This window comes from Diabrotica virgifera, chromosome 1 (genome assembly GCF_917563875.1).
Source record: "Diabrotica virgifera virgifera chromosome 1, PGI_DIABVI_V3a".
Taxonomy (NCBI): Eukaryota; Metazoa; Arthropoda; class Insecta; order Coleoptera; family Chrysomelidae; genus Diabrotica; species Diabrotica virgifera.
The window spans coordinates 315,150,341-315,438,698 of NC_065443.1; the positions used below are offsets into that span (position 1 = coordinate 315,150,341).

General features: G+C 33.1%; 2 protein-coding genes and 2 long non-coding RNA genes across 6 annotated transcripts; 1 reads left to right on the forward strand and 3 right to left on the reverse strand.

Moving 5' to 3' along the window:
• Window positions 1–16,263: 16,263 nt before the first annotated feature.
• On the reverse strand, window positions 16,264–211,134 carry LOC114340514 (vascular endothelial growth factor receptor 1). Of its 3 annotated transcripts, none has more exons than XM_050653312.1 (26): window positions 210,980–211,134; window positions 155,141–155,268; window positions 120,622–120,820; window positions 99,406–99,551; window positions 91,633–91,771; window positions 75,896–76,041; window positions 67,759–67,906; window positions 66,640–66,766; window positions 59,250–59,458; window positions 56,076–56,221; window positions 54,681–54,822; window positions 51,633–51,809; window positions 50,232–50,381; window positions 49,034–49,158; window positions 45,604–45,766; window positions 42,209–42,315; window positions 34,985–35,135; window positions 31,407–31,631; window positions 31,051–31,219; window positions 30,753–30,898; window positions 23,496–23,656; window positions 23,176–23,298; window positions 19,814–20,025; window positions 19,085–19,190; window positions 18,764–18,974; window positions 16,264–16,771 (listed from the first exon to the last, which is right to left on the reverse strand). In XM_050653312.1, the coding sequence occupies exons 1-26, from the start codon at window positions 211,044–211,046 to the stop codon at window positions 16,395–16,397; spliced, it is 4,200 nt and encodes a 1,399-aa protein (XP_050509269.1). In that variant the 5' UTR covers window positions 211,047–211,134; the 3' UTR covers window positions 16,264–16,394. The 3 variants fall into 3 exon arrangements, with proteins under 3 accessions (XP_050509269.1, XP_050509270.1, XP_050509261.1); XM_050653313.1 differs by lacking the exon at window positions 91,633–91,771 and adding an exon at window positions 97,589–97,754 and having other exon boundaries at window positions 30,753–30,838; XM_050653304.1 differs by lacking the exon at window positions 91,633–91,771 and adding an exon at window positions 97,589–97,754.
• A 20,342-nt stretch (window positions 211,135–231,476) lies between these two features.
• Window positions 231,477–274,219, reverse strand: LOC126886400 (adenylate kinase 8). The gene is made up of 6 exons (XM_050653329.1): window positions 273,805–274,219; window positions 269,126–269,307; window positions 264,727–264,916; window positions 260,427–260,712; window positions 233,096–233,350; window positions 231,477–231,740 (listed from the first exon to the last, which is right to left on the reverse strand). Exons 1-6 carry the CDS (start codon window positions 274,151–274,153, stop codon window positions 231,572–231,574), a joined length of 1,431 nt encoding a protein of 476 aa, XP_050509286.1. The 5' UTR covers window positions 274,154–274,219; the 3' UTR covers window positions 231,477–231,571.
• On the forward strand, window positions 238,254–239,872 carry LOC126886402 (uncharacterized). Its single transcript, XR_007698598.1, has 3 exons — window positions 238,254–238,398; window positions 238,484–238,632; window positions 239,602–239,872. It is a non-coding gene; the product is annotated as an uncharacterized LOC126886402 (long non-coding RNA).
• A 9,187-nt stretch (window positions 274,220–283,406) lies between the features above and the next one.
• LOC126886410 (uncharacterized) lies at window positions 283,407–285,150 on the reverse strand. Its single transcript, XR_007698604.1, has 2 exons — window positions 284,991–285,150; window positions 283,407–283,571 (listed from the first exon to the last, which is right to left on the reverse strand). It is a non-coding gene; the product is annotated as an uncharacterized LOC126886410 (long non-coding RNA).
• Window positions 285,151–288,358: the final 3,208 nt, after the last annotated feature.

Sequence of the window (288,358 nt, forward strand, 5' to 3'; positions counted from 1 at the left end):
ATCTTATACTTCATTATACTGTGTTCTACTGCTTACTAGCGAGGCATCTTTCACATTTATGAGGTTTTTTCCAACTTGTGTTCGTTCACATTGCTCGATAGGTTCTTGTTTAATTTCAGTGTAATGATTATAATGTTCCACTGTTAATGTTAATGTTGTTCTGAAGCTATTTCCTTGTGGCATTTTTATGATTAATTATTTATATGGGAAATAAGCCACAATTAAAATGAAAAAAATAATTTTATTAACGTTTCGACGCCCAAATCGGGTGCCGTTGTCAAAATACAAAATATTACTAAAATAAACTAAAGTGTTGTTGCTAAGCAAAAAAAATTCTTCTAATAATTTATTTAATCTCACTCATTTATATTGGCAATTCAGACATATATTATACATTTTAAAGTAGAAGACTTTAAAATGATATTGCCAATATTTATGAGTTGCGTTCCTGGGACGACTTACTGAAAGATAGTTCATTCGATTACATGAAATTAACCCCAACTCAAGAATATCCGTCATAAAAAATTATAGCATGTGATATGTCTTTAAAAAGACAACCAAATGCAACGACAGTAAAATTCTTATATATCTAGTATTATTAATATTATTTATAATTTAAACATGTTACAAGTCAGAATTTGGTATTATTTTTTGAGAGTAAATTAATGTAAGACCAAATACTTACGATGTCGGGATAGTATCACAGGGTTTTTCCTGGTTTTCCCTTGTGATTTACTATGAAGTCTCTAACGCGAGAATTTTACTGTCGTTGCATTTGGTTGTCTTTTTAAAGACATATCACATGCTATAATTTTTTATGACGGATATTCTTGAGTTGGGGTTAATTTCATGTAATCGAATGAACTATCTTTCAGTAAGTCGTCCCAGGAACGCAACTCATAAATATTGGCAATATCATTTTAAAGTCTTCTACTTTAAAATGTATAATATATGTCTGAATTGCCAATATAAATGAGTGAGATTAAATAAATTATTAGAAGAATTTTTTTTGCTTAGCAACAACACTTTAGTTTATTTTAGTAATATTTTGTATTTTGACAACGGCACCCGATTTGGGCGTCGAAACGTTAATAAAATTATTTTTTTCATTTTAATTGTGGCTTATTTCCCATATAAATAATTAAGTTAATGTTAATGTTATGAATGCCATGTATTTTGAGCAACTCTTTGAGGTGCGTGAAATCTTATAATTCACTATATAACATGTTCTACTACTTACTATCGAGACAGTTTTCACATTTATGAGGTTTTTCTCCTGTGTGGGTGTTTGGCCACGTTGGTCAAGAATCGCACCTGCATCTTCCGCACTCCAGGCTTCGTGTGAGCCTTTCGTACTTTTCCTTAGTGATAGGAAGGATAGTTTTTTATGCTTTAGTTATATATTTAGACCTTTATGGAAAAACCTCACGACTAGCGACTTCCTAGGTTTGTACTTTTTGTACTCCTACTGTTTGTAGGAATACTTTTCTCTGCTTGCTTTTGACAGTTTGCTACCCAAGTAACAATTTGTCGACGCGACAACGTTGTCTACCGCGTGGCAACGTTTTGTGACAACGTTGTTATTGCCTAGAAGACGACCCAATTTTGCACTAATTCGGTGGACGATTTTTGAGTTGTCTTGACGTTGCCTAGGCAACCTTAAGCGTTGCATAAGACAACTGAAGCGACTATAAAAAGCACCTGCGTGCAATGGTTGCTCAAAGAGTCGGACTGGTTATGTTTTTTTACCTATACAGTGCTAGTCAAAAGTCCGTACCCCCCCTCGTATCTTTTGAACGGTTATACCTATATTAGTGAAATTCGGAGGAAGGAAATAAACGGACATAAACTTCTTAACTAGTCATGACAGGTGACGTAATAGTGACAGTTGACTTTACAGCGTCACTGTGACAGATAATTTTAAATGGGACCTTATGGCAAGTGATACCTCGTTTGAAAGGTATTGAAAATACCTATTCAGTCATACTAATTTTGTTTGAGTTAAAGCTAATTTTGATGAATAAATAAAATAAATACAAAATTGTAGTTTCGAACTTAATTAATTAAAATTAAAAATCCCACCTATGATTACTTGTCAAAAAGGTTGACGTTGACGTAAAAACTACTAGAGAATTGAAAAACATCAACTTTTTTGACAAAAAAAACCATAGGCGGACATTTGAATTTTTATTAATTAAATGCGAAACTACAATATTATATTTATTTAATTTATTCACCAAAACCAAAATCAACATAAACCCAAAAAAAATAGTATGACTGAATAGGTATTTTGAATACCTTTCAAACAAAGTATCACTTGCCATAGGTCCCATTTAAAATTATCGGTCACAGTGGCTCTGTAACGTCATCTGTCACTATTACGTCACCTGTCATGACTAGTTAAGAAGCTTACGTCCGTTTATTTCATCCCTCCAAATTTCACTATTATAGGTATAACCGTTCAAAAGATAAGAGGGGGGGGGTACGGACTTTTGACTAGCACTGTATAAAAAGTAAACTATTTTGACATCATATTAGATATTTAAATTTATATAAATACATAAATAAGGACTTAAACAAAATTAACTGATGTGAAATTTATAAACGCATCTCAGATTACCGTCAAATATGGATATTCCACCTTTAAAAAACACCGCGCTCATTTTTTATGACCTTTTTAACAAAAAATATGCAAATTAAAAAAAGTCTAATTTTAATATAAAAGCCAGAATTTATACTAAAGATGTTTTGTATAAATTTAATGTGTTGATGGTGCTTTTAAAGGTATTATAAAATGCCTGCATTTTTATATTTTGTGTTTTTATTTTCTTTACATCCCAAAAAAACCAAAATGGTGCATTAAACAATATTACCAATATTACTTAAAATATACCTTATTACCAACCCTAGACGGATGAGGAAACCGAGAAGTCCAATCGCCGACCAAACACGGCCTGGCCGACTATCCCAACCACTTTAGAACGCACCCTCTTATTGGATGACAGAGCAATGAAGTGCATCATTCTCCTTAACAGCGTTGCCACATTTAGTAGATTTCTACTGTTTTGGTATATTTTTGATATTATTTAAAAAATTCTAGTAGGCAATATTTCAACATTTTGTTATCACTAAAATAAAATTTGCTTTTTAATAGTATTTACCCCATTTCTAAATTAATTTTCAGACATTTTGTTACAATTTCCCAATGTCATTACCGAAAATAAGATTCAGGACGTAGATGATGAAAGTAGAGGACAGAGAAATAAAACTGGTAAATACTAGATCTAAATAAGGAAATCTTCATATAGGTATTTGGTTTGGAGAATTTTCAAAATGATTGTAACGCTAGGTTTCATAATCAGTTAAAGTGGATTATAAATTTTAAGTAAGTTGGTACCTACCTTTATCACAATTCATATATGGGTAAATGTCAACTTTAAAGTGAACTTTAGTTAATGTTCACTTTAAGTTGATAATGAAACCGGTCGACAAGTAGCCGATTTTTACAGGTAACCGTTAACACAGGTTTTACTGTATTTACAGGGCCTAAAAAGAATCTACTGATTTCTATTGATTTTTTGAAAGCAAAACTACTATCCGTTGCAAGATAATTCGGATGGAATTCAGACAAAATATGTACAAAAAGTAGGTACATATTTTGTCGGAATTCCAGCCGAATTATCTTGCAACGGATAGTACTGAAAGAGTAAGAACTGGCCTGGCCATCCTGTCTACCACAGCTGAAACAAAGATTTAAGCTTATCAAATCTACTGATAAAACAATGCACAATGGAGAAACCAGCTAATAAAAAACAAATAAACAGGTTGTTAAATAAATCGAAAATTTCCAGCAAAATAAAATATAAAATAATAGGAAAAAAGTTTTGGAGAAGGAAGCTTGCCGAGTACTTAATTAGGTATATTTACTGGGAGACATAATTCATATGCAACGCTTCGTGACGACCATTTTATTAGACTACTTCAACTGTCAATATTGCCAACCTGATTTACATATACTTGGGGATCAGGATAGCTAACATTTCAATACCCCCTCTCAATTTATACAACATTTACATAAATAGTAAATTTGGATGAATTGTCGACTAAACAACAATCTTGACTCTAACCAAGTCTTGACAAAAATTGAACTAAATGAAATCATAAAAACATACTTATACATCCTACATTACTCAGGTTACAACTCATACCTATATAGAAAAATATTCAAAAAATAACTTTCATTAACTCAAAAAATATTAACATGAGAATATGATAAAAAATAAAAAAAGCAAATAGATAATTCACATGAGTTGTGCCTGAAGTATAAAAGTACTAATCTATAAAAACTTTCAACATTCTTGAATTTTGATCAAAGTTCTGAGACGTGAGAATATTTCATTTGAAGGAGCTTTAGTGAAAATATCAGCACAGTTTGATTTTGTATTTATGTACTGTAAAGTAATTACATTGTTTTCAATTAAATTTCGAATGAAATGATATTTTGTGTCTATATGCTTAGACCTTTTACCTTTAAATGAATTTGTTGCAATACATATAGCTCCCTGGTTATCTATATATAATATACTACCAGTTATTTTCTCGTTCAATAATTCTTCTGCTAAGTTTTTTGTGAACAATAACTCACAACATGTAACAGTTGATGAAATATATTCGGCCTCAGTACTGCTCAATGAAACAGTGCTCTGTTTCCTTGAATACCATGAAACTGGATTGTCTAGAAAATATACTATACCTCCTGACATGCTTTTTCTATCATTTACATTTGCTGCCCAATCTGAGTCTGAATATGCAAATATTAAAGGTTTTCTTTTTATATTTTTACTGTATATAAGACAGAAATTAATTGTATTTTTTTTAAATATCTAATAATACGTTTAGCAGCTTTCCATAATATATCATCAGGACAATCGAGAAATTGACTCAAATAAGAGATTGAAAACATTATGTCAGGGCGACTACCCAATGCAATATACATTAAGCTTCCAATTAATTGCCTATAAGGCACATTGACAGAGATTTGATTATTAGCATTAGTTTTGTCAACCTGAAAACCTGTTTCCATTGGTGTTTTGCTAACATTGCAATTCGTCATATTAAATTTCTCAATTATCTTATTGATTAAGGGTTTTTGAGAAATATACATTTTTACATCATTTTTATTTACAGAATATTCAAAATCAATACCCAAAAAGTTGTTTACACAACCAAGATTTTTTGCGTTAAACTCACTTTTTAAACTTTCAATAATTTTTTGAATCGAATCGCTATCTTCACCGCACAATAGGATATCATCGACCCATATACACATACACACATTTTTCTTTGTATAAACGCAACAGTCACTTTCCGCACTTTTAAAACCAATTTTGATTGCCCATTTGTTGAATCGTTGGTTCCAGCATTTGGGTGATTCTTTTAGTCCATATAAAGCCTTTTGTAGTTTGAGAACTTTGCTTTGTCGTTTATAACCCTTAGGACAATGAATATAAACATCATGTTGTAGCACTCCGTTGATGAACGCTGAAGGAATGTCTAATTGGTATACCTTCCAGTCGTTATTGAGAGCCAGTGATAATAAAATTCTTACACTTGCCATCTTAGCTACCGGTGAATATATATCTAAAAACACTTCTTCTTCATAACCCTTGGCGACTAAGCGAGCTTTTTTCGTGCCATCACTTTTTGTTTTAAATACCCATTTTGTATTTATGATTTGTTGATCATGAGGTATTTTTGTGGCTTCACTCCACGTGTTCATTTTTTCAAGACATTCTAGTTCTGTTTCTATTGCCTGCTTCCATTCATCCTCCTCTACTGCTTCTTCATAAGTTACTGGTGTTGATGTAACTAAGCAATATGCATAATAAAGTTCATAGTCTTTGAACTTCGAAGGTTGTTTTATTTCTCTATTGGAGGAAGTAATTTTGGTATTTTGTAAATTTACTGGTTCTTCATCTTGTGAATTAATTTCAGTAGTGTTTCTTAATGTTTGGACTGTACTTTCTTCATAATTTGTTTCAAATGTTTCCAATTCATTTTGGCTTGGTAAAATTTCCTCAACATTTTGATTATTCGACGATATTTCTGGAGAATATTTATACTGTGTTTCATCGAAAACAACATCTCTTGAAATTTTGATTTGCTTGGTCAGTGGATTCCAAATTCTATAACCAGCACCACTGTATCCAACCATTACACCTTTACTTGCTCTTGGTTCTAATTTACTTTGCTTTGGTAGGTTGTAGTACCATACTTTTGAACCAAAAATTCTAAGTTTAGACAAGTCAAGTCTGCCTAAGTATATTTCTGCTGGTACTTGTAATTCAATTGCTCGTGATGGAGTTCGATTAAGCTGATAAACAGCTGTTCTAACTGCTTCTCCCCACAAACTCTTTGGAAGATTTGTTTCTACAAACATTGCTCTTACTTTGTCTAAAATAGTACGATTAAGTCGTTCGGCTATACTATTCTGCTGAGGTGTGTACCCTGCAGTAAATTCTTGTACTATACCATGTTGTATACAATAGTTTTTAAAATATTTAGAAGACATCTCTCCACCTTTATCCATTCTTATTCTAGATACTCTCCTGCCTTCTGCAGCTAATTTTTCAATATGATTAATAAGATGTGATTCGCTTTCGCTTTTTCTTGTCATTAAATATACAACACTAAAATGTGAGAAATCATCAATAATTGATAAGTAATACTTTTCACCAGAAAATGTGGGATCTTTGGATGGTCCCCAAGTATCAACATGTAAAAGTTCCCCAACTCTAGAGGATTTTTTGTATATAACTTCTTTAAAAGGTTGCCTTGTGGCTTTTCCTTGTTGACACGAGTCACATAGTTTATCTGAATAGGGAAGTCCCAACAATTGTAGTCCCCTTCTATTTACGTGTCCTAAACGTAAATGCCATAAGTCTTTATCGCTATGCTTTGCTACTAAACTAGATTGAAAATTATTTAATTGAAAATTTGCAGCAAATAAGTTACTCTTATGTTTATAGCAAATAAGTTTAAAGTTCTTTTTTCTTATTTCAGCCTTATTTTCTTTAAATACTACTGTGAAACCTAAACTGTTTAGTTTACTGACTGATAATAAATTATATTCTAGTTCATTTAAAATGAGAACATCAATGTTAATAGGAGTTTCATTGTAATAAACTTTTAATTTACCTTTTGTATGAGCCGTCATCACTCTTCCATCTGCTATTTTAATGCCAACAGGCTCAATTTCAATAATATTACTTATAAATTGTTTATATTTATTGCTGCACATATTCTGTGATGCTCCAGAATCTATTATAAACGAAATTTGGCTGTCATCATTCTTGAGATTTTCAGCTGGTAGGGCTGTGCTAAAACTTACTTCGTCTTCGGCTACATGTATATTCTGTTTACCTTGTGTATCATTATTGGCTCTTCTGCCACGGGAATAGTTATTTCCTCGAAAAAATCTACCTCGATTATTGTTTTTTCTGAAACAATTGGACACTAGATGGCCTTCAAGTCCACAAAATGAGCATCGGGGTTTTTTATTGTATTGCTTCGTATAAAAAGAGGATTCTTCACTTTCTTGTACATTATTTTTCAGCTTCAATTCTGCATCTAATAATTTTGCTTTAAGGCCGGCCATTGGTAATGTTACAAGTATAGGCGATCCCATCACCTTTATAAAGTACACCACTCATAATCTAGAGCATATATGTATACCGAAAAATGCTTACCCTACTAACAATATATCTCGCTAATTACAGCCATATTTTTGCTACCCTACCTGTTGTGTATTGTTTATAAAAAAATGTGAAAGTTTTGCTTTTTTCTCAATAAATATAAGAGCGTTTATATCTAAATTACTCAAGTATTTAAATGAATTTCATGATAAAAGTCCGTTTAGCACTAGCCTATATGTAACGGAAGGATGTAACGTTAAAAAAATGTGAATTAATAAAGTACTTTTTGCGTGGTGTACTTTTAAAATAAATTTCTGGAATTAATAGAAATTGGCATGTGAAACGTAAATCTTGTACATATAATACACAAAAAGTATAGGAATCTGTAAGAATCTAAGCTCTGTTAATGTAGCAATTATGTATAAGATGGCGCTACGAAAAAAATTAAATAAACATCAAAAATTCAGGAGCGTAATGGCCCGTTTGAAACTTTCCTTAGGAAATTTCGGTACTTGACAAATATGAGTTTATTAGGGGTCCGGACAAATAATCCCCGGACAAATAATCCCGGACAAAAAATCCCCACAAATTATCCCCGGACAAAAATCCAAGGACAAAAAATCCCCACAAATAATCCTCACAAATAATCCCCACAAATAATCCCCGGACAAATAATCCCCACAAAAAATCCCGGACAGATAATCCCCACAATTTTTTTTTGACAAAATATCCCCGCAAAAAATCCCCAAGAAATATTTTTGCCGAATAAAGTTGTCAAATGAATGCTTATAATCCAAGGATGGTACTAAAGATGAGAAATTTAGACTGTCTGTCCGTCGGTACGTCCGACCGCGCATATAACTACTCCGTCATTATGCCAGGTAGAATGACACATGAGGGGTCGAATGAACGGTTATAATCCAACAATGGTACTACAGATGAGCAATTTGGTCCGTCGGTCTGCTTGACCGCGAATATAACTCCTCCATCACTGTACCAGGTAGAATGACAAATGAGGTGTCGAATGAAAGCTTATAATCCAAGGATGGTACTAAATATGAGAAATTAGACCAAGGCTGTCTGTCCATCGGTCCGTCCGACCGCGAATGTAACTACTCCGTCATTATGCCAGGTAGATTGACAAATGGGGTGTCGAATGAACGGTTATATTCCAACGATGGTACTAAAGATGAGCAATTTGGTCCGTCGGTCTGCCTGACCGCGAATATAAGTCTTCCGTCACTGTACCAGGTAGAATGACAAATAAGGTGTCGAATGAAAGCTTATAACCAAGGATGGTACTAAGGTTGAGAAATTTGACCAAGGCTGTCTGTCCATCGGTCCGTCCGACCGCGAATGTAACTACTCCGTCAATATGCCAGGTAGATTGACAAATGGGGTGTCGAATGAACGGTTATAACCCAACGATGGTACTAAAGATGAGCAATTTGGTCCGTCTGTCTGCTTGACCGCGAATATAACTCCCCCGTCACTGTACCAGGTAGAATGACAAATGAGGTGTCGAATGAAAGCTTATAATTCAAAGATGGTACTAAAGATGAGAAATTAGACCAAGGCTGGCTGTCCATCGGTCCGTCCGACCGCGAATGTAACTACTCCGTCATTATGCCAGGTAGATTGACAAAAGGGATGTCGAATGAACGGTTATATCCCAACGAATTTGGTCCGTCTGTCTGCCTGACCGCAAATATAACTCCTCCGTCATTGTACCAGGTAGAATGACCAATAAGGTGTCCAGTGAAAGCTTATAACCAAGGATGGTACTAAAGATGAGAAATTTGACCAAGGCTGTCTGTTCATCTGTACGTCCGACCGCGAATGTAACGACTCCGTCATTATGCCAGGATTAGTGACAAATGGGGTGTCGAATTAACGATTATAATTTAACAATGGTACTAAAGATGAGCAATTTGGTCCGTCGGTCTGCTTGACCGCGGATATAACTCCCCCGTCACTGTACCAGGTAGAATGACAAATGAGGTGTCGAATGAAAGCTTATAATCCAAGGATGGTACTAAAGATGAGAAATTAGACCAAGGCTGTCTGTCCATCGGTCCGTCCGACCGCGAATGTAACTACTCCGTCAATATGCCAGGTAGAATGACTAATGACGTGTCGAATGAATGGTTATAATCCAACGATGGTACTAAAGATGAGAAATTTGATCCGTCGGTGTGCCTGACCGCGAATATAACTCCTCCGTCACTGTACCAGGTAGAATGACAAATGAGGTGTCAAATGAAAGCTTATAATCCAAGGATGGTACTAAAGATGAGAAATTAGACCAAGGCTGTCTGTCCATCGGTCCGTCCGACCGCGAATGTAACTACTCCGTCATTATGCCAGGCAGAATGACAGATGAGGTGACGAGTGTACAGTGAACGGTTATAATCCAACCATGGTACTCAAGATTCACACACGCATTTCTTTTCCGAAAGTTGCACTTTCACGCACGACTTGCGGGAAAGTCAAATACCTTGTAATATTGCATTATAATATATTTTAATACATGCAATAAACTAATATTGAAAGTTTGTTTTTGACAACCTTGTCAAATAATTGATTTGTGTATTTTCACTTCTAAATAAAAATTGATATAACTCTATTTTTTTGTGGCTTTTTCCAAACGTACGGCCCTAGAATAAATATTATTCCTAACTCGTGCGGAAAGTGTGTTCCTCGCACTCGAATGCCTGCCCGAACTCCGCTATCGCGTCGTTCGGGTCAACGACAGTCTCGTGCGTGAAATTATCACTTTCCGCACTAGTTAGGAAAATAACTATTTAATGATGTCGATATTTTCCAAGTTATGGGGGGAAATAGTGACAGTTAGAGGTTAGAGTTAGAGCATAACTATTGAATTGTCTCGTTAATTATGAGTTTTACGACAAAAATGTAGGTACCTATAATACAAAAATAGAACTTAGTAGATAGAATTAACTTTTACATAATTTTGAATTTTGATCTCTTTCATTTTTTTTACGAATATTTAAAATTGTTTCAAATATGATTTCCTACAATTATTTCTTTTTGACAATTTTTTTCGTGCGGTTGATATTTTCCGAGTTAGCGGGAATATATTAAAAAGGGGTGGGGGAGCATAATTATTGAATTGAATCTTGTTTCCGAGCTGCCCCAAATTTTATAATTCTAACCTTTAGGGGAGGTCAATAGTGGTGTAAATTTAAAATTGCGACTGAATTCCGCTGAAGGGTTAGCCGTCATATTGATTTTAAAGGAGAACCGTTGATGCTAAATACCTCCACCATTTTCAACTTTTTTGCTCTACTGCTCATTATTTATAATAGTTCCCAGGTAGCAAGACTGTTTAACGCGCTCTATCTGAATCTGCGTTCCATTAGTGTGCAGATGGGTTATAGGTATAGATAGGGCTATTATAGCAATCGCCATTAAACCGGTTTTTGGTACGAAAATAGTGATTAGCAATTAAATTTAAGCATGAATTGTAATTTCGATTACCAAATATCGAATTCCAATTGTGAGTTCTTTCAAAAATCGTGCATGCAGCACTCTGCTTTGAATAACCCTGTTCAAAACATCCTATTTGTGGTGATAATTGCTTGTCCTGAAAACGATAATCTTGATTGTAATACAAAAAAACCTATTCATTTTTGTAATTTCAAAAGTATTTGCTCATCATCATCATCAATGGCGTTATAACTCTTCGAGACTCTGCCACATTTTTTATTATTTAAAATCAATACAGCTGCCCACGATGTGATATTTGATACCGTTCACGTTATCAACACCAGTAATAAAAATTTAATGTGTTTCTCGGTCGATGATCGAAATGCCACATCAGCGACTTGTTAATTATTGTGTTTTGACTGGAATAAGAATGTGAATTTTAACCGAATTTTTAACGTGCTAACAAATTGCACATACAATTTTTTTTGTTTATGCGTATTTTTTATTATAATAAATATGTTGATTTTCACCCATTCGTGAGCAAAAAATTGGTTGTTTTGACTTCTGAGTAATACCAAAAAGTCAAAAATCGTTATAACTGAAAAAACTCGACAGAGTTATGCTCGATAAACTCATAATACTCATAAAGCTAATAAAATATTTTTGATCTTTTCGTTTCACATGATTCACTGAGCGTTGGCTTATTTTTTAATATTTTTCCTTATTTTTTTTTTAATTCATTGAATTATAGCGTTGATTGAGATATTAGAGGCCGTCCAATATATCAATCAACGATTATAGTGAATATGCTTATTTAATTTAAAAATAAAATAATTCTATCCTCTTCTTCTTGCTGTGCCTGTCCGTGACGAATGTTGGCGATCACCATGGCATGGCAATCTTTATTTTATCTGCAGCAATGCAGGAAAGCTTCACATATGCTGAGTTGAACCAGGTTCTGAGGTTCTTTAACCAGGATGTTCTTCTTCTTCCTGGACCTCGCTTTCCAAATATTTTTCCTTGCAGAATGGCTTGTAGCAGGGCATATCTGGATTAATTTCGCATAATGTGTCCAAAGTATTCCAACTTTTGAGATTTGATGGTGGTTAATACTTCTCGGTTTTTCCCCATTCTTCTGCCTCCTCATTTGTGACCCGATCAGTCCATGGGATTTTAAGAATTCCATTATAAGTTCAAAAAAAATTCAAAAAAATATGCTTGAAATATTTATTTCAAACTCTAAGCTCACCCCACCTTAAGGATAGCTATGACACGAATTTGATAGGCAAGCCATGCAAGTCGTTTTTGTCTATGTATGAAATTTAATAAAAAAATGTCTCATCCGGAAAGCAGATGGGTGCAGGTCGACCTATATTCGGATCTTAGACTATAACGTATATGTATATATGATATTTGAGTGATATAATTTCGTAGAGTTTTGCTATCAGCCGTTGATGATTTGCTGATGAACGCTACTCGTGTTATTTCTTTCCGTTCATGTTCACAAGAGCATGTGTTAACAAGTAATTGGACTTCGTAAGTCCTAGGTTTTCATCCAAAGTAATCGAAAGTAGAACTGGAAGTCGATATTTTAACTCTTCGTGTAACTTTGCGTCGATTCATATACGATTTTACTAATTTTTTATCATATTCATTTACATTAATATCATACTTTGAGTCACTTTAAAACAGATACTTGCGGTTGCAACTCTAAAACTGAAGTCCGATGTTAAATTACTCATCTTGTGTTAAATTACATACCATCCTTGTGTTATAATCTTTTATTCGAAACCTCATTATTTGTCATTATATCTGTATTAATACGGAGGAGTTGTATGTAGGAGGACAGACGGAAAGACACTCATGAAACCGGAAGTATATATATGTTCTCGCCTTGCGAAGGCTCGTCGAATAATATATCACTTTTACTATTCCGGTGACTTTAAAACAGTATTTCCGGTCCCATTTGTAAAACCGGAAGTCCTTTATCAAATTTCTCACCTTTAGTACCATCCTTGGATTATAAGCTTTCATTCGACACCTCATTTGTCATTCAACCTGGTATAGTGACGGAAGAGTTATATTCGCGGTCGGACGGACCGACGGACAGACAGCCTTGGTCAAATTGCTCATCTTTAGTACCATCCTTGGATTATAAGCTTTCATTCGACACCTCATTTGTCATTCTACCTGGTACAGTAACGGAGGAGTTATATTCGCGATCAGGCAGACCGACGGACCAAATTGCTCATCTTTAGTACCATCGTTAGATTATAATCGTTCATTCGAAACCTCATTTGTCATTTTCCCTGGCATAATGACGGAGAGAAGTTACATTTGCGGTCGGACGGACAGATGGACAGACAGCCTTGGTCAAATTTCTCATCTTTAGTACCATCCTTGGTTATAAGCTTTCATTCGACACCTTATTGGTCATTCTACCTGGTACAGTGACGGAGGAGTTATCTTCGCGGTCAGGCAGACCGACGGACCAAATTGCTCAACTTTAGTACCATCGTTGGATTATAATCGTTCATTTAAAACCTCATTTGTCATTTTCCCTGGCATAATGACGGAGAAGTTACATTCGCGGTCGGACGGACAAATGGACCGACAGCCTTGGTCAAATTTTTCATCTTTAGTACCATCCTCGGTTATAAGCTTTCATTCGAAACCTTATTCGTCATTCTACCTGGTACAGTGACGGAGGAGTTATATTCGCGGTCAGGCAGACCGACGGACCAAATTGCTTATCTTTAGTACCATCGTTGGATTATAACCATTCATTCGACACCTCATTTGTCATTCTACCTGGCATAATGACGGAGTAGTTACATTCGCGGTCGGACGGACAGATGGACAGACAGCCTTGGTCAAATTTATCAGCTTTAGTACCATCCTTGGATTATAGGCTTTCATTCGACACCTCATTCGCTATTCTACCTGGTACAGTGACGGAGGAGTTATATTCGCGGTCAGGCAGACCGACGGACCAAATTGCTCATCTTTAGTACCATCCTTGGTTATAAGCTTTCATTAAATGTTCTAAACATTAATTACATTTTCATTCTAAATTAGACAATTAGACAAATTTGAGTGATATAATTGTTCTTCCCTGGTATAATTTTATAATATTGGGACATGAGAAGTAGGTAACAAACTATGATGAACCAATATGCGAAATAGATTTTTCCAATACTTTTGGTTTAGATTTTACCACGAGATACGAGCACAGTATTTATCCGAGTAAAATTTTCAGCGAGACCCCGTCCTTAAACCTCCTAGAAAATGAAAAGTTCGCACCTCATATATAAAACGATTTCGAGTCATCTTAGCGAGACCGCACCTGCATACCTCTCTGTACTGAAACTAAACTATCAGCTGACTATAAAGTCTGGAGTCCGCGGCTTCGCTTAGATATCTATTGCGTTATTTCTCCGATAGAGGCAGCATCTCTCGGGAAAGAATCTTTTCTCTCTGTTGCACTGCGACTTGGGGACCTCTCTTTCATACAACGGCCGGCCTTAACGAAATCAACAGATAGTTTATCATTTGAAGTTTCTAGGACAGTAATAACGGTGTCAAACGTATCTGTCATTGTCAACAAAAGGTGACATACCTTGTCATCTTCTTCGATTGTAGTTCCAGTCGATTCAAGCTCTCGGATTAAAGAATCGAATTCAACGAAAAATTTTTGTAAATCGATACCTTGTTTATATTTCAACGTTAACAACTTTTTCCGCACATATAAACGAGAAAGAATACTTTTTCTTTCAAACACTTTTTCTAAACTTTTTATCATTTCGAATGCTGAGTCACAGTCACGAATATATTCTAAATGTTCATCTGTAATGCATGTGACAATGATCGATCTTGCTGTTGCATCATGCTTTTTATGTTGATTTTGCTCGTCTCTTGATAATTGTGTGAATTGCGTTGCAGTTACTTCAGTGGTAATAAAATCTTTAACACCTTTGGCATCTAGAAGATTGCCTAATCTAAATTTCCATGACGAAAAGTTCGTAGATGTTAATTGCGGATACAAACTCACGGTTGAATTCGCGCCATTTAAACCTTGGACTGCCATTTTTTTGCGGTCACTCACAACACTGCCGGTCGGTATAAACAGCAACACTAAAAAACTTTACTTCTTATTGAATGTACTCTTGGCATGTAAAACTGGGCCCATAACCTTTTGGAGAAGGAAGCTTGCCGAGTACTTAATTAGGTATATTTACTGGGAGACATAATTCATATGCAACGCTTCGTGACGACCATTTTATTAGACTACTTCAACTGTCAATATTGCCAACCTGATTTACATATACTTGGGGATCAGGATAGCTAACATTTCAATAAAAAGTAAGGTTATAAAGTAAATTTTTTCTGCTCCTGAAGTTGCCGCAAACGTGTCACACATCTAGAACTATACCTAGGGTCGTGAGAGACAACTACGTAGTCGGCCAGAAAACCCATGGGCGTAAATTAGTTTAGCATTATAACGTTTTTAAGTCGTTGCGATTGTTGAAAAAATTTAACTGTGATATGTAGTTGTCACAATAGTAATAACTTAGTTGCCCATATAACTAAAGGTATTACTTAACGTTGTAACATCGTAAAGTCAGTCGGGGTAGGGGTCGTTGGCCGAAACAAATGAAAGTCCACTGTGGCAACGTTATATACAGTGCATTTGTTTGTACTGACAACCAATGCGTCGAAAAATTGCTACTTGGGTACTTGCAGGCTCGCTGTCTTTGAGGCACAAATATTGAACTTTTTCTGGTTTTTCTTGTATTTTGTTACCATAGATACAGGTACTGAATCATTTTTTCACAAGTGACCAACATGTTATATATTTAGACCTTTATGGAAAAACCTGACGACTAGCGACTTCCTAGGTTTGTACCGAACGAGGAAGACTGTATTTGCCAACATCATGATAGCAGCACAAATATCTTTAAAATCTTTAAACCCTTTTATCTCACAACTACTAATTTCGAGTTATTAAGTTATAGTATTGAGGCACCGATCTGAGAACAGACCGGATTATTCCGTAAGCATAGCAATTACGTACCTACCCATGTATCTAGTAGGGTGGCGCTTACTGTACACATAACCATTCAACATTCACTTTTGAATTTTTATTCAAATTACAGATCTCTCTTTCGTTTTAATCGACCCAAAGGATCTACTATCGTCTATAGTAAATTAAGTAGGTACATATCTCATCAAATTGTACTATCTTCTTACTTAAACTTTAATACTTGTCCAGTCTTGCAGCCCATCGTTGACATACCGATGGGACTCCTTCTTCTCGTCCATCGCAGGTTTGTTCTCCTGCGCGCTCCTATCTTTGATAAGATTCTTACTCTGAGGCATGCTGACGTAATTATCGGCCGATTTGACGATTTCTGTTTGGCCGTTGGTGCAGTCGTTCAGTATCGTCGGGGGGAGATGGTACATCGGATTCGAGATGCTGTTGGGGTCTGAGGGTCTGGTGGGGCTATTTAGAGGGGTTTCCGTGTCTGCTTCGGAGATCACGTGAAGCATCGGTAGAAGTTCCTGGGCTTTGCCTCCTTCCGAAGTTAGGTTTTTTCTGTTGGATGGCGTGAAGTTGAACACTTCATCTGTAAAAAGAAAAAAGTTAGGTACTATTCCAAAAATATATATACAGGGTGTTTCAAAAAAAAATTAACGCCCTCTCTAGGATAAGTAAAAAACTGAAAAAAAAATTGGGGTTTGCCCAGTAGAATATTTTAGTAATCCTATCCAATGTCAAGATAAAGGAAGTCGAAGAAAAAAAGTTTTACACTTTTTTACGATTTGTCCAAATCTACTGGCAACATTAAAATGAAATTTTATACGAGTATATTCTATTATTTATTTTTCAATGTAGTATTATGATTTTTTTAAATTTAAAAACATGTTAAGCCACATTTTTTAATAAACACCATTTTTCTTGCAAATAATTGTTTTTTTTTTGTAAAATAAAAAATTTTTATGCATTCTGATGATTAACACAATAAAGTAGTAAGAGTTATGGTTTTATGGAATTAAATGAATATTTTTTTAAATTTAAACCTTAACCCACGGGTCTATTTGAACCAAAAAATAATTTATTTATTATTTTACAAATTTTGTAAGTTTGTTAGCTAAGTACTTTGATAGACTATGATAACACCTGTTTGCAATTATTATTCGTCTTTTTATTTCCTCAGATGTGTTATTATTGGGGTTAACCGATGTCCCTAGATATATGAACTCTTTGACCCCTTCGAAGTTTTGGTCATTGATGATTAGATCTGCGTCAACATTTCCAGCTCCTGTATTTGTGTTAGTCGCTATGAATTTTGTTTTATTTCGATTTATATGTAACCCCATTCGTTCTGCTGCTGCTACTAGCTCGGTTCCGATTTCCGCAGTTCTCGCTCTGGTTCTTGTTATAATGTCCATGTCATCTGCATATGCTAGAATTTGAACAGATCTATTAAATATTGTTCCCCTGCTATCTATATTAGCGTCTCGTATGACTTTTCCTAATGCTACATTAAAAAGTTGACACACCAGCGCATCTCCCTCCTTTAACACCCTATGTATTTCAAATGGGGTTGACGAGTCGTTTTGAATTTTTACTGCTGATATCATCTTCGCCATTGTCACTTTTATCATACATATGAGTTTTATGTAATTCCTAACTCATTCATAGCGTTGTAGAGACTTGGTCTTAATACACTGTCATAAGCAGCTTTAAAATCGACAAAAATATGGTACATATCTATGCTAACCTCTTGCGCTTTTTCCAGGATCTGTCGTAGTGTAAAGATCTGGTTAATGGTTGAACGTCGACGCCTGAATCCTGCCTGATATTCTCCTAGAAACGTTTGGGTATAAGGCTTCAATCTCTCGTGCAAAATGTTTGACAATATCTTGTATGCTGTATTTAGGAGAGTTATTCCGCGGTAATTATTGCATTCTAGTTGGTTTCCCTTTTTGTGTAAGGGGCATATTAAGCCTAAACTCCATTCTTTAGGCATTTGCTCCTCAGACCAAATTTTACAAACAATTTCTTGCATCACCTTGGTGAGTTGCTCTCCACCGTGCTTAAATAACTCTGCTGGGATGCCATCGCTGCCTGGGGATTTGTGGTTTCTTAGTTTTTCTATAGATATTTTCACTTCTTCTGCCGAGGGGGTTCCACGAGTTCATCATTTCGGTATTCCAGCTCTATATTGTTAGTAGGTTCCCCTTCCAGTAACTCTCGAAAGTGCTCTACCCATCGTAACAGGATATCTCTTTGTTGGTAAGTACCTTCCTTATCATTACAATATAAATTATGTTGCAGTAAAATCGGAAAAGATATACAATAAAATTATTAACAAAAGCATACACTCAAAGTTGTACACATTGTATATTTTTCCATTTTAGTAAAGCAAATTTGGTTCAGTAGCAATATTTTGGTCCAACTAGACCTATCTTCTTGTATGTCCTAATAGTTATGACTCACCCTGTATAAATAAGATGAAGATAACTGCATGTCGATTTGAATTTGACTGTACTTTAGTTATGAAAACGTAATTTTGATTACCATGATGGTTATAGAAATAATTATTTGAACTTACCCTCTGTGATTCTTGGACTGAAAATTGTGTTGGGCTTCATACTCATATATCCTTCGTCAGGAGCCGGTTGTTGTGTCATTATGTCATTAACGTAATGAGGACTCACAATCACGTCAAAGGTAGGAGGACTTAACATGGAGAGGTAGTCGCTTTGACCCTCCAACATCTTAGTGTTCATGACAAGATATGGGTCATTGAGATCGATGTAATGCTGCAAGAAAATAACTTTATTAGCGAAATCAAAGAAACGAATGCACAGCAAAAAAATTTACTAACTGTTCATATGACAAATCAATCGATACTAATATCTTGGAAATTTACCTTTCTTAACGTTTCTTCAAGCAGTGTTCCAATTCTCTCGGTTAGCTTAGTAAACGAAGGCCTTCCAACCGGTTTAGCTAACCAGCATTCAGTCATTATTTGGTAACTGTAAAGATGTATTTACTTTGTTAATATACGTAAAATGGAAATAAGATCTATGAATAGAGAAAAGAAAGGGAAGGGATTATATATCTCACTTTATGAGAACTAAGAGAAGATCCCCTCCTACTTAGTCGAAAGAGAAAAGAAGAATTGAAGCTTTAAAATTAAGAGCATAAATGATAAAGAAAGAAAACTAATAGTGGAGTTTGGAGCAGAAAAATAAAGTATAATAGCTAGATCAGAGACCAACAACAAAGGTATACCTAACATATAGTGGAGTATCAGAAGACAAAAAGAGAAGCTGCAGATGTAGGTTGTATAATACATTACATACAAGACTGGAAAAGCAGATATACTTCTCGAAAGCATGGTCAGAAGGAATTACTAATATAAATGAATGATAACGGTTGTAGCTATACTAAAACTAGATATTAGTAGATAGTACATGGACCAAACAAAGGTGATAACTAACAAAGCAAAGATGAATTTTGGGGAACGTTAACGTTTGATACAGAAGTCACAAGAGGAGAAATATACATTGCAGGGGATTTCGAAAAGACGAAATCTACTCTAGACATAAAGGACCTCCGCAAAATCAAAAATATAAATAATCTTAAGAATGCTTACACTTCTTTTGGTGAGTATTCCGGACTCTCAAGTCGATATCCATCCAACAACTTATGGTAGAGCCTTTCATCTGCTTCCATACCGGGATAGGGTGTTCTTCCTAACGAGAACAGCTCCCATAATACTATACCGTAGGACCATACGTCCGACTGTGTGGAAAATACTCGATCCCTGATGGATTCAATTGCCATCCATTTTACAGGAAGAGGGGTCTGAAGAAAAAAATTAATTTTGTAATGCTTTCCATATTTTTTATAATTATATTTAATATCCTAAATCAGGACAGTTTCCGAGAGTTGGCTGTATAGTATTTAGTTAAAAAACGCCGAAGCAGTGGCGGATCCAGGGAGGGGCTGGGGGCGATCGCCCCCCCTCTGTCAAACCAAGTGAACTAATTTCTTTTTAATTATATATAAAGATTACACAGGCCTACAGTGTTTTTGGTGTCGAAGTGGTTAGAGCTGATTTTGGGTATATTTGGGGTGCTGATTCCGAATATGGCCTTAGTTTTGCTCTATCAGCTCTAGTTTTCAAGATAACGTAGGTCACGCCAGCTTTTATGCATTAAAATACGAATATGCCGATATGGATATACTAAATTAAAATAAAAACCAAACAATTAAAAAATACGTATATCTTAACTCATTTCATCATCATCCAGGCCTTTGCGTCCACTGCTGGACATAGGCCTCCCTCATTTTTGTCCATTGTGCTTCATTTTGAGCACTTTGCATCAAATTTCTTGACATTTTCTTGAGATCGTCTGTCCAACGAGTAGGTGGTCTTCCTCTACTTCTTTTTTTAATCTCAGCCTCCACTTAAGTAATCTCTTCGTCTACCTCCAATCACTGACTCGGGCGACGTGCCCAGCCCAGTTCCATTTCAGGGTGACAATTCGGGAAATTACATCGGTTACTCATGTTCTTAGTCGAAGTCTTAATTTCCAACTCGGTCACGAAGCGATATACTCAGCATTGACCTTTCCATTTTCCTCTGAGCTATTTGCAGCATTTTAGAAGTTGTAGCTATCAATGTCAAAGTTTCGGCACCATAAGTCACCACAGGCAACACACATTGGTCACATGTTTTACGTTTTAAAGAAATTGGTATATCGCTTTTAAAGATATCTTTGAGTTTTCCATAGGCTGCCCATTCCCCATCTTCCTTGGTAGCGGTCCTCAATGGTTTTTATCTCTTGGTGAAGTCTCTCACCTTGTTCATTACTTGTGTCATCTAAGTTTTCAGCGAAACGGTACAGGTGGCTGTGAAGATAGTTGACTTTGATGCTCATATTCCATCCAAGTGACTGGAAGTTATTCAGCAAACGGTTTACCAGCTCAGCATAGTTTTCACTTTTGTGATTTCCCAGAAAATTTTTCATAATATCCACAAATGAAAGCCGAGCTTTTTTCTCTACCTCATTCATTGACCCCACAAAAGCCGGATCCTCTGTAAGAAGTCTGATCTGTAGTCCATCAAAGATTCCAGCTTTAAGTTTTTCTATACTTATCTGGGGAAGCTTATTTCCTATGTAGGCGAAGCATGGTCCATGGGCTATGAGCCATTATTAGGTGGAGGCTGAATGGTTTTACAAGTGGTAAATGTATCATTTTAAATGTTTACAAATATACTCTCCAAGCTGTTTTATTTCCTTATAAAATAGTAATGTAACGATATTAAAGTATTATTTCTTGCATAAATAAGGCATAATACAGTGAGGACAACAAATATACTGAGGAATAAGTTTAATTAACAATGTACATTCCTTTGAATAGCACATTCTTCATTATATCAAATATTAAAGCTCTAATTTCGCATTTTGTCATATCCATAAAACTAGAGCTGATACAAAAAAACGAAATCCATATTTCGATTTATCGCCCCTAATATAGCACCAAAACAATTTTTTTTTCTGTAGGCCTGTGTTATGAAAACGTTCATTTATTTTTCATAGAAATTTAGCCAATCGGCCCCCTCTTAACGATGCTAGATTTGCCACAGCATCGAAGCAAAAATATGTTGTAATCGGTATAAGTATTTAATTAAAATTTAAATTAAAAATCCAAATGGATTACAATAATTCATCTTCAGTGAATTTGAAGTACTTGCGCTAATAACCGCAAAACCAAACAGCGATTGGGTTTAAATTGATGACCACATACTTAAAAAGTATTAAATTAAACGATATGAAGTTGACGAAAAATGGATAAACTATCCGGGAACTGTTTAAGTCGCTAGTCGATATAGCAAATTACATCTGCATTGAACCGCAATAGCCTATCTTCTTTTTCTTCAGCCTGTTTGCATCCACTCCTGAATAAAAGCCTCTCCATGAGTTATCCACTCTTCTCTCTTTTGTGCTATTTGGTACCAGCTTCGCCCCATTTGATGTCGTCTAGCCATCGTTTTTGTGGTCTTTCTCTACTACGACTGTGCTCGCGTAGTCTCCAATGTACAATGTTTCTCGTCCAACTTTCGGTGTTTTGTCGTACCACGTGTCCTACCCGGTTCCATTTCATTTGCGCAATTCATCCAATTACATCTTTCACCTTAGTCTATCTTCCCACTTCCTCATTTCGGATATGTTCCCTCAGAGATACTCCTAACATAGCTCGTTCTATCGCTCTTAATCTATTGGCTGATACCTCTGTAAGTGTCATGCTCTCCATTCCATAGGCCATAACTGGTAGATTACAACTGTTGAATACCCTTGTCTTCAGATTTATTGGTATCTTTTTGTTTTTAAACACATCACTGAGTCTTTCTACTGCTGCCCAAGTTATTCGGATTCTTCTAGTTATCTCTGCCGTTTGATTGTATTTGCCTAGCTTGATAGTGTGACCTAGGTATATATACTCCTCGACATTTTCGATCTCACTTCCATCTAAGGCAGCGGTTCTCAATCTTTTTGTGTCATGTACCACCAAATACTTTTTATTATTTTTGGTACCACCTAACTGAAATAGATATCTAATTAGGTGATCTAATTAACTATAATAGTGGTGCTGATTTTGGCTGTTTTTGCGTTTTGTGTACCACCTCAAAAAATGAAATGTACCACCAGTGGTACATGTACCACAGATTGAGAACCGCTGATCTAAGGGATTGTAATATCTTGATGTGTCATCACTTTTGTTTTATTTAAATTAATTTTTAAGCCGACTTTTTCAGATTTTTGTTTAAGCTCCTTTAGCATGTAGATTAGATAGATAGCCTATCAACCGTTGCTAAAAGTGGATTTTTCTGATCCTAGTACCTCATCTTCTGCTTTATTAATTGTTCTTGTAAATATATCACATTGCTTTGTGTTTTACTGTAAAGTGTAAGTTTTACTGTAAAAATTATATTAAAAAAATACTTACATCACCACGTTTTTTGTAGTTGTCGTTTTTGTACATGCTTTTCGCAAGACCAAAATCGCATATTTTAACAATATTCTCGTCACTTAATAATATGTTTCTTGCTGCTAAATCTCCATGAAGTACCTGTGGAATCACATCAAAAATGAAAGAAAATCGTCAATTTATCAGAAACAATAATTTGTATTCCCACGAGTATTAAATACTACAGCAGGTGAAGAAAAAAGAAAGCTGGGTTCAAAATGAACAGAAACTTCATATTTAAAGATTTGATTGATATTACAGCATTATCAAATTTACTCGTAAATTCAACGGTGACTTACTTTTCTCGAAGCCAGATATTCCATTCCTCTAGCGACTTGGAAAGCATAAGCAATGAGATCTTTCGTGCTGATGGGATTTATGTTGCCCTTATAGTCGCCCTTATAATTCGAGCGCCATTCTGGTTGGACACTGTTATTGCTAAGTACGACGCCGTCATCCCCTTAAAATGTTTTTAATAATATATTAGATAATAAGTTAATTTAAGAAACAAACAAAAACTTAAAAATAAAAAAAATACACAAAACCTAGTATTCGATAAGATAACGAATTATTACGGTGGACTTGAAACCACGAGGGCAAGATCTGGTGTTAGTACTATAATAGCATTTTATTTTTACCCTCTATAAGGTTTTCATCGACATTTTATAATTTTTAGAAAGAGAAACACTTTAGAATTGCGTCTCAAAATCGTCGAATAGAATAATAAACAGAATCCGATCATTTATTTGAATTAGAAATTGCTGCTAACAAAACCATAAGTGTTTATTTATATTGACAAAAAACTTTTACCGAGAAAAGATCATATGTAGATGCGTAAGGAAGCTCTCATACCAAATGCAACACATAAAATAAAATTCATACGTAAAATGTTGCACAGTTCATAATTAATAGCGTACATCTGTTTACACTCAACAGAGATAACGTCGCATCACACATTTTATATATTATGTAGAATACAGGAGCGTGCCAATTTTGGAACTTCAGTATATGTACTCAGTATATTTGCCAGTATATGTGAGAGAGCAAAATAACAACAAAAATAGCCAGATACATAAAAAAGAAAGGAATAACACCAGCTTTCAGAACTAACAACAACTTAAGCAAACATATTAAAAACAATAGAAGCCGAAAGAGAAAGCAACTACAGAGTGGTGTGTACAAACTAACTTGTGGTGACTGTCCGAAAACTTACATCGGTCAAACTGGCAGAACTTTTGACAAACGGATAGCAGAACACAAAAGGGCTTTCAACAATAGAAAAACAGACACTTCTACATACGCACTTCACCTTCTAGATCATAATCATAATCATTCTTTCAGTGAAGAGTTTCAAATTCTACATATTCAAAATAAAGGCCTTAAGCTATCACTTTTAGAATCAATGGAAATTAATAAATTGAAAAATACAGATATAATTCTGAATGACCAACTCGAGACAAACAGCTCCCCACTCCTCAACCTCTTCAGTTAAAGACTTAAAAAGGCAAACACATTGTAAAATATATCACTTGAGAAAGACACTTTGCCGAAACAGCTGTAGTAATAACATAGTTGTAATAAATTTTGTGGAAGTATAGAAAACAAACGTTTTTCAGTGTTTTATTGTGAGATAAAATGAACTTCCATCAAGTAACGGTCGAATCCATCAATTATTTAAAAGTTGCTTAGAATTAGTTAGTTTATCCATTTTCGGTCTTATTTTGAACGTATATTTTTTCACCCTCGAGAAGGGATGAAACTCACCCCCATGCTACCTATATATGTATATGCCAAATTTCATGTCAATCTAAGCGGATCTTTAAAATTTATAGGTTTTGCATTATTTTACCGTCAGCGAACAAACTATCAATTGTCCATAAACTTTAAAAATATCACTTAATTTGTATAAAAAATTATTTTTTTGTATTATTAGGGAAAGAAATATGAAAATAAACATCGAGAAAACAAAGATAATGGTCATGGGAAATGAGGATAATCGAGTAAATATAGAGATAAATAACCAAAAACTAGAACAAGTAACAACATATACATAAATACCTGGGTGTGAAAATAGAAAATGGAGGAAGATCAGAAGAATAAGTCAACGAAAGGATAACCATGACTTCCAGAATGTACTACAGCTTAAACAGAGCATTCATTGGAAAGAAAGAAGTAAGCAATAGGACGAAGATGGGGGTGTATAAAATGATCTTCAGGCCGATCCCCACCTATGGTAGTGAGAGCTGGGTGCTAACACAATCATCGAAAAATAGAATAAACTCAATGGACATTAAGTACTCATGAAAAGTAAAAGGAATTACAAGACGCGATAGAATAAGAAACAGCATTGTAAGAGAAGAACTACAAGTCGAACCAAAAACACAAATACTAGATAAGAACAAGCTTAAATCTTTTTGGGTTTTGTGTAGAATGAACGACAATAGACAAGTAAAACGCGTATGGGAGGCATCAGTACAAAACAAGTGAGAAAAAGGGAGACCAAAGAAAACCTGGAACGATGAAGTGGTAAGAATTCTGAAGAAAAATACAACTTGGACTGAAGCGAAACGAAGGTCCAAGAATAAGCAAGAGTGGAGACGATTTGTATATGATATAGATGCATGAAATGTATTTTTCAAACACCTTAAGAAAGGTTTAGATATAGATTATATATATAAAATTATTTACTACTTGGACTAAATAAAAAAGGGATTTGGGTACCAATTTAACAAATTTAAATTATACTAGAAAAAAATGATTTGTCAAAAAACTGTAAATATTAATCTGTAAACATTAGATAGATAAGTCAACAAGCATGTTTATTCTTTTAAGACTTTTTTAAGTTTATTATGTAAGTAAACAAATTATTGTAAAAAATTGATTTCAAGAAACCTATTATCTCAAAAATTATAATGCCCTAGGATCCCTCTCGTTCTACGCTTTCAATCCCAAATATGTATACACATCTGGGCATATGCTATGGCACACTCTGCCCTTTTTTTGAGAATCCGACCCCGGACGACGTTTCAAAGAATTCTAGGTAATAGTTTAAGTGCATTGAATACATATATTAACGGCTGATATTTATTAGACCATACTGTATCGTTGCCCCCGTTAGGTAAATTATTCGGATTCGTTTTCTTTGCACAAACTTATTGAAAAAGAGGTTCTTTGGGTCATTATGGGCAAAAAAAGTTTCTTGTAATTTTTCTCTAAAATTGATTGTTTTTGAGTTATACGCGATTTAAAATTTGAAAAACGCTGAATCCTTTTTTCAAAGGGTCTGGATTTTCCATATTCCCTTCTTTAAATTCATTGTATTATGATTGTCAAATAACTATTTTATATATTTTAATTTGAAATATTATTATAAATTGATTGATCGTTCTTAAGATTTGGTCATTAATATTATGTAGACGATTTTATATTGAAATGGGGGTTGGACTTCCTATATTAACAAGTTCCTGATACAGGTCAAATTGATTTATTTTGTAATTGGGCATTCAAGTAACATATGAGTTATACTTCCTATTTGTCAACATTCACAAAAAGGAGTATCACTACAATTAATTTTAAACAAATAATGATCTGGTGTGAGGCATTGACCCGTTCGCATCCTAATAATTGATGATGTCAAGTGCCTTCGATCCACAAATGTGAATTTGTGGAACCAAGGGTTTGTAGAAAAATCACTTTGGTATTGTTGATACCATTTCCCTTCAGTTTTAAACTGTTTTGTCAATTCAACTTTAAACTCAATTATAACTCAAACTACAATTTTGTGTTTAATGAAAGGTAAAAAGTCAAATTTATATATTTCAATGTCTGCAGAAACGTTTAAAGTCTTGCCTATATTTGCCAATTTATCAGCCTCTTATTCCCCTTTACTCCAGTATGGCCTGGAATCCAAGCTAAGATTATATATAACACCAAAATGACCATTTTCAAGGCTTAATAACTCAGTTAAAAATTATTATTATGAAAGACAAAAAGTGACTAAATAAAAGTTAGCCCCCCCCCTACATGATCTTGCAAAAATTTGTGTCATTAATGTATTACTAAGCTGTTATTTTTAATTATTATCAATGAGCGCTAACAGTGTATTGAGGCGGCCGTCAATGTGAGTGCGAAAGAGATGCACCATTCCGGCAACCAATGGTGCATCTTACTCGCACTCACATTGACGGCCGCCTCAATACGCTGTTAGTGCTAACAGTTAAAAACAGTTTAGTAATAAATTAATGACAAAAATTTCTTCAGGATCACGTAGGGGGGCTTTAAACTTTGATTTAGTCACTTTCTGACTTTCATAATAAAAATTTTTAACAGAGTTAAAGCCTTGGGTTTTCAAATTTTAAATCGCGTATAACTCGACAACAATTAATTTTCGAGAAAAATCATAAGAGACCTTTTTTGCTCATGTCCCAAAGAATCTAAAAAAATTGGTACGAAGTGAAAAAACTGATTTTTTAAATTTGTTTAAAAAAATTGTTTAAACAATTATCCGACCGCGGCACCTCCCGGCACCGTGTATTTGTTATTAGAACCTTTTTTTAAGTAAAAACGTTTGTGCAAAAAAGACGGATCGAAATAATTTACCTAACGGAGACGACGATACAGTCTGGACTATATGGGATGTTGCGTGTTACATATATCGATCGGATATCGCTTTTGGTGTGAGAGCTTCCTAAGAACCGGGAATTCAGTCTTGGTTTGACCTTTCGCTACTCCAGTGGTTTCTCCATTTGTTATCTGTTAAAAGAAGCCGCAAAGTCTGCAGTCAATGTGTGTCTAATGAAAAAAAATTACTAAACATTTTATCTGGCTACGGTAAATCCAATTAGTAAGCTGATTTTTTTCATTAGGTGATCTGGTGATCTTTTTTTCACCTGGTGATCATCAGGTCACCTGGTAATCAAAAAGATCGCCAGGTCCTAAGCCAAGGCGCCCATTGAGGTGGAATGGCCGTGGCCCGTGGCGTGGTATTGGCTATTAGAAATGGTTCGGCCAGCTATTTTGATATAGCAGTTGCTTTTTCATTTTTCATTATTCAATGTTTAAAAATTGAATTAGAAAAGCAAAATCATATTTGTTTGTTGGTAGGTATTTAATATGAACATATCAATAATAATTGTTGCTAAAATAATATATGTAAGTACGGACATTTTTTGAAATGATAAAAAAAATATAACAAAATACATGGTGGTTTTCACCCAATTTTGAAAAAATGTGAAAACGTTGAATTATACTCGTCCGTATTTCCGTCCGTCCGTCCGTGAGCTCAACTCCTCCGTCATTATACCAGGTAGAATGACAAAGGAGGTGTCGAATGAAAGCTTATAATCCTACGATGGTACTAAATAAAGGTGAGAAATTTCACCTAGGACTTCCGGTTTTAGAAATGCAACCGGAAGCACTGTTTTAAAGTCACAGGTATAGTACAAGTGATACATTATTGGACGCGCTTTCGTAAGACGAGAACCAATATAATATATTATACTTCCTGTTTCATGACTGTCTGTCCGTCCATCCGCAAAAATAACTCCTCCGTCACTATACCAGGTGGAATGACAAATGAAGTGTCGAATGAATGCTTATAATACAAGGATGGGACTAAAGGTGAGAAATTTGACATAGAACTTCCGCTTTTAGAAATGCAACTGGAGTACTGTTGTAAAGTCGACGGAATAGTATAAGCAATATATTATTCGACGTGCCTTAACAAGATGAGAACAAATGTATACTTTTGGTTTTTATATAATTTCCGGTTAAAAAGTTCTAACCTGAAGTGCCATATTATAACCGCATAAATAGTACATGCGATATATTTCAAATTTGAGCTCGGAGTTCCGGTTTTAGAGTTGCAACAGGAAGTACCGTTGGAAAGTCACCGAAATAGTATATGATTATATTATTATTCGACGTGCCTTAGTAAGATGAGAACAAATATGTGGTTGTAATATTTATATGTAATATTTATATGGTTACTATAGGTACTATAGGTGAAAAATTTGACCTGAGACTTGCGGTTTTCGAATATGAAACCGGAAGTACTGTTTTAAAGTCGCCGGAGTAGTATAAGCGATATATTATTCGACGTGTCTTAGCAAGATGAGAACCAATGTATACTTTCGAGTTTTAGGCCTGCTGCCTTCCTAGCTAGCTGGTCAGCAATGCGGTTCCATGTAACAGGGGTAAGTTTTAAATTTTTCTTTTTATATATTTAATGTAAAAATAAATGGAGAGAAATTAATATTTACCTTTTTATAACGAGGTATTCTAGATGTGTAGTTAAATTTATGATTTATATTGTAATAAATAAGATATAGTCCTGTCGCCAGGGGGGGTACAACGGGCTCCTTTATTCAGATGGACTTACCCAAGTTTTTTTTATGTAGTTTGACCCGTAGAACACGAATTTTTTGGGTAACAGTTGATCCGGATGTCGATAAGATTGTTATAAACAAAGAACTTGAGGAATTACATAACAACGATATCTCGCAAAACAAAACATTTTTTTTGTATTTTTTGGGTCATTCTAAGCAAAAAATGTTCCTACAAGTTTTTTCGTAGGATGCATAGTTTTCAAGATAACCGCTGTTAAAATTTCAAAAAATCGAAAAATTGCAATTTTTGAACACGAATAATTTTTTATTTAAAAATAAAATAGCAATTCTGCTTACCGTATTTGAAAGTTTAAGTCAAATTATGTCGGTTTTGATTATTTGCATTGCTAAAAATTTATTTTTTTATTGTTTAACAAAGCTATAAACACATAGTGTTTTCCGTACCTAATACGTTCGTTTTAATACATCCTACGTAGATATTGCCTCGCTTGCACTTGTACACCTACTCTACCTACTTGTTCGATTTTAAATGAGAAATCATTGAAAACATCACTCACGCACTAGGTGTTTAATACTGTTTATAGCTTTGTTTAGGAATAAAAAAATTAATTTTTAGCAATGCAAATAATCAAAACCAATATAATTGGACTTGAACTTTCAAATGCGGTAAGCAGAATTGCTATTTTATTTTTTAATCAAAAGTTATTCTGGTTCAAAAATTGAAATTTTTCGATTTTTTGGAAGTTCAACCACGCTTATCTCGAAAACTATGCATCCTACGAAAAAACTTGCCAGAACATTTTTTGCTTAGAATGACCCAAAAAAATACAAAAAAAATGTTTTGTTTTGCGAGAAATCGCTGTTATGTAATTCCTCAAGTTCTTTGTCTATAACAATCTTATCGACATCCGGATCAACTATTACTCAAAAAATTCGTATTCTACGGGTCAAAATACATGAAAAAAACTTGGGTAAGTCCATCTGAATAAAGGAGGCCGTTGTACCCCCCCCCTAGCGACAGGACTAATAAGAGAAAGTTGAATACTCGAATAAATGAAATTTATGGAAATAAAAGACATAATATATCGACCACCTAGTTTATTCAATTTTGCCCAAGTATACTTTCGGTCTTAAAAGACTAAATTTTTATTATAGTTATTTTTCAAATCCAATAATTATAGCAATACATATATTCTTTGAAATATTTACCTTGAGTGACAGTGGTCATATCAGTGTTGTCTGATCCAGCGTGAGCTCTATAGTCACCCATCGTATTTGGAGGTGGCAATCCGGCACTGTTGGTAGAATCAGAAAATGCAAGTGTAGCATACCTCATAAGGGGAGACTGAACTTGACTAAAAAACGAGCAAAAAAAAAGAGCTAAAAAGAAATAAAAGCAAAGCATTTGCAAAAATAATCCAAAAATAGAAAATGTAGGACTAAAAGCTATCTTAATAAAAATAAAAATAAAAGGAATAAAAATACATTAAATTCTTGTTATGCATACCTTCTATTGCTGGATATGGAATACGTCCGGTCCAAAAGCTCATGACCAATCATATAATTTACTTTACCCGTGTGGGGATCTATTTGGTTAATAAAATGTTCCCTGTGGCGCAAGAGGTAGTTCTGCAAATTGCCAAACCGACAGTATTCAACAATCACCAAAAGTTCTCCTGAAAAACACAAAAAGATATTTTGTAATGTTTAATTATTAAACAGTTCTCCCAAAAATTATCCACTTTTTCTACAAATCGGTACAATAAAACGTCTAGTTTCTTTTAATTTTATTGTCCATAGAATTAAGGCCACTAATTCCAACCTTTTCAAAATAAAAAAATATGTTAAATTTTTACAACTTACTTTTGGCAACATTTTTGGTACAAGCTCCGAGCAAATTCACGACGTTGAGATGCTTTCCTAGATGTGCCATGATTTTCAACTCTGATGCGAGCGCCTTTATGTACGTGTTGTCTGCATTTTTCTTAACCATCTTCACAGCCACTGTTGTCACTGGTTCTCCTTCCACTATACACTTAGCTTCTCCTTTAAGAACCACACCAAATGCTCCGGAACCTAACTGCTTTCCTAAAAAATATCATCAGAAGATATCTTTGGGGGTTCACGTAATATAAAAATGTTAAAAATATTGTGTATCTTCTAAAAATTAGTTGAAATGAAACAAAACAATTACATATCACGCATACTGACTAAAACAGTTAACATCAGCTTAGTACTGGTCTATTCGAACACCATTGTGATACCCTCTGTAACTTATTACCTATTAGTAAAATTTAATAAAACATTTTTGTCCTGGTAAAAGGTATATTAGTTCAAAAGCCCGTATAGGGCTACACACATAGAAACAAAACGTTTTCGCTCTGTAACAAGAGCATCATCAGTGTTACAGGCACATGGTGAACCACCCAAAAATACTAAGGTTAACACCTTTTACAAATAGACTAAAAGTCTTATATAAATATAAACATCCTAAAATCCAAAGGATGGATAAAATTCCTATAGATGTGGCTTCTATGGATAATTCCTATGGATGTGGCTAAAGCCACATCCATAGGAATTTTATCCATCCTTTGGATTTTAGGATGTTTATATTTATATAAGACTTTTAGTCTATTTGTAAAAGGTTCCAATCTTTGTATATTTGGGAGGCTCACAATGTGCTTTTAACACTGATGATGCTCTTGTTACAGAGCGAAAACGTTTTGTTTCTATGTTTGTAGCCCTATAGGGGCTTTTTAAACTAATACACCATTTACTAGGACAAAATTTGTTTATTAAATTTTACTTGTAATTCATGGTATACAGCCAGCTACAGGAATTTCTTCCTTGTGGATGATTGTTACCTATTGTTAAACTTAAACTTAAAACTTAACCTAGGGCAACTATTTTAACACAGCTTAATTCAATTTTTTAGCTTGTTCAGTTTCTGAAGCGCCTGATGATGGCGTATAAATTTTAAACGCTGAAACCCGTCGCCCGCAAACTGTTATAAATAAAAACCTTTAATAAAATTATGAGCAGTAGGCTCTTGATATCCTAACATTTACACAATGTGCTTATACCACCCTAACAACACAAAACATTCCAGGAATGTACTATCAAAGTTCTATTAATATTTGAATGTACTGGACATTCAAGGAACATTCGGTGAATATCTGATTAAGTTATTCGTGGAATGTTACCACAAGACATTCTATGAACATACTACCAATGTCCTATATTTTAAGAGAGGCCATTTACTATTCATATTCAATTTGCATTCATTTTCAAATTTGCTGCGCGTGTATATGTATTTAGGCAATCCAAACCACGTGACTTCTGGTTCTGGTTGGCATGAGGCTTGTTCCAACTCGACACAAAACCGTTCTTGAACCGTCACGCTCATGCGCAATAACGAACAATTATGCGCAGTAACATATTTTTCGTTACTGCGCGGTTCACGAACCGTTCAAGAACGGTTTTGTGTCGACTTGGAATGGCATACAGGTTACAGAGGTTATGTTTGTAATATCATTTCATTTCATCATTTCACTGTTTATCGTCATATTTTGGATTCATTTGGATTTCGTTTGCTGTATTTTGTGAACTTTATAAACTTTACCACACTGCAAAGTGATTATTTAAGGAAATTATTATTGGAGACACCAGATGTTTGGAGAAAGGTAGGGCAAACAATTTTTATCAATGTTCATTTTTCTCTGATATTTATCAATATTGATGAATTTTGCAAGCAATAACATTATTTCTTTTATTGTTTTAGATATTTATTGAAGCTGAAAATAATTGGGGATTTAGATCCATATACAATTCAGTCAGAATTGGATTTTACCATAAAGTGCATTCCACCAAATTACTATTATAGATATTATAGATGAAAGCATACAAAAGCCTTCAGGCACATAAATATTTTACAGCTGGATTTGTTTTTAAAGTTGCAGTAAAGTTGGAAGTCACAAGCAACAACTTCGTAAGTACCTACAAGAATATTGAGGAAATCCAGCTCCTGGATACTACTGGGCAAACTAGAAGATTGAAGAGGACAAAGCCTTTTGAACTAGTTTGAGTGATAGTGAAAAGCAGAGCATAATGCTTGTGTGCATGTGTATGTTAGAATAGTGCCGTTAGAAAAGCAGAGCATAGTGCTTGTGTGCCTGTTAGATTAGATAAGAGACGCTATGGGTAAGCTCTTCATTTTAAGGAACAGTAGTAATTTAGGTTAAATTAAAATTGCTCATTGGTCAGAGTTATGACCAGATTGTAATTCTAATGAACAATTCAATACAATGAATCGTCATCGTAGTGATGATTATGGAAAAAAATATATGACAAGATTTTATGCAATAAAAATGTTTATATTTATCAAAGATGTATTATTTGGTATGGCTACATATACAGTCGGAAAAATGAAAAAATACCCATGAATGAACATATAAAACACGCTGTATTTTCCTGTCACCGTGTCACAAAGAAAACTGTCCAGTGCAAGTAACAATAATTATTACATATACTTGTGCTGACCAGTTTTTTGTGTGACACGGTGATAGGAAAATACAGCGTGTTTTATATGTTCGTTCATGGGTATTCTTTCATTTTTCCTACTGTACTTTTGGAATATCGTCTGTGATGTGACAATACCTCCTATCTGCTTTTTCATGAATTTTTAGGAGATGAAAAACTTGTTTGGGCCACCTCGTGTTTTCATATATTTTTTGATTTGTTTTGTAGTAAATTCAACTATCTATTTACTACAAAACAAGTCAAAACTTACGTATGAAAACAGGAGGTGACTGTAAAAAATGTTTTTCGTCTCCTGCAAAACTCAGAAAAAACATATAGAAGGTACTGTCACATCACTGACGATATATTTCAGAGAATTTCTAAAAAATATACTTTGAATGTCCTAAGAACATTCATGGAATGTTTCAACAAGACATTCAGACTAAACAATATACTGTGAATGTTCAAAGAACATTCGTAGACATTCATGGAATGTTCCAACAAGACATTCAAGGAATGTTTAAAATGCTGACACAGCACTTTCCTGGGACTTTCCAGGGACGTTCGTGTGCTTTTGGGGACATTCAAGGAATGTTTTCAATGTCCTGTGTGTACCTTCTAGGAACATTCCTGGAATGTTTTGTGTTATTAGGGCAGCAACAAGTTCATCATTTGAAACAAAAAAAATTACTCGTATGATTACTGTAGTAATTAGTATTAATATAGACATCGGCAGCAAAGCATTGTTTTAAATGAACGACTACAGACAGAACGTCTACGTGACAAGCCACGAGTGGCTGATTTTAGTGGCTCATCAATGCTTTGCTGTGCAATTGAACACCGGTGCTGGATACCGGTGTCAGACACCAGCGTCTTAGTGTAAAAGAGTGCTAATAGTTCCTGGTTATTTGTGTTCTACTTACCTAGTTTCAGTTGTTCAATTGGAAACTCCCATTTTCGGTCATAGGGTAAAAGTTCCGCCTGATCGTCAATGCCAAGTTCGGGGTTTATATTCTCAACAGCACCTTTCTCGAAATTGGCTAGACCCAGAAGTTTCATTTCTTGCTTTAGTCTCTACAAAATTTCATTACAATTATTTTAATTTTATTATTTCTTTAATTTATTATTATTTATTGAAGTGAAAACTTCTTTAGGCACGTTGTGCGATTTTTGGATAGGGGAAAAAGCATTGAATTCGCGACCGTCATTGCGACCGTCATCGCGACCGTCATCGCTTATGCTATAGGTATATTATTTGTAGGTATATATAAATTGTATAGAAGTATTAAAATTTAAAATAAATGTAAAACCTATTTTAGGATGGGGAAAAAAGATTTATTTCGCGACCGTCATCTCTTCGACAAAATAAATTTTGTACGTATCTACATTATGTGTATCTATACATAAATTGTATAGAAGTATTTAAATTTAAAATAAATGTAAAACTTATTTTTCGATAGGGAAAAAGGATTTATTTCGCGACCGTCATCGCGACCGTCATCTCTTCGGCGAAATAAATTTTGTACGTATATGTATTGAAGTGAAAACTTCTTTAGGGACGTTGTGCACTTTTTGGATGGAAAAAATATTAAATTGGAGACCGTCATTGCGACCGTCATCGCTTCGAAGAAATAAATTTTTGAAGTGAAAACTTCTTGAGGGTCGTTGTGCACTTTTTGGATGGGGAAAAAGTATTGAATTAGCGAACGTCATCGCGACCGTCATCGCTTCGGCAAAATAAATTTTTAAAGTGAAAACTTCTTTTGAGGACGTTGTGCACTTTTTAGATGGGGAAGAAGTATTGAATTAGCGACCGTCATGGCTTCGGTGAAATAAATTTTTGAAATGAAAACTTCTTTAGGGACGTTGTGCACTTTTTGGATGGGGAAAAATTATTAAATTTGGATTGGGAGAAAGTAATAAATAAGCGACCGTCATCGCTTCGACGAAATAAAAATTTGAAGTAAAAACTTCTTTAGGGACGTTGTGCTGTTTTTGGATGGAAAAAAGTATTAAATTATCGACCGTCATCGCTTCGATGAAATAAATTCGTGAATTGAAAACTTCTTGATAGACGTTGTGCACTTTTTGGATGGGGGAAAAGTATTGAATTATGGACCGTCATCGCTTCGACGAAATAAATATTTGAAGTGAAACTTCTTTAGGCACGTTGTTCACTTTTTCGATGGAAAAAAGCATTAAATTAGCGACAGTCATCGCTTCGATGAAATCAAGTTTTGAAGTGGAAACTTCTTTAGGAACGTTGTGCACTTTTTGGATGGGGGAAAAGTATTGAATTATGGACCGTCATCGCTTCGACGAAATAAATATTTGAAGTGAAACTTCTTTAGGCACGTTGTTCACTTTTTCGATGGAAAAAAGCATTAAATTAGCGACAGTCATCGCTTCGATGAAATCAAGTTTTGAAGTGGAAACTTCTTTAGGAACGTTGTGCACTTTTTGGATGGGGGAAAAGTATTGAATTAGGGACCGTCATCGCTTTGACGGAATAAATATTTGAAGTGAAACTTATTTATGGACGTTGTGCACTTTTTTGACGTAAATAAGTATTAAATTAGCGGCCGTCATCGCTTTGATGAAATCAATTTTTGAAGTGTAAACTTCTTGAGGGACGTTGTGCACTTTTTGAATGGGGAAACTATTATATTAGCGAACCTTTATCGCTTTGACGAAATAAATTTTTGAAGTAAAAACTTCTTGAGGGACTTTGTGCACTTTTTGGACAAGGAAAAATTATTAAGACCGTCATCCCAGATAGCACAAGTACGTTTTATGGACATCCAATGGACGTACATCTGTGTACATTGGAACGTCCAATGGACGTCCCGCTAAGGTACAATGGACATCCGATGGACGTCCAACGAATGTCCAGAGTTCACAAAATTGGACGTCCATAGAACGTCCGCTACAAACGTACATTGTACGTTGTATTGGAGCTTTCAGTGTACACCTTATGTACATTCAATGTACGTCTTATGGACATTTGTAGGGCACTTTTCAGAAAGCAATCTAGTATCCATAATTTTGTGAATACATAGCAAAAAGCCTTTATAGGAAATAGTTCCTTATAATACTAAACTTATACTTAAAAATATTACACAAAAGACCTTTTTTATTTCTCTTTACTATAACTTCATTATAATATATACTTTATTATAGGAACTTCATTAATGCACGACTGCACTTGCACGATAAACAGAAAACACAAATATATCACAGGATGTATTTTCATAAAGACGAGATTCAGATAATGACGCCTTAGGAAGCATGCACATTAAAAGAGGTTTAATCTCTCCCAGGCAACCAAGTGACGTCATATAACGTTGAGGAAACGTCAGTTTTTGGTTGAATATAACACGTATTTGACCATTACGTCATATAGACGTCTTTTGTAGGTGATTTTAAATATGTAAGATTAATGACGTTAAAATTACGTTTAAAAAACGTTTTAATTTCAGACAGCCTAAGTCTGATATCATAAAATTGGGAGGAGCTTGCTTGTTTGTATTGAATCCAAACAATTTCGTTTAGGTATAACGCTAAATATTCATAGGAAATTTCTCATTCATTGTTTACGCGGTTTGTGTCTTGTGTGATAAAATAAGACTTTTCATGGTATTTAGTTGAAGAAACGTGTTAATTAAGAGATTTTTATGCGTTTTTGCTCAGTGAGTTTAGTGAGTTAGTTTAATGCAGTAATTATTCCTGACAACTATTTGGGGTTATGTTGTTTATTTGTTTTTAATTAAGCGTTAAATGAAGATATTAAGACAGCGTGTTAAATTAAGATATTAAGTATGCTGGATAATTTGTTTATAATAATAAATTATTTTTATTAGTTTCATATATATGTTGTTTCAGTTTTGACACAGTAAGTAGGTATATATGACTTGCGAAAATTCTATAATGGGAGGGCACAAGTGGTAGTGTAGTAGGTATATCTTCGACACATGGGAAGTAGGCCTATAGGTTTCATGTTACCTATTTTTATACTATTTTGAAACATCTGAAAGAGGTCACTTTTTGAAAGTATTAAAGACGTGATTTTACCAACGTATAAAGGTCGTCATCTTTTTGACGTTTTAAAATCGTCTCAATTATGACGTCAAATCGATGAGACAAATACACGTGATTTTCAACGTCAGTACTACGTCATAGAAACACGTCAATTGGTCATTTTTATGACGTGTTATCTACGTTATAAAAACGTTGTTTGGTTGCCTGGGCTGTTCTGTTTCTGTTCCAAACTATTTTTAGAGTCAGTACCGTTGTTGTATATTACAAGCAGGTTTGCCATTCTGTGAATTATCATAAATAAACCCTCCTTCAGTATTTCACAACAATTAACAGCGATAATCCCCTAAAAGTACCTGCCTAATACTACCTTTCACGACCGATAGCGCGAAGAGCGACAACGTTGTCAAGAAGATTCTCATTTAGTTTGTATTGGGACTTAATATAATAGTCGCGTTTTGTGTAAAATATCCATGGACCACAAATGGATGTTTAATGTACGTTGAAATCAAACGTCCAATGGACGTCCCGTAATGTACGTACATAGTACGTCCAGTTTTGGTCCATGGACGTTTGGATTTTAAATGTACGTTATATGGACGTACATCGGACGTTGTGTGCTATATGGGATCGCTTCGACGAAATAAATTTTTTAAGTGAAAACTGTTATAAGGACGTTGTGCACTTTTTGTATGAAGGAAAAGTATTAAATTAGGGCCGTAATCGTTCGACGAAATAAATATTTGAAGTGAAACTTATTTAGGGACGTTGTGCACTTTTTCGATATAAAAAATATTAAATTAGCGACCATCATCGCTTCGACGAAATAAATATTTGAAGTGAAAACTTCTTGAGGGACGTTGTGCACTTCTTGAATGGGGAAAAAGTATTGAATTTGCGACCTTCATCACTTCGCTGAAATAAATTTTGTACATATATAAATTATGTGTATGGATACATAAATAGCATAGCGTCGTCGACACAAGAAAACCGCGTAACTCCAATTTTTACTTAAAATGAGATTTTACTGCCATCCATTAGCCAATCACCTATTCTAGCCATCCGACAAATAATACGTCATTTAAATGTAGATTTCTAATTTTAAAATATATAATAGAAAAGCAGGTATCTCCCTTGTCAAAAAATTATGTTAGTAAAACACGCAGCTCCTTCTGCTAAGTCAGTTAAGTGATTATTGCCGTTGATTTGATTTGTTATTTTGGAGTGAAATAAAGGTTTTTAAGTTCTAATTTTACATCTGTAAGGAAGTAAGGTAAAGTAAGTTGATTTGGGTAATAAATGTTTTAGTACGATTTAAAAATATAGGGATTTTTGTTGCTTTAAACTATCGCTGGAGTTACATGGTTTTTCATATTTTATTTTATGAACCCATTTTGGAGTTACATGTTCTTCTAAATTATTGTTTTTTGGCTCTCCTGAAAAATTAAGGAAAATGGAGTTACCAGTTTTTCTTGTGTCGACGACGATAGGGCATACGCATCGCGTATATCGTATATTATGATATAGGTATATCACTTCTTTTAGGATGGGGTAAAAGCATTGAGCTCGTAATTTATATACTATAAGAAGTTTTCACTTCTGTCGATACTCCCACGAGTGCCTTTAATTTTTTTTTAATCGCATAGAATAAATTGCTGGAGTGGGGAATTTTGCCCAGCTTAAGGGGAGGGTATGGTTTGATATCAACATTTCAAGCATATTTTGTGATTTTTTTTAAAGTATGGTACAACTATTTTTTACAGACTCCTCAAAAAAAAATGGATTTTGCGGTGGATATCAGAACCGTCACTGGATCATTTGAAATAAAAAATTCTTTAGTTTCTCGAGATTACGCTGTTAATTTTTTTATTTTTAACGATTTTTGAGTTCTTGGTATTACTCAGAAATCAAAACAGCGAAATGCAGTGCAACAAAAGGGTGAAAATCAATATATTTATTTTTTCTAAACGAAAAATAAGCATAAAAAATATATCTTAACAAAGTTACCTCAAAAGATGTCCAAAGAAAATTTATGCAAAAATTCAGGTCGATCGGCCAACCAGTTTTTGAGTTATAACGTCCACCCCCTTTGAAAGAGAAGTTTTGAGAAAAACGGCTAAATTTTGTCAACTTTTATTTTCAATTTCTTTTTGTCTGTCAAATCGTAAAGTGATGCTTATAGACCAGGGCGCATCTGTAAAAATATTAGTACATTTGGACGTTGAGAGGTGACTCAAATTTTCTTGCAGAAATTGCTTGAAAATAACTCAAGCAATAATATTTGAGTTATCCTCCCTCTCAAAAAGGTCCGGAACATTGTTTAAATAATCAAAATGTCAAAAAATGAAGGAAAAATTCGATTTTTTTCTTCGTTTTTTGATTATAACTATAAAAGTATTCATTTACGAGAAAAGTCGTACTTACTAACATAAAAGTTGTGTAATTATATTTCCTATAATATATAATTGGTTAAAAATTTAAAAAATAGTCACCCTTGTTGCAAAATAGCAATAATTTCAAAAAAAAACCATACAAAAACAAGTATTCTCATTTTACGTTTTTCAACCATTTGTGCTACACTTAGGACCTTCATATTTCACCCAGAAAAACTTTATGATACAGTAAAATAATACTGTAAATTTCATTATGATCGGTTCAATAGATTTTGCAAAATAAATTTTGCAATCCAGCTTTCGCAGAAAAAATTCATTTTTTCAAAATGTTACAGGACTAAAAATAAAGCAGAGAGCAAGTTGAAATTATTTTTGGGTGTAGAAGTGTACTGTACCTTATATTTACAATTTGCAAAATTAAAATCGATTAACTACCACGGCGTCAGGAATTTTTTTAAATAAACATTAATTATTGGTGCTACGCGCAGGACAGCGGATAGTTTGCTCTGATTGGGCATTCCAATGACCTTTGATAATGATTGATACATTTTAATTTTTATTACATTTCGATATAAATAAATAAATTTGTTTATTGCAAAATAAAAACACATACTCTATTATTTGAGATAACACTTTTTTTAGCAAAAACTTTCTTTGTTCATATATTTTAACTTAGAGAATAAAAGTTTATTATTTTTCAACATATGCAATTGTTTAAACACTATTTCATAACCAATAATAAAATTAGTATGATTTTTGTGGAATTAAAATATTAAAATACAACAAAATATAGAGTAAGAAAATAATATGTTAGATAAATATTGGAAGAAATTTTGGTGGAAATCAATTTGTGTGAATCGAACACCGCTGTCTTGCGCGTAGCACCAAAAATTAATGTTTATTTAAAAAATGTCCTGACGCCGTGGTAATTAATCGATTTTAATTTTGCAAAAAGTTTTTCTGGGTAAAATATGAAGGTCCTAAGTGTAGCATAAATGGTTGAAAAACGTAAAATGCGAATACTTGTTTTTGTATGGTTTTTTTTCGCAATTGTTGTTATTTTGCAACAAGGGTGACTATTTTTTAAATTTTTAACCAATTTTACGTTGCAGAAAATTTAATTACGCAACTTTTATGTCAGTACAACTTTTCTCAGAAATGAACAGTTTTAAAGTTATAGTTAAAAAACCAATAAAAAAATCGAATTTTTCCTTCATATTTTGACATTTTGATTATTTAAACAATGTTCCGGACCACTTTGAGTGGGAGGATAACTCAGATATTATTATTTGAGTTATTTTCAAGCAATTTCTGCAAAAAAATTTGAGTCACCTCTCAACGTCCATCTCAAAACAGATGCTCCCTGGACTATTACCGGAATTTATTTTTTGAATCACGGAGTAATCTACAAAAGAGAAGGGGAACAGTTGTTAAACGTTTCTCACTACGCTCAAGCGTGCTGGCGCGAAACCGCGGCAAAGCGAGTCGACGGCGGGATATTCAATATGCTGTATCTCTGGCAATTTTACTCCTATCAATCTGAAATTTTCAGAGAGTATTCTTGTAGTTACGCATTTTCATTTACATTCATAAAAAAATCAAACATTTCAACCATATCCTCCGTCCTTAACGGGGCCATTTATTTTGTTTTTGGTACAAAAATTTAGTTCTGAAAAAATATTAATTCTAATTTTGATCGACTACTCAAAATGAACTTACCCTTTCCTTCCTAACTTTCAAGAAAAGGAAAATTCCTACGCAAATTAAAGCCAAGAAAAGGAACAGTATGATATAAATCAGCCAATCTTGTCTTGGTCCGGGCGCATCTAAAAAGACGTAAATTCATAAGCAATAATTTGCTACTCTAATAACTACATGCAGTTGGAAAATTGAAAGAATACCCATGAACGATCACATCAATCACTTATTTTGTATTTGCTGTCTTTTTCTATAAATAACAAACGTTTGTTGTAGAAAAAGATAGCAAATACAAAATAAGTGATTGATGTGATCGATCATCGGTATTCTTTCATTTTTCCGACTGTATATTTCAAAAAAAAAGAAAATGCTTTAGTCGAATTTTTATATACTTTTGGACGTTGAAATAGTGAGTATTTTACTGTTTAACATGAAACTGAAACATGGCAACTGCTTCACAAAGGGATTTTAGTTAGCCACACCACTATGGTAAGTGGAGGTCAAACGGTTGGGGTTTAAGCCTTAGAATTAGTAAAGATTGCCGAGGACTTTGCTATACTGAAACTTTGAGAAATGCTCGTAGTTCTTTTAACAGAGGATTCAAGGAAATCTCACTCCTCATGAGTCACTCTCTCTAGCTACCTCTTAAGATAATTATTATTAATAGAATTAAGCTGAAAATATGAAGAAATGATGGGAAACAAACAATTCAGTTTCAGAGAAGGATTGGGAACAATGGAAGCTTTGTTCTTAAATGCTAACATAACTTTAACGATCATAGGAAGTACAGAAACCAACTTACGTCTGCGTTTATAGATTTTGGGAAGGCATTTGATAGGGTTGAACATGATGGGCTGTTTGAATATCTAGAAACGATAAAGGTCTGAGACTTTTACAGCATCAATATTGGAATTAAGAAGCTTCTACTCTGGTAGACGACAAAGAAACAGACAAAATTTGCATTCAAAGAGGTGTCAGACATGGACATGCGTTATCCCTAACTTTGTTTAACGTTTACTCAGAAGTGGCGGTTCTAGCCCGGGGCAGGGGGGCAACCGCCCTCCCCAATTTTTACAGGACTTTTGTACTATAATCTTAGTTAAAAAGGCACATTATCTTGTTCATTCATCGGTTGTGTTCCCGTCCCGTCCCCAGTTTTTGGTCTAGAACCGTCACTGCTCAGAAATAATATTTAACGAAGCCTTGGATAGGCAACGTGGAGTTCGAATTAAGGAAGAAACAATTAACGTCAGATAGTTATGCAGAGGATACACAGATCATTGCTGAAAGTATCAAAGATCTTCAATTTCTTATAGATCGAGTCACCAGAGAATGCTCCAATAACGGACTTGGTATAAAATACATCAAAGACAAAGTTATTTGTGGTTAGTAAAAAAGATATCGCGCGTCGGCCTAATGCAACTAATTGTTAACCATTTTAAATACCTATATTAGATAAACGAGACACTAAATCCTGATGAAGGAATTAAAACTCGTATAGAAATTTCAAGAGAAGCATTTATGAAATGCTGACCAACTCTCAACTGAATTTACAACTGAGGATCAAGTTCTTAAAATATTATGTGTATTCTGTATTTATATGGATGTAAAACCTGGGAAAAAGCACAAGAGTATAACATAGATATGTACCATATTTTTGTCGATTTTAAAGCTGCTTATGACAGTGTATTAAGACCAAGTCTCTACAACGCTATGAATGAGTTAGGAATTCCAAAAAATTCATATGTATGATAAAAGTGACAATGGCGAAGATGATATCAACAGTAAAAATTCAAAACGATTCGTCAACCCCATTTGAAATACATCATATGCATTTGAAATACAGGCAGCAAGATGCGCTGGCGTGTCAACTTTTTAATGTAGCATTAGAAAAAGTCGTACGAGACGCTAATATAGATAGCAGGGGAACAATATTCAATAGATCTGTCCAAATTCTAGCATATGCAGACGACGTGGACATTATAACAAGAACCAAAGCGAGAACTGCTGAAATCCTAACCGAGCTCGTAGCAGCAGCAGAACGAATGGGGTTACATATAAATCGAAATAAAACAAAGATGGCGACTAACACAAACACAAGAGCTGGAAATGTTGACGCAGGTCTAATCATCAATGACCAAAACTTCGAAGCGGTCAAAGAGCGCATATATCTAGGGACATCGGTTAACCCCAATAATAACACATCATAGGAAATAAAAAGACGAATAATAATTGCAAACAGGTGTTATCATAGTCTATCAAAGTACTTAGCTAACAAACGTCTGTCTCAAAAAACTCGTATAAGGCTGTATAGAACATTAATAGTCCCCGTTCTCACATATGGATCAGAGGCATGGACACTAACTTAAACAGATGAATCCGCTCTGTCAATTTTTGAAAGAAAGGTGCTACGTAAGATATTCGGAGCGGTCTGTGAGAACGGAATATGGAGGCGTAGATATAACTTTGAACTGCAGAATATCTACAAGCATACATTTGGTGGAAAAGATATTATCACTATAATTAAGCGAAACCGTCTGCAGTGGGGACATGTAGCCCGGGCCCCTGAATCGAACATGATAAAAAATATTCTAACAGCGCAACCCGTGGGAATGAGAAGACGGGGTAGACCAAAGCTGAGGTGGATGGACGGGGTAACACAGGATGCCGAGAAGATCGGAGTCGGCAACTGGAAAATGCAAGCAAGGGACAGAACAGAATGGCGTAGAAAGCTTGAGAAGGTCGAGGCCCTCTAAGGGCTGTAGCACCAAGATGATGATGATGATGATGTAAAACCTGGATCATGAATATTATGGTGAACAAATTAGAAGCCTTCGATATGTAGTCATATCGTAGAATGCTCAAAATATCATGGGCTCAACGCATTTCAAACATAGAAGTCTTAAACAAAATAGGTAAAGGCGAAGGTGACTTACTGAAGATGATAAAAAAGAGAAAACTTGAATATATGGGGCACATAATGAGAGGTAATAGATACTGGCTACTGCAGTTAATACTTAACGCAGAGATCGACGGAAAAAGAGGAATTGGTTTGAACAAAATGCATCACTCCGAAACCTTCGTCAATGCACTCGCTTATCAGCGGATGAATTGTTACAGGTCACGCAAGATCAGAACGATATCTGCAAATTATCATGGGAACAGCTTCCATGCTGCTACCCACGTCTAAAATTTGGGTACGGTACTCAAACAAGAAGACAGTAACTTTGACATAAGAATGTCTGGTTCTTCAAGTTGGAGGTTGTGACCTAGGTCCAGTAATCCTGCTCTAGTAAAAAAGGTACACCCTAAAATTCCTAGTAACAAGAAGATACCGGATGGACTTGATACAAGACTATATCTAAATATGGCAGTATGGGTAATTGTTGAAAAATATTATTAACCAATAAACTTACTTGAAAAACTCAGCTTCACTTCTCTAAAATCTCGTATATCTTTGTAGGCAGCTTCGCATTTATATTTGCCTGCATCTTCGATTTTAGTTTCATTAAATCTAAGAGTCTGTCTTTCGTCCTCGAACACTATTCGGGGATCAGTTGGTACGAAAAGTACGTTGTCCTAGATACATTAGGTAAAAACAATTAAAAACGATGTTATATATACAGAGTGTCCAGAAACTCTACCGACAAACGAAGACAGGAGATTTCTTAGATAATTTTAAGACAATTTAACCCAATTCAGCTAGTCCGAAACTGCTTCCTAAAGGAGCTAGAACTATTTGATGATGGCGTCTGTTAATTAGTTTTTCTTAAATATATCCAGAACGTTTCTATTTAGAAAAACAAAAATTGATACACATATTTATCTTCCAGAGATAAATCGATTCCATTGATTACAAATTTCTAGTACCGCTCATAGGCGTCCGTTTTGGGTAGGGCAACAGTTACATTATCGCATAACTTTTTGTTTTTAATTTTTTTTGCAATTTTGAGCCTGGATTATTAAAACGTATGATATTATAGTACTAAAAGGTACTCTTACTGTAAGTCGATAGGATACACCGTTTTCTAGGAAAATCGGTTTGAAAAATTTTCGGTTTTTGAATAACAAAAAAAAAAAATTAAAAAAAAAACTATTTAGAAAAACGAAATCTGGTGCGTTTATTTATATTCCAGAGATGAATCGATTTCATTAATTGCAAATTTCTAGTACCGGTCACATGCGTCCGTTTTGGGTAAGTCAACAATTTTATCGCATAATTTTTTGTCTTGAGTTTTTAAGAATTTTTTACACTAGATTATTAAATTATGAGGTATTTAAATACTAAAAGTTACTCTTGCTTTAATTTTTTAAAAATTTTTTTTCAAATTCAGGAAACAAAAAATTTTCAAATCGATTTTTCTAGAAAACGGTGTGTCCTACGGACTTAAAGAAAGAGTACCTTTTAGTATTTAAATACATTACAATTTAATAATCCAGTATAAAACATGCCTGAAAGTTAAAGAAAAAAAAATATGCGATAAAATAACCGTTGCCTCACTTAAAATGGACGCCTATGACTGGTAATAGAAATTTACAATGAATTGAATCAATTTATCTCTGGAATATAAATATGTGTACCAATTTTCGTTTTTCCAGCTGAAAGCGTTCTGGAGGTATTTAAGAAAAATTTATCACAAGACGGCATCTTTAAAGATCTTTAGCTCCCTTAGGAAGCATTTTCGGACTAGGTGAATTTGGTTAAATTGTCTTAAAATTATCTGAGAATTCTCCTGTCTTCGTTTGTCGGTAGAGTTTCTGGACACCCTGTATAAAAGTTTTTTAAATAAATAAAAAATGAGCATTTTCGGATTATATTTTGCTATTTTGGTAGATACATTGTACCGAACTGTACTATAGGTTTAATTTTAGAGCACCTTTTTTATATTTAGTACCCACTCGTTTACACCCTGTAGGTACACTACATTTTGTTTTTATTTTGTTACTCCTCATTCGGTTTCTCAGCGTGTTTCCTGTAATTGTTTTGAGTTTTTGAGTATTCTGATTTCTCCAGTTTTCAGCATTCTCTGTGTTTTGACTGTGTCGGGTTTTGTTTCTAATTACGTCATTATTGGTCTTATAGAATATTGATTTAATGTCACAGAATCTGTCGGTTACACCATATAGTGTTATTAAGGCTTGCAGTTGCAGCTAATATATTAATTTGTTGTCTGCACTTGATCTCTTATTTTTCAACATCTCCATATAGTCCATGTGGTGAGACCGTTCCCGTCCGAAAAAATTTCTGATTCGGTTTCTTTGTGGATTCCTATTCAAAAATGTCCCCTTTAACCAAATCTGAAGGGTGTCGGGCGGAAGTTTTGGGCAGAAATTGTTTAAACAATTTTTTTTAACAAATACAAAAGATCACGTGTTTTTGCTCTGGAACATAAATTTTTAGGGTTTTTTTGGATCATTCTAAACAAGAAAGGTATTTTGAAATTTTTCTCAAAAATCGGTAGTTTTTGAGTTATAGGCGATTTAAAATCTGAAAAATGCGAAAGTACGCATTTTCGAAGCTTAAAATCTCATATTTAAATTAGTATTTTTGAGGTTGCTATTTACTTAAATTGAACACTAAACATTCAGCTTCAATATTCTGAAGAGTGATCGCGTATAACCTTAATTTATACTGATGCTTTTAAATCATTAAATATGCGTGTTTATCCGATTTTTTTGCCGGTGCGGCGCGCTCTATTTTAAAAATCTTCTATTTTCCTCCGAAAAATATTTTTCCAGATTCTTTGGGATATTCTAAATAAAATAAGTTTCTTGACATTTTTCTCAAAAGTTAATAGTTTTAAAGTTATAAGCGATTTAAAATCCAAAAAATACCAAAAAAAAACGCATTTTTGGATTTTAAATTGTTTATGACTTTAAAACTATTAACAAAAGAGAAAAATGTCAAGAAACTTATTTTATTTAGAATGTCCCAAGGAATCTAGAAAAAATGTTTTTCGGAGGAAAATAGGAGGTTTTTGAAATAGAGCGCGCCGCACCGGCAGAAAACTCGGATGGACATGCATATTTAACAATTAAAAAACCAACGGTTTAAATAAGGGTTAGACGCGATCACTCTCCAGAATCTTGAAGCTGAATGTTTAAACTTCAATTTAAGTATCTGGAAACCTCAAAAATACTAACTTAAATATGAGTTTTAAAGTCTCGAAAATGCGTATTTTCGCATTTTTCAGATTTTAAATCGCCTATAACTCGAAAACTATCAATTTTTAAGAAAATTTGCAAGATACCTTTCTTGTTTAGAATGACCCACAAAAATATATGCTTCAGAGCAAAAAAACGTGATCTTTTGTATTTGTTTGAAGAATTTCTGCCCAAAAATTCCCCCCGACACCCTTCAGATTTGGTTAAAGGGGACATTTTTGAATAGGAATCCCAAAGAAACCGAATCAGAAATTTTTCCAGACGGGAGCTGTCTCACCACATGGACTAATAGCTGAACACAGTACTCCATAGGTACTCCAATTTACACCTTATTGGTTCTTTGCACTTGATCTCTTACTTATTTTCCAACGTCTCCATAACTGAACAGGGTACTCCATAGGTACTCCAAGTTACATCTTATTGCTTCTTTGCTGATTACAATAAATTGTTCTAGTGTTTTGAGTTGAAATCGTCATGTTAAATTCTTAAATCTAAGAACTAGTCTTTTGAATGAATAAATTAATCTTCTTTTTATAGGAGCTCTATCAATATTGCATCAATATTCATTACTTGTATCTATACGTTTGGGTCAACTGAGTTGGGATGGGTCTCGTAGAAAATATATAGTCATTAGAAATGTTAGAGGTAACGAGAGGATAGAGAAATAAATATTTTACTCACTTTATACCAATTGATATGGGGTTTTGGTACACCTGTAACTCCGCAATGCATCATAACAGGGTTAGGGAAATCTTGCATCATCTCTCCCTTCATATTTGTATCAGTAATTTGAGCATTGACAGGATCTAAAAATAAATTAGTAGTCGTTTAGTTTATTACTTCGAAAATCAGCATATAAAATGTAACATTGAGTAATTTCATTGTACTCCTTCTATGTACAGTAGGAAAAATGAAAGAATACCCATGAACGAATATATAAAACACGCTGTATTTTCCTGTCACCGTGTCACACAAAAAATTGGCCAGCGCAAGTACATGTAATAATTATTGTTGCATGTACTTGCACTGGACAATTTTCTTTGTGACACGGTGACAGGAAAATACAGCGTGTTTTATATGTTCGTTCATGGGTATTCTTTCATTTTTCCGACTGTACATGTATACAAATCAAAAATTGTACTGTAGGCGACGGAAAACAAATTAAAGAAACAGACAAGTACAAGTATTTAGGTGTCATAATATAAAACAAAGGAACAACTGAATTAGATATAAAAAATAGACTAGGACAAACAAGCCACTACATAGGAAAATTGAAGCCGGTAGTGTGGGATAAGTACATCAGTATAAAAACAAAACCAAGAATAATATAATACCATGACAAGAAGTATCCTCACTTAGGGGTATACATAGGGGTAGGCAAAAACATCAGTATAAAAACAATACCAAGAATAATATATGTAATACCGTGACAAGAAGTATCCTCACTTAGGGGTATGATAATTGGATAAAAAATGAGAAAATCAAAAAGAAAATAAGAGCAATAAACAGAGATGAAATTCCTAATGAGAAGCCACACAGTAACAAAAATATAGAATAAATAACATAGAGGTCAAGAAAATAATTCAAATGAACTCAGTATAATAGACTACATCAAACAGAAGAGATTAACCTGATACTGAAATATCAGAAGAGCAGACGAAAATAGTCGATAAAAAGAATAACAGAGTGGAGCCCGATAAGAAGAATGAAAAGAGGCACATCCCGAAGATTTTTCAGAGAAGAACTGGACGAAGCAATGGAAAGAAGAAATCTGTAGGAAGGGGACTGGCAAACCAGAAATAACTTAAGAGAACGGTTGAGTGAATGAATACAGTGAAAACTGTGAAAATCCTCAGCGTATATTATAAATTGTACTTACCCACAATTAAAATTTCAATATCTTTGCTTTTATATCCTGTGGCGGTTCGTGCTACACATTTGTAAGTCCCTTTGTCGCTTATATTGCTGTTACCTATCTCCAGTATTGAACTACTAGAATATTCGCTTGTTTTGTTAGACAACTTCAGTCCTAAAAATATTTTAAAATAATAAATTCCTTATCGAAAAATCATTTTTAGACTGATTTCTTGTATATTTGTTACAATTCAAGTTGATTTTCAGTTACAGTTGACTATTCCTAGTTCAAGTCAACTCCAACTACAACGAGCAGTAAGAGTGATTTGAAAAATTTAATTCAACTTTTACTAGTTGAAGTAGACTCTTCCTAACCTTTGTTAGTAAAAGTAGATAGCGGGAAAAATAGAATAAACTAGTTTGAGACTAGTAGACTAGTAGAGTTGACTACTCCTGTGTCGTGTTGGGTCCTTAAGGGACGGAAAGGGAGCCAACTATCGAAACTTAGGAAAAGACTGACTCTAGACTATATTTTTATTTAAAGTTTACAAAATCCATAACCGTAAGGTTAAGAAGATGTTGTTTCGCGGAGTAGTCGTTCAGACACTCATCTCTACTGCTACTATAATAGTTCTCTTAATGATCTATTTTATCCCTCTTCGGGCTTTTTATATCTTTCTTTATTTTTGACTTTGAAAGTAAACGGTACGTGAGTATTGTTACTTACTTACCCAAACAAACTCCATTAATTAACCTTCGCTTTGTTTGTGATTATAGAAACAACACCTTCTGTAACGACCTAATTATTCCTAAATTAAATACATTTTTTGGATACATATTATATTATACAGTAAGGGTTTTTTCCCTTACTCGATTTGAACATATCCAATAACAAACTGAAAAGTCGCTGAATTGAGTCCCATTGGGGATTTCAATAATCTTTGAAATTTCCCTTAAATAGATGGGCTAGAGTCGCTTCAGAGGTGTGCACGCTGCTCTGCTGAGGAAGCTTGTAAGGCAGAAACAGCTGTCCAGGGATTGTACATCCCTCTGAATATCAAATAACATTTAATTTCTAGATTCGGTTGTTTGTGTGATTCAACTCTTACTACATGGCATTGGGAAGAGTATACTTTTCTAGTTTGAGTCTACTTTTACTAGTAAATATTGAATAAAAATCTTCATTTGATATTTATAATCAACTTTTACTAAAACCAGCCGTTTTAGTTGACTCGAACTAGGAATAGTCAACTCCAAATGGATAATCAACTTAAACTGTAACATATACATATACATTCTACATTTCCAATACTCATCTCCTGTAATTAGTCCGTTAAAGCCTATTTTTACTGTCCAGCTTTATATATATGTAGAGAAAATAACAAAAATATCTAAGCTCTTTTTGGAGTGTTTAAATTATACCTACTTGTTGATGGAGGTATAGGTCCTCCATTTCGATTCCAACTAACTTCACTGTAGTTGGACAAAGTTGCTGAACATACTACATGAATCTTTTCGCCAAAAGCGTATATAGCTTTATGCTGTACTGCGTCAACTATAACGGTGTCGTCAAATCCTGTGATTGCAAAGCCATCAGGTACATCTGTAAACAAAATGATAGTTGAGAATACCTTAGCATTTAAATGGTTTTGTTATGTTTCTAGATTGAGCTGGAACAAATAATGTACGATAGGACAAACACAAAGACAAGACAGAAAAAAACGAAGACACTGCATGGTTAATAGTCCAGGGCGCATCTGTTTTGAGATGGACGTTGAGAGGTGACTCAAATTTTTTTGCAGAAATTGCTTGAAAATCAATCAATAATAATATTTGAGTTATCCTCCCTCTCAAAAAGGTCCGGAACATTGTTTAAATAATCAAATTGTCAAAAATTTAAGGAAAAATTCGATTTTTTTCTTCGTTTTTGAATATAACTTTAAAAGTATTCATTTCCGAGAAAAGTTGTACTAACATAAAAGTTGCGTAATTAAATTTCCTACAATATAGAATTGGTTAAAAATTTAAAAAATAGTCACCCTAGTTGCAAAATAGCAATATTTGCGAAAAAACCATACAAAAACAAGTATTCGCATTTTACGTTTTTCAACCATTTATGCTACACTTAGGACCTTCATATTTCACCCAGAAAAACTTTATGATATAGTAAAACAATACTGTAAATTTCTTTAAGATCGGTTTAATATATTTTGCAAAATAAATTTTGCAATCCAGCTTTCGCAAAAAAATTCATTTTTTCAAAATGTTACAGGACTGAAAATAAAGCAGATAGCAAGTTGAATTTTTTTTTGCTTATAGAAGTTTACTGTACCTTTCATTTGAAATTTTCAAAATTAAAATCGATTAATTATCACGGCGTCAGAAAATTTTTGAAATAAAAAATAATTTTTGGTGCTACGCGCAGGACAGCGGTGTTCGATTCACACAAGTTGATTTCCACCAAAATTTCTTCCAATCTTTATATAATATATTATTTTCTTACTCTATATTTTGTTGTATTTTAATATTTTAATTCCACAAAAATCAAACTAATTTTAGTATTGTTTGTGAAATATTGTTTAAACAATTGCATATGTTTAAAAATAATAAACTTTTATTATTTAAGTTAAAATATATGAACAAAGAAAGTTTTTGCTAATAAAAGTGTTATTTCAAAGGATAGAGTAGGTGTTTTTATTTTGCAATAAACAAATTTATTTATTTATATCGAAATGTAATAAAAATTAAAATCTATCAATCATTATCAAAGGTCATTGGAATGCCCAATCAGAGCAAACTATCCGCTGTCCTGCGCGAAGCACCAATAATTAATGTTTATTTAAAAAAATTCCTGACGCCGTCGTGTTAATCGATTTTAATTTTTCAAAATTGCAAATGAAAGGTACAGTACACTTCTATATGCAAAAAAATTTTCAACTTGCTATCTGCTTTATTTTCAGTCCTGTAACATTTTGAAAAAATGAATTTTTTTTTACGAAAGGCGGATTGCAAAATTTATTTTGCAAAATCTATTGAACTGATCTTAATGAAATTTGCAGTATTGTTTTACTGTATCATAAAGTTTTTCAGGATGAAATATGAAGGTCCTAACTGTAGCATAAATGGTTGAAAAACGTCAAATACGAATACTTGTTTTTGTATGTTTTTTTCACAATTATTGCTATTTTTCAACAAGGGTGACTATTTTTGAAATTTGTAACCAATTCTATATTGTAGGAAATTTAATTACGCAACTTTTATGTTAGTACAACTTTTCTCGGAAATGAATACTTTTAAAGTTATAATCAAAAAACCAAGAAAAAAATCGAATTTTTCCTTAACTTTTTGACATTTTGATTATTTAAACAATGTTCCGGACCTTTTTGAGAGGGAGGATAACTCAAATATTATTATTTGATTTATTTTCAAGCAATTTCTGCAAAAAAATTTGAGTCACCTCTCAACGTCCAAATGTACTAATATTTTTACAGATGGGCCCTGGTCTATAACTCGATGAAGAGGCAACATTAGCGCGTGAAAAATGCATTCCAAGATTGCGGCTGTATTTTTGAATATTTTGTTCGAGATATTTGGCACAAATATTCGTAATATAATAAAGACTGGCGGTACAGAGCCCACTTTGGGAAATATGTTAGTATGTGGAAATTGCTCTATAATTAAATAAAATATTGCAAAAGCGAGCCTGTACTGCCATTAAGAAGAACAAAACATACACTATCTTTAAATAAACTTTTTTATCCCATGCCTAGATTTTATGTCACATTGGAACTATTAAAAATGGATTATCTATAACAAGAAATCGAACTTGACTGACTTGGCAACATTTAGCGCACATATGGGTGAAATAGTCAGAGATATGTCAAGAATAGATCTGGCTAGGGATATGCTAAACAATGCATCAGAGTGTAACGTCGATATCAAGTACGGTGGTCTAGCTATCTTTGTCTGTCGTGCGAGTGTGAGCGTATCTACCAAGAGGTGGGAGTAATGGAACGACAGTTACACAGAGGCGGCAGCCATCATAAGCTAGAGAGAGAAAGCTAAGCGCCAGTAGAGAGAGATAGATAGACCACCGACCCGAACTGCTCCGCGTTACGCTATTTTCCAGAGTTGGACAAATCTATGTGTATAAAATCTTTGGTTGTAAGACACGTCCGCTTACAAGATGGCGCCCACTGACGTCACCTGTCCAATCTCACACGCCAGTTGTAAGCGGTCAACATGGCGGCTAACTGTCAGCATTGCTCCCGTCAGCTGTCAGAATGCATGAAGGCTGTAATAATGAATAGATCAACTCAATTTATAACTACTCAGGATTGGGGTCAGAAGAACAAAAAATATAGTGTACAAAATTATATTGTTAGTTATATCTCAATATCTAAAGAAATTGGTAAAACTATGTGTGTGTTTTCTTATTCCTACATAAGTATGTAGATACATTATTAATACTAACCTGTCACAAAGTATCCGATAATATCTGTCTCCTGGCCGATAGAATTGACTGCTATACATTTGGCAAGTCCATTCTCTTTTGGGTTGACTTCAATTTCGGAAGTTACCTTTACACCCTCCGTCGATATAATTTTGCCTTCAATCTGAAATTTAAAAAATCAGAAATGATCTTAAAGACTAGAAGAAACGACAATAATGAAAGAATATTTCAACGACGACGATTCAACGCCATAAAAAAGCAGAAAATACGTAGCATCGCAGTATTCTTACTTTTATATCAAGAGAGAGCCATACAAAGCCATAATGGCAGCCTATCGTCTCAAATACTCTGGATACTGGTTGGGAATTAATGGGAGGATGGGCCATTGCAACATTTGGAGACAGGTGATCGAGTGTTGTCCTTTGCTTTCTATGGTACAGGACAGTATCGGCCCTAAATTTGAGTCCTCCTTCTGGGTTCAATTTCCTGACCGGGATGAGTGGATAGAACAAGTATCCATACTTAATTAGGATGCTCTTCAGTAATGGTCGGGGTAGTCTCAGTGAGCTTATTCTGCGATGGTTACAGGATTCCTGGGCCAGTTGTGGAGGTTAAAGATATGCTATGCTCCACATATTGGGGTCATCTAAAAGTCTCACAGCCTAACTGCTTCTTCTAGGTCGTAGAACATGCTCCCTGGTGGTCAGGCCACTGACGACCCGACGGCACTTTCATCTGCTTGGACTGGTGGATATCTCATGTAATGAGGAGGAAACCTACTCACGTCCTCTGGGTATGTACCTACTTGGTTTTTTTATATTGAAATTTTTTATGCCATAATTGTTGCAAGCAATATTTATGTTTACAAGTAATCGTAATTGTAATTCTTCTACTGTTCTTGTATCTAGTACAGTGTCGTCCGCGTATCGAATATCATTTACAACGTCTCTATTAATTACGATTCCTTCGTTTGATTGGAAAAGGGCTTCCTATCAGATGCTTTAACTATATACATTAAATAGCAGTGGTGACAAAATGCATCCATGTCGTACTCCTTTACGTATTTCTATTGCTTGTGATGTCTTATTTTCTATTTTGATGTTAGCTGTCTGATTCCAATATAGATTGAGAATTATTCTCAGATCTTTATTATCTCAGATCTTTCAAGAACGTCTCTTAGTTTATCATGGCGTACTCTGTCGAACGCTTTTTCAAAATCGATAAAAGATGCATGTACTTCTTGAAGCCTATTGAATGCTATTAAAGACTAGAGGAGACAAAATACAGCTTTGCCTCACTCCACGCATGATCTTCACACATTTCTACTAATTACTTTGAGATCTTGGTTGCTAATTTCTCTTTTTAAAGTCATAAATTAGCACAAATATAACAGTTATTCAGAAACTAAATACTTACTGGTTTATATTGACACGTATCCTGTAAACAGGACTTGTACTCCCATTGGAAATCAGGTGAGGGATGTGCTGCAGCTGTACAAGTCACTTTTCCTGGGACTCCTACCAAATGAAACGGATCTGTTTGCACAATTACCACCGGTCCGGCTAGAACAAAAACGGAATTTAATATTAAGCGCTGAAACAGACGAAACACTATGCAGTGGCGACAATGGCTGGCCACTGTCGCCGATCCCCGCTGCTAGTGGCGTCCATTACGAAATCATTGGCGCTACAAAATCGCCTGTCTAAGCCACTTTGTGGCGCCACAGAGTAGCGCTGCAGCGTAGTTTGTCTATTTCTGCGCTAAAAGATACCCACACTGTTGTTAAGACTATGTTGTTAATAATAAACTGAACAAAAATTATTCTTCTTCTTAACGTGACCTATCAAGTCCCCTTGACGTTGGCGATTAACATGACGAAACTGTCTCGAGCTATTCTAAATAGTTGTTCTGCATTCTTTATTCCTGTCCACTCCCTGATATTCTTCAACCAAGAGGCCTGCTTTCTACCAATTCCTCTGCGTCCTTCGATTTTACCCATCATAATAAGTTGAAGAATATTATACCGGTCTCCCCTTACTACCTGTCCAAAATAGGCCATCTTTCTATATTTGATGTTATCAAGCAGCTCGCGGGCAGCATTTGCTCTCTTAAGGACTGCGACATTTGTCAGCATAGCCGTTCATGGTATTTTCAGTGTACGTCTGTGCAGCCACATTTCAAAGGCCTCAAAACGATTAATGGTGGATATTTTTAATGTCTATTTTTCAACACCATATAAGAGGATTGACCAAATTTAACATTTAATCATGCGCTTTCGAAGTTGAAGTTGCAAGTTATCATTACAGAAGAATGACCTCATTTTTAAAAATGTCGTGCGGGCTAACAAAAATTATTCTATTCATTTTTTACTTCAGTTGAAATGATGTTAGTAATAAGAAGTAGAAAATAAGAAAAATAAATGTTTTTGAAGCGAAACTTCTATATAGGGTGAGGCAAATAAAGGGCCTATTAAAATTATCTCGAGAACTAAAGGCAACAGAATCATGAAAATTTGAATTAAGGGGTTTTAAAGAGTCATCTGTTTAATGAAAATATTTTCATCTATTTTCTACTTCCGGTTATAACGGAAGTTGCCTATAACTTCGTTTTTTTAATGGGACACCCTGTATATTTTTACCTTTTTGGATTTTCCTCGATGTCTACTTTCTTAAAATATGAGGTTTTGTAATGTTATACAGGATATTTTAAAAGATAATTACGTTTTTTTTTTATTAATTTCGTAGCAATATTCACACCCTGTAGAATTGTAGTAGTTTGACATCTAAAACTCTACTTACGTTCAAATGATTTTTAATATAGTCTTCTATTGTTAAGAATCATTAGTATAGCTAAATTTTTAATTTTAGTATACGCTGTGAGCTCGTACGTAGAGGGGATATTTACACATTCGTGAGCGCCAGTAGTGGCAAGTCTGTAAACGTTTACCGGAAATTTGACATAAATGTCAAAGTGATTAATTTAAAATTAAAAGTAAAAACATTAATTATAAAAAATATTAGTTGGTCAAAGCTGTGGTACCTATATATTTTTACCTTAAATATACTTACGATTTAAATACTGAATTTAAGTTTTTTTAATGTTCCGTAATATGTAATTATAAATTATTCTTAGCGCCATCTACACGATAATTGTGAAAGTATCCGAAGTAAGAAATTCATATTTTATCAATAGGGCTTTTCATTCACAGTCATTTGTTTCGAGCTTCTGTCATGTGTCACATAATATTAATATATCTACGTCGTACGTTATTGGTATGTACCATGATACAAAACAAAGACGTATGACGTAGATGTATTAATATTATGTGACACATGACAGAAGCTCGAAACAAATGACAATCGATGAAAAGCCCTATAGAACGTCAAAATGATTAGCAAAATCTTAAAAAAATCGATTACAATTTAATTAATTTTTTGCGCTGTAAATATTAAGCGATTACAATTAAATAATAAATTTAAAAATTACCAGTGAAAGTTGAATTAGTAATCCGCCAGGAGCGCCGCCAGCGAAGCTCAGAGCGTATACAGGGTTGGTCGAAACTCAGAATGAGTATTTTCTGAGTTTTCTTAAATGGAACACCCTTTATTTTAGTATGGTAATGAAATGATATTTTATGGTACTTTTTTATTTCTTAAGCATTCCCTATACCTAACTGCTTTATTTTGTGCTTAATTGTTAATCGCACCAACAATCTTAACTACGTAGGTATTTTGATAGCTAAACCATTATTGGTAATTTTAAGGATCAGTCTGGATTAATATGTATCTATTTCTGAAAAATTATTTATGATTGAATATTTTCACGGCCAACCTAATAAAATTTTACGTATTCTTTTTACAATTAATGTTTAGCTTGAATCACCAATAACTCACAAATTAAAGCAGTTAGGTATAGGAAAAACTTATAAAACAAAAAAGTACCATGAAATATCATTTGATTACAATACTAAAATACAGGGTGTTCCATTTAAGGAAACTCATAAAATATTCATTCCGAGTTTCGACCAACCCAGTATACTAAAACTTCAAAATTAGCTATACTAATTATTCTTAACAATAGTAGACTATATTAAAAATCACTTGAACGTAAGCAGAGTTTTTAATGTCAAACTATTACAATTCTACAGGGTGTGGATATTGCTACGAAAGCATTAAAAAAACGTAAATATATCTGAAAATACCCTGTATAATATTACAAAACCTTATATTTTAAGAAAGAAGATATTAAGGACAATCCAAAAATGTAAAAATATACAGGGTGTCCCATTTAAAAAAACGAAGTTATTAGCAACTTCCGGTATAACCGGAAGTTGAAAAGAGATGAAAATATTTTCATTTAATAGATCATCCTTTAAAACCCCTTTATTCCAATTTTCATGATTCTATTGCCTTTATTTCTCGAGATATTTCTAATAGGCCAGTTATCTGCCTCACCCTATACAGTCTTTGTATTATTTATTCTCCATAATAAAATGCTGAAGCTAGCTTGCAGTCACGATAAACAGTTGTAAGAGATCATTTACACGACAAGGGTAGTCCGTTATAGAGCATAAATATTTATGCAACTTACCAGTAACGTTCAGAAAAAACGTTATGGGCTTCACCATGGCTCTATTGCTTCCCATCAAGGTGTATGTTCCGAAATCTCCGATGGCTAAATTCTTGATCTTCAAGGAAATTAGATCTCTTTGGTCGGGACTATAAAACTGTGGTGCAGTAGTTTCAACCTCATATTTCTTTCCTTTTCCTTGCGGGATTGTTTCATTTCTATTGTTTAACCTTAAAAAACATTATAAAAGATTTGTTATAAAGGCTTTTTTAAAATAATTCAAAAAGAGCTAAAAAAGTCTATTACCAAAATCGTCTGGGAAGCTCTAAAATTTGCAAAAGAAATTTGGTCAGAAGCTCAATCATTTTCCCTTCCAAATCCTGAAAGTCTTAACGATTACTTCGTTAATGTGAGTAAAAATATAACATTAACTATTTTGCCGCAACAAGATCCCATTTCCTATCTCCCTAATTTAAGAAAGGTCTCGAATTTATTATTTTTAATACCACTCGATAACTCTGAACTGATCCAAACAATCAATAGTATCAAAAGCAAATCATTCTGTAGTACTGATGGACTATATCTATAAAAATTTTCTCTGATCTCACTGAAAGACAGCCATCATTCCTCTTCATAAGAGTGGTAAAAAATCTGATGCTTGCAACTATAGACCTATTGCCTTACTACCGGTACTCTCCAAAATTGTTGAGAGACTCATTAAAACTCGACTTATGTCTTTTATCGTTGATAACAACATTGTCTCACAAAATCAGTTCGGTTTTTTAACTAATAAATGTACAATTTTAACTATTTAGAATGGGAAATAAGCCACAATATTATTAAAAAATGATTTTTATTAACGTTTCGACGCCCAAATCGGGTGCCGTTGTCAAAATACAAAATACTATTAATATAAACAAAAATGTTGTTGCTTAGTAAAAAAATTCTTCTAATAATTTATTTAATTTGACTCATTTATATCGGCAATTCAGATACATATGATACATTTTAAAGTAGAAGACTTTAAAATGATATTGCCAATATTTATGAGTTGCGTTCCTGGGACGACTTTACTGAAAGATAGTTCATTCGATTACATGAAATCAACCCCAACTCAAGAATATCCGTCACAAAAAATCATAGCATGTGATCTGTCTTTAAAAAGACAACCACATGCAACGGTGACATTAAAATTCTCGCGTTAGAGATCTCATAGTAAATCACGAGGGAAAACCAGGAAAAACCTCGTGATACTATCCCGACATCGTAAGTATTTGGTCTTACATTTAATTTACTCTCAAAATTAATACCAAATTCTGACTTTACTATAATTTTGTTTAAATTATAAATAATATCAATAATACATGGGTATATAAGTAATACTAAAATATAAAATATGTACTAACTCGACTATTGACTTACTAATTGTGGTATTTTCTTTCTATTGACTTCCTCTTTCAGTATGGGTATCCACATCCTACTGCATTCCACCGAGGAATTTGCGACACAATTGGTTTCGTTTAGCATAATTAGAGCCGCTTCTTTGATTTTTCTCTTTTTACTGTCTGTTTCTTTCAGGACTATACTTGAATCTCTCCACTGAACTCTATGTTCATTATCCCATGCGTGTTGACATATTTGAGATCTATCAAATTCTCTATTTTTAATATAAGATTGATGTTCACTTATTCTAACGTTTAATGGTCTTGATGTTTCACCTATATAAAACTGTTCGCATTCACAAGGTATTTTATAAATACAATTCTTTGTCCTTTCTTGTTCATTGTTAGGTTTAGTTTTAGATAGAATAGATCTCAATGTGTTGGTTGTTTTGAATGTTGTTGAAATGTTGAATTTATTTCCTATTGTTTTAAGTTTCTCGGATAGTCCTTTTATGTATGGTATTGATATTTTCCTCGTATTATTTCTTGTGAATGTTGTAGGATCCCGTTCTATGTTGTTCTGTTCCATTCGATCCAATCTTGACAATTCCTTATTTATAAACGATAAAGGATAATCATTTTTTAATAAAACAGATGTTAAGAATTGTTTTTCTTCTAAAAAGGAATTTTCGTTAGAACAAGTAATTTTGGCTCTATCATATAAGGATTTTATGATTCCCTTTTTAACGTTGATGTTGTGATTTGATTTGTAATTGAGATATCTGTTGGTATGTGTTGGTTTTCTATACACTTGAGTCTCATATCCAGTATCCTTCTTTAAGACTAAAACATCGAGGAAAGGCAGGGTGTTATTATATTCCTTTTCCATTGTAAATTTTATTGTCTCTTCTTGATCGTTTATAATATTCAGGAATGTATCCAACAATTCTGATCTATGAGGCCATATTGAAAACACATCATCTACATATCTCCACCATACAGTGGGTTTTAAATTTTGTTTAGAAATGATATTAGTTTCGAAATCCTCCATAAATATATTAGCCAATAATGGAGATAAAGAGGAGCCCATTGCTAGACCAAAATTTTGTTTATAAAATTCATTATTTAGTTGAAAATAGGTATTATTAGTACATAATGTCAATAACTCCATTATAGCTGATATAGTTTTGTCCTAGTTGTCAATGTATCATCATTCTCTAATTTCGTTTTGATTATGTTTAAAGTTTTATCTAATGGCACATTTGTAAATAAACTGTTTATGTCAAAACTTACTAAAATATTATTTGGATTAAACTCAATAGTTGATAATTTGTTTACAAAATGTTTTGTATTTTTTATAAATGTGTCATCATTATTAGCAAATGGTTTTATAATGTTTAATAAAAATTTTGATAGTTCACTACAAGGAGAACTGATGGTACTACAAATGGGTCTAAGTGGTATGTTCGCTTTATGAATTTTCGGTACTCCATAAAAATGTGGTGACTTACTGTAATGAGGTGTAATTAATTTTCTTTGATAGTATGTTAGATCATTTTTAAATTTGAATAAAGTTCTATAGATTTTGTTTTCCAGTGTTTTCGTTGGATCCTTCGTTAATTTGGTATAAGGTCCATTTGTAATTAGATCTGTAATTTTGTCCTCGTATTGTATTTTATCCATTATTACAGTTGCATTTCCTTTATCCGCTGGTAGGATCGTTATGGAGTCATCATTTTTTAAAGTTTTTAAAGCTTTAATTTCCTCTTTACTGATGTTCTGTTCAATTTGATTTGTCTTTTCCAATTCAAGTTTACATAGTACCCTATACTGTTCTTTTTCATGAGTTGGTAAACACTGTGATATTTTTTCCACTGAACTAATTATGTCTAATTTTGGAATAGATGGATGAGTAACAGCATAGTTTAAACCCTTTGACAATACCAAATTCTCCGTTGCATTTAACTGTCTATTTGATAGATTGACAACTGTCGCTAATATGTCATTATTTCTATTTAGGTTATCAAAAGTATGTATACTATTTTGTTCTAAAAGAATATTAAATTTATTTAAATGTATATTTCTTTGTTTCTGATATGAATTTTGATAAATTATGTGTAAACTAAAAATAATTCGATCAAAATCAGAATTTGATATCATTCCGAAAAGCAAATCTTTAATACTTACGATGTCTTGTTCAATAAAAAATAAATTTGACCTGTGAAATTGTAACCTTTCCCGGATCATTGACAAACTGGCTCTATGTAGAATATTTTGGAGTCTTCTGCTTGAATATGCTGGCCGTAACCTCAAGCCCTTCGGTATTAAGTTGTTATATAACGTTAATAAAAATCATTTTTTAATAATATTGTGGCTTATTTCCCATTCTAAATAGTTAAAATTGTAAAAATGCCACAAGAAAATAGCTTCAGAACAACATTAATAAATGTACCACTGATGCCATGTTTTCTGTACTACATGAGGTTTACCGAGCACTAAACAATAACCTTTATACTGCCACTATTTTCTGTGACTATGCCAAAGCTTTTGATTGTGTAAATCTCGACATCTTGATTAAATAACTAAATTTCTATGGAATTCGAGGTATTTCCTTGAATTGGTTCCAATCCTACTTGAATAATAGGAAACAACTAGTTAGAGCAAATGATACTGACTCTAGTCTCAAAAACATTGTATGGGGAGTACCACAAGGTTCAGTATTGGGTCCTCTTCTGTGCCTTATCTTTATAAATGACATCACTAATTTAAAAATTAATGGGAAATTTTTTCTTTTTTCTGATGATACCAGTATCACTTGGAGCAATCCAACTATTGCGTCTCATCATGAAATGATAACTTCGAATCTACTGACGATAAAGACCTGGTCTGACTCTAATTTACTCTCTTTTAATGTAGATAAAACAGTATCATTAAAATTCCCAAATTATTTCGAAAATTTAAGTCCAACCTCTGCGGCACCTGATATCGTTACCTTTACAACACATGTATACTTTTGAAAATCGGTTATATAATTCAAAAGTTACCAAGTTCAGAAATTTGACCCAATTCTATTTAAAAAGAGAAAAATGTTTGTGGATATGTATGTATGTATGTACGTATGTGTGGGGAATAGTTACATTGATTTGAATTTTTGAAGTTATTCTTCTTTAGGCGCAATTGGGAATTAATGTAAATGTGCGCAAATTCATCAAAATTGTTGGTGCCACGCGCAGATACATTATACGTTAGCTCTGATTAGGTATTCTAATGACATGTCAAAATGATCTAATATGGCGGCTGTGGTTAAAGAATGTGTTGTCATTTTTATTATTATGGTTATGGTTGTTGTTGTGTTTTAAAATTGTGAGAACGTAGACAAAAGTGGGTTTATAGTTGTACTGACTTTTATAGCTTTTATATATATTTTTGGACTTATTAATATAGAAAAATAGAAGTTAGAAGTTATACTTCTATTAAAATTGTGTAAAAAATCTGACGTTTTTTGAACTTCTACGATTCCTCAAGGGAACAGCAATTGCTGGGAGGCTCCAGTTCGTCAAAAAGTGACGGATTAACATTATTTATCGAGAATTTATCATTTTCAATGATTTGAAAATTTGAAGAAAATACACTAGAAAGTCGAAAGACTAGTATTTTAAGCCTATAAAAAATTATAGTATACATTTTTTGGCGAAACACGTTTTTTAGTTTATATGATTCCTCAAGAGAAAATCAATTGCTGAGACGACGCTTCAGTTAATAAAAAATTACATATCAACGTTATTTTTTATTTTTGGTATTATTTTAAGTATTAAAATTGGTTTATTATTTAAATAAAAATACAATTAAAATGTTTAAAATAAATTTGTTTCGGTGAAATCACAAAAATAGACGTATAACTTCTTTCGTGCGTTCAAATACACACACTCTTTTTTTCTATGTTTTAAAAAGGGGTCCTGGGCGGATTGACCACCCATAAGCCAGCTATAGGACTGGCTAGGTACAACAAGGCATGTTTTTGGGTATCATATCCTTGGACCAAATTGGATGGTTGAAATTATGGAATTGGCAAGTTTTTCCTAAACTTTAAGATGAGATTTGGACCATTTTCAATTCAGGCAAGTTGACACAATCGCAAACTTCACGTATAGTGCTGCATGTAGGGGGGGGGGGGGTATGCGCGCCACTAACGAGAATTGTCGTTCTCTCTGTAGTCGAGAAAATGAAGCATTTTGGCTCGCAATTTTTTCATCCAGCATGGATTTACTTGAAATTTTCACAGAAGGTAGGAATGGTCCAATGATCATTTTCTATATCATGCTGCTGTACGCTAAAACCTTGGGGTAGTTGTCACCCCATCTCGGGGGTGAGAATTTTTTATTACATTTTAACCATGTAAATCGCTGTTAAACTAATTCTAAGAAAAAAATGTTTTTTACATTTTCTTCGTAAAACTAATATTTTTCGAGTTATTCGCGCTTGAAAGTAACAGTCTTTCGTCGAAAAAATCGACTTTTTTAGAGGGTTTTTTGAGAATACCTCGAAAAATATGCATTTGATCAAAAAAACTGCAGATAACAAAATCGTATCTTTTAGTAACACAAACTAAATTCTTTTTCTATATCTTTAAGACCATTACAAACCGAGATACGGCATGTGAAAGGTTAACTTTTCTCGTCAAATGCATAATTTGAAATATTCAAAGGCGAATAGCGAGAGAACTTTGCATTTTTCGAAGAAAACTTAAATTATCTTTTTTCAAGTATATAATTAAACCTTTCAAAGAATAATAATAAAAAATTACTAAAATGAAAATAGAGTGACTTATGATCAAAAAAAGGTCGGTACCTGCTTTTCTCTACGAAAAAATCAGTGAAAATAACCCCCTAACTACCCTCCTAATTAAAAACTGGTCTTTACCTGCCTGTAATTCCTTGTATATTTGTATTGTGAATAGACTCAAGACCTTTAACCTAGTTTGACCTAATTAAAAGGTCTAATTTTAGAAAAATTTCGTATTTTTTACCTTTTACTTCAAAATATCTCCAAAAATACTAGTGTAATACGAAAAAAAAATGACAGATTACTAAATTGTCGATTTTTTAATAATTGAAATTATATTGTGCATAGATTATTATTACAGTGAATAATTAGCGAGATCTAGCTGTTTAAAACCTTTATTTACGAACAAACACCCCCTTATTCGAGCCTTTTAAGCCCACCCCAATTAAAAAGTAAGGGATCTAACGGAATTTAATTTACACAGTCTTATATTTCTTCAAAAATCCTACAAAATCATTTTCTAAAATACTTTTTATCGTGAAAAATGAAGGAGCCATGTTTATAAAACGATTTTTTTTTTTCGAAATATTAGTCAGCTTATGGAACATTTTCAATGCATGTATAATACCACAGAACTGGTTCGTATACTGGAAGATGACTTAAAAACAATTTGTATTTGTACTTCTACATATTTGTAAATTCGTATTTTTGTGTAAATAAATGTTTTTGTAATTCTTTAATTCTACTTTTTTTCTGCATAGGTCTATTAAATTATCTACTTATAAAAATTGTAATGTTCTTAAGGGTGATCTTTAAGGGTTGAAATATTATGATATTATATCCTAAAGCATAAAACAATCATTATTTTTAGCCAGTCAAAACCAAATTTTACCCATATTAAAGTTTACATTGTTTTAATATAATTTTTGACAATAAGGGGTAGTCTACACCCCTAAAAATAATTGAAACATAAAACAATTATTATGTAACTAATAAGAACCAAATGTTAACAATAATAAAGTTTAAAATATTGTTTTATAATTTTTACAAGTAGTTTTTTAGGGGTAGTTTTTACCCTTAAAAAACCAAAAGCGTACAATGGCTCAATATAGAAAATGAACTAGAGGGTGAAATGAGTCTAATCCCAAATTTTTGTACAAATCGATGCTGGACGAAAAAATTGCGAGGTTTTGCCATTTTTTCAGTTTTATTTCCTCGACTACTGGGATATTCCTGAATCTACTTACCAAGTGAATTTTGTCTGTGGATGACCCCATACCTCTACAACCCACGTGACTTGATCTTTTCCTGCTCTTACTTCCAAGCGGTAAGTATCTGTTCTTTCTTTCATAAAAATATCGGCAAAATTCTTATCTGGAAAAAACAATAGTAACCTATAAAAAACAATAGTAACAATAGTGGAAGCACGCAAAATAGAATTCTATTTTAGTGACGTCAGGTTGCCGTCGATTTTCGCATTGTGAAATTCGTTTTGTGACGTCAGCAAAATAGAATTCTATTTTACGTGCTCCCACTAATAAGTACATCACTAAAAGCAAAATAATTGATGATAAAGTTAGACTACATTTTCACATGTTAGTTAGACTACAAGTCATAAAGTTGCTGCCATTAACTTTAATGTCATACATAGGTTGATTAATTTGTAGTTTTGAAAAACGTCTCCTTGGGATAGGCTTTTTCGATATTACGTCTCCTTGTATCACTTCTCTCTTAATGGGGATGGGAGTTGTATTTTTATCTAGTTGTACATAGTTGCATTACTACGAAATAGTAAGTTGACTACGTATTTTTTATGGGAAATAAGCCACAATTTTACTAAAAAATGAATTTTTTCATAAAAATAGCTTCAGAACAACAGTAAGTTGACAAAAAAGAAAATAGACGACAACCTCAAAACTATGGTACAATAATTAGGGTACATAGGGCATTCCAGGAATTTGACGTTTATTACACCACTGGAAGTCAAACATTGTATTTATTTATATTTGAACCACATTGTTTCAAAAGTTTTTTACCGTTAACAGTTTTTGAGTTGTATTTTCCGAACATTTTGTTGTAGATTTTGTGTAGTTTTGAGTTGTAGAAGTTCTTAAATGACTTTATTTAGTTTTAAGTAGTCAAGAATATTTTAGAAAATTGTTTTTAATTTTCTGATTAATTCTTTCTCTGAAAATGTAAAAAAACGCAACTAAAATGATCTAAAACACATTAAAAACTAAAAGAGTAACATTTATGTTTACCTCCTAGCCGCGATATTGTTTTAATTTTGACAGCATTTTGGGATGCTCTATATAGTATATAAGTCATTGTACTAATAATAGGTCGATACATAATAACATATTTACCAAAAACGGTCATTGTTATATTTCTAGAGTTACGGTGCTTTTGATGATCGTATACCAGACATGTATAGACTCCTCTGTCGTTTTTCGTGGCGTTTAAAACGGTTAATGTAGATTCATTGGGTGTATCAGTTTTTTTCATCCTTTTTGGCTGAAAAAATACAAAACATAAATAATGTAAAAAAACTCAAAATTAATTTAAATATTCACCAATGTCATTATTCAATATTTATATTAAAAAAGCCTTGTCTACTTGTCAAATAAGCCTTTTTTTATTTTTTGACAGCAGTAAAATGTATTTTGAATTTAATAAATTGCATACATACATCTTGTTGTGTCAATTATTTTAATTAAAAAAAATTTCTACCCCCTATAAATAATAATTATGTTAATGTTTATATTACTAAAAAGAGAATTGAATACTTAAACTTTTAAATGACCCATATTCTTATTTTAAAAAATCATCGATATTAGATCATCATGTCCAAATGGATAACGTTATTAGTATAATATACTGGGTTGGGATAAAGTATAGAACCAAGCAAATATCTTTGAAACGAAAAGAACAATATTTATGAAACTTTGCACGCAAGTACAGATACGCAAAAGGCATCTGTTGCCATATTTTTTGTTACTACTCCACTTCCGGTTTCACCGGAAATACCCTTAACTTATTTAATTGAAATGGGGCACCCTATATATTTTGCGGATTTTAAAAGAACTTGTCATTTTTAATTCATACATGTCAAATTTGGTAGAAAATAATTGTTAAAAAGTGTCTGTAGATAGCTTTTGTATTAATAAAACGTAATAGGAAATAAACGAGTATCATCTATACTGTAGACTAAAATTGTTGTTTACATGCACTGCATGACTTATTTGAATTTAGTATAGTAGGTAAAACTGTTACTGAACTACTTGACAGAAATAAGTTGTATTGAAGTATTGAAATATTAATGATAAGCGGTTATGGTGAATTTTCATTTTTTGGAAGTGAATTTTCCAAATCGATGGATTGGACGTAGAGGATTCGTAGAGTGGCGCGCTCGTTCTCCGGACCTCAACCCGTTAGATTTTTTTTCTTTGGGGTTATCTAAAATTACGTGTTTACGTTAGGCGACCAACATGTTTGCAGGATTTGAGAAGAATAATCGATGAATGTGAACTAATAGGTGGAGAAATCTTGCAAAAAGTGACTCAAGAATTTATTTATAGGCTTGCACGTTGTCAGTAGGTGAACAGCAAATATTTTAAACATTATAAATAATTGTTTTTATTTTTAATATCATTGGTTTAACGTAAATAAAATAACATATTTTATTTTTTAACTGTAAGGAGATTTATTTCTTGTTTTAATAGTTTTTTCTTCCAAACTTGGTATGCATGAATTAAAAATATCAAGTTCTTTTAAAATCTGCAAAAATATACGGTGTGTCCCTTTTAAAGTAAATAAGTTAAGGGTAGTTCCGGTGAAACCGGAAGTGGAGTAGTAACAAAAAATATGGCATGAGATGCCTTTTGCATCACTGTACTTGCATGCAAAGTTTTATAAATATTCTTCTTTTCGTTTTAAAAAGATTTGCTTGGTTCCATACTTTATCCCAACTCTGTATATACCAAAAAAAACTAATATAAACATAAAAAATTAAGCTGTTTGGGATTTTTGTCCAATATCTCCCATTCTCGAAAAAAAATGGATTTATTTTATAATTTTGCCCCTCATTATACAGTGCTAGTCAAAAGTCCGTACCCCCCCTTTTATCTTTTGAACGGTTATAACAATGATAGTGAAATTTGGAGGGAGGAAATAAACGGATGTAAGCTTCTTAACTAGTCATGACAGGTGACGTAATAGTGACAGATGACCTTACAGCGCCGCTGTGACAGATAATTTTAAATGGGACCTTATGGCAAGTGATACCTCGTTTGAAAGGTATTGAAAATACCTATTCAGTCATTGTAATTTTGTTTGGGTTTTAGCTAATTTTGACGAATAAATGAAATAAATATAAAATGGTAGTTTCGCATTTAATTAATAAAAATTCAAAATTCCGCCTATGATTACTTGTCAAAAAGTTTGACGTTGACGTAAAAACTATTAGAGAATTGAAAGACGTCAACTTTTACAAAAAAACCATAGGCGGACATTTGAATTTTTATCAATTAAATTCGAAACTGCAATATTATATTTATTTAATTTATTCACCAAAATTAAAATCAACTTAAACTCAAAAAAATTAATATGACTGAATAGGTATTTTGAATACCTTTCAAATGAGGTAACACTTGCCATAAGGTCCCATTTAAAATTATCGGTCACAGTGGCTCTGTAACGTCATCTGTCACTATTACGTCACCTGTCATGACTAGTTAAGAAGCTTACGTCCGTTTATTTCATCCCTCCAAATTTCACTATTATAGGTATAACCGTTCAAAAGATAAGAGGGGGGGGTACGGACTTTTGACTAGCACTGTATATACTTATGGCCAAAAGAATGCAACACCTTGTATACGGTTATTTCTATTTGGATGAAAATTATTATTTTTAAGTATAATCTAAAAAAAAAAGTGATAAAGTTTTTACCTCGCTATCTTTTCTTAAACTGAAGTTTTTTCTTCTCTTTATTTTTGGCCGAATATTTTCATTATCTATGGGTAAATATCTGCCACTAATTTTAGCATACATTTTCTTTTCTCTTGCTAGTTTAAGATGTGTATTAAGAAGTTTCTGATCTTGTCTATCCTTGTAGCATAGGTCGTGATTTATATAAATATTGGTATTGCGTAATTTACTACAGTTCTTTAGTATTATATTTTTCTTGAGATAAGATAGAAATTCAACTTTTACTGCATTTTTAGTCCCTATTTTTGTTTGATAAATATTGTTTATTTCATAAATTGACACTTCAACTTTAAGAACCTCTTTAAACAAGTTAATTATTTCCGCAATTACGTCTCCGTTTTCAGTTTTTTCTATTCCATATATCGCGAGGTCGATGTTTTTGCTTGTCAGGATTTCATACAGTTTTTTGTGTCTGACTTTATCGAAGGCCTTCTCAAAATCTATGAAACCTACATAGAGGTCTTGGTTTATATCCAAACATCCATCTTAGTTGATGTACATCCAAACAAGTGGAAGAAGAAGTACAGAAACAAGTAAACATGGCGAACAGAGCAGCAGGATGTCTGAACAACACAATCTGGAGAAACAAATATCTCACAATGGAAACGAAAACCAGGACATATAAATCAACAATAAGACCGATAATGACGTACACAGCGGAAACAAGAGCAGATACGGCGAAAACACAAAGACTGCTTGAAACAGCAGAAATAAAAGTCTTTCGAACAATAACAAACCAAACTCGAAGATACAGAGTAAGAAGTGAGGAAATACGAGCGAGATGTGGTATAGAAGAAATAAACATGCGGACCAAAAGAAGAAAAATAGAATAAAATCAACACATAGAAAGAATGACAGAAAATAGAATAGTATGAATAGCAAGAAAAAAATTGCCAAATGGAAGAGGATCATTGGGACGACTCAGGAAAAGATGGTCAGACAATGTCAATTGAGGCTAAACACCGAAGTAAAACATGCATTGAGCCTATTTATAAAGCAGGAAGGAAAAGAAGAAGAAGAAGTAGAAGAAGAAGAGCTTATCCCCCTAACCCTCGAACAACCCTTTAATTGATTTAACTCAAGAGCAAAATGTCGAGAAAATTAAAATATATCCTATCGAGGATATAATTCGAATAGCCTATAAATTCTAAGAATAAACTCTCAAAATACACCCATTTCGATTATTGAGCTACAACCCCTTCGCAAGAAAACCTTCCCATGTTCCCGGCTTAAGAGAGAATTGTACTTAAAATATCGTTTACTAATTTATGAGCTTGCATAATATGCGCATATCGATTACTGAATTGCAATTTCTTTTCTATAGTGTCGTCACTGAAGGTAAAAATTAACTAATATTACCTTCGATTTCAGTCAACCTCCATCGATTTTCATAAAAATTGGTGAATTGTTAGACGATACCTCAATAAACAAGAGTAACGTAGAGTCAACTTGTGCTTTTACCCCTTTTTCGGGGGTGAAAATAACCCCACAAATAGATAGAGTGACAAATTCTTAGGAAAATTTGTTATATAAACATATTAAAATCAACCAATACTTTTTAAGTTATCAAAGATCAAAGATTTTGATTTTTCGTGAAAAAATGAATGTTAAAAGCGGTTTTTCATAAATAACTCAAAAATTGCATTTTTAATAAATGCATATGCACTTATAAAATTTATCAAAAATATGCAAATATGCACTTAATATGAGCATACATTTTGCATATTTCCCGAGCTCTAGATATGAATAATAAACGACGATCGAGTGGATTAGGAAACACATTTATAAAGGGAGGAAATCTGCCCTGTGATGGATGACCGAAGTTATCTTTAACGTAAAGTTATCCTGTAGTTATGTTATAACCATCGAATTGGTGTGATGTATCATACTTAACTTAACTATTTGCGTTATTTCTGGACAGTTCTTGAGTTATCTAGTCACTTTATAACGCGACGTTAAACCTCAAGTTATGAGATAACTCTGTAGTTATGCAAGGTTAGGTTCATCTTTTGACTTGTTTTTAGACAGAAATCAAGTGAATTTAGAAGCTAGTAATTTAATAATTAAGAATAGAAGGGTAATACAATTTTAAAAATTATACAAAAATCAAATCGAGCGATATAAGTTGAAATTTTATTTTAAGTACCTACTGAGCTTTCTATCCAGAGTTGCCAGATGATATTTTATAAATCCCCCACTTAGAAACTGAAATTCCCTGAAATTGAAGCTCAAATACCCCAAAGTCCCCAAATTTAAATTGTTGCCGCATTTTAATAAATTATTAGTCAAATGAAGAGAACAGTAAAGCAAAATTCATACTACAATATCAACGAGGGCCATGGAAATAATTCATAGTTCCTATCGTCTTCGATTATATGGGAGTATAATATACAGTTCTATGTACATTCGCAAATTTAATTTACCATGACCCCTTAAAATCATCCATAATTTTCCGCCCCCAAAAAATCCCACTACAATTTCTGCTTAGAAAAATTTCAATAGACGCTTTCAAATTAACCCAAAATTTTGGGAAAATACACCAATCTGGCAACCCTGTTTCTATCTACCGTTTGAAAGCAACTTAGAAACACCAAGGAACCCAAACAGCTGTTTGCTGTTCGGTCATCGGCAGTAGCCGACGACGGGTATGTTCGGAACAATCTCTCGCGCTCACTCCAACTTGTACTATTTGTACATAAGGTTCTCTTTGTTACTTCAAAATTTGTTCCTCAAAACTTCTTTCTAATATAACGTTGATGATATAACTATTTCATAACTGGGAGCGATACATCACACCAAATTTTACCTATACAGTTATGAGCACGTTATTCCTGAGAGTTATCTTAACTTTAACTCAAACGTTAAACTTAACTTCGGTCATCCATCACACGACTGAATATCTCGCTCAACTTGCCAGATGGTAACAAATGTAAGGATCGCTTCGCTCACCGCGCGTATCTTAGGATGAGGAGAGGTTCGTCGAATAGGGGTTCGGAAAGTTTTGAAATATGGTCGCGATTCGGGATACGTTTAACTCGCCTATTATACCTGGTTGGTTATTCTCCTTTAGCACACAGAGAATCCCCTAATGGATTTTCGTTCCGTCTTTTATATTGTCTAAAACGGTCTAAAAACACGTTTTGTGTAATACATAGGCGTACTATTAAAATTATACAGGGTGTTTCATTGGGAAAGTAACATACCTTAACTGTAGAAAGAGGACACTTAGGCGGTCTCAAAAATACCATAGTTAATGGGTCTTACTCCATTAATAACAGAGATACTGGGTGTTTTATCTATTTTGCCATTTTCTTATTTGGTTCATAACTTTTTAACCACACCGTATATTTATTTTATATTTATCACGCAGATATCCTTTAAGGTGTACAATAAATTAATTTATTTACAAATGTAAAAAATCCAGGCCCGGATTAAAAAATATTAGAAAAATATTCCGACCCAAAAACAACACCCTGTACATTAAATTTTTTTAAAACGGATTTTTTAGTTGAAAAGAGGATGAAAAACTAAATTTAGTCGTATACTTTGAATTTTCGGCAAAATGATTTTTCTGGTCAAATTTTGAATTTGAATTCTGAAATTATGTGAATTGCGAGAGCTCTAAGTAGAAAAAAAATTAAATACAACTTACAACTTGTTAACCGCACTGTATATTTATTTTAAATTTAACACGCGAATATTCTTTTAGGTGTCCAATAAATTATTTTATTTACAATTATAAAAAATCCAGGTGTGGATTAAAAAATATTGTAAAAATGTTCCGACCCCAAAAAACACCCTGTGTATTAAATTTTTTTAAATGGATTTTTTAGTTGAAAAGAGGATGAAAAACTAAATTTAGTGGTATACTTTGAATTTTCGGCAAAATCATTTTTCTGGTCAAATTTTGAATTTGAATTCTGAAATTATGTATGTGAATTGCGAGAGCTCTAAGTAAAAAAAAATTAAATACAACTTACAACTTGTTAACCGCACTGTACATTTATTTTATATTTAACACGCGAATATTCTTTTAGGTGTCCAATCAATTATTTTATTTACAATTATAAAAAATCCAGGTCTGGAGTAAAAAAATATTGTAAAAATGCTCCGACCCAAAAAACACTCTGTATATTAAATTTTTTTAAATTGGATTTTGCATTTGAAAAGAGGATGGAAAACTAAATTTTGTGGTATACTTTGAATTTTCGGTCAAATGATTTTTCTGATAAAATTTTGAATTTGAATTCTGAAATTATGTCAATTGCGAGAGCTCTAAGTAGAAAAAATTAAAATGCGACTTAATTTTACTTAATACCATTATTTAATCTAAATTGGTAAAATGTTAAAACATGTCAGTGTTTTTTTATTAAGTGCGACAAATAGTTTATGGCGAATATTCATCTTTAAATAATGAATAAATAATAAAGAGTCAATAAAGAATACATCACTTTAATCAACAAAGTATCTAAAAATTATAACAAAACAGAGAAAATGTGCAGAATAACTATTCAAAACTAAAGTACTTATTCAAAATTACCACCATCAAAAATTATTGTTATGTGTCAAAATGTTAATATTTTACCAATTTAGATTAAATAATGGTATTAATTAAAGATAAATCATATTTTTTTTTTTTTTTACTTTGAGCTTCGCAATTCACATAATTTCAGAATTCAAATTCAAAATTTTTTCAAAATTCAAAGTATACCATTAAATTTAATTTTTCATCCTCTTTTCAAATGCAAGATCCATTTAAAAAAAGTTTAATATACAGGGTGTTTTTTGTGGTCGGAACATTTATAAAATATTTTTTAATCCGGACCTGGATTTTTTTTATTTGTAAATAAATTAATTGATTGGACACCTAAAAGAATATTCGCGTGTTAAATATAAAATGAATATACAGTGCGGTTGACAAGTTGTAAGCTGTATTTCAATTTTTTTATACTTAGAGCTGTCGAAATTCACATAATTTCACAATTTAAATTCAAAATTTGACCAGAAAAATAATTTTGCCAAAAATTCAAAGTATACCACTAAATTTAGTTTTTCATCCTCTTTTCAACTGAATAATTCATTTTAAAAAAATTTAATGTACAGGGTGTTGTTTTTGGGTTGGAATATTTTTCCAATTTTTTTTAATCCGGACCTGGATTTTTTACAATTGTAAATAAATTAATTGATTGTACACCTTAAACGATATTTGCGTGCCAAATATAAAATAAATATACAGTGTGGTTAAAAAGTTATGAACCAATTAAGAAAATGGCAAAATAGATATAACACTCAGTATCTTTGTTATTAATGGAGTAAGACCCACTAAGTATGGTATTTTTGAGACCGCCTAAGTGTCCTCTTTCTGTAGTTAACGTATGTTACTTTCCCAATGAAACACCCTGTATTATTATCGACACAAGGTGTTGTATTTTTTTGGTAACCGGAAGTTTCTCATGTTACAAACACATCATAGCGAGTAAAAAGCTAATAATAAACAACAAAACAGTTTTTACTTACATCAAATCCTGTGGGAGTATCCCAATCAAACATCACGTTGATTTTTGTATACTGAGGGCTACAGTTCAATTTTATAGTATCGCCGATAGTTGTATGTCCTTTGTTCTCATCGACTATGTTCGGTGTAGGAATATAAGATGTCTTTTCTACAAAATTCATCGTCCAAAGTGAAAAGTTAGTATGGTATTAATAAATTTGAGAGTAAATAATTATCCTAATATTAAATCAAGAATGTAAACAGACCTTACATCATTATTATTTTTTAGATTTATTGTCTTAAACTAATTTTACTAAGTATACTTTATTATTTTAACTGTAAAGTGACTGTTTTACCCTCTTGATTTATGCCGTGTGTCCCAAGAATTTTATATTTGTTTGTAGAAAATATACAATATCAGAAAATCTAACAATAAAACACTAAATTTTTTTGGTTATTTCCACAAAATTTTTACAAGTTAATATCACTAGAGCCGTTTCGGCAGAGTTCTTTTCTCAAGTGAGGTATTCTACTGTGTTTCTGCACTTTGAACTCTCTAACTGAATAAGTTGAGGAGTGCGGACCTGTTTCTCTCAAGTTGATCATTCAGAATTGTATCTGTATTTTTTAGCGTTTCCATAGATTCTAATAAACATAGCTTAAAGGTCGCGTCATATTATAATGCACGTCGCGTTTTCGGCACGTAGCGTTTCGTTTGCGAAAAATATAATTTAATGGTTTTTAAATTGAACAATTCATATTGTGCGGATAAGACACGTAACGTAGCGTATAAGACACGTTACGTCTGCGTTCGGTTCATTCGAAAACAATATTTTTCGGATGTTGACAGATACGGGTCGTTTTCCCCTTGTTGTTTATGTAGGTATTTCTTTGAATTTGATACCGAGTATTTAGACCGGTCAGTATCGTCGCCCACGCTAGCGAAATTATTCCGATTCGATTTTTTGCACAAATTTACTCAAAGAGAGGTTCTTATAACATATCCACAGGGTGCCAGGCGGTGCCGTGGTCGAAAAATTGTTTAAACAATCTTTTTTAAACAAATTCACAAAAATATTTTTTCATTCGAGCAATATTTTTTTTAGATAATTTGGGTAATTCTGAACAAAAAAGGTTTCTTGTCATTTTTCTCTAAAATTGCGAAAAATCAAAGCTTAATAACTCGATTAAAAATTATTATTATGAATTTCAATAAGTGACCAAATCAAGTTTCAAACAACTTCTTGAAGGTCCTGAAGAGATTTTTGTCATTATTTTATTACAAAGCTGTTATTTTTAACTATTAACATTTACCGCTATAGTCCAACTGTATCGTCGCCCCCGTTAGCGAAATTAGATTTTTTTGCACAAACTTACTCAAAAAGAGGTCCTTATAACACATCAACAGGGTTGCGGGTGGTGCCGTGGTCTAAAAATTGTTTAAACAATTTTTGTTAAACAAATTCACAAAAATAATTTTTTATTAATAATTTAATTAAACCCAAATTAATAATAATTTGAGTTATTCTGGGCAAAAAAGGTCTCTTGTTATTTTTCTCTAAAATTGATTGTTGTCGAGTTATATGGCCATTTCCGCATTTTTGCAAGATACGTTTTTTGCTAAGAATAACCCAAATTATCTAAAAAAAATCGTTCGTAATGAAAAAATTATTTCTGTGAATTTGTTTAAAAAGAATTTTTAAAACAATTTTTTGACAACGGCACCGCCCGGCACCCTGTGGATGTGTTTGTTATAAGGACTCTTTTTGAGTAAGTTTGTGCAAAAACATCTAATCGAAATAGTTTCGCTAACGGGGGCGACGATACAGTTGGACTATAGCGCTAATTGTTAATAACTAAAAATAACAGCTTTGTAGTAAAATAATGACAAAAATCTCTTTGGGACCTTGAAGAAGGGGTTTGAAACTTGATTTGGTCACTTTATGAAATTCATAATAATACTTTTAATCGAGTTATTAAGCCTTGAAAATGGCCTTTTCGCATTTTTCAAATTTTTAATCGCATGCAACTCGACAACAATCAATTTTAGAGAAAAATGACAAGAGACCTTTTTTGCCCAGAATGACCCAGTTTATCTAAAAAAATATTGCTCGAAATGAAAAAAATATTTTTGTGAATTTGTTTAAAAAAAATGTTTAAACAATTTTTCGACCACGGTACCGCCCGGCACCCTGTGGATATGTTATAAGGACTTCTTTTTGAGTAAGTTTGTTTAAAAATATCGAATCGGAATAATTTCGCTAGTCGGGGCGACGATACCGCCCAGTCTAATTTAAAAAGTAGTTTTCGAGGCAATTTGTCATGTAAGCATGTGTTGTGACAATAAACACATCTGCACCGCACCAAACTGAAACCAACGGAAACGTTCTATGTATGAAAATGTGAATGAGCAGTCCGATTGCCGGTCTGCAAACGCTACGTGCCGAAAACGCGACGTGCATTATAATATGACGCGACCTTAAGGCCTTTATTTTAAACATGGAGAATTTGAATGTGTTCATTAAAAGAATTATTATGGTTTAAAAGGTGAAGTACGTAAGTAGAATCTTTTTTTTTTTTACCATTATTGAAAGCCGTTTTGTGTTCTGCTATACGTTTGTAAAAGATTCTGCCAGTTTGACCGATGTAAGTTTTTGCACTGTCACCACATGTCAGTTTGTATACACCACTCTGTAATTGCTTTTTAACGAAAACTTTTTTTTCGTTTATAAATTTGCAAAAGTCTGTGTGTTATTGCGTTGCCGCTCCTGCAATACTTAGAGCAGATACATCGATGGATTCTTATGTAGTTTTGTCTTCTGAATCCAAATCTGAAAACAGCGTTTCGATATCTCTAACCGTCTTCGAGATAATCTACCTCAAAATCTAAAATGTGACGTCACAATCCGGTTATTTCCTAACAGGCACTAAACGTCAGCTGAAATCTTTGATTAGGAAGTAGGCTACTTTTTTAATCTGAATTTGTTAAGCAAAGCAAATGTTATTATTTACATTTGAGTTTGACACTTCGTGAATGTCAAATTAAATTTTAAATTATTTAGCTATTAATAAAATATAAATGACATTTTATAGTGAATTTAATTATTATATAAAATAATATGTGTAATAAATGTATAAAAATACAATTTGAGTATATTTTGAAAGCAATAATACATATTATACTATATTAATAATAAATCAGTAGAAACGATTATATTTAAATTTGGTAAATTATAACTCCACTCGACCAGCGCACGACCATACAACTCAAAACACAAGTACGCAAATACGGTTGCGTGCAGCGTAGCGCAAAGCCATGGAATTTACGAGACTCGCTCGGTCTGTAGATCCAAGTAAGTTCATCAGTAAAAAGTATCTTTATCATGTATGTATTATTTATTTTACAATATTGGAAAATTGTTATTTAAAATGTGGTTTGGAATAAAAAAGTATGTTCTGATATATGAAATTACATCCTTCTAATGGAAAAAAATATTTGACGAATTTTCTCAAGTTATAGATATCAACATCATTTTCATTTATAACTCTTGTATTTTTAATTTGACGAAGAAAATTTATTCTTCATAAAAATCTCTTCTTGGTCTAAGATTTATGATGCAATCATCATGAATCAAATTTTATTAATTTTATACGAGGTATGTAAAAAAATATGAATTTCGAGTAAAGTATCTTTATAGTTCACAACATTTAAATTAGAATGATATACTTGCACTTTAAAACATAATTTTTAATTCTAAACAGCTTTTCGTAATAGCAATTTTCTATATTATGAATTTAGATACGTATATAAACAAAGTTTTCGTTATGATAATGCTCGCATTTCAGCTTTTTTTTACTCATATCGTTCTTAATGCATTAATTGCTTAAGTTTGTGTTAGTTATGAAAGCTGGTGGGATTCCTTTCTTTTTTATGTGTTTGGCTCTTCTTCTTCTTCTTCTTCTTCGTCTAGCCATTCACGTCCACATCTGAACATAAGCCTCTTCAAGTCTTCCTTTCCATTGTTTTTTGTTGTACGCTACTTGTAGCCAATTTTTCCTGGCAGTCCGTTTCAGATCATCTGTCCATCTCATAAGAGGTCTGCCTCTGGTTCGTATGGTCTCCACCATACTGTACCATATGTTAAGATCGCTCCTAGCTACATGTCCAGCGTATTCCCATTTTAATTTTAGTGATTTTTGTACCACATCGGTGACTTTGGTTTTCTGTCTTATCCATGTGTTAGTTTTCCTGTCCTTAAGTGATATGCCAAGCATTGCTCTTTCCATCGCGTGTTGAGTGACTCTGAGTATGCTCATATTCTTTTTTGTGATTGTCCATGTTTGTGCCCCATATGTTAATATAGGAATAATGCATGCATCAAAAATTTTTGATCTAAGATGTAGTTGAATTTGCTGATTTCTGAGTATATAGTTCAGATTACCGAATGGTAATCAAATATGCCAAGAAGCTCTCTCATATGCAAACGAAGGGATAATAGTCAATGGAGAAGTTATCAATAACATTCGATATGCTGACGATACTGTGATAATGGCAAAAACAGCTGAAGATCTACAACATCTAGTTGAAAGTATGAATGAGATATGTAATAACTACGGCATAAGGATGAACGTCAAAAAAACCAAATATATGACCTTCAGTAAGAATCCAATAAATGACATTAGTATCACAATAAACGGTACCCAACTTGAAAAAGTAAACGAATACAAATACTTGGGAACCCTTATCAATGAAACAGGTGACCAAAATCACGAGATAAAAAGACGTATTGAAATTGCCAGGTCTACTTTTATAAAAATGAAAAAATTATTTTCTAATCGTGATATTAGTATTCATCTACTAACTAGAATGTTAAAATGCTATGTATTCAGTACTTTGCTCTACGGTGTTGATTCATGGACTCTTAAACAGAGGAATATTAAAAATCTTGAAAGCTTTGAGATGTGGTGCTACCGCCGTATACTAAGAATAAGTTGGGTGGATAAAATTACAAATGAAGAAGTAATACGCAGAATAAATAACAAGCCAGAAGTTCTACTGAATATAAAAAAGAGAAAACTTGAATACTTAGGCCACCTGATGAGGGGACAAAAGTACACATTCCTACAAAACATAATGCAAGGAAAAATCCAAGGACGAAGAAATCCAGGCCGTAGAAGAATGTCCTGGATGAGAAATTTGAGAGAGTGGTTTGGCTGTACCACTAACGAATTGTTCAAAACAGCAGTAAATAAAATTAGAATCGCCCTAATGATATCCAATCTCCGATAGGAGAGACACTCAAAGAAGAAGAAGACCGAATGGTGCCCATGCTAACTTTCTTTTTCTTTTTATTTCTTCCGTTTGAATTTCCCTATTTAGTATTATTTTTTGTCCTAAGTATACATATTCTTCAACTTTTTCTATAACTTTGTTGTTTATTATTGTCATCGTTTCTTCGGAGTGCATGACTTTTGTTTTGTTTAAATTCATTTTCAGTCCTATTTTAGAAGATTCTGTGTGTAGTTCTGAAAGCATGGTTTGCAGTTCTTCTAGGTCAGTAGCTATCAGGATTATGTCATCCGCAAATCGTAGATTACTGAGGTAGCGGCCATTGATGTTTAATCCCTTATATTTCCAATTTAGATTTTTAAAAACGTCCTCCAAAACCAAGGTGAACAGTTTGGGTGATAGAGTTTCTCCCTGTTTGACTCCCCTGTTTAATGGTACAGGGTTCGTATATTCATTTTCATTTAGGTAGTATGTAGCTGTAGCTTGGTTCATAGTTTCTTTTATTAAGTTAATATATCTGCTGTCTATTCTACAATTTTGCATTGCGTTTATTACGGCCGTGTGTTCTATAGTTTCGTAGTTTACAATTGCTATAAAAACTGGAAACTTGTATTCGTTACATTTTTATATTAATATTTTTGTGGTTAACAGGTGATCGGAAATTGAATAGCCTTTTCTAAAACCTGACTATTCATATGGTTGGTATTCATCTAATTTTCTTGTTAGTCGAGTAGTTATGACTTTGGTGAGTATTTTAAATAGGTGTGACAATAGACTGATGGGCCTGTAGTTTTCCAACTTTCGATTATCACTTTTCTTATGCAATAAGATTACTTTAGAGTTTTTCCAGCTCTTAGGGACTTTGCCCTGGTGTAAACAACTGTCTATAAGCTTAGTTACAATTGCAATGAGTTCCTTACCTCCTTCTAATATCATATCTATGGTAATCCTATCTTCTCCTGGAGCTTTATTTCTCTTCATGTTTCCCAATGCTGCAGTTACCTCTGAAATTGTTACTTTTGAAATCCAACATTTTCTATTAATTTCCGTGCTAGTCTCATTTCATCGTCTTGTTGATGTGTTCTGTAGAGTTCCGTGTAAAATTCTTCTATTCGTTTTAGTATGTTTTCTCTAGTTGTGATTTTATTTTCGTCTTTTCCCATTAATGATATTATCTGACGTCGTTCTAGTGTCGGTCTGAGTCATTTCATACCAATGAACTGTCAATACGGACAGTTCATTATTTCATACTCTTATTTTTTTCAATAGTTGTTGTTATTAATTTTTCTTCTTCTTTTCTTTTTTGTTTTCTGATTCCTTTTCTAAGCTGTCTATTAAGTTCTCTATATTCTGCGGTTCCCTTTTTGTTAGATTTATTTAAGATCTTCCTTTTTTCTATTTGGTGTAATATTTCTTTGTCTAATCCATTGTGTGTTGTTTTTGTTTTTTTTTTCAGTTGCAGAATGCTTTTGTTCACTGTTTCGGTTATAAGGTTATTCAAATCATCAATATCATTTGAGTTTATCTGTTACATGTTAACTTGATTTAATGCATGCATTATCTTTTTATTAAATTCACTATTTTTTATTTCTTCAGATGTCCATTTGTACCTTTTTTTATGTATTATTGTTCTTTCAAGTTTTTTGTTTATTACTAGTTTTGTTCTAATTAGTCTATGGTCGCTTCCTAGGTCAAACTGATTTAATACCGATACGTCTTTTACTAGGTTTCTATTTTTCATTAAGATATAATCTATTTCATTCTTTGTCTTTTTATCGGGGCTCATCCATGTCCATTTTCTGCTTGGTTTTTTTATTGAAAAAGGAGTTCATTGAGTACATGTTATGTTCATTCATGAAATTGAGAAGCATTTCTCCTCTATCGTATACTTGGATCACTTTCAGAGTGGGTCTTTTATTAATTCTGATGATAAGATATGCTACTCTGTCTGATATGGGCTTGAATTCTTCGATACACTGTGTGAGGCTTTGTTTTACCAAGAATTCCACTCCAGTGTATTCGCCACCTTTATGCATAAAGTGTGTGCCATTTTTTAGTATTACATACTCATCACTTTTTCTTCTGGTTTCACATCTACACAGGATATCCCATTTTATATCCTTTAGTTCATTTCCTATTTCTGGGAATCTATTGTCGTCTATTGTCGTTGTAAGAACATAGCCAAATTGTCATCTTGTGGCAGTCCGGTCCTGCTTAGGGATTCTTTACACCTCCTCTTCCGTCTGTTGTTTGATCGCTGTCTTGATCAAGACTTTAAGGAGTGCAGGGGACTGAAGGCCTTTTCTTTTTTGTGCTATCCATTGACTAGAAGGTTTGAACCGTTATCTCCTCACGCTGGTCCAGTGCGGGTTGAGGAGGGAAGGATTTGGGTAGGTTTGGGTTGGTGGGTAGGATATAGGGACTAGGATCCGCTTCTCTCCCGGAATAGGATTGGGAGAAAAAGCCGAGCTCGCGTACGCAAGGTCAGGGGCGAAGCCCTGAAGCAGACCTGTCTTTACTGGAATCGTAAAGAGAGTCTACCCGCTACCCAGGCGTTTGGCTCATTTTGTTGATATCTTGCCTGTATTATGTAATAGAGCAGAAGGCACTACGATTTTTCCGTGTTTGGTAGGAAGACTAATTTCAGGGGTTTATTATGCAGTTTTAGATATAAAAGTTTGTTTATTGTCTGTTGATAGGCCTTTTTTCTATTGAATAAAACTTCTTGAGACACACTATGAAAAAGAAAACAAGCAAATAAGCAAAACATAGGTAAATGTTTGGATAAATTTAAATAAAATCTCGTAATTATTTTTATCTAACAATTAAAAATTCTTCATATTTATTATCCAAGCATTTATCAAACACAAAACATTAAAAAGAGACAAGATGTGCACAAAAATAGAGAAAACTGTGAAACATTAATTTTAGTGTAGTTATTATGTAAAGTGTACCATGTTAATAAACGAAACAGATATATAAAGTGTTAAAATGTGGAAGAAAAACATAAAAATATTATTTAAAACAGCAGCACAAAATCAGATAAAGCATGACAAACAAACATATTATTACCAAGAGCACTGCAACCAAACTTAAAATCAAATATTATATTAATATAATGATAACATTAAAAATGATTTTATTAAGTCGTACAAAAAGAAACAATGTAAATTGACATCCACATCTGACAATATCATTTATCTTTGTAAGTTTCCAACTTACTAAATGTAATTATATCGCATTTCTTAATGTCTGGCAGTCTTAATTAAAAGGAAAATTATCCCACGCAGAATTGCTGCATTTTTTCTCCAATTATGTATAAGGTTTTAATTGGCTTCTTAAAAATATTCTAAAGAAAGACATTTAAAATTTTGAAGAAAAACACTGTAGTGTCTCCTAGGGTAGCATAAACAAAATCCAATTGTTTATTTACATTGACAAAAGCCTCTAAGCGAATCGATGCAACTTTAGTTTCAAGATTAGGAGAATTAGCATCGGAGCTACAAATTTTTGTATTTGAGTCCTATTTACATCATCAGGGAGTGACATCAAGTCTTGATTTCTTTATCTCTTGCTCACAAGATGATAAAACATGTCCAGAGGATACCACAATAAAAAAGCGCAGTTGTTGTGAAAATAAGTTGTTTAACAGCTATTAAAATGTACCTATTTTGAGACGCTCGTATGCAGGACCGGATTTACATGTTGAACCCCTGAGGCATTAATATTTCTGGCGCCCTACGTCTTGATCTCCCCCTCCCCCCAACCCCCTTATAACCAACCAACTTTTGGTTTTACCAAGCTCTACCAAAAAACCAGCCAACGACTGGTAATAATATCCTTTTACTTTACTTAAAGTTGTAGTTTCATACTGAAGCTTAGTACTGACTTTTTGTAATCGTTCTAAAATGGTACTCCAAAATATGGACAAAAATACTACTGTCTCTAGTAATTCAAGGTTTAATCTTAGAGCAGATGCATCACTACGGCATGAAGGTTTTTCGTTCCTGTCATTCTCTATTAGTGTCAAAGATTCTGTAATTGCCTACCAATTGTCTTTCAGAGCTCTACAAGCATCGTTTCTCGCTAACCAAGGTGTTTTAGATAGGCTTTGAAGTACCACAGAGCATTTTGGTTCAAATAAAGCTCCCATCGATGTGTTGAACTTGTGAAAAAACTGTACAGTTCTTGAAGTAGACCAAAAAACAAACAGCAACCACACATGAACTAACGGCTACAGATTCTACCAGATTTAAGGAATGAGCGGCACTTGGGACATACTCAGCCTGAGGACATAGTTTTTTTATTCTGGTTTGAACACCTGAGTCCCTGCCATATTACTGGCATTGTCATATGACTAACCACGGCATTTTATGACATTCAAATCGAATTTATCACAAACATCGATAATAGCATTTACAATCTCTTCAGCTTTGTGTCCGACGTTAGACAAAAAACATAAAAAGAGTTAGTTCTACGGGTATGCCATCTCTAGTTATATTCCTTAGTACCAACGTTAATTGGTCAATATGAGATATGTCTGGAGTGGAGTCTACCATATTCCCAAAATATTTTGCTTCTTAGCTTCATTTAGTATTTGTATTCGAAAATTTTCAGCCATAAGAAGGATAACTTCTTCATATGTTGACTAGGAGATGTATAAAGTTATACCTGAACCTACATCGCCATATACTTTCAATTGCTCTGCAAGAAAGGAGTCAAATTCGAATAAAAATTGTATTAAACCTAAAAAGATGCCTTGATCAAACAGTCCTAGATATTCATGGCTGCCACAAAAAGCTAATCCTTTTGTGGAGAGAACTTTTACAGGGCAACAACACGCTTAAGAACATTCCTCCAGTTTTTATTTTCCTTTTTTAACTGATCAGTAAGACTTAACTAACATGTCCTTTTATTTGACCTCTCAATTTTAACGTTTTCTGGTGCGACTTATGACAAGGAGAATTTTCGTGGTCTACCACTCTTTGTGAATCATTTTTCCCATCACTAAAACCGGTTGTAAATGTATTTGCGTTAGCAGAACAACTGAACATGCATGGTACACAAAACACATACCCATTTCTCTGAGAAAATCACATCCAATTTATATTTATTATTTCTCCATTTTTAAGTTTACGAGAAAATAGCTTATCAGTTAAATAACTGTCTTTTTTATCTAATGGATAGTGCTGCTTAAGTTGGTTGCCGGTTTTATGATGCACCGAACAAAATCTGTTCCGCGCCCTAACAAATTTGGCGCTCTAGGCCAGTGCCTAGTCGGCCTAGTGGTAAATCCGGCCCTGCTCGTATGCCACGAACTATTGATTTTATGAAAAAAACTATAAATACATAAATTGTAGCAAATTTGTTATAGTTCTGTAGCAAATTCTGTACATAGATTTTTTTTTTCGTAAAATGCGTCGGAAAGTATATATTCACAAAAACTGTTATTAGGCGCCATTTTTTCAATATGGTGGCGCGAGTAGCGAAGATACGAGGTAGCAAAGTTGAAATTTAAAAAGATCATACCGCAATCTATAAAGCTACCCATCTTCAAAATTCCCGGAAAACTTTCCAGGTAAATCTACCAAATAATTCGACTATAATAAAAACTGTACTATTAATGATTTGTAAACAGAGTATAATGTTTTTGGTCCTTTTAGGAACCTGCCAAATTCAAGAAACGCATTATAATTCATAAATTTTATTAGAGATTAATATAAATCTAATTATAATTAAAAATAGTTGGTGGACGGAATGAATAAATTTGTTTGATCCTAATTGAGACAGTCACCACCATATCTGTCAGAGTTGCAATGTCACGCGTAATTATTATAAATCCAAAATTCATAGACACCAAGTTGGATACGACCAAATTCATAACACACCAACTCGCATACATCATCATTCTCTTTGCCTTATCCCTATGCGGGGTCGGCTTCCCTAATTGCATTTCTCCACACAATTCTATCCTGGGTCATACCAATATTAATCCCCTTTACCAACATGTCCTGCCTAATCGTCTCCCCCCACGTCTTCTTTGGTCTTCCTCTCCTACTCCTTCCAGAAATCTGCACTTCAGCTACTTTTCGTATTGGATGATTAACGTCTCGACGTTGAACATGACCAAACCATCTCAACCTATGCTCTCTCATTTTGGCATCAATTGGTGCCACACCTAGACTTCCCCTAATATACTCATTTTTAATTTTATCCTTTCTTGTCACTCCACTCATCCATCTAAGCATTCTCAGCTCCGTCACATGTATTAGTTGTTCCTCTTTCTCTTTCACTGCCCAACATTCAATTACGTACATCATAGCCGGTCTTATGGCTGTTTTATAGAATTTTCCTTTCAGCTTAATTGGAACTTCTCTGTCACACAACACACCACTCGCTTTCCTCCAGTTCATCCATCTAGCCCTAATTCTACTGCATGCATCTCCATCTATTTCTCCATTACTCTGTAATACCGATCTCAACGATACCATTTTATTTGTAGTAACTACATCTTTAAATGAACATTCCAAATACTCTGTCTTTGTCCTACTAAGTTTTAAACCTTTTTCCTCCAGAGCTCGTGTCCACTATTCCAGTTTTTTTTTCTAAGTCTCTTTCACTATTTCCTAAACACGACATCATCAGCATACATTAAGCACCATGGAATGTTACCCTGTAGTTTCGCTGTTATCTGGTTCAAAACTAATGAGAATAAATACGGACTAAGCACCGAGCCTTGGTGCAATCCTACTTTCACATGAAATGTATCAGTCTCTCCCACACCTGTCCTAACACTAGTCGTTACTCCCTCATACATATCCCTCACAATCTTTACATATGAACCAGGGAATCCTTTCTTATTGAGTGCCCACCACAGAATCTCTCGAGGAACTCTATCATATGCTTTCTCAAGATCAAGGAATACCATATAAGCGTTTGTTTCTTTACTCCTGTATTTTTCCATCAACTGCCTTATAATGAAAATTGCGTCTGTTGTTGATCTGCCCTGCATAAAGCCAAATTGATTCTCGGATATATCGGTCTCTTCACGTATCCGTCTATCAATTACTCTCTCCCATATTTTCATGGTGTGGCTAAGCAGTTTTATAGCCCTGTAGTTTGTACACTGCTGAATACCTCCCTTGTTTTTGTAGACATGTACTAGTATACTGCTTCTCCATTCGTCTGGCATTTGTCCAATATCCATAATTCTATTAAATAAACCTGCTAGCAACCTTGTTCCTGTCTCTCCCAATGCTTTCCATACTTCCCCAGGAATATCATCCGGTCCTACCGCTTTTCCTTTCTTTATTTTTTGAAGCGCTTGAGCCACTTCCACGTTTGTTATTTTGGTGACCATTGCTGCTACTGTCTCCTTTGACTCCACATGCTGTCTGTCAAATTCTTCATTTAATAAGCTGTCAAAGTACTTTCTCCATCTCTTTTTGACATCATTTTCGTGAACTAGTATTTTATTATTTTCATCTCGGATACATCTAATCTGATTAAAATCTTTTGCTTTCTTTGCTCTCTGTTTGGCTAAAACTCGCATACATATTAAGAAAAATAAATTTATGGAAGAATATATTTAGAAATTGAATTAATGCTGTCATGCTACTATACACTATAAGTACATATTATAGCATGACATAATTATGTATGCGAGTATGCGAGTTGCTGTGTTATTACTCTGGGCTAATTAGCAAAATACAAGGAAAAGTTATTTACCAGCAATTTTATTGCTGGAATCGAATCTTATTATTGTACGTATTAATAATATAGATATGCAAAGTCCGCAGATAGTGTGCTACTTTTTTTATAAACAAAATGGCGCCCGAAAATCGTGTTTTTTTCAATTTTTGCTCTATAACTCCAAAGATTTTAACTTTAGACCAAAAACACCCAAATAAAAATTCACCGCAATTAAATTCTGCATAGAGACGTGTTTTTTCCGGTTTACTTCGACGAAAACTTTCCCCGGAAAAAGCGGGTTTTTCCAACAAAATCTTTAATTTTCAACAAAACTTTTAGATAAGTAGTTGTTAATCAATAATTAAATAACTTGGTAGCGTAAAAGCCCTTTCTGCATATATTATAATTCCAGAAGTCTATGGAAATTGAATGAACAGTTTAACAACAATTAAAATGTAAATTAAAAATTTACGGTCGCTATAATGACGACAATAATTATGATGCATAAGAATAACTATGATTTTTTCATAAAAAGCCACTATACCTATCTAATTTACTTTACAGAATTGAAACTAGACTATTTAAGCGGCCTCAGGAATATTTTAAAATTATAAACAATTTTTTGGTTTATAAACAAATAGAATATCTCAGGAAATATTAAACTAAATTAAATTGTGAAAACGGTATTCAAAAGACAGCGGCAGGATGCTTCTATTAAAAGAAAAAACGTTTAATTATGACGAGTGGTTCCTGAGATACAACCGGTCAAAGTTGACAGGAATTTACGGCAAAGATATAAACAATAGGATCATAATTTTCAAACCATCACCTTTTTATTTCTGTCCTCTTTCTCCACACCAATTTTCATATCTTTAAAATCCTCATAACATATGTATATTATTATAATAAAAACTATTGATAATACGTGTGAAAATTGCCAAAAATAGCAAAATTCCAATCAAAAATTAGGTTGAAGAAAATGTAACCCTCAAAGTTCAAAATCGGTATACGTTAACAAAATGCATTTTCTCGGCTTCCCATGGAGCATATTCTTTCATTCTTTTTTTGTTCCCTAATAACTCGAGTAGAGCCATAGAACTAATGCATTATTAAATGTCAAACTTGCTTTTGTTTTGTTATAATAGATTAATTTATTTATAAGAACAGAAAATTACATATTTTTTCCAGTTGTAGGCTTTTTTTTTAGATAAACTTTCTACAAGTGTACCTTTTAAAGTTAAACACATAAATATTCTCATTTGAAAGCTGTATAATTATTTTAACAATTTTTATTTAAACAAATTAAAATATTGTGTTAAAATAAATAAATTAATTTATTATAACAAAAGAAAAGCAAGTTTGACATTTAATAATGCGTTAGTTCGATGGCTCTACTCGAGTTACTTGGGAACAAAAAAAGAATGAAGGAAATTGCTCCATGGGAAGCCGAGAAAATGCATTTTTTTAACGTATACCGATTTTGAACTTTGAGGGTTACATTTTCTCCAACCTAATTTTTGATTGGAATTTTGCTCTTTTTGGCAATTTTCAATAGTAATATCGATAGTTTTTATTATAATAATATATGCTATGAGGATTTTAAAGATATGACAATTGGTGTGGAGAAACAGCACAAAAACAAAAAGGTGATGGTTTGAAAATTATGATCCTATTGTTTATATCTTTGCCGTAAATTTCGGTCAACTTTGACCGGTTGTATCTCAGGAACTACTCGTCATAATTAAACGTTTTTTCTTTTAAAAGAAGCGTCCTGCCGCTGTCTTTCGAATACCGTCTTCTCAATTTAATTTAGTTTAATATTTCCCGAGATATTCTATTTGTTTATAAGCCAAAAAATTGTTTATAATTTTAAAATATTCCTGAGGCCGCCTAAATAGTCCAATTTCAATTCTGTAAGTACATTAGATAGGTATAGTGTCTTTTTATGAAAAAATCATAGTTATTCTTATGCATCTTAGTTATTGTCGTTATTATAGCGACCGTAAATTTTTAATTAACATTTCAATTGTTGCTAAACTGTTCATTCAATTTCCATCGGCTTCTGGAATTATAATATATACGGAAAGGGCTTTAACGTTACCAAGTTATTTAATTATTTATTAACAACTACTTATCTAAAAGTTTTGTTGAAAATTAAAGATTTTGTTGGAAAAACCCGCTTTTTCCGGGGAAAGTTTTCGTCGAAGTAAACCGAAAAAAACACGTCTCTATGCAGAATTTAATTGCGGTGAATTTTTATTTGAGTGTTTTTGGTCTAAAGTTAAAATCTTTGGAGTTATAGAGCAAAAATTGAAAAAAACACGATTTTCGGGCGCCATTTTGTTTATAAAAAAAGTAGCACACTATCTGCGGACTTTGCATATCTATATTATTAATATATACAATCATAAGATTCGATTCCAGCAATAAAATTGCTGGTAAATAACTTTTCCCAAAAATGGCCTATTCTCCGATAATCAGCCCAGACTATATGAATAGGATCGTATCCAATTGGTGTCTATGCATTTTAGATTTATCCTAGTTACGCGTGACATTGCGACCCTGACAGAAACAGTGGTGACATCTGATGACTCTCTCAGTTAGAATCAAACAAATTTATTCATTGCGTTGACTAACTATTATTTTTTAAACAATGCTAATAGATTTATATATTACTTTCATTAAATTGGTAAACTTAAATGGTATATGTCAGATATAAGCACCAAAACGGGTCCACCACCAGAGCAGATGAAAAAAAAACCGTGCTCTTAGACTTACGATCCAGCTCTACTGTGTAGATCATCTCAAAGGTTTCATTGCCTTTAGAAAATGTACACATGTACGAACCCATCTGATTTACATCTGAGACAACAAAAGAAAATCCTAACTTGTTATCGTAAGGAACGTTATCGTCATCCTGAAAAATAAACAGCCTAATTGATGCTACATTTAATGTTTACAGGTACATACATCACAGAAGCTGTATTAAAAATATTATAGTATAGGCCTGGATCCTTCGTACCAAAAAAGTTTATTAATAACAAGCTGAACATTTGTTAATAGCTTAAGGGTGTCTAGTGAGACAAGCGTTGATGTACAGGAACGCTGGAAAAAGGGAAGTTTTAATTGTGGAACAGGTTGCGCAGGTGTTGAACGTCAGACAAGGAAAACGTTCCATGTATTTTGTCGATCAGAACTTCCAATTAATTTGTTACAATTGCTTGACATATTGTATATTTGTTTAACATATTTGTCGGACAAACATTTTTCATATACCGGGTGTCCACTTATATTTTCCCCCATGTTAACTGCCTATAACTTCTAAACGGCTCAAGATAAAAATATGCGGTTTTCGCTGAAATGTTTTATTTTAGTAAAAGTTTTGTCAAATACGAAAAGAAAAATGGAGGATTTTTTTAAAAACGTTGTTGACTTTTTTTTAATGGAACACCCAGTATATTTTTTGTAAGTTGAAAGAAAGGTCATTCACCTATCCAGCGATATAAAATTTTTCAAAATCGGTTGTCAAATCACTGAGTAATTAATTTTTAAAATGAGAGGTGCAACGTAGATATCACATAGGTACTTAAATAACATTACTAAGCAAAATTATATCGTTGGATAGGTAAATAACCGTTTTTTTTTTAAGTTTTTGAGTAAATGACCATTTTTATATCGCTTTTAAATAAAAAATGGCTAATTTTTGAAAAAAAAACGTTGTTCACTTTTTTTATTGAAACACCCAGTATATTTTTCTGTAGCTTGAAAAAACGGTCATTTACCTATCCAGTGATATAAATTTTTTTTTTTAAATCGGTTGTCAACTGACTGAGTAAATAATTTTTAAAATGAGAGATGCAATGTGGAAATCACATAACAAAATATCATTTTGCTTAGTTATGTTATTTAGGTATGTGATATCCACATTGCACCTCTCATTTTAAAAATTAATTACTCAGTGATTTGATAACCGATTTTGAAAAACTTTATATCGCTGGATAGGTGAATGACCTTTCTTTCAATTTACCAAAAAATATACTAGGTGTTCCGTTAAAAAAAGTCAACAACGTTTTTTTCCAAAAATCCGATATTTTAATTTTGTATTTAAAAGTGATATAAAAAATTCAATACATTCAGACAAAACTTTTACTAAAATAAAACATTTCAGCGAAAACCGCATTTTTCTATCTTAAGCCGTTTAGAAGTTATAGGCAGTTAAAATGGGGAAAAATATAAGTGGACACCCGGTATTATATATAAACTGTGCTTTGAATAAACATAAAAGCAACCTGCTGGTTTTCGCAATCATAAACTTGTCATGTTGACACGTTCCACAATTAAAACTCTCCCTGTTCCAGTGTTCCCATACATTAAAGTTTGTCTGACTAGACACCATTAACAAATTTTCAGCTTGCTATTAATAAACTTTTTTGTAGGTACGCGGAATGCAGGCCTAGTACTTAAAGTTGAAAGATATGGGAATTTATTTTTTAATCTCTCCTAAAAACTGCTATTTATAATAAAAACCTTAAAAAACACTTCTAGATTTGTCTCTTTTTTATATTCACTCATACAGCATTTAAAATGTTATAGCATTTTGACATTGATATCTACATACTAATAAAATTACATTTTCTTTAATATTATTAAAAAAAACCCTTACTAAAACATAATAGGTCTTGGACCCACAATTAAAAAATCATGTGTATCTCCCTCTCCATGTCAAGTCTGACCACTTTTCTAATACGAAAAATTTTCGGGAGGGGGCGTTTTGTAAATATAGAGGTTTTTAAACTTTGATGCATCCGACAACAACTGGAGTACCGAGTACCGTGAAACATTTGTCGGTCAATATTGTCAGTTCTTCTTTAAGTGCCATCTTCGTTCCGAAGGTTAGCGATCATCAGGGCTATACGTATTTTCGAAACTGCTGACCGAAACAAGTCGTTGTTGCTACAGCTATACCATTCCCGTAGATTCTTTAGCCAAGAGTTTCGTCTTCTTCCTATTAACTTTTTCCTGCTATCTTCCCCTGCATAATTATTCGAAGCAGTTCATATATCTTTCGCCTCTTGTAATGTGTCCCAAGTATTGCAGTTTTCGTTTTTTGATCGTAAATATGACTTCCTTTTCTTTATTCATTCTTCTCAAGACCTCGACGTTTGTGACTCTCTCCGTCCATGATATTCTCAAGATTCTGCGATACATCCACAGTTCAAATGCCTCTAATTTTTTGGTATCAATATTTTTCAGCGTCCATGACTCCATTCCGTAGAACAGCACAGAAAGTACGTAACATCTCATCAGGCGAAGTTTCATTTCAAGGCTCAAATCTCTTCCACAGAACAATCTCTTCATTTTAGTGAATATGGATCTGACTTTTTCTATTCTTATTTTGATTTCTGCTGAGCTATCGTTGTGTTCATTCATAAAAGTGCCTAAATATTTGTATTTGCTAACTCGATCGATAATTTCATTGTGTAAATATAAATTTTGGACATTTCGTGTTGACTTCGATATTACCATAAATTTAGTTTTCTTTATGTTCAAAGATAGTCCATATCCTTCGCTGCAGTCTGCTATCTTATTCACAAATGTCTGTAGCTCTTCAAGTGTTTCTGCGGTCAGAACGGTGTCGTCGGCAAATCTCAGATTGTTTAATCTAACACCATTTATTTTAATACCTATGGATTGCTCAGAGAGTGTTCTATTCATTGCATCTTCGGAACAGAGATTAAACAGGATTGGTGACAGTATACACCCTTGTCTCACACCTCGCTTTATTTCAATTTCTTCAGTGGTATTATTCTCTACTCTCACTACTGCTTTCTGATTGCAGTACATATCTGCTATTAGTCGGATGTCTCGTTTATCTAAATTCTTTTCTGCCAGGAGTCTGATTAGATGATCATGCCGCACTTTATCAAAGGCCTTGTTATAATCTATGAAACACATGAATACATCTTGATTTATGTCAAGACATCTTTGAAATATAACGTTCAGTGCAAACAACGCCTATCTTGTTCCGAGTCCATTTCGGAATCCAAACTGGGTATCATTGATGTCCATTTCCAGTTTTCTTTGTACTCTAATGTGTATAATTTTCAGGAATATTTTCAGTACATGGCTCATCAAACTGATTGTACGGTAATCACTACATTGTTTGGCATTCATCTTTTATAGTATAATAACAAAGGTGGATAAAAGCCATTCTTGTGGTATTTTTCCTGATGTATAAATGCTATTGAAAAGTTCAACTAAAATGTGGATCGAGTCTTCTATCAGTTTAAGGATTTCCGTTGGTATTTCATCTGGACCTGGGGCTTTACTGTTTTTCATTCTTTTTAGTGCGTACATTACTTCCTCTTCCGTTATTTCTGGACCTTCGTCTCCTTGTATGTTACTTAATTCAGATTGTTGTCTGTCATCTGCAAAGAGTTCTTCAACATAGTTTTTCCATGTCTTTAACTGTTCTTCTAGTTATCTTATTATGTTTCCGTTGACATTATACAGGGTATTTGGCTGCTTACGTTTTTGTGTATGCATACCTGCAAGTTCTTTCACTTTTTTATGTACATTAAAAATATCATGTTTTGCCTGCAATTGCTCTATTTCTTCACATTTTCTTTTATAAAAATCTTCCTTTGCTATTCTGATTTCTTTTTTGATTTCTTTCCGTATTTGTTTATACCTTTGTTCGTTTTTTCCTTTCATTATTCTCCGATTGTCCATGAGAAGAAGGATTTTATCAGTCATCCATCTTTGCTTTATTTTTGGTTTTTCTTTAGTCAGAATTTTCTTCGCAGGATTTGTTATCGCCATTTTTACGATTTGCCATTTTTTATCTCTGTTGTTCGTTGGCTGAGATGTTTCTTTTTCATGAAGTATTTTCAAATTACTATTAATACATCTTTGCAGTTCCTCCTTTACCTCCAGGTTACATAAATGACTGACGTCTATCTGGTTTGCTCTTCTTTTCTGCTCCAATCTTTTTAGTTTAATACTCATTTGCGCTATTAGAGGGTTATGGTCTGAATGGATATCTGCGCCTGGGTAAGCCTTAACGGATTTTAAGGAGTTTCTGTATCGTTCGTTTATCAGTAAAAAATCAATCTGGTTTCGAATTATTCTTTGGCCATTGTCCTGGGGTGATTTCCACGTATAAAGTCTTCTCTTTGGTAAGTTGAAGAATGTATTAGATACAATCATCTTATTCTCCTGACAGAATTGAAGCAGCCTGTCACCTCGTTCATTTTTTTTACCGAGTCCGTATTCTCCTAGATGTTTGCCACTTTTTCCTTTACCAATTTTTGAGTTAAAATCAGCTAGAATTACGGTGATGTCTCGTGGTTTCGTCGATTTTAATACTAGATTGATTTCTTCGCAGAATTGTTCAATTTCGTCCTCGGATTTATCTGCAGTATGATCTCGGATGCATAGATCTGTATGATATTTAGTTTACTTGTGTTTGTTTGTAGTTGGAGAAATATAATATTTTTATTAAATAATCCTGCAAAAATCATCTGTGAGGGCATAAATATAAACCCCTCCAACTCTTATAATTTTTTACACGATTGTTTGATAAAAATACTTAAAATTTACTGGTAATTTTGTCCGACAATTTTTTAAGGGTGCTCTAGTAGTTGTCGGACGCACCAAAGTTTAGAAACCTCTATATTTACGAAACGCCCTCTCCCGAAAATTTTTCTGTATTAGAAAAGTTGTCCGACTTGACATGAATAACTGAATTAACGAAGTCTCATGGGGAAGGTAACTATGATTTTTTTAACTGTAGGCCAAGGTCTATAAGAAAATAACTTAACAATGTCAAAATATTTACCTATATACAATATTTAACCCTCAGTTTAAAAATAATGATATAAAGTCGTAAAATACAAAATATATTTCTACATTAACATTATAATATATACGGGGTGCCCGAAAAAAATTTTTAATTAAATTAATTGAAACAGGAAGAAGAATATACATATATATGTTTTTACTGCCTCTTGGCAATTTGAACATTTAACGTAAGGGAAAAGCAATGTTTATTTATTAAATAAACATTTTGTTCTGTTTTCTGAGAGTAATAAAATGTATTTTAAATTAAATAAATTACATATTTAATAAATTAAGTAATTTATTTAATTTAGAATACATTTTACTGCTGTCAGAAAACAGAAAAAAATGTTTATTTCATAAATAAACATTGCTTTTCGCAGATTACAAACATTTTCTTCTACTTGTGTCAATTAATTTAATTAAAAAGTTTTTGTGGACACCCTGTATAAATTATTATTTGTATAAATTTTTAATGTTTATATTACTGTATAGATAATTATCGAATAACCTTTCGAATGAGCTAGCATACAACTCTTATCTAAAAAATCCTCGATTCCGTCATCACGTCCAACTGGATGACGCCACTAGTATGATATATATGCCAAAAAATATTTATTTAAAAATAAAAATCGACCTGATTCGGGAAACAGAAATTAATAGAAACAATATTTTGTTAGTGTACACAAAGGTGTCAAATCCAGATTTTATTACAGTGTATTAACTTTAAACGCGTTTATCTCGAAATGTTGGAAATAGTACTTATACCCTTTCTATTTTAAGCCCCTCAATTTTTACTGACTACACTAATATTACTGGATAACATATTAAACTGAGAGTAAAATATTAATTTTGGTTATTTTGATGCGTTTAAGATCACATAAGTAGTACATACTTTCAACAGTCAAATATTCCGCGTTTTTTTGCGTTACATTATCTTTTTTATATTCACACGAATACAATACTTCTCCTTCCAAAGTTGTATCATTAGTAAAGATGCCGTGAAACTTTTTATACCAGTACATGACGTTTTTTTCTTCCAAAAGCACATTTAGTGGAACCTTAACAAAGATAAAAAACAAACCGTAAATATACAAACCAAAAAATGGGTGACACGTTTTCCTTTATATAATGGCAATTTACCAAATTTTGAGTCTTCAATAAAAAAAGGACAAAAACGATAAAATTGGTCGACGAATTATGTCGATTCGCCAACTAAAAGAGGTGTCCGGCAGAGGAAATATTTAAAAAATGTATGGAAAATGCAAATGATGGCATAAAAATAAACGGTGATTTAACCAACAATATAAGATATCCCGATGACACGGTGATTCTTGCCAGTAGCATATATGAATTACAGCAGGCAATGGAAAGAGTTAATTCAGTTAGTGATGAATACGGCCTGAGCCTTAACGTCAAGAAAACAAAATTAATTCTGATAAGCAAGAAGTAACAACCTGCTCGACAGTTTCGGATAAACAACATACTAATTGACCATGTAGAATCTTATGTATACCTTGGCACCAACGGAAATTAAAAATGGGAACATACATTAAGGCAAGACTAGAACGAACTAGATCAGCATTCAACAACATGAAAAAGCTCCTCATAAGTAAAGATTTATCTCTTCCCCTAAAACTACGTCTAGTTAAATGCTACATTTTTCCGATCTTACTATAGAGTCTGAGGCTGACAAAGACGCTCACGAAAAAACTACGACGCATTCTTCGTATATGCATCGAGCATGTCACCAATATAGAGGTTATCCACAGAATCGAAAAAAAAAATAGAAATCGTGAGCACAATTAAACAAAAAAAACTTTAATATCTGGGCCACATATTGAGGCATGATAAGTACCGTCTACTGCAATTAATAGTCCAGGGAAAATAGACAGTAAGCAAGGGACATGCAGGAGAAGACACTCATAACTCCAAAATCTGCGGAAGTGGTTCGGGCTCACATCGGTCGAACTACTCAGAAGAGCCGTAAGCAAGATCAAAATTGCCATGTTAATAGCCAACGTTCGCAACGGACAAGGCACTTGAAGAAGAAGAAGTCAACTAAATATCACGAAATTGCTTCACTACAACTTAGAAACCCCCAGTATGTGTCAATTTGAAAATCACTATAATTTGGTCCCTATAGAAAATCTAAAAATATGCAGGAACAAATTAGATTTATTTGTGAGGGGAACATTTTGTAGACCAGTTTTCAACTAAATTACATCAACCCCTTGATAGAAAGAGAGGTTGACTAATACCTCATTTCAAAGGTCGTTCAACTCCCTTTTTAAAAATACCACATACATTATATTTCTTTAATACTTTCGGAAAGACCTTGGACTCAATTCTCCAACAAATTTTTGGAGTTCTGAACTCGATAATATATTTACGGTTTTATTTGATTTTTCCAAAAATACTCCAAAAAATACTCAATTTTTTAGATTTTCTATAGGGATCAAAATTTAAAGAGTGGTAGGTACCCTCTATTTTTTGGAATTCTGAACTCGACACTTAATAATTACTATTTTTACAGTTTTACTTGATTTTTCCAGAAATGCTCAAAAAATACTCAAAATACTTCAATACTCAAAAAATTTAATTCGGAGTTCAATACTCAAAAATAAATATAATGTAAGTGGTATTTTTGAGAAGGTGGTCGAAGTACATCCTGTATAAATAGGGGGCTAATTCCTGAAATAATTTACTTACTTCAATATTGTCTGAATCGATCATAAACAGCTTCACCTCGACATCAGGCGCCGTTGGGCGACAAGGTATAAGGGCGACATCTCCCTTTTGTACGTAAATGTTGTCAATGTTCACTTGGTTATTTTCGACTTTAAGATTCTCCTTGTCTGAAAGCAAAAACGCAGGAAAATAAGTTTTTTTGGGAGTTTCAATTATGAGTTGTTGATATCTGACATTTTTTATTTAATATAGGCTATATTTCAAATGAGAACCAAAGTAACTATTAAGCCCCAACATTACCTTCCAAGTTTTATACTCTGTCTCCAAAATATTTAATTGACAACCAAAAATAATAAACGAGCACCAAAAAACTAATGTGTGTGTACTTTGTACGCACATAAGAAGTTATACTTCTATTATAATATTTATAATCTAACTTCATATTATGATTTCAACGAAATCAATATACCTATCTACTTTAAACAGTTTTTTTTTGTATTGTATTTAAATATTAAACTAATTTTAGAAAGAACAAAAAGAATACCAAAAATTAAAAAAAAAAAAAGGATATGACTTTGTCCGTATTTGAACAGGGGACCTCTCGATACCTAGGCGAATGCTCTACCGATTAGCTACCACAGTTTTTGTATTCAGTCGATCATTTCTCGGACATAATTACAATCACGGTGACAGATACATTAATTGAAAATAAATATTTTCAATAATACTTATTAGGAGGAAAACAAATCCACAGACATAAAAATTATAATAAATATATTTACTAAAAACACTAATAATATATTCTTTTCACGCACACCTTATTAGCGTTACATAACTTAAAAGATGTAGCGACTAATACCATACTGTCGGTGTGCGCATGCGCCAGGGAATGTAAAAATTCACCCTCTTGCCTAAAGAAGTATAACTTCAAAAACCTCAACTATAAAAAGAATTTATGAACACCTGAATTGTTAACGAAGCTGACGAAAATATTTAAGTCGCAACTAAAGTAATACATGAGCATCGAAAATAATAGGCCTGCATCTCGTGTACCAAAAAAGAGTTTAATAATAGCAAGCTGGAAATTTGTTAACAACTTAACGGTGTCTAGTCGGATACAATTTGATATACGGGAACACTGAACCAGAGGAAGTTTTAATTATGGAACAGCTTTGCATATAAAGTTTGCTATTGAATAAACTTAAAAACAACCTGCTAGTTCTCACAATCATAAACTTGACAGGATGACACGTTCCACAATGAAAATCCCGTTCCATAATTAAAACTTCCCTTTTTACAGTGTTCCCATACATCAAAGTTTATCGGACTAGACACCATTAGGCTATTAACAAATTTTCAGCTTGCTATTACTCAACTTTTTTGGGTACGTGGGATCCAGGTCTATAATAATAATCTCCAAAATATTGATATATAATAAGCGAGTCTTCTACAGCTGTCGCCGCTTCTCGCATCCTAATTTCCAGCGATTTCTGTCGAAGCAATCTTCAGTTTTTAAGTCTCTGGCGGTCATTGCATCTTCGACATCTTCTCTCCAGGATCGTCTTGGTCTACCTCGTTTTCTTCTTGTGGGTGGAGTCCATTTTTCTATTTTTTTCGGCCATCTATTTTCAGGCATTCTCTGAAGGTGTCCATACCAGTTAAGTCTTTTGGCTTCGATTGTGTCTATTATATCTAGATCGATTTCCATTTGTCTCCTAATATCTTCGTTTCTCACCCTATCAAGTCTAGTGAGTCGGCAATATCGTCTCCAATAGTTCATTTCCATCGCCTTGATTTGTGACTTGTTTCTTTGGTTGATTTCCCAGAGTTCAGCGCCGTACAACCCAATACTTTCTATTATTGTTTTATACATTCTTGTTTTATTTTCTTTTATTATTTTATTACTCCACAATAGTCCGTGTAGCTGTCTGGTGGCTGATCTTGCTTGGCCAATCCTGGAATGTATTTCGTCGTTACTCCCTGCTTTTGAAGATATTTGGACTCCTAAGTATTTGAAGACTTCTGTTGGATTTATAGTTCCCATTTCAATTTGTAGGCGTTCTGGTGTTTCTCCTACAACTAAGTACTCGGATTTTTGTATATTAATTGTAAGGCCCCACTTAGTGTACTCCTCTTCCAGTTTTCTGAGCATATAGTCTATATCACTCTCGTCTTCAGCTAGAATGGCTTGGTCGTCAGCGAAGTGTATTGTGTACAATCTATCGTCATCGATTGGGATGCCCATATTGCAGCACTTTCTTATCCACAGTGAGAGTGCCTCATTTAAATATATTTTAAAGAGTGTAGGTGCTATGCAGCAGCCTTGCTTTAGGCCCTTACTAAAAGGAATTTCTCTTTTTCATTTGTTTCCAGTTTTAATGTTTACCGTCATATTTTTGTAAAGCTGTTGTACTGCTTGTATATTTTTTTTTGCTTATTCCTTGTTTTTCCATTGCTATCCAGAGCATTGAAAGTGGTACACTATCGTATGCCTTTGTCAGATCAATAAAAACTATATGGGTGGAAAGGTTGTGGGCTAATCTTTTCTCAATAACTTGCTTTAGAGAAAATATGCTGTCCATACAGGATCTGCCTGCACGAAAGCCATTTTGTTCTACATCTGTCATCTCTTTTTCAATTTTATTTTTTATTATTTTTCCATAGAGTCTTGAGAGTGAGTTTATGACACTAAGCCCCCTGTAGTTTGAACAATTTTTTCTATCTCCTTTTTTGTATATATTGTTAATATGTGCTTTTGTCCACTCATGTGGTAAATCATTACCTTTATAGAATAAGGTGAAAACATACGCAAGTAATTCTCGTAATACTTGTGGGCTGTGTTTTAGTAATTCGTTCGGTATTCCTTGTGGTCCGAATGACTTTCGATTTTTTAGAGTTCGTATTGCATTCTCGACTTCCTGTACTGTTATTTCATCGTCTTCATCGTATTCTACTTCATATGTTGTTGTACTGATGTTCGTGAATTGCGGTCTTGTTTCAGTCAAAAGTTGCGAGTACTGTTCGATCCAAGATCTTTCTTCTATTAAATCTATTCTACTAGTCTCTTTTCTGTTTGTTCTCAGATTTTTTATCGTTTTCCATGCTTCTCTTGATCTTGTTGACCCTGTATATTTGTTGAGCTCTTCGCATTTACTTTCCCAGGAATTATTTTTTGCTTTCGTTACTAGATTTTTTACTTCTCTGTTTGATCTTGCATACGTTCGTCTATCATCTGGGTCATTTGTTTGCAGCCATTTTTGATACGCTTGTTTCTTGTTATGTATTGCATTAGCAATGTCATCTGTCCACCACAATGGAGTATTCTTTTTGTTCCTGTCCACTGTGCCGAGCGCTTCATAAGCTGCTTCATTGATTTTATTTAATATCTCGTTATAGGTATTCTGGGCTGAGGAGTAGGTCAGGTTCGACAATTTTTGGCTAAGCCGCAGCTTATATAAAAATGATGTTGAGTCGTTTTGCAGTGCATCAATATTGTATTTACGTAGATCCGTCTCCAAAATATTGAATAATATCAAATAAAAGTCAAGCTGGAAGTGAGCTGGAAGTTAAATTAAATGATTACCATGCAAACCCCAAAATAATGATTGGAGGTAATAATACTGCGCACCAAAAAATAAAAGTGGGTTATCAATATTAGAAGAGATTGTAGAGTCCGTACAATATGGATACCGTTGCACGTCAGCCGCGTCCAAAGCTTGACAGTACAAACTTTGAACGATTTTAACAATGTGATGCACCCAAAATTTACGTCGTTTCTTTCTTTCTCTGCGCTTTCGAATAGGGATGGGAAAAGCCATAGCCACCTTTACTTTACAAGCCATGAAGAGAAAAAGGCAACGTCGCAATTGATGACGTCCGTAGTCCGACTTTCGGACTACCGCTTTCGAAACTACGATTTTAAAGTACAAATTCTGGTAAAATTTATAGTATTTTTTGAGTCGAATAAGAAAATATTATTAATTAGAAGTTTGTACAAAATAATATTAAAAGTAATTCCTTGTAAGTAACGTTTATTATACAAAAAAAAAGCAATAACAAGAATATAAACGGGATTCATTTTTTTCGAATCTTAAGAAAACTAATAAGTATTTTTGAAAAATTTAAACGCAGAATGAAAGATTACGTTAGGACCGAGGGCCGAAAGTCCCTGAAAACTTCTATGTTTATTTTAACAAGTTACAGGGGTGAAAAATTAAGAAAATTTAATGTGATTTTTAGTTTCAAATATGTCATTAAAAAAACATTTTATTCATTCTAAGGGACTTTCTGCCCTCGGCAATAAAGTAATCTTTCATTCTGCGTTTAAATTTTTCAAAAATACTTATTAGTTTTCTCAGGATTCGAACAAAATGATTACATTTAAAATACAAGCGTCAAAATTTTACATTTTGTTCCTTTCCACTTAAAGTTTGTCGCACTTATTTAGAAACACCCTGAATTAATAAAGAACAAATCTAGTTGTTAAACATAAGCGAATTAATCAAAAAAACAGAATGTTAAGAAAACCGGAGTCTATAGTTGGGTTTTAATTTCAGTATTTTATAAATGCCCGGTACGGTACACCATAAAAAATTAACTGGTTAGCAACAATATTATTACAGCGGTATTGTAAAAGAATTAGGCTATAACATATTAAAAAATCACTTAAATCTGCCAACAGATTTAGGAAATATAAGACATTAAAAATGACAAAATTTTTAAGTGGACGGATTTCTATATGCACGCAAGTTTATATAAAAATATATTATATTGAACTAAAATCATCTTAATAACATACTTTTAAATGTTCTTTATAATTTGGAGCACGAAATATTGTAAAATATTTCAGTTTCTCTGTAAATACAGTGAAAATTATTTTAACTATTTAGAATGGGAAATAAGCCACAATATTATTAAAAAATGATTTTTATTATTAACGTTTCGACGCCCAAATCGGGTGCCGTTGTCAAAATACAAAATACTATTAATATAAACAAAAATGTTGTTGCTTAGTAAAAAAATTCTTCTAATAATTTATTTAATTTGACTCATTTATATCGGCAATTCAGATACATATGATACATTTTAAAGTAGAAGACTTTAAAATGATATTGCCAATATTTATGAGTTGCGTTCCTGGGACGACTTTACTGAAAGATAGTTCATTCGATTACATGAAATCAACCCCAACTCAAGAATATCCGTCACAAAAAAAAAAAAAAAAAAAAAAAAAAAAAAAAAAAAAAAGAAAAAGAAAAAAATCATAGCATGTGATCTGTCTTTAAAAAGACAACCACATGCAACGGTGACATTAAAATTCTCGCGTTAGAGATCTCATAGTAAATCACGAGGGAAAACCAGGAAAAACCTCGTGATACTATCCCGACATCGTAAGTATTTGGTCTTACATTTAATTTACTCTCAAAATTAATACCAAATTCTGACTTTACTATAATTTTGTTTAAATTATAAATAATATCAATAATACATGGGTATATAAGTAATACTAAAATATAAAATATGTACTAACTCGACTATTGACTTACTAATTGTGGTATTTTCTTTCTATTGACTTCCTCTTTCAGTATGGGTATCCACATCCTACTGCATTCCACCGAGGAATTTGCGACACAATTGGTTTCGTTTAGCATAATTAGAGCTGCTTCTTTGATTTTTCTCTTTTTACTATCTGTTTCTTTCAGGACTATACTTGAATCTCTCCATTGAACTCTATGTTCATTATCCCATGCGTGTTGACATATTTGAGATCTATCAAATTCTCTATTTTTAATATAAGATTGATGTTTACTTATTCTAACGTTTAATGGTCTTGATGTTTCACCTATATAAAACTGTTCGCATTCACAAGGTATTTTATAAATACAATTCTTTGTCCTTTCTTGTTCATTGTTAGGTTTAGTTTTAGATAGAATAGATCTCAATGTGTTGGTTGTTTTGAATGTTGTTGAAATGTTGAATTTATTTCCTATTGTTTTAAGTTTCTCGGATACATAGTCCTTTTATGTATGGTATTGATATTTTCCTCGTATTATTTCTTGTGAATGTTGTAGGATCCCGTTCTATGTTGTTCTGTTCCATTCGATCCAATCTTGACAATTCCTTATTTATAAACGATAAAGGATAATCATTTTTTAATAAAACAGATGTTAAGAATTGTTTTTCTTCTAAAAAGGAATTTTCGTTAGAACAAGTAATTTTGGCTCTATCATATAAGGATTTTATGATTCCCTTTTTAACGTTGATGTTGTGATTTGATTTGTAATTGAGATATCTGTTGGTATGTGTTGGTTTTCTATACACTTGTGTCTCATATCCAGTATCCTTCTTTAAGACTAAAACATCGAGGAAAGGCAGGGTGTTATTATATTCCTTTTCCATTGTAAATTTTATTGTCTCTTCTTGATCGTTTATAATATTCAGGAATGTATCCAACAATTCTGATCTATGAGGCCATGTTGAAAACACATCATCTACATATCTCCACCATACAGTGGGTTTTAAATTTTGTTTAGAAATGATATTAGTTTCGAAATCCTCCATAAATATATTAGCCAATAATGGAGATAAAGAGGAGCCCATTGCTAGACCAAAATTTTGTTTATAAAATTCATTATTTAGTTGAAAATAGGTATTATTAGTACATAATGTCAATAACTCCATTATAGCTGATACATTTAGTTTTGTCCTAGTTGTCAATGTATCATCATTCTCTAATTTCGTTTTAATTATGTTTAAAGTTTTATCTAATGGCACATTTACTATGAGATCTCTAACGCGAGAATTTTAATGTCACCGTTGCATGTGGTTGTCTTTTTAAAGACAGATAACATGCTATGATTTTTTTTTTTTTGTGACGGATATTCTTGAGTTGGGGTTGATTTCATGTAATCGAATGAACTATCTTTCAGTAAAGTCGTCCCAGGAACGCAACTCATAAATATTGGCAATATCATTTTAAAGTCTTCTACTTTAAAATGTATCATATGTATCTGAATTGCCGATATAAATGAGTCAAATTAAATAAATTATTAGAAGAATTTTTTTACTAAGCAACAACATTTTTGTTTATATTAATAGTATTTTGTATTTTGACAACGGCACCCGATTTGGACGTCGAAACGTTAATAATAAAAATCATTTTTTAATAATATTGTGGCTTATTTCCCATTCTAAATAGTTAAAATTGTAAAAATGCCACAAGAAAATAGCTTCAGAACAACATTAATGAAAATTATTTAAAATCAAATGAGAACTGTCAGAATTAATCGGTCTACCAATAGTTGTTGCCAAATTTCAACTTCATGGCTTGTTAAGTAAAGGTGGATATGGAAAAGCCTACCGGTTATAACCTAAAACCGTTTTTTTTTTTATTTTGCAATAACCGGTTTGGCCGGTTGTTTTTTTGTCTCGGTTATAACCGGTTTTTTCGTTTTAAAGTAATAACCGGTGAAAAACCGGATAAGTTACCTCTGGAAAAAATATTAATTTAAATAGGTATCAAATTCGATAGATCTACTGAAAAATCGGTATACCTACGGATTATCACTGATCCAAATTAACACAACGGAATACACGCCGACGTCACGAGTGGCGAACAGAGTTGCCAGATTGGGGTGTTTCCCACCAATTTTAGGGCCACTAGTAAGAGGCTGGAAAATTTTGTATGAGTTGGAATGATTGGGAAATTTTTTGGGAGGAAAATTGGTGAGTATTTTACTAACACAGTAGCGTTGTTCTCTTTTTACCTTTCAAGTTTCGGGTTTTCTCATTTTTTCCATGTCGAAATCGTTTATGTGGAATTTATTTTCTAAGCATGACACAAATCTCACCTGATACCCTAAATATCTAGAAAATAAGCCCAAGGTAAGCTCATTTCATAGAATAATTAAGGTAAAGAAATTTATAGGGGAATTCTGTTTTTGCTATCTTTATGAGTTCTGTTTCTTTCTTTTTGCTCTCGTCTTCGGGGCAATTACCTATGTTCACGAGCAATCAGATCGGTCTAACCGTTCTAGGTCACCTACTCCATCATCTTCTAAGACAGAAAAAGCAAATTACGCTATTGCAGCATCAAGAAAAGAGCTCCAGCTATGAGAGTCAGTTGCATCATGGAATTTGTTACGGCTTTACCAGCTTGTTAAATTTTCTGGTAAAAAATTGCTATATCGACTGATTATTATTATCTTAGTACCGATATATTATTTCAAAAGTAACGTTATTGATCATATTAATATTGATACGAATGGAGTATCGCAATGTAAAGTGCAATATAAGTGTAACATTTTAACCTATTGGGCATTGGCTGTTTATTAAAAAAAACTGAAAACCGGTTTTTGGAATAACCGGTTTTTTGACCGGTGATAACCGCAAGGTTAAACCGTAAGTAAAAAAACCGGTAAACCGAAAACCGGTGTTTTGTCAAAAACCGTCATCCGTACTTTCGAAGGAGCAACAAAAGCAATGCTTCTTCGTTCGAATTCGTAATTAATCTGCTAATATAGACTAAATTTTGTCATCGTTGTTAACTATGTACAAAAAGAATTCGATCAGAACCACAGCAAATGCCGATACTAGCGACAAGCCAGCGCCTTTTTTCGACTCCAAAAATTGATTCGTTTGTAAGCGGCCTTGGCAGTTTCTTTTTCTTCTTCTTCTTCTTTTCTTCTTATATTAGGCGTCTTGACCTGTTCTTAACCGATTTTGAGCTTGTATTTGTAGCTGTGATATTGACTGTAAGCTATCTCGCCATCTTTTAAAAGGCCTTCCTATTGGTGTCTTGCCTGTTAGCTTTGAATCTCTGGTTATACGAGCAATGTCCATTGTCGTCACATGCTGATTCCACTTTCGTCTTCTCTATCTTCCCAATCGTACTATGTCTTGTATGTTACAGAGATCTCTTATTCTGTCTTCGGTATTCTATCTCTTAGTGTTTTCCCAGTTATTGACCTTAACGTTCCTATTTCTGATGTTCTCAGTCAGTATCCTTTTTCTTTCCGCTGTGTTAGATCTTGTTTTTACCGCAAACATCATGATCTGTCTTACACATGATTTGTATATCGTCGGTATACTGCGAAAACCAGGTAAATGCCGAAATACCGAAACCGAGAAAAAACGTTTTTAAAGTTTAGTGTTTTATTTTGAATTAAGAGGACAACTTGTGTTTGATATTCGGTATTCTAGTAAAAGATGCATATATTAGAAATGATATTTTATCATTAGTTTGAAAAAGTTAAGACACGTAGCTGATTAAACCTAAATTTAAGATGGAGATGCGGTCACTTACCTGGTTTTACCTGTAAATCTAAATTAATCAGTTACCCTTAAAATAACACATTTATAACAATAATATAATAAACCAAATATAATATTTTGCAGTTTTGTAATAGGAATATGAGGCTTTAACTAGTTAATAGCAATGTTTTTAAGAGATTAGTCGATAATTATAACTGGTTTTCCTGAACATTTTATTCAGAGCTGTTTGTAGTTATATGGATATTATTTACATAAATGATAGGTAGTTTTATAGAAAAAACAAATTTATTTTGAACGTGTTACAGATACAAGAAAATAATATTACTATGTGTATAGATTAGTCACTGAAAGCAGAATCTGACAAGATGCCATTGTCATGGTAAAATACGATACCACCTGTTATATTCCTCCGGTATCACTCCCTTATCAAATAGCTGTAACAAATCTCTGTTTTTTGCTATGCTAGTTGGCGAAGTTCTATCATAAAGTTGCTTAAGTTTTTATCGACTAACATAAGCATGCTTATGTTAGTTAGTTAGTTAGTTGATAACTCAGCTTGCCTTTTTCTTGTTGACTGCCGTGCAGTATCAATAAGGAAATGAAGCTTGGTGACGCGTCATAATTGAAATTGATTCTGTTTGTCTCTTCTTTCACGAATCTCATCTTTTTATCTTTAACCACATTATTTTTTCGGCGTTTTGGTCTTTTGTTCGGTTTTTAATTAGAGTGTGTGACAATTTTTTTAAATCATAAAAGTCGTAGTACGTATTTAAAATGTTTACACTTGTATGGTTCTATACATCCTTTTTGATCACTGACCTTGACATTTTTAGTTTCCCTTGCATTTTGCAAAAACAAGTAATCTTCCATACCATAGAGAGATCTGATTTCTAGCGGTTTAGATGACTGCCATGTATAGGGTCAACTTCCATACAAGATTGTCCCACTGTAAAAATTTATGTCACGATACTGTCCTCCACAGGTATAAGAAAATACACTTATTTCACTTGCTTACATATTCTGGGACACATTTTGATAAGTAGTTGAGTATAATGCTTTCTATTTCAGAACTTCCTCGTCTACCGTTAATTTCTGACCAGGCAAAACGGTAAGCTACATTTGGTAATGCGGCTTCATTTACACACAAATTGTTGACCCATAATTTTCTGGAAGAATATATGAATTGTCCAGTTAATTTGGAATCTGTAGTATAGCCTGTAGATCTAAAGTGATTGAAACAAAATTCCGTTGTTGATTAGAGCTTTTCTTATCATTTCGTTTTTCGAGATTCCATACTTCTTTTTTTTCTGATGTTGTCTGTAACTGTTTTCTAAATCCGGTTTCTTAGTTGGATTAGCCATATCACAATATGATAGGGCTAATAAATATTATTTATTACAAACTAAGCATTGATCTTATTTAGGAACAAAAAAGCTTAAATTATAGTCGTTAGAAAATATTCTTCGGTATGTAATTTCGCTAATACCTTCCCGTTTATTCAGCTGACAATCATTTACATAAAGTTGATACATTTTTCTTATACTCAAATTTTTGTCCAAATACCTACGCTTCGAACTTTGGCGAATATAATGTGGGACTATCGTTAGAAAAGACTCAATATGAGCTTTCACAATTTTGCGTTTTTCATTGCTTGTTTTATCTGGCAGTATAATATGCTTGCCTCTTGCCCGTATCTGCATAACAACATATAGAATATCAATTTTTCTTACGACGTCTTGCATTAACGACGCTGATATACAAAGTGTCTTACAAAAAAACTTCTCACATACCTGTACCTCTTGACCATTCAAAGAAACATAGCCGATATTATCGATTTTACCAGTCGATATGAATGAGAAATTTTAATAAAATATACATGTAAAATGGATTAAGGACATTTATTACCTTTTTACTGAATATGGCATACAGCATATTGTTGTCCGGCAAAATAATATATGTTCGCTTACTTGGTTTTACATGCAACAGAGCTTTAATTTTGTGAAAGTAAGTAACGATATATTGTTTTACTTGAAAATGAAAAGTTGGTTATGTGTAACTTATTTGTTTATCACACAAATTATCTGCTGAATGGTAAGTCGTATCATTTACTGGGTTTTACCTGTATGTAGAGCGTAAAAAGCTGAGAATTTTGGTATACTTAACTCAATATTTTAAAATTTGTCATTTACTTGGTTTTCGCAGTATACCGACGATATGCGTACTTTCCCTTCCAGTCTCATATCTTTATTTCTCCAGATGACATTCCTCAAACATCCTGACACGTAATTGGCTTTATGGCTTGCTTTTGGACGCTCTCTTTAACATCTCTTTTACTACATATTTCGACTCCCAGATATTCAAATCTCGAGACTTGTTCAATTAGTTCAATATTAATTACTATTTTGCATCTAATGGGCTCCCTTGACACTACCAGGGATTTGGTCTTAGCTGTTGATATTTTCATGCAGAAGTTCTTCGCCTTTTTATTGAAAGTCTGTGCCATTCGCTGTAGGTTATCCCCGTTATCGGAGATTAAGATTGAGTCGTCAGCATAACAGAGGATTTTTATTGGTTTTTCTGGACCATCTTATATCCTTTTCCTATACCTTTAATGTCTTTTATGATTTTGTAAATTAATGTATTACTAAATTAAAAAGCTCTCCCCTTGTCAGATTCCCGAGTTGATTGCTACTTCCGATGTTAGTTCATTCTCGACTTTTATTCTGGTTTTGTTCTTGGTATTAATGTCTTTAATTATCCTTATCATGTTGTTGGACTGATTTTAGTAATTTTAGCACATCTATCTTCTAATCTTACAAAATCGAAGGCTCTAGTCTCTAGTCAGATTTATATAGCACATAAATGCAGGTTTATTATATTCCAGTGCTTTCTCAGCAATTTGTCTGGTTATGAATATGGCGCCTATTGTGGACCTATTTTTCCGTAAACCGTGTTGTCTGTCACTAATTGTGTATTGTTCATTTATTTTATTGGCAAGTATTTTTGTTAAAGGTAGTTCGACTTCAAAAAGTGGTTCGTCTGTAAGCGGCCTTAGCAATTTAGTAAAAGTAATCCATATCCGGTCACTTTGTTCAGACCAGGAACTTAACTCTTTAATGAAGCAAGTGATAATAGTTTTAAACTATCAGCAAGAGATTTCGGATATCCATCCCACTCAATACAAATAGACTTCCTTTTATTTTGACTAACACGTCGATAAAAATGAACATAAATGTTGTATTTGACAACACATTAAGAGATTCTAAATACATCAGAGGCGTAGCTACCGCCGTATCAGCCGTATCAACAACGCGGCATGTCTAAACAAAATTCTATTCAAACAATGAAACAAAATATTCTGCAATTATTTCACTAGAAAACGCTTTGAAACAGTGTACATATTATATTGTTGAGATATCGACATTTTCGTGTAATGGATTCTTTATTATAAACTATATTTATGTACTGTACAGGTACCTATCTATTTTCTGCCTCTTGCCGTTCTATAACAACAGAGGTTTTTTGTTTCCAAGCTACTTCTTATTGTCTATTCACCGTTGGTTGTGTGAGACATTGTATAATGTATAATGCGAAATTGCAATATTTGTAATCGCTTAACCTTTGATAAGTTGAAACATTGAAACACTGTGTATTGTTTGCGTATATTTTTCTGTAATCTGTTCTTTATCTAATTGTATTTAGGTATATCTATTTGCCGGTCGCTCGCCGTTGGAGAACAGAGCTTCTTTGTTTTCGTTCCTTTTCAATATCTATTCACCCTTGACTTGAAAAAACTGAATCTGTTTTAAAACAATGAGTCTCAATTAAAATCTGTTTTTCAACTTTGGATTATTAGAGTTTATTAGATTTATTATTATTATCTATATTTGAGTGTTATACGCTGAACTTATTAGTTCCTAAGGTTGTATTATGCAATTTGCAATTTATTTAAATTTTGCAATATACAGGGTGTTTCATTAATAATTGGAAAACATTTAACTGTAGATTCCTGGGCTCAAAATATGTATTTAAAGATTTAACCAAAATCACCTAGTCTGAAAATGCTTCTTACAGAAGCTAGAGTTTTTTGAAAAAGGCGTCTTGTAATTAGTTTTTTTTTTCAAATACCTCCAGAACGCTTCTTTTTAGAGAAATCAAAACTGGTACGCGGTACACCTATTTATCTTCCTTTTTTATCTTAAACTTTTAAGCCTTTTTGACACTGGATTATTAAATTGTGAGGCATTCTAGTAACTACTCTTGCTTTAAGTCGGTAGGATACACCGTTTTCTAGAAATGTCGATTTTAAAATTTTGTGTTTTTTAATACGAGAAAAATTGTCAAAGAAACTATGAAAACAAAAAACGAAAACTGGTATGTTTATTTTAGAGATGAATCGATTTCATCAATTGTGAATTTCTAGTACCGGTCACATGCGTCCGTTTTGAGTAGGTCAACGGTTATTTTATCGCATTATTTTTTGTGTCTTTAATTTTAAAACATTTTTGACACTAGATTATTAAATTATGAGGTATTCTAGTACTAAAAGTTACTCTTCTTTGGGTCGGTAAAATACACCGTTTTTTTTTAAATTTTTTAAATTTTGATCAAATTCAAAAAACGAAAAAATTTCAAATCGATTTTCTCTGGAAGATAAATAGCCGTACCAGTTTTAGTTTTTCTAAATAGATGTGTTCTGGAGGTATTTCAAAAAAACTAATTAAAAGGCACCATCTTCAAAGAGCTCCAGCTCCCTTAGGAAGCCTTTTCGGAGGTGATTTGTGTTAAACCGTAATATTTTGAGTCCAGGAATCTACAGTTATAATATTTCCAATTATTAATGAAACACCCTGTATTGTTTTGTTTTATTTCATTATCTTTTATTTTGTAATAATAATGACGATTTGTGTAATTTCAGTAAACTGTATTTGTTGTTGTTTTTTTCCTACTCTTTGTACCTACGCTTTGTCTATAAAATTGTAAAATTTTCAGTTTCTATTCTATTCTATACACGCGTTTTTGCTGCTTTTGTTGAACATTTTTTTTAGCACTATCCCATATCAGCCGTGGAAAAGGGCCCCGCGACAAACTTTGATAGGGGGCCCGTGTGGGGCTAGCTACGCCACTGAAATACATATCATAATATTGATTGGTTTTGTCTTGTTTCAGAGTGTTATTGCAGAGTATTAGAACGGGTTATACTTTTCATATACAGCGTGGAGTATAAATGTAAACAGACAGCAGTGGCGGATCCATAAATTGGGGGGGGGGGTTATGGATCTTGAGGGTGATTTAATTACTTTTCTCTGATGCAAGGTCACTTAGTCTTACCACCCCTAGGATGGGTAAATAAGTTTTCAATAATTTTTTGGATGGGCCTAAATTTTTTTTATTTGACAAAGATACAACGATTCAAAGAATTGAAAGAGTTTTAATCATCATAATATGTATTAGTACACCACGTATATACATCACTGAAGATATAATACAAGTAAACATAATATTCTATCGGTCAGCTTAACTTGAATTACACATAATAATATAAGATATTGTAAATATAAATATGATAATGTTTCTACTATACAGCTTGCGGTCTACCGAGGAATGCAATGTATAAGCTGTATTATTAGACCGGTCTAGTTAGACCAAAAAATAGGAGTGAGGCTACAATAATTACCATCAAGCTGAAAATTGGCAGGATTCTTCAAAATACCATCATAAATGAAATCTAAAAAGTCCTCATAAATCCGACCCCTGCTAAAAAATTTACGCGGGGTCAAAGGTCACCAAATATGTTTTTTAGCGATTTTCAGCAAAACGGTAAGTTTTATCGTAAAATTAGCTCTAACAAAAAATGTAGATTAGATAATTATCTATAAAAAATATTTTACTAGTTTTTTTCCTAAGAGGCACCGTTTTTGAGATACAACGATTCAAAGAGTTGAAAGACTTCTAATCGTCATAATATAATATGTATTAGTACACCAGGTATATACATCACTGAAGCTGTAATACAAGTAAACATAATATTCTACGGTCAACTTAAGTTATATTACACATAATAATATAAGATTATAAATATGATAATGTTTCTACTATACAGCTTGCGGTCTACCGAGGGATGCAATCCATAAGCTGTATTATATTACAGTACCAACAAAAAAATCTTTACAAAGTGAATGTAACGCGAAAATAATAAGAATTATTTGAATTTTACGGCTTAATCCCAACAAAAATACACAACAAAATACGACAAATGACAATGTATTAACTTATAATAATTCTTTTTATTTATGCGCCTTAGTTCAATTTGCAAAGATGGGTTTTGTCGGAATAAACACGTTCGTCAGCTAATCTAATCACTCTACCTATTCTCCTCTCCGAAGGGTTTGAACATAATAATGAAAGACAACTTTCTAGGCAAAATGTTTATTGCTAAGTACTAATAAATACTTATGCAAATTACACCGTAATTTTCCTGGGTGGCGAAATCCTTCAGGTAGATGACACCCTCGAGGTATTAATTAGTCTTGAGTACTACTCCGGAGTGAAAATACGTGTTAAACCTATATTTTTTTTATCGTGTATTTCGTGTTATTTTCATTGTTATAACAAAAATGGCAGAATATTGTCTTATTTGCGCGTATTTGCGCGTATTATTTGACGTAATGATAATTGAAACAGTCATAGAGCAATTCAATTTAACAAATACAACTATTGTTGTAGGTGAAGATGTAGACTTGCTCGTATTACTCACTGGTAGAACTCCAATCGAAAAAACGATCTTTTTTTTAAAACCTGGAAAAGCTCAACACCAATCGGAAATATATATTCATCGAAAAGTTTGTCTACTTTTGCAAAATGTCAAAATCATATACTATTTTTACACGCAATAACTGGCTGTGATACGACATCTGCATTTTTCAGGAGGGGTAAAACGACTGTTTTTAAAATGTTTGAAAAACAAGATTTACTTGAATGTGCTGAAGTTTTAAAAAAAACTAATTCAACTCCACAAGAAGTTATTTCCAACGGAATTAGCTTTCTTCTCTCTATGTACGGAGCGCCTAAGAAAACTACGTGCTTAGATAAGTTTCGATATGCATGTTTTTTTAAAAGTACTCGAAACAAAAAACAAGTGCAGTTATCTTGTCTTCCTCCAACCTCAGCGGCTGCTCATCAACACTTTTTTCGGGTATATTACCAAGTTCAAGTGTGGCTTGGTTATCAGCTAGATCCAAAAGACTGGGGATGGAAATTAGTCGACAGTTCATTAGAACCAATTCAAACTTTACTCCCCCCCTGCTCCGGAAAAACTCCTGAACACAATTTTTTGCAACTGTAAAAAAGGATGTAGCGCTAAATGTGGTTGCAAAAAAGTTGGACTGTTTTGTTCGGTAGCATGCACTAATTGTCAAAATCGGTCGTGCTCCAATGTTGAATCTCCAACAATTTACGATTCATTTGATTCTATCGAGGAGCCATGCGATGTGTCATTATTGGGACAATTTACTTGCACCCAGGATGAACAAGAATAAGAAGAAGAAGAAGAAGAAGAAGAAGAAGAAGAAGAAGATGAAGAAGAGGAAGAAGAACAATAAGAAGAAGAACAAATTAAGCAGAAGTATTAGAAAATTATAAACCAGTTTGATAAATTTCCGTTGAATAAAGTTGACCGGAGTATATATCACAGTGCCAACAAAAAAATCTTTACAAAGTAAATTTAACGCGAAAATAATAAGAATTATTTCAATTTTACTGCTTATTCCCAACAAAAATAGTAATTTGATATGACAAAGTATTAATTTATAATAATTCTTCTTACTTATGCGTCTTATTCAATTTGTAAAGATGGGTTTTGTCGGAATAACACGTTCTATCGGTAAGTCGGCTAATCTAATCACCCTACCTATTTTTTTCTCAGAAGGGTTTGAACATAATGATAAAAGCCAACTTTCTAGGAAACAGCCATAATTGAAACAACCATAGAGCAATTCAATTTAACAAATACAATTATTGTTGTAGGTAAAGATGTATGACTAGCTCGTATTACTCACTGCTCCAACCAGGGATGGGAAAAATCTACCGGTTTTAACCTAAAACCGGTTTTTTACTTCGCAATAACCGGTTCTATCGGTTGTTTTTTTGTCCCGGTTATAACCGATTTTTCTTTTTAAAGTAAAAACCGGTTAATAGGTTTTTACGGTGATTAGGATTAGGTTAGGTATTATTTTATTAAAAATTGTGTTTTATTTATGTTGATATTGATGTTCTTTCGATTGTACAAATTTTGATCACATTGATATCGAGTCTAGTGGAGTATCGCAAACTAATGTGCATTGTAAATGTAACATTGTAATCTATTGGATTAAAAAAGCGGTTTTTGTAAAAACCGCAACTCAGACTTTTTTTGTTTTTCGAGATTTTTGGTATCTCTAACAATTTTTAAGTTATTTTGAAAAAAGGCATATTTTTCAAAATTTTAATTTTTAAAAATTTTACTTTGAAACCAATTTTTTTCAAAAATAAGCACTTTGAATCGATGAAACTTACAGATCATATAAACACAACATAAGTAAACTAATTTGTGGAGCGATAACGATTAATTTCATTTAAGTTGCTAATTAGGGGGTGGTCTTCCCGATTTTTTTTGCAATAACAAAAGGGACCAACTTTATTTGAAGCGTAACTTGCTTAAATTTAATGCTAGAAACTTTTTGTCTTCTTCTTCTCTTTGTCCTTATGCCCTATAAGAGCGTCGGACTTTGGTATCACCTATCCATCTTTTACCCATTTCTTCCACGCCTTCCGGTCTCCTGCCATTTCCTTCATCTGTTGCACTGTTTTCCCTCTATTTGTCCCGATTTCCTCGATTTGTTCCATCCACCCCTTTCTAGGTCTGCCCCTTCTTCTTTTCCCCTGTCTTTTGGCATCTGTCACCTTCCTTACTAGTCTGTTCTCGTTCATCCTAGTTATATGTCCAAACCAATTCAGTTTTCTTTTTTCAATTTTTTTCTCTATTGGTTCCTGACTTAGCACGTTTCTGATGTTTTCGTTCCTTTCTCTGTCCATCTTCGTCTTTCCAGCTATTTTTCTCAGCTGCTTCATTTCTGCTGCATTTATGGCACTTTCATGTCTTTTATTTGTGACCCATGTCTCGCTTGCATATAGAAGAGTTCGTACTGTGATTGTATTATATACATGCATTTTTGTTTCCTGGCTGATTTCCCTTTTTCCCAGTATCGTATTATTAATGGCATAGTATATTTTCGTAGCTTTCTTTGTTCTATTTGCAATTTCTAGGTCTAGCTTTCCGTCATTCGATATTATCGTGCCCAGGTACTCATAGGCCGTCACCATCTCCGATTCTGGTCCTTTACAAAACACTCGTGTTTCGCCTCCAATCCCATGCTCCTGCTGACCTATTTTCATCGTCTTGCATTTGCTGATGTTTATTTCTAATTTCATTTTCTCTATTTCCTCAGTCCATACATCAATTAATCGCTGCATCTTTCTCAGGTTGTCTGCTAGGAGAACGACGTCGTCAGCATACAGTAATCCTTCTATCATAACTGGTGTTAGGTGCGTGTAGCCTATTATTGTTTTTAAGTGGTTTGTTCTTCTTTTTACATTTTTAAATAATTTGTCCATAATTATGACGAATAGGAGTGGGCTTAGGCTATCTCCCTGTTTTATCCCCTTGTTCATTATAAATTCTAGTGATCTGCTACCTCCCATTTGCACTTTTCCCACCACTCTGCTGTACGTACTTTTAATTATCTCTAATAGTTTCCTCGGTATTCCCAGCTCCTCTACAGTATTCCACAATACTTTCCGGTCTACTGAATCGAACACTGCTTTAAGCTTTAAGGTCTATGAAGGTCATATATATGTTTGTTCCCCGATCATTATTTTTTTCTATTATATTTCGTAATATGCTTATGTTGTCAACTGTTTGCCTTTTGGCTCTGAATGCTGTTTGTTCGTCTTCCAGTTTTTCTTCTACCTCTGTTCTTAATTTTCTTTCTATTATTCTTGTATAGAGGTTGAATACTACTGATGAGAGGCATATATCTCTATAGTTTCCACAGGTGGATTCTTCTCCTTTCTTGTGAATTGGGATCAGTAAGTTTTCTTCCCACTCTCTCGGCATTTTGTTTGTTCTCCATGCTTCTCTCATTATTTCCAGCAACCAGTTCTTTCCTTCTTTCCCTATCCATTTTATCATTCCGGGATCAATTTTATCTGCTCCGCTCGCTTTTCCTATTTTTATTCTACTTATCGCTTCTTCCATTTCTTCTGTACTTATTTCTTCCATTTGGATTTCGTCTTCTGCTGTCTGTTCTATGGTTCCCTCTGTCTTTATTTCTTCACTATCCTCGCCCATATATTTCTCTTCATAATACTCTCTCCACACCTCTAGTATCTCTGTTGTATTTGTCTTTAATTTGTTGTGTTTGTCTTTTACTCCTCTGAGTTCTTTTCTTTTCTTTCCTCTTAGACTCCTTACTTTATTCCATAAGCATCTGTTGTTATCTCTGTAATTTTGGTTTAGTGATTCACCGAACTTCTTCCAACTCTCTTTTTTTCCTTTTCTTACTAGTTCTTTCACTATGTTTCTGTGTTTTTGGTATACTTTTTATCTTGTTCCTCTCTTGTACTATTGTATTTTTTCCATGCCTTTTTCTTTTTCCCCACTTCTTCCTGTATATCTGCATTCCACCATTCCATTTTTTTGTTTAATTTTCTGACTGTTAGATTTCCGCATATCTCTTGTGCCTTCTTCATTATTACTTCTTTAAATTTTTTCCATTTTTCCTCCATATCCATTTCTATTTTCTTTCTCTCCTCCATTTTGAACTCCTTATCAGTTTCTTCTTGATATATCCTTTTCTTTTGTTCATCTTTTAGCTTTTTTATTGCTATTCTGCTGTATTCTATCTGTTCTTGGTGTACCTTGGTGAAACTTTTTGTAAAAACAGAAATAAAGCTTTTTTAAACACTTTAAAAAAGTTATAATGGGTTTTTCCCAAAAAGTGCTTAATTTTTTGGATATTTCACGTCGAAATATTCTATTTGAAATTTGGTGAATATTAATCTATTTTTCATTGGCTATAACTCTAGTTTTGCGAGATCCAGAGACCTGACGCGTACACAATTTTTTTTACTTTTTTATAGGCTATATTTTCGCTAAGAACGTATTTTTCGACAAAATACTTACTTTTTGAGTTATTTGCGAAAAACCGTGTAAAAATGTGGTTATTTTGTTGAAAAATGAACATATTCACTCGCAAATAACTCGAAAAGTGTTGACTTGGCGAAAAAGCTCTATAGAACAAAAGTTACTTAAAATTAGTCAGTTTACCCATTTCCCGACTTATTTTGGACATATATTTTTTCACCCCCAATAGGGGGTGAAAGTCACCCCCACGGCAAAAGCACACATCGGCACAATATCACTTTTTTTCTTTGACATGTAAGCTATACGTATGCCAAATTTCATGTCAATCCAAGCGGTTTTTTAAAATTTAGAGCAAAAACCGTGAAAGAATGGACCATTACGACGATTACGACTTTTTGAATCGTTGTATCTCAAAAACGGTGGTTCTTAGAAAAAAAAGTAATAAGATATTTTTTATAGATAATTACCCATTCTACATTTTTTGTCAGAACTAATTTTATGATAAAACTTACCATTTCGCTGAAAATCGCTAAAAACTATATTTGGTGACCTTTGACCCCGCGTAAATTTTTTGCTCGGGTCGGATTTATAAGGACTTTTTAGATTTCATTTATGATGGTATTTTGAACAATCCTGCCAATTTTCAGCTTGATGGTAATTTTTCTAACCTCGGATGTGTAAGTTGACCGGAGTATAAATCTAGTTTATATCTTCATAGTTATACCCCAATAGACAATCATTTGGTGATTTTGCAATATAATATGAAATATGTTACTACTTACCATTTACAAATAGATATACTTTATTACTGTCTGAATCTTCGTCCGCTATATCTTGACCATCCTGAAAGTGGCAGCTATAGAACCCTACAAATGGGTACGACATATTGTATAATTTAAGACGAGAGCCATATTTGTACATAGGGTTGTTCGCTTTCTCCGCTTTGATCGTATGTGTTGTCCATTTTTGCTTAACTGGATCCTGAAATGAACCAACAAAAATAAGCGTTAAAGAAAGTCAATCAAGTTGGAGAAAAGCTAAAGGAAATCAAAGCAAGAGCCCTCAAGGAAGGTATTAGATCCGGTCCTCTACCTGTTATACACATACGACATATGTGAACTAGAAAATGATACTATAGCCATATTTGCCGATGATACTGCTATCCTAACAGTAGGTAGTACCACCGAAGAAGCAGCAGAAAAATTACGGTTGTCAATAAATAAAATTCACATGCCCAACAATATGATGGTCAACAAAATGATGCCCAAATACCACAGTAAGCATCTTTCGCAAAATACTTAGGTATTACACTTTATGCAAGACTTTACTGGAAGTGGAAAATCCATATTAAAAAGAAGAGAAGAGAACTAGGTATCCCTTACAAGAAAATGTATTGGCTGATGGGAAAAATCTCAGCATTGTCCATACATACTGAGACCAGTATAGACGTTTGGTTACCAAGCCTGGGGTTGTACCAATTCAAGTAATATCCAGATCATCCAGAGATTCCAGAATAAAGTGTTAAGGAACATCGTTGATGCTCTTTAGTATATCAGAAATGTCGACATCCACAAAGACCTTGAGATGGAGGATGTAGATAAAGTTATCAAGAAGATGGCAGGTAGTTACGAACGACTCCATATTCATGTAAACATCGAGGCACTCCAGCCCCTCGATAATCAAGGGCGGATCCAGGACCGATTTTCGGGAGGGGCCATAAACTTTTTTTTGGACGGAGTACCAGAAGTACGGGGGTAATTTTTAAAAATTAGGGTTACAATGGTGAGTTTTAACTCACTTTTCACACACTTTGAGAAGTGCCTTAAAACTCACCATGCCTGCCATAGTACCGATTCCTACACATTTCTTCGGATCCAAGTGCAGTTCTTTCAACAAGTTTAATACTATTTTTTCCAATGCTTCTCCTGCCAGGACTTGTTCTGTCCCTCTTTCTTGATTTTCACTAATTAATTTTAGGTTCACTTATTCTTAGCGTCAATGAATTTGACAAGTCTTCACGAATGTTGTTATTGTGTATGTATCCCAAATTTAGAGAAAGCTGTTCCACGTGGGATACGTCAGTCGTTTCGTCAAATATTATTTGTTCAATTATTTCTTCACACAACATGTTATTAATTGATTTTGAGTGCTGCTACTAATGCATGTTGCTCAGGAAGATGCTGTAGATAGGTGTTCTTTTATCTCTTATCTCCTGATGCGAGTTTAAACCTTAACACTGTGGTGCTAAGGAAAAACCCGATATGTCAAAAAACGTGATTTTGCAGCAGATGAGTTTAAAAGTTCGCAGTGTTGTTGTAATAGTGGACATATAGGAAACAATTTTATTATCTACTGGTTAAATGGATGCGTTTAGCCATGTAGGGTTTTGTCATCACATTCTTCATCGCTCAATGTACATATTGGCATTAAAAACGAAAAATCGATAATTTTTGACATATCGGGTTTTTCCTTAGTACCATAGCAATTCCCCTCATTCCTAGGTCCAGCATCTTCGTCCAGAAGCATAAGGCCATCATCACGATGGTCTCTTAGCCAGGCTGCACATCAAAGAAACATGAAACGTAAATCACGTTTCATGGAAATAAAACACTGCTAAACAAATATACGTCCGGCCATTTATGAAACTTTCCGAAAATAAAAATGTGTTATGAGCATGAATCACACTCGTTTCATTGGTAGGCGGACTTCAAGATTTGTTTAGCCGTGTTTAATTTTCATGAAACGTGTTTTACGTTTCATGTTTTTCGTTTCATGTTTCGTTGGTGTGCGGCTTGCCTTAGAGGAATATTTTGTCGACCTAAGAACACTATAGACTCTACTATTAGTCGTAGTCTTTCTTTATTTTTTGTTTCTGTTTAGACCTCTGAGAGTCTATCTGATTAATGACTGACTTTTGAGGGTTGCGATAACTTTTTAGAAAATCCAGCTCAACCTGAACGCACTCCTTGTTTTATAATGTTTTTTCATGGGTTTATATGACTCCGTCTTTGCTCATGAATTTGGCGAAAGATGTTAAAGGTTGCGTGACAAGGCTTTGGGCTGTCATCCCGTTATTGTGACCATATTTTTCATTAGAAAAATGAAACGCAATATTTGTAAAACAATTCCTTTTGACTGTGCGAAAATACCAACCAACTCCTTTGTTCTAAGTGCTAGTGACCCAAGTAACGCTTCACTTCTTTTTTTTATTCTTAGTGTGTATAAAATATGGAAATTTATATTTTGATGGCTGTCGTTGTAACAATTGGCACTCTGTAAAATTATCAACATTTTGATTTATAAAAAACCCAAAAGTCATTTTTGAAGCTTCTCCGTTACTTCTATTTTTCAATTCTAGTCCAGAAAACGTATTTATCCCCTGTTTTGTACATTATACAGGGTGTCCCGAAAAGATTGGTCATAAATTATACCACAGATTCTGGGGTCAAAAATAGGTTGATTAAACCTCACTTACCTATATACAATAGTGCTCACAAAAAAAGTTACAGCCCTTTGAATTTACAAAATGAAAATCGATTTTTTTTAATAAATCGAAAACTCCTAGAGGTTTTTTATTGAAAATAGACATGAGAAATCTTTATCGTAGCAACATCTTAAAAAAAAATTATAGTGAAATTTGTATACCCCATAAAAATTTTATGGGGGTTTTGTTCCCTTAAACCCGCCCAAACTTTTATGTACGTTCCAATTAAATTATTATTGTGGCACCATTAGTTAAACACAATATTTTTAAAACTTTTTTGCCTCTTAGTACTTTTTTGATAAGCCAGTGTTTATCGAGATATTTTGAATATGTTTCGAATCCACCACCTATTTGTATATGGTTAAGTATGATTATAGACACCTGTTAATAATCTGAAAATTTATTTATAACTTAAATTTTTTGGTATATTTTGAAAAAGAAGCCACATCTCGATAACAGTTGACTTATCAAAAAAAGACTAAGAGACAAAAAAGTTTTAAAAACACTGTGTTTAACTAATGGTACCACAATAATAGTTTAATTGGAACGTACACAAACATTTGCCGGGTTTAAAGGAACAAAACCCCCATAAATTTTTTATGTAAATATAGTAAAAAAGTAGCCGCATCTCGATAAAAACTGGCTTATCGAAAAAATACTAAGAGGCAAAAAAGTTTTAAAAACGTTGTGTTCAACTAACGGTACCACAATAATGAATTAATTGAAACGTACACAAAAGTTTGGGGGGGTTCAAGGGAACAAAATCCCCATAAATTTTTTATGGGGTGGACAAATTTCACTATAATTTGGTTTTAAGGTGGGCCTATTATAAGAATTATACATGCCCGTTCTCAATAAAAAATCTTTGAGAGTTTTCGATATATTGAAAAAAATCGATTTTCATTTTGTAACTTCAAAGGGCTGTAACTATTTTTATGAGCACATTTGTACTAAGGTAAGTTAGGTTCAATCGAACTATTTTTCAACCCAGAATGTGTGGTATAATTTATGACCATTCTTTTCGGGACACCCTGTATATGTGTTTGAAATTAAAAACATTTAAACTGCAAATATTTAAATTTATATTATTCTAAATTCTCGTAGGGGGCCATGGCCCCCATGGCCCCCTCCCTGGATCCGCTCTTGTCGATAATACTGGGCTAGAAAGAAGACTCAAACGAAGAAAAGCATTTGAATTAGTATAAAGTGTTAACTAAACTAAACGAAAGTGTACACTTGAGAATGTTCTATGAAATATATTTATTAGTTATCAGCTGATATTATTTAATACTTCAAATGGCATTTAAAGCATTTGGTATTAAATACACAATAAGATTTAGTCCAGAGAAATAAGATTTTCTCGTGACACAACCCCCTCCAGGCCGAAACCAAATTTTTTGAGTAGTATAGACATATATATTAATAACCTATATGTTTCCTGCAGCCGATTTTTATGATATACATAGCTATAAACCAATGAAGATAAAAAAACACTTTTTCGCTTTTTTCGTCTATTACTAAAAAGTGACGCATTTTAAACAAATTTGAGAGTAAGAGGCTGATAAATCATAAAAAAAACTTCAATATGGCGTTCACTGCATATGTCTATCCTTACTTGTTGCTTAGAAAATTGCAAAATAATTCATAAATTTTGAGATTTTATAAATGTTCATAACTTATGTAAAAATTAAGTTAGAACTTTCTTATTACAAAAAATGCTGAGACTTCTGGTGCTTAAATCATATTCTAAATTTCAAAGCAATTGGTCAAATAGTTTAAAAGTTATTTAATTTGTTTATCCCAAATTAATTTTTTTTGCAACACTATAAGTCAGAAAACGATGAGGTTACAATAATACTTCGGACAGTTTATGAAAGAAGAAGATTTATGCTATTAACTTAATTTAAAAAAAGTGACAAAAAATAATTATAAATAGTATAAAATTATTTTCCAAAAACATGTCGATTTTTGGCTTATAAACAATTAGAATAACTTTTTAACCGTTACCCGTAGAAAAATTTTTTTTCCATATTTAGAAAAGACTACATTTTTATACACATTTACAAAGAAAAGCAATTGTCCTACGATAATTAGGGACAAAGTTAGCCCCCTTCTTTTTTTAATTCACGGCAGCTTTGTTTATAACAATTAAGAAATAAAATTAGCCGCATTTGAAAAAACATACTTCAAAGTTTTAACGTACCAAGTATACAAAAGATTTCCTTTTAAGGAAATCGTCCACAATAGTCCTGTCGCCAGGGGGGGTACAACGGCCTCGTTAATTCAGATGGACTTACCCAAGTTTTTTTTATGTATTTTGACCCGTAGAACACGAATTTTTTGGGTAACAGTTGATCCGGATGTCGATAAGATTGTTATAGACCAAGAACTTGAGGAATCAAATAACAGCGATTTTTGGCAAAACAAAACAATATTTTGTATTTTTTGGGTCATTTTAAGCAAAAAATATTTCTACAAGTTTTTTAGTAGGATGCACAGTTTTCGAGATAAACGCGGTTGAACTTTGAAAAAATCGAAAAACTGCAATTTTTAAACCCGAATAACTTTTGATTAAAAAATAAAATAGCAATTCTGCTAAGCGCCTTTGAAAGTTCAAGTCAAATTATGTCGGTTTTGATTATTTGCATTGCTAAAAATTTATTGTGTTATTGTTAAACAAAGCTACAAACAACTAGTGCGTGAGTGATGTTTCTATGATTTCTCATTTAAAATCGAACGAGTAGGTAGAATAGGTACTAGTGCAATCAAGACTATTTCTACGTTACATGCGTTAAAACGCATGTAAAAGCACGGGAAACCCTACGTGTTTATAGCTTTGTTAAACAATAAAAAAATAAATTTTTACCAATGCAAATAATCAAAACCGATATAATTTGACTTAAACTTTCAAATGCGGTAAGCAGACTTGCTATTTTATTTTTTAATCAAAAGTTATTCGGGTTCAAAAATTGCAATTTTTCGATTTTTTTAAAGTTCAACCGCGTTTATCTCGAAAACTGTGCATCCTACGAAAAAACTTGTAGAAATATTTTTTACTTAAAATGGCCCAAAAAATACAAAATATTGTTTTGTTTTGCCAAAAATCGCTGTTATTTGATTCCTCAAGTTCTTGGTCTATAACAATCTTATCGACATTCGGATCAACTGTTACCCAAAAAATTCGTGTTCTACGGGTCAAAATACATAAAAAAAACTTGAGTAAGTCCATCTGAATTAACGAGGCCGTTGTACCCCCCCTGGCGACAGGACTACAAAGCTTAAAAATGTGGCCCTTAAAATCGACCGGCGTTGAAACTTGGGATAGCGATGAGAGGGGGGAAGGAGCTGTTAACTGTATCTCTGCTTCTCGATTATTTATTTCGTTGTTTCTTTTTTTAATTTGTATGTACTTTTTACGTACATTACGAATATGCGTTATTTAAATAAACTAATTGTTATATACACCATCAAATTTGTTTAAACAATATTTTTTAAATTTTTTTAATATTATTTGATGTAACTTTTATTGTAAAACGTACATATTAGTTAAACAGGGCGTAACAAAAATACAGGTCATAAATTAAATCACATATTCTGGGACCAAAAATAGATCGATTGGTCCTAACTTACCTTAATACAAATGTGCACATAAAAAAAGTTATAGCCCTTTGAAGTTACAAAGTGAAAATCGATTTTTTCCAATATATCGAGAACTATTAGAGATTTTTTATTGAAAATGGACATGTATCATTCTTATGACAGGAACATCTTAAAGAAAAATTATAGTGAAATTTTTGCATCCCATAAAAATTTTATGGGGGTTTTGTTCCCTTAAACCCCCCAAACTTTTGTGTACAACCCAATTAAATTATTATTGTGGTACCATTAGTTAAACTCACTGTTTTTAAAACTATTTTGCCTCTTAGTATTTTTTCGATAAGGCAGTTTTTATCGAGTTGCGGCTTCTTTTTAATATGTTTACATAAAAATGTTGTGGGGGTTTTTTCCTTTACACCCCCCAAATGTTTGTGTACGTTCCAATTGAACTATTACTGCGGTACCATTTTAGTTAAACACAATGTTTCTAAAACTTTTTTGTTTCTTAGTATTTTTTCGATAAGGCACCTTTTATCAAGATGTGGCTTCTTTTTTAATATGGTTCAAAATATGCCTAAAAATGTAAATTATAAATAATAAATTTTCATGCGATTACCAAACCAAGTCTTCATAATCGTACTTAACCATATTATACAAATATATGATGGATTTGAAGAATATTTAAAATATCTCAATAAAAACTGACTTTTCGAAAAAGTACTAAGAGGCAAAAAAGTTTTAAAAACATTGTGTTTAACTAATAGTACCGCATTAATAATTTAATTGGAACGAACACAAAAGTTTGAGGGGGTTTAAAGGAACAAAACCCCCATAAAATTTTTATGGGGTGTAAAAATTTTACTATAATTTTTTTGTAAGATGCTCCTGCCATAAAAATACCACATGTCTATTTTCAATAAAAAATCTCTTCTATATATTGGACAAAATCGATTTTCATTTTGTAAATTCACAGGGCTGTAACTTTTTTTATGTGCATATTTATACTAAGGTAAGTTAGGTTCAATTGAACTATTTTTGGTCCCAGAATATGCGATTATATTTATGACCTGTATTTTTGTTACACCCTGTAATTATTATATTACTAATCCTATTCAATTATTCCTAAATCTAAAATTGGCCTATAATATTAAATTGAAAATAAAAAATCTCAAATAAACTAGGATTTATTTCTTGATAAACATGCTACTTGATCAACGAAAAATGAAATGTAACAAAATTAGAGAGAGGATAAAAATAACAAAATTATTTTCAGAAATTTTCTACAATATTGTAATAATTGTATCTTACAACATTGAAAGTTATAATTTTAAGATTGCAAACAAACAAAAATTAAGATATTTCATACATTTTGGTATGATAGCAAGACTATTACAATAAAATTAAAGGAGGTTTATCTAGGAATACTTGTATTTTTATGAAAAACGTAACAATTATCAGTTACTCATTTATTATAAGTTTTTGTAAAGTCAAGTGCATATGATCCACTCCTATGATTGCCAACAAAGTCATTCTAAAAATATCGTAAAAGAATTTCCAAAAATTGTTTACACAATTTACATAGGTAATTAAATAACCAATTTATTAACAAAAAACATATCCGTAACGTACGCAAAGAGTACAGACAGATTAAAAAAAGAAACTCCAAAATAGATAATAGAGAAAGATTGAGGTTTTCATAATCGAAGTCCATAAACTATTTATATCTCTGTACTAACATGTACTCTGTGCAACCAGTTTTGCAAGAGCAGATAGTTTATTTTAATAAAATATCTGATATAAAGAAGATCTGTTGATCGGATCGGCACTAACGGTTCTTAGCTTAATTTCCAACCCCAATCAATTACGTTTATCTCTTTTTTGGTGGTTCTGTAACTTAAGTTTTTCATTTATCTAATAGCATGTTTACTAAAAAAATAAAACCTAGTTTATTTGAGATTTTCTGGTTTCCATAGACCAATACTATTTTTAGAAACCATCGAATGGGATAATTTGTTTTTTCATACTTTAAATTATTACTAAGTTTAATAAAAAACTATGTATTATTATATTACTCATGAATATGTATGTTTTGTGATTAAAATTACTTCAAATTTTATTAAAAAAAATTGAAAAAAAAATTGTTTAAACAAATTTGATGGTGTATGTAACAATTAATGTATTTAAATAATGCATACTCGTACTGTACGCAAAAAGTACATACAAATTAAAAAAAAGAAACGTAGAAATTCATAGGCGAGAACAAGAGATACAGCTAACATTTCCTTCCCCCTTCTCATCGATCTCCCAAGTTTCGAGGCCGGCCGATTTTAAGGGTCACATTTTGAAGCTTTGTGGACGATTTGTTTAAAAGTATATATTTTTTATATTTGGTACATTAAAACTCTGAAGTATGTTCTTTCCAATGTGACTGATTTCATTTCGTAATTGTTATAAAGAAAGCTCCTGTGAATTAAAAAATGGGGGGCGACAACTTCGTCCCTAATTGTCCTAGGACAATTTTTTCTTTTTTTAAATTTGTATAAAAATTCAGTATTTCTAAATGTGAAAAAATAATTTTTCTACGGGTAATGGTTAAAAAGATATTCTAATTGTTTATAAGCAAAAGATCGACATGTTCTTGCAAAATAATTTTGCGATACTTAGAATTATTTTTTGTCATTCTTTTTTAATTAAGTGATTAGTAAAAATCTTCTTCTTTCATAAACTATCCAAAGTACTACTGTAACTTCATCATTTTCTGACTTATAGTGTTACAAAAAAAAATAATTTGGGATAAACAAATTAAATAACTTTTAAACTAGTTGACCAATTGTTATGAAATTTAGTGTATAATTTAAGCACCAGAAGTCCCAGCAATCCGTGTAATAAGAGGATTATAAGTTCATTTTTACATAAGTTATGAATATTTATAAAAACTCAAAATTTATGAATTATTTTGCAATTTTCTAAGCAACCAATAAGGATAGACATATTCAGCGGGAGCCATATTGAAGTCTTTTATATGGTTTATGAGTTTATTACTTCCAAATTTGTTGAAAATGCTTAGCCATTTGGCAATAAACGAAAAAAGCGAAAATTTAGCGTTTTTTGATCTTCAATTGTTTATAACTATGTATATCATCAAAATCGGCTGCAGGAAACATACAGGTAATTATTATAGATGTCCACACTACTCAAAAAATTTGGTTTCGGCCTGGAGGGGGTTGTGTCAACAACAGGCTATTTTTTTTTCCTTATTTCTCTGAACTAATTGTTAAGTACTCTAAATGATCGTTGGGGAAAACAACACTTATCTCAGCTTATGGTAAAAAGTTATGACCGAAAAATAATATAAGGCGCACTTAAAAATACCGTTGAGAAGTAACTGTCAAAAAAATCTAAACGTGGTGGGAGACTAAGCCAAGCCGCACACCAAAGAAACATGAAACGTAAAACATGAAACATGAAACGAAAAACATGTTTCATGAAAAGAAAACACTGCTAAACAAACCTCAAAGTCCGCCTACCAATGAAACGAGTGTGATTCATGCTCATGACACATTTTTATTTTCGGAGAGTTTCATAAATGGCCGGACATATATTTGTTTAGCAGTGGTTTATTTCCATGAAACGTAATTTACGTTTCATGTTTCTTTGATGTGCGGCCTGCCTTAGGGTGAGGGTTAAGTCGACTTTCGTAACTTTACCGAAAAAAGCTAAGGCTACGGCTCCACGGGCTGGAAATTGACGCTAGCAGTAGCCGCAAAACGAACTTAAGGTTCCGCAGAACGGAATAGGAATAGCCGAACTGTACCGACTACAGGACTTGTGCGTAGTCGGTTCAGTTCGGCTATTCCCATTCCGTTCCGCGGAACCTTAAGTTCATTTTGCGGCTACTGCTAGCGTCAATTTCCAGCCCGTGGAACCGTAGCCTTAGGCTAGAGAATGTTGCAACCACCGACGCATCAGCTTAATGAGCCACACTCTAAAAATATTCTTAAAATTTATAGATGTAAGTATTTTCAGAAAACAGGAGCAAGATTAACACTTAGTTAGGCTTCAAAAACTCAAATGGTGCAACAGAAACCTTGTTTGCCCTTAATGTATTTGCGCAAAGTTGTATGGATGTTAACCAACCTCTTTACAGCTGTTTCCTTGATTACAAAAAGGCATTTGACAAAGCCCTATATACCTAATCGCCTCTTACAGCTGTTTCAAGATAAAAATTTTGATATGAAAGATATCAAACAGTAATATCAAACATTTACTTCAATTAAGTTGTATTTGTAAAGGTTGGTAACGAACTATCAGAAGAAATAAAACTACAATGAGAGGTAATGCCAGGGCAGGATTTATATATGGGTTAAATGGGCTGGGGCGGCACAATTCAGGGGACGGCAAATATTTTGGTAAAAAAGTAAAAAATGGCGGTAGGAGGGAGGCAAATTTTGGATAGCCCAGTAAAAACTAACATTAACAAAATTACAGTAAGACACCAAATTTTTATGAAGTGCCGAAAATTCATAAAGCGAACATACCACTTAGACCCATTTGTAGTACCATCAATTCACCTTGTAGTGAACTATCAAAATTTTTATTAAACATTATAAAACCATTTGCTAATAATAATAACACATTTATAAAAAATTCTCAACATTTTTTAAACAAATTATCAACTATTGAATTTAATCCAAATAATATTTTAGAAAGTTTTGACCTAAACAGTTTATTTACAAATGTGCCATTAGATAAAACTTTAAACATAATCAAAACGAAATTAGAGACTGATAATACATTGACAACTAGGACAAGACTATGTATCAGCTATAATGGAGTTATTGACATTATGTACTAATAATACCTTTTTAACTAAATAATGAATTCTATAAACAAAATTTTGGTCTAGCAATGGGCTCTTCTTTATCTCCATTATTGGCTAATACATTTATGGAGGATTTCTAAATTGATATCATTTCTAAACAAAATTTAAAACACACAGTATGGTGGATATATGTAGATGATGTGTCTGCAATATGGCCTCATAGATCAGAATTGTTGGATACATTCCTAAATATTATAAACGATATAGAAGAGACAATAAATAAAATTTACAATGGAAAAGGAAAGGCAGTGGGATGCGGTTTGTCTCTACTTACTGCAGTCGCTGTGTGAGATGCTCTGGGTAGTTGCAACTCTGGAATGTTGGGAATGTTTAATTAGAATTAATTACTGCGAAAAAAGTAAAAAGGCAGTGGGATGCGGTTTGTCTCTACTTACTGCAGTCGCTGTGTGAGATGCTCTGGGTAGTTGCAACTCTGGAATGTTGGGAATGTTTAATTATGATTAATTACTGCGAAAAAAGTAAAAAGGCAGTGGGATGCGGTTTGTCTCTACTTACTGCAGTCGCTGTGTGAGATGCTCTGGGTAGGTTGCAACTCTGGAATGTTGGGAATGTTTAATTATGATTAATTACTGCGAAAAAAGTAAAAAGGCAGTGGGATGCGGTTTGTCTCTACTTACTGCAGTCGCTGTGTGAGATGCTCTGGGTAGTTGCAACTCTGAAATGTTGGAAATGTTTAATTATGATTAATTACTGCGAAAAAAGTAATAAGGCAGTGGGATGCGGTTTGTCTCTACTTACTGCAGTCGCTGTGTGAGATGCTCTGGGTAGTTGCAACTCTGGAATGTTGGGAATGTTTAATTATGATTAATTACTGCGAAAAAAGTAAAAAGGCAGTGGGATGCGGTTTGTCTCTACTTACTGCAGTCGCTGTGTGAGATGCTCTGGGTAGTTGCAACTCTGGAATGTTGGGAATGTTTAATTATGATTAATTACTGCGAAAAAAGTAAAAAGGCAGTGGGATGCGGTTTGTCTCTACTTACTGCAGTCGCTGTGTGAGATGCTCTGGGTAGTTGCAACTCTGGAATGTTGGGAATGTTTAATTATGATTAATTACTGCGAAAAGAGTAAAAAGGCAGTGGAATGCGGTTTATCTCTACTTACTGCAGTCGCTGTGTGAGATGCTCTGGGTAGTTGCAACTCTAGAATGTTGGGAATGTTTAATTATGATTAATTACTGCGAAAAAAGTAAAAAGGCAGTGGGATGCGGTTTGTCTCTACTTACTGCAGTCGCTGTGTGAGATGCTCTGGGTAGTTGCAACTCTGGAATGTTGGGAATGTTTAATTATGATTAATTACTGCGAAAAAAGTAAAAAGGCAGCAGGGTTGGAAAAAACAAGGGTTTTTTTTTAGCCCAACCCGACGGGTTTTTTTGGGCTTTTTAGGGTTTTTTTCGGGTTTTTTCGGGTTTTTTTTGGGGATTTTCAGTTTTTTATTTAGATTTGATATATAGTTTCTGCTCTATCAAAAGTTTTACAAAAATTATGAATTTTATTGCAAAAATAATAAAATAACAAAATATGCTTACAAAATAAAGCAACTTGACATAAATAAATACATTTGGCATCACTGGCCATCAGTGCATCAGCACCTGCACTACGTCATTTGCCTCCACGCCAACAGCCGGATAATGGGGAATCACCGATATTTCTTCGGGGATTTATTTATATTATTTATTCAACCATTTCACCTTTTTGCAAATACTATGGATCCCAAATACATAGGAAGACGACTTACAGGGGAAGAAGAGGAAGCAGTTGAACAATGGGTTGCATCGAATCTTTCTGATGAGTTTTTGGCAGTGATGTTATCATTCAAGATTAAGGATACAGATATGTTCCCCGCAACACTTTTCAAAGAAGAACTTGTCAAAAAATTCTCAACAAAGAAATGGTGGAAGCTGATATCAATAAAAAATAAAAAAACAAATAGAATACCAGATGAATTTTGTAATATGTTATCTTTGTTCTCATGTCTAGCTTCATCTGCATCTATTGAGCGGATTTTTTCTTCATATGGATTAATACGGACTAAGCTTCGCAACAGATTAGGTGCCGATAGAGCTGCAAACTTGGTAAAAATATATAATCATTTAAGAACCGAGTCCTCGTCCTCGACCGAGTCTAACGAATAACGAATGGGAATTGGGAATGTGACAAAAATACAGATTCTGATTTTCCTGATAACTAATATGCTTTGCTGATGCTTTGTTTAACAAGAAACTTGTTTATTTTTTTATTTGTCTATATACCATGTTTAAAATAAGTGTTTTATTAGTTTAGTTTCAGTTTCTCTCGTTTTGTATTCACCTACTACTTACTTCATGGTATTTATGCTAGTTTTTGTTTTTATTCAGAAATAAATATATGTATATGATGTTATCAATGACGTTCATTCAACTGAAAATTTGCTATTTTTGAAAAAACCCCAAAAAACCCAATAATAGTGGGTTTTATCAATTGAAAAAACCCGAGAAAACCCACTGGGTTTTATAAGATGGGGAAATTCTATGCCAACCCTGAAAAGGAAAATAATAACACCCTGCCGTTCCTCGATGTTTTAGTCTCAAAGAAGGATACTGGATATGAGACTCAAGTGTATAGAAAACCAAAACATACCAACAGATATCTCAATTACAAATCAAATCACAACATCAACGTTAAAAAGGGAATCATTAAATCATTATGTGATAGAGCCAAAATTACTTGTTCTAACGAAAATTTATTTTTTAAAGAAAAACAATTGTTAACACCTGTTTTATTAAAAAATTATTATCCTTTATCGTTTATAATGGTAGGGGAGCAAAGTATGCTAAATGTGCAGTCACTCGAGCGCTTTGGGGACCTACTGGGTTGTGATTATTAGGTCCTAAAACCAAAAAAAGTTAAGTAAAATTTTCCATTTTAGCGGGCGCTTGCCATTTTTTAATTTAATTTTCCATTTCCATTAATCGTTTTTTCCGAATATAGCGGCATCTATCCATAATTCGAAAAAATGTTTCGAATAAAAGTTGCTTATTTTTATGCAGAGAATTTAAATTTGCAATAAAAAATGGGGGCTCCCATTTAAGATTTTAAAGTAACCCCCCACCCCTCCTCCGTGGGGGGTCGCGTTTGGTACCATTCGATATATTTTTCAAAAATATTAAATAAGTGTATTTTGCAGTTTTTCGATCTGATGTTTATTTTACTAAATAACGCGGGATTTGTATTTAAAATTTAAAATTTACCCCCCACCCCTCTCTGTGAGGGGTCGTGTTTGATATCTATCGATAGATTTTTGAAAAATATTGAACGTGTAGTTTTTAGTTTTTCGATCTGACTTTCGTTTCGCGAAATATTCGCCTTTTTCTTGTGAAAATTTGTGACTCACCAATTCCCTTACGCCCCGCTCATATCGTCAGATTTTTTAAATATACACTGTTTTGCATGTACTTAACTTACCTTATCTTAATCTGACAATTTCGAGTATTTTTAAGGATAGATTTTTTTTTTCGGGCCCCCCTAAACGAACTCCCCTGTGTTAAGAGCCAATATATGGCGGAGGTACATCTGCAGGGTACCACGTTTCTCCCCATATGATAATCTGACGCGCTCGAGTAACTGCAAAAATCCCCGCTTGGGCTCCCCTACCATAAATAAGGAATTGTCAATATTGGATCGAATGGAACAGAACAACTTAAAACGGGATCCTACAACTTTCACAAGAAATAATACGAGGAAAATATCAATACCATATAAAAGGACTATCCGAGAAACTTAAAACAATAGGAAATAAATTCAACATTTCAACAACATTCAAAATAACACACACATTGAGATCTATTCTATCTAAAACTAAACCTAACAATGAACAAGACAGAACAAATAATTGCATTTATAGAATACTTTTTGAATGCGAATAATTTTATTTAGGTGAAACGTCAAGACCATTAAACGTTAGAATAAGTGAACATCAATCTTATATTAAAAATAGAGAATTTGATAGATCTCAAATATGTCAACACACATGGGATAACGAACATAGGGTTCAGTGGAGAGATTCAAGTATAGTCCTGAAAGAAACAGAGAGTAAAAAGAGAAAAATCAAAAAAGCGGCTCTAATTATGCTAAACGAAACCAATTGTGTTGCAAATTCCTCGGTAGAATGCAGTAGGATGTAGTTACCCATACTGAAAAAGGAAGTCAATAAAAAGAAAATATCACGATTAGTAAGTCAATAACATATCAAGTTAGTACTTATTTTATATTTTAATTTTACTTATATATCTATGTATTATTAATATTATAATTTAAATAACATACATATATTAAAGTCAGAATTTGGTATTAGTTTTGAGAGTAAACTAAAAGTAAGACCAAATACTTACGATGTCGGGATAGTATCACGAGGTTTTTTCCTAGTTTTCCCTCGTGATTTACTATGGAATCTCTAACACGAGAATTTTACTGTCACCGTTGCATTTGGTTGTCTTTTTAAAGACAGATCACATGCTATGATATTTTTCTGACGGATATTCTTAGGTTGAGGTGGATTTCATGTAATCGAATGAACTATCTTTCAGTAAAGTCGTCCCAGGAACGCAACTCATAAATATTGCCAATATCATTTTAAAGTCTTCTATTTTAAAATGTATGTGTCTGAATTGCCGATATAAATGACACAGACTAAATAAATTATTAGAAGAATTTTTTACTAAGCAACCACAATTTTGTTTAATTTAGTAGTGTTTTGTATTTTGAAAACGGCACCCGATTTGGGCGTCGAAACGTTAATAAAATTATTTTTATCGATTTAATTGTGGCTTATTCCCATCTAAATAGTTAATTATAAAAATGCCACAAGGAAATAGCTTCAGAACAACTGTATAAACAATTTGAGACAATGGTAAAATTGTAACTCCGATGAGCTGCTTAGAACAGCAATATCAAAGGTGAAGATACAGTGGACACAAGATAGGACATACAATGATATTTTGTAAAAAAAATGAATAGGTTAGTGAGATGAAATATATCACCGGCTCGCGACACAACACACCCATATGACAAATTTTCAGTTATTTTCACGATTAATAGCCCATTAGGTTACCACTGAGCTCAACATGCACTCATTTATAATTAAAATCAATTAGCAAAATGTGATTCTGTGTACCTGTCATTGATAATGTATATATTAACGTAAAAATATCTATTTAAAAATAGTTCGTGACTTTATTTCGAACATTTGAAGCTGGCACTCCCATAATCTTATACTAATTTTTTTTATAAGTGATTAATTATTAATGCGAGGGTCAGTATTTTAATTTCTTTATTACTCTCTTAAAAAAAAGTAAAATATAGTCTTGACAGTGGAAAAATACGCAATCTCCCAACTAATCATCCAAGGAAAGATTGAGCGCAAGAGAGGGGTAGGCCGCACACAAATGTCGTGGCTGCGAAATATAAAGAACTGGGCAGGCATAAATAAGAAATTAATTACCTGGGAGCCAAAATCGATTAAAATGGTCATCAAGAAGGGGAGATAAAGGCAAGAATAGCTAAAGGAAATGAAAAGTATGGAGCATTGCGCACATTAATGAAATCCAATACAGTCGGAAAAATGAAAGAATACCCATGCGTCATCGATGATATGCATACAGATCAAATCAAAAATTTCTAGTCAAATTCTAGAAATCTAGAAATCACAAAGTCTAAACCAAGTAAATACTGAAAATAAACGAATGTGACTACTACCCCAAAAGTTTGTGTGATGTTATTCTTTTTCTGATAATATACAGGGTGTCCAGAAACTCTACCGACAAACGAAGACAGGAGATTCCTCAAATAATTTTAAGATAATTTAACCCAATTCACCTAGTCCGAAAATGCTTCCTAAGCGAGCTAGAGCTCTTTGAAGATGGCGTCATGTCATTAGTTTTTCTTAAATACCTTCAGAACACTTCTATTTAGAAAAACGAAAATTGGTGTGCGTATTTACTTTCCAGAAATGAATCGATTCTATCCATTGCGAATTTCTAGTACCGGTCATAGGCGTCCGTTTTGGGTAGGGCAACGGTTATTTTATCGCCTAACTTTTTTGTCTTTAATTTTTAAGCATTTTTGACTCTTAATTATTAAATAGTGAGGTATTCTAGTACCAAAAGGTACTCTTACTTTAAGTCGATAGGATAAACCGTTTTCTAGAAAAATCGATTTGAAAATTTTTCGTTATTTGAAAGTCAAAAAAAAGATTCAAAAAAACACTATTTAGAAAGATGAAAACTGGTACATTTATTTATTTTACATAGATTAATCGATTTTAATAATGGCGAATTTCTAGTACCGGTCATAGGCGTCCGTTTTGAGTAGGTCAACAGTTATTTTATACCATAATTTTATTGTCTTTAATTTTTAAGTATTTTTGACAGTAGATTATTCAATTATGAGATATTCGAGTACTAAAAGTTACTTCTGCTTTAAGTTGGTAAAATATATCGTTTTTTTTTTAATTTTTTTCAATTTTTTTTTTCAAATTCCCACAACTAAAAACTTTCAAATCGATTTTTCTAGAAAACGGTGTGTCCTACCGACTTAAAGTAAGAGTACCTTTTAGTACTAGAATTCCTCATAATTTAATAATCCAGTATCAAAAATGCTTAAAAGTTGAAGACAAAAAGTTATGCGATAAAATAACCGTTGCCCTACCCAAAACGGACGCCTATGACCGGTACTAGAAATTCACAATGGATGGAATCGATTCATTACTGGAAAGTAAACATGTATACAAATTTTTGTTTTTCTAAATAGAAGCGTTCTGGAGGTATTTAAGAAAAACTAATTACATGGCGCCATCTTAAAAGAGCTCTAGCTCCCTTAGGAAGCATTTTCGGACTAGGTGAATTGGGTTAAATTGTCTTAAAATTATCTGAGGAATCTCCTGTCTTCGTTTGTCGGTAGAGTTTCTGGACACCCTGTATATTTATTGGTGATAAATGTGTTACTATTACTACCGCAATTAATTATTTGATTAGATTAATAATACAAAAATAATGAGTAAGCAAATATAGTATTATGAATTTCTCCATGTTAAAGTTGCCAGTGGACGTAATAGGGCAGTCAGTGAGGGTATTTGGCTCCGAATTCCATCCTACTACATCGATTTACTTGATATTTTCACAGTAACTAGGAAATAGCTCAAGAAACAAAGTCTACCCTATGCCGATGTGCGCTTTATCTTGGGGGTGGTTCCCACCCCTTCTCGGGGGGTGAAAAATGTTTTGGTTAAAATAGCCACGGAAGAGGCTAGAGAACCTAATTTTAAGCAAAAACTGTTCCATAATTATTTTTTGAAAACTCAATACTTTTTGAATTATTCGTGGTTGAAAATTAGCCATTAGCCAGAAATTTTTTGCAATACACCATTTTAAAGTAAAGAAAATAAGCTTTCTTTTTCATTGCACAATGTATATATCTAAATATACAATAAAAGAAGTTATAATGACAAATTTAAAAATAATCGTAAAATATATCAAAAATCATTAAAACTATAAAATTTTGAAAAACCATATCTTGCTTAAATATAGCCGTACGGCCTTCTACGACAGAACATTTTAAAGGTAATTGACTTCTCTTTCTACTAAATGTACCATTGCGTATACCTAGAGATGCGTAGAAAATAGTTACAGAACAACGTTTGCGAAGTAACAAGGAAAATATTCCAAAATCGCTGTGAGTGGCGAAATTTGAAAAATCATATTTTGGAAATTATAAATCACAGGGACTTCTAGTAAACGCTATTTTAATGAAAAAGGATGGAAGTTTTTTTTCTGTGAAGCAATGCCTATACCTATAACCCCGTGGAAAAAAGTTATGGGGCAAAAAACAAAATTGCTATCTTTCATGTTTTTTATTGCTTTTCTTTTGGATATATTTTTGTAAAAAACATGCTTTTGACTTTAAAATGTGATATTTTGATAGTAAATTTAACCTGGAACAATTTTCCTATAGACGTGTTTGCACTAAATCTGCATAGAACTCACTCTAATTCGCCCTATGCCTAGGGACTAATTCACTCCTTTCTCAAAAACGCATCTAATTAGATGGTAGCACTCCGCGGGTTTTTCAAATATAGAGGTCCGTTGACTATATGAAACAATAAAACCCTGTTAACATTGTAATTCCTTTCTAAAATACATAATCAATAACCTATATGGATGGGCGAGTGTTTTCCTAAACACTCGCGTTCCTAAACACGACTTTAAGTTGCGTTTACACGATGGCAATTGGCGAGACAATTGTCATCACGTGGTTGCGGATTGTCGGAGGCCAGTCCAGTTGGAAGAGAAGATGTTTACACGGGGCCAACTATTGCCATGGCAGTAGACAGCTAAAACATGGCCGACTGTTCGTCATCTAGAGGGAACTGGCAAAAAACAAGACAGCACTACTGTCCTACACCGTTCACACGGCGCCAATTTTCGCGACAATTGAGATTTCGAATGGTGGGGGGCTCACTGGGCGCAGCTCATTGTCCTCAGTCTACTCCCGGAGACAACTGAATTTTGGGCCAATTGTGAGGGCAGTTGGCAAGGCAATTGGCCTGAAGTGTTTACACGAAGACAATAATTTCATGCCAGTCAGTTATCTTCTGACAATTGTCTCGCCAATTGCCATCATGTAAACGCGACTTAAGATGGGATTTGGCCCAATTTTCAATTCAGTCAGATTTAGAAAATCGAAAATTTCGTGTATACATATATAGTGTCGCATGTACGGGGGTTGTGCGCCACTGACGAGAACTACTGTTCTCTGGGATTTACTGAATTACTTTAAAACTATTTAGCACTAAGTGTTATTTATTTAAACTTTCGTTACTAGATAAAATACCAAGTGTTATATGGTTGAAATCATACTGAAGAGAAGATTGCAATAATAATATGCTAATGATATCAGAAAAATGGTGAATCTAGCAAGAGTGCAAGCATTAAATTTGAAATCTAACATACAATGTAAAGTTTTTTTATTTTCCTTAGCTAAGCGCTTTCGACAAAATTGTCATCTTCGGAGTTAACGGTCAATGTATAAAAAAGTATGGTTTGTTCAACAGTAAATGGTTGAGTTCAATTAGTGCGGTCGTAAATATTATTAAATTTATCTGACCTGGCCCATTGTTAAGACCCACCCGGAGCGATAAGCAGCCGAGGTAGACAGAGTTGGTCTTTTGACAATTAACACTGACTAGACGGTACTCCCATAATAAAGCAAATAAATTTTACCAGAAAACATATTTAAATTTTACCTGAAACCGGGCCTTTTATACAATTATCAGTTAATCTAGGATGTTTATAGTGGTAACTAATTGAACTCAACCATTTACTGTTAAACATACCATACCACTACGAGTTGTGTATGTGCGCATCACGTTGAATATTGGATATTGGATGTTAAAAATGCCTTACAATACGTAGATCTAATGTTTCAATTGTCTGCTGTGCAACTCCGGAGGATGAAAAATTAATAAATACATGTAAAACAGCCACTTAAACATTACAAACACATACAATTTTGTTCATGGTATGGGTAGTTTTTCACCCAACCATGACTGAGGCAACTACTCCTCTTCCACTGTAATGGTTGAGTGAAGAAATACCCCTACCATGAACAAAATTGTATGTGTTTGTAATGTTTAAGTGGCCGTTTTACATGTATTTATTAATTATTTTTCCTCCGGGAGTTGCACAGCAGACAATTGAAACAATAGATCTACATATTGTAATGCATTTTTAACATTCACTATTTAATGATCAACGCGATGCGCACACACACAACTCTGGTGGTACTCATTTTTTTACATTGACCGTTAGCTCCGAAGATGACAATTTTGTCGAAAGCACTTAGCTAAGGAAAATAAAATACCTTTTTCTACAACCGTGTTAAAAATGCAATTTTTAGCACTCCATACGAGCGTTTAAAATGCTACTTTAAGGCACTAGTGCTTTAAAAATTTTATGGCACTGCAGTTCGTATTGACCGTATAGGCAATTTTGATGTAATGTCAAAAAATATAAAAATGGAATGTCAGTCAAGTTCTAGTAAAAGTTTTTGTAGATATTGTCCTGTAATTACGTTTGTAGAAAAAATATTGTATGATATGCGTGTTAAAAAGTACATTTTTAAGGCACTCATGTGAATTGCACAACTCGCTATCACTCATTCTGCAAACTTTAACATGCGTGCCTTAAACGTGTACTTTTAACACTTATATCATAAATGACTATTACACACTTTAATATACTTGATGGATTCGACCGTTACTTGATGGAAGTTCATTTTATCTAACAATAAAACACTGAAAACGTTTGTTTTCTATACTTCCACAAAATTTATTATAACTAAGTGACTACAGCTGTTTCGGCAGAGTGCCTTTCTCAAGTGATATAGTTTACAATGTGTTTGCCTTTTTAAGTCTTCAACTGAAGAGGTTGAGGAGTGGGGGTGGGGCTGTTTGTCTCGAGTTGGTCATTCAGAATTATATCTGTATTTTTCAGTTTATTAATTTCCATAGATTCTAAAAAAGACAGCTTAAGGCCTTTATTTTGAAAATGCAGAATTTGAAACTCTTCATTGAAAGAATTATTATGGTCTAGAAGGTGAAGTGCGTATGTAGAAGTGTCTGTTTTTCTATTGTTGAATGCCCTTTTGTGTTCTGCTATCCGTTTGTCAAAAGTTCCGCCAGTTTGACCGATGTACGTTTTCGGACAGTCACCACAAGTTAGTTTGTACACACCACTCTGTAGTTGCTTTCTCTTTCGGCTTTTATTGTTCTTAATATATTTGCTTAAGTTGTTGTTAGTTCTGAAAGCTGGTGTTATTCCTTTCTTTTTTATGTATCTGGCTATTTTTGTTGTTATCTTGCCAGTATGTGACGTTCCATCACTTATCTAAGTAATTATTAATGGGAACACCTTATTTAATTATGGTTAAAATTATTTTTCTCGTAATTAAAACAAGCCGTTCGCACAAAATCCTCTGGATGACGTCATACCTAGGTGCTGTGGCATCACTGATAGATTTTTGAAGTTGGCATTGACGCCGGTCGCCAGCTGTCATCAAGTCGAACGGAGCAAGGAGGGTGATTGTTCTCTGAGAAGTGCCAAGAAGGGGGTGTAATCTCTTACAATAAGTGATTGAGAAAATTATATTTTAGCCGCATGGTTCAATTATTACTGTATTGCCAGTTATTTTATTAAGTTTGTGTTTGAATCAAAGTGACGAAATATAATGAAACTGTAAGAAGAAGGATTTTGCACCGCCCTTCGGGAGAAATCTCAAACGACGTATGAACTTGTAAAGACCCAACAACACCACGGGTAGGCACTTCCAGGGTTCAATCGACAAGGGACAGGTCTGGAGGATATACAGCCTCCCATTTGATCTTGTTTATTTTGGTTCTTCTTCCTGCAACCCTCAGAGGGGCAGTTTCAGTAACGGTTGGACCGTTACACCACATTGGTGTTAGCTTCGTACCACGGACTTGGGTATTAGACATCAAGGAACATTGGAACCTGTGAAAAGGGGTTTGTTTTGGGGACATTTATTTGTAACGGTTAAAGACATACTGTTTTTAATTTTTCAGGACATTTAGCATACTTATACTTTCATAATTTAATTACATATATTTTTTCTTTCCTCCAAAAACATAAGTATACTGTAATTTATCAGAGCCATACCTAAAGTTGATAGTGTTCCCCAAATTTACATAATTCCTTGGTAGAAGTTTCGAGCTCGAATATTCTTCCCACATATATGTTCTTTACCCTTGGTTTGTATTAATTTTAGACTTGTTCCCATGTAAATTAAATATATAATTGTCTTAATTCTCTAACTTTAAAATCATTTAACTTGCTTTCATACTTTATCAATTTTTATTAGTTTTTTGCAAATATTATTTAACGTTAACGTATCAATCATTTCCTTTTTGTATTAACTTTGAATCAATCCCTAGTACCTAGCCCCTCAGGACGGTACTAGTTTTACTTATTATTATTATTAAGAACCACTAGTCATAAAAGGGTTTTTGTATCCAGTACTACGTTGGTTCATTTAGGGACTTGTTACCCGTCAACTCATTGAGAGTTATATAAAAATATTATTTATATTAGGTATTTTTATTATTATATTATCAGGTAGTATTCAATTAGGCTGTACGTATTTTATTCGTACTATTATTTGGTGAAGGGTTGTCATTTAACCTAGATGTAAGTTGAGGGTATGCTTCCTAGGAAAGCTACTCCAATAATAATTTAATAGGTAATTATATTTATATCACAATAGGTAATTATTTCTCATTGTCATTTTAGAGTTACATAGTTACACTTGTCATAACTTAGAGGTTGTCAATAATCTAGATAGTTATATATAATAAATATTTATTTGTTTTGTATACCAATTATTTTTTTTTTTTTCCCAGTTTTGAATTTAATAATTTAATATATTGAATATTTTACAGCAGTGTAAGATACCTGGAAGTTTGGTCCATTCCAACTTCTGGCGCCCACAATTCAGTCTATTTTATTTATCTTCTATATTCTTCTATTTTTATTATATTATTATATTTATTTAATTTATTTTCTGAACATATATTTTTATCTTAAGATTTCCCTTTTCTAGTCATCATCTCTCTTTAGGTTGAGCTACTGTTCTTTGACAGGCATGCAAACGAGCCGTATCCATCCTTGAGTGTCAAGTTGTTCTCTTGCTAGCCAACTCTATTCAGTTTGCCTCTGTCTCTACATACTTCCATTATCAGTTCATCACCCTTCCTTCATTCATTTCATCTTATCATTTTAGTTCAACAAATACTACTGCAAAGTGGTAAAATTTTTGTTACATTTGGCGCCCAACGTGGCGCCAACCTTTTATAGGTTCTAAGACAGTAGTTCTTTAAGTTCATTTTTTTTCTTTTATTTATATTATTCCCTTCTGATATCTTTTTATACATTCTGTTCTGATTTATTTTATTTTTAATTACTTATTAATACTTAACAGGTATACTGTCACTGCTGGATCTATTAATTAGTTGAGATTTTGAAACCTCTTTTATAAGTTGTCACACAGCTTACATTCTAGGTTGAATTTGAAACGAAGTATAAGTAACTAACATATATATTATATAATATTATTATTGCAAATTTTACTCCTTCAGCCAGTGGTGTATTTGTATGTACAGTTGATCGTTAATACTTACATATTTTTTTTTTGGGTACAAGTATAATAGCTAAAATTTTTTTTTCCAATATTTAGGTACTATATTTACTTGATTATACCTTATTTACTGTATTTATTTGATATATATTTTGCTGGCCATTTTTGATTTTGTTGGTGTGTTGCTAATATTTTCTCCGTACCTATATATTTTGCATACAAACTTAAGTATATTTCGTATTTCTGACTTTTGGATTGCTTGTCAATAATTTTTGCTTTCATCATGTGTGCTTTTAAAGTTGAACATCTTCTGGTGGACGAATTGGACTATGAGTTGAAAATTAGGGACGTAGTACCAGAGGAGTCAGCAACCGTCGATAGAAAACGCAATCTTCTGCGGGGTGCTTTGAAGCAAGAAGCAGGCAATAGGAGTTTCACCCAACTTTCGGCTGTACATATCCCTTTTGAGGACCAACGGAAAGGAATATCCGAAACGTTGGATAGCTTGTCGAAGAAAATAGAGAAGTTTAGGGGAACTGTACAGGACAATGAATATGTTAGATTAATATCTCGTCTAGCTCATATTTCTGGCCGGGTACACTTGTTACAGTGTACTACAGAAGAGCAGGAACCTTTTAAAAAGTCTGTTTCTCTTAAAATCCTTACATTGGAGGGTGAGCTTGATTCTAAGGTTAACCCCATAGCCACATCTACTCCTAATGCTCCAGTCAGTTTCGTTCCTAGTTTCACATACTCCAAACCCGTGCAAGTACACAAATGGGGTGTTTCATTTTCCGGTGAAAAACAGCACAATGATGTGATTACATTTTTAGAAAAGGTCGAATGTCTTCGTGTATCTAGAGGTGTCTCTGAAGAAAATTTGTTTGCTGCTTCAGCTGAATTGTTTACTGGTCCTGCTTTTACCTGGTTCATGAATAATAGAGGTAATTTATCTTGTTGGTCTGATCTGGTTCGCAAGTTGAAGTCAGATTTTCTTCCTTACTCATACCAGGATGATCTCTTGGATGAAATCAAAAACCATAAGCAGAAACCAGGGGAGTCTGTCACTATGTTCATTAACACTATTTTAGGCATGTGTAGCCGTTTAGACACTCCTTTATCTGATTTGTCCAAAATAAAAATCATCTTAAAATGTTTATTACCTTTTTACCATCAACAGTTAGCTCTTATGGACATCCAGAGTATTGATGATCTCACTGTAAAGTGCAAACGTTTGGAGGAAACGTTATCCTGGTCTTCTCAGCCTCCATCTTCATCTCGACCCTCTTCTACCTCTTCTTCTCAACCAACTTCCTTTAGACAACGTTCTTGGCAAAATAAGGGCCCTGAACATAATGTTTCTGTTTTCAGTTCCGTTGTTTGCTGGAATTGTCACCAGTCTAATCATAAGTTCAATGATTGTGGTATCCCTCAAACTCGTATTTTCTGCCACGGTTGTGGTAGGGAAAATACCCTCAAAAGAAATTGTTTCAAGTGTTCGGGAAACGAAATGTCGGAGGTCCGTCCCCTGAGCGTTTCTCCGTCCAACACCCAATCAGGGAATCAAACCCCATCAGAAAACGAGACAGCTGGCCCAAGCACACCAAGCAACTTAAACCCATCTTCCAATCGGAAAGGGAAGAAGGCATCGTTCAGGAAACAAGCACACACCACAAATCAAAATCAGTCCAGAAATTAAGTTTTAGTCATGATACGTTGAACGCACATGATTCACAGGGTTGCAAAGCCACAAATTCTTCTTTAATTGGTAGTGTTAAGTATAATAATAATTTTGATGGTGAAGTAGTTCCATATAATGGTTGTATCCAACCAAATATTTTAGATTTAGATATTAACTCTTTATTAGTTAGGAAACAAAATGATAATAGGCCATATCTACCTATTCAAATTTTAGGACAATCCTGTTTAGCTTTATTAGATAGTGGCTCTAATATTTCATTGATAGGAGCACATTCATTAAATTTATTGAAAAATGCTAATATTCCCATTATGCCCATTTCATCTTTGCATGTATCTACTGCAGATGGTACAGTCCAATCTATTACAGGCAAACTCCAAATTGAAATCACAGTGGCAAATTTATGTAGGAAAATTACATTTTATGTTATTCCTTCTGTACAGAATTCTATAATTTTAGGTATGGACTTCTTCAATGCTTTTAATAGCACCTTAAGTTGTTCTGATTTTTCTTTTTCCATATCTGAATTTAATCTGTCTACCCTTAGTGCTATTCATGATTTTTCCAGTTTATCTAGTTCTGAACAAAGGCAATTGGAGAATATGATCTCTCAGTTTACTACTATTTCTTCAAATGACAAACTAGGTCGTACTTCATTAATATCTCACACTATTGAGGTGGGAAATCCTACTCCTTTCAGATTATATCAGTATCCCATACCTCAAGCCTGGCAGGCAGATTTAGAAAAAGAAGTAGATTCGATGCTTGCTTTAAATATCATAGAACATTCAACGTCGTCCTATTGTTCCCCACTCTGGTTAACAAAGAAGAAGGATGGATCCTTCAGGATCTGCTTTGATGGTCGAAAACTAAACAGTATCACCACTAACAGGGATGCTTATCCAATTCCCCGAATTGATGTGATTTTGAGCAAACTTCAGAATGCCAAATACATCTCTTCGATAGATTTGTCTAAGGCCTTCTTACAGATCCCACTGAGTGAAGAGAGCAAGAAGTATACTGCTTTTGCTGTCAGTGGTAAAGGATTATTCCAGTTTGTCACCATGCCTTTTGGTCTTGTTTCTGCTCCTCAGACAATGTGTCGTCTGATGGATTTAGTCATTGGTCCACAGTTAGAGCCCTATGTTTTCTATTATTTGGACGATATTTTGGTTGTCACTCCTGATTTTTCCCTTCATATGGAAATTTTAGATAAGTTATTCTTACGTCTTAAGGAAGCTAATCTAACGATTAATTTGGATAAGTGTCAGTTCTGTCGTCCTAGTCTTAAGTTTCTGGGTTATGTTGTGGATAACCAGGGTCTAAGGACTGATCCGGAGAAAATAGTTGCTATTAAGAATTTTCCTATACCTAAGACCACCACCCAAGTCCGTAGGATATTGGGAATGTGTGGATATTATCGCCGGTTTGTACCTTCGTACTCTACCTTGTTGTCACCTCTTACTGATCTTTTGAAGAACAGAAAAAAAGGGCAGACCATTACTTGGACTCCTGAGGCCGATGAAGCTTTTAGGCGCGTTAAAGAGGCTTTAACTAGCGCACCGGTTATGATGTCACCTAATTTTAACGAGCATTTTTATTTTATGACTGATTGCTCTAATACTGCTTCTGGTGGCGTGTTGTTTCAGTTGAAAGATGGCTCTGAACATCCCATAGCCTACACGAGTAAGAAATTAAATAAGGCCCAGAAAAACTATTCCACCACGGAGAAAGAACTCTTAGCTATCATACATGGGTTGGAAGCATTCCGTTATTATTTAGAGGGTCGTAATTTCACTATAATTACGGACCATAGTTCCTTGGTATGGCTTCATAGTATGAAAAACCCATCTCAGAGACTTTCCCGATGGATATGCAAACTGGCTGCCTATTCATATAAAATTGTTCATCGAAAGGCCAACGGTGTAGTGATTGCTGATGCTCTTTCCCGTGTCCATGACCTTAATGTATTCGATTTGTCCACATTAACTCCTGATGAGTGGTATCAGAATATGATTGATAGGGTTACTCAAGACCCACAAAATTATCCCGATTTTAAGGTAGAGAACAATATACTCTACAAACATATCTTAAGTCCTATAGAGGCCTTATCCAATATGTCAGATTGGAAAATAGTTGTACCTACGCCAAATAGGGAAAACATATTACGTATGTCTCATGATGAAGTTACTGCTGGACATTTTGGTTTTTATAAAACTTTTCATCGTATTGCTGAGTTATATTATTGGCCTGGCATGCGGAAGTCTATTAAAAAGTACATTTCTAAATGCATGGTTTGTGCTACTTGTAAACCAAGTAATTTACCACAAGCTGGACTTATGGGGTCCTTCAGGAACATTAATTTTCCTTGGCAGATGATCTCAATGGATCTCATTGGACCGTATCCTCGGAGCTACAAGGGTAATACCTATTGCTTGGTAGTTGTGGATTATTTCACCAAATTTCCTTTAGTTTGTCCTCTTCGTCAGGCCACAACTCCAGCAATTTTGAAATATTTGGAAGAACAAGTCTTTTTGGTGTATGGTGTTCCCCAAATTGTGTCATGTGACAACGGTCCTCAGTTTGTATCAAAGGCCTTTAAAGATCTTTTAGCTAAATATAAGGTTCAGAAGACCTTTTATAATGCTGCCTACCATCCTCAAGCCAATCATACTGAGAGAGTGAATCGCAGTATCGTCACAGCCCTTAGGTCTTATACATTCCCAGATCACAGAGCTTGGGATCAATATATCCATTCCATCGCTCAAGCCATAAGGACCTCTGTCCATGAGGTGACCCAATGTTCTCCGGCATATCTCAATTTTGGTAGAAATGTTGCTTTATCTGGTGACTATTTTGGTGCAATCTCAGACACTTCCACAAACCTCCCTCAGATATCCGATAACCTTCATCGCTTAGATGATCTCCAGACTCTACCTCAAATTTTTTCTGACATTAGGAAGAAGTTAAAAACTTCCTATTTAAGGAACCAGCGGCAGTATAATTTGAGGAAAAGAGATCTGCGATTCTTCGTTGGAGATAGAGTGTTGAAGCGAAACTTTGTAAAGTCTAATAAGGGTGATGCTATTTCGGCAAAATTTTGCCAGAAATATATTCCCTGTACGGTTGTGAAAGTAATATCTCCGTTAGTATATGAATTGAAGGACAATTCGACTAACAGACGAATTGGACAATTTCACCTAAAGGATTTACTGCCTGATAACACCATGGATGAGGTTGATTCGTCATCTTCGGAAGAAGATTAACTTTATAGGGTTGTTTGAGCTAACTTCTTCCTCTATTTGTCTTTAGCTCGATCCTTATTAAGATTCAGTATTTTAGTTTAATGTTTTATTCACCAGATAGAGCAGGTACATAGCTCCATTTTTATCTTTTGGCATGGTTGTTAGATGACTTCCAATTTATGAATCATTAGGTTAATTATTTATGTAGTACTCTTATGTATGAGCTTATCATTTTTTTTTTCATTATTAATGTTGCACTTTAATTATTATGAATCAACATTATTAATTACTAATGCTGTTAGTAGGATTATCCAGTTAGTAAGAACCTACTTGTACCTTATAGAGTGTACACCTCACCCCTTAGTATAGAAGGGTTGTTGATTATTATATATTTATATATTTGAATATGGGCTCATACAAGTATGTTGGTTTAATATTGATATTTGGTATGGAACTATGGAACTAACAATATTATACACTACTTCTCTCAGGTTGTATGTTGTATTTTTGATATTTGATTACCTACTTTTTTTTTATAGATGTATCTTTTATTATCTTGTTATTAGATTTGCCATATTGGAAAGATGTGGTGGTTCTTAACTTGATATTGGTTTACTTTATCAACATTTGTCACAGATATCTTAAATACTTTGTAATAATTTATGTCCTTATGCCCTACACAGTATGATTCTGGAATTAGTTGGAATTCTGATGTATGTATGGATTTCTTCTTAAGAACTAGTCAGCCAATACTCTTAATGTGGGTTCCTAGGTAACCTAGTGAATGCGTGGGTTCGAAATTCAGCAACTGATCACTGCTATCCGATTTCGTCACCTATGTTTTCATAGCAGAGTACGCTGATGTTTATCCATCAAATTATTTCTGGTCGGGAAATGTCTGCAGCATTTCCTAACCATCCTTGTGTAATTAGTCCAATTATTCCAGTTACATGTTTACCATTTGTTAGGGAAGTACTTAGTTTATATTATGTCTCGTACTTCATAGTATGGTTGTTGTTGACTACCCATATACATAGTAGGTTCCTTAGTTTAGTATTTGAGGTGTTTGAACAAATCAATTGTTTATTTTTAGTAGATTCCCACTTCTTTCCTTAGACATTAGTTTGTTTAGTTTAGTATTAGTGAGAATTGGTCCATAAATCTTCCTGATCGTTCTTCTTTGGATATGCTCTTATAAATCTGGTATCCATTGATAGTCCGATTTTGAATTAAGTGTCCGATTCCTCACTTATTTTGTTTATTTGGTTGTATAGGCTCGTACTACCGGATGTGGGTGTACGTATACCTAATTTATTTATGTGATTTAATATTGGTGTGAATTGGTCCATAAATCTTCCTGGTCGTCCTTCTGTGGATATGCTTTATGAATCTGGTGTCCATTGATAGTCCGACTTTGGATTAAGTGTCCGATTCCACATTTATTTTGATTAATGAGTTTTTGGATGACTTTGATATGTTTACTATTTGTATTATTTGGCACTGGTGAGAATTGTTCCATAAATCTTCCTGATTGTTCTTCTCTGGATATGCTATTACGAATCTGGTGTCCATTGTTAGTTCAAATATGGATTAAGTGTTCGATTCTTCACTTATTGTAGTTATTGATTTCTTTGGTCTTACTTCAGTATATTTATTTGCGTTATTGTACGAACAGGCTCACACCTTTGCCTGGTTGTTCGTCCTTGGATATACATTTTATAAATCTGATGTCCCTGGATAGTTCAATTTTGGATTTCGGGCCCATTCGACATTTATTTGTTATTATGAACTTTAGTAAATTATTTAGTTTATCTTTGGCTTTAGACAATGCCGAGGATATTTTAATATGACTTCGAGTCATCTGTTGTAAGTCATGATATCTGTTGCAGGGACTCTCCTGCTTTCCTCTATTCCTTGGTTTGTGGTTATTTTGTAATCTGGCGAATCAACGCGAAATAATACACTACTACTACTTTAGTTTAATATTTAGAGTATAAAAAAAAAAAAAAAATTTAATAAATTTTTTTTCTCCCAGTAGGAGAGGAATGTGACGTTCCATCACTTATCTAAGTAATTATTAATGGGAACACCTTATTTAATTATGGTTAAAATTATTTTTCTCGTAATTAAAACAAGCCGTTCGCACAAAATCCTCTGGATGACGTCATACCTAGGTGCTGTGGCATCACTGATAGATTTTTGAAGTTGGCATTGACGCCGGTCGCCAGCTGTCATCAAGTCGAACGGAGCAAGGAGGGTGATTGTTCTCTGCGAAGTGCCAAGAAGGGGGTGTAATCTCTTACAATAAGTGATTGAGAAAATTATATTTTAGCCGCATGGTTCAATTATTACTGTATTGCCAGTTATTTTATTAAGTTTGTGTTTGAATCAAAGTGACGAAATATAATGAAACTGTAAGAAGAAGGATTTTGCACCGCCCTTCGGGAGAAATCTCAAACGACGTATGAACTTGTAAAGACCCAACAACACCACGGGTAGGCACTTCCAGGGTTCAATCGACAAGGGACAGGTCTGGAGGATATACAGCCTCCCATTTGATCTTGTTTATTTTGGTTCTTCTTCCTGCAACCCTCAGAGGGGCAGTTTCAGTAACGGTTGGACCGTTACACCACATTGGTGTTAGCTTCGTACCACGGACTTGGGTATTAGACATCAAGGAACATTGGAACCTGTGAAAAGGGGTTTGTTTTGGGGACATTTATTTGTAACGGTTAAAGACATACTGTTTTTAATTTTTCAGGACATTTAGCATACTTATACTTTCATAATTTAATTACATATATTTTTTCTTTCCTCCAAAAACATAAGTATACTGTAATTTATCAGAGCCATACCTAAAGTTGATAGTGTTCCCCAAATTTACATAATTCCTTGGTAGAAGTTTCGAGCTCGAATATTCTTCCCACATATATGTTCTTTACCCTTGGTTTGTATTAATTTTAGACTTGTTCCCATGTAAATTAAATATATAATTGTCTTAATTCTCTAACTTTAAAATCATTTAACTTGCTTTCATACTTTATCAATTTTTATTAGTTTTTTGCAAATATTATTTAACGTTAACGTATCAATCATTTCCTTTTTATATTAACTTTGAATCAATCCCTAGTACCTAGCCCCTCAGGACGGTACTAGTTTTACTTATTATTATTATTAAGAACCACTAGTCATAAAAGGGTTTTTGTATCCAGTACTACGTTGGTTCATTTAGGGACTTGTTACCCGTCAACTCATTGAGAGTTATATAAAAATATTATTTATATTAGGTATTTTTATTATTATATTATCAGGTAGTATTCAATTAGGCTGTACGTATTTTATTCGTACTATTATTTGGTGAAGGGTTGTCATTTAACCTAGATGTAAGTTGAGGGTATGCTTCCTAGGAAAGCTACTCCAATAATAATTTAATAGGTAATTATATTTATATCACAATAGGTAATTATTTCTCATTGTCATTTTAGAGTTACATAGTTACACTTGTCATAACTTAGAGGTTGTCAATAATCTAGATAGTTATATATAATAAATATTTATTTGTTTTGTATACCAATTATTTTTTTTTTTCCCAGTTTTGAATTTAATAATTTAATATATTGAATATTTTACAGCAGTGTAAGATACCTGGAAGTTTGGTCCATTCCAACTTCTGGCGCCCACAATTCAGTCTATTTTATTTATCTTCTATATTCTTCTATTTTTATTATATTATTATATTTATTTAATTTATTTTCTGAACATATATTTTTATCTTAAGATTTCCCTTTTCTAGTCATCATCTCTCTTTAGGTTGAGCTACTGTTCTTTGACAGGCATGCAAACGAGCCGTATCCATCCTTGAGTGTCAAGTTGTTCTCTTGCTAGCCAACTCTATTCAGTTTGCCTCTGTCTCTACATACTTCCATTATCAGTTCATCACCCTTCCTTCATTCATTTCATCTTATCATTTTAGTTCAACAAATACTACTGCAAAGTGGTAAAATTTTTGTTACAAGTATATGTGAGAGAGCAGAAGGTACTGGGTTCTTTCTGCGGTGGTGGATACACTAATTTCAGGGTTTTCTTATGGAGTTTTTGGTTTAAAATTTTGTTAACTGTTTGTTCGTTATAGCCGTTGTTTACTGCTATTTGTTTAATGATGTTTAGTTCTATCTCGAAGTTATTTTTTGTCATGGAAATTTCTGTCAGTCTATGTATCATGCTATGGTAGGCTGCTAATTTGTGTTGTGTAGGATGGGATGATGAATTGTGTATAGTTGTGTCAGTATGGGTAGGTTTATGATATACGGAGAACTCATGTTTGTTGTGTAGTCTGGAAATCGTTACATCCAGAAAGTTTATGGAGTTATTCTGTTCTGTTTCTATTGTAAACTCAATATTATTATGAAGTGAATTAATATATGATAGAAATTGGTCAAGTTGTCTGTTAGTTCCTGTAAAGCATACTAGTATATCATCCACGTATCTCCACCAATATAAGAACTGTTTAAATACGGGATGTTTAGAAATTGTTGTTTCATGTTGATTCATAAATATATCTGATAGCAACGGGCTTAGAGGATTACCCATAGTAAGTCCTGCATTGTTGTTTGTGTATATTTGATTATTGAATTATTGAATTCAACATAGTCTTGATTTATGCAAATTTCAAGAAGGTGTAAAATTTCAGATACAATGATCTGATTTGTACTATTATCATTGTTTATCTACGCATCTAGTTATACAATGCTATTATGGTCTAAAAGATTCTTAACTAAAACAAAAGTTTCTAAATGTTCACCTAAATTCACCGTAAAAAATACAATAGAACTAGTTAATAAAATACAACATTTTCAATTGCCCAACAACTCCAGACTAATTTCATTTGACGTAAAAAATCTTTTTCCTAGTGTTCCTCCTACAGAAACTTTTGTTTTAGTTAAGAATCTTTTAGACCATAATAGTACAAATCCGATCATTGCATCTGAAATTGCAGCTGTAGAAATAACATAGTTATAATAAATTTTGTGTAAGTATAGAAAACAAACGTTTTCAGTGTTTTATTGTTAGACTTTAATATACGATTATTTTCACTTCCTTTATTTTGGAAATAAAAAAGGAAAAATACAAAAGTAACATTTTTTTATAATGCTAATACAATAATAAAATGCTAACGATAATAAAAAAACACTTACCTTAGGAGAAGGCAAAGTCCACGTAAGCGGTTTATTTCCTTGGCAGAAAATCGTGAAACTTTCATTTTTTTCCAAAACGTATTCTTTTTCAGCAAGAAGAATTTGAGGCGAAGAATACAAACTTCCACCTGCAACAAAATAAATAATGTCCTATAAAATGGTTTATAATGTTGTTGTCCAGATATTACACAAGAAGAAATAATACACCCATTAAAAACAATGAATAACAGAAAAAGCCTTGGACCTGACATGCTTCCTATCGAACTCGGAACTATGTATGTACTAAGAATTATAGATGAGCAGCATATTGATGGTTTAGTGATACTCTTGAACAAAATGTATAGCTCAGGTATATTATCTAAAGAATGATTAACGTCGATCTTTATTTGTCTCCCTAAAAAGAAAAACGCAAGAGAATGTGGCGACTACAGCACCATTAGCTTGATGTCCCGTGTGCTAAAGTTGCTATTGAAAGTCATCCATAACCGAATATATCATAAACTGGACATAGATATTAACCCTTAAACGCCCAAGGGTGGGTAAAAAATGTCCACCTAATGCGTATTCCCTTGTAACATATTTATTACGTGTTTAAAAATTTTTTAAAAATTATTTATTGTTAAAAAGACAGATCTTTATCGAATGTTAATTTGTTTCTACCGATATTTTTGAAAATAAAAGTAGCATCTTGAGTTAAATATGGGTGGGCATAAAAAGTACACCCTTGGTAAAACTTGTTCCTAAAGGTTTCTATATAATTTCTCGTTGGTAGGAAGATAATCCATATAATTATCGATGTATAATTACATAATTTACATAATTATCCGCCAATGAGGAGGCTGAAATGAAGAATGTGGAGAAAATCGACAAATCTGAATTACTGGCTTTTACTGGTATGTTAATTTTGGTGTACATTGTAATTTTGTTGTAAGGTTTGTAAATTGTTTATATTAATATTTTAAAAGATGCTGTGTTTATTAAGCATAAGATTCTTAAGTTTAATCCATTTCCAACAACTCTCAATATATAATATTAGCTATTTTCGAAGTGGACATTTTTTACCCACCCTTGGGCGTACATGGAACCTAAAAAAGTTTGGGCGTTTAAGGGTTAATGATATGCAGTTTGGGTTTCGCAAAGGTCTGGGAACTCGTGAAGCTCTTTTTTCACTTAACATACTTATACAAAGGTTCCTGCAGGTCTTTTTCTTCTTCTTAAGGTGCCTAGCCGTTCCGGATGTTGGCGATCAGCATGGCTATCCGAACTTTGCTTGCTGCTATTCTGAATTGTCCGGTTGTCGATGTATTAAGCCACTTTCTCGGGTTTTCAAGCCAAGATATTCTTCTTCTCCCTGGTCGTCTCTTTCCAAATACCTTGCCTTGAAGAATGAGTTGCAACAAGCCATATCTCTGTTCATTCCTCATAACATGGCCAAGATATTCTAGTTTGCGCTCTTTGATTGTGTTAATAATCTCGCATTCCTTGCCTATTCTACGTAGAACCTCAACATTAGTCACAGATCCATCCACGAAATTCTCAAAATGCGCCTGTAACACCACATCTCGAATGCCCCGACTTTTCTCAAAGAAGCCTCGGAAAGTGTCCAGGCCTCTACTTCGTATAATAACGTAGAAAATACATAGCATCTGATGACAGAGATTTTGATAGCAAGCGGTAAATCGTGGTTTCTGAAAAGAGACTTCATTGGACGCTGATCTCGCTTTTCCTAGGCGTTGTTTTATTTCACTTGAGTGGTCCCACTAGCTGTTTATGTTGGTACCAAGGTATGTGTAGCTGTCGACCCTGTCACTTAGTTGTTGGTTAACCAAAAGCTGTGTATTTAATATTTCGCGCTTACTGACTACCATGTACTTTGTTTTTTTCGTATTGAGATCAAGTCCGTATTCTCTACTTATATCTGATACACGCGACATTATTCTTTGCAAACCATCTAGACTGTCTGCAAAAACTACAGCGTCGTCGGCATATCTAATGTTGTTCAGACGCACTCCATTGACTAATACGCCTTCCTGTAGTTCTCCCAGCGCTTGCTCGAAGATACATTCAGAGTATATTATATTAAACAACACCGGGGACAGGATGCATCCTTGCCTCACTCCTCTATCTATGGAGACTGCCTCTGTTAATTGGGCATTCACTTTAATATTGGCAGTTTGGTTGTAATACAAATTATATATGATTCTCAAGTCTCTATCATCTACTCCCGCTTCTTTCAAGAAGTTTATTAGCTTATTATGTTTTACTCTATCAAACGCCTTTTTGTAGTCGATAAAACAAATATACACGTCGCAGTCAACATCCCTGCATCTTAACATAAGCACTTGGACAACGAAAAGAGCCTCTCGGGTGTATAAGACATCGCGGAATCCAAACTGCGTCCATGATATCTGTTCTTCGCATTTTTTTATACAGGGTGTCCCAAAAGTAGTGAAACGGTCGAATATTTCGCGAACTAAACATCGGATCGAAAAACTGAAACGTGTTCAATCATTTTCAAAAATCTATCCAATAACACCAAACACCAACCCCCACTACACCCCCTGGAGGTGGGGTGGAGGGTAACTTTAAAATCTCAAATGGAAACCCCTAGTTTTTCTTGCAGATTTGGATTCGTTACGTAAAAGTAAGCAACTTTTATTCAAGACATTTTTTCGAACTGTGGATGGATGGCGCTATAATTGAGAAAAACGATTTATCCTGATACCATAGGTAAATTATAGAAACGGTCTAATATCTCGAGAAATACACTTCCAAATGAGAAACCAAAAAAAAGGTTTTTAACACTTTTCGAAAACCTATCGAATAACACTAAACATGACCCTCCAACCCACCCCCTGGAGGTGGGGTAGGGGGTAACTTTAAAATCTTAAATAGCAATCCCCAATTTTTATTACAGATTCGGATTCGTCATGAAAAATTAAGCAACATTTATTCGAAACATTTTTTAGAATTGTTGATAGATGGCGCTTTAATTGGAAAAACACGATTTATTAGCGCCATCTATCAGCAATTTTAAAAAATGTTTCGAATAAATATTGCTTAATTTTTCATGACAAATTCGAATCTGCAATAAAAAGTGGGGGTTGCTATTTAAGATTTTAAATTTACCCCCCACCCCGTCTCCAGAGGGTGGGTTGGAGGGTCATTTTTGGTGTTTATCGATAGGTTTTCGAAAAATATTAAAAACCTGTTTTTTGGTTTCTCATTTGGAAGTGTATTTCTCGAGATAATAGACCGTCTCTATAATTTACCTATGGTATCAGGATAAATCGTTTTTCCCAATTATAGCGCCATCTATCCACAGTTCGAAAAAATGTCTTGAATAAAAGTTACTTACTTTTATGTAAGGAATCCAAATCTGTAAGAAAAACTGGGGGTTTCCTTTTGAGATTTTAAAGTTACCCCCCACCTCACCTCCAGGGAGTGTAGTGGGGGATGGTGTATGGTGTCATTGGATAGATTTTTGAAAATGATTGAATACGTATTTTTCAGTTTTTCGATCCGATGTTTAGTTCGCGAAATATTCGACCGTTCCACTACTTTTGGGACACCCTATATATTCTGCTGTGTATCACTTTCAGAAACGTTTTGAGTAAGTGGCTCATTGTTCTGTAGTCTTCACATGTTTTGGCATTTACTTTTTTGGGTAGTTACGAAGGTCGACTTTAACCAGCTTTGGGGTATTTTTCCAGTTACGTATATTTTGTTGAATACAGTTGTTATCCATTTTATCCTTGTTCATTAATAAGTTTTAGGAATTCTACATAAAACTGGTAGGGCCCTACAGCTTTACCATCTTTAGTTGTTTTAATAGCTGACGTGACTTCTTCAATGGTAATCGGGGGTCCTGTTTGGCATTCAGTGTCTTCAATGTTATTCTACCTTTTATCTGCAAAAGTTACTTCCACATATTTCTTCCACGTGTCTAGTTTTTCTTTCACACTTAACAGTGGTTTGCCTTGGCTATCTGCCAAACACCCAACTCTTCTAGGTGTGTATATAAGCCTGCAGCTTCTTTAACTTTTTTGTGCATATTGAATGAATCGTGTTTATGTTGAATGAATCCTGGAGGTCAGTCAAGATATATATGCGTGTTTTATTGACTATAATAAAGCATTCGACAAAGAACGACATGAGCAATTATTATTGCATGTCTTGAAATCAAAAATGGACTATAATAACATCAGGATTATATCTAATTTATACTACAAGCAACGAGCAAAAGTACGTGTTAACGATCAGCTGTCCGAGGAAATTGAAATCAGACGTGGGGTGAGAAAGGGATGCGTGTTGTCGCTAATTCTTTTTAATGCCTACTCAGAAGAGATCTTGAAAAAGGCTCTTGAGGGTGAAACAGCTGGAATAAAGGTAAATGGAGTTCCCATTAACAACATTAGATACGCGAATGTCACTGCCATCTTAGCCTAAAATATTGGGGACCATCAAAGGCTGGTGACAAGAATAGCGGAGTTTGGACAAGAATACAGTCTAACAATGAATGTCAAGAAGACAAAGTTTATGAGAATATCGAAAACTCAAAGAAATAACGAGAATATCTTCATGAACGCATCCAATGTCAAACGAGTGGACCAATATCTTGGCACAATGATCAACTCCACAGGTGATTACTTCCAGAAAATCAAAATCAGAATATAAAAGGCTAAAGAAAATTTTAACAAAATGAGAAAAGTGCTCTGCACAAGAGATTTGAAGTTGGAGCAAAGATGAATGCTGCATCAATGAAAAAACTAGAATTATTCGAGCTGTGGGTGTACAGAAGAATTCTGAAAATATCGTGGACAGAACACGTCACAAACAAAGAGGTTCTGAGAAAGAGGAATAAAGAAATGGATATCTTAAATACCATCAAAACAAGAAAATTGGAATATGTACCGTTCACTTTTGTTAGAGTATAGGTCGCTCAAATACTATGAGCTCTTTTAATCCATTTCAAGCGGTGGATTAATCCTCAGTTTCCTTTAGGTCGTCGTTCATAGGTTGTGATGTTGCCTTCTCTACTATCTTCTTCCACTCTCTCCGGTCCTGAATCTTTTGTCTTCAGTTTGCAATTTCCATCTTTGATATATCGTCTAGCAGTTGATCTTCCCATCTTATTTTTGATCTTACGATCTTTTGATGAACGGAGCCTATTAAAATAAAGCGAAGAGTAAGACAAGGAGATACCATCTCGCCCAAGCTATTCAACCAAGCTCTAGACTCTAGAAGATGTGTTCAAACAACTACACTGGGATGGCTTGGGTATAAACATAAACGGGCAATATCTGAATCACTTACGATATGCTGATGATATTGTATTAATAACAGAAAGAAGTGAAGAATTACAAAGAATGATGGAAGAACTAGATAGAGAATCGACAAAGATAGGACTGAAGATGAATTACACTAAAACAAAAACCATGACCAATCAACAAGAAGAACTAATAATTACAGTGGCACAAACAAGAATAGAACAAGTAAAAGAGTATATATATATGTAGTACAAATCACTAGATTAGAATATAGTATATATATTTAGAAGAAATAAAGAGAAGAATAAGATTGGCCTGGGCATCATTCGGAAAACTGTCTTATATTCTAAAGAACAGAGAATACTCGCAATATCTAAAAACAAGAGTCTTCAATCAATGTATACTCGATGTTCTAATATATGGCTCTCAGACATGGACGTTTACAAAAGAAAATATGGAAAAAATAGCAAAGACAGAAAGATCCAAGGAAAGACAAATGCTGAACATTAAACTATCAGACAGGAAAAGAAACGAATGGATCCGTAACAAAACAAAAGTGAAGGATGTCTCAACCCAAGTAGCAAAGCTTAAATGGAAGTTCGCCGGACACACCCTACGACAGAAGGATGAAATATGGACTAAGACGATTATACATTAGAGACCGTGGAACCACAAACGAAAAAGGGGAAGGCCACAAATGCGATGGTCAGATGACCTGAAGAAGCACACTGGGTCAAAATGGATGCAAATTGCCCAAGATAGAGAGGCATGGAAGAAGGAAGAGGAGGCCTATATCCAAGGATGGATGTTTAGGGCTGATTAGATAGATAGATAGATCGTATACGCTGTATTTAGTAGCATAATTGCTCTGTAGTTGCAGCATTTAGTTGGATCTCCTTTCTTAAAGATTGGTGCGATATGTCCGTTTTTCCATTCTATGGGCATGCTTTCGTCCTTCCAAATTGTAACCATTAACTTGTGCATTCGTTTCGTGAGCTCCTCTCCTCCGTTGACGATCAGTTCGTTGTTGATTTTATCTGGCCCTGGCGTTTTGTTTACTTTTAGTTGTTTTAATACCTCCATGAATTCCTGATAAGTAGGTGCGCATTCATCTCCATCTCTGTTATCTCTTATATCCTCATCTTCTGAATCTGCCTTGTTGTTGTTTTTGTATCGGAGGACATATTTACATGTAATATTGGACATATTACACGTAGAGAGAGATACAGCTGGCTCCAACTGATTATGCAGGGAAAGATTCATGGAAAAAGAAGAACATGGAGACGCAGAATATCGTGGCTGTGCAACCTGAGAGAATGGTACGAATTTACATCAAATGGACTTTTCAGAGCAACCTTCTCTAAAATCCGAATAGCTATGATGATTGCCGACCTCCGTCCCCGGAGATGGCACTTGAAGAATAAGAAGAAATCATCTGTGTAATTTTGTTGCGTTATTATTAATAATATACATATTTGAAATAGTTCAAGCACAGTCAAAGGATGTACAAATATAAAATATCAATATTATGTGGGCGGTTTCCGTTTTTAATCTATTCAGTGTATACGCATACATTGTTCTAAGAGCTATTTTTATATTACAAATTTACATATAAACATATTTTAGTAAACTAAACAATAGAGTAGTATAAATCTGTGTGTCATCATTAGATTAGGAACAAAAAATTCCTCGTTTATAGCCATATTGTATACAGTTTTGTTTACAATTAGAAAATAGTGACTTCACTATAATACGAGTAATCTAGTAATATTATTAATTTTTCTACGTCTTATATTTAAAGCACCTTTAATTTAACCTATCGATAGTTTCATAAGTGGAAAAAAGACCGCTAAAAAAGTGGCTCAAATTGAAAAGTTCACAAAATGACATATTTGGGAACTGTCATAACGGACCAATTAGATGGAGACATAGAAATCTTGATAAGGAACAGGTACAAGAACTCTATTAAAGTAGTGAAGACTTACCCTGGAGCAGATGTAAACTCGGACCACAACCCAGTAGTAACAAATATGAATGTAAGATTGAGAAAACCATTAATGAAAAGATCTAGACCTGGACCACAAATATACATTGATAAACTAAGAGAACCAAATACATACCAAGAAACTCGAAATAAAATAAATCAGAGTATCCAAGAAATAAAACAACAAAATAAGAACACTACAGATATTGAAACAAAATGGAAGAATATAAGGACACAATAGAGATGTGGGACGGAAAACATTAACATTTACAAAAGCTGCCAAACAAGAATGGATGACACAAGAAATTCTCGAAAAGAGGGACGAAAGAAGAATACATAAAAACAAAGAAGAAATTAAATATCAAGAAATTAATAAACAAATAAAACAGAAAATAAAACAAGCTAAGGAAACATGGATGTCCATTAAATGTCAAGAAATTGAGGAATGTGAGGCAAAGAAGGTTAAAGAAATGATTTCAGGAAATCGTAACAAACCAATCGGGATATTAACAAATGCAGATGGTACCACTATAACTGAAACGAAAGACAAATTACGTAGATGGAAAGAATACATTGAACACCTATTTTATGACCAAAAAGTAGAACAATTAGAAGTTGATGGAGAAACCACGGGACCAAAAATAATGAAAGAGGAAGTTATTTATGCCATAAAACACACAAAAGGTAGAAAAGCTCCAGGACCCGATAAAATACCAATTTAACTATTGAAGATAGTTGATGAAGAAAATATTGATGTCTTGGTAGACCTTTTTAACTCCATATACAAGACGGGACACATACCCAAAGAATGGTTTCTCTCAACTTTTGTAACGATTCCAAAAATCACAAATGCTAAAGATTACAATGACTATCGGACAACTGCATTAATGAGACACACATTGAAAACCTTCCTTAAAATCATACATAACAGAATCCACGTGAAATTAGAACAAGAAATAAGTGATTCACAGATGGGTTTTAGAAAGGGTCTAGGAACTAGAGAAGCATTATTAGGAGTCAATGTTCTGACACAACGATGTCTGGATATGAATCAGGACATATATGCTTGCTTCATAGATTTTAAAAAAGCTTTTGACAGAGTTCAACATGAAAAGCTTTTAAGTATTCTTAAGACCAAAAACATAGATAGTTGAGATCTACAAATTATATCGAATCTGTATCAAAATCAGAAAGCAAGAGTAAGAGTCGAAGGAGAACTGACAAAGGAAGTAAGTATACTTAGAGGAGTTCGACAAGGGTGCATACTTTCACCACTCTTATTCAACGTCTACAGTGAACTGATATTTCAAGAAGCTTTATTGGTTATTGTGGAAAGTATTTTGGTCAACGGAAATAGCATTAATAATATTAGATATGCGAACGATACGGTCATATTTGCAAGTGACATGGAAGATTTACAGTACATAATACAACATGTATACAATGCATGTGAAAGGTACGGACTGCAAATGAATCCCAAGAAAACGAAATCAATGATATTCTCAAAAAAAACACAAAATGTAGATAACCTGGTCATCAATAATACAACGATCGAAAGAGTAACAACATATAAATATTTAGGAACGTTGCCAACCGAAGATGGAGATCAAACAAAAGAAATCAGATCTAGAATAGAAATGGCAAGAAACACGTTCATAAAATTGAAGAACTTACTTTGCAACCGTAACCTTAATCTAGAGATCCGCACAAGAATGCTACGTTGTTACGTTTTTTCTACTTTACTATACGGCATGGAAGCGTGGACAATAAAACAGTCTGAAATCAAAAAATTAAACTCCTTTCAGATGTGGCGCTACAGGGGAATCCACAGAATATCGTGGACTGAAAAAGTAACTAATATAGAGGTGTTACAAAGAATGAAGAAAGAATGTGAAGTCATAAAAACTGTTAAAATTAGAAAGATTCAATATCTAGGTCATATAATGAGGGGCGAGAAGTACGTATTACTTAGGTTAATTATGCAAGGGAAGATACAAGGGAAGAGAAACCCAGGACGACGCAAAATATCCTGGCTAAGAAATTTGAGAGAGTGGTTCGGTTGCAGCTCATTAGAATTATTCAAAAGTGCGGCCAATAAAATTAAAATAGCGATGATGATTTCCAACCTCCGATAGGGGAAGGAACCTGAATAAAGAAGATAGAAATAAAACGGAGAATAGCAATGACTAAAACTACTTTTATGAAAATGAACAAATATTTGCAATAATCATCTCAGTTTAGAACTTTGACAAATAGTCATTATCATCATAAGTGGCTCGAGAGTACGTTGTGGATCTTGGACTGCTTGCAAAGAAGTCGCCACTCCTGTCGATTCCTGGCAACTTCTCTCCATTTGCTAACCCTTAGGATCTTCAGGTCTTTTTCCAATCACCGGCCATCAGTAATAATGTAATCTTTCATTCTGCGTTTAAATTTTTCAAAAATCTTTACCTATTAGTTTTCTCAGGATTCGAAAAAAATAAATGCATTTACATAGCATTGGACCAAGATTTTGTGCCTACCGCCATAAAGTAGGATTGTAGCTTATTCACAATTAAAATAGTAAATTTTATAAAGACATTTCAGGTAAAGTAAATTTCATAAAGACCGAGTCCCAAAACAAGTACAAAACTGGAAACCGCAAGGTAGAAGAAAAAGAGGTAGACCGAGGAAAAGTTGGCAGGCAGGAATAAACAAAGCCATGGATGAAAGAGGTCTGCAAGTAGATCAATGTACGGACAGAGAGGAATGGCGAACGGGTATCGGAAGACGGAGAACGTTGTAAACCGATAATATATATAAATTTTATAAAGATGCCAGAAGAAGATAGCTTCAAAACAATTTTCCTTCGAAAAAGCAAGGATGCTGCTTATCGCCAATATTATTTAAAATATGTATCCAGAAACCTCTGGAGCAATGGAGGAAAATAGTAGCTGAGATGGGAATAATGATTAAAGAAACTGCTTAACAACTTTGCTGTTTGCTGATGACCAAGTAATTCTTGACAACGATGAACATGATATTGATTATATGCTAAGAAAATCACAGATCGAATATGAAAAATGGGGCCTATGTATGAAACGGAATATTTGAGAATAGGAGAGGAAATTGAAGATCCGGAATTAGAATTAAGAAGTATAAGAAAATGTAAAGAATATAGATATTTACGAAGCATAATATCAGAAAAAGGAACTACAAAAAGAGACATACAGCATAGGATACAACAAGGAAGGAAAGCAACCCGTATTTTAAATGGTCTACTATGGTCTAACAAGGTGAAGCTGAATACAGAATTTACAATCTACAGAACAATTATGGAACCTATTCTTACTTATGGGGCAGAGTGTTGGCAAGTCACAGGAAAGGAAAGAAAAAATATAGAAGTAGCGGAAATGGATTACTTTCGTAGAGCATGCAGGGTATCTAGATTATAACACAAATGAGGAAATGAGACGACGGACAAAGAGTGTATATTCCACTGTTGACCAAACAGAAGCAAAGAAATTGCTATGGTATGGTCATGTTATAAGAATGCCAGAGGGAAGATGAAAAAAAAATTAGCATTAAATTACACGCCTATAAATACCAGAAGAAGAAGAAGGCCTATAAAAAAATGGAAGAAATGCATAGAACACTCTATGGAAGATAGAGCTATAGAAAAAAGCGAGTGGATGGATATGGATAGAAAACGATGGAGAGTGAAATGTGGGATACGGAGGAGACCGTAGGAGCCCAACTGCTTATATATGTAACATAAGTTTGCCTTCGGTATTCTCTTCGCCTCTTTTGCTTGTTTCTCATGTTCTTCTTTATTGCCTTTGCGAGGAGATGCATCCTATACGATGGAGATGCAAGGTGGATAACATTAATAACTGGGTAAGAAACAGAACAATAAAATGGAATGACCACATATTCCGAATGACAACAAATTGGGTCAGTAAGTTCATCGAGCGTTTGCATTGTGTAAATTAAATATTGGATATACTAAAATGAATTGAATAACGTCATCACAAAAATATCTGTGACGTCAATATATAATAACGAATTAAAAAACCTAATTATTTTTAAATTTGTTATGCTACCGGATTTTTCGCTAAAACCACTTGAAACATAATATACGTAAACTAAAAGATCACTGCATAAGAAACTGTAAATAAAATTCAACATCTTGGAAATGTCCACTTCATAAGCGTTAATCAATGTTCTACGAAAGCGAAAGTACCGGAATAACCATAGCAATTATGTAAGTGTTACAGGTGCAGTCGTATAATAGATTTTTAATTGTCTTTTGTATAATATGTAACCATATTCTTATAAAAGCTACTGAGGTATATTTAAATACATGCGGGCTGAGCAGTAAGAATGTAATAATAATTAATCAAATCTATTTATTGTGGACAATAATAGGACAGAATATCGCATGAACTCATGAAGTACGGAGGACAAGATCTGACCAAACAATTATTAAAACTAATCAAAAAAATAATATAACAAAACAGAATACCACATAAATGGAGATCAAGCATCCTAATACCTCTCTTTAAAACAGGAGACAAATCGGACCCGGAGAATTACAGAAGAGCTAATTTATTAAACACAACATTAACATTAACAACCAAAGTGATAACAAACAAACTAACATACAAAGAAATGAATCCCTCTAATTGGCCGTATACCATAGTAAAAAAATACTTAAGGAGTAAAAAAATCTTCCTCTGTAGATGCAGTCTGAAAAATGAAAGAATACCCATGGACGATCACATCAAATAACATCTATAACAAACGGTTGTTATTTGTAGAAAAAGACAGCAAATACAAAATAAGTAATTGATGTGACTGTTCCATGAGTATTCTCTCATTTTTCCGACTATATATAATTTTATTAAAATTTTTATTAAATGTGTTTAATATAATTATATACCATCTACAGAGAAAGGTTTTTTTACTTCTTGAGTAAATCAAATGAAATTATAACCTTAGAAGAAGAACAACAAGGTTTTAGTCATCGGGAAAATCATGCACCGATGCTATATTCATAATGAGGCAAGTTCAAGAGAAATTATTAGAATACAACAAACCAGCATATTTATGTTTCGTGGACCTTAAAAAGGCATTTAATAAGGTCAAATTAAAGGACGTTATCCATTTATTGTACGCAACAGAGGTACCTCTAGGAATGATTAAAACGATCGAAAATATCTACCAGAACAACAGAGTTAAAGTACAAGTTGAAGAAGAACTAACTTATCCAATTGAAGCTGACAATGGGATAAGACAAAGGAATTCCCTGAGTCCTCTATTGTTCAACCTGATCTTGGATGAAATAGTAAAAAAAAGATCAAAAAAGATACCAAGTGAGAGAAAAATAACTTAAAATAATCTGCTATGCAGACGATGCAATATTAATCTCTCAAAGTGAAGTAGATTTACAACGTAAGCTGCATTAATTTAATATAACTGGTTAAAACAGAAAATTTACTAATAGGCTGGGCTGATTATCGGAGAATAGGCCATTTTTGGGAAAAGTTATTTACCAGCAATTTTATTGCTGGAATCGAATCTTATGATTGTATATATTAATAATATAGATATGCAAAGTCCGCAGATAGTGTGCTACTTTTTTTATAAACAAAATGGCGCCCGAAAATCGTGTTTTTTTCAATTTTTGCTCTATAACTCCAAAGATTTTAATTTTAGACCAAAAACACTCAAATAAAAATTCACGGCAATTAAATTCTGCATAGGGACGTGTTTTTTCCGATTTACTTCGATGAAAACTTTCCCCCGAAAAAGCGGGTTTTTACAACAAAATCTTTAATTTTCAACTAAACTTTTAGATAAGTAGCTGTTAATCAATAATTATATAACTTGGTAACGTAAAAGAACTTTCCGTATTATAAATTTACGGTTGCTATAATAACGACAATAATTATGATGCATAAGAATAGCTATAATTTTTTCATAAAAAGACACTATACCTATCTAATGTACTTACAGAATTGAAATTGGACTATTTAAGCGGCCTCAGGAATATTTTAAAATTATAAACAATTGTTTGGCTTATAAACAAATAGAATATCTCGGGAAATATTAAACTAAATTAAATTGTGAAAACGGTATTCGAAAGACAGTGACAGGACGCTTCTTTTAAAAGAAAAAACGTTTAATTATGACGAGTGGTTCCTGAGATACAACCGGTCAAAGTTGACCGAAATTTACGGCAAAGATATAAACAATAGGATCATAATTTTCAAACCATTACCTTTTTATTTTTGTCCTCTTTCTCCACACCAATTTTCATATCTTTAAAATCCTCATAACATATATTATTATAATAAAAACTATCGATAATACGTGTGAAAATTGCAAAAATAGCAAAATTCCAATCAAAAATTAGGTTGGAGAAAATGGAACCCTCAAAGTTCAAAATCGGTATACGTTAAAAAAAATGCATTTTCTCGGCTTCCCATGGAGCAATTTCCTTCATACTTTTTTTGTTTCCAAGTAACTCGAGTAGAGCCATCGAACTAACGTATTATTAAATGTCAAACTTGCTTTTGTTTTGTTATAATAAATTAATTTATTTATTATAACACAATATTTTAATTTGTTTAAATAAAAATTGTTTAAATAATTATACAGCTTTCAAATGAGAATATTTATGTTTTTAACTTTAAAAGGTATACTTGTAGTAAGTTTATCTAAAAAAAGCCTACAACTGGAAGAAATATGTAATTTTCTGTTCTTATAAATAAATTAATCTATTATAACAAAACAAAAGAAAGTTTGACATTTAATAATGCGTTAGTTCGATGGCTCTACTCTAGTTATTAGGGAACAAAAAAAGAATGAAGGAAATTGCTCCATGGGAAGCCGAGAAAATGCATTTTGTTAACGTATACCGATTTTGAACTTTGAAGGTTACATTTTCTCCAACCTAATTTTTGATTGGAATTTTGCTATTTTTGGCAATTTTCACACGTATTATCGATAGTTTTTATTATACTAATATATGTTATGAGGATTTTAAAAATATGAAAATTGGTGTGGAGAAAGAGGACAAAAATAAAAAGGTGATGGTTTGAAAATTATGATCCTATTGTTTATATCTTTGCCGTAAATTCCGGTCAACTTTGACCGGTTGTATCTCAGGAACCACTCATCATAATTAAACGTTTTTTTCTTTCAAAAGAAGCGTCCTGCCGCTGTGTTTGGAATACCGTTCTCACAATTTAATTTGTTTTAATATTTCCCGAGATATTTTATTTGTTTATAAACCAAAAAATTGTTTATAATTTTAAAATATTCCTGAGGCCGCTTATATAATCCAATTTCAATTCTGTAAAGTACATTAGATAGGTATAGTGTCTTTTTATGAAAAAATCATAGTTTTTCTTATGCATCATAATAATTGTCGTTATTATAGCGACCGTAAATTTTTAATTACCATTTTAATTGTTGCTGAACTGTTTATTCAATTTCCATAGACTTCTGGAATTATAATATATACGGAAAGGGCTTTTACGTTTACAAGTTATTTAATTGTTGATTAACAACTACTTATCTAAAAGTTTAGTTGAAAATTAAAGATTTTGTTGGAAAGCCCGCTTTTTCCGGGGAAAGTTTTCGTCGAAGTAAATCGGAAAAAAAACGTCTCTATGCAGAATGTAATTGCGGTGAATTTTTATTTGAGTGTTTTTGGTCTAAAGTTATAATCTTTGGAGTTATAAAGCAAAAATTGAAAAAAAACACGATTTTCGGGCGCCATTTTGTTTATAAAAAAAGTAGCACACTATCTGCGGACTTTGCATATCTATATTATTAATACATACAATAATAAGATTCGATTCCAGCAATAAAATTGCTGGTAAATAACTTTTCCTTGTATTTTGCTAATTAGCCCAGAGTATAAGATGTAAATTAGATCTGGAGGGTCAGATAATAGAACAATTCATTCATGTAGTTTAAATATCTTGGCATCACACTATCTAACTATGGAAAGCTCGACACAAAAGTGGAAGTTCAAGTGAATAAAGCAAAGAGAGCCACAGGTTGCCTGAATGAAACAATATGGAGAAATAAAAATAGCGAAAAAAATGAAAGGAACGATTTGCAAAGCAGTGATCAGACCAATACTGATGTACACGGCAGAAACACGACCAGATACAGACAGGACAAAAAAAGAATGTGTGTGTACTTCGTACGCACGTAAGAAGTTATACTTCTTATTATTATGATTTCAACGAAATTAATATACAGTAAAACCTCGATATAACGGACTAATTGGGGGGACGGGATGTCCGTTAAAGCCGAAAGTCCGCTGTATAAAAATAGGTTTAAAATCAATCAAATTTTGTTTTAAATTATGTAGAGATACTGTATTTAGATACAGTGTACAAATCTGTAACTTAAAAAACTTTCTGCAAAATACTCAGTTGGTTGGCAAAATTATTCACTGATTCATGGGTTGAATAAGCGATGTATTTTTTGGCAAAACATACAATTAAATTTGCCATCTTCTGAATTTGGAATATTTTCAGAGGGATTAGCAGGAGCTTTGACTAAAATCAATAAACAATTTAACTCTTTAGGCGATATTACCAGTTTCTTCTCTTGAAATTTTCTCACTGCAGGTACAAATCCTTTAAAAACCAATTTTTGAAAATATCTCTGGTGAACCATGCCCTATTAGAGCTATAATATGAAACGGGCAGGGGCAGATGATGCCTTTTGATGATTATATCTCTGGCAATACTAGGTTTACGAGATCTACCGACAATTATAGTAGTCAATCCTTGCGATCAATCGGCGTTAGCACAAAGCAGTGCCGAGATCTTGTCCTTGTTGTTTTTCCTTCTAGAATTCGATTTTACATATTTTTTGCATTTAATTTTTTTTACATTTGATCTGATTTTTTGTCCGTTATATCCGAAGTCCGTTAAATAGAGGTCCGTTCTATCGAGGTTTTACTGTACTTTAAACAGCTTATTTATATTTTATTTAAATATTAAACTAATTTTAATACTTACTACTTTTCAAAAAAATTTATTAAAACAATACCAAAAATTAAAAAAATAAAAGAATAAAACACACACAACACATTGAAAATTTTTAACAAAATACGTATTTTCTGAAAAATAAATTATATAATAATTATAATTATATAATTATATAAAAAATAATAAAAGTTTGTATTGGGGATTGAACCCACGGATCAGGGGCGCGGTTAGTTTTGAAATTCAAGTATCTTTAGATTTTGGCTACGGAGACATTTGCATTATGTTGGAAGATAGTCCAACTGAACTTTTTAAACTTTTGACAGTTCTGAATTGAACCAAATTAGTTTGATTTTTGTGGAATTTAAATATTAAAATACAACAAAACATAGAGTAACAAAACAATATTAGATGAATATTGGTAGAAATTTTGTTGGTAATCAAATTATGTAAATCAAAGCATTACATACTAGGTCCAGCGTTTCTCAACGTTTTACCATTTGCGCCCCAATTTTCCATAATTATTTTCACCGCGCCCCCCCTCTCCCTCGTTCAATAACAATATATCTATGCAATAATAATCTACCTTGAGCAGCATGAAACCTAATAAACTAAAAAGACATTGGGAAACGCTTCACAGTGAGTGCATTAACAAACCCCGAGAATTCTTCGAGTTAAAATTAAAATGGCGTGAAAAGCAAAAATTAGTTTTAATAAAAACTTTGACTGTGAATGAAATAACTTTACTTGCCTCTTATAAAGTCTGATATTAAATAGCCAGATCTAAAAAGCCTAGCACTTTTGGTGAAGATCTTATATTACCAATTGCAATCAAAATTGGAGAAACTGTGTTTGGAGATAATTTTGCTAAAAAATTGGAGTTTATACCTCTATCAAATGATACTGTTGCCCGCCGAATTGGTGATATAGCTGAATATGTACAGGATCACCTAATCAGGAAGTTGCGTGAAAAGCTGTTTTCGATTCAGCTTGATGAGGCATGAGGCAACAGCAGCAATAAATATGCTCATTTTATTGCCTACGTTCGATTTTGTGATGGCAGATCTAGTAGTAGAACTACTTTTCTGCAAATCAATAGAATTGATAGCAAAGTCGTTTGCATTATTTGCTATGTTAAATGATTATATAAATGAAGCACAAATAGAGACACTGTATGATCAACAGAGAAGCTCTGGCTTGAATATTGTGCTAACTACGGTTGTAACAATAGTTAATTATCTACATAAAAATGAGACCTTTGAAAACTAGAATCTTTTCTGTATTTTGCAAAGACGTTGATGCGGTACATTCGGCATTATTATTTTATTGTGAGGCAAGCTGGTTATTACGTTGGAAATTTTTACAACGTGTTTTGAAGTAAGACATGAAATTGCCAGTTTTCTAGAAGAAGAAAAGAGGCCGCAAGCCAAGCTGTTTCACGATAGTTTATTTTTGATGAAATTGAGTTACTTGGTTGATATATTCGAGAAACTTAGAAACTATTCAAGATATTTTGAACTTATAACTTCAAGGGGCCAAGACGAATATATTGGATACGAATGATAAAGTTAACGCTTTCTGTAGAAAATTGAAATTGTGGAGCAGAAATTTAAAGCAAAAAACCTAGAAATATTTGAAAATGTGGATGAACGTTTCAAAACTTACCAGGTTGAAGAACAACACGTGAAAGTTGTTTTTGTAACCATTGAAAATCATTTAGCAATGCTGACAAAAAATTTTAAAAGATACTTTTTTGCCGACGACCAATTAATACGTACCTAATAGTTATGAGTGGGTCTGGAATCCGTTTCAAATTACACCCGAAGAGCTCTCTATTGCAGAAGAAGAAACCTTCATAGACTTCACAGCAAATACCGAAATCAAGAAACAGTTTAATACTAGATCCCTCTTTGAATTTTGGGCAGGGGTAAATGATTAGTTTTCTGCACTGAAAACCAGAGCGTTCCGTATACTATTACCGTTTTCACCATCCTACCTTTGCGAAACAGGATTTTCCGCGATGGCTGCTTTAAAGACCAAATATAGATCGCAGCTAAATATAGAGAAAGAACTGAGAGCGTATATTTCTAATATTACACCCTGTTTCGATAAGCTTTGCTCTGCAAAAGAGGCCCAAGGAAGTCACTAATTTACATTAAACTTGTTGATTTAGTATTCAGTGCTCATAACTATGTATAGCTCCTTGTTCATGGGTATTTTATTTTTTTGTTAGTCAGAATTTTGTTTTGCTTTGATTTTAGTAAATTAGTCAATGTTTTAGGTGTTTTTTTTTTATTTTCACGCCCCCCCCCCATTGCTAAAAACGCGCCCCCCTAGGGGGCGCGCCCCACAGGTTGAGAATCACTGTACTTAGGTAGCTTTATTTTACATTTTCCAAATAGGTAGGTAACTATGTAATTTTTTATTACGATACTGAAACATTTAGAATTACGTATCTGTTGCTTTTAAAAAATATTTAAAAGTCACTACAATTTTAATCTTGCTTTTTTCTCTGCACTCACAACAATAAACACTAATATACACAACATTTGTTTACTCATAACCGACATATTGAACAATTTTATTGACAGTTCATTGTAATTACCCAATCAGAGCGCGTTTAACGTTTCAGCTACGCTCAGGACCAAGACTTTGATGAATTCGCGCACATAAAAATTTACTCCCAACGTGCCTAAAGAAGTATAACTTTATTAATGCTAAAAACAACAGATATGAAAACCCTTCGAAAAATCGACGGTAAGACACAATGGACCAGAGCTAGAAGTGCATACGGAGCTGCAAGGTAAGAAACATTAGTAACTGGGTAAAAAAGAGAAGAGTAGAATGTAATGACTACATAAGCCGAAGGACCAGTGGCGGCTAGTCCTATGAGGCAGGTGAGGCAGTGCCTCACCGGTATATCAATCGACTCTTTACGTTATTTCGTTATTTCATCATCAATTCTTTAAATACAATTTAACTGTTTGAAATTTGCTAAATAACTTTATTTTCGTTATTTCATCATCAATTATTTAAATACAATTTAACTTTTTGAAACCTGCTAAATAACTTAATTTTTATTATAAAACTTAATAACTTTATTTTTATTATAAAAAATAAAATAGGTAGGTACGGCCCTGACCCCGTATCTTTGTAGTTAAGCGTTCTTCATAAATACATCGGTAGGTACCTACCCTACCTGGGAGTATATATGCGTCTCATTCTCACTTTCTCAAATTATAGCAGAAGCACTGCCTCAGATGGGTCCTTGTCTAGCATATTACGAAGCCGGCGGTGATCGGCCGGCCGCAATAAAATTTAAACTGAGAATAATTTTTGGAGCCGGGATTAAATATCCTTTCAGAGGCTGGCAAAAATATGCCTCTAGCGTGGTTTTGCAGTTTTAGTTAGGTAGTTTGTTCTGGTTACGTGTACTTGGCCTTCTTACACTCTGGTTACTTACTATTAGTATAATAATTAGATGTTTAGAATATGTTATCATGCTGTTGCTAGCTGTATGCCATTTTGCTAATGTCAATTAAGTAAGTAAATTAATAAAAAAATTAGAAATTATGATTTCTTTCCTAATAATTTTACTTTTAAGCACGCTGTTTAATAAAAAATATAAAAAACCAAAAAAATAAAATTTAACCCTTAGTTTATTTAACATAAAAAATCAATCTTATAATATAACAGTAATTTGCTTACTTGCTTGTTTTTATTTCCTATATATTCAATACATTTACAATATAAGATTGGTTCCAAATGACATTATCACGTGTTTGAAGGTATATTGTTTGCGCACAATAATTTCATTTTGGCAAGTGATTAATAAAAGAATCAGTCTACAGCGTAACCAGGATGATCCTAAGGGGGTATGGGTCTCTGGGGGTATGGAATTAAGGAGGATGTTAAGGGTATGGGGCGCTTATAACCCCTAAAAAACCCCTGGTTACGCCACTGAAATCAGTTGTCCGTTCTTGTCATGTAGTATATAATGTAAATTTTGTTTAATATGACTGTACAACGTTGATGAGACCAAGAAATGACGAAACATCTGACTCACACTGTTTTGATATGTGGTATCATATTAATTATTTTTAGCTAAAAAACAGCTAATAAGAGTATGAATGATGTTATAGACTTAGAAGTTTCGACTTTCTTTTGCGAATAAAATAATTGTTATTTAATATCGTTTGCAAGCCTTAAAATAAATACGGTGCCTTTTGTGACGTTATGACGCCACAAAATCGACCCTCCGGCTATTAAACAAAAGCTAACCATAATAATACAGTAAACTCCCTCTATAACGAGAACTGAAATGGCGTATTAATGACCTCGTTATAAGCGGATCTCGTTATATCAGACAACAATATTATGTAATATATTATGTTTAGGATGTAAAAGAAGAAGACCAACGACAGACAGATGTCAGCGACGTAACGCCATTCCGGATAGCGTCATGTAACTTGTAAGTTGTAGCTTCTTGATTGCTAATAAAGATTTGTATGAACAATACTGTTTAATATTTGATTTACATGACGAAAGGAACTTAAAACAGTGCATATCACCACTACTGAAATCTTTTGAAGCCTCCTACATAGTTTATTAGTTGTCGATCATCGACTTCAACAATGAAACTTGGCCGTCGCAAATTGTAAATTTCCTACGATATTCAATATCGGTCGACAGATAAATAGGAAGGAAGTTACAGGCGTTGGAATTTATTACAGCACTGGCCTCGGTAAGCATACAGATGTTGGACATTCCTCGTTATAAGCGAAACTTCGTAATACCCGTGTTCGTTATAGAGAGAGTCTACTGTAATATTCCTCAAGTGTAGTGTGCCTCACCATCTTGTTCTACCACGAGCCGCCCCTGCGAAGGACAACAAATAGAGTAGTAAGGACGGCAAGAGACGGTTTTCCAATAGAAAGACGATCAGTGGGAAGACCACGAAAACGATGGAACGACAACTTACTGGAGGCACACTGAAAAACAGAGTCATGTCTACACAAAAAGAAGAAGAAGAAGAAAAATAAAAATTTAATGATGAATTCAATGGATAAAATGCGTTCTTAAAACCTTGGAAAATCTAATCAAACTAGCCTAGTTATACAGCAGGTCAGATATTTTGCGCCACATTTTAAAATCTCAGAAAAAATGCCATCTGCTCCAGGAGCTTTGTTTTTGTTTTCAATTTATGTATTGCTTTGATGACTTCTTCCTCTTTTGGGAGTTATCTTTCTTCCTATCATCTTCCATGCCTTCGTGCAGAATCTCGTGCTGAGTCTTCGTGTGTTGTAACCACATTTTTTCTTCTTCTTATATTAGGCATCTTGGCAGGGCCGCCGCTAAAGTGTTAGCTGCCCGTGTGCAACTTAATATTTGCCGCCCCCTTTTAACACTTTAGTCGTTTCAACATAGGTACTAGCCTTTATTTATACGTCCATGGTACTAGTATTTAAAGAAATGTGCAGAAGATACATCGTAACCGTAACGCGTACATGAATAATAATTGCTCTTATCTCGACGTTACTTTTAGAAAGTTGATTAATAGCAAGCTGACAATTTGTTAATAGCTTAACGGTGTCTAGTCAGACAAACTTTGATGTAGGGGAACACTGGAACAGGGGAAGTTTTAAATGTGGAACAGATTAAAAATTTGAAACATCAGACTACGAAAACGTTCAATGTATTTTGTCGGACATAACTTCCAATTTATTTGTTACCATTTCATTAAATTCTCATGAAAAAATCAGACTGGTCTTTATCAACAACTGGGCATTTTAATGAGTGGGACACGAAGAACATGTCAAATGATAGGAATCATGTTGGTTAGTAATAGCAGTTTGATTTTTGCATGAGAATTTAATGAAAGGGTAAAAAATCAATTGGATGTTCTGTCCGACAAAATACATGGGACGTTTTCGTAATCTAACGTTCCAAATTTTTAAACTGTTCCACAATTAAAACTTCCCCTGTTCCAGTGTTGCCGTACATCAAAGTTTGGTCGACTAGACACCGTTAAGCTATTAACAAATTTTCAACTTGCTCTTAATCAACTTTTTTTGGTACGCGGGATCCTGGCCTATTTGAAATAGAGTAGTGTGCAAAAGAAACGGGCACACTACTATATTTTACAACACATAAATAAAACAAAACAAAATCGTTTATCAAAAGCGTGTCTAAAATCATCAAATTCTCAACTTAGATTGAACTATAACCCATCTATAACCATACATAAGCATAAAGGAACAATATTATAACAAAGCAACCATCGAGTGATAAAAAGGATTTTTCCACCTACCTCTACCGAAAGTATACTTTTCCGGATCTGATTGTAGGTAACAAAGTTGTACTTTTCCTCCCTAGGGAGGAAAAGTAAAAGTGACGTCATGGTATTTCATTTATGAAATACAACTTACTGACGCCCTGTACAATATCTATTTTCTATTACGTAAGTACCTATACATTTTAACGTTTATTTATATAACACCGTGCATTTGGCAGAATGGTAAACCAGTAAATTGTTATTTTAATTTAACAATGTTTACATTAATAATTTGACTTATATTTGACAGTTGACAGTTATATTGTAGCTACTTGTTAGTTTTAGTTCTAATAAATTTTGTTGGTTAGTTACATAAATAAATTAAGTAAAAATGAAAAAATTACTTGATATTTGAGGAAAGTGGAAAAATCACATGTATAACATGGGAGTAAAGTACCTTTTCCTCCCTCGTATGATTACTGCCCTCCGCTACGCGTCGGGCAGTAAACTTCATTCTCGGGAGGAAAAGTAGCACTTTCCTCCCTTGTTATACAAATAGCTATTCTTAAACCATCGAGTAATAAAAAAGACTTTTTTATTACTCAATGACAGCAACTTAACAAGCACTTATCTAAATTCTCGCAAAGTATCCTATGGTCATATCATACTCTCTTAACAAATCATAAATAATGTTCAGAATTTGAAAAAATCGCATATGGACCACGTAGATAAAAATATCTTAAAGTCCGAACGCAACCAGCCAATTTGAATTAAAAAGCATTCCCGGAACTACTTTATGACTACAGCTGCAAAAGGGCAGTTCATTTAATAAATAACATTTTCTGACATTTTTGTTTAGATTGTTTGGAATATTAGAGTTTATAGAATGATCTGAATCATTACTATTTAATTTTTTAAATTTATTTTCGTTTAAAAAAGAGTATTATCATTAGTGGCCTGCTTTTCGCCGCCCCTATAATCGGCCGCCCGTGTGCGATGCACACTTTGCACACATGGTAGCGGCGGCCCTGCATCTTGGCCTGTTCTTAACCGATTTTGACCTTGTATTCGTAGCTGTGATGTTGACTGCCAGCTATCTCGCCACCTTTTAAAGGGACTTCCTATTGGTCTCTAGCCTGTTGGCTTCGAATCCCTGGCTTTACGGGCTATTCTCTCGCTGTCCATTCTCGTCACATGCTGATTGCACTCTCGTCGTCTATGTCTTCCCCACCGTACTATATCTTATATGTTACAGAGATCTCTTATTCTGTCGTTATGTATTCTGTCTCTCAGTGTTTTCCCAGTTATTGACCTCAACGTTCTCATTTCTGATGTTTCTTACCACATCTCACTTCTTAAAATTTAGTCGCTTCTAAAAATTGTCTGCCCATCTTTCTAGTATCTGGCCTTTGACCACCAATGATCTCTCCTACTCTGTTTCTAACTATTGATAATCTAAAAGTTGTAGGTTGGTGTGTTATACTTCTCTAGGTCTTTCATTGGTTTTCTAAATGCCCCTTCTTCTTTCTTTTAAATATGTAAAAATTCTGCACTATCTATATAAATTTTATGGACAAGGCTTACAAAGAGTCAGAAAATATCAACAACAATTACAATTTACTGAAATTACCTAAATCGTCAATATTACAAAAATAAAAGGTAATGACATAAAACAAAAACAGATAGAGATAAGATAGAGGCAGATTTTGTTTTTATTTTATTCAGAGTTGGACCACCATCTCCAATAGCTATTTCGGCATCTATGCATTATCAGTGAATAGGCTATTGATTATGTTCAAAATAAGAGAGCTAAAAGGAACTACAACGTTAACGGGATTTTATTGTCTCATATAGTCAACGGACTTCTAAATTTGAAAAAACCGCGGAGTGCTACCATTTAAATGGGTGCGTTTTTGAGAAATGGGTGAATTAGTCCCTAGGCACAGGGTGAATTAGGGTGAGTGCTATGCACTTTTGGTACAAAGACGTCTACAGGAAAATTGTTTCAGGTTAAATTTGCTATCGAAATATTACATTTTAAAGTTATAAATATTTTTATTTACAAAAATATATTCAAAAGAAAAGCAAAAAAACAACACGAAAGAAAGCAATTTTGTTTTTTGCCCCATAACTTTTTTCCACGGGGATATAGGTATAGATATTGCTTCAGCAAAAGATAACTTACATTCTTTCTCTTTAAAATGACGTTTAATAGAAGTCTCCAGGATTTATATTTTCCGAAATAGGATTTTTCAAAATGCGCCGCTTACAATATTTTTGGGCCATTTTCCCCATTATATCGCAAACATTTTTCTGTAACTTTTTTTTACGCATTTCTAGGTATACGCAATGGTACATTTATTAGAAAGAGGAGTCAATTACCTTTCAAATGGTTTATTGTATAGGGTTGCTTGACTATTTTGAAGCAAGTTCTGCTTTTTCAAGCTTTTATACTTTTAATGATTTTTGATATTTTTTATGATTATTTTTTTAATTTCTCATTATGACTTTTTTCTTAAACATTTAGGGATATACATTGTATAATAGAAAACAACATATTTTCTTTACTTTAAAATGGTGTATTCCAAAAAATCTAGGACTATTTTTAAAAAAGATATCCGTAGGATATCCAAGAGTATCCGTAATTTGAAAAAATTTAAAATTTTTTATTTTTTTTAATTAGAAGAATATAATTGCATATTATAATATAATTTTTAATTCCAAATAATTTTTCTCAATAACACTTTTCGATATTGTGAAATATAAAGGTACTTTACTCCTGAGCAAATTCATATTTTTTAACATACCTCGTACACTATTAATAAAATTTTATATCTGATGATTGCATTTTAGGTTTCAGACTAGGCAGAGCATTTTATAAAGAATGACTTTTTTTCATAAAATTAATACTAAAAAAGTTTTCGATATGGTTCCAACTATTGCATGTGTGTATTATGGCACACTTTGAAAAAGCATATTATCTTGTTTAAAAATAGTCCTAGAATTTTTTACAGTACACCATTTTAAAGTAAAGAAAATGAGCTTTCCTTTTTATTACACAATGTATATACCCAAATGTACAATAAAAAAGTTGTAATGAGAAATTTAAAAATAATCGTAAAATATATCAAAAATCATTAAAAGTATAAAATTTTGAAAAACCATATCTTGCTTAAATTTAGCCATACGGCCTTCTACGACAGAAAATTTTGAAGATAATTGAGTTCTCTTTCTACTGAATGTACCATTGCATATACCTAGAGATGCGTAGAAAAAAGTTACAGAACAATGCGAAGTAACAAGGAAAATATTCCAAAATCACTGTGAGTGGCGAAATTTGAAAAATCATATTTTGGAAATTATAAATCACAAGGACTCTTTCCAAACGCCAGTTTAAAGAGGAAGGATGTAAGTTTTTTTTCTGTGAAACAATGCCTATACCTATATCCCCGTGGAAAAAAGTTATGGGGCAAAAAACAAAATTGCTATCTTTCATGTTTTTTCTTGCTTTTCTTTTGGATATATGTTTGTAAAAAACATGTTTTTGACTTTAAAATGTGATATTTAGATAGTAAATTTAACCTGGAACAATTTTGCTATAGACGTGTTTGTACCAAAAGTGCATAGAACTCACCCTAATTCACCCTGTGCCTAGGGACTAATTCACCCCTTTCTCAAAAACGCACCCATTTAAATGGTAGCACTCCGCGGTTTTTTCAAATATAGAGGTCCGTTGACTATATGAAACAATAAAACCCTGTTAACGTTGTAGTTCCTTTCTAAAATACATAATCAATAGTCTAGAAGCTATGCAGTCACAACTCTAAACCAAATCTCAACACCCTGCCTATTTAAGAGAAAACATCGCGATGCAATGACTACACCTTTTGAGACGCAAAACAGCGACATCTCTCGTAATAGGAGGAAGACGAAAAGCCCTGGATACAAAGTTTACTACATTTAAACAATTAGAATAATTGAAATAAAAATAATAAACAATATTCTATTGAATAATATGGTCTTTCAGACGGATAGGCTTTTGGCATTTTAAGGAACTTGGGAACAATGCTGAAGATTTAAGTTGTAAAGGGAGATGGTTATTATCTCTATATTATGTCTCAGTGGACGGGATCGATAAATAGACATCAAAGGTTGAATTTCTGGTGAAGTAGACATGATAAGGCCTTGCTGGAAAGATATGCAGGTGTTTACGAATTAAGCAAAGAGTTTCTAAAATATATAAATGTAGAAGGGTTAAAAGTCCGTGATCTTTGAAGTAGCTTCTGCAATGTGTTATTCTTCTGAGGCCAAACAGATACAAATACAGATTGGGTAGCTGTACAAGAATCCTAAAAAGGAAGACCATATCAAGGAAGACCATATCCAAAATATGGAAGATGCTAAATTGATTTCCTTCAAAATCGATCTTATTGCATAGCAAGATGAGGCTAGTTTTTTACTTAACAATTAGATATGAGTGGACCATTTAAGATTGCTGTATAAAATATATCAAGAAATTTTACAGAATCAACGTTCCTGATCTGGCTGTTATTAAGAAGCAAGGGTTGAAAAGCTCCTTTTCAGGATAATGTTACTGTCTTATCCACGTTAAAAGGGAGTAAATTAGAGTCGGACCAGGTTTTTATTGTAAGTAAATCAGAAGTTATAGTTCCATGAAAAGTCGCAATATTTGAGTTGCTCAAAAACAACAAAAATTTAACAAAACAAAATTTATTTAAAACATTACCAAAAAACTGTTTTTGTTGGTGACAAAATACATTGGTTCAATCTGCATTTTAATAAGTTGGAAATTCCAAACGGTTTATTTACGCATTGAAAAAACTAAATTTTAAATTTCCAATTATCTGTATTCAACAACTAAAAACCATCAATTTGTCAAGATAAGCTGATAATGGTCAAATTATCAACCATAAGCTTCCGAAGTCGATAACATTTGAATAGTTTGTGGCATATTGCAGAACAATATTCTCAATAGTTGTTACTAATTTTGATATTATCATGGTTATAATAAAACTAAACAGAACACGTACACTAAACCAAAGATATATTCTTGGAAATATTTAACCTTAAAAAAAAACAATAAAGCCCGATAAAGAACACAAAATTTTACGAAAACCTCCAAAAAAATAAAGGAAGGATGAAAATTTGGGAATAGGTAGTTGAAATTGTCTATTATTGTATAAGAAAAGAAAAAGTTTACAATTCTACATCCCTATTTTACAAAAAAAAAAATACGGGGTGAAAAATTTTTCTCGGGGATGAAAAAAAAAATTCGTTCAAAATAAGTCCGGAATTGGATATAATGAATAATTCTAAGCAACTTTTGATCTATAAAGTTTTTTAGAATATAGTCTCTGTCCTTGTGGGATCGGTTCTCACCGGAGGGACCGCAGACGTTCGGATACAATTAGCGTCTCTTTGCAAAGACAATGACGTCTAGTTTGCAAAGTAACAGGACACTTACTCAACATACACACTACACATGACACTAATATTCATTTTGTGACTGACTAAACTTTTTCTCTGATTCATTAGTTCTTGTAGAATTTTAGTTGTAAGTTTTACGGTAGTATTTAGCAAGTTGATACCTCTGTAGTTTCCTGGACATCTTTTTATCTCCTTTTTGAATAGTAGAATTAGTTCGCTCGTTCTCCACTCTTCTGGTATTCTATCGTGTTTTATGATTTTGTTGATTTATGTTGTTAATTGTTCTGTCATTGCTGCTCCACAATATTTCAGTAATTCGTTTAGTATTCCGTCCTTTCTTGCAGCTTTACTGCTCTTCAGCTTTTCAAGTGTTTTTCAAATGGACCATATTATAACGTCCCTACCATTTCCAACTATCGAATATGAAAAATCGGGTTTTTCATATTCGATACCTTGTCCTCGCATTATACGTGATACATCTTGTGGCAAATTCTTGTTATTGTAGCTTGATTAGGAGCGCGGGAAATATGCTGGTTTAAACCATCGAATATGAACATTTTTTCATTTGGTTGACTGCAAACTGACGAAATATATTGTCATAAAATTATAAAAATATAAGAGTATATTCGATACTTTTGTTTTGTATAAATATAACTTTACTAAAGGTATATTTTTGTACAAAGCTAAATGTCGAATGTGTCACATTCGTTAGTTTGTGTTGCAATTTATAATTTATTCAAAATTATAATCTGTAAATTGTCGAAAATGCTAAACTACTGAGAAGAACAAAATGTACGTGTTTACAATTTGTGCGAATTTTGTTTCAGTATCGCTTCCAAGAAATTCTTGTAAGGCAGTTTATGATTTCATTTTAACGGATTTTCATTATTTGATTATACAGTTATTCGCTATTATACATTCGCTACTTTAAAACATCGGAGCGAAACAAATCTTTGATTTATACAAAAAGCAAAGTAACGAATGTGATTTTTTGGAAAGAAAAAAATTATAAGCAGTTCAAATTTGTTATCAATCTAACAAGGATTAAAATATTACATACAAAAAATATAAACATTTTTCCAATTGTCGATGGGCTGATTTAGGAGTCTACCAAAAAGAGTTATTTGGCTTTCCTGAAAGTACCACTTTTCACATTCCATAGTTGGAAACGGCAGGGACGATATGTTACAATAATTTTCAAACGGAGTATAAAAACAAAATACATAACACAAAAAAATGACTTCAGAAAGGCGTCACAAAAAGCATATTTAACGAAGGGTCACTCATCATACAATATGCTAATTTTAGCATACAGATCAATTATCTTAACAATAACAAATCTATTATTTTATTACATTTACTCACTTACTCATGGTGGTGATTGAACGAAGTTTATGTATTTTTTAATAACACAAATTTAACCAAAGTCAATAAAATTTTTACTAATCTATTATTGGAATTTCCAAGTCACTCAACACTGTAGATTTGTTACCGCAAAAACTATTGCTGGAATTTGGTTAAAAATACATATATTGATTATTAATGGAAGCAGTAGAGATGCAGTTTGTTGAGTAAATAAAACCAAAATTGCATAAATTTAACGATATTTCTTAAGAAGAAGTAAATCAACACTTCTGTTTACTGAGATAAACAAGTCTTCAAGGCTCACGTTTTGGAATCAATTATGTTCAATGTTATAACAACGAATATAGACACAAGTATATATTCGTTGGTTATAATGTCACGTATTTTTTTACATCTCGGGTTTTTCCAAAAAAATTTAAAGCTTAGAAAGCTACTTGGAAATATTTTTTGCTAATAATAAAAAAAATATTTTTCCAAAACAAATTTCCCTGGTATGATAATTTTATGTTCACATTGAATTTAGTTTGCTATTTTTTATTTTTCTTTTAGATTGCGCTGGGCAGGTCACCTTATAAGAATGGATAACGACAGAACACCTAGTAGAACGCTTAGCGGAACTATGGTGGGACGTCGGCCAGTAGGAAGACTAAGGAAGAGGTGGATAGACGAAGCGAGAACAGATGCTAAAGAAATATTGAGGGTGGACAACTGGAGGAGAGTAGCCAGAGACAGAGATACTTGGAGGCGGATACTGAGGGAGGCCAGGTACGACGGGAGGGCAGGTCAATAAGAGCAAAAACAGGATATTACTTTCGAATTCTATCCTACTACATGGAGTTTATTGAAATTTTGGGAATAGCCTCTACTGGTCTCCTAATTCAAAGTCTATCCTATGTTGCTATTTTATCTTGGGAGTGGTTCCCACCCCTTCTCGAGGATGAACAATTTTTTGGTCAAAATAACCACGAAAGTGCCCTCTAAGCGAAAATTGTTCAATAATTTTTTTTGGAAAACTCTACTTTTTGAATTATTAGTGGTTAAAAATTTGCCATTTTCGTTGAAAAATGTCACCTTTTCGCATAGTTTTTTGCGAATACCTTAAAAATTATGCATCTGAAGTAAAAAACTATATACAGTCGAACCCGCTTATTAGAATACCGGTTATAAGAATATGTTTGCTTAGCATGAACGCTATTCCAATAAGCGGATTCGACTGTAAAACATTTTTATAGCTTATGAAAAATCAAAGAGATTCGTTTCTTCATAAGTTTTCTAGTTATGATACCAAATAAAATGTGGTAGGCAAAAAAATATTTTTTTGTGGTGCGTGCTCAAATCGGTGTCTTCAACCTAAAATAACAGAGAAATGGTAGATTTTAACGTCATGGTATTTCATTCATGAAATATAACTTATTGACTTGACACCCTGTACAATATCTATTTTCTATTACGTAAGTATTTATACATTTTAACGTTTATTTATAAAACACCCTGTATTTTGCAGAATGGTAAAAAACAATAAATTGTTATTTTGATTTAACAATGTTTACATTAATAATTTGACTTATATTTGACAGTTGACAGTTATATTGTACCTACTTGTTAGTTTAAGTTCTAATAAATTTTGTTAGCTACATAAACAAATTAAGTAAAAATGAAAAAATGACTTATTATTTGAGGATGGTGGAAAAACCACATGTATAACATGGGAGTAAAGTGCCTTTTCCTCTTCATTTCATTCTCGGGAGGAAAAGTAGCACTTTCCTCCCTTGTTATACAAATAGCTATTGTAGTGCTTGAAAAGACCTTTTAAACGAGAACTGTTACATGTCGATTGCATTCAATCAACAAAAAGCGACATACGGTGCAAAAAATTGATGACTAATTTATTTTAAGGTAAAATGCGAATAGGCCCGAACCCCGCGTACCAAAAAAGTTTACTAATAGCAAGCTGAAAATTTGTTAATAGCTTAACGGTGTCTAGTCGGACAAACTTTGATGTACGGGAACACAGGAACAGGGGAAGTTTTAATTGTTTAACAGGTTACAGGTTTCTAACATCAGACTACGAAAACCTCCCATGTATTTTGTCGGACGGAACTTCCAATTGATTTGTTACCCTTTCATTAAACTCGCAAGCAAAAATCAGACTGCTATTTGCTACTAATAGAATTCCTGTCAATTGGCATGTTCTACGTGTCGGACTTATTAAAATCACCAGCATATTTGTCGGACAAACATTTTTTTTTGTATATTAATTGTATAAAGTTTACTATTGAATAAACTTAAAAACAACCTGCTAGTTGTCACAATCATAAACTTGTCAGGATGATACGTTCCACAATTAAAACTTCCCCGGTTCCAGTGTTCCCATACATCAAAGATTGTCCGACTAGATACCGTTAAGCTATTAACAAATTTTTTTTTGGTACACGGGATTCAGGCTAGAAGTATATTTTTAATTACTCATCCACCAGATTTACATGCATCGTTTTACTTCTACAATACCGTTAATTATAGTGTTATTTCTATATTCAAAAAGTTAGACGGGTTTAAAATGCATAGTTTAAAAAAATAAGAATATTGATTGAAAAACTTAACACATGTGATCTTTTTGCATACGTTAAACAGCATATTAAATGTAAATGGGATAGACGTTGGATTCAGTTCGGTGAAAGTACAGGCACTAATTTGTTTAAATTTCAACCAACAGTAGCTGTTAACCAATTTTACAAAGTTGTTGCACTAAGTAGAAATACAGTGTCGACCATCCTAAGATTAAAAGTAGATCATGGATGTTTCCCGAAGCATCTACATAAAATCGGAGTTCTCCCAACAGGCAGATGTGACTGTGGAACTAGCATAGCTAATCTAAATCATATATTTTTTAACTGTCCCTTAAATCTCAATGCAAGTATGTGGCTGCTACAAGAATTGCTGAAAGCAGGTTTAAGTACTCCCCTAGACTTAAATGTGCTATTAAGTGTGGATAACATTAAAATTTTTAAACTAATTATGACATTTCTTCAAAAAATTAAATTAAAGGTGTGAATGTAAAACTAATCGTTTGAATGAATAGGTATTTCTTTTGTATTATGTAATGTATGAATGAGATATTTACTGTAATTAATTATATTATTTTGTAACCTATGTATGTTTTTAGTTCTTACCGTAGTGAAAAAGAAAAAAATTAATATAGTTGTATTTATTAACATAGTACGTAGGCATTTTTATTTGTAAGCTTTATTTTTTTTTAATTTGTTATTTTTAAGTGTATACTGGACAATTTTATACTTATAAACGAATAATAATTGTATGTGTAGTTACGTGGCTAAAGGTTCTGAACCAAGGCCAGAATAAAAAAAAAATAAGATCGAATTATAGAGCCCATTTTTAAATTTTTTAAATATCTTCCTTTTTCTTTATGTAACTAGAAAATATTGAAGAGATACAGTATGAAAGAAAAAACAGTAATCTCGCTTAGCTTAAATGTAATCTACATTTAACAGTGCCCGTTTTAAAGGTCTTTTCAAGCAGTACAAAAGGTATTAATATTATTATACCCCTTTTCTCAACCATTTCTCTGTTATAGTAAGTTGAATACACCGATTGAGCATGCCCCAAAAAAAATTTTCCCTTCCGTAATACCTCTTTTTGTATTATAACTAGAAATGAATCTTTTTTGATTTTTCATAAGTGTTTTATATAGTTTTTTTCATTAGATGCATAATTTTTGAGGTATTCGCAAAAAACCGCCCGAAAAGTTGTCATTTTTCAATGAAAATGGCAAATTTTCAACCACGAGTAACTCAAAACGTATTGTGCTTTAAGAAAAAAAATATAGAACAGTTTGGCTGAAAATTAGGTTATATAGCCACTTCCGTGGTTATTTTGACCAACAAATCTTCCATCGCCAAGAAGGGATGGGAACCATCACCAAGATAAAATTGTTTTCAATTTTAAATATATATCTAATTGTTTATATGAGAATTATATACCGGGTGTCCACTTATATTTTCCCCATTTTAACTGCCTATAACTTCTAAACGGCTTAAGATAGAAATATGCGGTTTTCGCTGAAATGTTTTATTTTAGTAAAAGTTTTGTCTGAATGGACTGAATTTTTCATATCGCTTTCAAATACGAAAATAAAAATGGCGGATTTTTGAAAAAAACGTTGTTGACTTTGTCTTTAATGGAACACCCAGTATATTTTTTTGTAAATTGAAAGAAAGGTCATTCACCTATCCAGTGATATAAAGTTTTTCAAAATCGGTTGTCAAATCACTGAGTAATTAATTTTTAAAATGAGCGGTGCAACGTGGATATCACATACCTAAATAACATAACTAAGCAAAATGATATTATGTTATGTGACTAGTTAGGCCTTACTAAATCCATAGAATACTATCATTTTATAATATACTATACTCTAATATACTATAATATACTATAATATTGCACTTTAGTTTAGAACTTTTTAACCAGAAATAATTTTCTAAGGCACGTCGAATAATATATCGCTTATACTATTTTATTGATTTTAAAACGGTACTTCCATTTACTACTCAAAAACCTTATTTTTGAGATCTCAAAATTCTCACGTTTTGAGTACAAACTCGCACCCCGTAACAAATACGAAAGTACGCCACTGACAAGAGTCGAAATCGGTAAAAACAAATCGCAAAAAATTTAAAAAGCTCATGTCCAAAAGTGCAAACCTCATACTGCCCTCCCACGCGTATCCTAAGCTCGCACCTTTTAAAAAATACGAAATACGCCCTTGACAGGATTGAACTCGGCACAAACAAAATTCGGAAAAAATTTAAAAAGCCTAAACCTCATGTTGCCCTCCCACATCTATACAAAACTCGCACCCCTGAAAAAATACGAAAGTACGCCCGTAACAGGTTGAGATTGGCCCAAAAAATTCTTAAAAAATTTAAAAGCTTATATCCAAAAGCAGAAACCGCATATTGCCCCCACGCCTTTACAAAACTCGCACCCCTTAAAAAATACAAAAGTACGCCCCTGACAGGGTTGAGATCGGCACAAAAATCCTTAAAAAATTTAAAAAGGTTATATCCAAAAGCACATATATCTCATATTGCCACCCCCATGTCTATACAAAACTCGCACCCGTTAAAAAAAGACGGAAGTACGCCACGGGCAGGGTCAAAATTAGCACAAACAAATCGAAATAAATTCAAAAAGCTTTAGTCCAAAAGCACAAACCTCATATTACCCACCCACATCTAAACAAAACTCGTACCCCTTAAAAAATACGAAAGTACTCCCCTGAGAGGGTTGAAATCGGAACAAAAATTCTCAAAAAAATTCAAAAGCTTATATCCAAAAGCACACACCTCATATTGCCCCCCACACCTATACAAAACTCGCACCCCTTCAAAAACTCAAAAGTGCGCCCCTTACAGGATTTAAATAGGCAAGAAAAAATCGCAAAAAAATCAAAAAGCTTAAATTCAAAAACACAAAGCTTATTTTGTATTTTTTTTTTTAAATTTCAGCCCTATGCAAAATTCGCACCCCTTAAAAAATCCAAAACGACGCCACTGACAAGGTTAAAACCAGCACAAAAAATTCGCAACAAATTCAAAAAGCTTGTGCGAAAGTACAAAACTATTTCGTGAGTTTTTTGAAAATTTTACACCTCTGCAAAATTCACACCCTAAAACATCCGAAGCGACGCCACTGACAGGTTTAAAATCGACACGAAAAATTCACAAATAATTCAAAAAGCTTAAGTCCAAAAGCACCAACCCCATTTTGTGGTTTTGTTGAAAATGTCCCCATTTCCCCCTTTTTTTCTCCCCATGGATACGCCACTGATTTAAACTTGGTTTTTCAAATCCACATCAAACCATTAACAACGATAAAAGTTTGGTCAAAATGGAAGCCATACTGGCGGAGCTATGTCATTTTTTCTGTTTTTTTATTTGTTTTATTTTTATTTTTTTTTTGACATTTCCTATCAAAAATTGAAAATTTCGATAAACGTATATTTTTCGCCTCGTCGATGCGCAAATTTTGATGCCTCGCGCGATTCGAAACGTTTCGCCATAAGTTGACAAAGTTGATGAAAAAGTTGACGGTAGCCAGTAGCCACCCCTCCCTTACCTTAGAGATCGGAACGTGGTTCTTAGTTGCCTGGTACATAAAAACTGTGAAATATTTTGGTCATCTCTAAAATTTTGCAAACATTTAAAAACTCCGGGTACTTCGAGGGATGAGTTCGTCATTTTTGGCCATTTCTTCAAAATTCCCCCTTTGCGAATTTTTTGTGCAGCCCCTGTTCGAGCTAGCGATTCCAGTCAAAAAAGCACACTTATTCCTAACGCTTAGCGTCAAAACGCGCTAAAATTGTTTCGCGTTCGACCAACACACCCCCACCCCTATGAAAAACTCGCTCCCCTTAAAAAAAATAAAGTACGCTTCTGACATGATCGAAGTTGACACGAAAAAATCGCAAAAAATTCAGAAAGCTTAACCAAAAGCACAACATTCTTCGTTTAAAAGCACCCGATTTACGTCCATCTGAAAATTTTTTCCCCTTTTTTGCCGTTTTTTCAATTTTTTCCTGCAACCCGCAAGTTTGCGATTTTTTTGTGACGCCCCTGTTCAAGCTAGCGCACTCCGGTCAGAAGTGACACTAATTCCTAACTCTTGGCTTTAAAACGCGCTCAAATTTTTTCGCCCTTGGCAATCGAACCCCCTCCCCTAAGCAAAACTCGTACCCCTTAAAAACTCCGAAAGCACGCCTTTGACCGAATCGAAATCCGCACCAAAAGTCATCAAAAAATTTAAAAAGCTTAACTCAAAAGGCACAAATCTCCAAGCCTCTTACTTCCGAAACTACAAAATGCCCCAATTTGAATTACGTATATAGATAGAAGATAGAAAGTACGCCCCTGACAGGATTGAAATCGGCACGAAGAAATCTCTAATAATTCAAAAAGCTTAAGTATAAAAGTACAATGCTCGTGATGTGTTTGTTTGTTAAATTTAAGCCCTATGCCAAACTCGCACCCCTTAAAAAAATCCGAAACCACGCCACTTACAGGGTTAAAATCGACACAAAAAATCGCCAGAAATTCTAGAAGCTTAAGTATAAAAGCACAAACTTCATATTGCCATCCCCACCCCTATTAAAAACTCGCACCCCTTAAAAAATACGAAAGTACGCCCATGGCAAAGTTGAAATCGGTACAAAAATTCTCCAAAAATTTTTAAAAGCTTAAGTCCGGAAGCCGAATCTTTGTATTGCTACTGACACACCTATACAAAACACTCACCCCTTAAAAAATCCGAAACGACGCCACTGACAGGGTGAGGGACGCCACACGAAAAATCCGCAAAAAATTCAAAAAGCTTGTCCAAAAGCATAAATCTCATTTTGTGTTTTTTTTTTTAAATTTCACGCCTATGCAAAATTCGCACCCCTAAAAAAATCCGCAACCACGCCACTGACAGAATTCAAATTGTCACGAAAAATTCGCAAACAATTCAAAAATCGTAAGTCCAAAAGCATCCATCTGATTTTGAAGTTTTGTTGAAAATATCGCCATTTTCCCCCCTTTTTTTCCCCATGGATGCGCCACTGATTAAAACTTGTTTTTTCGAATCCGCTACATCAAACCATTTACAACAATAAAAGATTGACCAAAATCGCAGCTATGGGAGCGGAGCTATGTCATTTTTTCTGTTTTTTTTTATTTTTTTTTATTTTTAATTTTTTTTGACATTTCCCATCAAAAATTGAAAATTTCAAAAAACGTATATTTTTCGTCTCGTCGATGCGCAAATTTTGATGTCTCGCGAGATTCGATACGTTTCGCCGCAAGGGTGCTACTGGGCCCTGAACTCAAAAAGTTGACCTCATTTTAGTAGCCACCCTCACCCTTACCGTAGGGGTTGGAAAAAAAATCGAAGTTTTGTGGAGTATGGGAACTGTGGGATATTTGGGCTATGGCGGAAATTTTAGAAAAGTTTGAAAACTCTGGGTAAACGAGGGACGACATCGTCATTTTTGGCCATTTCATCAAAATTTCCCCTTTGCAAATTGTTTGTGCCGCCCCTGTTCGATCTATCGGCTCCAGTCGAAAATCACACTTATTCCTAACCCTTAGCGTCAAAACACGCTAAAATTTTATCGCGTTTGACCAACCCACCCGCAACCTCTATGAAAAACTCGCTCCCCTTAAAAAAAAGGAAAGTACGCTCCTGGTAGGGATAAACATTCAACTAAAAAATCGCAAAAAATTAAGAATGGTTAAGTCCAAAAGCACAACATTCTTCTCTGAAAAGCACCCGATTTACGTCCATCTGAAATTTTTTTTCAACTTTTTTGCCCTTTTTTTAAATTTTTTCCTTCAACCCGCAAGTTGGCGATTTTTTTGTGACGCCCCTGTTTGAGCTAGTATTCCCGGGTCAAAAGTGACACTTATTCCTAACCCTTAGCTTTAAAACCCAATGAAATTTTTTCGCCTTTGACAATCGCACCCCCCTCCCCTAAGCAAAACTCGTACCCCTTAAAAAATCCGAAAGCACGCCCCTGATCGAATCGAAGTCCCCACCAAAAATCATCAAAAAATTCAAAAAGCTTAACCCAAAATGCACAGACCTCTCCGCCTCGTACTTCCGGAGCTACAAAAACACCCCAATTGAAATTATGATATATGGATATCCACATTGCATCTTTCATTTTAAAAATTATTTGCTCAGTCATTTGACAACCGATTTTAAAAAAATTTTATATCGATGGATAGGTAAATGACCGTTTTTTCAAGCTACAAAAAATTATACTGGGTGTTCCAATAAAAAAAGTCAACAACGTTTTTTTTCCAAAAATCCGCCATTTTTTAAAGCGACATAAAAAATGGCCATTTACCCAAAAACTTGAAAAAACGGTCATTTCCCTATCCAACGATATAATTTTTAAAATCGGTGGTCAAATGACTGAGCAATTAATTTTTAAAACGAGAGATGCAATGTGGAAATCACACATTATGTTATTTAGGTATGTGATATCCACGTTGCACCTCTCATTTTAAAAATTAATTACTCAGTGACTTGACAACCGATTTTGAAAAACCTTATATCGCTGGATAGGTGAATGACCTTTCTTTCAATTTACAAAAAAATATACTGGTGTTCCATTAAAAAAAAGTCAACAACGTTTTTTTCAAAAATCCGGCATTTTTCTTTTCGTATTTGAAAGCGATATAAAAATTTTAATCCAAAACTTTTACTAAAATAAAACATTTCATCGAAAACCGCATATTTCTATCTTAAGCCGTTTAGAAGTTATAGGCAGTTAAAATGGGGGAAAATATAAGTGGACACCCGGTATTATAAATATTTTTAATAGAGAATATAATAATTTTATCCTACTAACTTAAGAAATATATTTAATAATTTTTATAGGATATAGGGTAGACTGGTAGACTTCGTTTCTTGAGCTATTCCCTACTTACAGTGAAAATATCAAGTACATTGATGCAGTAGGGTTGATGCAGTAGCAGTAGGTATGGAATTCGGAGCCAAATGGCCTCACTGACTGCACTACTATTCGTCAACTAACAAATGACGCAATATCAAAAATGTTATCTAAGAAATTGCAAAAAATTGTAAGACATTTCATAGCAGAGCAAGAAAACTTTCGAAAAATTTATCAGTCTATTCCATATCGAGTAGAGAAATGTTTCCTCGGGACGTAAAAAACCCTGTACCTACATAACCTCGAAACATTTTAGTCCAGGAACCGAAGCTTTTCACCTCGCAATTTTTACAGAATAAATCGATTTGCTTGAAAATTTGAGAATAAGTAGTGGATAGTCCAAGGATCAAAATCTATATGATGCCCAAAGGCCCTTTTACCATGGGGGTGGTTGCCACCCCATCTTGGAGGTGGAAATTTTTTATTATATTTTGACCAAAAAAGTGGATAAAAACATTCATTATAAGCAAAAAATGTTCTATACATTTTTTTGATAAAATTAATAGTTTTCGATTTATTAGCATTCGAATGTGTTAGTTTTATATCGAAAAATCAATGTTTTTCGATATACTCATTTACGATTCACTCAATTTTTGCTGTAGAAAAAATTTTTTCAAACCAAATTCTTGGTAATTAAATAACCTATAATTTCATATGTAAACATTTTTTCGTATGTCTAATGCTAATCTTTCTATTCTGAATAAAATGGCATTTTTTACCAAACTACAAAAATTCGTTATTCGCTTCTAACTCCAGTTTTTTAAAAACTAATCATTCTAAGCCAGTCAAACTTCTAGAATCTATTAATAATACATAAATAAAGTAAAGTGAGTAAGGCCAATGACTAAAAACACCGCTAACTTACATTATTATGCTTCCAATTGGATTTCTCCTCTTTTTTTTTTCAAAAAAATATATTGATTTTTTAACCGTAACTTTTTATTTTTCATCTTAGAAAGTTTGGTAAAAAAGAATTCTGTAGGTTTTTACAAGGTCTATAAGAATGTTGATATTAAATCTTTTTAAAATCCTAAGTAGCAAAGAGAGATGACTTTGAAAGGGATGGTAAAGGTTTTTTGCATCTTATTACAATTTTTAATTGTCAATAAATAGCTCACTCAATTTTTGTCGTAGAAAAAATTTTTGCAAACCAGGTTCTTGGAAATTATATAGTCTATAATTTCATATTTAAACATTTTTTCGTATCTCTGATGCTAATCTTTCTATTCTGAAGAAAAGGCCATTTTTTTCCAAGCTACAAAAATTCGTTATTTGCTTTTGACGCCATTTTTTTTAACTAATCATTCTAAGCGGGTCAAACTTAGAACCTAGAACCTATTAATAATACATAAATTAATAAAGAAGACCAAATAGGGTCAATGACTAATTTTAATTAGGGTGGTGATTAGGGGGTCCCTTCCGATCACTATTTCGCTGAAAAAAAAAATAGGGACTGACATTATTTTCATTATAAGTCACTTAATTTTTGAGCTAGAGACTTTTTTTGTATTTCTCGGTATATATATTTGTAAATACTTTAAATTAATTTAAACAAGTTATCCTCGAAAAATGCATAGTTTTCCCGTCTTTTGACTTTTAAACTACAATATTTAGCATTTGACGAAGAAGAGCCAACATATAATGGTTATATATAAAAAAAAAACGGTTTTCTTTATAAGGTTCATTTTTGTTAAGTTGTTTTGATAAAACGAAAACTTTTGGAGTTATTAGCAGAAAACTTATTGAAAACATTGATTTTTTCGATATAAAACTAACACTTTCGATATCGAATAAATCGAAAACTATTAATTTTATCAAAAAAATGTATAGAACGTTTTTTGTTTATAATGAATCTTTTTACCAACTTTTGCGGTAAAAATGTAATAAAAAAATGTCCACCCCCGAGATGGGGTGGCAACCACCCTCATGGTAAAGGCGCCATTCGGAATTATATAGATTTTGATCCTTGGACTCTCCACTACTTATTCTCAAATTTTCAAGCACATCGATCGATTCTGTAAAAATTGCGAGGCTTTGTCCTATTTTAAGCTTCATTACTTGGATTATTTGGGTCGAAAATGAATACAAAAACAAATCTGTGGTAGTATTGCTTGTTCATGAAAAACTTTTATCCGCTTGTTTAAAAATTTCGCGATACACGTTTCCTCTTTGTGGGTATTGTAGATAATATTCTTGAAGCAGTGCGATAAGATTTTACGTATTTGTACCCTGGACTTTTTTTTTGTGCATATTATTACTTTGTGCTATTGGACAGCTACAACGTGCCAGAATTTGAATTGTACGTATGTTTTGTAGAAAAGAGCTCAAAGCGTGTGACCATATTTTGGATTTCTTTATATACTACTTTTCTGATGAATACTGTATAAGTATAACTGTTGTGTTAGGCCTATTTTGGTTTAGAAAGATTGGTATCTTATATGGCTTATAGTGAAGTTTGGTTAATGTTTTGGATTGCTTTATATACTACTTTTCTAATGAATACTGTATACAATCGAACTCGCTTATTGGAATATCCTTTGTACCAAGCAAAATTATTCCTATAAGCGGGATATTCTAATACCCGATCATTGGTTGCTACTACCTTAAAAATCTATTCCTTAAACCGGGATATTCTTTTAAGAGGTATTCTAATAAGCGGGTTCGACTGTAACTAGAACTGTTGTAGCTTATTTTGGTTTAGGAAGAGTGCTATCTTGTATGGCTTATGGTGAAGTTTGGTTAATATTTTGGATTACTTTATACAGTCGAACCCGCTTATTGGAATACCGGTTAAAAAAATATCCCGGTTTAAGGAATAGAAATTTGAGGTCCCGAAACGTTTATACTAGCAACCAATAATCGGTTATTAGAATATCCTGGTTATAGGAATAATTTTGCTTGACACGAAGGTTATTCCAATAAGCAGGTTCGACTGTATGTATATGTACTAGTTTTCTGATGAATACTGTATAATTATAACTGTTGTGTTAGGCCAATTTTGGATTAGGAAGATTGCTATCTTGTATGGCTTTTGATGAAGTGTGGTTAATATTTTGTGGGCGTCTTATGTACTTATACTTTTGTATTTTCAATAGGTAGTCAGTTTTCCTCTTTTTTTTTTTCATTAATGCTTTTTATATAATATCAATCTCATTCTTCTTACCATGTCATCTTCTGTCAAAAGTTAGATATCATCATGATTATTTACACTCAATTCACTGCTACTCTAAGAAGCTGGTCAGACCAGCAAAAAAAACAGTGTTTGAGATTGCGCAGCCAAGAAATTAGTCACCTTCCAATGTTACAGTCTAAGTCTTGGAACAAGGATAAGTCAATCTTCTGTTAATATTAGAATATTGAAGGCGGAAACTGTATCCACATAATTACACACCTGTTCAGAATTTAATACGCTGAGGTAGGTAGGTACTACACCAGATAAGTAAAGAGAGAGGGGCAAACTCTAAAACTTGCGGCAATGGTTCAGATTGTCATCTGCCGAACTATTTAGAGCTGCCGTAAACAAAGTCAGAATAGCCATGTTAATTGCCAACGTTCGGAACGGACAAGGTACATAGAGAAGAAGAAGATTTACCTGCGCGTTTAGAATTTGCTCAATGTTTGAATAAAAACAAAAATATTAACCCAGACTTTATGGAAACAATTCTTTCGACTGATGAGGCAACATTTCCCAGGCAAGGAATATTTAATTCGTCAAATAATCATTTTTGGGATTCTGAAAATCCCCTTGCTAAGACAGAAATCTATTTTCAGTACAACTTTAAGGTTAACATTTGGTGTGGTGTAATATGTGACTATTTAATAGGTCCTTTTGAACTGCCAACCATTTTAAATGGACCTCTATATTTAGATTTTCTTTAAGAACATTTACACCATTTACTACAAGGTATACCTCTCGATTTAAGACAAAACATGTGGTTTTTGCACAAAGGGCAACATTATTGTTTAGAACTTCGTCAATACTTAAATCAACAGCTTTTACATTAATGGAATGATCGTGGAAGTGAGCTTACTTGGCCACCAAGAAGTACTGATTTAAGTCCTTTGGATTTTTCAATTTAGTCGCATATGACAGGCATTAATTTACAAAAAAAAAAGGATTAATTTTATCTTTTAGAATGGCAACAGCCGATAACCGATCAAATTATATAAATCAAACAACAGCAGCTAGAATTTAGCGCTTCTCAATCCACAAATCCGATATCACATGTTAAAATGTTATATCCATTCTTCTTTATGGTGTCAAAGCTTGGACTGTTAATGTGCTTTTTAGGAGAATATTAAAAATATTGTGGACCGATCATATTACGAACGAAATGGTGTTAACGGAATGGGAAGAGACAGAGAACTTTTGACCACCATTAAAAAGAGAAAAACAGCATTGTTGGGACAAATGATAAGTACAAGTTGTTGCAGTTGATTATGAAGGGGAAAATTGAAGGAAAAATGGATCCTAGTAAAATTTGCTTTGATTTGCTAAACACAACCAAGTGTAATTAGCGCCCTCTATTTACAATGCTAAATTGATGTTAAGTTAGCAATCCTCAAACCAAAAAACGTAAAATTGTCAATTTTAAATAGAAATTGTGAAAATAAAAAATTATTGCAAAAAATAACCTCCATATTTAAACTTTAAACACCCGGTATCTCGGAAACTAGCAATTTGTAGATAATATAAGGTATTTTGGGCAGGATCATCAAATTTTGAGGTCTAGAATCTACAAGAGATTTCTGAGATCCAATTGATTAAGAATGTCCAATCTCTGAGAGATTGAACATTCTTAATGAATCCACCCTGTATTTCAGCTATTTTGTCTTTTTGTAAAAACAAATCCATTTAACGTATCATTAGCTAAACTTTCCCATTCGAAATATTCTTAAAATTAGACAATTCGTCATCATCTAAACAAACCAGTCAAATAGTCTGAGACACAGTAGGTATTTACAATTTTTGGTTTTACACCATTCTGATAAGAACCTATCACAAATAATAAATTTATATAGAAATTCTACTGTAACGCAAATAGAGTGAGGTGTGAGTATTTTTATCAGTTTAAAATTATATCAGGAATAGAAGGTGAAATGTTGATAACATTTTCACTGAAACTGAATTACTTACAACATAGACAAATATAGTCCGTCTAGAAAGTATCCGGAATTTTATATTTATTCCTAATTTTAATAGATTTCCTCTTTGTAACATTTTAAGACAAAGTAATGCATCAAGTAGGTTGTGCCGATAGTAGGTTATGGAAAAAATCGCATGACAATACCATCTGTCAAATATTGTTGTTTGTAAACAGACTTAAGATTTGTGAAATAATGTCGCAAGTAGAAAAAAGAAAAGTGGTGGAATATTTGTATAGGAAGGGGGTCCGAAACGTAAAAAAAATAGTGCAATTGACTGAACTTGGAAAAAGTACAGTGTATGAGACAATAAAGAGGATCAAAAATGGCATAGATATGAGACATAGACCAGTTTCGGGTAGACCGCGTAAGTTCGCGAGAACATTTTAAAAGCTTTAGTGGCTTTAGGACGACAAAATCCGCATCTAGGGTTTCGAAAATTGGCGAACAAATTTGGAAATCAACGAAGAATAAAAGTGTGCCCAGAAACTGTCCACATGTCACTGAAAAAGCAAGGCTACATATCAAGGAACCCAAAAAAATCCCTACAATGACACCTCTGCAAAGGCAACGAAGACTAATATCAAGAAGAAGAGTTTTCAAGAAGATAATTTTAATAATGTCTTTATATCTGATGAAAGTTGTTTCCAGCTTAGTGCAAATCATCTAAATGTCCTATCTACAGAAAATGTTACCGTTCACATTTGCAAATTTCCCACTAAAATAATGGTTTGGGGAGCAATATCTCAGCGTGGTTCTACACCTCTGTGTATAGTACTGTTGATAGTGCGAAATATTGTGACATCCTAAATGGTTTTCTTCTTGAAACGGCTCATGTTTTATATCCAGAGGGGTGGCGTTTTCAGCAAGATGCCATACTTCTGCTTATACTCAAGCTTGGATGCAAGAACACGAATTGGCAACAATTTCGTGGCCAGCAGCATCTCCAGATCTTAGCCCCATTGAAAACATATGGCGACTGATGAAGATTGAAGTGGAACGAGCAGCGCCACGAGATAAAGAAGGTTTGATTCGGTCAGTTTTACAGGCCTGGAACACCATTACCGAAAATTATGGCCTTGACCTAGTTTCGGGTGTACCTGGACGTTTAGTTAAGTGTTTAGATTTAAATGGAGGTTGTATAAGTAAATGAGATGAATTATTTGTTGACATTTTATATTTCAAGTGGTAGAAATAAATACCGTAAAATTATAATTCTGCTTTCTTTTTTCCGGATACTTTCTAGACAGACTATATAATTTATGAAAGAACAGTTTAAACAAAAAGGAAGGCGTGGAAAAAATTATCAACGAATTTTACAGACATAGTGACATTAATAAATTCCTCAAATTCTTCACAGTACTCTCATTATCTATTAATAGTACATCTATATATTGGTTCTGAGACCTCTTATAAAGCGCCATATTTCCTTTTTTCCCAAAAACGTTCCCAGTAACCATTTTTTTTATTCTTTTTACAAGTGCACCTGTTTTATTTTTTATATTCTTTATTCTTATTGTTAATTATCGTATGCTTCTTGTGTCTCAGTTGACATGTATTTCAGGTAAGCTTGCTTTTGTTAAATTTTTTTTTTGGTCCAATTACACCCACTGCTGAACATAGGCCTCCCGCAATTTATTCCAGTGTTGTCTACACTGGGTCGCTCGTAGCCAGTTTACTTTTTTCAGGTCATCAGTCCATCTAGACTAATCTAGAGTCTAGAGGCCGGTCGCTATCAGCTTCTTTTCTAGTTTCTGTGCCTCCATTGCAACAAATGCCAATGAGAGTACGTATAGATTAAGCACCGAGTCCAGAAGTAGTTCTATTTTATCAGTCTTTGGGGAAATGGGGTCCTGTAAACGTTAGAGTACATTGCAGGGGCAGGAGAGGGGGTTCGAACAAAGTATTATGTAACATTTTCCTATGCTATAATCACCTGGGCATTCAAGAGTTAGTTGTATTGCCTAAACATGACAGAATAGATAGACATATAAAAAGTATATTTTATTCACTAATTTAATAGTTAGACACTCTATATTTTCATTGTTCGTGATTTTTCATATTTCTACTGAAATTTAATCAGGACCTTGCGCTTTACCACTTTTTGAGTTTTTATTTGCCTGTTCCACCTTTGATATTAGAATTTGTTGTAATCTTTTAAAAAAATTTGTTTTTACAATTTGTGGATTCACTTTGGGTTTAACAGTTGTTAAGACATCCATAAAATTCTGAAAATTCATTGCAATAGATCATGTTGTTATTCTAATTCCTATTTCTTCAAAATATAGTTACATATCGGAATGCTCTTATACTGTTAGTAGCTACATCTCTAGAATACATGATTGACCCAGTCATCTTTGTATTCTTTAGTCACCAAATGCCGGAGGCCAATAGTCTGGAAACACACGAATAGTACCTACACGTTTACCTTGAATTTTAAAGACGTATACATCGGTTAGTAGTATTATTTATTAATCACACAAGACATTCATAACAATTATTGTGGATATATTTAGATTGCAAAGATGTAATTTTTAACGACAAAATAATTTGACAAAATTTATTGTCTAATGAATGTACTTGGTCGGAAAATAATAGACTAAATTAAGATTTAAAACCTCTGTAGTAAATACCATTATCGTCAATGCCTTTTAATATTGTGGTATTATATTAGGTAATATCTTTTTGATATTTTGTGAAAAAATTTTGTAATGCTTTTTATGTTATGATGTCATAGGTAATTGTTTATATTGACGTTTTAAGTTTTAAAGAAATAGACCAAGGCGCATCTGTAAAAATATTAGTACATTTGGACGTTGAGAGGTGACTCAAATTTTTTTGCAGAAATTGCTTGGAAATAAACCTCCTTCTCAAAAAGGTCCGGAACATTGTTTAAATAATCAAAATGTCAACAAATTAAGGAAAAATTCGATTTTATTCTTAGTTTTTTTATTATAACTTTAAAAGTATTCATTTTCGAGAAAAGTAGTACTAACATAAAAATTGCGTAATTAAATTTCCTGTAATATAGAATTGGTTAAAAATTTAAAAAATAGTCACCCTTGTTGCAGAATAGCAATAATTGCGAAAAAAACATACAAAAACAAGTATTCGCATTTTACGTTATTCATCCATTTATGCTACACTTAGAACCTTCATATTTCACCCAGAAAAACTCTATGATACAGTAAAACAATACTGTAAATTTCATGAAGAATCGGTTCAACAGATTTTGCAAAATAAATTTTCCTATCCAGCTTTCGCAAAAAAAATTCATTTTTTTAAAAACGTTACAAGACTGAAAATAAAGCAGATAGCAAGTTGAATTTTTTTTACGTATAGAACTGTACTGTACGTTTCATTTGCAATATTGCAAAATTAAAATCGATTAATACCACGGCGTCAGAAATTTTTTTAAATAAACATTAATTATTGGTTCTACGCGCAGGACAGCGGATAGTTTGCTGTGATTGGGCATTCCAATGACCTTTGATAATGATTGATACATTTTAATTTTTTATTACATTGCAATATAAATAAATAAATTTGTTTATTGCAAAATAAAAAGACATACTCTATCCTTTGAAATAACACTTTTATTAGCAAAAACTTTCTTTGTTCATATATTTTAACTTAGAAAATAAAAGTTTATTATTTTTAAACATATGCAATTGTTTAAACAATATTTCACAAACAATAATAAAATTAGTTTGATTTTTGTAGAATTAAAATATTACATTACAACAAAATATAGAGTAAGAAAATAATATATTAGATAAAGATTGGAAGAAATTTTGGTGGAAATCAACTTGTGTGAATCGAACACCGCTGTCCTGCGCGTAGCACCAAAAATTAATGTTTATTTATAAAAATTTCCTGACGCCGTGGTAATTAGTCGATTTTAATTTTTGCAAATTGAAAATAAAAGGTACAGTACACTTCTATAATCAAAAAAATTCAACTTTTTATCTGCTTTATTTTTAGTCCTGTAACATTTTGAAAAAATAATTTTTTTTTGCGAAAGCTGGATTGCAAAATTTATTTTGCAAAATCTGTTAAACCGATCTTAATGAAATTTACAGTGTTGTTTTACTGTATCATAAAGTTTTTCTCGGTGAAATATGAAGGAACTAGGTCTAGCATAAATGGTTGAAAAACGTAAAATGCGAATACTTGTTTTTGTACGGTTTTTTCGCAATTATTGGTATTTTGCAACTAGGGTGACTATTTTTTTAAATTTTTAACAAATTCAATATTGTAGGAAATTTAATTACGCAACTTTTATGTCAGTACAACTTTCTTCGGAAATGAATACTTTTAAAGTTATAATCAAAAAACGAAGAAAAAATCGAATTTTTCCTTCAATTTTTGACATTTTGATTATTTAAACAATGTTGCGGACCTTTTTGAGAGGGAGGATAACTCAAATATTATTATTTGATTTATTTTCAAGGAATTTCTGCAAAAAAATTTGAGTCACCTCCCAACGTCCATCTAAAAACAGATGCGCCCTGGACTAAAAGCATTTTTGAGTTATTTCAAAAAAGTACACATTCTAGATATTTTCTTGTTGAAGGGAAAATTTTCAAAGAGTGTCGGACGTTTTTTGCATATTTTTATTTACCATTTTAGATACAAATCGATACTTCGACACCTATATAAATTAAAATTTAAACCGATCATTAATAAATCCTTTTTTCTCTCCTTCTGTAAAAGTACAATAGCAAGGGAGTACAATATCAAACTAGGCTTTGTTTTCAGCCATTCCAAATAATTCTTTGAAGCCTTATCTTATTCAGCTATTTATGTTACGTAATCCTGAGAGCTTTTCTTATTTATGGTGATTTTTTGTTTCGGCTTTTCAGCTATTATTACTAACTGAGGAATATAACACTTTAGATTGTGCAATAAATTGACTAGATACACTCATTCAGTTTTCCATTATGTCTTCGTTCTTATTCCTATGCGAGGTGGGCTCCCTGAATTACATTTCTGCATTAGTTTCTATCTTGGCTCATACCACTATTAATCCTCTTTACCGACATATTCTGCCAAATGTTGCTTCTTTAATCTTTCAGCCCAGGTCTTCTTTGGTCTTCCTCTCGTATTCCTCCCAGGAACTTACAGATAAGCGGTCCGTCCTATTTCTTCTTCTAAAGGTGGCTATCTTCTAGAGCTGTTGGCAACCACATTGACCCATCTTATTATATTCATAGTAGCTCGAAATAGATCAGCCCACTTCCTTAGATTGGCCAGCATTAAAGATTTGTTGCAGAGAATCTTTCTAAGACTGTAAAAAGAGCTTCTGACTTTTCAATACGAGTTTCTATTTCGTAGCTATGATCCCAAGTATCCTTAATATTGCAGCCCAGATAGCATATTTTGCTGTACTCTTTCTAAGGGTGTATTCTTTACTGTAATTTGGGCGTTCATATTGTTGTTCTTACTAACGATCATTATTTTTGTCTTCTTACAATTTAGTTTTAGGCCGTATTTGTTATAAGCTTCTACAACATTATCCATCATCCTTTGGAGCCCCTGCGTACTATCTGCCAGCAATACTGTATCGTCCTTATATCTAATCGTCGTATTGAGTTTTTAATAATATGACGTTGTACAAGACTAAACCATCTAAAGGATGGGCTAAAGAAGGATATCTCTAACGTATGGATGAGATAAAATAGGCACAGGATCGCCCTTCCGGTTTAAAATTATAAAGTTATAAAAACATTTACTCCTAATATTAGTTGAGAGTAAAACACTCATTTAGTCCCGCCCAATAAAATAAAATTGGCCTATCTTTCTGATTCATCTCAGTCAATAATTCTGGACCACACAGTATAAACATCTAAGTCATCAACCAAAAACATCTTGTGGTTTAAATAAATATATTGTTTGTTATTTTTATGTAAATGTTCTTTATTGTGGAAAACCAAGGTTTTCCAAAACGTGTTTTTTAATAAACAGATTCGATGACATTTTTAATTCGTTTATAGGAGACTAATATTAACTTCTTCGTCTTATTTTAAATAGGCGTGCCACTGTCTGTTTTTTCAATTTGCATCCAGGAAGTTGTCATTCCATCGTTTTCGTGGTTTTCCCACTGATTTTCTTCTTATTGAGGAACTCTCTCTCTCTCTCTCTCGCTGTTCTTACTACTCGATTTTTTGTCATTGGGCTTCTTTTATATTGCATTCTATTCTTCTGTTTCTTACTCAGTTATTAACGTTCTCCACCTTGCATTTCCGTCGAATATCTGTAAACTTAAATAATCTCTGGACCTAAATAGTTAGCCAGGTATAGCTGTTTAAATCCTCTATTTACCAGCAAACACCCCCTTATTCCAGCCCTTTAAACCCGCCCCAATTAAAAACTAAGGCATCTTACGGAATTTAATTTACACAGTCTTATAGCTCTTTAAAAATCCTACAAAATCGTTTTTGAGGGGTCTCATTACTGAGCGGATATCAAAGTTGCTTTCCTACGAAGGTAATTAAATCCATTTAATAAGGCTGAAAATCAGTACACAGTGAGATATAATATTTTTCCAAAATTAGGCATTTTAAATAGGTCAAACTCCTTGAGTGTATTGATAATATAAATATAAAAGGAACTACAGAAAGCTGAAGATAAATTTTGAATTAGGAAGGTAGTTAGGGGGTTGTTTTCACTGATTTTTTCGTAGAGAAAAGCAGGTAACGACATTTTTTTGATTATAAGTCGCTTAATTTTCATGCTAGATACTTTTTATTATTTTTTTTTGAAAGGTCTAATTGTATACTTAAAAAAATATTATTTAAGTTTTCCTCGAAAAATGCCAATTTTTCCATTATTTGGCTTTGAATATTTCAAATTATCCATTTGACGAAAAAAGCTAACCTTTAACATGCCGTATCTCGGTTTGTATTGGTCTTAAAGATATTATTGGAAAAGAATTTGGTTTGTGTTACTAAAAGATACAATTTTATTATCCACAGTTTTTTTCATTAAATGCATATTTTTCGAGGTATTCTCAAAAAACCCTCTAAAAAAGTCGATTTTTTCGTCGAAAAACTGTTATTTTCAAGCGCGAATAACTCGAAAAATATTAGTTTTACGAAGAAAATGTAAAATACATTTTTTTTTCTTAGAATCACTTTTTACATCGAATTACATGGTTAAAATGTAATAAAAAATTCTCACCCCCGAGATGGGGTGGCAAACACCCCCAAGGTTTTAGCATATGATAGCGGCATGATATAAAAAATGATCCTTGGACTATTCCCTACCTTCTGTGAAAATTTCAAGTAAATCCATGCTGGACGAAAAAACTTCGAGCCAAAATGCTTCATTTCCTCAATCGAATATTGGGCTGACCGACCGGCTCTGTCCCGTCATACAGCTGACCGACTATAATAACTTTTATTTATATTTAATTTAAAATGTGTGTACTGATTTTCAGCCTTAGTAAATGGACACCTTCGTAGGAAAGCAACTTTGAAACCCTCTCAGTAACCCCTGTTCTACCTTTGGCTTGACCGACCGCAATATGTTTCTTTACACACTCACAGTAATCAACTGTGAAAAATCTAGCTTTAGTAAATTCAAATAGATTTTTCAGCGCTGCCTCTCTGTCTATTACCATCGATTTTTTGAAGGGTGTTCGTCTCCGCTATTTCGAGCAATATGTTTGTCTTCTCTGTGTCAGGTCGTGTTTCTGTAGCGTATGGCATCATAGGTCTGATGACTGTTTTGTAAATATTTTTATTTCTGTATATTGTGTCATATTCACTTGATCTTCCACTCCTGCTGTTATATCCATCCATTTAGTCTTTTTTGGAAAATTAACATGTTAAATTTTCTGGCAGTTATATTAAATTGGAGCAGCATACGTTGTGAATCATGTTCATTTTGAGAGGTTAGTATTGCATCGTCTGCACAGCAGATAATTAAATGGCTCTTCTTCCATTTGGTATCCTTTTGTAGTGCTTGCTTTCTTTATATTTCATCCATGATTAGGTTGAACAATAAAGGATCCGTGGAATCCCCTGTGTTATCCCCTTGCCAGCTTCAATTGGGTCAGTTAGTTCATCTTCTTTTTTTTGTTTTTATTGTGTTGTTCTGGTAGATGCTTCCGATCGTTTTAATTATTCCTACTTTCTTGCGTATAACGGATGAAAGATGCCCTACCAATGAGAAAAGTCTGAGAAGCCAAAAATATTGAAGATCAAAAAAGGAATACCAAGACAGACATGGGATGAAGTAATCGGAAAGATAATGAAGAAAGAGGGAGGTGATATGGACATATGCAAAGACGACATGACCCGAAACTGTAAATAATGGAAGAAATGTGTTACGATGTAAATTAAACCTTATACCAATGAATGGTAGAAAGGTTTTTGATTATAAAAATACCCTGATTGGCCTTTTTGCGGAAAGAGTGTAATCCGTGTTAGCTAGTTTTCCTTTGTAAATAATATAATTAATGATTCTGACTGTATGAGAGTCCTCCCTATTTAGTGGAGTCACTGAAGGTGGAAATGAGCTATTACCTCCGATTTCGTTCAACCTCCATCGACTTGCATGAAAATTGGTGAGTGGTTAGAGGATATCTCAAGGAACAAAGGTGATATGTTGCCAACTTGCGCTTTTACCCTGGGGGTGGATGCTACCCCTTCTCGGGGGTGAAAATTATTTTATTAAAAATAACCCCATAATTCGAAAGAGGGACAAATTTCAAGCAAAATTTGTTATATAAAATAAATCAAAACTTTTTGAGTTATTAAAGATCAAAAATTTTAATTTTTCTTGAGAAAAATGCATGTTTTTAACCAATTTTTCATCAATAACTCAAAAAGAGTAAGTTTTTACAAAAAAGTTATTATTACCAAAATTGAAGCTAATTAAAAATTAAATAAACCCCTTGCTAGAAAAACCTTTTAAAGTTAACTAAAAGTGAGTTATAGGTAATTGAATGTATATGTTTTTCGATGAGTAAAAAACTCTTAAGTATTCAAGCTGAAATAACGGGAAATTGATGCATTTTATAACATAAACTTATTAAACATTTGTCAAAGTACTTAAAAATATCTATCCAATGAGCCACCGAACATGTTGATAGCGTTAAAATTTATGCTCCAAAATGTTTTCCAAATTTATCTTTTAAAAATTTTTTCAAAAAATGTTTTTTTTTAAACTCCGTTCGTGTTTACGATATCAGGTTTATCTAAAAACTGTTTGAAAGTTAATTTCAAGTGCTATTTAAACACGTTAAACCAAATCTTTTATACCCCTTACTTTTTTAAAAATAAAAGGTTAAATGACCTCGGTTGCATGGTTCCCACAGCAAAATTTAATATTTAAACGTTTCTATTTCGGTTATTTTTACCCTATAGGAATAATAAAGCAGGTAAAATATTCGACATGGAAAAAACTAAAATTTGGTTATATATAATTTTTTACGTATATTGAGTATTTTTGGAGTTATTATCAAAAGAATATGAGAATTACATTAATTTTAAAAGTATGATTTTTTTAAACTATACTTTTTTTCAAAAATATGCATTCTAAACCGGTCAAAATTATCGAAAACATTACTTATGCTAATATAAAGAAGTTCTTGTAAGGCTTACTATAAATTTTAATTTTTGTGGAAATGGCGAATGTTTTATTTTTCACATTTTCCTAAAAAATTCGAAACGGTTCTTTTATTTTCATTATAACTTGCTTAAATTTGACGCTATTACCTTGTTCTGAAGCTCATTTGATAGGTATTCCGAAGTACTTTGGCAAATGTTTAGCAGGAATATTTTATTCATTGCATCGTTTTCCCGTTATTTAAGCTTGAATACTTAGATTTGAGTACTCGTCGAAAAAAATACACATTCAATTGCCAATAACTCACTTTAAACTAACATTAGTTTAGTTCTTTATGTGAGGAATGTATTCAATTTTTTATCTTCAATTTCAGTAATTATAACATAACTTTTTTGTAAAAGCTTATAGTTTTTGATTTATACGTGAAAAACATGCATTTTTTTACGAAAAAATAAAATCTTTGGTCTTTAATAACTCAAAAAGTGTTGACGTATTTTAATAACTTTATATAACAAATGTTGCTTATAATTTGTCCCTCTATCGACTTATGGTATTATTTTTAATAAAATAGTTTTCACCCCCGAGATGGGGTGGCATCCACCCCCAGGGTAAAAGCGCAAGTTGGTATCATGTCACCTGTGTTCCTTGAGGTATCCTCAATTACTCACCAATTTTCATGAAAATCGATGGAGGTTCAACGATATCGGAGGTGAAAACCTTCAGTAACTGCACTAATTGCCAAAAAAAAATGTAATAGCTTTGTGAGCAGTAGCATACTTTTTTGAATTAAAAAAAAAACAAACTGTACAATAAACGGATCACACTTTATACTATTATCTTTACCACAACAAGTAAATCAGAAGAAATAATGAAATGAGGGTGTCTCTTATAATAAAACTGTTAATAACATTTAACAGACTTTCTATCCTTAGCACGTTGTTTAGCCTTGTGGAATATTGTTTGTTAATGCAATCAATTTGTTGAAAACTTTTATCACAACGTTAATTAATTTAAAAACAGGTTTATGAATTAATTTTCCAAAAAATTAGACTTACCGACAAACACACTACACAATTCACCCACAACCACCAAAAAGATCACAAAGTTGTTTTTAACTGCCATGTTTATGACACTGTTTTTACAATAACAATATTTTTTGTTAATTTCACGTTATATTCAAGCAACAAGAGAAGAATTTAATGTAGAAATTGAAGGAACAATAGTACAAGTTGAAATTTATTTTGCTTAGGAATAATAATAGAAGAAACAGGATTTCTAGAAGCAGAAATTAAAAGCTTAATATATGTACCTATTTAGAAAACGCTACAACTGTATCTTACAAAAACGAAATACAGTGCTTCTATACGGAGTAGAAACGTGCATGGACATTCAAAACGGAAACTCTATCAAAACTTCGGGCTTTTGAGCTATGATTGTACAGAAGGATTCTGAAGATACCATGGACAGACAAATTCACCAATGAAGAAGTGCTACGGAGGATGAACACAACCGCAGATTTGGTCAACATCGTGAAGGGCCGTAAGCTGCAGTGCTTGTAGTGCTCGTGAGAAATCAAGGCAGATACGAGCTACTCCAATGCATGTTGCAAGGCAAAATTGAAGGAAAGAGCTTGCTAACCTAAGAGCACGATATAGAAAGACCTTAACACAACTATTCCTTATAGCAACCAACAAAATCATCATGGCCAAAATGATCGCCAACGTTCGGAACGAAGAGGCATCCTAAGAAGAAGAAGAAGAAAGATACCATACCCATACCAGTAAGAAGCTATGGGAAGCAAAAATGTTGAAAAACAAAAAATGACGAAGACTAATAGGTAGACATGGGATGAAGTAAACGGAAATACCTTGGAGAGAAGAGGAGTGACATGGATGGACGCAAAGATATTGACGCGAAATCGCAAAGAATGGAAGAAATTTGTTATAGTGATACTGACTTCGTGAGAATCTTCCTTAATAACAAAAAATGTAATAGCTTCGTGTGCAGTAGCGTAGAATTTTTTCATAAAAGATGCGACTGTATAATAAATGGATCACTCTATAGATTATTATATTAACCACAAAAAGTAAATCTAAGAAATAATGAAATTATGGTGTTTCTTATAAAATTGCTTTCTATCCTCAGCACGTTGTTTAGCCTTGTGGAATATTGTTAGTGCAATCAATTTGTTGAAAACTTTTATCAGAGCATTAACTAATTTAAAAACAGGTTTATGAATTAATTTTCCAAAAAACTAAACTTACCGACAGCCACACTACACAATTCACCCACAAACACCAAAAAGATCACAAAATTGTTTTTTAAGGCCATGTTTATGACACTGTTTTTAGAAAAACAACATTTTTGTTAGTTTAACGTTATATTCGCGCGACGATTTTCATAATACTGGAGAGTACGGTGCGTCATCCGCACGCTAGACGGCGTATGCCGCAACCCTGCTGATGGAGAAAGTGGAGATAACGTTTTGAATCTGTTGGACGCCCGAATTTAGGCAAATAATGATACAAAAATCATTCGCAGGAATCGAATTCGGAGGAGTAAGAATACGATCGAACTTTGGTTGTCATTGGATTTTTTACTGACTTTCATTCCTAAAGTCCGGCATTGACCAGTGGTGTACAATGTACAAGATAAAAAGGAATGTTCAGAACTAAAATTGATTGCTTGTACTCATTTTTTAAGGGATAAGAACGTACATTTGAACAAAATTTGCATGAAAATAGAAGAAACCAAAACTGAGAGCAGAGACATTTTAAAAAAATGTAAAGGAGATATGCAACACGTTCCCTTACACCCATTTATTTTGCTATCAAAGATGATAAGGCAACTCTACTCATTTCCAGAAAATATACATTCACCGGCACAAAATTTCGCCACTGAAAAATTTGATTAAGTTTGACAACTCATAACTTTATTATTTGTACTCCAATTTACAAGATTCTTGCATCAGTTTGTAGGTACATGTATTGATATCGTTTGTTATTATCTTATTATTCAGGTAACAAAAATAAATTTGCTTACATGGCATTATACGAGGCTTTCTCCTAACAAAAAATTCTACAGGAAAATTGAAGAACTGATTTTGTTTCATAGTACTGTCATATTATCCCGGAGGCATCACTTAAATTTTGTTTTTGGAATTATCCAAATATCTCTTTTCTTGTAATAGCTGTACAATTTTTTGTAAATAAAAACACTGACTGACTTATAGACATAAATATCTTAAATAGAGGTTGGATTGATAAGATTCGAATGGTCCTGATGCAGCCCAGATCTAAATATCATTGAGCATTTATGGGATGAATAAAAAATAGCTATTTGCCGTCATCCTAGGCCTCCAGAAAAATGGTACAGTTATGGCCCTGGTAGAGGAATATCGGGCTATTCCCCAGCAAGGATAATACATCTCTGATTGCGAGCAGTCGTTGCTGCGAGAGGAGGACATACTCGCTATTGAATTGTTTTGTTGTTAATTTTGTTTTGTGTTGTTAGTTTTAGTGCGTTTGATATATTTAATTAAATAAACCTTCAAAGCAGTGTTTTTATTCAGGGCTTTTACAAGAAAAGAGATATTCGGATAATTCAAAAAACAAAATCTTAGGGATACCTCCAAGATAATACGAAAGGAGTATGAAACAAAATCAGCCATCCAATTTTTCCACAGAATTTTTTAAAGTTAGGAGAAAATACAGCGCTTCCATTCACCCCCGCATAATACCATCCAAGCAAAAAATTTTTATTAGCGGAATAATAAAAAACGACATCAATATATGTACCTACAAACTGATGTAAGAATCTTGAAAATCGGAGTACAAATAATAAAGTTATTATTGAGTTGTCAATACATGTACCTAGGTACAAACTGATGCAAGAATCTTAAAAATCGGAGTAGGTACAAATTAAGAATAAAGTTATAAATTATTAAAATAAAAATGTATACCATTTTTATTCAGTTGCAATGCGAAGGCAAAACAATCTTACTTTTCAATTAGAATTCGGAGTGCAGTCCAGTCCCTTGAATCGCGATTTTCGGCTCTTATTGGAGCCTTCATCGGAAAGAACGTAGGCTCTGTTCTCCATATTTTAACTGATTCGCATCGAGAGGTTTTCCCACCCATTGCAACTGAAGTGATGATAGTAGGTGGCTAGCGCCATCTGGCATTGAACGACGAAGTAGTTTTCAATCCTAATAGTAAATTGCCAGATTGCGCTAGCCACCTACTATCATCACTTCAGTTGCAATGTGTGGGAAAACCTCTCGATGCGAATCAGTTAAAATATGGAGAACAGTGCCTACGTTCTTTCCGATGAAGGCTCCAATAAGAGCCGAAAATCGCGATTCAAGGGACTGGACTGCACTCCGTATTCTAATTGAAAAGTAAGATTGTTTTGCCTTCGCATTGCAACTGAATAAAAACGGTATACATTTTTATTTTATAATCGTATTATTCCGTAGAGTAACTAGGTGCATTTTTCCGTTGGAACTTTACCAGCTGCAGACGGGAGATGTGAATTGCATAGTGTAGAATTCCTTCCCTCTCGTCTTCACTGCAGCATCCATTTGACTTGCAAATTGTAGAAGTCTTGGAGGTGTCACCAGGAAAGTGTACCAATAAGTTTTCAATTTAAAAATCTTTTAGTAATATTTTTAATATTTTCAATATTAATAATTTACTATAAGGATTGAAAACTACTTCGTCTTATAAATTATTGTCAAACTTAATCAAAAATTTTAAGTGGCGAAATTTTGTGCCGGTGAGTGTATGTTACACAGGTAGAAAGAATATTGAATATTGTGGACGACTGATGATGGAGGAGGGCACCGACGCCCCATCGCAACAAGAAGATATAATTTTTGGGACGGAACTTGACGTACTAAAAAGTGAAGTTGGAGCAGAAATTATGAGGCAAAAAAGTCATAAAGCTGCTGGCCAGATAACATACCTATTAAGATGATTTGGGTCCTAGATGGCGTTGAAGTGGAGACAGATGAATTGCCTGAAAGTTCGACAAAGTCACTAGGTGATGAGCGCGCTAATAACCGGCAAAATAACGCAAAATATGGAAAACATATTAAGTTCTGCGATAAAAATAAATGCAACTACTACTACATTACTAAAAAAAATAATTTGTATTTTGACAACGACATCCGATTTGGGCGTCGAAACGTTAATAAAATTAGTTTTTCAATTTAATTGTGGCTTATTTCCCAATCAAAATAGTTAATTATAAAAATGCCACAAGGAAATAACTTCAGAACAACATATGTTATTTCATGAGTTTATTATAAAAAAAAGGCAAAGTAGAAGAATGCATGAGAAGATGGAATAAAGAAGGAATGAAGATAAAAACGTAACTAAGGCTGAAGCCAAGTAAGGAAACGTAAAAAATTGTAAAATTAGAAGTAAAAGTTTATTATGGCGAGTTAGAAATCTTTTGTTTTATTTATTATTACCGCAAATGCGATTTTGTATTTGCGAAAATACAGGGAAAGATAAGAGGCGGAAGGAATCCAGGAAGAAGGAGGGTGTCAGGGTTGAATAATTTAAGAGACTTGTTTAAATGCAGTTCTATAGAACTGTTCACAGCAGCGGTAGATAGAGTAAAGAGAGTGATGATAATATCCAACCTTCGATTAGAAGACGGCACTTAAAGAAGAAATTGCGAAAGGTACCTACTTTCCGGTGCTTTTCGCAACATAATTGTTACTTTTATGTAACAATAATTAGGTGGTGGTACTTGGGTTTACAACGACTCATCGACAAGACCAACTCGACCTGTGAGCAATTTGGTATGAAAATAAACATTAATAAAACTAAAGTTATTATTCGAAAAGGGATTAAACACTATCACCTTGGTAACATAAAAGAGCCACACCTGCAGGCAGCAAGTATTATCATAGAAGATTGGCTTGGACAAGTAGCAATATCTGCAGCATATCTTCCACCAAACTATCCACCGAATAAAGAATAATTTACTAATTATTTTAATTCAATAGGTAATAGATTTCTTGCCGGTGCTGACTATAATGCAAAACATGTGAGTTGGGGCTCTCGACTTTCTCCACCAGGTAGAGGTAGAATCCTCTTTCAAGTGATGCAGGAACTACATCTCAAACACTTATCTAGTTACACACCTACTTACTGGCCCACTGACCCTAGTAGACTTCCGGACTCTCTTAACTCCTTTGTAAGCAAAGGTTTTGCTTACCCCTAAAGCGTACCCCTAAAGCATACCCCCGTAATAGCGACGCTAAATTCAAGATTTGTTGAGAAGGAACGTCCAGCAAAACTGCACAATCATAAAACTGACTTGAATGAGTTCAGGCAAGAAATACATCAAAAAATAAACCTTAATATTTCTCTCAAAACAAAAGATGAACTTGAATTGGCAGTATACGAATTTACTGCACTTCTCCAAGAAGCTGCTTGGAATGCCACTCCAGAATGTAAAGATACACAGAATAACTATATTTTTAATGTATTACACGATATACACACTATTCCCGTGCTCGACCATTTTTGGTTTTAACGGATAGTGCCAGATGTATATTGTTTTATGTGTAAATAACTATAAAAAATAAACTAACTAAAATAACTAATAGAAATATAAAATAACTAATAAACATATTATTATATTATTATTATTATATTATAAAAGAAACAATCCTATTAATATAAGAAATCAAATTAGAGAGAAGAGGAGACTAAGAAAGATATGGCAAAACACAAGGCAGCATCAAGACAAAATGAATTACAATAGAGCCGCAAGACAGCTGAAAAATACAATACTACAGCACAAAAACTCCTACATCGAAAATTATCTTCAAAATTTAACACCAACAGCAGATACCGATTATTCACTTTGGAAAGCCACCAGGAAATTAAAACAACCCAGTAAACACATACCAGCATTAAGAAATCCAGATGGCTCATGGTCGAGAACAGATCAAGAAAAAGCAGAGGCATTTGGAAAATATCTTGAAGAAGTTTTTCAACCTCTACCCTCTATCAATGCTGAAGAAGATGAGGCTATCTATAAAAGTCTAGCAACAATCCAACAGCCAAGTGAGCAAATTAAACCAGTAACAAAAAGAGATGTAAAAAATACTATGCAATATAGATTAAAAACCAAAAAAGCTCCTGGCTATGACCTTATAACAGGAACTATCTTAAAAGAGTTACCAGATAAAGGTGTAGTTATGATAACACAACTATTCAACGCCGCAATAAGGCTCAAAATTGTACCAACGCAATGGAAAATTGCTGATATAATAATGATCCATAAACATGGTAAACGACCTCACGAACATACCTCTTATCGTCCTATTAGTCTCTTACCGGTACTAGCTAAACTATTTGAGAAGCTATTAGCGACCAGGCTAATGAAGATAATAACTGATAATAATATTTTTCCGGATCACCAGTTTGGTTTCAGAGAGAAGCATTCAACAATATAACAAGTTCATAGAGTCGTTGATATAGTAAATAAAACTTTTGAAGAAAAAAATTACTGTTCTGCACTTTTTCTTGACGGCAGTCAGGCTTTTGATAAAGTCTGGCATGAAGGGTTGCTCTTCAAAATAAAAATGAACGTTCCTAATTCAATGTTTACTATACTGAAATCATATTTAGAAGAAAGGTACTACCGTGTCAATCATGAAGCAGATACATCAAAAATCTACTCTATACGATCTGGAGTCCCTCAAAGTATTGTTCTGGGTCCTCTATTATATCTAATATTTACACACGACATACCAACAAACAAAAATGTAACGACTACAACATTCGCAGAAGACACAGCTATGTTAGTCACAGATGAAAATCCCGCAACAGCTACCGAATCTCTTCAAAGGCATATTAGGAACATTGAAAAGTGGGCAAAGAAATGGCGAATAAAGATTAATGAATCAAAATCACAACATATCATATTTACAAAATGTCCTAAAATATCGCCTAATATAGAAATAAATAACAAAGCAATTCCACAAGCCGAAAGCGTTAAATATCTTGGTATGCACCTGGACAAAACTTTGACATGGAGAACACATATATGGAAAAAGCGCCAACAGTTAAATTTAAAATTTCGTAAACATTATTGGATACTGGGCAGAATATCGAAGTTGTCTATACGTAACAAACTGTTGGTATACAATACAATACTCAAACCGGTCTGGACCTATGGGATCCAGCTATGGGGTACAGCAGCAAAATCCAACATATCCATAATGTAAAGATCACAATCCAAAGTGTTACGCTCTATAACAGACGCCCCATGGTTCGTGTCAAACAAAGACATTTATTGTGATCTAGAAGTACCTACGATCACTGACGTGATAGTTCAGTGCAGTGTTCGGTACATAAAATGCCTAGAAAGCCATCCAAATGCCCTGGCAATAAACTTGCTTGATAATAGTCAACAAACTCAGAGACTAAAACGTAAAAATCCACTGGACCTTATTTATAAATAAGTTTTATACCTCACCGTAATTGTGTTTATATTTTAGATATATGTATTGTTTGTAAGTGTAAAATGTATGTTTGTATGTAGCATATTATTGGAATGTCATGTTTGTTCCATACTAGAGGTTCAGTCATTGGACTGACCTCTCTAACGTCAATTTTTTTTTTACTTCAAACCCCAAAGACGCTTATTGTTAGAATTTTTATAACTAACAGATTGCTGAATAAACATTTCAAAAAAATTAATAAATAAAACTAAAGTGATGTGAACCCGACAAAATCAAAACGTACCTCAACCTTGCACAAGAAATGGGCATACATATTTTAGAACAGATAGATTTAAGTACTTGGGGTGTTGGATCGATAGCAGCCTAAATCCTGATCTAGAAATAAGATCGAGAATAGAACAGGCCAGAAAATCTTTCGAAAAAATCAAAAAACTGCTTTGTGATTCTCGAATAAAACTCAAAATTCGACTACGTTTATCCAAATGCTACGTCTGGTCGACTCTTCTCTATGCAGTTGAGACATGGACCCTTAAAACATCAACCTTAAATAAATGAGAGGCCTCTTTGAAATGTGGATATAGGTACTGGAGAATCCTCAAAAATTTCATGGACATCGCATACCTTAAAAGAAGAAGTCCTGAATAGAATAGACAACAGAGCCGGATTTAAGGCAGTGGGGGCCCCTGGGCAGAATTGGTGTGGGGGCCCCTGGGCAGAATTAGTGTGGGGCCCTGCCTCCTACCATTAAACAAATTGTTGTTATGACCATGGTATGGTTAAAATCAGGGTACTTTTCGAGATTTTTCAACTCAAAATTTCTTGATTATGTCGGGCATGTCTAGTTGCTTTAACTTATTGTGTTCAGTGCTCATTATAAAGAGATGGTTCAAACGCTCTTGGCCTATCATAGACCGAAGTCGATTTTTAATTGACTTAAATTTTTAGAATGATCTCTCTCCACTGCAGTTAGTTACCATCAGAACTATTATTCACATTTTTCTCTTTTAACCGTCGCGTCGGCGTCGGTACATTTGAAGTTTTGATGAGCCGATTTTCTCTTTAAATGAATTCAAAAATTCTACAAATTATACTAGTTCGACATCTAGTTTTTTATCTAAATCATTGCTATAATTGTCGGTAAGCTTCAGTGAGTGAGCTTCAATTTCACTGGGAGTTAAATTTTCCAAATTATGCAAAAATCCAAAATTGGAATGAATGGATTCATATGCCGAAAGCCTATGACTTGAAGAGGAAATGAAGTGATCTAGAACAGCTATAACATTTTGAGCCCTAAATTTCTCTAATGTTGTCACTTAAGTCTCTGAAATATTCCTTAAAAGAATATAAATTTTTTAATTGAATTAAGTGCCGCCACTCCTGAATTAAGGTCAATATTTGGATCTTGGAGAATACGACTTGTGCTGTTTGTCCCCTCTAAGATTTTATTCCAAAATATTGCAAATATCCCTGTTTTCAGTAAACACACTCGATTATACAAACCATTTGTATCGCTACGAGTTTAAATTTGTTGCCCATCGTCTTTTGAAATTTTGGATATTACTCCTTTAATCTGATTATAACCTTTAATTAGTTCTTTTGCGGCATCACTTCTAGACGACCGTCTAGTAGTATTTACTCTTTTTTAGGAACAATAATATGTCTGCCATGGTCGGCGTTGCTCTCGCTTAAAGACGTTTTTAAACATTCGATTAACAAGTTTTATCTACAGTAGGAAAAATGAAAGAATACCCATGAACGAACATATAAGACACGCTGTATTTTCCTGTCACCGTGTCAGACAAAAAATTGGCTAGCTCAAGTACATGTAATAATTATTATTGTTACATGTATTTGCACTGGACAATTGTGACACGGTGACAGGAAAATACTGCGTGTTTTATATGTTCGTTCATTGGTATTCTTTCATTTTTCCGACTGTACATGTAGAAGAAGTGAAAAATACATAGATAAATAAATTTAGAAAAATACAATAAATTTAGAGAGTGGGCGACACATGGAATCTACAACGCCAAGATATTGTGTTATCTAAATTTTAGCTGAACACCATTGTATTTTGCACTCATAACTGACGCATTGTCGTAGGACTGTCCCCTGCAGCTTTTTAAATCGATATCATCTTCTTGCAAGAATGCCTTAAACATATATTCTGCTTTATGACCGTAATTTGCCAAAAATACATTTTTAATAGGAGAGAAACCTTTCATATAAAGAAATATTACAGTTAGTTGATTGACAAAAATTATTCTATGTGAATAATGTGCTGATTTTTTTAAGTTTGGGGCTTTGTGGGGGCCCCGGGCAGCTGCCCAGCCTGCCCCCCTTAAATCCCGCCCTGATAGACAAGGAAAGAGAACTTTTCAACACAGTGAAAGTTATAAAAACATCATACCTAGGCCATATACTAAGAAATAATAAGTACCAATATGTTCAATTTCGTTCAAGAAGAAGAAGAAGAAGAAGAAGGGGTACAGAAAAACGTGATGATGCGTTACACGTGGAGAGAGAGAGAGAAAAGAAGAGAGAGAGAGAGGACTGAGGCTAATTGGGCCGTAATACGCGAAGGGCACGAAGAATTTCAAGAAAACATGGGACATAGAAGAGAGATATGAAATGAGAAGGAAGAAACAGGAATAGGGAAAGAGAGAGAGAGAGAGGAGAGAGAGAGAGAGGAGAGAGAGAGGACATCGCATACCTTAAAAGAAGAAGTGCTGAATACAATAGGCAAAGAAAGAGAACTTTTCAACACAGTGAAAGTTAGAAAAACATCATACCTAGCCATATACTGAGAACTAATAAGTACCAATATGTTCAATTTATAGTGAAAGGAAACATCGAGGGAAAGAGATGACTAGGAAGGAAAAGACTATCGTGGCTCAGAAACGTCCCACACTGTACAGGGCAACAGAAGAATTTGCAATTGTAGTAGCCAACCTCCATTGAGGAGACGGCACTTTAAGAAGAAGAAGAAGAAGAAGAAGAAGAAGAAGAAGAAGAAGAAGAAGAAGAAGAAGAAGAAGAAGAAGAAGGGGTACAGAAAAACGTGATGATGCGTTACACGTGGAGAGAGAGAGGGGAAGAGAGAGAGAGGGTCGGACAGCTCAAAAATTGCGTTACGTAATTGTAATTCCTGAACGCGCCCGAAAACTACAGATTTCTGTAATGTATTGTTTTTATTTGCCTATTTATTTTAAAATGTATAGATTTCTGCCACAATTGTCGTTAAAATCCACAATTGTCCATTGATTATCCACAAAGGATAATCCACAATTGTCGTTAAAATCTTGATTTAAGCAAATTCTTAACATTTTATTTAACTAACTTTATGCCAGCTCTTCTATTCTTCTATTAAAAACTACACTGACCGGCACGAAAAACGGGCACCCCACAAAATAGGTCATTTTTAATGCCTCGAATTTCCTAAACGTGTTGTCCGATTTAAGTGATTTTTTTAATATATTATAGCCTTATTCTTTAGCAATATCGCTGTAAAATATTTTTTCTAGACCGGTAAATTTTCATTTTATACCGGGTGTATCAATCAAACTGTGTCCCGTTCTCAAAGTTCACCACACCCTGTGGAATATTCTAGCATTTCTAAAATACTGAAATTAAAACACATCTATAGTCAGGTTTTCTTAACATTCTGTTTTTTAAATCATTCGCTTATGTTGGATAATAACAAAGTTAGGTGCTTTAACAACTAGCCACGTTTTTCTTCATAAATACAATCAATACAATAGGGTGTTTCTAAATAAGTGCGACAAACTTTCAGAAGTAATTTTTCATTAAAAAATAATGACCGTTTGCTTTATAAACTGGATGAGATATGCAAATGAAATTTGGTAGGTTTTAAGAGGAAGTTAATTCTCATTTTTTGACATACAACTAAAAATTTTATATTCGCCATTGGCGTGCATACAGGTAATATGACCGGGTAATATGATCCGTATGCACGCCAATGGTGAATATAAAATACATAATTGTACGTCAAAAAATGCACAATAACTACCTCTCAAAAACCTACCAAATTTCATTTGCATATATCAACCGGTTTTAGAGCAATAAATAAATATTCAGTTTGTAAGATAAAATTCAACATCCCGTATCTCGGAAACCAAGCATTTGCGGACATATGTTTTATAAAGCAAACGGTAATTATTTTTTAATGCAGAATTATCCCTTAAAGTTTGTCGAACTTATTTAGAAACATCCTATATTGATGAAGAACATGGCTAGTTGTTAAAGTACCTAACAATTTCATCATCCAACAGAAGCGAATGAATAAAAAAACAGAATGTTAATAAAACCTGAGGCTATAGTTATAAGTTTTAATTTCAGTATTTTATAAACGCTAGAATAGTCCATAAGATGTGGTGAACTTTGAGAAAAAAACATAGTTTGATTGGTACATACACCCTGTATACAATGACAATTTACCTGTCTAGCAACAATATTATTACAGCGAGATTGCTAAAGAATAAGGCTATAACACCTTAAAAAGATCATTAAAGGGGACAACAGGTTTAGGAAATTCGAGACATCAAAAATGACCCATTTTGTGGGGTGTTCCTTTTTCGTGCCGGTCAGTGTATTTAAAAATAATAATTATCCTTTTTATCTGTATTGTATTGAATATACATTAAACACTTATTCACTCTACCACAGTTTGTAAACAGATGATATCACGAGATGAGTGGCTGGCATTTCAGATAAAGATGACTTATCTCGCTTTCAGTTGAAAACAAACACTTCCTTCGCCATAGGAAACGGTTTTTTGATATAAACATCAGCTTGACCAAGTTGGTCAAACTCCTCTGTAATAACAATTTCAAAAGATAAAGGTATCTCAAATAGCATTTAAAATCATTTGGTAGAAGAATTTAGAATGTTTTGTGAAATATTATTAGATACTATATTAGTCACCAGTTGAGGATTAAAGTTTAATGGACCACAGATGAAGACAGGATGTAGATCTCACTCTTCAGCAATGTCCATTTAACAAAATCGAATATCTTTGAGGTCAATGACTTAATTACATAGACAATAAAATACACTAATCACAAAAGTATCGTATAATTTCTGAAACAGAAAAAAAGCTTTTAAATATTTTTATTTGCCGGACTGGTCTATTATTTGACAAATAATGACATTATTTCGAAATCTATTAAGTACGATATAACGCCCAAGCACGGGCGTAGCCAGGGGTGGTTTTGGGTGTTCATTGATAGACGGATACGTGAAGAGACCAAAATATCCGAGAATCAGTTTGGCTTTATGCAGGGCAGATCAACAACAGATGCAATATTCATTAGAAGTCAGTTGATGGAAAAATACAGGAGTAAAGAAACAAACGCTTATATGGTATTCATTGATCTTGAGAAAGCATATGATAGAGTTCCTCGAGAGATTCTGTGGTGGGCACTCAATAAGAAAGGAGTCCCTGGTGAATATGTAAAGATTGTGAGGGATGATGGAGTAACGATTAGTGTTGGGACAGGTGAGAGAGAGACTGATAAATTTCATGTGAAAGTACGATATTGCACCAGGGCTCGGTGCTTAGTCCGTATTTATTCTCATTAGTTTTGAACCAGATAACAGCGAAACTACAGGGTAACATTCCATGGTGCTTAATGTATGCTGATGATGTCGTGTTAGTAGGAAATAGTGAAAGAGGCTTACAACAAAAACTGGAACAGTGTAGACAAGCTCTGGAGGAAAAAGGTTTAAAACTTAGTAGGACAAAGACAGAGTATTTGCAATGTTCATTTAAAGATGGAGCTACTACAAATAACATGGTATCTTTGAAAGGATTGTAAAAAGCAATAGTTTTAAGTGCCTAGGATCGGTATTACAGAGTAATGGAGAAATAGATGGAGAGGCATGCAGTAGAATTAGGGCTGGATGGATGAAGTGGAAGGAATCGAGTGGTGTGTTGTGTGACAGAAAAATTCCAATGAAGCTGAAGGGAAAATTCTATGAAACAGCCATAAGACCGGCTATGATGTACGGAACTGAATGTTGGGCAGTGAAAAAGAAAGAGGAACAGCGAATGCATGTGGCGGAAATGAGAATGCTTAGATGGATGAGTGGAGTGACAAAGAAGGATAAAATTAGAAATGAGTATATTAGAGGAAGTCTAGGTGTGGCACCAATTGATGCCAAAATGAGAGAGCATAGGTTAAGATGGTTTGGTCATGTTCAACGTCGAGACGTTAATAACCCAATACGAAGAATTGCTGAAGTGCAGATTCCTGAAAGGAGTAGGAGAGGAAGACCAAAGAAGACCTGGAGGGAGACGATAAGGCAGGACATGTTGGTAAAGGGGATTAACATTTATAAGACCCAAGATAGAATTGTGTGGAGAAAAGCAATTAGGGAAGCCGACCTCGCATAGGGATAAGGCAAAGAGAATGATGAATTAATGTATCTATTTTTGTATATTTATCTATACGTTTCTATTTTTGTATATTTATGGTTTCCACAAGGAAACCAGTGGCGCCCAATATTTTTTTTTATTTGATATTCTTATTTGATTTTTCTATTTTTTTATTTCTAAGCTAATAAGAGAATATTAATAACATCCCGTTAAGAACCACTCCCATATCTCTTCAGTTACTGAACAACCAAGGACATGTTCTTCAAATTGTGTAAGACGTTAACATCCCCTTATATGACATATCAACATCTTATCAAATTATATTTTCCATTATTCCTACGGGGTGAATTTCGTCGTTACATATATTTTTGGCGACCTCATACGTATAACGACCTTGCATCTCCGTCGTATATCTGCACAATTTCAAAAAAAAATTTCTGTTTCAAAAATTATGGATTACTTTTTGTCATTAGTGTATAATATATTTATTTAATATATAATTATTTTATATTATAATTTAATATTATATCTTATATTTTACTTTATAATATTGTCTACACCGCAACTGTCAAATAAGTGTTAATACCTGTATATGCCAAAATGTCACCTTTGTTCAATAGGGCTTTTCATCGACTCTCATTTGTTTCGAGCTTCTGTCATATGTTGTATAATCTGTATATATCTATGAATATTATATATAGTTTATACAACATCTGACAGAAGCTCGAAACAAACGAGAGTCGATGAAAAGCCCTATCGCAGTTGAAGTGTGATCCGGACAAGTGTGCTTCATAAAAACGTTTGATAATCCTCTTACACAAATTAAATGAAACCAGTTATGGTGAATTTCTTTTGAAGTTTACACTAAAAGAAATCTTCAAATATTATTTCTACACGTATTTAATAAAACGTGTCTAGTGGCTTTAATTCCAGTGTATTTGGCTAAAAGATTTTAAGAAGGAACAAATCTGCGACTTAAATATTTTGGTTGGTATGAAGTGACGTCACTTGCTATGAGCCGGATGATGTACATCCGGATTTATCCTGTACCAACTGTATTTCATTTTGTAGGTACTATTCTACCTTTTCCGTCTTGAGGGGATTTTCACATGTACAGATAAGATTAGTAACCCAAATTCAAAATAATTTTAACAGATGGACAACATTCCTAGTATTGCGTTCTAACGAAATAAACACGAAGATGTGGTCAGTGATACGCACTTTGTTTAAGGAAGTCACACCGCAGGTAGAGTAAATGGTGTAGAAATCTTGACCATGAAACATTTTTCTGGAGATTTAAGAAAAAACGTAAAAATAGGAATGTCGGTATTGTCGGTATTTGGGTTAAACTATTTTGATAACACACTTTTACAACTACGACTATCATTTTATTATCAAATTACAATTAAATCAAACCACAGTTGCAGTAGTAAAGATTATGGAAGTAACCATCATTAGCCCTGCTTGAGGTCGGGCTTTCCTTACTACATTTGCCCATGTTTGTAAATTTTGAAATTAATTTGAACTCTCTTGGTTTGAATGTGAAGTGTCCATGTTAACATTTGTCATCTATTTAACCTATGTATTTTACTTGGAATAATACCAAATGAATGGCTGGTATCAAGGTTTGTAACCCTTACAAAAAATAATAATGCCAAGAGTTGCTCTGATTATCGTACAATAAGTTTGATGAGTCACGCACTGAAAATTCTGCTAAAAGTATTCCGCATAATAGCATAATATGCAGGAAACTAAATATAGACCACAGTGATTCATAATTTGGATTCCGGCCTAGGAATTTGAAGGCCTAGGAACAAGGGAGGCACAATTGGCACTTAACGTTCTGTCGCAAAGATGTCTAGATATGAATCAAGAAATGTGCTTGTGTTTTATAGTCTATAATAAGGCATTTGATGGGGTTAACTATGACCAACTGATTGAAACAGAAAAAAGAATATTAGACCTCATAGATATAAGAATAATTTCAAGCTTATACTACGGCCAAAAAGCAGTAGTAAGAATAGAAGACATAACATCAGAAGAAATAGAAATACAAAGAGGTGTTAGATGAGGATGTATACTTTCACCAATATTATTTAATATATACTCGGAAGACATCTTAAGGAAGGCAATGGATGAACAAAACATAGACATTAGAATTAATGGCATAACATACATAACCTGAGATACGCTGATGATACAGTACTTTTAGCCGAATCACATGAAGGCCTACATACACTGCGTCCATAAAGTAACGTAATAAATTCATTATTTCGTAAACCGACTACTTTGAGGAAAAATTCCGAAACCGGTCGATTTTTATTTTTTAATTACAATGTTTTGGCATATATATATCATACTGGAAACTGATTCCAAGAAGTACCTGACCTCGCGTTTGGTGAATTCATGGAGCATATGGAAATAGGAGTAAAGCAAGACATGGTGCTATTACTGAAGAAAATCATGACCGACTCGCACTTCCAGGTGACTACTCAGTGACTCATACTATCCCGGCCAATATGAAAGAAGTATTAAAGTAGCAACTCTAAGTCTAGGATTTGCTACCTTAGATCCGTCCAGAGAGGGTATCTGGACCAACAAAACTCCTAGTTGGAGTTTCACGTTACTATGCAGCGACTCACCTAAAAATTTAATCATCCTAAAAACTAATCAGCAACAAGTAATACAGTAACAATTTTATAACGTTTAAATGGTTTTAATCCATGTAATCAGTGGATTTAAACATGTATACCTTGTAGCAGTACTGAAGATGGAATTTTCATTCCGAAAATATTCTGTGATTTATCTCGGAAGGGTAATAAATAAATATATTTTTTTATCTTATCTTATATTATACAGTGAGCACGTAAAGGTTGGAATAAATTCATTTCCTCGAGAATGGACGATTTTGGAAAAAAATCCCAAAACAGATCAATTTTTATTTATAAATTACCCCTTTTTGGCATATATGTCATACTAGTGACGTCACCCATCTGGGCGTGATGACGGCATCGATGATTTTTTTAAATGAGAATAGGGGTCGTGTGATAGCTCATTTGAAAGGTAATTCAATTATCTATTCAGTAATATAAACATTAATATAATTATTTATACAGAGTGTCCAAAAAATTTTTATTGGATTAAATTTATTGACATAAAAAGAAGAATGTATGTAATTTATTTAACTCAAAATACATTTTATTGCTCTCAGAAAACAGAAAAAAAATGTTTATTTGAAAACTAATCATGACTTTTCGCTTAGATTAAATGTTTAAACTGTCACGAGGCTCGTGGGTGGCTGCTTTAATATTGAGTTTAACCAAAAAACAATGTTTATCTGCCAAATAAACATTTTTTCCTGTTCTCTGATCGCAGTAAAATGAATTTTGAAATAAATAAATTACACACATTCTTCTTTTTATGTCAATAAATTTAATTAAAAAAAATTTTTTTGCACACCCTGTATAAATAATAATCTTAATGTTAATAATGTTAATGTTTATATTACTGAATAGATAATTGAATTACCTTTCAAATGAGCTATTACACGAACCCTATTTTCATTTAAAAAACTCATCGATGACGTCATCACGCCCAGATGGATGACGTCACTAGTATAATATATATGTCAAAAAGTCGTAATTCAAAATTAAAAATTGACCTGTTTCAGGATTTTTTTCCAAAATTGTCCATTCTCGAGAAAATGAATTTATTCCAACCTTTACGTGCTCACTGTATTATCTTAAATAAATATATCTCTATAAAGGATTTTTTAAATGTTAGGAATATGTTATTTGAAACAATAATATAATCCTTTTATAGTTAACGGATTCTTGTCTATTTGTTAGAGAGATTTTGCACCTCTTAAAATAACCGCTGATTTTGGCTCCGCTATGGTTAACTTTATTAAGCATAACGATTACGGCAACGTTAAAAAGCAGACTTTTTGCAGCCTGTCAAGTAGGTTTTTCGTGTTATCGTTATCGTTATTTAAACATAACTTCACTTCACAACGTTATTGTAATTTTACGTATATACTTGAACAGTTTTTGATATTTTAATTTATAGGTAATCAAAATTAGAATCTATGTAAATGTAATTTTACTGATTTTTTTACATTCTGGCAACAAAGCAATTTAACCATTACTATAACGATAACTATAAGCACTACTTTAAACCTCCGTAAGTTACGGAATCCCTTAAGGCGGAGATACATATGCGCTCTGCTCGGTGTGCGAGCCGCTCGCGCGCAGCGTATTCGTCAGATTAGTACGTGTTTTCAAGTGACGCACAAACGGCACGCACACGGCGCACCACGATCTAAATTCTGTCGGTTTTTCAACAAACGCTTTGATGGTTCGCAATACGTATTTGGACGGGTTTGCGAGTGGTTTGTTGGTTTTGGCGTGCATGAGTTGAATATTTGTTAGTAATGGAATGGTAGGAACTGTCGGAAGGAAATTGATGTTTACCGTGGAAAATCATTATTGTGGGATCCTCAATAAAGAACCATTTAATTTAAAGAAACAACTTAAATCCGATCTGAACGGAAATAGAAGCTGAAATAAAAAAATGTACATGCGGACCTTTTTAAAAAATGTTAGTTCATTGTTGTACTAAAAATAACATGTATTAAAAATAAGATTTATTATTTTATTTGGGCATAAGCAACAATTCGAGTTTGAAATCAAGTTTACTTGACCTTTCGACTTTCGCTTCGGAAATAGTTATCAATATCAAAAAAACATTCATAAGCAGATATATATTATGTGTCACCGGAAAGCGAAATAGGTAACGCACGACTTGGAGAACCTATAGTTTTCTAACTTCGTGTCTGGTGAAGCAACGCAGTTGAAACAAGCGGATATATTATAATTGTGTCACCGGAAAGCGAAAAAGGTAAGGCACAACTTGGAAGACCCAATAGTTTTCTAACTTCGCTTCTGGTGAAGCAACAGTGTTGGAACAAGCAGATATATTATAATTGGGTCACCGGAAAGCCAAAAAGGTAACGCACAGCTTGGAAGACCCAATAGTTTTCTAACTTCGCTTCTGGTGAAGCAACGGAGTTGGAACAAGCAGATATATTATAATTGGGTCACCGGAAAACGAAAGAGGTAACGCACAACTTGGAAGACCCAATAGTCTAACTTCGCTTCTGGTGAAGCAACGGAGTTGGAACAAGCAGATATATTATAATTGGGTCACCGGAAAGCCAAAAAGGTAACGCACAACTTGGAAGACCCAGTAGTTTTCTAACTTCGCTTCTGGTGAAGCAACGGAGTTGGAACAAGCAGATATATTATAATTGGGTCACCGGAAAGCCAAAAAGGTAACGCACAACTTGGAAGACCCAATAGTTTTCTAACTTCGCTTCTGGTGAAGCAACGGAGTTGGAACAAGCAGATATATTATAATTGGGTCACCGGAAAGCCAAAAAAGTAACGCACAACTTGGAAGACCCAATAGTTTTCTAACTTCGCTTCTGGTGAAGCAACGTAGTTGGAACAAGCATATATATTATAATTGGGTCACCGGAAAACGAAAAAGGTAACGCACAACTTGGAAGAGCCTATAGTTTCCTAACTTCGCTTCTGGTGAAGCAACGGAGTTGGAACAAGTAGATATGTTATAATTGTGTCGTCGGAAAGCGAAAAAGGTAACGCACATCTTGGAAGAGCTTATAGTTTCCTAACTTCGCTTCTGGTGAAGCAACTGAGTTGGAACAAGCAGATATATTATAAATGGGTCACCGGAAAGCCAAAAAGCTAACGCACAACTTGGAAGACCTAATAGTTTTCTAACTTCGCTTCTGGTGAAGCAACGGAGTTGGAACAAGCAGATATATTATAATTGGGTCACCGGAAAGCCAAAAAAGTAACGCACAACTTGGAAGACCCAATAGTTTTCTAACTTCGCTTCTGGTGAAGCAACGTAGTTGGAACAAGCATATATATTATAATTGGGTCACCGGAAAACGAAAAAGATAACGCACAACTTGGAAGAGCCTATAGTTTCCTAACTTCGCTTCTGGTGAAGCAACGGAGTTGGAACAAGTAGATATGTTATAATTGTGTCGTCGGAAAGCGAAAAAGGTAACGCACATCTTGGAAGAGCCTATAGTTTCCTAACTTCGCTTCTGGTGAAGCAACTGAGTTGGAACAAGCAGATATATTATTATTGAGTCACCGGAAAGCGAAAAAGTTAACACAGGGCTTGGAAGAACCTATAGTTCTCTAATTTCGTTTCTAGTGAAGCTACGCAGTTGAAACAAGCAGATACATTACAATTGTGTCACTGGAAAACGAAAAAGGTATCGCATGACTTGGAAGTACCTATAGTTCTCTAATTTTGTTTCTGGTTGTAGGAACAAGCAGGTATATTATGGTAGGGGAGCAAAGTATGCTAAATGTGCAGTCACTCGAGCGCTTTGGCGACCTATTGGGTTGTGATTATTAGGTCCTAAAACCAAAAAAGTTAAGTAAAATTTTCCATTTTAGTGGGGACTTCCCATTTTTTAATTTAATTTTCCATTTCCAACAATCCTTTTTCCGATTTATAGCGCCATCTATCCATAATTCAAAAAAATGTTTCGAATAAAAGTTGTTTATTTTTATACAAACAATCCAAATCTGCAATAAGAAACGGGGTCTACCATTTAAGATTTTAAAGTAACCTCCCACCTCACCTCCGTGGGGGGTCGTGTTTGGAACCATTCGATAGATTTTTCAAAAACATTGATAAAGTGTATTTTGCAGTTTTTCGATATGATGTTTATTTTGCGAAAGATCGCGGGATTTGTATTTAAAATTTTAAATTTACCCCCCACCCCTCTCCGTGGGGGGTCAAGTTTGGTATTTTTCGATAGATTTTTGAAAAATATTGAACACGTAGTTTTTAGTTTTTCAATCTGACGTTCATTTCGCGAAATATTCGCTTTTTTTTGTGAAACTTTTTGACTCACCCATTTCCGTACGCCTCGCTCAAATCGTCATATTTTTGAAATATAGACTCTTTTGCATGTACTTAACTTACCTTATCTTAATCTGACAATTTCGAATATTTTAAGGATAGATTTTTTTTCGGGCCCCCCTGAACGAACTCCCCTGTGTTAAGAGCCAATATATGGTGGAGGTACATCTGCAGGGTACCACGTTTCTCCCCATATGATAATCTAACGCGCTCGAGTAACTGCAAAAATCCCCGCTTGGGCTCCCCTACCATTATATTTGTGTTGCCAGGAAGCGAAAAAGGTAGTTCCCGAAATGTTTCCAAACTGTGGCTTATTCCACATAAAATAGTAAATTGCATAAGATGACACAAGAAAATAGTTTCAGAACAATACCATAAGATGTAGTAGAAGTACAGGACAGAGACATGATTATCTACAATTATTACTAAACGTTCGTAAGTTTCCTCTGGATCGTCAAAATGAAAAATTTTAACGAACAATAACCGCGCCACGAACGCGCGGCGCACACACGGCGCGGAGTTCGCGGCGCGGATATGTATTTCCGCCTTTATGTTTAATAACGATAACGGATCATATATTCGCTACTGCGCAGACGTAGTATAACGATAACCATAACGGAATTGCAAAATATAAGAGGTGCAAAATCTCTCTGTTGTTTTATGGATATAGTCTGCTCGCTAAATTCAGACGCAACTTTCTAGATATTTTAGTCGGTAATTTTGCCAATTTTAGTAAAATTGGCAAAAATAATTACTAAATAGTTAATAATCACTAAATAGTTAGTAATTTTGCCAATTTTTGCAAAATTGGCAAAAAACAAAAAAAAATATCGACTAAAATATCTAGCCAGTTGCGTCTGAGTTTAGCGAACCGACTATATATTTATCCATTATCCAGGTCTACATGTTTCTTTTTATTTATTGTTATTTAAAATACATAGATAAAATAAAACTAAAATAGTAAAAGCGTTAGTATAAAAGTAGTACTATTATATCTTATTTTGTTTTTACAAATGCATCCATAATTTTCGATAAAACTACTGGACATCCACACGAATCGTCAGATGATGTTGAAGACAGGTCATCTTGGGCGGAAAGACCTTTTCTTGGTGGGGCTCCTGGAGCTGCTCTCAACAGGATTGCTGATATGGTTTCATTAACAACTCTAAAAAAAAGAAAATGGCACTCTTGAAATGTGAAAATCGTAGTAAAGAAAATGTTTTATAATGGTAAACGTAAAATATTTAAAAAGTTCGAAGCTTTATTTCCGAAGAAATAAAGACTCCTAATGGGTCCAAATTCTCTTAACTGGTGTATTCGTGCTTTCTAGTATTTGCAAAGCATACGAATAGGTCTGGATCCCGCGTATGAAAAAAAAGTTGATTAATAGCAAGCTGAAAATTTGTTAATAGCTTAAGGGTGTCTAGTCGGACAAACTTTGATATATGGGAACACTGGAACAGGGGAAGTTTTAATTGTGGAACAGGTTAAAAATTTGGAACGGTCAGACCACGAAAACGGTACATGTATTTTGTCCGACAGAACAGACTTAAACTCTCCGAACAGAGTTTAAACTCTCATGCAAAAATCAGATTGCTATTTATCACCAAATAGGCGTTTTAATGAGTGGAACATGTAGAATATGCCAAAATGACAGGAATTGTGACAGGTGATAAATAGCAGTCTGATTTTTGCATGAGAGTTTATTCTATGTACGGAGAGTTTAAGTCTGTTCTGTAGGACCAAATATATGTGCCGTTTTCGTGGTCTGACCGTTCCAAATTTTTAACCTGTTCCACAATTAAAACTGCCCCTGTTCCAGTGTTCCCATATATCAAAGCTTATTCGACTAGATACCCTTAATCTATTAATAAATTTTCAGCTTGCTATTAATCAACTTTTTTTCATACGCGGGATCCAGACCTAGAACGATGAATTAAAAAGGAGCAAGTAGTAAATTTAAAATCACATTTCACTACCTGTATATTCATCTAGTGCAGGAAAATGCAACTTTCTGAAAGGAAATGCGTGCGGGAAAGCGGCTGGTTTAGCATATATAAATTATTGTTGAATACACTGAATACACTGAATACACAGTTAGTGAAAATATAATCATGCTAATTAACTGAATTAATAATTTAAGCGATTAAACAAGTTACGGTCATCCAAGAACATTCAAAAGGCATCTCTAAGTTAATGATGACAATGTCATTGTCAACTAATCTCAATACCAGTGAAAATTTTCATATTGAATATATTATATTAATATAATCGGTGAATAAGTGAATAATGATATTAATTAACTGTATTAATAATTTAAACGATTAAACAAGTAACAGTTATTAAAGAACATTCAAAAGGCATATCTAAGCTAATGATGACAATGTCGATCATTGTCAACTAATCTCCATACCAGTGAGAATTTTACTACACGTAATTTGTCGTGAAAGAAAAAAAATAGGGTTATCCGTAAAATATTTGCGTCTACTCTCTTAATAATAAAATAATAAATATTGTTACCTTTCGTTTAAATCTCCGTTGACAATACTAGCAGTACCACCACAATATTTTCTCAGAGCACCATAATTTTGACAATAGTAATTTATTTCCGCATTGATGAGATTCGAATCAAATTTTGGATGATTCGCAAACTCCTTATCGTTTTCATGGTCCGAAGTGTCTTTTTTGTTCGCTGTTTGGCCAGTTGTAGTATTCATCTTCCGATGACGAAGTCTTTCTTTGCATACGTTTAGGTCGCATTCGAGGAATATTACTCTATAAAAAATCGATAAATAGATACAAAGAGCCAAACGAAATCCCGAGAGCCAAAGATCTAAAGATTTCTTACGTTTGAAAACAACTTTTAGTCACAATTTAAATCCGAGCTTTATACATTTTAGAAATTAAACGGACGATAAATGAATAGACGTGGGGAATCTACAATATTTTATTTCACGACACGTCAATTTATAATTTATAAGATGCAAGAACGACGTCTGTTATCTTACTTACTTAATCAGTATACCCATTTGTACCTTTCGGTGTTGGACCGTTTATAATATAATTCATTAGATTACAATATTTTACAATCTTCTGAGGTGTCCTAGCTCTTAACGAACTCTCTCCATTCCTTCCTATTGCATGCCATCTGTGTTTCTTCCTGCCAAGTCTTACTCTTCCTCTACAGTATCTGCGAGATGTCACTGTTCCATTCTTTAATGGGTTCTCCTCTTCTGTTCTTCCCTATTGGTTTGGCGTCCCACACGCTTTTTACTTGTCTATTATTGTCCATCCGGGTTAGATGTCCGAACCATGCCAATTTTTTCTCCTTGATTGAGTCGAGTATCGGTTTGATTTTGAGTCTTTCTCTTATTTCTTCATTTCTGATTCTATCAGTTCTTTTTACTCCGATCGTTCTTCTGAGGTGTTTCATCTCTGCTGCCTAAATTCTGCTCTGCTCTCTTTTATTTAATATCCAATTTTCTGCTCCATATATCACCGTAAGTCTATATATTGTTTTGTATATTGTCATCTTGGTCTTTGTTGATATTTCTTTCTTATTAAGGAATCGTGTATTTAGTGCTTGGAATAGTTTTCCTGTGTTTTCCATTCTTTTGTTAAGATCGTCCTCGATGTCTCCTTTGTTGTTGATTACTGTTCCTAAGTATTTGTAAAAAATTGTCTGTATTATTTTTTGTTGGTCTATCCTTACTTCTATATGATCATCCGTCCCTTGTTTCCTTGATATCTTCATTATCTGAGTCTTCTCTTTGTTTACGTTTAAATTGTATTTGCTTGCTTCTAGGTTTCATTTATCTAAGTTGTATATCTACAATAGAGATCCTGAAACATAAAATTTCAATGTTATTATTGAAATATAAGTTGTTGTCTATACCATTAACTAGGGTTTTTTTGATCGTATAAAAAATGTCAATTTGGCCGTTTTTGAAACAGATAATGTTTAGCTAATTTAAAAAAATTTTCAACACTTTCTCATTTTTCCAAATTTTAATATTTTTCAAAAATCCTAGTTGGTGGAATAGGAAATAATTTATGTTTCAATAATCACTTTGAAATTTTATGTTTCGGGATCTATGTATATTCCCACATAACAATTTCATGTTCTTAGTAGATTCATAGAACATACTTTTCAGAAAAAGTATATACTTAGAATATGCGTAATTACCATTGCGAATGTGCAGAGCATATACTGAGTATACACTACATTACAGTACTTAAACGTTCTGTGTATATACTTAGAATGTACTACCGCACTTCTTTTCAGTATATACCAAGAACATACCTTTTAGAAGGTTCTAAGGAGGTGCTATAAACCTTCTATTTATATACTTAGAATGTACTATCGCACATATTTTTAGTATATGGGAAGAATGTTCCAAGGATGTGCTATATTTCTCAGAAGTATGTTTTCAACATCACCCAATCTCATCCTAGGTTCTACTAATATATTATATGTACATATTCTAATTGCATATGAGAATGTAGTTATTACATTCTACAATATTACGTAAAAAGTAAGTATAAAATAGGTATATAAACTTTAGTTAGTTATATAGGTACCTATGTATAATAAATATTATATGGGTAAGTAGCCTATATATAAAATATAAGTAATATATTTAGTTATTATGTGCACATCAAAATAAAAATGCTGCTTATATATTATATAATAGCCAAATATATATAATATGTATGTAAATTACTAAAATTTATAGATATCTATATACATTATACATACTTTTACTTACTAGGTATTTAGGAAATATTGAAGTACCAATATGAATTTATTATTTTCAAGCTGCTTTTTATGTTCTTAAAAATGTTTTAGTCCTTGTAGCTAGAAATACTTAAATGCATAAATGCCTAACCTAACTGTAGAACTGTACTGGAAACTATTCCCCACCCCCTCATCTATGAAACTCTTTTCATATTTTGCCCTTTTGTTACCTACCCCCTTCCCTTGTGCAGGTATAAAATATGCAATGCAAGGGTCAGAATGACAATGAATGGCCGTTTTTCTTCAATAGAATTAATAGAATTATGTTTTAAACTTTTTTACCATACAATTAAAACGGTTTTAAAAAAAATGAATTAGATAGTTCAGTATAGTTCCTACCAAAATACCTAAATTTTATTAATTATTCTTAACGCGAAGTTAATAATCTATAGGCTAACATTATTCTTCTTGCTATATGTACATACAGTATATTATTTTTAAGATATTTTAAAAGTATATACAAGTATGTGTTAAGCATATACTTTTGCATATACTTACGCATATACTAAGAATATTCGATTAAGGTATATTCTAAGAATAAACTTTTACGAACATTCCGAGATACTACGTACACGAATGTGCTTAGTATATTCGGTGCAAGAATATTCTTTGAAGCACATGCAAAGAACATGAAATTTAGAATGTTTTTTATGGTACCTACATGCTACGCTTGTACTATGCATATACTAAAAAGGATATACTTCGACGAATGTTGGTAGGATATGCTTAGAACATGATGCGAACATCATTGTTATGTGGGTTAGTCCCAATCACTGCAGCAGTGGGGCAATGTTTTTATTTTCACGGTGCCAGTAGATGGCGCAAAAATCTTTTAATTTTCAATGTTTTTTATGAAAATTGTTTTACAACCACTTTTTATATATTTACATATATACCACTTTTTATAATAAATGCTCATGCTCAAGTTTTCAAAAAAAAATTGATACAATTGGAAAATTTCCAAAAAAAGTATTTGAATTTCGTACTTTTACACTAGGATAGCCATAGATATAACAGAATAGATTAGGCCAACTCGGAAAAATAGCGTAACGCGGAACAGTTCGGGTCGGTGGTCTATCTATCTCTCTCTACCGGCGCTTAGCTTTCTCTCAGACTAGCATATGATGGCCGCCGCCTGTGTGTCACTGTCGTTCCGTTATTCCCACCTCTTGGTAGATACGCTCACACTCGCACGACAGACAAAGATAGCTAGACCACCGTACTTGATATCGGCGTTACATCCCGATGCACTGAGTGGCATATGACTAGCCTGATCTATTTTCTTTACATATCTCTGAGGATAGCCCCTTAAGAACAACGGCACAGGAATAGGGAACTTGCACATTTTTTTATTATTACATATCTAATAGTCTTCGGTTTTGTATAAAAATGAGATTTCCAAAATTTCACGCTTCAAAAACTCATAATAACTTAGAAGTGCAAATTTAAATTCTTCTGTAATTGAAAATAGTTTAAACGACCAGTGACGCCACATAGTTTAACTCATAGATTTATAATACTCTAGATTGCGCCTTACGACCTTAAAATGGGTGACGGTTGCGACAGAGATAAATGAGCCTATTGCCTATTTGGTCGGTATTCTCTTTCTAATTCAAGGGGAGTATCGACGACGTCACTATCCTACTCCTACTCTGTCGTCGAGTATTTTAGATGGTTTGACAGTTCGAGCGGATGGCGACGAGAACTGGTCGTTTGTCTTCGGACGTGGATAATCCTGGTTCGAATCCCATACCAATCTTTAATTTTTTTATTTTTTATTTAATCAATATTGCGTTTATTAGATATTATTACATCTCTAAAGTAAATCTATGCAAAGAAATATATAACAAATAAGAAAAACTGTGTAGGTACCTATAGATTTTTAAAAATATAAAAGCCAATGTTATTTGTTTTAATAAGTTAATGGTACAATAGTATAAAGTAATTAAAAATATTCGTAAAAAATTACCAATAATTAATATCAACATAATGTACCATCGATTTATTAATTGAATCGGTCATTTCAAAAACAACACGAGTCACATAATTATTCCTAATTTTACAGAAGAGCTAAGAAAACTTAACTATATAGTCGAAAGATGGATGAAATGGATGACATCAAAATTCAGAGTTATATTGTAGTTTTGTTCCTAATGTTTTTACTGGACTGGTGTCGTTTTTGCACACAACGTTTATCTTAAAGGAGTCTATTAATCTCAAAAAGTTAGTTTCTCAAAATTGTGGACTTTGCTGTTTTTGAAATGACCGATTCAATTATAAGTAATTAGACATTATTTTTATTTATGAAACTATTACATTTTTTTAAAAAAGTAGAAGCAAAACAAATATTATTGACATCATTCGAATAAGGACGAATTTATATTAATAACGAATGACTTTTATTTTACTATGTAGTTCACAAATTATTTATTCCAATATTAACTTACTATACATAGGTACATTTATTATCTGCTAGATATACTTAGGTCCATTTTTCAGATGTAAAAATATCTAATAAACGCAATAATAAACGCTAATAAAATAAAAATAAAAAAGGTAAAGTTGGTATGGGATCCGAACCACGATTATCCACGTCCGAAGACCAAAGACCATATTTCTCGTCACCACCCGCTCCAGCTGTCAACACATATTAGGTACTCGATAAAGTGGGATAGTCACGTCGTCGATATTCCCCTTAAATTAAAAAGAGACTACCGACCAAATAGGCTCATTTATCTCTGTCGCAACCGTCACCCATTTTAAGATCCCAGGGCGCAATCTAGAGTATTATAAATAACGAATCCTTAATTCGCACACTTGATCCAACGTTGCCAAGTCACTAAAATCTCAATATTTGACACCAATTTGACAATTGACAGATTATCTTTTAAAAATAAATGTAAATAGTTATCCTTACATTACTGAACAAAACAAAGTCGGGAACAATGGATATGTAAAAGCCATAAGGAGAACAGAACTAAAATTAAAATATGAAAGAATATGCAATAAACATTGTATAAAAGTGGTAAGTAATTCAATTAATAAGGTTTTTAAAAAATGTCTACAATAATAAAGATGTACCTAAGTAATAATTCAAACTTAATTATTAGGAAAGCCAGCCACTTTAAAAAGATATTCCAAACTAAAACATGGGTTACCAAAGCAGGCAATAAAAAGAAAAGGTGATCTAGAATGCAAGAGAAGAGCTGATGAAAGAAGTAAATGTAAAGAAAATAATGAAGAGACTTCTCTGGACCATGTAAGTATAAGATATTAAGATATAGTTTATTACAATATGGTTAGATGCAAAGCTCACCATGTTTTAATATAGCCTAAACTGTCCTTCAATCTTTTTCTAATGGTGCTACAACCCTTTGTGAGTCTTGGTGTGCTTAACAACATTCTGCCCTGCCAGATACTTTTCTGATGTTCATGGTTTTAAGATCCCCCTGTATATCGTCTATCCATCTTTTATGGGCCCTTCCTCTTGTTCTATTTCCTTGGGGCTTCCATCTCTGGATTACTTGTACAGCTCGATTATCTGGCATTCTTTCTGAGTGATCAAGCCAATTTAGTCTTTGAGATTTTACAATTCCAACAATATCTGCGCTCTGCATTAGTATTATCCAGCTCGTGGTTCATTTTAATTCTCCACAAACCATCACTGCAATGTGTAGATTTGTTTTGTAGATTCTAAGGGTAGACTTAGTAACTTACTTTTCGTCAAGTCTTTGTATGCATAAAATCACTTATTGCTGCTAAGAATCCATGCTTTTCTTGACTGGCGTTGTTGTCATTTATTATTGAGTCTGAGTAGTGAAAATGGGAGGCATATTCGTAGGTATGGTTTTCTACCTTCAGATGTTCATGTTGATTTTACTTTGTGCACTCTGTATATTTTGTTTTACTTTCACTTATATATAAACTAAACATAGTAGCTTCCCATTTCAGGTCTATAGCTTTTTCTTTTAATACCTTTTTGTTGTGGCTTATTATGGCAACTGCCCTTATATAAAACTAACTAAACTAACCTAAACCTTATAGGTATAACTATCCTAATAATAAAATACAGTTGTCCCTTGATAGTCTGACAGGTATGGGACCAAAAGGTCAGACTACCGAGCATGTCGGAGTATCAAGTTTGTACTGTACTTTTGTGGTACTTTCCACATTTGTATGATTTTTATGGTACACAACGTAAAATTTTTATTTATGTATTTGTTTTTAGGAACAAACACCAGCTATTTTATATATGTAGAAAATGGAAAAACTGCTGGAACTTTACTTTAAAGGCTTTTGACTAGTGAAGATTTGGATAAACAACAGGAGTTACTTTGGGCTATAGCTACGTGCAAATTTATTTTCTTGTGGCTTCCTATGTTTATTCTTATTAACTATATCTACACTTTGATATGTTTTTAGTCGCATGAAGATTTTATAGTTTATTATTTTATGTATATTGTTATATTTGTGTTGAATAAACATTATTATTATTATTATTGCCTTAATTTCCATTAAATAAATTAACTGTAATCAATAAATCGTTTTTAATGTTGATAAATAAATTATCAATAATGATTCCCAAATATTTTATTTGTTTGACAACTTCTACAAAATAATATTTCGTAGTAATAATCAATGCTTTGGTTTAAGAAATAGACAACTTAGAATAGAAATATGCTTTTTATCATGGAAAATTGTACAATTTTATAGACAATGCTTACAGAGTCATAAAAAATACAAAACAATAACAAACACAAAAATCAATAACAAGTTTAACTTGAATTGGTGCTCTACACATATTATTACACATACTACATATTATTGAGTGAAAAACACTTTAACCCATTGATAACAAAAACTTTCCATAGAAGGCCACAATTTTTAAATCATATTTTCTTTTAATTGTAAACGGCGATCATATTCTACTGCTTATTATTTTTTTCTGTTATAACACCCTCTATAGCATATATTCAAGTATTGTTATACTTTGTATTAGAGGTATTTTTTAAACTGTGTAATTGATTGCACTTGACCAACTTCATGTTTGCAAAATAAATTCGGTACGACTATATACGTTCGTTTTATTGTAAGCCTTAAGATATTGCTTAGTTTGAAAAACACTATTTTTATATCAACTTTTACTTTTAGAAATTGATATGGCAACAACACATCACTGCCTATTGATTTCAAAGGCGGTGATTTAGAGGCAAACGCTAAATAAACAGCAAATATGTGTCTGAGTAATATATTAAAGGTTGCTGAGTTAGGCTATCTTTAGCTTATTCTTTCCATTTCACTCCTGTAATAAAAGTTAGTACTTGGTTCTGAATTTACCTGGTATTTACATAGCACCCAGTATCTTACCAAATTCTTTCCCCACTCGAGCCGACAATTTAAAGTAACCCTCTGTTATGGCCCAACAGAACAGGCCATGTCTGAAGTTACCCCTACGAAGCAATCTTAATTGCCGCTACGAAGCGATCTGTTTGTTTTTTTTCGCAAGCCACTTTCACAAAATTTCTTACAGTTCTTCTACATATATGTATATAGGTCTGGCTCCAGCGTATGAAAAAAAAGTTGATTAAGCAAGCTGAAAATTTGTTAATAGCTTAAGGGTGTCTAGTCGGACAAACTTTGATATATAGGAAAAGGGGTTTTAATTGTGGAACAGGTTAAAAATTTGGAACTGTCAGACCACTAAAACGTCACCTGTATTTTGTCCGACAGAACTTCCAATTGAATTGTTACCCTTTCATTAAACTCTCATGCAAAAATCAGGTTGCTATTTATCACCAAATGAGAATTATAAATGAGTGGAACACGAATATGTCAAATGACAGGAATTATAGCAGGTGATAAATAGCAGTCTGATTTTTGCATGAAAGTTTAATGAAAGGGTAACAAATCAATTGGAAGTTCTTTTGGACAAAATACATGTGACGTTTTCGTGGTCTGACCGTTCCAAATTTTTAACCTGTTCCACAATTAAAATTTCCAGTGTTCCCATATATCAAAGTTTGTCCGACTAGACACCCTTAACCTATTAACAAATTTTCAGCTTGCTATTAATCAATTGTTTTTTCATACGCGGGATCCTGACCTAATAGCTTAAACGCTTGAATAAACTTATTTTAGCTTGAGCTTTATCATGTATGTATATTAGTAAGACAAAAATTAAACTTGAAAATATATGTATAACGCACGCAGTTACTGACTACCTTTAATGATTAAATTAATATATTACTAATCATTATATTATGATTGTGTCACATTGTGTGCTGGCACAATGCATCGACTTTTTTAAATTTACCGCGCATTGACTGTTACCCGTACAATTGGCAACGTTGGAGGTTATGAGATGTTAGCACCTCATTGATCGAATTTCGTAAAAATAATTATACCATCCTTTTGCTCACGGTTTGTACAGCAATGATCACTAGGTTTCAGATTTTGATCACCTGTAGTTTATTTTTTATTAAGGGTTGAAAATTCAAGGACGAAAAAAAAGATGTTGGCACCTCATTGATCGAAATCTTTAAAACAAATGACTGTATTCGATAGGAAATAAAGCGCTGAGCAATGATCACCTATTTTGAACATTGATCAGGCTTTTTTTGCACTGAAAATAATTATTAAAGTTGCAATAACATTACCACGCACGCGCAGTCCATTAAAAATTTTATATCTAACAGGAGCCCAGTTCTTTAGCGCGGTAAAAATTTTAAACCTACTGTGAAATCAGTGCCTTCCCGAGTTTTGCTAAATTACTATGTTACGGCTAGTATTTCTGAAATATATTTATACCATCTGAAAGTTAACAAAGTGCTCACGAAAGGACACACATTTCCAGGGTTTAGTCATTAGCAGATAATTTTGTATTAATTATTTGAAAAATTTTCAAGGACAGTCACTCTTCAATCTCATCAAAATTCTTGCAAGCTTTTTACTCTTAGAACGATTCTTTTTCTTACAGTGTTGCGCGATTTTGAATAAGTAATAAATTATAAGTTCTGACCTAGAAAACTCAGAATTGATTTTTACATTATAATCACACAAAGCGGTTATAGTTAAATTTGTTGCTATCTAGAGAATGTAAAGATTATTCGTGATAATAAGAATTGTAATATATTTCTTTGTTGTGGATATTAGGACTAATATAATCCAAGGAGACTAAGTCAGATCACACTATTGGCAACTGAGCATCTTAAAACATATGTCTTATTATATGCGTTGTTGTCAGGTCTAAAAGTTACTTTTTCTCTTAGAGTTTTTTATACCTACCTAATAATACTATTATAATTATTATATTATATTATATTATATTATAATAATTATACTATCATTTTTTAAAAAGGAATTTCTTTTTTTAAGCAATGATACTATTATATAAAACTGGTGATTTTTTCCTTCGCCATGCGACGGGGGATACAATCAATTGCCCTGTACAGTCGCTGCACTCAATTTTTTTCTGGCATCCTCTAATTTTATTTGACAACCAACGTTTTCTGACTCGTACTTTTTTTTATTTTATAACTATGAGAAAGACTGGATTGATTTGGCTAATTTTGATTTTGAAATATTTTTAAAAGTCGTGTTCTCACCATAGATATAATAACACAATAGATTAGGCCAGGTCCGAAAAATAGCCTAACGCGGAGAAGTTCGGGTCGGTGGTCTATTTATCTCTCTTTACCGGCGCTTAGCTTTCTCTCTCTAGCATATGATGGCTGCCGCCTCTGTGTCACTGTCGTTCCATTAAACCCACCTCTTGGTAGATACGCTCACACTCGCACGACAGACAAATATAGCTAGACTACTGTACTTAACCCGCGAGTAGTCACGCCGTTAGATAGAATCTCACATTATATCCTTTTTCGCGATAATTAACTTGATGAAAAATTTTGCAATTTTGAAAAAATTTCGTAAGTGCCTCGAGGAAGGGTGTAGTAATACGTAGGACTTTTTTTATTTTTTTTTCTTCTTCTTCTTTTTGTGGAAATTATGGCTATGGGGACAGCCAATTAGCTTTAATAATTGTTATAAATAATATTTTTATTATCTGGACCAGAATAATATTTCATTGTTTATATAATATAATAGGTACAATAAAAAGTATTTTTCAACATTTACTCTGCGATAAAGTTTAAAATTCAAAACCCTCCAGTGATTGACAGACTCCTAAGCCTAAAAAGACTTTGGCCAGAAGACCAAGCTGCTAGGTCAATTCCAGAGAGTCGTCAATCGTCAATGGACGACACCTGCCACAAGCCAAGAACTTATACCATATAATTACGGGTGATTCCATTTCAAATCACTCAATTTTGGATCAAAAAAACTTTTGGATCTCCGATTTTTCTGAAAATTTGTATATATATAGCATCTGAGAGATGTAGAAATAAAACATTTAAGGTCGAATTGTCTTCTTCTTCTTTTCTCAAATTGTTATTTTAAGCGATTTTATAGTGATTTTGTATTTATTTAAACAAATTTGCATTTTCTATCGTAAAGTATCAATGGAAAACATACTATTTTAATACAAGGGACTCAAAAATGTCATTTATATGGCATTATAGGTATAGGTAACAAGTTATTTGGATTCAAAACAGGTTTTTGATCAAATTTTATAGTGTAGAAAACGTTAAAATACCGTCATTTTCCTTCATTTCCAAAATATGTACATCATAATCGATTTGGCTGAAAATTTGCCCACAGATAGCCAAAACATAGGACTTTAAGTGGTTAGAAGGATTTGAATTATATTACAATAATAAAAAAGTTACATGCAATATCATGGTCAAACATATAGGCGGTTACTGTAAGTATAATTAACTCAGAAAATATCGACCTCACGACAAAAATTTTTAAAAAGAAATTGTAATAATTGTAAATACGATTTATTTTTAACAATTTCAGTTTCTACCATTTTTGTGGAAAAGTTAAAAATGGCGGAGATATTGTACAAAAACGGTTCTCCTTTAAAATCAAGATGGTGGCTAACGTAACGGAGGAATTCCTTCGCGATTTTAAATTTAGACTACTTTTGACCCCCCTAAAGATAAGAAAAATAAAATTTTGAGCAGCTCGGCATGCAAGGTCAAATGCTATCCCGACTGGACTAATTATACTTTTGAGTATTTTGAGTTTGTATTGTAATGTAATTCAATGCTCCTCCTAGCGGCGCCGCTTGGTACACTTCGCGTCATATAAAACTGGTACACTTTTTTTCCCAATGTAAACCTGTGTTCAGACTGACAATTATTGTTCGTGAATCACTTCGTTGTTGCCATCACAGATAACGCAATTGCACTAAATCTAAATACAAAAAAATAACGTTTAAAATGTATATTTCGAATAATTATTGTAATACATATATTTAAATTACACACTTGTTCACTGTAAAAGTTATTCATTTTGTATTAATTTCAAATTAAATTTTTCATTTTTCCAGTGTGTTTTATGTATTCTACACAACTTAATGCAGTTTTGTCCTACAATTTACGAGAAACCAATCACACCTCTCGATTTGACATTAAACATAATAATTTAAAGTCATGCCAAGATTTATTATCTATCATTATTTTTGAATTGAAATATTTTTATAAATTATAATAAAAACCGATTCAATGTATGGATACTTAATTTAGATGACGGAAAATTACAATTGTTTTAGTTTTTAGTGTATTAAAAAATGCGGTCTGTCGCACAGCCCCGTTTTTACCTAGTTTGATATAATATTTTCGTTGAACTGGCAACTTTGCCCTAGAAATTGGAATGACACTTGTGACAAGATCAACTTACACAACTTGAAAAACACGATTTTCGGTTATAAGAGTTGTACCAGTTTTTTTTGACGCGAAGTGTACTATCGTATCTCGGTTAACAGAATCCTGACTCTTGGTCGAAATTTATTTTTATTCATTTTGTCATTCCCCGTTAGAGGATAGTCTAACCACACTCTGCTGCAGATATTTTAATATATGCAGTTCTTCTTCGTTTCGAGTTGATTCAGTTCAGTCTACTTGCATAGCCTCTTTGATAAGGGGTAGAGACCCCGAAACACGGTGTCAGAGGATGGCAAGAGACTCGAATTGAATCAAAACGAAAACGATTATTTTCTTTTCTAATTCAAATCATTCTAACCACTTAAAGTCTATCTGTGGGCATATTTTCAGCCAAATCGAATATAATGTATTTTGGGAATGGAGGAAAATGTAAAAATAGTTATTTATGATATAAGTGTTAAAAGTACACGTTTAAGGCACGCATGTGAAAGTTTTCAGAATGAGCGAAGCGAGTTCTGCAATTCACATGAGTGCCTTAAAAATGTACTTTTTAACACGCATATCATACAATATTTTTTCTACAAACGTAATTACAGGGCAATATCCACAAAAACTTTTACTTGAACTTGACTGACATTCCATTTTTATATTTTTTTGACATTACATCAAAATTGCCTATACGGTCAATACGAACTGCAGTGCCATACAAATTTTAAAGCACTAGTGCCTTAAAGTGGCATAACGATCGTATGGAGTGCTAAAAATTGCATTTTTAACACGGTTGTAGAAAAACGATATTTAAACGTTTTATACACTATAAAATTTGATCAAAAACTGATTTTCCATCAAAATAACTTGTTATAATGCCATATAATGATATTTTTGAGTCCCTTCTACTAAAATATATTTTTTTTCATTGATACTTTACGATGTAAAATGCAAATTTGTTTAAATAAACACCAAATCATGTAAAATCGCATAAAATGACATTTTGAGAAAAAAAAAAGAAGAAGACATTTGACCTTAAATACTTATTTTGTATTTGCTGTCTTTTTCTATAACAAAAGTTTGTTATTTATAGAAAAAGACAGCAAATACAAAATAAGTGATTGATGTGATCGTTCATGGGGATTTTCATTCAGTCATTTGTTTCGAGCTTCTGTCATGTGTCACATAATATTAATATATCTACGTCATACGTTATTGGTATTGCCAATGATACAAACCAAAGACGTATGACGTAGATATATTAATATTATGTGATACATGACAGAAGCTCGAAACAAATGACAATCGATGAAAAGCCTCTTTCTACTTTTTTTACATATTACACAGCAATTTTTTTGTATGTTTGTTAAAGACAAGCTACATTTTCCTACTATTCTTTGTATGTACTGGTGGCCGGTGGGAGGGGTTTTAACACCCAAACCACCCCCTGGGTGCGCCACTGGTGCCATTAGTATGAGATGAGTAACAGCCATAACAGGATGTTTCTGTCGCAGCTTAAGGTCTGTTAAGAAGACTAAGGGCCGGTACTTTATGTCTCCGTTAACAGCCGGTTAGTTAACGGAGGTTTAATCGGGACCTCTTTAGGTCTCTTGCGTTGTAATAAATGCAATTATAATGATTGTTATACTTATTTATAATTATAATAATACTTGTAATTGCATTTAATACAACGCAAGAGACCTAAAGAGGTCCCGATTAAACCTCCGTTAACTAACCGGCTGTTAACGGAGACATAAAGTACCGGCCCTTATTCTGTCTGTCGATCTCACTCTATCTATATATTTAATATCGTTCTGTATTTTCTTGTTTGATAAGATCTACGTACCCAATCGTCATTATTATCATGCAAATTACCTTTTTGGAATCCCTAGTTTGTCCATAAATACCTATATAAGTAGTACACGTTGTTTTTTAATGCAACCACATTTTAAAAATTACGTTTGTTTTCTGTATCCACCTTGTTTCAAAATATAAAAGATTGAATATAAGAAATAAAACAAAGCAGGATTCGTCCTTTAAATCGCTGATAGGTAGCGAGGTTTGATAATTGCATTGCAATTTGCAACCCAGAAAATAAGCTAGCTTCCAAAATAAGCAACTTGTTACAGATTATGTTTGTTTTCAATCAGAATTGTATTGATAATTTTCAAATAACAAGTTCAATAGTTAATTTCAAAGTAAGCTGCTTATTATTACAATGTTAATAAATGCTGAAAGTTATACCTACTAAGTGAATAAAACGTTAATGGAAGCCATCGAGATGAATTATTACATATTATTTATAAATATTTACTTAAAAACGTAACTTATTTCAAACAATTTTATACTGTATTGTTCTGAAGCTATTTTCTTATGGCAACTTAGGATAAAACGCCAAATAAATTTAATTTCACACTTAAATTGTGGCTGATAGCCAAATAAAATAGCAAATTATAATTGGTTTAACGATATATACTGAAACTTAGGCAACAAGGCAACACTGTATAATCAGCTGTCTATCAAGTTAGCCAACTTGTACATTCATAATACTCCAGTAGAAGGGATAGAACTATTAACAGAGAGAGAAAAAAATTACTTCTAATGCAAATTGTTGTTACCATCAGCAGTGTTGCCTGAGTTTCAATATTTATTTAAATCAACGAACTTGGTTGAAATATTACATATAAATGTAAATATTTAGAAGTTTATCTCGATGGCTTCGATTAATGTTTTTTCCATATTAGATATAAGTTCACCATTTATTAACATTTTAACAATAAGCCCCTTACTTACAAATTAACTATCGAATATATAATATATGTATTTATTAAACCGATTAAAGGCAAATATGCACCTATATATAGGTATATTTTTTTATCTTTAAAAATAAAATGCAAATATTGAGCATAGTTATTTATTAATATTATCTTGCCCAAGCATACTTTCGATCTAAGTATACCTTCCCAGAATGAAGACATTTACTTAAAATTAACGATACAAATAACATACACTGGACAAAGGACAAACAGATTAAAATATTTGAACGAGATAACATTGTTCAGAGTTTGGTGGTAAAAATATACGGTGATGAGTACATTAATAACTGGCAAAATAACGGAAAACATATTACGTTGTGAAATAAATAGATATGAAACCAGTAGAGGTGGGAAATTATATATAAAAACCTAGAAATTTACCTTATATTGATAGTTTGGCTACGTATCGGAGTCAAATTATGACAGAATTTATAAAATTTTCCTGCCACAGTTTGACTCCTATACGTCGCCAAACTCATCCGATACGTCTTAAGGTGAGAAACTATGAATATAATGTAAATTTATAGATGTCTATTGATAATTTCCCACCTCTACTAGTTTCATCTCTTTTTACCTCTCAACGTATTATGTTTTCCGTCTTTTGCGTTATTTTGCCTGTTCTTAGTGCACTCATCATACTGTATACCTATTCAGCAAGAATGTTCTTATTATAGAAACTAGCTTAAACTCAATTCAATTATCAAACCTTGCTTACGCATGATAACGCAAAAGATTGAAAACATAACACGTTGTGTAATAAAAAGAGTTGAAACTAGCAGAGGTGTTAAACTATCGATAGGAACCTATAAATTTACATTACATTACATACTTCACCATCTTTAGACAATTTTAGTATGAAAGGAGTATGACAAGTGCCACTGTTACACAATTTTATAAAATTCTCCTGTCACAGACGTCTAAAGGTGAGAAACTATGTAATATAAATTTAAGTATAGCTTCCTATTGATAATTTTACATATCTACTAGTGTCATCTCTTTTTATTTCACAACGTGTTATCTTTTCTCTCTTTTACGTTATTTTGCCCGTTATTAGCGCGCTCATCAATGAATATTTTATAAATTCTTGGCTTGTGGCAGGTGTCGTCCATTGACGACTCTCTGGAATTGACCTAGCAGCTTGGTCTTCTGCTTCTGGCCAAAGTCTTTTTAGGCGTCTGTCAATCATTGGAGGGTTTTGAATTTTAAACTTTATCGCAGAATAAATGTTGAAAAACACTTTTTATTATACCTAATAAACAAACAATATTTTAAACTTATTTTTATTTATAAACATATTTTCCGTATATTAATTTTCGATATTGTCAAAAATAGAGATATTCTTGAACAAGGAGCACATTATTTAGACACTTTCTATACAACTAATAACGCATTTGATATCTGATGAGATTCAATGTATAGAGTAGGTATAGAGATCTTCCTCCTTACGTGCGGTTTCATAATCAGTTAAAGTGGACTTTAAATTTTAAGTTGGTAACCTTATCATATGGGGCTTTTCATTCACAGTCATTTGTTTCGAGCTTCTGTCTTATGTTGTATAATCCGTGTATATTAATATTGTACACAGATTATACAACATCTGACAGAAGCTCGAAACAAATGCCAATCGAAGAAAAGCCCTATGGGTAAATGTCAATTTTAAAGTGTTAAACATCAACTAAAGTTCACTTTAACGTTGACATTTACCCATATGAATTATTGCATTGATAAAGGTAATATGAATAGTCTCCCGTTTTATACCGCTCAAGTGGCTTTGGGAGTATAGCAGGGTAGTCTGCTATTGGCTCCGTGCGTCTCCCCTCTACTTACAGTCACGTGACACACTGTCAGATTTTGTCAGGACGTTTTAACATTGAGTCTTATGGGATTATTTTGTTAAACTTGAATATTTTATTTTGTAGTGATAATAACCGAATACAATTGTTAGAATTCATTAGTTATTAATTTATACTGTAATTTATAGTGCAACAAAAATATTTTCTTTTTCGTTAATAAAGATTTATTGACATAAACTGCGATAGTGAGGTTATGTATACAAAATCAAACTGATAATCAATATTGGAAATAGAAGAATTTATATCAGATTAAGTGCGTTTTTATTTTCTGTTTATATTAATACATAATATCACTAGCGTGACAAGGAATTTTTTTTAAATGTCTCATTTAAACATACACAAAGCGTCCTGATAAAATTTCAAAAAACCGCCACCATGAGCAGGTCGGTCGATTTTGTTTTGACACTTTGTTAACGCTCAGAGCGAATATCTAGGGCCTACGGTATACAAGGAAGGTAACACCTTCAACCACCTTCAACAGCGTGCCACGCTTCAACCGCCTATTATTACCCCTGGTTTTACCCAAGGTACTCATTTTATTCAGGCTGAGTCGACCTGGGGCCTATAAAAATTTTAAAAATGTCTAGTTGTTCTTGCCGGCGGTAGGATTTGAACTCCGGACCACCGGCACGCGAGCCAAGCACACTACCGCTTAGCTACGCCGGCCTCGGCGTAGCCTTAGCCATTTATTTATTAGCCTTAGCCTTTATTTATAGTATCATGGCCTTAGCTATTGATAAAGGTACCAACTTAAAATTTAAAGTTCACTTTATCTGATTATGAAACCGAGCGTTAAGTCGTGTTCTCACTATTAAATAATTTGATTAAACAGTTTGAGCAAACTCCGGAAGTACGTCAAAGTGGCGTCACAATTGCAGTTTGTTAAAATTTTAAAATCTGTGTTTTCACTATCAGTCTAGTTTGATCAAATTTTTTTTATTGAGTTGTCTAACTTGTTTGTACTTTACTTAAAATTAAAATTTTTCATTATTATTCTTATTATCCACAATGAAAACTCAGAATGTGACGTCACTATAACTTTCAGTTTGCTCAAACCAGTTTGATCAAGTGGACCGTAAAGACCGCGTCCCACCATCAAATAATTTGATCAAACTGGTTTGAGCAAACTGAAAGTGACAGTTAGTGACGTCACATCCTGAGTGTTCATTGTGGATAATAATGAAAAATTTTAATTTTAAATAAAGTACAAACAAGTTAGACAACTCAATACAAAAAATTTGATCAAACTAGACTGATAGTGAGAGCACAGATTTTTAGAATTTCAAAAAAACTGCAATTGTGACGTCACTTTGACGTACTTCCTCAAGTACGTCAAGTTTGCTCAAACTGTTTGATCAAATTATTTGATGGTGAGACGCGGCCTTGATAGTCGTGACGTCAAATCAATGTTGGCTACTCTGAAAAGTTTCCAAACAAAGCAAAAATTCACACGTGGTGTTTGTTTTGGTTTTTATAATTGGAATATATTGCTTATTGTAAGATGTTTAATTTTTACAAAATGGTAATGTGTTGGGTGGTGGGTACCCGTGATTGTAATCAATGCTCATAGTATATTTCCCACCATATTTCCATATAGGACTGGTTAAGAACCTGAAGAGCAGTAAGTACTATGTAGTGTGTAAATCCTTGATTTTGTGTAAGGACATTTATAAAATTAAAAGCAATATGATTGATATGACTAACAAGGATTGTGTCTTAAGAAAAAATGTGCAGATTATTGTTAAAATAAAATAAAATTAAAATGGATTACACAAATCACGTGTATAAACAATTCACAGACGTCAAACCTTTGCTTTGTTTGGAAACTTTTTGGACCTTTTGACGTCGCACTATCACGGTTCATTATTTGATAGTGAGAACCAGAGATATGTCAACAATAGATCTGGCTAGGGATATGCTACTCAATGCATCGGCCTCCTATACTGTGGCATCGGGGGGTAAACAAAGATATTATACACATAGATTTGGTCAACTCCGAAAAATAGCGTAACGCGGAGCAGTTCGGGTCGGTGGTCTATCTATCTCTATCTACTGGCGCTTAGCTTTCTCTCTCTAGCATATGATGGCTGCCGCCTCTGTGTAAAGGCCGCGTCTCACCATCAAATAATTTGATCAAACAGTTTGAGCAAACTCCGGAAGTACGTCAAAGTGACGTCACAATTGCAGTTTTTTTGAAATTCTAAAAATCTGTGCTCTCACTATCAGTCTAGTTTGATCAAATTTTGTGTATTGAGTTGTCTAACTTGTTTGTACTTTATTTAAAATTAAAATTTTTCATTATTATCCACAATGAACATTCAGGATGTGACGTCACTAATTGTCACTTTCAGTTTGCTCAAACCAGTTTGATCAAATTATTTGATGGTGGGACGCGGCCTTAACTGTCGTTCCATTACTCCCACCTCTTGGTAGATACGCTCACACTCGCACGACAGACAAAGATAGCTAGACCACCGTACTTGATATTGACGTTACACCCCGATGCATTATTTAGCATATCCCTAGCCAGATCTATTCTTGACATATCTCTGGGTGTAACGCCAATATTAACCCGGAAGTAGTCGCGCTCACTTCTGTAACGTGAATAGTCGCGTGTTAGATTCTATCTCAAAATTGGAATTTAAATACGGATTTACAACAAATTTTTATTTTATATTATTTCTAACAATTATTAAAGCTAATTGGCTGTCCCCATAACCATAAATTCCACAAAAAGAAGAAGAAGAAATAAATAAATAAAAAAATCCTACGTATTACTAAACCCTTCCTCGAGGCACTTACGAAATTTTTTCAAAATTTCAAAATTTTTCATCAAGTTATCGCGAAAAAGGATAAAATGTGAGATTCTATCTAACGGCGTGACTACTCGCGGGTTAAGTACAGTGGTCTAGCTATCTTTGTCTGTCGTGCCAGTGTGAGCGTATCTACCAAGAGGTGGGAGTAATGGAACGATAGTGACACACAAGGTAGATTATTGCATACTATCTATGAACCTTGAGTGACACAGAGGCGGCAGCCATCATATGCTAGAGAGAGAAAGCTAAGCGCCGGTAAAGAGAGATAGATAGACCACCGACCCGAACTGCTCCGCGTTACGCTATTTTTCGGACCTGGCCTAATCTATTGTGTTATTATACCTATGGTGAGAACACAACTTCTAAAAATATTTCAAAATCAAAATTAGCGAAATCAATCCAGTCTTTCTTATAGTTGAGGTTGTCAAATAAAATTAGAGGATGCCAGAAAAAATTGAGTACAGCGACTGTACATGGCAATTGATTGTATCCCCCGTCGCATGGCGAAGGAAAAAATCACCAGTTTTATATAATATTATCATTCCTTAAAAAAGAAATTCCTTTTTAAAAAATGATAGTATAATTATTATAATATAATATAATTATACAGGGTGTCCCGAAAAGAATGGTCATAAATTATACCACACATTCTGGGGTCAAAAATAGTTCGATTGAACCTAACTTACCTTAGTACAAATGTGCTCATAAAAAAAGTTACAGCCCTTTGAAGTTACAAAATGAAAATCGATTTTTTTCAATATATCGAAAACTATTAGAGATTTTTTATTGAAAATGGACATGTATAATTCTTATGTCAGGAACATCTTAAAACAAAATTATAGTGAAATTTGTCCACCCCATAAAAAATTTATCGGGATTTTGTTCCCTTAAACCCCCCCAAACTTTTGTGTACGTTCCAATTAATTCATTATTGTGGCACCATTAGTTAAACAAAACGTTTTTAAAACTTTTTTGCCTTTTAGTATTTTTTCGATAAGCCAGTTTTTATTGAGATGCGGCTTCTTTTTCAATATATTTACGTAAAAATTTTATGGGGGTTTTGTTCCTTTAAACCCCCCTAATGTTTGTGTACGTTCCAATTAAACTATTATTGTGGTACCATTAGTTAAACACAGTGTTTTTAAAACTTTTGTCTCTTAGTCTTTTGTTCATAAGTCACCTTTTATCGAGATGTAGCTTCTTTTTCAAAATATACCTAAAAATATAAATTATAAATAAATTTTCAGATTATTAACAGGTCTCTATATCCGTACTTAACCATATACAAATATGTGGTGGATTCGACAAATATTCAAAATAGCTCGATAAACACTGGCTTATCGAAAAAGTACTAGGAGGCAAAAAAGTTTTAAAAATAATGTGTTTAACTAATAGTGCCACAATAATAATTTAATTGGAACGTACACAAAAGTTTGGGGGGGTTTAAGGGAACAAAACCCCCATAAAATTTGTATGAGGTGCACAAATTTTACTTAATTTTTTTTTTTAAGATTATGCTGTCGTAAAAATGCCACATGTCAATTTTCAATAAAAAATCTCTGAGAGTTTTCGATATATGAAAAAAAATCGATTTTCATTTTGTAACTTCAAAGGGCTGTAACTTTTTTTGTGTGCACTATTGTATATAGGTAAGTGAGGTTCAATAAACCTATTTTTGACCCCAGAATCTCTGGTATAATTTATGACCAATCTTTTCGGGACACCCTGTATAATATAATATAATATAATATAATATAATATAATATAATATAATATAATATAATATAATATAATATAATATAATAATTATACTAATATTATTAGGTAGGTATAAAAAACTTTAAGAGAAAAAGTAACTTTTAGACCTGACAACAATGCATATAATAAGACATGTTTTAAGATGCTCAGTTGCCAATAGTGTAATAAAATAGTCCTAATATCCACAACAAAGAAATCTATTACAATTCTTATTATCACGAATAATCTTTACATTCTCTAGATAGCAACAAATTTAACTATAACCGCTTCGTTTGATTATAATGTAAAAATCAATTCTGAGTTTTCTGGGTCAGAACTTATAATTTATTACTTATTCAAAATCGCGCAACACTGTAAGAAAACGGTTCGTTCGGAGAGTAAAAAGCTTGCAACAATTTTGATACTCGATTCTAGATCCTGACCCGAATATTAGCGGCGTGTAATTTGTGTTGATAACCTTAAATCGCGAAATGGCCTGTTTATTATCGGTGGCAATTATGTAGTTCACTTTTTCAGCAATAAAACTACACTAGCCTTTGTTTCAAGCTCTATTTTATTCTTCCAAGAAATAAAGTCATCATGGTTGGAAAACTCTATTGTATCGCATTGCATAGGAATGCTATGAGAAGTTTCATAATGTTTAATAAAGTCCTTTTTAAAAGTTGCATGATAATTACACAGAGAACATTTATGATGAAATGTTTTAGTTTCTGCAGAAACTGATACATTTGTGTGCACTTTTTTGACATGAAAGTTTAAACTTGACATATCTAAATTGTTTATCACAATGTGTGCACTTATAGACGTTGCCTTTAAGCACTTTTAAAGGGGCAATTGCATCCAATTTGTCGGGATGCGAACTTTTTACATGTCTTTTTAAATCATGTTTATGTTTATACACTTTTTCGCATTTCACGCACTTATTAATTCTTTCCACACCTAACATTTTCGATGTCAAGAAAATGAAATACATACTCAAAAGCAAACACAAACACAGAACTGTAAACAGTAGAAATGATTGAATCGGAAAATTGATCTAACAGCTTCACTGTTCAATTGGTAATTATACAAAGAGTCTACATTCTACCACATCCAATAATATTTTAATATTAAATATCATGTAACCGCAGTAAATATCGGTTTTTATTATCACTAACTAGTCTTTTCAGCGTTTTAAATAACTCAAATTTCGTCGATGTTTATATAGGCAACCCAAATTACACGCCGCTACCCCTCGGGTCAAGATTTAGACAGAATAATTTTACTCGGACCGAAGAGTGACTGTCCTTGAAAATTTTTCAAATAAAGAACAGAGCTCCTGTTAGATATAAAATTTTTAATGGACTGCGCGTGCGTGGTAATGTTATTGCAACTTTAATAATTATTTTCAGTGCAAAAAAAAGCCTGATCAATGTTCAAAATAGGTGATCATTGCTCAGCGCTTTATTTCCTATCGAATACAGTCATTTGTTTTAAAGATTTCGATCAATGAGGTGCCAACATCTTTTTTTTCGTCCTTGAATTTTCAACCCTTAATAAAAAATAAACTACAGGTGATCAAAATCTGAAACCTAGTGATCATTGCTGTACAAACCGTGAGCAAAAGGATGGTATAATTATTTTTACGAAATTCGATCAATGAGGTGCTAACATCTCATAACCAACGTTGGATCAAGTGTGCGAATTAAGGTTTCGTTTATAAATATATCTATGGTTTAACTGTATGGTTCCCTTTATGGTTATGTTTAGGTATATTCTTCTTCTTTTTCTTTAGTTTATTGGCCTACACCTACTTGGGTATTTGGCCAGCTCGTCGTCGCGGAATAAAGAAAAAATATTTAGATAGATAGATACATTTATTTCCTTTTAAAATTTTACAATTTTATGGAAAGGGTGAGAACAAATATTTCGTTCCTTTTTTTTCCTTTTTTTTTCTTTTTTTTCATCCCAAGAAACACACAATATGTTTATTTTAGGGATAAACAAAAGAAAGAAATAAATAAAAAAAAAAAAAAAAAAAAAAAAAAAAAAAAAAAAACAACGAGTTATATAAGAATTAATTAAAGATACAAAGTATAATTTACGTATTTAACTATTCATTTATGATGAAAGACCTAAGTTTTAGAACATTCCAGATATAGCCAGCCATTATTTTAGCTGAATACACTGTAATGTTATTTAAGGTATGAGTTACAGTATCAATATCGGCTATATAATTAATGGATGATTGTTTCATACAAGAATATATTGGACAATCAAAAAGTATATGTTCAATTGTTTCTAACTCCTTATTGTTACAAATAGTACAGATTTCATTAGGATTAATTTTATATGTAGAATCCTTATAAGTGAACGTTTTATAGAAAGAATATTTATATTCTAATGACATTTATCGTATGTCATTGTAATAATATATACCAGTTTTTTGAGATTGGACTTTGATATAGTTATTGAAGGAAAGGAAAGAAGGTTTACTATGAAAAATAAAACCATTTTGTAAAAGTACAAATTTTCTATGAATAGTTCAAACGATCACAAACACTTTTAACGTCACATAGCTGTATTTTCTACTGACGTCTATAATGTCGAATTTAAAATTATATACAATTTTGTTTACTTTGTTGGTGCAAAATGTAAACATATAACCCGATGACGTCACGACTCGTTTTGGGCTGGCTGGTATAATTTGAATTTTTAATCGTCTTTAGGAGCCAATCGAAAGACAAACAAAACTTTTTTATCTTTGATACATGTTTTAAATTATGTTCTGTTGTGGTCTATAATATTTTTTTCGAATTAAAAATTTTATATAAGTTCCCTATTGTGTTTCTCAACTGCTGAATATGCGTTTCCCGTTTGGGGCAGATCTGTCCACGACAAACAAGTTGATACTGCGCTAAATGAGACATGCAGGATAGAAACGGGGTGCATAAAACCAACGCCACTCTCAAATCTATATAAAGCAGCGGGTTTTGCAGAACCACCAACACGCAGAAGCGTTGCAGAGCATATAGAGAAAAATAAACAGATTGCGAATGAGCGGCATGCCCTATACAAAGCTCGAGCACCACGAAAGCATCTAAAATCCAGGAAATGCTTCCTTGGAACAGTGCAGGATGAACCGCCTGAGTATTTTTCTCTTCTTCAGGTTCAATGGACCGGCCAGTCTCTAGTCTTTAAAAAGAGGAAAGCCATGAATAGGATAAGAACGAGGGTGGCTTCAGTGAAATCAAACATGGTAAAATGGGGGAAAATAGACCAAGATGATGTGAACTGTGACTGTAGAGAAATACAGAATATGGAACATCTTCTTATTAGTCGAGGAAATTAAACTGAGAAAATGGCCAAACCTCGCAATTTTTTCGTCCAGCATCGATTTGTACAAAAATTTGGGATTAGGCTCATTACACCTTCTAGTTCATTTTCTATATTGAGCTGTTCTACGCTTTTGGTTTTTTAAGGGTGAAAACTACCCCTAATTGTAAAAAATTATAAAATAACATTTTAAACTTTACCTAGTGTTGTCAACATTTGGTTTTTATTAGTTACATAATGATTGTTTTATGCTTTAAGATGTACTATCATAATATTTCAACCCTTAAAACCACCCTTGTTGGAGCTATATATAAAAAATTTCTCTTCTTCTTAGCCTTCTATCGTCCACGTTTGGACATAGGCCTCTCCCAACTCCTTCCATCGGTCTCTATCTTGAGCAACATATTTCCAATTCGTTCCGGCTACTCTTTTAATATCATCAACCCATCTCATCTGTGGTCTTCCTCTCGGTCGTTTACTTTGGTAAGGTCTCCAATGTTGTATCGTGGCATTCCAACGTTGGTCTTTTTGTCTAACAGTGTGGCCTGCAAAGCTCCATTTAAGTTTGGCAACTTTTGTTGTTATATCCTCGACTTTTGTTTTTGATCTTACCCAGTCGCTCCTCTTATAAAAAATTTACTTATCCTAAAAGGATAATTTAGGCTTGCATCGATTTACTTAAAAATTTGGGATTAGGATCATCTCACCCTGTACTTCAGATTTTATATCATGTTTAAGGGGATTGATTATTTTTAGGAGTGTAAACTACCCCTTATTGTCAAAAATTATATAAAATCATTGTAAACTTTAAAATGGATAAAATTTGGTTTTAATTGGTTAAATAATGATTGTTTTATGCTTTAGGATATAATATCATAATATTCCAACCCTTAAAAACCACCCTTAATAACATTACAAATTTTATAAGTAGATAAATTAATAGATCTTTACAGAAAAAACAGTAAAATTAAAGAATTATAAAAACATTTATTTGCACAAAAATACGAATTTACAAAAAATATGTACAAATACAAACACAAATAGTTTTTTAGTCGTCTTCCAATATACTAATTAGTTATGTGGTATTATATACATTGAAAAGGTTCTATAATCGGACTATTCGAATTTTTCGAGAAAAAAATTCGTTTCATAAGTATAGCTCCTCTATTTGTGGAAATTTTTCACTGTGGAAAACCCAAGTTTGTTCAAAAATGATTTTGTAGGATAAGAGCTATTTTTATAAGACTATGTAAATTAAATTCCGTAAGATCCCTTAGTTTTTAACCTTCGGATGACCAAGCGGGGGAAATATGTACAAATACAAATAGTTTTTTAGTCATCTTTCAGTATACGAACCGGTTCTGTGGTATTATACATACATTAAAAATAATCTATAAGCGGACTATTCGAATTTTTCGAAAAAAAAAATTCGTTTTATTAACATTTGCTCCTTCATTTTTGGCGATAAAAAGTTTTTTCCAAAAATTATTTTGTAGGATTTTTGAAGAGCTATAAGACTGTGTAAAATAAATTCCGTAAGATCCCTTAGTTTTTAATTGGGGTGGGTTTAAAGGGTTCGAATAAGGGGGTTTTTGCTCGTAAATAGAGGTTTTAAACAGCTATATCTCGCTAACTGTTCACTCTAATGAAAATCTATGCACAAGGTAATTTTAGCTATTAAAAAAGCTACAATTTAGTAGTCCATTATTTTTTATATCTCCAGTGTTTTCGGAGATATTTTGAAGTAAAAGTAAAAAATAGGAAATTGCAAAAAATCAATTTTTTTTAAACTCCAATTATTCTAAAATTAGGCCTTTTAAATAGGTCAAACTTGGGTGTATTGATAATACAAATATAAAAGGAATTAAAGAAAGGTGAAGACCAATTTTTAATTAGGAGGCTAGTTAGGGGGTTGTTTTCTCTGATTTTTTCATAAAGAAAAGCAGGTACCGACCTTTTTTGATCATAAGTCGCTTAATTTTAATGCTAGAAACTTTTTATTATTTTTTTTAAAAGGTCTAACTGTATACTTGAAAAGTACTATGTAAGTTTTCCTCGAAAAATGCAAAGTTTTTCCGTTATTTGGCTTTTAATATTTCAAATTATGCATTTGACGAAAAAAGCTAACTTTTAGCATGCCGTATCTCGGTTTGTATTGGTCTTAATGATATTAAAGAAAAATAATTTGGTTTGTGTTAGACAATTTTGATATCTACAGTTTTTTTACTAAATGCATATTTTTCGAGGTATTCTCAAAAAACCCTTTAAAAAAGTCGATTTTTTCGTCGAAAAACTATTACTTTCAAGCGCGAATAACTGGAAAAATATTAGTTTTACCAAGAAAATGTAAAAAATATTTTTTTTCTTAGAATTACTTTTTACATTGATTTACATGGTTAAAATGTAATAAAAAATTCTCACCCCCGAGATGGGGTGGCAACCACCCCCAAGGTTTTAGCGTATGATATCGGCATGATAATATATAAAATGATTCTTGGACTATTCCCTACCTTCTGTGAAAATTTCAAGTAAATCCATGCTGGACGAAAAAATTGCGAGCCACAATGCTTTATTTCCTCGACTATATATGCAGAAACTGTCCTCATCGGTGTACTCTCGAAGATTTGTAGCTCGGCTTCGAAATTTTATGAATGATATGTATTGGCATGATAAAGTAAAGTAATTTTAAATACAAAAATATGGTTTAGTAATGTTAAAATACCTGTTGGGAGGTGTATCCAGCGAATCGAAGTACTTAAAATCGGCCACAGTATAAGGATATCCAGTAAGAACCCATCCCTGTTTTAAACAGTCGATCTGCATAATTCTTTTGTTAACAACTTGGGAAAGAAGTTCGGCATGGAAACAAACTTCGTTGTTACATTGACGGAGCTGTTTGCCCAATTCGGTTGGCGAGATCCATGCCTGGCAAAGAAGATACTCGAAGTCTATGTTGACTAAGTTTAGGTTATAGGCAAGGAGCTCTGCTTGAGTTTTTCTGCCAGATCCTGCAACAGAACATTTTACATACTGGAACTTATTTTATATTTGGACGCTCATAGAAAGAAAAGTACTAAATATACGTGTATTAAGTACGCAATATTAGAAGTTAAAAACTTGTATAGCAAAAAACTAATAATTCTACATTTTAAATTTTTTGCATTTTCCGCTCAGAAGCAATAGTTGCTGTGTTTCGCTTTCGCCCAAGATATAATGGAGATATGAATAATTGGTTACAGTATGCAAATATTTTTGAGTCATTGGGCAACAAGAATGAGTACTTGACAAGAATCTTGAATACAAGAAATTACGCAATTGCGTGGAAATTAAGCAGGGAAAGATACGACAATAATATACTATTATTATCTAATCACGTTAATGCACTATTCAATATAGAACCGATAAATAAAGAGTCATCTAGTAGATTGCGGCAGCTAGTTAACATTTTTTCAAAACATGTATAAGCATTAAAGCAACTAGGCCTACCTACAGGATCTTGGTATGTTCTCCTCATTCATATCATTTCGAGCAAATTTGACACATCTACTTTACGCGCGTGGGAGAACAGCAAAACGGGCAAGGAAATACCTAGTTTCGACGATTTCAAGACGTTTTTGAAATCAAGAGTGGACCTCTTAGAATCAATTGAGGTAAATCACGCGGAAAAACAGAATACGCGAAATAATTCGCAAGCGGGCGCATATCCGCGGAATACAAAGCATTCGCAGAATACTCGCGGTCTATACTCATCGCAGGACATTCCAAACAACACAGATAGTGCAAGATGTTGCCCTATGTGTAAAGGGGAACATGCTATCTATCAATGCGGCTTTCATCGAAGGAAAGATTCGATAAAGTACGAAAGATGAACCTGTGCACGAATTGTCTTAAGCCGGGACACTTCTACAAGCGTTGTAGACAATCAACATGTAAACGGTGCTCTTCCAAGCACCACACGTATTTGCATCCTGATAGGTCAAGCGAGCGAAACACACCTTCAATGTTTGCGCTTCGCTCACACCGTTAGTTTGACTTAGTTTTGTTCTTCGCTGTGTAGGCACTTCGCCCTCAGAGCTTTGGAAAATCGTTATGAAAATTCAGGGTACCAAACAGTACACCGCTAATGATGATTGTACTGTAGAAAATCTTTTCACAAACATCACTCCAAATTATGTCCATCTACCAGTATTTATACGAAGCATCTTTACCAATGATCACTTTTTACTAAGCCCCATTTTAGCTGACGAACTTAAAGCAAATATTAAAGAGTTCTAAAAATGCATCTCCTGGTATTGACGCCATTAAACTTTGTGAGACATATTTCCAGCTCTGGTTTCTTTAAGACATTAATGCCTGGTTTCGCCAACAAATCTTAAGCTCCAGCTTAGCTAAGCTCAACTTATAAATAGGCCCCTTTGAGTCTCACTGATATTGCACCATAATTTTCGATTCTTATCTAAGCAATCAACGTGGCAATCAATTGTGGCAAGCTAAAATTAGTCCAGGACCCAATAGTGCAACGCGTATTTTTCGTAAGCTGAGCTTGAAGCACGTCTTAAGCTTAAGATCTGTTTGTGTAACCAGGCATTAATCATAAATTAATTGTTTCGCTTTCTTTTGGACTTCTTCTTCTTCTTCTTAAAGTTCTCTCTCCTATCGGAGGTTGGATATCATAATGGCTATGGTCACTTTGTTTGCTGCTGCTCTGAACAGTTGTAATGAACTACAGTTAAACCATTCTCTAAGGTTGCTCAGCCAGGAGATACGTATTCTTCCTATGCTTCTTCTTCCTTGGATCCTTCCTTGCATAATAATTCTCAGCAACTCGTATTTTTCTCCTCTGGTAATGTGACCCAAATATTCCAAGTTTCTAGTTTTTATACTCTTCATAATTTCTAACTCCTTATTTAAACGTTGTAGCACTTCAACATTGGTAATCCTTTGAACCCACTGAATTTTCAATATTCTTCTGTAACACCACATTTCGAACGCTTCTATTCTTCTTATGTGTTGTCTCTCCAATGTCCAAGCTTCCATTCCGTATAGCAATATAGAAAATATGTAGCATCTTAGAGCCCTCAATCTTAGAGGCAACTGGAGGTCTTTGTTTGTAAGCAGTGTCTTCATTTTTATAAATGCTTGCCTTGCAGTTTCAATTCGGACATTAATTTCTTTGCTTTGGTCATTTTTGTCATCGACCCATGTTCCCAGATATTTGTATGTCTTTATTTTTTCTATTTGGGTTTGCTCTATCATTAACCTTTCATTTCCATGTTCTGTTTTTGAGATGATCATAAATTTAGTTTTTTTCTTGTTTACTTTTAGTCCGTACCGAATGCAATAATCTTTAATTCTATTTAGCAATTCTTGTAGCGATTCCAGGGTGTCTGCCATTATAACGCTGTTATCAGCGAATCTTATGTTATTTACTATTCTTCCGTTTACAGAGATTCCATCACTTAGCTCCGTTATCGCTTCCTGAAATATGGCTTCACTGTATAGGTTAAACAGTAGCGGCGACAGAACACAACCCTGTCTTACCCCTCTCTTTAAATCCATATTCTCGGATTCTTGTTGTTCTATCTTTATATTGGCCTTTTGATTCCAATACAGATTTATGATAATTCGTAAATCTCGTCTGTCTATATCTCTGTTTTTCAATAATTGTATTAGTTTTTCATGTCGGACCCTGTCGAACGCTCTTTCAAAGTCGATGAAACAGGAATAATATCCAGGTTCATATCTAAGCATCTTTGAGAGAGGACATTAAACGCAAACAATGCCTCTCTTGTTCCAAGTCCTTTGCGGAACCCAAATATTGGGTATCATCCATATCATATTCTAGCTTTCTGTATAATCTTCCATGAAGCACTTTTAGAAATATTTTGAGGGTATGGTTTATTAATAATATTATCCTATAGTCCGAACAATCTTTGGCATATATTGTTTTTGGTATTCTTACAAAGGTGGACACCAACCATTCCTGAGGGATTTTTCCGGATCTATATACTTCATTAAACAGATCCAGTAGTACAGGTAGAGTTTCATCGTCTAGACATTTCAGTGATTCCACAGGTATTTCGTCTGGACCTACAGTTTTTCCGTTTTTTTGCGTTTCGTATTGCTTGTTCGATTTAATCCATTATGATCTCTGGTCCCGTTTCGCTGTCGATTTCTTCCGGTTCTTGTCTATTATTCTCAAACAGATCTGTTATGTATGTCTTCCACTTTTATAATTTCTCCGTGACTTCTACAATAATTTTTATATTTATGTCTTTAAGAAGGCCGTCTTTCTTTTTTCGCTTTTTATTTGTGATTTCCTTTATTTTCTTGTGCATGTTAAAGCTATCATACTTTTTTTAGAATATTCTTCTATTTCACTACATTGATTTGCCAGCCAGGTGAATTTGGCCTTTTTTATTTTCTTTCATATTAATCTCTGTATTTCCTTGTATTTTGCCTTACTCCTGCCTTTATGTTTCCTTCTTTCCTCCATTAGCTCTAGGATTTCTGAAGTCATCCATCTCTGTTTTTTATTATTTTTGTGGGTAATATCTTCTTTCCTGCCTCTACTAATGTTCCATTTGTCATTAACATCTGTTGTTGTTATCACGTCTTGTTTGATTTCCTTTAAGTTATCATTTATTTCTTGTTTTATCCTCTGACGTACAGGTTCTTCATTTATATTTGAGACATCAAATCGTGGTATATTTGTTTGTTTTTGGATATTTTTCAGTTTTATCTTCATTAGGCCTACTAATGGATTATGATCTGAATTTATGTCAGCTCCGGGGTATGTATGTATCTTTTGGACTGCTCAACATAAAATGACGCATATTAGATCTAATCCGACTTCTTTTTCTTCTTCTTCTTCTTCTAGTTCCATGACTCTTTTAATTGTTGGATATTATGTTGGCTAGCATCAGCATCTGATCCGACGATGATTTTATATAATTTATCTTTCAGCATCAATCAAAAATTTCAGAAAAAGAATAACTTACAAAAATAAATCAACTAATTACCTCTTGGACCTAAAATCACCACCCTCGGTTGTATCGGCCTCAGAAGTTTCCTTATTTTAGACACTTCTATGATCTCTGCAATTATTTCTGCTATATGTCTATGACCAAAATTGATTTCTCTCAAAGAATTTTTAAATATATTTCTAAGGCTAACAATTAGTCTTCTTTGTTCTGGCCAGTGGTGAGGTACCTAAAAAGGAAAAAAACTAATATTATTAATATTTCGACTATTTTTGTCAAATTTTCGCTTAAAATCATGAAGTTACCCCACAGGCCCGGCCCTAGGGATTTTGCCGCCCTGGGCAAGATCGCCGAGCGCCGTCGCCCCCCCCCCCCTTAACGGTATACTCAAAAACTCAAAAATTTCACCATGGCTCTTAATTTTCTGAAATCTATCACTTAATGCATTAACCGTTGTGTCTAAAATTTTTATACAAAAGTCAACTTTATATCGTGTCTCTGGATCTAGGTCTATACATACTTTCATCTTCAGCCTCATGGCCAAATTGTCTTTTCACTTTCCTCTTTCTGGCTATAACTGTGCCTCCTTTTCAGGTTCTCAATTTCTAACTTTGATGAGCTCTTTTGCGTCTGTCAAATAGCCCTGGAATTTTAAATCACTTCTGAGAGACTTAAAATGGATTTCCGATTTTTCTAATAAACTGATAGCTTTATACTCTCTCATATCAATACTCTGCATATGCGACTACGTTGATGTGAAGTAAAATGTCATGCCATATTACCACAGAGTAAAGAAAATTAAATTCAGTGAATTGATTTGCCAAAAAGTTTGCCTCATGAGCAACCATTTTATCGTTGTTTTTATTAACAGTGATTTCGACAAGAGCATCGTAAATTTCTTCAATTTGGTATCTAAATGGGAGTAATTGCATCAATTATTCTACTTTCCCATCTAGTTTCGGACAAAGGTTTCAATGTTAGGCTAGAAATATGATTTTTCATCATAGTCCAACGATGAATAGATGCTGAGTTGCTGAGAAAAAGTTGTAAATTTTTGTCACTAAGGAAAAGAAAGAAACTGCAAACTGTGAGGCTTTAGCAGCATCGTTAAGTGAAAGGCTAGAACATGGGACAAAAAATGCTCTAGGATTCATTTTCAAAATTCTGTTTTGAACTCCCAAGTTATTCTCTTCCATGTTCGCCCCATTATCATACCCTTGTCCTCTCATATCTTCCAAAGGTATTCTCAGTTCATTCTAGGACTCTGTAACTCTTAAGCCAGTGGTTTCCACTACAGACACAAATCCAAGAAAATGTTCTTCAATTTTAACACTTTGTGAACAAGAAATCGAGAAAATGTACAGCCGGTTCCTAAAAAAACTGATACGACTCTTAGTAAGATTTCATCATGTTGAGCAGTGTATTTGATTGATCTGACATTATATTTATTATGACAGACAAATAATAAAATACACAAACAACAAACAACTGATTCATGAAAAAACTAATAAGTATTTTAGAAAAATTTAAACGCAGGATGAAAGATTACATTATTACCGAGGGCGGAAAGCCCCTTAGAATAAACAAGCAGTTTCTATTGAATGAAATATTTGAAATTAAATATCACACTTTTTTTATTTTCAGCCCTGTAACTTATTAAAATAAATATTATAGAAGTTTTCAGGGACTTTCAGCCCTCGGTAATAATGTAGTCTTTCATTCTGAGTTTAAATTTTTCAAAAATATTTATTAGCTTTCTCAGGATTCGAAAAAAAAAATGAATACAATTAAAATACATTGGGAATTTTGACATGCGTCACAATTTTGCATTAACTCAATGTAAAAATCTAAACTGTTGAATTCCAGCTTCCCTAATTATTTGACATCAAAAGACATTAGAAACTATTTGTAGATGATTCAAATCTGTATTGAAAACAACTGTTAAAATTGGTCTACGTAATTAAACATATTCCAAAATTTTGTAAAAATGTAATACATTTCAGTTTTCAGCCCAAACTTAGGCCACACACAATGCAATAATGTTCACATTTTTGAACTGTCAATATTTTTATTTTATCATCTATTGTTTAAAAACAATACAGTTGATAAGATACCCTCACTTGCGGAGAAAGTATTAATAATAAAGATTAATAATAAAGTCTAATAACCGTAGAACAGAATAAGCTATCTGACAAATTTTAAGATTTGGCAGTGACATTGACAGTATGTAAATATTAAGTATTTATCCTTCAAAATACACTGCTCAATTTTCTACAAAATACGCGTCAAGAGTCGTATCAGTTTTTTTTGGAACCAGGTGTACAACAATAGTCATCCGTTCCACCCCAGAAATATCAGATATACAATCTAAAATTATTCTATTATACTTTGCTGAATTCTAAAAGTTTAAAATTTTATTTTTGATTTGGTCATGGAGGAGCTGAATAATTTCGTTTTGAATACGTTTTCCCAAGTAGTGATGCTGCTTGTTAGTTCCATTAGTTATTCTCCTAATATGCTTTTGTAAATCAGATTCAAAATTATTAAAGAGCTCAAAAAGCTTAAAAATTCTTATTGTTTTGATGAAAATGTTTATCAGAATCGCCCCTCAATGGAAGACACTGTTGTTCTAAGAACTGTATTATTGATATAAGTCGTTGTATTACATTTTTCCAATGACCAGTTTCTGAATTTAGAACTTTTTGTGTTTCTTCATCTATGATTTTTTCCCGATTCTAATCTAATGGCTAGTTCTACCCACTGTCGCTGTGACTGTAGATGAACTGGAGACTTAGTGTGGCTGGACAAAGCTTTAGCCATATGTTTCTAATTATTACCTATATCCATTTTCAGTAAAGTTAATTTTAAGTGAATTTCAGTGAATTTAGTTTATTTCTGATCCTATTATTCTTATGCGATGAAGAAGAAGGCGGTGTTGTCGATTTTTCGTCGGATGAACCTTGCAATTGTTATTGTTTCACTTACTTAATTCTCGATTCTACAGTTACATTTTTGTCGCTCTTGTTCAGAATATTCATTTTTTATGATATTAAAAACATATGTTGTTATTTCTTCAATTTCAAAAATTGGCTGTCCTCTAAAATTTGCCGCCCTGGGCGGTCGCCCAGTTCGCCCACCCCTGGGGCCGGGCCTGATTACCCCATTATTATTATTGCTTCGTAATATTCTCTAGCCTCATCTAGTTAATTTTGCAATCCGTTGTAAAATTGTATTACCTACTTCTTCTGATTAAACTTATGTGTCTGGTGACTTAAGAACGAAGTCTAATGAAGATAATATAGTATAAAGCGAAAATACCAAGTAGAGCTTGGTGTAACAATCAATCGGTTGATTGAAAATTTACAAAGAAAAAAGACACTAGAAAGAGAAGAACAATGATATCCTATTCACTATAAGCGCGCTAATAACCAGCAAAATAACGCAAAAGACGGAAAACATAAATTAAGTTGTCAGATAAAAAGAAATGAAACTAGTGAATGTGGGAGATTTAACGATAAAGACCTATAAACTTACACTCTATTTATTGTTTCCCACCTTTAGATGTATTAGTCCTGTCGTCAGGGGGGTATAGCGGCCTCCTTAATTCAGATGGATTTACCCAAATTTTTTTATGTATTTTGACCCGTAGAACACGAATTTTTTGGGTAACAGTTGATCCGGATGTCGATAAGATTGTTATAAACAAAGAACTTGAGGAATTAAATAACAGCAGCAAAACAAAACATTTTTGAATTTATACTTCTTTAGGCGCGATTGAGAGTAAAATTTCATAATACTACGCGCATGCGCACACAGACAGTATGGCGTTTAGTTGCTAAATTTTTCAAGTTATGTATAAATATATCAGTGCAAGAAAAGTTGTGAAAAGAATATATTAGTGTTTTTAGTAAATATATTTATTATAATTTTTGTGTCTTTGGATTTGTCTTCCTCAGGAGCAAGATGAGTATTATTAAAACATTTTATTGTATATTTATTATACTTCACTTTGTCTGTTTGTTACCGTGAATTGTCATTAGGTACGTCCGAACCGATACAGACAGAGTCCTCGTAGCGTATTTGGTATAGCATTTAGCCAGAGATCGAGAGGTCTTGAGTTCGAATCCGGAGCAATCCTATACTTTTTTTTATTTTTTTGAAAGCGGTAAGCACAAAATTAGTTTGGTGTTTAAAAAAAATTAAAACAAACTGTTTAAAGTATATTTATTTTTAAGAAATCATATAATAGAAGTGTAACTTCTTACGTGCGTACAAAGTACACACACATTCTAACCAAACTAGACTGTAAATTTATAGGTTTTTATCGCTAAATCTCCCACCTCCACTAGTGTGCTAGCGCGCTCATCAATGTATTCTACAGCCTTTTTTTAATTAGACTAACATATTGGCTAACCCTCTTCCATAGGTAAAAACTTACTTTGCAATATAAAATGTCTTCGACGTTAGGCTGCAACGGTGCTATCAAATGGAAGGTATGCGTAGGAATTATACCAAGCAGCAATAGTTGTTTCGCATCATTCACATTCCTGATACAATCCACCATGATCCAGCCATGAGAGTAATAATTTTCCTGGCGAACAATTAATGACAAACATTTTGCTACAAAGAAAAATATCAACCAATAATTTAAATTGAATAGGTACGAAAATTAAAAATATTTACAATACAAAGCAAGTATACAAAACTATAATCAGACCAACAATGCTATACTCTGTCGAGACATGGATTATGAACAAAACCATGGAAAACACATTAGAAGCATGGAAAAGATACTTCGCAGAATGTTTGGTGGAAAAGCGGTCGAGGAAGAATGAATAAAACTAACTTCTGTAGAAGTATACCAATCGTATGCTAACCCTCCAGCAACAAAAGTGGTGAAAAAACGTAGATTAGAATGGCTTAGAAGTTTGGCAGCTGAAACAAAGAACAGAGAAAATGTTACTAGTAACAGAAATATACTTCTGTAGAAGAGCATCAGGCAAATCAAGACGAGATCGGATACCAAATGAGAGAATATGAGACATGATGGGAGTCACACATACAATAATTGATGACATAAAAACAAAACAACTAAGATGGTATGATCATCTACAGAGAATTGCAGATAACAGGATCCCTAAACAGATTTTGGCGTGGACACTAGAAGGGAAAAGAAAAAGAGGAGGGCCGAGAAGAAGCTGGAGAGAGAGAATGGAAAAAGAACTAGAGGAAAATAAAATTCCTTCAGCTCTACGCTCACACAGAGAAGAATGGCGATTAGAAGTCGGAAGGTGTCGGAGAACGTCGTCAACCAATAGTAGTAGCAGAAGGGCTTGGACATCTAGAAATTATGCAAGGTAATAGACAAATTAAGATTATTGGTTGGAAAGTAACTGAGGGCAAAAAAGAGAGGAAGGTCAAGAAAGAAATGGAGAGATGGAGTGATGGAAGATGTCAGAGAGTTGGAAATCAGAGATTGGAAGCTGACAGTTAAGAACAGAAAACGATGGAAATTATCCATCGAGCAATGGTTCTAAGAGGCGTTATATTTATTGTTGTATAATTTTTATGGGGAAAATTTAGAAAATACATTTATATCAGAGACCACGAGATCATAGATTTTCATCGCCCTGTATATGACCAAAAATTGTAAATATTATAATTTAGTTAGTAAACAGTGTTTTCGCGGAAAGTGAAATCGTTAAAGTGGTTTGTTAATGGGTTTTTGAACGGACTTAGACAATGGTGGGGGAAGATTAGAAAGTACATTTTATTTCGCTTTGGAATCGACAATAGGACATTTGTAAATGATTTGTAGGAGGAGAGAGAGTAAACAAATTTATTGAGTTTAGAATATAAGGCTTTTTGTTTAGCATTTTGAAACAACGAAAGTAATTTGGTATCTCCTAGAATTTAACAAAACGGAAAAGTTGTATACAAAATAAATTGGTTCTTAACCTTCCGATGACCAACCTTTTTTTGTTACACAGATGACCAAGGGGGGGGGGGGGGGGGAAATGACCCCAGGTCAAAAATGTCAAAAATGACAATTAACAAAAAAATTAAGTTTTTTTTATTGCATGGACTTTATGTCATTCAGCCAGTCACAACATGAGTATTAGTGTCATGTGTAGTGTGTATGTTGAGTAAGTGTCTTGTTACTTTGCAAAGTCGACGTCATTAGCGTAAAACTACTTGGAATTACACATAATAGACGGTGTTTTACTAAACATCAACTTCAGAATATATTTTTTATTCGTAAAATATTGGGAATTTTTTTTATTTCAAAATATGAGGATATCTAGAATGATATTAAAGTCAAATAAAAAAATAATAAGGTTAAAAATTGAAAATACTTTTGAATATATAAAAAAAAACATACGCTGGGGTCACAATTTCCCCCGCTTGGTCATCCGAAGGAAAAGAAATGAAAATATGGATGTAGTGGGTAGAGAGGATGCTTGTGATTGGCGAAAAAAGATGGATGGAAGGGATGAGAGTGTTGAGTCTGAGTTTGAGAAGAGAAAAAATGGTCACTGTGTAATGAATATCTGGAGAGTGCAGTCCAGTTTTTAAAAACTGAGAAGTCGGTGTAAAGTGGTGAAATTGGCCTTTGCGAGCAGAATCGTGATGAAAAAGAAATCGTTGACCGAGTTGAGAAGTTAATTTTCCTTATGCCCGAGGAATTTCCTGTTTTCTATCTAGAACGAGTAGCCGGTGGGTATCAATTTGCACAAGATATCGAGCAGAGAGAAAACCGAATAGAGATTTCGAGCGAGTCCCGTTGTTTGTTTTTTTGTGAAGCAGTTTGGACGAGAAGGACCTTTCGCTACATCCTAGGAGTACGTGTGGGGGAATCAGGACTACGCAATCCAAGAGAAGAAGTAAACAAGAAACAAAAAGGTTAGTCAGAATTTTTGTGAAACGGAGAGAGTTTGTTTTATATCCACACCATATTTGTTTATTTTTTATTGAACAGTTCTATAGCATAATCTAGTTATTCCAAAATTTAAAGAAGAAATAAGTAATCAATTCAAAAGGAGAAAAGTAAATTTTAGTTTTTTTTTTAAGAATAGTCTAGCGAATTATTTAAATAAGATTTTTGTTAAAACGAAGGAAATATCAGAATTAGAGCTTAATTTATTAGATGAGAAATAGTTGCAACAGAATTGAATTTTAGTATAATTTTTCAATCTGATATTTTTATGGTATATTGGATAAATAAAAAATATTTGTAACATTTATATGACATCGAGTGGGACAACATAAAGTTTAGGGCTTAGGGCAACGGCCATGCAACAGCATGAATTTTGTGAACAGTGTTGCCATATCTGTTTATAATTTAGACATATGAATTTAGACCTTGTTTAAAATTTTTTTTTATAATTTAGATGTTTATTTCATAGGTTAGTTTATTCATTTAAGTTAGTTTCTTTTTATTACTATTTAGTATTTTAGATATTTTATTAGTTACAGTTTAGAAATCTTCACATTGTTTAGTGTTTCTATTAACTTTTGCCACTATTGATTTTTATATAATTTTAATGCTTTTAATATATTTTCTGATTTATATCTAACATTTCTTTTCGATTTTTAAATTATATATTGTGTTCTATTCAATTTTGAATTTTAGATGTTACAGTAAGAAATATTTTACAACATGGCAACACTGTCAGTGTTTTTAGATTACCTCAAATGTCAACTACAAATTGGTTATGTTTGGTTGCCCTAAACTTGATGTTGTCCTGTATTTAATTTCCCTGTTTTGTCCCTGGATGAATGAACTGAAGAAATTCATTAAAATTAAAATAGCTCTGAGATGAATAAAATTTATTAGAAAATTTAATTTAATTTTGGTTTTGTTTTACATAAAGTAATAATTAAAATAATTAAGTAAATAATCAAAATAAGAATTTGCTGATCAATCTCATAACAGAGAGAAATACAGAGCATAACAATATGTACATACTGTTACGCGATTGACTCTACTATTTTATTTATTTATATCTTTAGGCACTAAGTTTAATTTAAATAAAGGAAGACTTACTTATATTATTTTATTTACATCACTTATTTATTTTAATAATTACAAATAACACCAACTAACACATCTAATTTATTTACAACTCAAATTTATGATTTAATTAACTAAACATAATAACTTCGATAACTAATATATACATTTCATTAAATCCGATTTCGAATACAATAATATCACGCGTCGCGGCTCGTTCATTGACTGACTGACTGCTGCTTAAAAATCATCCGCTTATATAGATACGGCTCTGCTTCGAGAACATTTGGAAGGCCTGAGGCGGGTCTCCGCCTATCATCGGGAAACTTCTGGATTAGCGGAGACATTACTCGTCGATGACGTGTCGCTGTTGTTTGTTGACTGCTAGGGGCAGGACCGGCCTCAGTTAGAAATTCGTCACAATACGAAAATCCAAAACATTTACCTAAAACTTCTGAATTGGCTACATCAAAATCAGCATTTCATAACAGTTTGCCACTGACTGGCGTGTTATAACAAACTGTTTCGTTACTTTAGCTACTTCAGAAGATAATTCCTGGAGATTTACTTTGGGAGATGGTAAAAACAATATTCTCGGGACATCTGTGCTCTTCGCGGCATTCAATAGAATCTGTTTGATGAAGAGGACATGATCATCCGGTTTTTGTATGACCAATTCCCTAACTATCTCGTGAAACAAGTCGTAAACCATACAGAACACATTGGAAGCATGGGTAAATACTTCGCAGAATGTTTTTGGAAAAGTTTTAGATGAAGAATAGAGAAGACGAACAAATGTATAGAAGTGTACCAATGGCATGACCAATATTCCCCAATACAACATAACAAAATACCCTCAAATAACAAAAGTAGTGAAAAAACAGACTAGAACGGCTCGCACACCTCGGAAGGATGCAAGATAATAGACAAATCAAGAATATTGGTTGGAGAGTAGGTACCTGAGGGCAAAAAAAGATTAAGTCCAAGAAAGAAATGGATGAGAGTTGGATGCTGACAGTTAAGAACAGAAAACGAAGGAAATTATCTATCTAGCAATGGGCCTAAGAGGCCTGTTAATACATACGAAAATCCAAAATATTTACCTAGAACTTCCGAACTGACTACATCAAAATCAGCATTTAGACAGTTTGCCACTGATTGGCGTGTTATAACAAACTGTTTTGTCACTTTAGCTACTTCCGAAGATAATTCCTGGAGATTTACTTTGGGAGATGGCAAAAACAATATTCTTGGGACGTCTCTGCTCTTCGCGGCATTCAGTAGAATCTGTTTGGTGAAGAGAACGTGATCATCTGGTTTTTGTATGACCAATTCCCTAACTATCTCGTGAAACAAATCATAGATTCGGTGCTTTTCCAAGTAGGGAATGTGCCAAAGTGGAAATTTTAGTGGAATTTTTTTCTTTTCTGGTGTAATGGTAAGTTCGTTCATTTTGATTGACGTTTTGACTATTTGTGTACAAGTTTGTCTACAAATGACTACGTTATGAAATGATAATATAAGTATACCTACCTACTTTGACATGTGATATCATGGATATTTATTGACTTTTATTTTAAAATGTTTAAAAACGAAGTATTGGACAAATTAAAAATAGCTTTATTGTTACCAATAGCATCAAAATGACTAATTTCAAAACATCCTTCTTCTTCTTCATTCAAGGGTGTAGGAATATGTTGCCTTTGTTGTGGAATGGTTCTATTCCTCCAACATAAGTAGAGAACCAAACTGGTTGAATATAAACGACTTCGATTAACAATTCTTCTTCTCACAAAGTATTAAATACCTCTTAATAATTAAAATACTGTTGTATGGAGTTGAGTCGTGGACTCTCACAGACGCCACCTGCAAGAAAATTGAGGCTTTTGAAATGTGGCTTTATCGTCGAATCCTGAAGGTATTTATACCGACCACGTTACTAATGAGGGTGATTTGCTGAGAATACAAAAAGAAAAAAAGCTGTTAACCACAATAAAAGCAGCCAAAACCGAATACCTCGAAAGAAATACTAGGACCAGGAAGGCGAAGGTTTTCCTGGTACGTGGTTCAACACAACAACAACAAGAAGAAGAAGAATAATTAAAATAATTAAATACATGTAGATAACAACTGGAATGTGAGCTTGTTTGAACACAGCCCGATTGTGAGCGTGTTCAAACACAGCACGTATGTGAGCTTGTTCAAACACAACCCGAGTGGGCTTGTAGTGCAGCCCGAATGTAGTCTTGTTTGAACACAGCTCGAATGTGGCTTGTTAAAACACAGCCCGGATGTGGGCTTGTTGGCACACAGCCTGAATGTGAGCTTGTTCACACACAGCCGAAATGTGAACTGTGAGTAGTAGGTACCTAGACAAAGACTAAAGGGCCAGTACTTTATGTCCTGGTTAAACCTCGGTTAGCTAACCGGGGTTTAATCGGGACAGAAAAGTACCTCAAGGGCCTCTTGCGTTGTAATAAAAGCAATTATAATTATTATTATAATTATTTATGAATATACACACACCGGCAAAATTAGCCGAACAGGTTAAAAATGGGACATGTTTGATGTCTCGTATTTCATAAACCAGTGGTCCGATTTGAGTGATTCTTTCAGTATGTTATAGCCTTATTATTTAAGAATATCGTTGTAATAATAATATTGTTACTAGACAGGTAAATACCATTTTATACTGGGTGTACCAATCATACTGTGTTTTTTTCGTAAAGTTTGGAACACCCTGTGGAATATTCTAGCATATGTAAAATATTAGAATTAATACTCGATTGTAGACTTAGGCTTGCATCATTTTCCTTTTCGATTCATTTACTTATGTGAGATAATAAAAAAGTTATGTACGTTAACAGCTATCCATGTTTTTCATCAATAAATCCTCATAGTAGGGGAGGAAAGTATACTAAATTTGCAGTTACTCGAGCGTTATGGGGACCTATGGGATTGTGAAGAGTATGTGCTAAAATCAGAAAAAGGTTAAGTTAAGTTTTCCATAAAGTGGGGGACTTTTCATTTTTTAATTTAATGTTCCATTTGAAACAATCATTTTTCTCCGATTATAGCGCTGTCTATCCATAATTCGAAAAAATATGTCGAATAAAAGTTGCTTATTTTTACGTAAAGAATCTAAATCTGCAATAAAAATTGGGGGCTCCTATTTAATATTTTAAATTAAATCCCCACCCCACCTCCGTGGGGGCTCGTGACACCCCACGGAGAGGGGTGGGGGGTAAATTAAAAATTATAAATACGACCCCGCGATATTTTGCGAAATGAACATTAGATCGTAAAACTGCAAAATATACCTATTCAATATTTTTCAAAAATCTACCGAATGGCACCAAACACAACCCCCCACGGAGGTGGGGTGGGGGGTTACATTAAAATATTAAATAGGAGCCCCCAATTTTTATTGCAGATTTGGATCCTTGACGTAAAAATAAGCAAGTTTTATTCGCAACGTTTTTTCCTATTATGGATAAATGGCGCTATAATCGGAAAAAACGATTGGTGAAAATGGAAAATTAAATTGAAAAATGGAGAGTCCCACACTTTATGGAAAACTTAACTTAACTTTTTTTGGTTGTAGCACCCACTCTTCACAATCCACTCCAGGTCCCAAGAACGCTCGAGTAATTGCAATACTTTTCTCCCCTACTATGAGGATTTATTGATAAAAAACATGGTCAGTTGTTAAAGCACATAACTTTTTTATTTTCCAACATAAGCAAATGAATCAAAAAAGAAAATGTTAAGAAAGCATAATTCTACAATCGAGTTTTAATTTTAATATTTTATATACGCTGGAATATTCCACAGGGTGTTCCGAACTTTAAGAAAAAAACACAGTATGCTTGTTACACCCGGTATAAAATGACATTTACCTGTCTAGCAACAATATTATTACACCGATATTCTTAAATAATAAGGCTATAACATACTAAAAGAATCACTCAAATCGGACCACTGGTTTATGAAATACGAGACATCAAACATGTCCCATTTTTAACGTGTTCGGCTAATTTTGCCGGTGTGTGTAATAATAAGTATAATTGCGTTTATGTCTATATTATGCATATATTTCTGTCCCGATTAAACCCCGGTTAACTAACCGGCTGTTAACGGAGACATAAAGTACCGGGCCTAAATGTAAATTTTGAAACAAGTAGGTACCTAAGTGGACTTCGCAAGTCCTAGGTTTTCACCCAAAGTGACCGAAAGTAGAACCAGAAGTCGATATTTGAACTGTTCGTGTAACTTAGCCTCGGATTGATATACGATTTCACTAATTTTGAGTTATTTTTACTAAACTTTCGGTCATAATTGTTTAAACGGGAAATGGCTTCAAAACAGGAACTAAAGATTCAAGCTCGACTTTTCGATTGCGATTAATATGTCACATATTAGTCGAGGAAATGAAGCTGAAAAAATGGCAAAACCTCGCAATTTTTTCGTCCACCATCGATTTGTACAAAAATTTGGGATTAGGCTCATTTCACCCTCTAGTTCATTTTCTATATTGAGCCGTTGTACGCTTTTGGTTTTTAAGGGTGACAACTACCCCTAGTTGTAAAAAATTATAAAATAACATTTTAAACTATAATATTGTCAACATTTGGTTCTTATTAGTTACATAATGAATGTTTTATGCTTTAAGATATACTATTTATAACATTTCAACCCTTAAAACCACCCTCGTTGGAGCTATATATAAATAATTTACTTATCCTAAAAGAATAATTTCGGCATCGATTTACATAAAAATTTGGAATTAGGATCATCTCACCCTGTACTTCATATTCTATATCATGCTTAAGGGCGTTGATTATTTTTAGGGATGTAAACAACCCCTTATATTGTCAAAAATTATATAAAAACATTGTATACTTTAATATATGGGTAAAATTTGGTTTTGATTGGTTAAATAATGATTGTTTTATAGGTACTTTAAGATATAATATCATAATATTTCAACCCTTAAAAACCACCCTTAATAACATTACAGTTTTTATAAGTAGATATTTTAATAGGTCTATACAGAAAAAAAAAGTAGAATTAAAGAATTACAAAAACATTTATTTACACAAAAATACGAATTTACAAATATGTGCAAATACAAATACAAATAGTTTTTTAGTCATCTTCCAGTATACGAACCGGTTCTGTGATATTATACATACATTGAAAATTATCCATAAGCAGACTATCCGAATTTTTCGAAAAAAAATTCGTTTTATAAACATAGCTCCTTCATTTTTGGCGGTGAAAAATTTTTTCAAAAATGACTTTGTAGTATTTTTGAAGAGTTATAAGTCTCTGTAAACTAAATTCCGTCAGACCCCTCAGTTTTTAATTAGGGTGGGTTTAAAGGGTTCGAATAAGGGGGTGTTTGCTCGTAAATAGAGGTTTTAAACAGCTATATCTCGCTTACTGTTCACTGTAATGAAAATCTATGCACAAGCGAATTTTAGTTATTAAGGGAGCAATAATTTGGTAATGAATCATTTTTTCGTATCTCCAGTATTTTCGGAGATATTTTGAAGTAAAAGGTGAAAAATGGGAAATTCCAAAAAATTAATTTTCCTTTGAACTGAAATTTTTCTAAAACTAGGCCTTTTAAATGGGTCAAACTTCTTGGGTGTATTGATAATTTAAATATAAAAGGAATTGCAGAAAGGTGAAGACCAATTTTTAATCAGGAGGGTAGTTAGGGGGTTGTTTTCACTGATTTTTTCATAGAGAAAAGCAGGTACCGACCTTTTTTTGATCATAAGTCGCTTACTTGTCAGATTAGAAACTTTTTATAATTTTTTTTCGAAAGGCCTAACTGTATGCTTGAAAAAATATTATTTAACTTTTCCTCGAAAAATGCAAAGTTTTTCCGTTATTTTACTTTGAATATTTCAAATTATGCATTTGACGAAAAAAGCTAACTTTTAACATCCCGTATCTCGGTTTGTATTGGTCTTAGCGATATTACAGAAAAACAATTTGGTTTGTGTTACTAAAAGATACAATTTTGATATCTACAGTTTTTTTGATAAAATGCATATTTTTAGAGGTATTCTCAAAAAACCATCTAAAAAAGACGATTTTTTCATCGAAAAACTGTTACTTGCAAGCGCGAATAACTCAAAAAATATTAGTTTTACGAAGAAAATGTAACAAATATTTTTTTCTTATAATCACTTTTTACATCGATTTACATAGTTAAAATGTAATAAAAAATTCCCGCCCCCGTGATGGGGTGGCAACCACCCCAAGGTTTTAGCGTACAGCGGCATGATATAGAAAATGATCCTTGGACTATTCCCTACCTTCTGTGAAAATTTCAAGGAAATCCATGCTGGACGAAAAAATTGCGAGCCAAAATGCTTCATTTCCTCGACTATATGTAACTTACTATATTTCCGCGACTATAAGTTAGAACTTTTTAACGGAAAATGATATTAAAACCAAAAGTATAAATATATTTGTTTTTATCTTGATAGCACGTCGAATAATATTGTCGAGTTGTAACTCTAAAACCAGAAGTCAGAGGTCAAATTTGTCATCGTTAATATCCTTGGGTTATAAACTTCCATTCGACGTCTCATTGTCATTCTATCTGTATTAATAACGGAGGAGTTATATTCGCGGACAGACGGACAGACAGGCATGAAACTGGAAGTATATTAATTATTTGTTCTCGTCTTGCTAAGATGCGTCGAATAATATATTGCTTGTACTATTCGGGCAGTTTTAAAACAGTACTTCTGGTTGCAACTCTAAAACCGGAAGTCCTCGGTCAAATTACTTATCTCTTATCTTTATTACCATCCTTGGGTTTTAAGCTTTCATTCGATACCTCATTTGTCATTCTATCTGGTATACTTACGAAGGAGTTGTCTTTACGGACGAACAGACGGATGTCGATAATTAAACGTTTTCAAATTTTTTCAAAATAGGGCTTTTCATCGATTGTCATTTGTTTCGAGCTTCTGTCATGTGTCAGATAATATTAATATATCTATGTCATACGTCTTTGGTTTGTATCATTGGTTATATCTTAGACAAGGAAAGAGAGAGGACGAGTAATCCTTGACCAAAAGTGAAGCCAAACTGACACCTGGGCCCTGATTCTAAATCAAATTTCGACCAAAAACAAGTCGCTTTCAATATGGCGACTGTCGAAATTATTTGACACGGAGATGAATGAATGGCCAAAAGCGAGGTTAGGTTTAGTTTAGATGTGTTTTGTTTATTTCTTGCAAGGAAAACTAAATCAAAAGGTATTATAATATAGCTGGGTTTAATTGAAATTTGCTTGTTTTGAGGAATTAGATAGAATAGTATTAAATTAGAAATATAATAATTGAGAATGTCCACAACATGAATCATCAACTCAATGAAAGATGTGAGGTAATAATCTGGGAAAATTAGTAAAAAACAAGGAAAATTAATTACCAGCTATTTTATTGCTGGACATGCTGAAATCAAATCTTAAGATTTCCTATATTAGTAATATAGCTGTGCAAAGTCCACAGAAAGTGTGTTATTTTGTTTATAAACAAATTAGCACTCCGAAATCTTTTTTTTTTATTATTGCTCTATAACTCCGAAAATTTTAACTTTAAACCAAAACACTCACATAAAAATTGACAGTAATTTAATTCTGCACATTGATAATTTATTCCAATTTCCTTCGACGGAAATTTTCTTCGGAAAATTCGGGTTTTCCAAACAAAATCTTTAATTTTCAACTAAAATTTGAGGGAAGTAATTATTTATCAATAATTAAATAATTTGGTGACAGTGACATAAATCTTTTTTGTTATGAGTGTCTTGAAGATATGAAAATTTGTATGTACAAAGAGGACCGGAATTAAAAGGTATCTAATGGTTTAAAGATTAAAATCCTGTTGTTTATAACTCTGTCGCAAATGCCGGTCAAATTTGACCGGTTATACCTGGAATCACTCCTCGCAATTCAATTTGTTTTTCTTCGAAAAGGACACAGAAGCCGTGCTCTTTTCAACAGCGTTAACTTAATTTAATTTAATCTAATATTTTCTGAGGGGTTCTATTTGTTTATAAGCCAAAAAATTGTTTCTTTATAACATTCCTGAGACCGCTCAAATGGTCCAATTTCAATCCTGTAAGGTACGTTGAATAGGTATAGTGCTTTTTTATATGAAAATCATAGTTATTCTGGTGTATCATAATCTTTCTGGTTATTATTTCGACCGAAATTTTTTAATTAACATTTTAATTATTGCTAAACTATTGGTTAGATTGTCGCCGGTCTCCTGATATACAGAGAGGGGCTAAATTATGGAATAAATTCATTTTCTCTAAAATGGACGATTTTAGAGAAAAATCCCGAAACAGGTCGATTTTTATTTTTAAATTAAATTTCTTGGCATATATTTCAAACTAGTGACGTCATCCATCCGAGCGTGATGACGTAATTATTTTTTTAAATAGGAATATGGGTTCGTGTTGTAGCGCATTTACAAAGGCGTTCAATGCTCTATTCAGTATTATAAACATTAATATCATTATTTATACAGGGAGGCCAAAAAAAATTTTGAATTAAATTAATTGACGCAAGAAGAAGAATGCATGTAATTTATTTAACTCAAAATACATTCTATTGCTGTCAGAAAATAGAAAAAAATGTTTATTTTGCAAATAAACATTGCTTTTAGCTTAAATTAAAAGTTCAAACTGCCAATAGGTAGGAGGGAGGCTGTTTGTGATTTAATTTAAGCGAAAAGAAATGTTTATTTGTGAAATAAACCTTTTTTTCTATTTTCTGACAGCAGTACAATGTATTTTGAGTTAAATAAATTACATACATTCTTCTTTTTGCGCCAATTAATTTAATTCAAAATTTTTTTTGGCAACCCTGTATAAATACCTAATGATATTAATGTTTATATTACTGAATAGAGAATTAAACGCCCTTTCAAATGACCTACCACACGACCCCTATTCCCATTAACAAAATTATCGATTACGTCATCACGCTCAGATGGATGACGTCACTAGTATGAAATATATGCCAAAAAATTGTAATTTAAAAATAAAAATCGACCTCTTTCGGGATTTTGCTCCAAAATCGTCCGTTTTAAAGAAATGAATTTATTCCATAATTTAGCCCCTCTGTATAATCTACTATAATAAATCTTTCATGTCTTCAATTATTTAATTATTGATAAATAATTAGGTACTTCCCTAAAATTTTAATTGAAAATGGCAGATTTTTTGGGAAAACTCGGATTTTCTGAGTAAAATTTTTGTTGAAGGAAATCGGAAAAAAAATAACTTTGTGCAGAACTAAATTACGGTGAATTTTTATTTGAGTGTTTTTGGCTCAAAGGAAAAATTATAGGAGTTACAGACCACTAATTGAAAAAAAAAAGAAGATTTAGGAGTGCTAATTTGTTTATAAATAAAATAACACACTTTCTGCGCACTTGTCATACCCCATATTACTAATATATGCAATCTTAAGATTCGATTTTAGCAATAAAATAGCTGGTAAATAATTTTTCCCAAAAATGGTATTTTTTCGATAATTTTCCCAGACTATCAACAAAATCCAAGAAACCGAAGCGCCAACCCAAATTCTGAGCAGTCTCAACATGATAAGGTTAATATCCCCAAGAATCGCAGGCTGTCATGGCGGTGTCGAAATGAAATTGCGACTGTCGAAATGAATTAGAATCAGGCCCCTGGGCCCTGATTCTAAATCAAATTTCGACCAAAAACAAGTCGCTTTCAATATGGCGACTGTCGAAATTATTTGACACGGAGACATAGACACGGAGATGAATGAATGGCCAAAAGCGAGGTTAGGTTTAGTTTAGATGTGTTTTGTTTATTTCTTGCAAGGAAAACTAAATCAAAAGGTATTATAATATAGCTGGGTTTAATTGAAATTTGCTTGTTTTGAGGAATTAGATAGAATCCCAATAAGCACAAGTACGTACATAAGACATACTAAGTACGTACTGATGGAACATAAAGTACATACAATGTACGTACTTTGCTGTACGAAGTACGTACTTAATACATACATAAGGCGTACATTTTCCAAATTATGGTACATACCTAGTACATACTGAAGGTACGTACCTAATACGTACTGACGGTACGTACCTAGTACGTACTGACGGTACATACTTAGTACATACTGACGGTACGTACTGAAGGTATGTACATAGTAGATACATATTGAAGGTATGTACGTAGTACATACTATACAGTGATGAGCGCACTAATAACCGACAAAATAACGCAAAAGATGGAAAACATATTAAGTTGTGAGATAAAAAGAGATTAACCTAGTGTAGGTGTTAAATTTAGCGATAGTAACTTATAGATTGACGTTATATTGATTGTTTCCCACCTTTAGATGTATCGGACGATTTTGAGAAATGCCACTGTCACAGTGACAGTTTTAGTTGACATACTCCTCTGATACGTCTAAAGGTGGGAAACAATCAATATAATATCAATTTATATGTTACTATCGCTAATTTTAACAACTCTACTAGTTTTATTTCTTTTTATCTCACAATTTAATATGTTTTCCATCTTTTGCGCTATGTTGCCGGTTATTAGCGCGCTCATCACTGTATATACATAATATTATGTACATACTATATATACTTATGATGATTTATGTAAATAAAAGTAAATATAGGTGAATATATCTTTATTATTTAAAAAAAAAATAATTTCAATTTTTATTCTGATTCCTTTTCCTTGAAAGTTTTTAAGCGATCCCTGGCTCTCCTCAACCATCGTCCAATTTCTTGCTCCGCCACCTTCTTATCACTACATTTTTGACTTTTTATTGCAGCTTCTATAAAGAAAGAATATCAAATTATAAAACTGGATACTTTTGATAAAGAATATTTTATCACAACCATCATCAACTGAAGCATTAATTAACCCATGGAAATACACCCATATAAATAAATAATACTGCTAAATGTATGTCTGCCTTGTGTGTCTCCGAAAATCAATTCATTTTTGCAACTGCTCTAAATATTTAGAAATTTAGAAGTGGGTTGTTTTTACAATAATTTAAAAAAATCTGTTTTAAGACTGATGTCCCTCTAGTACGATTAAATGCTTTATTTTAAGCCCAATAAATTATAGTTAACTGTATAGTACATATCTTTGTTACATAATGCATTTAATTACAGTCAATTGTAGTTTTTATACAGTCAAATTTATGCAGTGCGCAAATGAAAATTCCTGGAAATGAAATTCTTCGTGTCAGGAAAACAAATCCTATTAGTGTAAACCCCTTCAATGTCACATTTACTGCAAGACATGTAACCAGAATGACCTTTAGTACATGTAATGTATGCTTTAGCAGGAGCATCACAAATAAAACCTTTAATTTTAATAAAATAAGTTCTACTTTCATATTTCATACCATTATTAATTATTTCTATGGCATCTTCTACAAATTTTTCTAAAAATAAATTAGAACCTTTGGGTTTCTCATAACCGTGATATATACCGTGATATATATAATCTCGTAACCCTGATATATATAATATACCAACTATATCAACTGGCCCCTGTTTCGGATATAAACTGCATAAAATTGGATACACTTGACTGGATGAACTTTTTGAAAGTGGAAGACCATCTATATTAATTAAAATTTCTACAGTATCAAGACACTCTTCTCCAGAATACTGAGACAGTAGTTTTTGCAAACAATTTCTCAATCCAAAATGAATGTAGTGACCTGAGTTTATTGGTTGTAGAATAGTTTTCCTTGGAGTGTGTAACAGAGTTCTAGCATCTCGGGGTAATTCAGGATGATATGGTTTTAAAATATTTAACAGGTCATTAATAGCCACATGTGTAATATTATGTTTACAGCACCATTCTGATAAGCTACTGGTAAGACTTTTAATATATGTAGTATCCTCCGTAGTATCACTAATACATTTTTCATCTTCTAATAATATATTCTCATATTCAAAACAGAGTGTGTCTGAAAGAGAGTGTGGTAATGGATGATGTTCTAAATTTTCAAAAACATCCATTGAATTATCATTAGTGTCTGTCATATCCATAGTTTTATTATCTAAACTAGTATTTCACTTTTCACTGAAATATTAAAACTAGATATTTTTTGCACATTCATTTCCTTAAATCGTTTCAATTGCTTTGTAGCATTTTTGTAATGTTTACTATTTGATGACATGTCTAAAATTTAAAATAGATACCTAAATGATGAATTAATTGTTAAAATTACCTTTTTATTCACCAATATGAAAAAAAATTCATATTTGAAGTACAAAAACAAGCAAAACTTATGACTCTTAAAGTTTGCCAAATGGTTTTGTTTTAAATATACTTATTTTTTATTTAATTTTATTTATCTAACTTCCTCGCCCACAAAATACATTTTTCAGTATGACTATAATCATAGATATATTATACTCTAGATTGCGCCTTACGATCTTAAAATGGGTGACGGTTGCGACAGAGATAAATGAGCCTATTTGGTCGGTAGTCTCTTTCTAATTCAAGGGGAGTATCGACGACGTCACTATCCTACTCTATCGACGAGTATTTTAGATGATTTGACAGTTCGAGCGGATGGCAACGAGAACTGGTCGTTTGTCTTCGGACGTGGATAATCCTGGTTCGAATCCCATACCAATCTTTGCTTTTTTTATTTTTTATTTAATCAATATTGCGTTTATTAGATATTATTATATCTCTAAAATAAATCTAAGCAAAGAAATATATAACAAATAAGAAAAACTGTGTAGGTACCTATAGATTTTTAAAAATATAAAAGCCAGTTATTTTTTTAATAAGTTAATGGTACAATAGTATAAAGTAATTGTTAAAAATATTCGTACAAATTACCAATAATTAATATCAACATAATGTACCATGATCGATTTATTAATTGAATCGGTCATTTCAAAAACAACACGAGACACGAGTCACATATTCCTAATTTTACAGAAGAGCAAAGAAAACTACCTATATAGTCGAAAGATGGATGAAATGGATGACATCAAAATTCAGAGTTATATTGTAGTTTTGTTCCTAATGTTTTTACTGGACTGGTGTCGTTTTTGCACACAACGTTTATCTTAAAGGAGTCTGTTCCTCTCAAAAAGCTAGTTTCTGAAAATTGTGGACTTTGCTGTTTTTGAAATGACCGATTCAATTATAAGTAATTAGATATTATTTTTATTTATGAAACTATTATTACAATTTTTTAAAAAGGTAGAAGCAATACAAACCTTATTCACGTCATTCGAATAAGGCCGAATTTATATTAATAACGAATGACTTATTTTACAAATAATTATGTATTCCAATATTAACTTACTATACATACATTTATTATCTGCTAGATTTACTTAGGTCCATTTTTCAGATGTAAAAATATCTAATAAACGCAATATTGATTAAATTAAAAATAAAAAAGGTAAAGTTGGTATGGGATTCGAACCACGATTATCCATGTCCGAAGTCCAAAGACCATTTCTCGTCACCACCCGCTCGAACTGTCAATACATAATACTCGATAAAGTGGGATAGTCACGTCGTCGATATTCCCCTTAAATTAAAAAGAGACTACCGACCAAATAGGCTCATTTATCTCTGTCGCAACCGTCACCCATTTTAAGATCGTAAGGCGCAATCTAGAGTATTATAAATCTATGCTTGGACGTAATAGTACGTACTTAGTACGTACTCTTCTGTACGTACTGGTATGTACCCCAGTGTACGTACTTAAAACGTACATTTTACATCATGTACGTACAGTACCAAAATTGTACGTACTCAAAACGTACTGTGCTGTTTGGGATAGTAAATTAGAAATATAATAATTGAGAATGTCCACAACATGAATCATCAACTCAATGAAAGATGTGAGGTAATAATCTGGGAAAATTAGTAAAAAACAAGGAAAATTAATTACCAGCTATTTTATTGCTGGACATGCTGAAATCAAATCTTAAGATTTCCTATATTAGTAATATAGCTGTGCAAAGTCCACAGAAAGTGTGCTATTTTGTTTATAAACAAATTAGCACTCCGAAATCTTTTTTTTTTATTATTGCTCTATAACTCCGAAAATTTTAACTTTAAACCAAAACACTCACATAAAAATTGACAGTAATTTAATTCTGCACATTGATAATTTATTCCAATTTCCTTCGACGGAAATTTTCTTCGGAAAATTCGGGTTTTCCAAACAAAATCTTTAATTTTCAACTAAAATTTGAGGGAAGTAATTATTTATCAATAATTAAATAATTTGGTGACAGTGACATAAATCTTTTTTGTTATGAGTGTCTTGAAGATATGAAAATTTGTATGTACAAAGAGGACCGGAATTAAAAGGTATCTAATGGTTCAAAGATTAAAATCCTGTTGTTTATAACTCTGTCGCAAATGCCGGTCAAATTTGACCGGTTATACCTGGAATCACTCCTCGCAATTCAATTTGTTTTTCTTCGAAAAGGACACAGAAGCCGTGCTCTTTTGAACAGCGTTAACTTAATTTAATTTAATCTAATATTTTCTGAGGGGTTCTATTTGTTTATAAGCCAAAAAATTGTTTCTTTATAACATTCCTGAGACCGCTCAAATGGTCCAATTTCAATCCTGTAAGGTACGTTGAATAGGTATAGTGCTTTTTTATATGAAAATCATAGTTATTCTGGTGTATCATAATCTTTCTGGTTATTATTTCGACCGAAATTTTTTAATTAACATTTTAATTATTGCTAAACTATTGGTTATATTGTCGCCGGTCTCCTGATATACAGAGAGGGGCTAAATTATGGAATAAATTCATTTTCTCTAAAATGGACGATTTTAGAGAAAAATCCCGAAACAGGTCGATTTTTATTTTTAAATTAAATTTCTTGGCATATATTTCAAACTAGTGACGTCATCCATCCGAGCGTGATGACGTAATTATTTTTTTAAATAGGAATATGGGTTCGTGTTGTAGCTCATTTACAAAGGCGTTCAATGCTCTATTCAGTATTATAAACATTAATATCATTATTTATACAGGGAGGCCAAAAAAAAATTTGAATTAAATTAATTGACGCAAGAAGAAGAATGCATGTAATTTATTTAACTCAAAATACATTCTATTGCTGTCAGAAAATAGAAAAAAATGTTTATTTTGCAAATAAACATTGCTTTTAGCTTAAATTAAAAGTTCAAACTGCCAATAGGTAGGAGGGAGGCTGTTTGTGATTTAATTTAAGCGAAAAGAAATGTTTATTTGTGAAATAAACCTTTTTTTTCTATTTTCTGACAGCAGTACAATGTATTTTGAGTTAAATAAATTACATACATTCTTCTTGTTGCGCCAATTAATTTAATTCAAATTTTTTTTTGGCAACCCTGTATAAATACCTAATGATATTAATGTTTATATTACTGAATAGAGAATTAAACGCCCTTTCAAATGACCTACCACACGACCCCTATTCCCATTAACAAAATTATCGATTACGTCATCACGCTCAGATGGATGACGTCACTAGTATGAAATATATGCCAAAAAATTGTAATTTAAAAATAAAAATCGACCTCTTTCGGGATTTTGCTCCAAAATCGTCCGTTTTAAAG

Excerpts from the sequence above, each read along its gene's own strand:
- LOC114340514 (XM_050653304.1), bottom strand. The coding sequence starts at position 211,046 with ATGGCCTTAAAAAACAATTTTGTGATCTTTTTGGTGTTTGTGGGTGAA. Across the intron at positions 56,222-59,249 it reads GTTTTTTCTGAACGTTACTG|CCGGACCGGTGGTAATTGTG; the intron begins GTAAGTTGCATA and ends TTTTTGTTCTAG. Across the intron at positions 20,026-23,175 it reads ACTACAAAAAACGTGGTGAT|ACCCCTCTTCCTGTAAAATG; the intron begins GTAAGTATTTTT and ends TTTTTTCTTCAG.
- LOC126886400 (XM_050653329.1), bottom strand. The coding sequence starts at position 274,153 with ATGAACGAACTTACCATTACACCAGAAAAGAAAAAAATTCCACTAAAA. Across the intron at positions 233,351-260,426 it reads CTGGATACACCTCCCAACAG|AGTAATATTCCTCGAATGCG; the intron begins GTATTTTAACAT and ends GATTTTTTATAG. Across the intron at positions 231,741-233,095 it reads AACGGAGATTTAAACGAAAG|AGTTGTTAATGAAACCATAT; the intron begins GTAACAATATTT and ends TCTTTTTTTTAG.